This window comes from Triturus cristatus, chromosome 1_1 (genome assembly GCF_964204655.1).
Source record: "Triturus cristatus chromosome 1_1, aTriCri1.1, whole genome shotgun sequence".
NCBI classification, from domain to species: Eukaryota; Metazoa; Chordata; class Amphibia; order Caudata; family Salamandridae; genus Triturus; species Triturus cristatus.
In genome coordinates, this window is record NC_140579.1 from 195,356,927 (window position 1) to 195,645,284 (window position 288,358).

A 288,358-nucleotide genomic window follows, 5' to 3' on the forward strand; every position below is an offset into this window, starting at 1 on the left:
AGATCCGATGTCGAACACTGGCGGTCCCTGCCACTCTCCCTGGTAGGCCGAGCCGCCCTCTTTAAGATGCTTGCTCTCCCGCGATTCTTATACATCCTTCATAACTGCCCGAACCGAGTTCCAGATGCCTATTTTACAGCGGTAGAGGGCGAGGTTCGTACGTTACTGTGGAATGGCGGGGGCCCCTGGATATCGCTGAAATGATACGATGGAGGCATAGCCTTGCCGGACCTGAAACTATATTACTGGGCCTCGCAGTTGGTGGTGGTAAATCACTGGGTGTATCGACCCGGCGTTCGTGCTAGATAAATATCAAACAGGTCGGGCAGGATATCTGGGAGCACTTTACTCCAAAGGCAAAAAGTATACGTTTATATGCCCCATGTCTCATACAATTGACATTTGGCGCCGAGCAAATTCTCAACTGGGGTGGGCAAATACCCTCACAAAGGCGACACCACTATGGCAGACCCAAAGACATGGTACCCTATGTTTTCAGCCGGGGTTTGACAAATGGGACCTGATTGGCATCTCAAAGATCGGAGACTTGATACAAAAAGGTTCCATCCTTAGCTTTGAGGAACTGAAGGGAACTTACCACATGGCGCAAGGTGAACTATTTCGCTACCTTCAGATTCGACATGCCCTCCAGATGGCATTTACTAACCTGCATGACATTCCAGACTCGTCGCCTCTAGAGGACAGACTATTAGACGGGCAATTACACTCGAGGGCCATCTCCCTGACGTATAAAAAGCTGTGCAATAGCCTCCCCGACACATTCGAGATGCTTCGGGAGAAGTGGCAACAGGACGTAGGACCTATTGAGGAGGAGAACTGGAGGGAGGCACTGATGTCTCCTAAGAGGGCGGCGATCACCTTCCGATACCGACTGATCCAACTAAGGGTCCTACATAGGTCCTATATGACGGGGGTCGTCCTTGCACGCAAAGGGGCTAGGGAAGATCCACTCTGTATTAGGGGATGCCAGCAGGAGGCCACTTTCTATCATACGGTATGGGAATGCCCTGCAATCAAATCGTTATGGGAGGGGGCCACGACTAAGCTTCAAACCGCACTGGGGAAAAGGCTGGCCCTCACGCCTCAGATGGGCCTACTTAACATATGGGAGGCTACGGACCTCACGGAGATCGAGCAACAGATGGTAACGCTGGGCTTCACCTTGGTCAAACGAGAAATAGCACGCCACTGGGGGGCTGCAGATGCACCATCCCTACGAGTATGGGTACAGGAGTTAGACAGATGCATGATAGCCGAAAAGGAAGTGTTCATTATTCGAGGATGCCCCAAGAAGTGGGAAAAGAAATGGAAAGCATGGAATAGGTACAGAGGGACCTTATGTACATCCCCAATGGTGGATTTGACATTACGACGGAAAGAACTCAGAGAAGTGTTAAAATTGTGAATGTAATTCATTGTATGTTGATTAGAAAAAGTGTTCTATGGTGCTGCTGGCACAAGCGTAACTCTGTCTGTGCAATTGACAAAATCAATAAAATGTTATTTAAAAAAAAAAAAAAGTGTCCGTAAAAGCATGGCTGAAGACTGTCGCCTGTGGGCTCTAGTGGTTGTGGGAGTGGCCTCAGGGCTTAAGGTTGCGTCCCCACTGGGCTCAACTAAATGTCTGCTCAGTGGTTATTGGAGAATGGTACAAGGCATTGGGGGTGACAAACAGTCTGTGCATAGATCTCACTTGGCGTGATCATAGTCATTGCACAGTGAGTACTCGGGTGAGGAGGCTGCAATCAGGAGATGACTTGAAGCAACCCCCAGTATCCGAAGGGGCCTTGTATTGGGTTCAAGGTCTGGCCAAAAACCAGGCCCGGTTGCCAGGTACTGGGGAAGGAAAGAGTGACCACATGCAGGACCCGCAGGGAATGACTAAGGTCTATACCTGACAACTGTGATTTAAGCAATAAGTCAGAACTTGGACTTATGGCACCAAGACAGGTAAACTTAAAAGCCATACTAACTGCAGAAGCAGTAACATCATTTACCTTATACTCTGCCCATGTGGTCTGGGTTATGTAGGCGAGACAGGCAGAGAGTTCAGACTGAGACTTTCTGAACACAAATCAGCCATCAGGACTAGGAGGACACAAGCACCTATGGTAGGACATTTTCTAGATGCGCAACAAAGTGAAAATTATCTTAAATGGCTCATCCTAGAGAAAGTGGCACCCAAAAGGGGCAAAGATATGGACAAAACCAGGAAAGATAGGGAAAGCTTTTGAACTTTTCTTTGCGACACAGTCCGTAGAGGACTCAATGAAGAAATAACATGGATAGTGACATAACTTGCCACTACATAAGGATAGTTATCAGCCTCATTTATCTGTTATTACTTCAATAACTGCATTATGGCAATACCAACTTCCCTATACTAAATACTATATATAATACAAGTCTTTTCATCTTATGACTATTTTGTGAACTATTTGCAATCTGTTGCAAACCCTTCCCGGGGTTTTGCTCCCCTTCTCTATATTGTGAAAGAGGATAAATACTTCTCTGCTTAGCACTAACATGGATATTGCCTTTACTCTTCAATATGCTTAGTTGCATTTCACAAATAACATCGGTAATTATTGGAATATATTTCTCTACAAATATTACCACAAGCATGCTCAATAACCATCCATACATATTTTGATTTTTTAGCGCTTATAGTTGTTTCATGCCCACCATGTTATTATCCTCTGTCCTTGATAAACAAACACTTTTCTCTGCTTGTGTTCGATCTAAGCAGATTCTAATGGTATATAGTCAACATAGTGTTGGTTTAAATGTTTATCATCCCAATTAGCTCTATCTCACGTTATGAGAGCCGTCGGGTTCGTCAAACCATAGAACCTATTATGCCATATCTTAATACTTCAATATGGCGCCGTTTTCTCGTGTCATTTTTTATCCTTTCCATTGTGTATTCAGATGTACTTTTAAGTCGTGAGCATTTCTTGCACCACTTTAAATATAACATCAGATCTAAATTCCGTAGTTTTTCCCTTGGTTATCGGCATATGGTGCAATATAAACTAGCTTTGTTGCAAACTCATGTATTCATCTTACTTTCCTGTAACTCACACGATTATACATTAAACACAATGTCAGTATAGTTCTATATCCTTACAGGATTCTATGAGATACAGGACACGATAAATTCATCTCTTTTAGGGCTCTATGTAACCCACTGACATATTCCAACATGGCGGCGACTGGAGGTTACGAATCTACCTTGTCTGTGCTTCCTACTAATTTGTTTTCCTCTCGCAAGTCTTTTTTCATCCAATTGTCGTACAACGTTCGATTTAAAACCTAACCCTGGATCAGCGTAATTCGTTGTCGTCAAATATTTACTCGCTGCAATACGGAGAATATGATGGAAATTGACCCTCAGAGGTAAGAACGCTGCTAGCTTTTAGTTACTTTAGTTCTTATTTATGGCCCAGATTTTAAATTTTGTTGACTCGCTTTATATTCTATTTTCTTGCCCGCATTAGCAAAGGTTTTTTTTTACCAATACTGATGCTCTTTTAAATAATACCTCGCTATGCTTCTTTTCTTTTGCGGCACTTACTGCAATAAGGTATGCTACATCGTGCACTATCGAACCTCACTCAGTGCCCCAATTCAGTGTAGCGCTGTCTCTTTCTTCTCATTATCATTCCTACATAACACTTGCTTAGATGTTTTTACGCATTTGTGCTAGAGTCAACACTCGGTTTATGTAGGCCAAACCCCTTGTAGTCCTTTGCGGCTGATTTTTCTGCTAAAATCCTGCTATCCTATAGAGATCTCTATGTGAGCACTAGTGTCATTGCTGTGTATTGGATTAAATAGTACAAATATCCCTTTTGCCTCCTTTATAGTTTTGGTCCTAATTTAAATTCCTTCTGGCTACGGGTTTACCGCATTACTGCCTGCCAGCACTATAAAGATAGCCCTGCACACATAATAATCTTTAGCCAGACCTCCCTAAGAGAAAACCCCTCAATGAGAGACTCTCCTTGTATGGTCTCTGCTTTATAAATATATCAATCGTGGCTCCAGTTTCTGCCTCCTTTGTCAGACAATAATAAGTGGATATCACTAACATGTAAGCTAATATCACTATTTACGTTTTTTATCCCTCTATTCCAGATAGGAGGTTATCTGAGGATATACACAAAATTAAGAGACTCATTACTCTTGGGCAGCCACCTTGATGTAGACACACTTTGCCCCCTACTTATATGTGCCTGTGGGATTGGATTTAGTATATGAGTACATGCCACGTCAATAGGGTAAGGAGTTCATCTTGCTTTGCCCATTTAACCTGAGTGACTAGAATGAGTTGTTTCTTATCATCATCATCAAAGTCTTTATTTCGGCCACAAAGGCCATAAAAGTACAAATTACAATTAATAAAACAGATACAATTCTAAAAAAAAAAAAAAAAAAACCCTGTGAGTTATAATAACATACAGTTCATCATTATACAATAAATACATTAAATAGAAGTACAACATGATAAAAACAAAGTTAAATCAAAGAAATTATACAAAGAATACAATAAAGTATGTGGAATACGTTTAAACTTATTGCTTAGTTACAGAAGATTCTGCGTTTGATCCACATACCATTTAAAAAACAGGAAACTGCGAAGACAATCGGGGGGGGTGGGTATCATATTTCAATACTCTTATGGCGTTTTCACAGTCTCTGAATCCCAGGTTTTTGCAGATGGGTTTTACCCATCGATTACGTAACCGATGGTACACTGGGCAAAAGAAAAAAACATGTTTTTCATTTTCCATTCGATAACCACAGGCAGGGCAGTCGGTATTTTTATTCAGCTCCCATTTGGAGGTAAAAGACCTGAGCGGTAAGCTGCCTATTCTCAGCTGGAAATACAACTTCCTAGCAACAGCTGGGAAGATCAGATCAAAAAATTCCTCCCTCCTGTAGTCATCTTTAATTTGGAGAAACTGAGCAGTCAGTCTGCCAACACCAGAATTCACATGAAGGCTCATAAGATTATAGTGCCTATACTGGTCTACCAGGTTTGCCCTTGAGAGTACCATACATGAATCCTCCGGGGAACCCCATAATTCAGAAAGACCAATCTTGTCACAAGTATCCCTGATATGGGTTAACCAGGGAATTTTCTTATTTTTAATTAGGGGTCAAACCCCCTTAAATTCTTCCCGAAAAGAGCCCAATTCCGGGGTAGACCAAAGTCTCTTCCAATATGTCACAGGCCGCAACGCCACCTCCTCCTCCACAGGTAGCAACCATAGGTTGTTTCTTATCAGTATGTCTATTCTTTCCAACTTCAGAGACGTATCTAGTTTTTGGCCAACCTCAAATCTGTTGCCCTGGACTTACCTGCAGAAAAGACGAATTACATATACAATCTATATAGTTACTTCGCTAATCGAAGATAGCATGTTTCTTATTATTAGCATTTTAGAAATGATCCACTTTGGGGACCTATTGTATCTGGTTCACTTATGATCTACTTTCAGATCTTTTTGCATAATTGATCTTATAGGCAGCTAACTTGGATTAGCTAAGGTGAAAGTGTGGGTCTTTCTTTCTACACCTTTCTTTACTTCCTTGAATTATCACTCTTAGTTGCACTATTAGTCAACCTACAGTCGGGTGAACACGAGATCCACTTTCATAATTTGAAGTCACAAAACTTTTTGCAAACTAATTACTTCCTGCCTTGTCTTTATCTTAAATATATGCATTTGAATATTTACAGATGACCCCCCAGCCCTTTTTTTATATTGGGTTCTGAGATTCTTCTCCCTCTATACTTGGTCCTGAGGAAGGTGGCTTTCCACCGGAATGCGTGTAGACCATTTATCAAGCTTCTATCCCTGAGGAGCCGTCCTTGAAGACAGAGTGTCATCAGAAACAGTTTCTTTCTGTCTTTTCTTCAAATCTCAGTGTTTGGACCCCCAACAGGATTGAATCTCATGTTGTTTTTATGATTATGAGGATGATTGATGAATGCATGAAGTAGTGTGTATGATGTATATTTTTTTGTTTTTGTAGTTGTGGGGTCATCACAACTAAATGTCCATTCATTTTGGATTATATGTTTTTGATGTTTCTCTTTCTGTATAATTTGTAGATGTCATTCATTTGTACACAAAAACATTGTTCTTCTAATTGATTCAAATAACATACTAATAAGAAATGTGTTATTAGAAACATAATTTTAAAGTTAAAAAATACACAAAAAGAAAAAATATTTTGTCATAATAAAAACTACAAATGAGTTTAAAATACATTTTTTCTGTATCTTTTTTATGATTTCATAAATACAGATCATGCATTGGCAGGATAGAGCCTGAATAAGTCTTGTCTAAAGAAATATAGGTCTAGATAGAGGTTTCCTATTTGATTCTCTTTCCTTTCCCCCCCTTCTCTATGACCTCTAATTACTTGTAGGGGGGCCTCTTTTTCCTCAGATTTTTCACTCGGTTTTCACCACAGGTCTTGATACCACTTAGAGTAATTTGTGACTTAACTCCCCTTATTTTGTGTGATCCCGTCTCACATTTTGACTTTATGCAGTCTTTTAATATAGTATACTCTATATAGGCTTTTAGGATTCCATCCATCCCTGTTCTCTACTTACTTTCTGTCTTTAGTCAATCGGGATGGTTTTAAAACCTTTGGCTTTACGGATGAACTTTTCTCTACACTCATTGGGCAAATATCAGGAACTAATGGAGATAGTAGAAACAAAATAAGTGACAATAGTGAATGGATGACACTTCAGAATTTAAAGAAAAAGGCAAAGAGAATGGAATCCCATGCCCATTTCATGCTGGAATATCTTAAGGCAGGCACAATACCATCCGGCATGAGGGTTAGAAACATTCCGGCCCTGTTTGTGGAGGTACGCCAATTCCTGGAGCGGTGGTCGCAGATTGCGAACCGCTGTTCCAGGAATTGGATGATACTGATCATTGAAACAGTCAAGGAAATGATACAGATTCTCAACCAAGAGATCTCAGAACTAGAAGACAAACTCAAAAAATATACCAGTGTAGAAGAGGCTAAAGATAAACTACACAGCATTAATCTAGAACTTTTAGAGTTTGAAGAATATCGGATAAAGAAAAAACAGATACATTGAAAAAAGATATTCGCTGGTTTACTCAAGAGAAGGTTTACCCTTACCTACAAAGCTCGTACTATCAGGCAGATCATTTTGACAACGGGTCATACAATTCACGTACCCATAGAAGACAGAAAACACTGACCTCAGACACCAATTCGTCAGACTCTGAATATGAAGGTCTCAGTAATAGTGAGGGCACACCTCACAATCATAGACAACACAGAGGCCAATCCTATATTCAGCATCCACAAGTACAATCGCCTTTTTTACAGGCAGGGAGGGGCAGGGGACGAGTAAGATTCCAGAGACAAGAAAGGAATTACTACCCTCAGACGGAGCCAGAACATCCACAACCGTATATGAGAACACGGAATCACCAATACTGGAAGTCATAGGAACAAACAATCTCAAACATGATAATATTCCAATCTTTAATTTGTCTAGTCACTCACTTTCCTCTGCGGAAATTGATATCTTGAGCAGAGGTCTATCTTTTGCCCCTAACACACAGCCAGACATTTTTAAACTCAAAAAAGATCTCTTCTCCTTTTTTCGCAAAATTCGGTTAAAAAGATGTATGTCTCGTTTTTAACTCATTAGAAGAAGAAGAGATTAATTATTCCGGATGTAAGCCTCCGTCCAAATTTACCCCTTCTTTGGATATGGTAGGATCTTTGAAAACTCCGTTCTTAGAGAAATTGAAAGAATCACCAAATATGTCCCTAGGACAACCCCTAACCTGACAGCCCCTGAGAGGAAGGCCCTTAATAACTTACAGAATAACACATGCATTACCATCAAACCTTGCGATAAAGCAGGTGGGATAGTTATTATGGACAGCAACACCTACAATGAAAAAATAAAAGCTTTATTGCAAGTACCAGAACACTATACCAGTACTCAGAGATCAGCTTTAGCAAATCTAAACACACTAATTAAAACCAGTACCAGCAAAGCTTTCAATGATGGATACTGTTAGACCTATCAGCCCTAGGGTGGTCTTTCCCTGTGTTTTTCGCCCTTGCCTCATTTTTTTTTTCCAGCCTCATTTAGTTGGCCTTAGGTCTCCGAGCGCCTTCCCATTGCTAATCAATGCTAAGGTGCAGGTGCTCTTTTCTCCCACCATGGCTGCCACAGGCCCCTGCTACTGCAGGGTGGTCTTTTTAGTAGCACACTAGTCGCCAGGAGCTGGCTGGGACTCTACAACATTGTTGCCACACCAGCCGCCTTTTTCTCCCATAGTTAGAGTAGGGAAGCTTCTGGAACCTTCTAGAACAAGGGCGGGGTCTGTTTTTGCCGCCTTAGAGAGTGGTCACCGGACCTGGGCATACATAAGGGGAGGAGGTAAACTTTTTAGTCAGTTGGGGCGACGCTGACCTGGGGGAACCTACGCAGGAGACTTAGGCGGTAGGGCCTAGTCAGGGACCTATACCACTGGGAGTGACAGGGCTGAGGTGCTGCCTTCCAAGCTGTGTGAGGAACACTGGACTAGCCCACTGATCTGGCCCGGCAGGAGGGGAACCCAGGGACGACCTGCAGTGACTGACTAACCTGCCTTCAGCCACCAACTCAACCCCCCCCCCCCCCTCAAGAAACCAGCTACTAAGGGTGCAGGAACCAGCAAGCGCCGAGAAGACCCTATAATTTCCCACAGGACTACTGGGGGATCAACCAGGTATTGGCGCTGTGTCCCCCGTGTGCTCCCTGACTCCACATGGGACCCCCTATACTGATTTGCCACCGGCGTGTGTGACCTGCCCTGCCTGGCCTGCCCTGCTAATCTGAGGCGCTGCGGGCAAACTCGCCGCAGCCCGGCTCCGCCATCATCTCCAGGGCCCCGAGGGGTTCAGGGCCCTGCCATCGCCGTCATCTTCGGGGCGCCCCCCCGACGTGGGCCCAGTGGCTGGTGGTCCCTCGCGACGGCCCTCGGGAAGGAGAGGGCAGCTGGGATCAAGAGCAGGCCGCGTTAGGCCCTGAGGCCGTTGCCCCGCATCACGTGACGGGGGCGTCCTCCTGGACACCGCCCCCGCCACTTGCCTATTGGGTCTTGAGGCCGCACCCCCGCAGGCCGCGCTGCCGTTGGCGGCTGCGGGCGCGCCTCTACTGAAGCCACTTCAACCGGGCCCCAGGAGCCAGCGGAGGGCCCGGGACTGGCCCCTCGTCAGCGTGGGGCTCACCGGCCGCCCCCAGACCTGCCGGAGGCCCCACGACACTCTGCTCACCTCCGGGCCTGCCTCGAAGCCTCCTCTCAGCCCGGGCATCGCCGGGAAGCTCACACTGCTGGCTGGAGGGGCTCCAAGGAGAGCGAGCCCCCCCGCCCTGCCTGAAACCGCCGCAAGGCCCCCGAGGAGGCCGAAGGAACAGGTAACCCCCGGGAGGAGGGCGGAAGGCCAGAGGGAGGTCCTGAGCCTGCCCCTCCCCCGGGGAAGACTATCGTTGGGCCCTGTTGGCCCCCACTTGCCCCAGGAACAGGGAATAACCCGGTCCAAGACCCTGTTGACTCCTACCCTATGAAGGGCTGATCGTTTACCAGATGTGCAGGATATTTGCTAATGCTACCCAGGCTGCGTGGGAGGGGTATTCCTGCCTGACAGAAAGTCTAAGCCTTGCCTAATGAAATGAGGGTTGATTGCCTTAAATGCCATGTTTATTCTTGATGAAACGCTCTGATGAAATGCCTTGTTTATTCTTGATGAAACGCTCTGATGAAATGCCATGTTCATTCTTGATGAAACGCTCTGATGAAATGCCATGTTTATCCTTGATGAAATGCTCGGATGAAATAGAGAAACCGTGATTATTGATTACCCTGACTCTGATCTAGATAAAAGCTATTTGATTTTTACTCAAACTCATTGGTGTGGTGTCAGTCATTGCGTGCGTTTCCTGTCCCAGTGGATGTGTGTGCTGTATGGTCACTTTACACCTAAGCTTTCGGGTGCCTGCCCGCTCGCGCCAAGCTACCCCCTGGGGAACTGGTGACCCCAGTTCCTACATTGGTGGCAGTGGTGGGATAAGGACCTGTGGCTATACAGCACCCTCCAGTGGGACGGTGGGCGCCGCAATTGGACGCCTATTGTGTATGCGAGCTGCATCAATTGACCCCCCGCTGACTAAGTTGAGTGTGCGGAGTCCTGTTTGAACCCGATACTGTTGCCTACATCCTAGTGTCTTTCCCTTTGATATCTGGGTCCCCACCTGTCAAAATGGAGTTCGAGCTAGCCAACCTTGAAGAGTATACAGTGGTGCAGCTGAGGGAATTCTGTCAGGGGATGGGGGTGCCTGTTGGGCAGAGAGCCAAAAGAGAGGAGCTCCGTCCAGCCTTGAGGGCATGGGTAAGGGCCCACCCAGAGGGGAGAGGGGATGGGGGACAGGAGGGGCAGGGCGCACCGCAGGAGGCGGGCGCACAGGAAGAGCTAGACCTACTGAGTATTGATGTTACTAAAAACTTGCTACCAGGGAGACGTTCCGGGGCAGGCAGTAGTGTAGGGTCTAGGAGGAGTGCGTCGCCGGAAGAATATGAGGATAGGAGGGAGGAGAGGCAATTGAGGTGGGAGCTTGCCAAGCTGGACCACGAGAGGGAGAGAGAAAGGGAAGGTAGGAGATTTGCAATGGAGGAGAAGAAGCTGGCGCACGAGCTTCAACTTAAGAGTTGGAGCTGCGAGCATTGCAGTTAGGCACACCAGGGAATGCTAATGGTGGCAGCGTATCAAAGGCTCTACATGAGCCTAAGTTTTATCTACCCAAAGATGTGATCGCGAGTTACACTGGGGGGGATGACATCGCCAAGTGGTTGGAGGCGTATGAGGTGGCCTTGACAGCCCATGGGGTGCCTGAAAGCTACTGGGGAGGTGGCCTGTACCGATACATACCTCCCAATGTCAGGGACACCCTCCTGTACCTAGAGAAGGCGGACCAATTCAGATATAACCCTATGAAGGAGGCGCTACTTAAAAAGTTTGGCCTCAACCCAGAACGGTATCGCCAGAAGTTCCGTGGCAGCCATAAGCTGTCCACGCAAAATTGGGTAGATTGTTTTGACTATGCCCGTAAGGCTCTGGATGGTTGGGTGCGTGGCAGCAAGGTGCATGATTATGAGGGCCTGTACAACCTATTTTTGAGAGAGCACCTCTTGGATAAATGTTTTCCGGAGCTGCGCCAACATCTGGTGGACCGCAAGCTGACTAATCCCCGTGAACTTGCGGAGGAGGTGGATATTTGGGTTAGCACCCAGGTGTCTCACAAGGGCCCCGGGGGAGATGGCCCGAAAGGCGGACAGGATTTCCCCCAGAAGAGAGAGGGGGGAGATAAAAAGAGGGAGCTCTCACGAGGCCCACAAACTAGCCAGTTTGGGAGAGGAGTAGGTACCCCACCTCAGTCCAGTTCCCCAAAGCCCACTTACCCTGACAAGAGTCAGCAGCCAAGAACTGTCCGTTGCTATGAATGTGGGCAAGTTGGACACTACAAGGGCGATCCTCAGTGTCGCAAGAGACCCCCAGCCCCCACAGGAGGTAAGAGCCCCGGGTGGCTAGTGTAGCACTTTGGATGGAGCTGCCCCTAGATAGGGAAAGGGAGTGGACAGGCCTGACCTTGGTTTCACTCGGGGACAGAGAGATGATCCCAGTGACGTCCTTACCATCCAACACTGCTAAGTACCAGCAGAGGGTGAAGGTTAACGGGGAGGTGGTGGAGGCTCTGAGGGATACAGGTGCCAGCATGACCACCGTAGTGAGGCGGCTGGTGTCCCCGGAGCAGGTGATCCCTGATGTGTTCCATCCGGCTGTATTGGCTGACGGCAGTGTGAGTCAATATCCTGTGGCTCGACTTCCCTTTGAATGGGGAGGAGTTAAAGGCCCGTTGAGAGTTGCTGTGATCCCTGCCTTGCCTGTGGAGTGTTTACTAGGAAACGATCTAGAACATACCGCCTGGAAGGAAGTGGAGTTTAGAGCCCACACTGAGATTCTGGGGTTACCAGGATGGACTGGCGTGGTCACGAGGTCCATGGCTGCCCGGCAAGGAACTCAACACGGGTTGGAGCCTGAGACAACGGCCCAACCCAATGCTGGTCACGAAGAGGAGAACGTTGTGAAGGACACACCCCGTGTGATGGATGGGGAGCCCGCGGAGGTACCCCCCTAGGTGGATGTTGTTCCTGTGGGGGACTTGCCGACCCTTGCCGAGTGGCATGTGGAAGGAGGGCCTACCCGGGAGGAATTCTGTCGGGCACAGAGAGAGTGCCCCACGCTTGACGGCATGGGGCGGCAGGCCGAAGCCCAAGCGACCAACCAAGAGACCGGCAGTTATCATGTGTACTGGGAGGATGGCCTCCTTTATAGTGAGCCTGAGGTTCCGGTGCATGGATCCTCGAGGGCCTTAGTGATCCCCCAATGCTACCGGGCCTTCTTATTGGAATTGGCGCATGAAATACCCTTAGCTGGACACCAGGGTCAGGACAAAACCTTTGCGCGGTTGGACCCGCATTTTTATTGGCCCAGGATGAGAGTTGGCTCTGACATCTGCTGCAAGACTTGCCAGGCGAGTGGCAAGACTGGGACTAAGGTGAAGGTCCCTTTGGAACCGCTCCCGGTGGTCGGGACCCCTTTTGAGCGGGTCGGAATTGACATTGTGGGGCCATTGAACCCTCCGACCTCTGCGGGACACCGGTTCATTTTGGTGTTAGTGGACCACGCCACTCGGTACCCGGCGGCTATTCCTCTGAGGACCATCACTGCACCTGTGGTGGCGCAGGCCCTGATGGGGATTTTTACTCGAGTAGGATTCCCCAAGGTCGTGGTGTCAGATAGGGGCACAAACTTCATGTCGGTCTACATGCAGGCCATGTGGAAGGAGTGTGGGGTGACCTATCGGTTCTCCACTCCTTACCACCCCCAGACTAATAGGCTCGTAGAGCGCTTTAATAAGACTCTGAAGGGGATCATCCGGAGCCTGCCAGAGGACTTGAGGCGGAAGTGGGACGTCCTCCTCCCGTGCCTGCTGTTTTCGTACCGTGAGGTGCCGCAGAAGGGAGTCGGGTTCAGCCCTTTTGAGCTGCTCTATGGCCACCCCGTTAAGGGGCCCCTCAGCCTGGTGAAGGAGGAGTGTGAGAAGACTTTGAAGAAGCTTCCCCGTGATGTCGTCAGCTAAATGCTGGCATTCCGCAGCCAGATGGCCAAGCTGTGGAAGGAAGCCTCAGACAACCTGGAGGCTAGCCAAGCCGTCATGAAGGAGTGGGATGACCGCAACACTCGAACGGGGGAGTTAGACGCTGGACAGAAGGTGTAGGTCATGGAGCCTGGGGAGCTTAGTGCCCTCCAGGACCAGTGGACTGGTCCGTACGAGATTGTGGAGCGACGAGGGCAGACTACCTATGTCGTTGATTTGAAGACCCCCCGACAGCCCCATCGGGTGCTCCACGTCAACCGCCTGAAGCCACACCATGAGCGATCTGAGCTTGCTCTCCTCATGGTGACAGAAGGGAGCGAGGAGGAAGAGAGTGAGCCTCTTCCTGACCTTCTGGCGGCCCAGGAGAAGGATGGTTCGGTGGAGGAAGTGGTCCTCTCCCCATCCTTGACCCCCGAGCAACAGAGGGACTGCCCCCAAGTGTTGGAGCAGTACGCCTCGTTGTTCTCCCGCACGCCTGGAATCACCCATCTGTGTACCCACGATGTGGACACAGGGGACAGCCCACCTGTAAAAACCAAGTCTTATCAGCTGTCCGATAGAGTCAAGAACCGCATCCAGGGTGAGGTGGCCAAAATGCTGGAGCTGGGGGTGATCGAACCTTCCAGCAGCTCGTGGGCTAGTCTGGTAGTGTTGGTGCCGAAAGCGGCCCCACCGGGTACCACACCAGAACTTCGGTTCTGTGTGGATTATCGGGGATTGAACGCTGTCACCAAAACAGACGCTCACCCGATCCCACGGGCAGATGAGTTGGTTGATCGTCTGGGAGCAGCCCCGTACCTCAGCACCATCGACATAACATCAGGGTACTGGCTGATTGCCATGGCCGATGGAGCAAAGGAGAAAACCGCGTTCTCCACCCCCGAGGGCCACTTTCAATTTAGGGTGATGCCCTTCGGGCTCAAGAATGCTCCGGCCACTTTCCAGCGGTTGGTGAACCAGGTGCTGTCTGGCTGGAGTCCTTCTCAGCGGCGTACCTGGATGACATAGCTGTCTTCAGTAGCACCTGGGAGGACCATCTGCAGCACCTCCAGGAGGTGCTACAGGCTCTGCAACGTGCCGGCCTGACCATCAAGGCTTGCAAGTGCCAGATTGGACAGGGATCTGTCATCTACCTGGGACACCTGGTGGGCGGGGGTATGGTGCAACCCCTTCAGGCCAAGATTGAGACCTTCGTGGCCTGGGAGCCCCCCAAAACCCAAACTGAGGTCCGAGCTTTCCTCGGAGTCACTGGATATTACCGCCGGTTTGTCAAGGGGTATGGTACCATCGTAGCCCCCTTGACTGAGTTGACGTCCAAGAAGCAGCCACGAAAAGTGATCTGGACGGCTGCTTGCCAAGAGGCATTCGAGACCCTGAAGCACGCGATGTGCACCGCTCCGGTGCTGGCAACACCTGACTTCACGAAGGAATTCATCGTGCAGACGGACGCCTCTGAGCACGGCATAGGCGCTGTGCTGTCGCAACTGAACAACGATGGCCAAGACCAACCTGTGGCCTTTATCTCTAGAAGACTCCTCCCTCGGGAACAACGGTGGAGTACCATCGAGCGAGAAGCCTTCGCTGTGGTCTGGGCTCTGAAGAAGTTGAGGCCATACCTTTTTGGCTCTCACTTCCTGATTCAGACGGACCACCGACCCCCTTCGCTGGCTCATGCAGATGAGAGGCGAAAATCCCAAGTTACTTAGGTGGTCCATTTCCCTACAGGGGATGGACTTTCGGGTGGAACATCGGCCTGGAGTTGACCACGCCAATGCTGACGGTCTCTCCAGATTTTTCCGCCTTAGTGATGAGAACTCTGTAGAGGTTGGGTAGCTCTCCCCACTTTTGGCTGGGAGGGACGCGTGTTAGACCTGTCAGCCCTAGGGTTGTCTTTCCCTGTGTTTTTCGCCCTTGCCTCATTTTTTTTCCCACCCTCTTTTAGTTGGCCTTAGGTCTCCATTGCTAATCAATGCTAAGGTGCAGGTGCTCTCTTCTCCAAACATGGCTGCCACAGGCCCCTGCTACTGCAGAGTGGTCTTTTTAGTAGCACCCTAGTCGCCAGGAACTGGTTGGGACCCTACAACATTGTTGCCACACCAGCCGCCTTTTTCTCCCATAGTTAGAGTAGGGAAGCTCCTGGAACCTTCTAAAACAAGGGCGGGGTCTGTTTTTGCCGCCTTAGAGAGTGGTCACCTGACCTGGGCATACATAAGGGAAGGAGGGAAACTTTTTAGTCAGTTGGGGCGACGCTGACCTGGGGGAACCTACCCAGGAGACTTTGGCGGTAGGGCCTAGTCAGGGACCTATACCACTGGGAGTGACAGGGCTGAGGTGCTGCCTTCCAAGCTGTGTGAGGAACACTGGACTAGCCCACTGATCTGGCCCGGCGGGAGGGGAACCCAGGGACGACCTGCAGTGACTGACTAACCTTCAGCCACCAACTCAACCCCCCTCCTCAAGAAACCAGCTACTAAGGGCGCAGGAACCAGCAAGCCCCAAGAAGACCCTATAATTTTCCACAGGACTACTGGGGGGTCAACCAGGTTTTGGCGCTGTGTCACCCCTGCACTCCCTGACTCCACCTGGGACCCCCTGTACTGATTTGCCACCGGCGTGTGTGGCCTGTCCTGCCTGGCCTGCCCTGCTAATCTGAGGCGCTGCGGGCAAACTCACCGCCGCAGCCCGATGCCGCCGTCATCTCCAGGGCCCCGAGGGGTTCAGGGCCCTGCCATCGCCATCATCTCTGGGGCGCCCCACCCGACGTGGGCCCAGTGGCTGGCGATGGCCGTTGCCCCGCATCACGTGACGGGGGCTTCCTCCTGGACTCCGCCCCCACCGCTTGCCTATTGGGTCTTGAGGCCGCGCCCCCACTGTCGTTGGCGGCTGCGGGCGCGCCTCTACTGAAGCCACTTCAACCGACCCCCGGGCCCCAGGAGCCAGCGGAGGGCCCGGGACCGGCCCCTCGACAGCGCGGGGATCACCGGCCGCCCCCAGACCCGCCGGAGGCCCCACGACGCTCTGCTCACCTCTGGGCCTGCCTCGAAGCCTCCTCTCAGCCCAGGCATCGCCGGGAAGCTCACACTGCTGGCGGGAGGGGCTCCAAGGAGAGCGAGCCCCCCCTCCTGCCTGAAACCGCCGCAAGGGCCCCGAGGAGGCCGAAGGAACAGGTAACCCCCGGGGAGGAGGGCGGAAGGCCAGAGGGAGGCCCTGAGCCCGCCCCTCCCCCGGGGAAGACTATCATTCGGCCCTGTTGGCCCCCACTTGCCCCAGGAACGGGGAATAACCCGGTCCAAGGCCCTGTTGACTCCTGCCCTATGAAGGGCTGATCGTTTACCAGATGTGCAGGATATTGTTGGCCTAGGGACATACTGTTTGCTAATGCTACCCAGGCTGCGTGGGAGGGGTATTCTTGCCTGACAGAAAGTCTAAGCCTTGCCTAATGAAATGAGGGTTAATTGCCTTCAATGCCATGTTTATTCTTGATGAAACGCTCTGATGAAATGCCTTGTTTATCCTTGATGAAATGCTCGGATGAAATAGAGAAACCGTGATTATTGATTACCCTGACTCTGATCTAGATAAAAGCGATTTGATTTTTACTCAAACTCACTGGTGTGGTGTCAGTCATTGCGTGCGTTTCCTGTCCCAGTGGATGTGTGTGCTGTATGGTCACTTTACACCTAAGCTTTCGGGTGCCTGCCCGCTCGCGCCAAGCTACCCCCTGTGGATCTGGTGACCCCAGTTCCTACAGATACATTTGCCAAAAAGAATTTGACTTTCTTAACAAAACCCAAACGGTGACACCTGTCCTGTATGGAGTCCCTAAGAATCACAAAAACACCACAGATCCACCAATGAGACCGATTGTCTCATCCATTAACTCTTGCACTGAACCGCTCTCACAATATGTCGATTCATTCCTATGTCCTCTCACCAAACTCTATGCTTCCTATATTAAAGATACCGGACACATGATATCGACCATAGAACATTTTCCCTTTAATAGTGAAACACAATATCTTGTCACTCTAGACATAGAATCACTATATACGAACATCCCACAAGACCAAGCAGTAGAGCCAGTGACAACCTTATTAGCAAGAACTCCGGGTGAAAGACCTAATGAGTTCATCCTTGAATGCCTGGATATAGTGCTACATAACAACTACTTTGAATTTAATGACAATCTTTTCCATCAAATCAAAGGTACCAGTATGGGCACTTCTTGCGCTCCGAGTGTAGCGAATATCTACATGGGAGAGTTCGAACTCAAACACATTTTCAATGAGGTAGCCCCGTTCTATGAGAATGTACTAGTCTGGCATAGGTTCATAGATTATATTTTCTTCATCTGGTCAGGAGAAGAACTAGACCTTTTGCAATTTATTGAGTGGCTTAACCTTAGTAACAAGAATCTAAAGTTTACTGCCAAATACTCCTCAGACAAGGTAGAGTTTCTAGACATTTGGATTGAAAAAGGAAGAGGTAATATTGAAGTTAGTCTTTATAGGAAACCTACGGCCAAAAATACGATTTTACACCATGGGAGCTTCCAACCCAGTTGCCAAAAAGACTCGATTCCCTTTGGGGAATTTTTGAGAATACGGCGCAACTGTACCAACTTACAAGAGATCACTCTCCATGCTGAGGAACTTCAGAAGAGACTGCTTCTGAGAGGCTATCCTAGACGGTTTGTCCGACAATCCATGAAGCACGCTAAATATTACAACAGAGATGCGCTCATTGCTGGCAGTAACAAACACCCACTGGAGAGAATAGTTTGTTTAGTTAACCATTCTAGTCTCAATAACAAAATCCAACAAGTGCTACGTAAGAATTGGAAAATTCTTAATGTCAACGAAGCTGAAGAATCTTTGATTAAACCTATTGTGGCTTTTAGGAGGAACCCTAATTTAACAGACAATCTGGTACACAGTAGACCGTCACCACGAAAAAAGGAGGACCAAATGACAATGAATGGACTCCCTCCTATTATAGGCAATCACAGATGTGGTAACTGCCATGCTTGTTCCTCAGCCATAACTACCCAGACTTGGACTTATGGCACCAAGACAGGTAAACTTAAAAGCCATACTAACTGCAGAAGCAGTAACATCATTTACCTTATACTCTGCCCATGTGGTCTGGGTTATGTAGGTGAGACAGGCAGAGAGTTCAGACTGAGACTTTCTGAACACAAATCAGCCATCCGGACTAGGAGGGCACAAGCACCTATGATAGGACATTTTCTATATGCGCAACATAGTGAAAATGATCTTAAATGGCTCATCCTAGAGAAAGTGGCACCCAAAAGGGGCAAAGATATGGACAAAACCAGGAAAGATAGGGAAAGCTTTTGAACTTTTCTTTGCGACACAGTCCGTAGAGGACTCAATGAAGAAATAACATGGATAGTAACATAACTTGCCACTACATAAGGATAGTTATCAGCCTCATTTATCTGTTATTACTTCAATAACTGCATTATGGCAATACCAACTTCCCTATACTAAATATTATATATAATACAAGTCTTTTCATCTTATGACTATTTTGTGAACTATTTGCAATCTGTTGCAAACCCTTCCCGGGGTTTTGCTCCCCTACTCTATATTGTGAAAGAGGATATATACTTCTCTGCTTAGCACTAACATGGATGTTGGCTTTACTTATCAATATGCTTAGTTGCATTTCACAAATAACATCGGTAATTATTGGAATATATTTCTCTACAAAAATTACCACAAGCATGCTCAATAACCATCCATACATATTTTTATTTTTGAGCGCTTATAGTTGTTTCATGCCCACCATGTTATTATCCTCTGTCCTTGATAAACAAACACTTTTCTCTGCTTGTGCTCTATCTAAGCAGATTCTCATGGTATATAGTCAACATAGTGTTGGTTTAAATGTTTATCATCCTAATTAGCTCTATCTCACGTTATGAGAGCCGTCGGGTTCGTCAAACCATAGAACCTATTATGCCATATCTTAATACTTCAATATGGCGCCGTTTTCTCGTGTCATTTTTGATCCTTTCCATTGTGTATCTAGATGTTCTCCCTTTTAAGTCGTGAGCATTTCTTGCACCACTTTAAATATCTAAATTCCATAGTTTGTCCCTTGGTTATCGGCATATGGTGCAATATAAACTAGCTTTGTTGCAAACTCATGTATTCATCTTACTTTCCTGTAACTCACGCGATTATACATTAAACACAATGTCAGTATAGTACTATATCCTTACAGGATTCTATGAGATACAGGACACGATAAATTCATCTCTCTTTTAGGGCTCTCCGTAACCCAATGACATATTCCAACATGGCGGCGATTGGAGGTTACGAATCTACCTTGTCTGTGCTTCCTACTAATTTGTTTTCCTCTCGCGAGTCTTTTTTCATCCAATTGTCGTACAACGTTCGATTTAAAACCTAACCCTGGATCAGCGCAATTCGTTGTCGTCAAATATTTACTCGCTGCGATACGGAGAATATGATGGAAATCGACCCTCAAAGGTAAGAACGCTGCTAGCTTTTAGTTACTTTAGTTCTTATTTATGGCCCAGATTTTAAATTTTATTGACTCGCTTTATATTCTATTTTCTTGCCCGCATTAGCAAAGGTTTTTTTTTTTTTTACCACTACTGATGCTCTTTTAAATAATACCTCGCTATGCTTCTTTTCTTTTGCGGCACTTACTGCATACATGCCAACATTTCAGAAGAGCAAAGTGGGAGATTCTTTAAAAAAAATCGGGAGAATGGGGCCTTCAATCGGGTTACTGTCATGTATGGATGGGCCTTGGAAGTGTGCTGCTGCAGGATCGGACATTTGAAACGCAAATGCACGTTTTTGTCTTACCTTTCAGAAGCATGGAGCCAATGGCAGAGAGAGGGTGATGCAAGTGTTCTGCACTCACTGGCCTGGCAAGTTGCTGGCAGTGCATATACCAACCCCCCCCCCCCCCCCCCCCCCACACACACACACACACCTGTGTGGCAGCCCAGGCACACACACAGCCACCCCGAGTACTTCACAAGTCTTTAAAAGACCATTCGCTTGTTAATGGGGCTTTGTTGATTTTTCACCCCTTCTAGAGCCCCCCATCGCCACTCTGACTATTGATGGAAGAATTAGCACGTTACACAATACCAAGCCCGGTCTGCTGAAACCCCGAGGAATCGGGTTTTTGCTTGCAGGAATCGGGAGGCGGGAGACTTGCCTTGCAATCGGTAGTCTCCCGCCTGAATCGGGAGGGTTGGCATGTATGTTAGTGCACGATGTAGCATACCTTATTGCACTATCGAACCTCACTCAGTGCCCCAATTCAGTATAGCGCTGTCTCTTTCTTCTCATTATCATTCCTACATAACACTTGCTTAGATGTTTTTACGCATTTGTGCTAGTGTCAACACTCGGTTTATGTAGGCCAAACCCCTTGTAGTCCTTTGCGGCTGATTTTTCTGCTAAAATCCTGCTATCCTATAGAGATCTCTATGTGAGCACTAGTGTCATTGCAGTGTATTGGATTAAATAGTACAAATATCCCTTTTGCCTCCTTTATAGTTTTGGTCCTAATTTAAATTCCTTCTGGCTACGGGTTTACCGCATTACGGCCTGCCAGCACTATAAAGATAGCCCTGCACACATAATAATCTTTAGCCAGACCTCCCTAAGAGGAAACCCCTCAATGAGAGACTCTCCTTGTATGGTCTCTGCTTTATAAATATATCAATCGTGGCTCCAGTTTGTGCCTCCTTTGTCAGACAATAATAAGTGGATATCACTAACATGTAAGCTAATATCACTATTTGCTTTTTTTATCCCTCTATTCCAGATAGGTTATCTGAGGATATGCACAAAATTAAGAGACTCATTACTCTTGGGCAGCCACCTTGATGTAGACCCACTTTGCCCCCTACTTATATGTGCCTGTGGGATTGGATTTAGTATATGAGTACATGCCACGTCAATAGGGTAAGGAATTCATCTTGCTTTGCCCATTTAACCTGACCGTGACTAGAATAAGTTGTTTCTTATCAGTATGTCTATTCTTTCCATCTTCAGAGACGTATCTTATAGGCAGCTAACTTGGATTAGCTAAGGTGAAGGTGTGGGTCTTTCTTTCGGTTCAGTGACTAAATATCGAGGGACATAATATAGAATGCCCAATATCGACGCCAAAATATAGAAGGACAGAATATCGACTCCCTATCTACAAACAGGTAAGTACTAAAATATTGATTTCAAAATATAGAGGTGCCGATTCCGATCCTGTAAAACCCGGGTACAAATGGTCGTAAGGAGCGTTTTCTCAGTCCGACTCGTACCCGGGAAAAACACCTTACAAACTCGCAAGGACGATTCGCACAGAAATACCATTTCTGTACGAGTCGTACAAAAGACCGACCGGCAAAAAAATACATACAAATCTGAATCTGGACGGCGCATACGCGACGTCCGGATGGTCAGGCAGCGTTTTACGGACCAGCAAGTACGATTCGTGCCTACGTCACTCCGCACGTAGCATTTTTTACGGGAGCCAAAAACTGCCGGGAAATTGAGGACGACGCGAAGGAGCACCGGTACATGACGGACAGCGATGGACCCCAACCAACGCGTCATCCCGGCCCTCATAGCCTACGACCTCGTGTTCAGAAACTGACGCAGACGCCGCAGAAGGTCAGAACAACCCCCAGGGGAAAAGGGGGGGGGGGCAAGGGGCAGGAAACATAACCCACACCCCACAAAAAACAAATATATCCTGCACATTAATTACCCCCATGGTCTGGTCACTTCGGGGGGCGTGTCCACCAATCCCACGTCCCGCCACAACGGAAGTGGACGTGGACGCGTACCCATCACCACCACAATGGTGGTATGGGACGTACCCACGCCCCTCAGAGCGTGGGTACGGTCCGTACCACCATTGTATTGGTGATGTAGGGGTACGCGTGTACGGACCCAGAGCGTGGGTACGGTCCGTACACGCGTACCCCTACATCACCACTACAATAGTGGTACGGACCGTACCCACGCTCCCCAGAGCATGGGTACGTGCCGTACCATGCGTACCCCTATGTCACCGCCACAATGGTGGTACGGCCCGTACCCACGCCCCCTCCCAGCAGTGGACAGAGACATGGGGGTGGGTGCAGAGGAATACCAGCAGTGGACACAGACATGGGGGTGGGTGCAGAGGAATACCAGCAGTGGACAGGGACATGTGAGGGGTGGGTGCCCATCACTCCCAGCAGTGGACAGACATGGGGGTGGGTGCAGAGGAATACCAGCAGTGGACACAGACATGGGGGTGGGTGCAGAGGAATACCAGCAGTGGACAGGGACATGTGAGGGGTGGGTGCCCATCACTCCCAGCAGTGGACAGAGACATGGGGGTGGGTGCAGAGTAATACCAGCAGTGAACACAGACATGGGGGGTGGGTGCAGAGGAATACCAGCAGTGGACACAGACATGGGGGTGGGTGCAGAGGAATACCAGCAGTGGACAGGGACATGTGAGGGGTGGGTGCCCATCACTCCCAGCAGTGGACAGAGACATGGGGGTGGGTGAAGAGGACTTCCAGCAGTGGACAGAGACATGGAGGTGGGTGCAGAGGACTCCCAGCAGTGGACAGAGACATGGAGGTGGGTGCAGAGGACTCCCAGCAGTGGACAGAGCCATGGGGGTGGGTGCAGAGGAATCCCAGCAGTGGACAGGGACATGTGAGGGGTGGGTGCCCATCACTCCCAGCAGTGGACAGAGACATGGGGGTGGGTGCAGAGGACTCTCAGCAGTGGACAGAGACATGGGGGTGGGTACAGAGGAATACCAGCAGTGGACACATACATGGGGGTGGGTGCAGAGGACTCCCAGCAGTGGACAGAGACATGGGGGTGGGTGCATATCCACTCCAGCAGTGGACAGAGACATGGGGGTGGGTGCAGAGGAAACCAGCAGTGGACAGAGACATGGGGGTGGGTGCAGAGGAATCCCAGCAGTGGACAGGAACATGTGAGGGGTGGGTGCCCATCACTCCCAGCAGTGGACAGAGACATGGGGGTGGGTGCAGAGGACTCCCAGCAGTGGACCGAGACATGGGGGTGGGTGCAGAGGAATACCAGCAGTGGACAGGGACATGTGAGGGGTGGGTGCCCATCACTGCCAGCAGTGAACAGAGACATGGGGGTGGGTGCAGAGGACTCCCAGCAGTGGACAGAGACATGTGGGTGCAGAGGACTCCCAGCAGTGGACAGAGACATGTGGGTGCAGAGGACTCCCAGCAGTGGACAGAGACATGGGGGTGGGTGCAGAGGAATACCAGCAGTGGACAGAGACATGGGGGTGGGTGCAGAGGACTCCCAGCAGTGGACTGAGACATGGGGGTGGGTGCATATCAACTCCAGCAGTGGACAGAGACATGGGGGTGGGTGCAGAGGACTCCCAGCAGTGGACTGAGACATGGGGGTGGGTGCAGAGGACTCCCAGCAGTGGACAGAGACATGGGGGTGGGTGCAGAGGACTCCCAGCAGTGGACAGAGACATGGGGGTGGGTGCAGAGGAATCCCAGCAGTGGACAGGGACATGAGGGGTGGGTGCCCATCACTCCCAGCAGTGGACAGAGACATGGGGTGGGTGCAGAGGAATACCAGCAGTGGACACAGACATGGGGGTGGGTGCAGAGCAATACCAGCAGTGGACACAGACATGGGGGTGGGTGCAGAGGAATACCAGCAGTGGACAGGGACATGTGAGGGGTGGGTGCCCATCACTCCCAGCAGTGGGCAGAGACATGGGGGTGGGTGCATAGGACTCCCAGCAGTGGACCGAGACATGGGGGTGGGTGCAGAGGAATACCAGCAGTGGACAGGGACATGTGAGGGGTGGGTGCCCATCACTCCCAGCAGTGGACAAATACATGGGGGTGGGTGCAGAGGACTCCCAGCAGTGGACAGAGACATGGGGGTGGGTGCAGAGGAATACCAGCAGTGGACACAGACATGGGGGTGGGTGCAGAGGACTCCCAGCAGTGGACAGAGACATGGGGGTGGGTGCAGAGGAATCCCAGCAGTGGACAGGGACATGTGAGGGGTGGGTGCCCATCACTCCCAGCAGTGGACAAATACATGGGGGTGGGTGCAGAGGACTCCCAGCAGTGGACAGAGACATGGGGGTGGGTGCAGAGGAATACCAGCAGTGGACACAGACATGGGGGTGGGTGCAGAGGACTCCCAGCAGTGGACAGAGACATGCGGGTGGGTGCATATCAACTCCAGCAGTGGACAGAGACATGGGGGTGGGTGCAGAGGACTCCCAGCAGTGGACTGAGACATGGGGATGGGTGCAGAGGACTCCCAGCAGTGGACAGAGACATGGGGGTGGGTGCAGAGGAATCCCAGCAGTGGACAGGGACATGTGAGGTGTGGGTGCCCATCACTCCCAGCAGTGGACACAGACATGGGGGTGGGTGCAGAGGAATACCAGCAGTGGACACAGACATGGGGGTGGGTGCAGAGGAATACCAGCAGTGGACACAGACATGGGGGTGGGTGCAGAGGAATACTAGCAGTGGACAGGGACATGTGAGGGATGGGTGCCCATCACTCCCAGCAGTGGATAGAGACATGGGGGTGGGTGCAGAGGAATACCAGCAGTGGACACAGACATGGGGGTGGGTGCAGAGGAATACCAGCAGTGGACACAGACATGGGGGTGGGTGCAGAGGAATACCAGCAGTGGACACAGACATGGGGGTGGGTGCAGAGGAATACCAGCAGTGGACAGGGACATGTGAGGGGTGGGTGCCCATCACTCCCAGCAGTGGACAGAGACATGGGGGTGGGTGCAGAGGAATACCAGCAGTGGACACAGACATGGGGTGGGTGCAGAGGAATACCAGCAGTGGACACAGACATGGGGGTGGGTGCAGAGGAATACCAGCAGTGGACACAGACATGGGGGTGGGTGCAGAAGAATACCAGCAGTGGACAGGGACATGTGAGGGGTGGGTGCCCATCACTCCCAGCAGTGGAAAGAGACATGGGGGTGGGTGCAGAGGACTCCCAGCAGTGGAAAGAGACATGGGGGTGGGTGCAGAGGACTCCCAGCAGTGGACAGAGACATGGGGGTGGGTGCAGAGGAATCCCAGGAGTGGACAGGGACATGTGAGGGGTGGGTGCCCATCACTCCCAGCTGTGGACAAAGACATGGGGGTGGGTGCAGAGGACTCCCAGCAGTGGACAGAGACCTGGGGTGGGTGCAGAGGACTCCCAGCAGTGGACAGACATGGGGGTGGGTGCATATCAACTCCAGCAGTGGACAGAGACATGGGGGTGGGTGCAGAGGAATACCAGCAGTGGACGGGGACATGTGAGGGGTGGGTGGCCATCACTCCCAGCAGTGGACAGAGACATGGGGGTGGGTGCAGAGGAATACCAGCAGTGGACACAGACATTGGGGTGGGTGCAGAGGAATACCAGCAGTGGACGGGGACATGTGAGGGGTGGGTGGCCATCACTCCCAGCAGTGGACAGAGACATGGGGGTGGGTGCAGAGGAATACCAGCAGTGTACACAGACATGGGGGTGGGTGCAGAGGAATACCAGCAGTGGACACAGACATGGGGGTGGGTGCAGAGGAATCCCAGCAGTGGACAGGGACATGTGAGGGGTGGGTGCCCATCACTCCCAGCAGTGGACAGAGACATGGGGGTGGGTGCAGAGGACTCCCAGCAGTGGACAGAGACATGGGGAGGTATACATCATTATCAGATGACCACAACTCCATGGGTGTATGTACGTATCCCTAACTTTGGACAATGATGATAGTGCCATAACAACACATCACTGACAGCAGTGTCCCACTCCCAGGAGGATGGATGTCTTTCCCCCACTGCATGACACACCACATGTGGGTGTGAGGACAAATAACACATGCATACCCACCCCTGGCAGATGCAGCACAATACACACACTGAGATCACGCCACAAGACTGTATAGTCATGTCACTGCCTAATAAACTAAGAGAGCCAAAGAGAACACACACTGTCACGCACATCCCAGGACTGATAGGAATGTTCAGGTGCTGGGCCAGCCACCAAGATGTTGTCTGTCATGGAAGGAATAGGGTGGAGTTCCCACAGATACAATGGCCACAATTGTGAGTCAGGTGTTCAAATACCCAGCAGATCAAGTACCATATGTGTAGTAGGCTGGGATTACACACATGCATTGTGCGGAAAAGGGACATTGCTGAGCAGGCATGGCCAGAGTTGAAGGGATCTGTTGGAAACGGCCCTTTTTGCAGGGTTATCCCCAAACTTTTTGCTTCTTCCTCCTTTATTTTTTCTGATCCATGGTTGTTGGCAATAGGACTCTGGGCACTTTACCACTGCTGATCAGTGCTAAAGTGCATATGCTCTCTGTATAAATTGTTATATTGTTGTCCATGATTGGCATATTTGTTTCATCTGTTAGCCCCTAGTAAAGTGCACTGCGTGTGCCAGGGCTGGTGATTCAAATGCTACTAGTGGGCTGCAGCACTGATTGTGCCACCCACAGGAGTAGCCCTAAAATGATGTCTTAGGCCTGCTTGCAGTGCCTATGTGCAGTCCAGGACTGCCATGTCGACCTGGCCAGTGCACCCACTGACCAGGCCTTATCCTTCCCTTTCTGTACATGTCAGGCATCCCTATGGTGGCCCTAGGTACCCCCCTGGGCTGGGTGCAGTGTATCTGAAAGGTAGGCATGTACTGAGGTGTGTAACATGCCCTGGTAGTAAATTACAGCCATTTTTGTTTTTCACTGCTGAGAGGCTATCTTGCCCATAGGATAGAATGGGGGAGGCTGTTTACATGCCTATCTTCCCATAAGGGCAAGATAGAAAATCCAAGTTTGGTATCTTTGTGTTCAGAATTTAATTATACATCTTTTTAGCAAGATGGTTTTTAAATTCACTGTGTGAGAATAGCACTTTTTAGAAAGTAGCTATTCTCCTGTTTAACCTTCCTGTGTGCCTGTGTGCTGGTTGGCTGACGGGTGTCATGTGATGGGCTAGGTGGCTCCAGGAGCCTGGATGAGTCAGCAGCAGGGTGAATAGGGAGATCTGCTTTAGATGGGTGGGAGGAGTAGTCCCTGGGTTTGAATAGGGCTGCCCCTGCTAGCACAATGCTGGCTCCACCCCCTGCTGGCCAGGCTGAGGACTCTGCCTCTGCTGGCACAAAGAAGGCTCCACCTCCTGCTGAGCGTCTAACGACCCTGCCCCTCACTCTGAAAGGAACCAGGTGCTCCAGAGCAGAGCACACCCAGGAACCGGTTTGAGCAGGGGAATCCCCCCCCACTGGAACCAAGAGAGACAAAGACTTGGAGGGGTATAAGAAGAGGACCCCAGACACCTAAACTTTAGATCACTTTGGAACTAAGAAGAAACCTCTGCCATGGAGAAAGCTGAAAAGAACTGAAGAGGAGAAGACTGCCTGCTTGCTGTTTTGCTTTGCTGCCAAGGAGAGGGGAAGGACTTTGCTGTGTCCCCTTCTTTTGATTCTGATCTCCAAGGGCCTGAGAAGACCTGGCTCCCTGTTAAGAAGTCCCAGGAACAAAAGGACTTCACCACCAGCTCCCCTGGAACTCTGCTGTGGGAGTTCTGACCTGCCTTGGAGTGCTTGCCCAGTCTTGGGGCCTCAGGAGGGCGTTTTGCTGTGTTTGGGAGCTGGGAAGCAGAAGCGTGAAAAAGAGTAACTGGTACCCAACGCATCATCCGATTGCGTGTCGCAAGAACGAGAGTGCGAGGAGAATTTCATCGCGGCGTCATCGCAGCACCCGGAGTCCCCGCATCCCCAAGTGCGTCGAGCATCGTCCCGGTGCGAGAAGATTCCTGACGCTGCGAGGGTCGTCGCAGAACCAGTTTGCGGGCCGCACCACTGCCGGTGTGTGAAAGTATCCAGTCGCTGCGTGTGTCGACGCAGAGTCCCGTCCCGTGACGCATCGAGGGTTGCGGCGCCCGAAGTCAACGCTGCGCCGCGCACCGCGACGCACCGAAGATCGTCGCATCGTACCTGTGCGTGAAGCTTCCCCCTAAGAAACCTACGCAACGAAAGCCAAAGTCATCGCATCCTCCCCCTACAGATCGGAGCCGGCGCATCCACCTCTGCTGAGTGAAGCAGGGCTGCTGCAAAGCCTCCCCAGGATCTCAGGAGTATCGCATCGCCTTTGCCATCTTCCTTGTTATAGCTTTTGGGAACCTTATCGCAACTACAGGTACAGTTGGGCATGAGAGTGTCGCATTTTGTGCATTGAGAGTCGCATTGTGCAGGACACTGATTTTTACATCCTGGAGTACTTTCTGCAAACTCTTGAACTATCTTTAAAGTAATCTTTTTAATTGTATGTTGGTTTGTGTGTAGTATTTGGTCTTGTGAAGCTTTTAGTAAAGATACCTTATTTTTCTAAAACTGGTGTGGAGTAAATCTGTGGTGTTTTCACTGTGTTACTGTGAGTGTTGGTACAAATACTTTACACATTGCCTTTGATAGCCTAGACTGCTCAGGCCAAGCTACCTAGAGGGTGAGCAGGGGTTATCTTAACAGTGTATCCCCCTTTCCCTGACAAGAAGCAAGGGTCCCTACTTGGACAGTGGTACCTACCCTGCCAACTAGAGACCCCCAGATCTAACAGGATCCATCACCAACAAAGGAAATGTAGACACAGGGCTACAGAACAATTGTGCAACCCTCTGCAGGGGAGATGTCAGGTGTCACAGAGGAAGGAACACTCCTAGGGACAATGTCTCCAAACACAAAGAGCAGACACAGCCAAAGATTCTTTGCAGAGACCTTGTGAGGGCACGCAGTTACCAGGTTCCACCCCATGAGATGCAGACTAGAACATTTCCATGAAACATAACACATTCCCACAACCCCAACTCCTGGAGCCTCAGCATCAACATCAATACATGAAATGCAAGACTTTTCAAAACTGAAAACAAAATGCTTTATTCAGCATGAAAAAATAAGATGTAGTGAAGAACACTATGTACAAAGGCCAATGGCCAGTCCAGATATGAAGTCCTTGGGGGGGACACATGGCCAGGCGTCTCCCCTAGCTTGCCTGCACATACTAAACCTCTGGTTCAGCGACTGGGGGGGGGCATCATGTGGGGAAGGACCAGGCACCGCAGGGACAGGAGGGGGAAGGGTAGGTGTGGTGGGTGCAGGGACGGACGACTCCACCACAGAGGGTGGGGCAGCGCCAAAGGGGGAGGTGAGCTCGGTGCTGCACACTTCTGCCAGTTCTTCAAGCGTCTCCCATGCACCCAGAGAAACAACAGGTCCCAAGGGGGGGGTGGGGTCGGAGGGATGGGTTGCAGCGCTACTGGGGGAGGTGATGGACAGGCTGGGGGACTTAACTCCCCTACCCGTGGAGTGCCTTGACCGTTTCCGGCCAGGTGAACTAGTGGGGCTGAGGCCAAGCCCAGCAAAGTAGGCATCCTTCTCCGAATCTGGGGCAGGGGAGCCAAGGGGAGTGAAATCGGAGGGACTGGGGAGTGAGTCATGTGGACGAGGACTGTGGCTGCGTGCCTGCCTGTGTGCCCCAGACCCAGTGGGTGTGCTTGCTTCCCCCTGAGTGTGCGTGTCAGGAGGTGTGTGCTTGCCCTTACGTGGTAGTGTGCTGCTTGTGTCTGGTGGGGTGCGTGTGTGTGGATGTCTTGGTGTGCTTGGGACAGGCATGGGTGTGGGACTTGTGGCAGGGGTAGGGGGGAGGCAGCGCTGCAGGTGACTCACCACTGCCGTCAGTGACGAGTCCAGGGACCTCAGCAACATCCGTTGGTCAGACATCGCTGATGACATGCCCTCCATGTACGACACCATCTGGGTCAGCAGTCTGGTGTGGCCATGGAGGACAGTCAGGATCGATGTCTGCCCAACTTGCAACTGCCGCTGAATGTCCACAGACTCTGCAGCAGGGGGGAAAGGGGCAGGGGGTGCGGTGCCTGACACGAAGGAGACACGGTGTGGCCTAGCACGGACAGAAGGGACCCGAGCAAGTGGGAGGGCGGTGATGGGAATGGAGGGGGCGGCGAGAGATGTACTGCTGCTTTCAGCTGTGGGAGCAGCCTCCGCCCCCTCTTGGAGCTCAGCCTCGGACCCGTCTGCCTCGTAGTCAGTGTTGGTACTGGGCAGGTCCTCCGCCTCACTCCCCTGCCCTCCGTGCCACTAGATTCCACCGACTCCTCAGCAGTGGTGGCACCACTGCTCGATCCCTCCTCCACGTCCGTGCCGGTGTCTCCCTCGGTGTCCTCCGATGATGCTGTGGGCAAGGTGAAGACAGGAAAAAATCAGTCACCTGTATACATCTGACACATGAGTCCCAACAAAATAGGCAACAGTGCATATCAAGAAAGGCATCATGAGTAACATCTAGAATACTCCCCACATATGTAAGCCCTGCACTCCCCAGTTGGTTGACCCACCATGCCACTTGGAAACAATTAAAATTAGGACACAACAGCAAATAACTTGAAATCACAAGATCATGAGAAGCTAGTGTCTGGGATCAGTTGAGCACAGCAAGACTATGAAGGCATGCCACCTCTTGTTCACTGTGAACCAAACAGTATTGTCGCACCCAAGACCAAATACCACATGCCAATGCAGAAGGTGTCCCCACACTCAGAGACCTGTGAGTACTTTTGACACCCCAAAGAAATACATTGTGACTCCTGGAGAATCACAACCCTTTACACAATGGACATGTCTAGACATGTGTCTGTATAGCAGAAGTCACACAAGGAGGTGCACACCAAACTACATGTACACAGTCATTGTCTGAGCTGCCAGACTCATTCAAATCAGCCACTGTTAGGCAGAAATGGCGTATCAGTAAGTACATGGCACCACGGTGGTCTGGATGACTTGACACTCGTAAGTTGGTATCGGCAACAACCAAGGACTAACCCAAATGCTACCACACTGTGGGAACATGTATATGTATGAACTCCAAACAAGTTTTGTTCAAACTGTGCGTTACTTTAAAAGGTGCCAGCGTGTCCCTGGAAAATGTAAAGGTGGTGTCTTGTGCACTTCCTTGGGAGACATCTGTCATGCAGGCACATCATTGTCCTTCACAACAAAACAACAAGGTCAAGCATTTGAAACATTGAGACATGTTGACAGGTGTAGTGAGTGCCAATGGACATTTTCTCTGAGTAACAACTTGAATAATGTCATTTGTCACATGGCTATCCGTCACCTGATCACACAGTTGGCTACACATATTACCTACTGACTGTCATCTGGAGTGGCACACATGTCCACACCCAGGACAATGCATAAGCTAATGGGCCTGCAATTGTTTAGCAAAAAAGCCTAGCTGTACTGTGGGTTCCCCCTCATGGCAAGCCAGAATGTACCCACAGATGTCAGCACACAAAGTCACAACTGTGTAGCATCTGAACCACACACAGGTGCCAAAAATGTACAAGCAGGATACATGATTGTCAAAAACTGACACAGGCTACGAAGCACAAACATTAAGCACTGGCCAACATCACGGGGGCACTGCACGATGACTTTCTGTACTGCGAATCATCACACACAAGTCAGAACTGGCAATGAAACATCAGGGTTGAACATGTACGCCCCTCCCGCACACACCCACCCATACCTGAGTCAATGTGACTGATACCGATCAAGAAGTGACACCTCTTATTCAGGGTTACAATAACTGTGCTTGAAAACTAGCTTCATTAACACGACATCACCTTGTAGGGCTGCCAAAACATATTGGTCACAAACAAACATCAACAGATTGTTGTGAATAGCCACACAGGCACTGCCCAGTGTGAGTATGCACAAGCAAACTGGTGTATCCCTGTCCAGTGGACAAATGTATCACACATGTGAAAAATACTACCTAGGCCAGGGAACAATGCCACAGAGGCAGAGCCATGCTGAACCCACAGTGAATGTGCACAGTGTTGGATGACACACATGAGTAGGAGGGCAGGCTGTGTCAGGGGACTGTAGTGGGCACACTGCTCCATGGTCCTGGAATGAGCTGACTGTTACAGGAGCAACCGTCCCGGCACTATGCATATATCCCACTCATGCACATCATGTCTGAGGCCACAACATTGGTAATGCATGCTGCAAGTCTGTTCATTTGAACCCTCACACGCCTATGTTGAGACTCGGCATCAGTGTCACCAATTATGCACCCCCAAATGACTGGACAGGGCACAGCCAGACCACCCCCACATATGATGCTGAAAGCAGTGTGCACCTTGATAAACTGGCAGCCTAGATGACCATGTGCAATAGTAATAACACACAGACCAGGTAACACATGTCAAGGAGGGGAAGGGAGAAATGAACAGCACAGGTTGACTTGGGGGAACAGGATATGCACTGCACATATATAGCCTGGCAGTGTATCCAGGCGACTGAGCAGCTACAAAAGCTGGCGACACACAACAAACACACATGTACCTACCCCCTTCCTGCTGCTGTAACTCCTGTATCCGCCTATCCAGGTCAGGGAAGACCACCGCCAGGACACGCTTCATCTGGTGGGTCAGGCACTGGCGCCTGCCATGCTTGCGAGGAGCCTCCTCCTTCAGCATGACCCGGGCGATCCTCCGGGTCCAGCACCGGATGTCCTGCCATCTCTTCCTCACTTGTGGCAGGCGCCGACTGCGACCCTCCACCGATTGCACGGCCTTGACGGCATCCTTCCAGATCTTCCCCTTGTGGTAGGCGGTTACCTGTGTGGTGACAAAGTGGGACAACATCACTACACCTGCACCATGTCACAGAGACACACATTTGAACATCTTTGATTTGTTGAACAGGGCATAGTATGCTGGCAAGTAATAGCACCTTAGTCATAGAGACTTTTTCCACTGGGGACGCACCAATGCACTACATGGCATAGTAAGTACACAGGTGGCATGAGGGGTGCGAAACAATCCCTGATCATGGCACACACTGTGCATCCCAAGCAACACAAGGCTGATGGACAGCACCGCAAAGCAATCACATACCCCAGGCCACTGACGAAACCTCAGCAGAGTACACAGACATACACAGGCACACATCAATCACCTGCCATTGGCAACAGCGGATGCAAACCTCACTCTGCACATGTGCCACTTGCCAGGGGGGGGTCACAGGTGTGGGGCTAGCTCAGCAAGTCAGACACACAGCACGGCTTACTTCTCACATCAGATGGATTGAGCAGTTGCCTCCTCCATGCAACTGTGGTGCAACACTCCACATAGACACTCACCCACATGACAAGAAACATTCACACACATCAATGTCCAGGGGGCGTACACATCATTTGGACACTCTCACCACTCTCACCACAGCTCCACTCAACTCTCACACACATCTGTGGGTGCAGTCACCTGTCACACCGGGGTGACCACTGAATCACCGCAGGCCAATAGAACAAGAATGTCCAAGAGGATTAGGCTGGCTGATTGTGCCATGCACTATGCAGTGCATGTCACAGTAAGCACAATGCAAGTGAGGAGTGCACACATGAACTACATCAAGCCCTGCATGAGAGACATAAGCCATCCACCCCCGCCTGGGACCCACTCCAACCAACATTGCATGTCTGTCACACCTGGACACAATGCCAGAAGTGACAGACACAAAAAAGGTGCACAGGCAAAGGTAGTGGAGTCAGCACTCACCTGCTCCCCTGGTCGACCATACAGCATGGGGTACCGTGGGAGGATCACATCCAGCAGGGCCTCGTTCTCCTCCTGGGTGAAAGGCTGGGTCTCTCCACAGTCCTTGACATGGTGCCAGAGGGAGACAATACAGCAGCAGTGGTATCGACTGACATGTTGTGCAGGCAAGTGCCCTCCCACGGGTTCTGCCTGCCTTATATCTGCCTTGCTGGCCTATTTCATTTACAGGAGTACAGAGTGATTGGTCAGACTCATTTGCATTCTACTTTTCCTCCAATCCCTTTAAACATACACCAGTGACAGCCTTAGGATCTTTCGAATTTGCAGCATCATGTCAAGTCAACAACCACTTAGCAACAATGTATAACGTGGCCAACTGCTTTTTCCAGACCACATGATGTTAAATTTTGAACTTGAAACTCTGTATCCATGACAACCAGCATGCATTTAGGCCCTAATACTTGTCCCTCATGTGTCCCCATTGTAATTTTTAAATCCCCACACACGTACGGCGCGTTTCACACGTACCCCTAGAGCACCATCACTACAGTGATACGGGCCGTACTCACGCGTGTACGGGCCGTACACGCGTGAGTACGTGCCGTATCACTAGGGCCTACGGTACCCCAAATATAGTGATAGGCACGTACTCACGCGTGTACGGGCCGTACACGCGTGAGTACGTGCCTATCACTAGGGCCTACGGTACCCCCAACTATAGTGATAGGCATGTACTCATGCGTGTACGGGCCGTACACGCGTTAGTATGTGCCTTATCACTAGGGCCTACGGTACCCCAACTATAGTCCTAGGCACGTACTCGCACGTGTACGGCACGTACTCATGTGAGTACGTGCCTATCACTAGGGCCTACGGTACCCCCAACTATAGTGATAGGCACGTACTCACGCATGTACGGCCCGCACACGCGTGAGTACGTTCCGTATCACTAGGGCCTACGGTACCCCAACTATAGTGATAGGCACGTACTCGCACGTGTACGGCACATACTCACGCGTGAGTATGGCCCGTACACACGCCCTCAGAGCGTGTGTACTGCGTTTCACAGCTTACACTGGTGATAGGAGGCGCACACGAAAGGAATGGAGGTGTGAGACTCGCACAAGACTGGACATCAAGTCATTGTCAGTGCAGTCCTTCATGTGCAGGGCCTAGGTGTGTCAGGCAGTGATGTGGCACATGTCTCATCATGTTGTGGCACAATAGATGTGTGATGAGCTGTTTACACATGTCATGTGTGATGGGGCACTACGTGGCACACTTCCCCTTCACACTTTGCACATGTGTGCATGTAGGACACACGTGTCAAGCACTCATCACTGGTATGGCACAGTCACCAACTCCCACAACTGTCCCCTGATGCCAGCTACATGGATAATTACACCTGACATGTGACTACCAGCGTGCCACGATGTGACTATGTCATGTGTGTGTCATGTGTTCCCATGAGCTTGCCGTTGGTGTTCCGTCAACTCCATCTGCTGTTGCAGCATCCAACATGTGTCTGTGTGCATATGTGCATGGCACACATATACGCACACCATGCCACATGTGGACTCACACGTTAAATGTGTCATGATGGTTCGAAGATGACTTCCTGACATGAGGCAATATCTGCGTTGTCTCAATGTCTGTGTCATCCGTTTTTGACATGTACCCCTTCATGGAAATGTGTGTTATCTGTCCTTTTTCAGATGACATGTGACCTGTGCGTCTAGACTCCCGCCAGCTGTCTGTATGAGATAACATCCTTCAAATGCTGATATGTGGATGTCGTCACTCATGTAATGTGTCTGGCTGGTCACTTACACTGGCCCACAGCTATTTTAATGGCATGTCACGTCAACATTGCCAGGCAACTATTGTGGCTGGCTCTTCGTAGGAGTATCACCTGGCTGGCCTACGTGTCCTGGATGTATTGCACAGACCAGAATCTGTATTAAGCAGATGTGTATTAGCTGTTGAACATGTGCTCACCTCAGTGACATTGGTGTGGTAATGTACTCACTCTTCGTTATTCCTTCCAAATCTCTGCAGGGCACCGCCTCTCCCCAGAAGAATGCCAGACCTGGATGCCATGCGTGAACATGACTGCATACGCAGATACCGCTTCTCGCAAGAGTTGATAGAGGACTTGACCCGCCGGCTTGAACCACACCTCCAACCACAACACAGGTATCCTACAGCTCTGACCCCCAAGATGAAGGTGATGGCAGCCCTACATTTTTTTGCCACCGGTACGTTTCAATTGACCATAGCTGATGTCGGTGGCATGTCCCAGACAATGTTCAGCCGTGTCCTGCATGATGTTTTAGAAGCCATGTTGGTGCACCTGGATGAATTCATCCATTTTCCCACTCGTGAGCAGTTGACAGGTGTCAAGGGTGAGTTCTATGCCCTCGGAGGGATGCCTCACGTAATTGGGGCCATTAATGGGACACATGTGGCTTTGGTACCACCACAGGCACAGGAGGTAGCCTTTCAGAACCGCAAACATTATCACTCTATCAATGCCCTTGTGGTGTGTCTTGCTAACATGCTGATTTCCCATGTCTGTGCCCGTTTTCCAGGGTCCGCACACGATGCCTACATCATGAGGCGTAGCAGGGTGCCAGAAATGATGCTGCACGCGGAACGAGCATGTCTTGTTGGTGGGTATACTCTGTTAGTCCTGTGTTTTGCGCTATCTTTGTATCTTACGCCATTTCCTGACCCACTTCTTCACATGATGTTTCCATGTAGGGGACTCTAGCTATCCCAACATGCCATGGCTGATGACGCCTCTCCGCAACCCCAGAACAGCCGCAGAACACCGGTACAACGACACCCATGGGCAGACGAGGCTTGTGATTGAGAGGACGTGTGGACTCCTGAAGAGCAGATTCCGGTGCCTCCACAAGACCGGCGGCGCCCTCCCATATGCCCCGGTGAAGGTCTGCAAAATCTTCATTGTGTGCTGCATGCTGCACAACATGGCAGTGGAGAAGGCCGTGCCACTCATCCTTGATCCGGATGAGCAGGAGCATCCACCCATGGAGGATGAAGGGCTTGGGCACGGGGCAAGTGAGGATGAGGATAAGGATGAGGACATCCGGAGTCAGCTTATCCGCAACTTCTTCTCATAATGGTGAGTCCCTGTGTCTGAGTGTGCACGCTTTGAGCCTTGTGTGGCATGTGTTGCAATGTGTGTGTCCAGCTGACTGTGTGCGAAGTGACTTGGAGGTGTGTTCTGATGTGTCATTCAAGTGATGATGTCATTCCACACATTTTAGCTGGGACACTAAATTTTTTAAGAGCATGGTGACAACATCATTCCTGTAAAGTACATGTACATGTCTGCGGATTACTAGCTCTTCGCTGACTTGTTGTGTGTCTGTCCTCCCCAGGTTCTTGCGGCTGTCGTCTGCTCATGTCATCATTGCCCTCCTGCTATTCCTCATGAGTATTGCAACGTGTGCTGGATCACAGTTACATGCACAGACATGGTGAAAAGTCATTTTGGGTAAGGAGTGCAGCAAGGCATTTTGTGGGTGGTACGTGTTTGTGATATGTGGGGACTGCTCCTGTGCATGTTGTGTTACCATGCATACATGTCGACTCACCATGGGGCACATGACGTGTTGCATGGCTCCCATGAATTGATAGTCACCCTTCCTGACAGCCAACTGTTTTGGTTTGTGGATTCTGATGAAGGCATCAATGTGTGTATAACGTCCCTCAGGAACATACGGGATGCTAATGGTGGACATAGTGTGGGACATCCCCATATGAGGCTCAATGGGGAATTGCAGACTCTCCGTGTGCAGCAAGGGGTGTTAGGCTCAACCCCTTCACTTGTGTGCCAGCTCAGTAGGGTTTACCACATCTGTGTGTTGAAGGGGGTGTCCAGTGTAGGTCACACATGGTCAGCCAAATGACCTGTGAGTCTGTTCCAATTGATGCATTTCCCTTAGTGTGTGGCTGAGTAATAAAGGTGTCCGTCACACTCCAAGGTGCCTCATCTCTGTCAATGCAGGTCTCTTGCCACTTTGCATGCGGCATATCTGGCATAGTTGTGGAAGATTATCCATAGGAGTCCATGTGTAGTTTAGCAACATGCATGCAGTTGCTCATGGATTAGGCTCCCTATTGGGCATGAAGTACATGGTCGTGTATGTTTTTTGGCATGTTGGTCCACACAATGGGCCATCAACAGCTGCTGAGGGTGTGTCTCCTGTGCGTAGGTCGGCCTCAGTTTCCTGATCCGGTGTCATGCTTCTTTGGTGATTGTGCATGCATTGTCTCTGGGTGTGCCATGTGACACTGGACACTCCTTACTTTACACACGCGCCTGCTGCAGCAAGGGCCCACAGAGTATCCAGATTTGGCAACACACACGCCTCCAAGATGCTCCTCACTTACTCCCTCCACCCATTCATTTGGCTGTCCTCAGCTTGTCTATGCCACTGTTGCCGCCACGCGGTGCCAAAGGCTGGACCATCAGCACATGCAAGGTGCACATTGCACCACCATCCTGTCCTTGCATAACCCACATCATACTACAGTCTGATGTGGCAGCCACACTCCGAGCTATGTCCATCCGCACATCTAACGCCTGCTGTCAGACATACCCTGGGCACACACACGACACCTTTGCATGCTGAGTGTGCAACTCCAACTGCCTACACTGCACTGCCCCGCCTTCCAGGCCCTGTCACACCAACCAGGTCACGTCCATAATACTCCCCACCGGCTCTGTAGCCCAGCAAGGGCATGGGAGGGGGACTCAAGGCTTCAGCATATAGTATGGTGTAATCGTCTGGGACATGGCACAGGTATCATCTCTCAGCATGTCAATCTACAGAGTGTCCAGGACCCCCCTCTCCACCATCACATGCGCACAGCACCTCATCATCAGCTCGTATGCCATTGACAGCCAGGTGCTCCTCACCCTGAACAAAGACAGACATTGGCAGTTCCACCATTCAAGTATGCATGAGATCCATTGATGAATGGCTGAACACAAGCCACCTGAGGCTGGGCTTGTACAGGACTGAGGTGATCATCTGAGGATTGTCCCCTTCCAGCTGGGTCAAGTGCTTGTGTCTCACCCGCAAGAGCCCTGCACAAGCACCCAGTGGCCACACACACAAGATGGTGTGCCTCATGTTTGGCTCGCTCACATTTGCCATGCTAGTCCACAGCATCTGTACCTCATGCTGCAACGCCCTCTGCATTATGCACATGATCCACAGATAGATCCACTCCAAGAAAAGACAGACCATCCCCCAGGTCCATGACAACAGCCGTGTCAAATACTGCCCTGCCCTCTACGGAGCAAGTACATCCAAACTCCCAGGAACCTTGTCCACATCCAGGGTGCATCTGCACACCTCAGCTTCAACACCCTGCACCCCAGCCACCTCACCGTCCACCATAGATAGCTGCAATGGATCACTGTCTGCTGCAGGATGACCTCCACACTCCCCACCCACACTCAGGAGGCAGTCCACAACCCCGACCCCAAACCAACCTTGTCCGTCTGTCATCCTAGATCCCGTTGGGCCATCTCCGTGCATCCAACCTTGCCCTGGCCACCGTTCTTCACATCCACCGTACTCCAGCATACGGGACATTGTTCTCCCACCTGGCCACACATACCTGGGACTCCCTCCCCGGGAACCTTCACATGAGCCATGACCTCTACGCCTTGATGATAATCTCCCAAATAGGTCTGTCCGCACAGTTTAGCAAGCCCCCCCTCAGCAGCCAGAGGCCATCACAGGTGAGTGTTGTGCTCCATGCGTGCATTGAATGATATCTTGTGACCCATGTGTGTCCTCTAACAGACTCTGATCCCAGGGTATGGATGGCTGGAGTTAGTTCAACACTCAGGCATAGTTTGACATTTCCACACACATATGTTGTTGAATAATGCAAAATGACAGGAACGTCTCATGACCAAAGTAATATATTTATTTGCGGTGGGGTACGTGTTTTGGTAGATGGAATTAGGTGCTCTACCGGGGGAATAGAATCCAAAGTTCACAGGGGGAGATGGTATCCTTGGCATTGGAAGTCATCAGAGTCCAGGGCACAGTGTTGGTCATCATTGGTCAGACTGTGACCAGCAAGTCCATGTGGCAGAGAATGTCATTGGATGAGGTGCTGCTGTTGCGCCAGAGGGCCAGGTGCCAGGCCAGGTGACCTGGGAGATGTGGATGGTCCGCTGACTCTCACGGTCTTTTCCGTGGACGACCCACCTTCCTCCGGGGACCCTCAGATGCAGGCCTTGACGATGTTTGGGTCGCTCCGTCAGACGAACCCTCCTCCTCCTCCCTCCCTGTGTCTGGTGCTGGTCTACGCCTGGTGGCACAGGGAGGGTTGCCCATGCTTTGGGCGATCTGAGGGAGGGATTGGCTCATGTCCCTGTGCACCGCCACGAGCTCAGCCAGTCTTGCCTCCATCCGTCCTTGGTGTTGTTGATGACTGGCATGATGCTCGACCTGCAGGTTCTTAATCTCATCGAGGGTCCCCTGCATCTCTGAGAGTCTCGACACGACCTGGTTGATGCCTCTGGTGTCACACTGGTATGTTTCCAGGATGTTGCGTATGTGTGACATACCGGTGTCTTGAGCTGGCTGGTCAGGCTCGCGCCTCCGCCTGCCTCCACTCCCACCACCCCTGCCCACTTGAGCCTGGCCTGCCCTTGTGGGCACATCGGGTCTACGGGATCCCTGAGGGATGGCATTTGCAGGGTTGCCTGCCTCCTCCTGGGTGCCCGGAGAACCTTGTCCCTCCTGGTCAGACTAGCTCTGTTGCTCAGTGCGAGCAGGGCTCCTGGGTGTGTCCTGGAATGTGGCAGGAATGGGGGTGGTGGTTGGCACAGATGTACCTGACGCAGGTGCTGCAGGGGCTTGGGCACCAGAGGGTCCAGGTTGGTCGGGGTCATCCACGGAGTGGTGAGGGTCGTCGCTGCCGGTGGGATCATCTTCACGCGGAGCCTGGGACTGTGATTCTTCCCCCCCCCCCGTGTTGGGGGAGATCGACGACATTGCCCTGTGTGTGAGAGAGAGACAATGTTAATGGTGTTTCATGCGACATCTATGTTTTATACATATTCAAGTTGACACAGTTCCTCCAGGTAGTTGGATGTGCCTAGCATTCCTCTCAATGTCCACTTGGGGATGGGGATGTTGCGGGGGACAGATTGGGATGTTCTCCTGAGTGTTTGACCTGTAGATTGTTGGCTATGATGCTTAGTTGGCCACGCTTAGGTCTTGTTGTGTCACATGTCCATTGTGGGAGTGTGTAAATCCGTTGCCTGCCCCGGGGGTGTGTGCTTGTGTTAGGGGGGGGTGACCGGGCGTGCTGTTGTGTGTAGTGTGAGTTGTCATTGGGTCTCCCAGGTGATGTGTCTGTCCCCTCATGGTGCATGCTGGCATGACAGTGAGTGTGAGTTCCTGTGCTAGATACCTGTGCTTGTGGAGTTGGTGTTTGAGTGTACAGTGGTTCCAGGAGGGCCTTGTGCTGCATACAGCAGGGCCAGGTGTCAGCTACCTTTTCAGTACTTTGCCAGTCCCTGTGCATTGGGTATGTACCTATGCCATATGGGCTGAGGGCATTGGTGTCTGCGTCTCATTTTCACAATGTGTTGTGTGGGGCCCACCCTCCCCGCCTCCCGGACATCCAGTCTTGTGTTTGTGGTTGTTGTAGCCTTGGACATGGCCTTGCCTGGATTTGTGAAGGGTGCATGGAGACGTTAGTGGCATGAGCGTGGTTTTTGAGTGTGGTTGTGTGCGGTGAGTGCTTGGGGGAAGTTGCGTGCATTTGGTGTATATGTGGGGTGGACCCCATTGCCCCCATGTTACGTAAGTTGTTTGTGTACTCACCAGGCTCTGCGACTCCTTCGACTCCGTGTACTCCCACCGGCGGTAGCAGGGCCATCACCTTCTCCTCCCAGGGATGGTAGTGTACGGGTCTGCGGGGCGGCCCACCTCCAGTGATGTTACTCTGGGCATATTCTTCGTTCATTTTCCTCTTGACCGCCCTGCGCAGATCGTACCACCTGGCTTGGCATTCATGCCTGGTCCTTCGGATGGGCGCAACAGCATTCACCTTATCGACGATCCTCTGCCACATGGCAGATTTTTCAGCTATGCTGGTCTGTCTGACCAATGTTCCAAACAGCTGTGGCTCGACTCTGATGACTTCGTTGACAAGGAGGTCCAGCTCCGCCGTTGTGAACTTTGGATTCTTGTCTGTGGGCATGGTGTGGGGTGTGGATGTGGGTGTGGATGGTTGTGGGTGTGTGGGTGTGAATGTGATGGTGAGTGTGTGAATATGGAGAGGGGGATGTTTGTGAAGGAGGTTGTGTGAAGGTGTGTGAGTGAAGGTGTAGTGAAGGTATAAGTAATGTAGAGTTGTTTCTCTGTGGGGTCTGGCAGCAGTGGGTCTGTTGCAAAGGCTCATGGGTTGTGTGTGGGGGCCCTTTTTATTGGTCAATTTTTGGGTGTGGCTGTGTTTGAATTTTGGTGGGTGTGTTATAAGAGGTGGTTGTGATTTGGTCCTCTGTTTGCCTGTTTGGATGTGCCAGGTCAGTCATTGAGATGTATTTTGTCATGGAGACGTGTTTTGTGGTGTTGTGCGAGTCGAATTTATCCTCCTTGTGCTGTTTTACAGTGTCCTGGTTCTGTAAGAGTCTTTATCGCTTAGGTACGGTCCGTACATACGTGATGGTGGGTGAGGGTGCTGGGGTACGGTGTTGGAGTGCGGCGTGTACATGCGGTGGGGGTACGGTGCGTACACGTGTGGGCCTGGGGTACGGCGCGTACATGTGGAGGTACGGCGTGTACATGGGGGGGAAGGCGCGTACATGGGGTGTACGTCGCGTACATGGGGGGGTAAGGCGCGTACATGGGGGGGTAAGGCGCGTACATGGGGGGGGGGTACGGCACGTACATGCGGGGGTATGGCGCGTACATGGGGGGGGTACGGCGCGTACATGGGGGTACGGTGCATACAGTTGCGGGGCTGGGGTACAGTGCGGACAGGGGGGTACGGCGCGTACATGGGGGTACGGCGCGTGCATGCGGGTGTACAGCGCGTACATGCGGAGGTACGGCGCGTACATAGGGGGGGTACGGCGCGTACATGGGGGGGTACGGCGCGTACAGTTGCGGGGCTGGGGTACAGTGCGGACATGGTGGTGTACGGTGCTGACATATTTGGGGGTGGGAGGGCTGTACGGCTCGTACACGGGCATAAGTTTACCCGTGTACATGTGTGCTACTGCGTTGGCTACGTACGGGCCATTTTACGTGCGATTGTGTATTCGGACGGACGGTCGGGATCGTACTTGCGCGCTCGGACTTGTGTTTTACGATTTGCACGTAAAAATGTCCGGCTCACTCTCGTACACTTTTCCCAACGATATTCGGACGTAAAAACTTTCCGACGCACTCTCGTACACTTTTCCCGACGCTATTCGTAGTCATTTTTCACGTACGAATCGTACTTGGCCATTTGTACGGTACTTGTACGACTCGTACGTAAAAAAATACGGATACGCGTCGTACGCAAATTATTTTTAACGGACCGGAATCGGCACCAGAATGTTAAGATATAGTTAGATAAAATATCGAATTTTTTAAATGTATTAAAAATAGTATACAACTAATTAAATATTAAAAACAATTAAATAAAACATACCTAATATAATATAAAAAAACGTAAAATGTAAACATAATAAAAGTCATGTACAAAAAGTAGAGCTTTTGTTGGATAGTGAGAGCGTAAAAATTACTATTCCCACTCCAGTGAGTGCAACAGAAGGGAAAGCGTTGGATAGCGTAGGAGTAAAAATTACTATTCCCACTCCAGTGAGTGCAACAGTAGGGAAAGCGTTGGATAGCGTAGAGGTAAAAATTACTATTCCCACTCCAGAGAGTGCAACAGTAGGGAAAGCGTTGGATAGCGGGAATGGAAAAATGACTATTCCCACTCCAGTGAGTGCAACAGAAGGGAAAGCGTTGGATAGCGTAGGAGTAAAAATTACTATTCCCACTCCAGTGAGTGCAACAGTAGGGAAAACGTTGGATAGCGTAGGGGTAAAAATTGCTATTCCCACTCCAAAGAGTGCAACAGTAGGGAAAGCATTGGATAGCGGGAGAGTTAAAATTACTATTCCCACTCCAGAGAGTGCAACAGTAGGGAAATCGTTGGATAGCGGGAAGGGAAAAATTACTATTCCCACTCCAGTGACTCCAACAGTAGGGAAAGCATTGGATAGCGTAGGGGTAAAAATTACTATTCCCACTCCAGAGAGTGCAACAGTACAGAAAGCATTGGATAGCAGGAAGAGAAAAATTACTATCCCCACTCCAATGAGTGCAACTGTGGTAAATAATTTAATTACCGGGACTTAATTTGATACAGAAACATAATAAAAATAGCTCAGTAAATAAGAGGCAGAATCCGTGGTATTAGAGGTTCGGAATGGGCTTTATTCCAATGGATGATTCGAATCGGTTGCTCCAAGTTCCATCACCACGAAGGTTCAGGAAGTGAAGTACATACATTATTGATAATTAATCACTTTTATACAATAGGCATTACAGTGAAGCAAATGCGAGAGGCGTAACAATTGATAGCAAAGATAACATTTCACATGCGTAGCTGAAGGAGGCGTAATTGGGAGTAACAAGGAAACGTCATTGGTTGTGATGTCACATATGGGTGGACCTATGAAATAATTTCGCAATGTCAGCAGAAATACTTGGCAGAGATGCGCGCACAGCAGCATGACGTGTGATTGACGTGCAACTAGGGGGTGAAGGGGACTTGACATTTAACTCTACATGTGGCGACAGAAGTCTGGAGGGTCAAGTCAACCTAATCCCAAATCATATCTAACATCCTATGTTTAAAGAACTATGTTATCCAGAAGAGAGGTCTCTTAGAGTAGAATCTTATTCTATACTGACTATACTGACTGTTAGTGCGTGTACAAGCGTCTAAGTGTCTACACTAGATGCGAGAACAGGAATCTTCCATAGTAACAGGGCTCTGAATTACTTGCATGAAGACAGAGAAACCGGGCCTGTGCTCGGTAGCAAAAAGAATGTTTACTGAAACTACTAGACAGGAATGCATTGGGCAGGGATCGGAGCAGATAATTTCGAAGGTGAAATACAGTTTCTTGGCAGGCAACAGGCTGATGTCAGGCTTCGTGAGCCGCGCAGGGAATGAGACAAAGTTCATGGTCACAGATGCAGGCTCAGACTGGAGCTTCAGAGGCAGAAAGCAAGAAAAGCTTGATGACAGAATCAGGGCCTATTCGCCTGGACTGTAAAATGGCATAAGTGAACCATATAAAGCCGGTGGCCTTTCATACTTAGGAGTGGAATATCCGGCTTATTCATGGCGGCTCTGACAGAGGACATGTTGACGGTGGACGCATATGTATTTGCGTCTTCATAACTGGAACTGGAGGGAGCATACATGTACTTGTGATTCATACATGAAACCGTTGGGGTCCAAGATAGGGGACATAACTGATCATAAAAATCCATATTTCCACATTCCCTCCTTGTCCCCTACTTGCCCGTCAAGAGATATCAATCTTCATCAATCCATTGATCTGTTCATATAGCATCATTTGTTCTTCTTTTTTCTTCTGGGACGAATGAAATCTTGGTGATGGGACACACGATGTGGCACACAGACCACAAATCGCTGGTCCACATTGTAGGCATAGACAGCAACTGAATAGTATGAGAAAGCCAATACCTAGGAAGGATAGGACCTTCCATCCAAAGGTAGATAATACACTCCAAAACCAACCGGACCAAGTCCAGGTGCCTGGATTCTGGTGTATCTGGCTTACAATCTTATGAAGGCGAGTTATGGCTTTATATACAGATGGCGAATTTTCTGGTATGAAAATGCAACAACTTGATCCGATGACCCTACAAGCTCCGCCCCTATCGGCCAGGATGACGTCAAGGACAAGACGATTTTGAAGCACAACAATCCGCATAACAGACTGCTCTTCTGTTAAATTGCCTAAGGCGGAAATAGTTTCATTCACTACTGCTTCAAGGGTTCTAGTTAATCTACGTATCAGCTTACTGTTAGTAACGGTACCAATATAGGGAAAGAGACCTTTATTGAAATCTGTGTATTTTTCCCATGCTGTTTCAGTGTAATCAACAATTGGGAGATCTCTCCTTTCTCTATTGTGTACTAAATGAATATTTCTGTGATAATCGGGAGGAGCTCGGAAAACAGGTGGCAAAAGAAATCCAATGTAGCAGGTACCATCCCAATCTAGAGGCAAACGTACATATGCCGTCTGACCACATATAAAATAGGAATGGCGGGAAGCTCTAAATGTCGACTTGCCTTGATCACTGAATTCTATTACAGTGGTGCATCTACTATGGCCCATATGTATGGAACCATTCTTTCTTACACATAATTCACCTTTTACTGGAAATACTGACATGGCGGGCAAAATTGGAGTAGCTTCGGATTCGACATTTAGGATCATAAGATTAAGCGTAAAATTACCTAATCCATATACTTCATTTTCTAGATCAGTTCCTGTTCTCTTGGGAAGTCCCTCCTTGTTAGGGTAGCAGACTTTAAGTAAAACTAAGTTCAAATTTCCCCATACCCAGTTGTCTTGATAAACTGCAGAATTTGAATCTAGGGAATTAATTAAACTAAACCATGCTCCACAGGAGCCGTTGTGTGTGAATGGGTATGGAAAAAGAGGTAGAATTCCTTTATAATTCTGATAGGGAGGCAGTCGGCCACATATCCAACAATTTGTAGCATTGCTAACCTGATGGGAATGATGTAACATACTAATAAAAGTGTTATTGCGCAGCGCAAATCTATACGATAATTCATGCGGGGGTAGGTCACTAAAAGAATGTTCAGCAGTAACATTATAAACATGTCTAGAAATAGGATAATATATGTGCAACAATATACTTGCAGTAATTATTAAAAGACTTAGGAAAAACAAAATTAATAACGTCACTGTGCAATGACTACGCAGTGATTTACAGTATGCATGTCGTTTCAACATTTTTCGGGTGTTTTCTCTATTCAGATCTAAGGGATACATGTCAGGGACAAATTCAACCGCTTCACCTTGGAGAGGACTTAAACAATCAAATTTCCCGACCGGTTAGATCTGAGTTTTAATTTATATTGTTCGTGACTACTGGTTTCAACAAAAGGAAGTTTTGAGTCAATGGGTGAAGACACACAAGGTGTGGTGTTTACGTCCGATGGTAGTCCATGAAATTTCTTGATATGACTTGAATGTATCCAGCCTTTTCTGCCCTCGATCTTCACGGCTGTCCTTGTGGTGAGCAAGACCAATTGCGGTGACTTCCACCTAGGATCCAGCTGAGTCTTTCGATCAAAGTTCCTCACTAAAACGAGATCCCCTGGAATTACGTCATGGGGTTTCACCTCAGTGTTGTCGGGAAAGGCTGCAGCTACCTGTGAACGACAAGATTGTAGTGCAGACATCAAGGAAGCCAAATAATCTGTCAGCATATTACAGTCAATATCAGTTATTTTACGTGGTATAGGCGTCCCCCACATATTTGGTGGTCTGCCAAAGATCACCTCATACGGGGATAGCCCTGTTCGAGAGTGTGCTACCATTCTCATGTAAAAGAGTGCAACTGGTAAGGCTACTACCCAGTCGACACCTTTCTCTCTGCATATTTTGGACAATCTGATTTTCAGGATCTGATTATGTCTTTCTACGAGACCTGCTGCCTCGGGGTGTCGGACACAGTGGAATTTCCACTGATAGCCTAACAAAAGTGAAACGTGTTTCATTAGTTCGGATGAGAACGGCTGGCCGTTATCTGAGTAGACAGCACGTGGTAAACCGTATCGTGGGAAGAATTCTCGAACTAACTGTTTGGCAGTAGTCGGGGCAGTGTAATCTGAGACCGGGTATGCCTCTGTCCAACGGGAAAGAGCACAGACAACTACGAGAACATATTTGAATCCTCGACATCATTCCATCTGGATATAATCCATCTGGAGGACTTCAAAAGGGTGATCAGGAGACTGAAATCCACCCTGTTCTACGGGAACGCTTTTTCCTGGGTTGAACTGACAACAGATCATACAGGTACGAACTTTTTGCTTGGCTGCTGCTCGTAAATGTTTATTGAACCAAATGTGTTGGATGCTGTCTAGCATAGCTTTTTCTCCTAGATGCGCTGGACTATGTATAGTGTTAATAATAACTTGGACCATTGAATCAGGAAGGAACCACACAGATTTTTCCTTCGTCATCCATCCTTGGTCCGTTTGAATCCCTCCTAATTCAGTCCATTTCTTTATTTCGTCTGGAGTAGCATGTGTCTGTATGTCAATTACGTCAAGAGCGGGATCTTTAATCGTCATACAATGTGTTGGCGTCTGGACTATTGTCTTTGTCATGTCGGATGTTTGAGTTTGAGCCGTCTGTTTAGCTGTTCTGTCAGCTAGATCATTGCCTTGAGAAATGATATCAGTAACTTTCATATGAGCTTTACATTTCATAATTGATATTGCAGTGGGTAGATGTATTGCATCTAATAAGGCATGAATGAGGGGTCCGTGCTGAATGTGGGCACCGTGAGAAGTTAAATAACCTCTCTCTCGCCACAGCACGCCGAAGTCATGTACAACTCCGAATGCATAACGTGAATCAGTGTATATGTTGACTCTTTTATTTGTGGCTTGAATACAGGCTTGTGTCATAGCGACGAGCTCTGCGGCTTGAGCTGACAAGGTGTTTATGCAATTTGTTTCAATGATTTCAGTGTCTGTTGTGACTGCGTAAGCGGCCACTAACTCTCCTGTACTTGTTCTCATACATGAACCATCTACATACAACGTCAGGTCTGGGTCTGACAATGGGACATCTGTCAAGTCTTGTCTGGGTTTCGTCGTGATTGTAATAACGTCAATGCAGTCATGCGCTAGTGGGTCTGTTCCAATTACGGGTAAAAGTGTGGCAGGATTCAATGTGTTACAACGTCTGATTTCTATATGTGGTTGGAACAATGTTAATTCATACCCTGTAAGTCGCGCTATAGTTAAATGTTGTGTTTGCGTTCGATTCAAAAGAACCTCTACTGCATGCGGTACTTGTACTGTCAATGGATGTCCTAACACTATGGCATCGCTTTGTCTGATTGCTAAAGCTGTCGCTGCCACCGATTTCAGGCACGCAGGCAAAGCCTGAGCTACGGGATCTAATGTACTAGAAAAATAAGCACACGGTTTGTGTGATCCTGCTTGTTCCTGTGTGAGTACTGACAAGGCAGTACCTTCGCGTTCTGTAACAAAAAGTGTAAACTGTTTATTGTAACATGGTGTTGCTAAAACCGGTGCTTGACATAAAGCTTTCTTTAAGCTTTCAAAAGCTTGTGTATGTTCCTGGGTCCAAGGGAGAACAGTCGATGTGGCTGCCTCCTGTGTTGTCAACTGAATGAGTGGTTTTGCTAGAAATGCATACTGAGGAATCCACTGCCTACAATATGAAGTGAGGCCTATAAAAGCCCGCACCTCCTTTTGTGTCTTGGGTATTGGCATGTTAGCTATTAACTGAATGCGGTCGGGTGTAAGCTGCCTCCCCTCCTTGGACAGCGAGTGTCCAAGATAAACAACTCGCTGGACACAGAATTGCAGCTTAGAAGGGGACACCTTGTGCCCCTTTTCTGCTAGAAATTGTAAAACTGTCAGTGATGCTTTCTCACATTCAGGTTCTCTTCTAGCGGTGATCAGCAGATCATCGACATATTGAAGCAGGGCAGTGTTCACTGGCATGTGGATACTGTCGAGTTCTCGTTTCAGTGCTTGGCTATAGATGCTGGGGCTTTCTGTAAATCCTTGAGGTGCGCGTGAGAATTTAAAGCTACGTCCATTTAAACTAAATCCGAACAAGTATTGGCTTTCCGGATCTATAGGGACGCTGAAAAAGGCATTCTTGAGATCAATTACAGTAAAGAATGTTGCTTCAGAATCAATAGCTGTCAGTAATGACGAGATATCTGGGACCACAGGGAATTGTGGCACAATGCACTTGTTTAATTCGCGCAGATCAATAACCAATCGATATACTGGCGGGGCCTTCGGATCTGTTCGTTTAAGAATCGGAATTATCGGTGAATTACATACATTGGAGTCTGTTTCCACAACCACTCCTTGGGCAATGAGCTCGTCAATGATTTGTAGTAAAGCCACTACAGCATCTGGTGGTAACTTGTATTGTCGCATTCGTGGTAGTACCACTCCTGCCTTTAGTGTAACTCGATATGGTGTAATATTCATGCAACCAACATCAGTAGGGCCTTGTGCCCATAGATGTGTAGGTAAAGTCTGTAGTCGGGGATCCATGTCTCGAGACACATAGTGACCTTTAAAATCACGTAAAAACAATCTTACTCCTTCCGGAGAACAACATATTATAGCTCCTAGAGCTTTCAGTGTTTTTATACCTAACAAGTTTTCTGGACATGATTTAGTAAGCAATAAATCTGTAGTTCTGGTCAAGGGTCCTATCGTAAGTGGAAGAGGCTGTGATACTTCATTAACAATAGGTTTTCCTGAAAAACCAAGGGAAATATTCTGTGAGCCTGAGAGGGGTGCCCCTGGAACTTCACTACGTTTTATGGTTGTTCGACTTGCCCCTGTATCGAGTAAAACTTTTCTATCCTGACCTAATAATTCACTATGTACATAAGGTCCTTCTTGGTCTACAGGGACCTCGATAAGGGGTAAGTCAACTTCCCTCTCTAGGCTGTTTCATGCATATCGTTGATAATCAGGATAGTCGTACTGTGCGGTCTGGTACAGCTGTTGTGTCGTGGTTTGTGTGGCAGCAACAGGCAACGCTGGTGCAGCTGGCACAAACTGTATAGACTGTTGTGGAGCTGGCATGGACTGTGCATGCTGCGGGGCTCCTTGTTCATTCTGATCCTGTCTAAGTGGCCGTGGTCTTTCTTTTGTAATACCTGTGGCGATATTACGCTTCAGGACTGGACAATCGTGTATATAATGACCTTGTTGTTTACAATAGTTGCATGTCCCTTTTACAGGTCCTGCTGAATCACCGGAATGTGTCGTACCCTTTTTATGTCCTTCAGCTGGAACTGTCTGGGAGACTAGCATTTTCATTTTCGTGTCTTTCATGCGTCTTTGTTCATGATCTTGTTCCTCTCTAATTCTATTGTGATGATACTGTAACATTTGTAACATTTGTGATGGGGTGTTACCTTGCCAGGTACTCTCGAATTTTAATACTCTATTCTTCACTTGGGGCAAGGAATTTTCAACTAATTTTGTCACAAACAGATGTGGGTATGATTCGCTACTTGCTTTTATGCCACTATTTATACCAAAACATTTTTCAAATCGAGCATAAAAATCACTAGTGTCTTCATCTTGCTTTTGTTTACAGGCTGAAATTGCACCCCAGTCTTCCTTTTTCGTAGTTAATAAACGTGGCAGTACCTGTACTAGTAAACCTGGTAGTGCTTTAGTTTTGTCCCCAAGCCCCGAACCTGGACCTCGGGCCTTTTCTTCATTTTCTAATGCTGTCCAGTCTATCTTTTGGTCTCCCACCTCCCACTCTTTTTCCTTGAGTTTTTCATAAATGCCAGCAGGCATCAATACCTTTAATATTGTCATAATGTCGGGATAGGTATACTCTCCCATGAGTAACATGTCTTTAATTTCTCGGTGGAAACCCGCTGGGTCTTTGTCATGACTGGGTACCACTTTCTTCATTTCTAACAATTCTATTTTCGATATGGGCGTATATACAAATACACGTTTAAACTGATTGTCCTCGCCCTTTATTGGGTGTACTTCTCGTAAGGGATTCTGTCTGTCCATGTAATACATTGGTCTTTCCTTGATGGGCAGTGAGACATGTTCTGGACATACAAAAAGAATGTACTGCTTTCTTGATTCTAGTATTTCTTTAATTAGCTTAGTACCTGAACCTCTCCATCTATTCGTGAGTAATTCAGTCAATATATCAGGTAAGGGACCAGGATCTGAATGTTGGCTTTTATATAGTATAAGAAGTTGTTGAATCATATAAATCCCAGCTAAACGCTGTTCATCTGGGGTGAGATTCAAAAATGTGTGTGCTACTGTATCATCATCATACTTTCCGGGACTGTCAATCCAATGAACGGCTGACCTGGCTAATTCTTGTTCATCCATAGAATCGAGAAAATGATAACCCCTTCGTTCTCGCAGTAATTTGTCAGCGGCTTGGAACGAATGCTCGGGGGACCTTATATTTATTATAGGTGTTTGGAAATTCCTGTTATTATCTGGACATATCGGACGTATCGGGTCAGTAAAACATCTAGTACTATTACAAGATCTTCCTCTACCTACATAGGCTATGGTTTCTGACTGTCCTGTGGACAGTCCTGATCCTTCCTCCTCGCTTTGTTCGAACTGGTCTACCGCTAATCTCTCTTCGTGTAGGCGTTCTATTTCTTTACGGATCTTTCGGCACATGGCTATTATACAGTTTTGCTTATCATGTCTCCCTTCTGATATATTCTGGCTCCATCTGGTAAGAGTTTGCATTGCTTCCGGGTCTACCCCCGGTCGGTCTTGATTTCTGATCACACAATTTATAAGGAAACGTAACAGTTCCCCTTGTATCTCCACTTTCTGGTATTCCATAGCTCTGTTAATACATTCAGAATCTCGCCCTGTTTGGACAAAATGGTATATATTATCTAGATGCATAGTCATTCCTGGTAACTTCCCTAAATACACCGCGGCTCGTCTGATACGTAATGATGCCATGATCATTTCGTCCTCTTTGCCGGGCACAGGGTCATATCTACAATCTATAAGAAGTTCCTTAAGCGTGCGGGCATTTATGAGTTTGGGGGTACGTGGATGTGCTGATTCTTGAAAGGTAAGTTTATTTATTCTGGGTGGCGTAGAAAAGATATTGGTAGCACCTCCCGTAGCCCCGTCTGGGGTATCGGGCGTGAAAGGATTCGTTGAACGCGATACAGCAACTATAGGTGTGGGCTCAGCTATAGAAGTAGCTGTAGGAACAGATGTGGAAACAGATGTGCTTGCCGGAACTTGTGTCGGGATTTGGTGCTGTAGAGATACAGATACAGGATCTTGGCGTTGAACCTCCCCGGCCGACGGTCTATGTGGGGCGGGGTTAGCATACTCGGGAGCTGCGTCATCTAAATATGAGGAAAGAAAAACATCTTCTGCGGTTCTAGGATGCCCCTTGGGATGTACTTTTATTGGAAATAATGGGGGTGGCAAGTCTTTTGGTATCCCCGCAGTAGCCTTAGGTAATCCTTCGGCCAGAAGGGGATACATACCCTTCATAAGGGCATTTCTTTGTCTGTCTACTTGTTCTGATTTCACCCGTGTACCTTCTTCAATTAATAGATTTTCTCGGATTTCATTTGAATTCTCTTTACTCTTCTCTTCCTGTCTACGTGCCTTTTCTGTACGTCTATACGATTCTTTACGCCATAATTCAATGGCGTCTTTCTGTGATTGTCTAGCCTTCTTTTTCCATAATTCTTCCTCTACTTTCACGATGCACTCTGCATCCCAGGTCCCAGCTGCGGGCCACCTCTGACTTTCTGGTAATTCCTTAGTGTAGTCTACCCATAAATCAAGAAATAATATAGCGTCTCAGCCGTGTTTATGATACATGAAGTACCCTGGAGTGTCCCTAGGAGGAATAGGAACAGCTTCTTCGAGTACCCCTTTTCTAGTTGTGATCTGTCTTAATTTCGAAAAGAGCGGCATATTGAGAACTGATCTGATACTTGATCTTGAACAAACTTAATACAATAAACACGATAATGAACAGTCATTCATACCACAATATGCAGAACGTATTAACACATTTAACATTTAACATTTAAATGAGCAAAACCATGATGAACCACTAAACATAATACTCGGCATTATCTGGATTATTCTGAACTTATATACTTGATATACTAGATATACTGCTCAACAGTACAGATACACTGCTGAAACAGTGCAGACCGGATTTGTGTACCCAAACCCGTCTGGACCGGCACAACTTATGTGCACGCCAGAACGCCTCCCCAGTAATGGTACTCACCGGGTAGCTCGGAACGGAAGGCCTCGGAACGGAACTGAACTGAACTGGACCGGACTGGACTCGACAACTTCGGACACTTCTGAGCTTCGGAAACCTGGTGGGCCTCTGTATACCTCGGATCTTGCTCTCTCAGCTAGGCTCTGGTCGGGATACTTCGCACTTCTCACCGCCTCGTCTGGGTGTTGATCGCAGCCTCAGTCGCCCCCGCTTGACCGGAGGGAGATACAGGAAATCCTGCTGGTACGCGTTGTTGTCCGTCCAGCTGTGGCAGGAGACCGGGCCTGCAACGCACCGCCGGCGCGTGAGATGAGAAAGTGTCCCTGTTCGGGCGCCATTCATGTGGTAAATAATTTAATTACCGGGACTTAATTTGATACAGAAACATAATAAAAATAGCTCAGTAAATAAGAGGCAGAATCCGTGGTATTAGAGGTTCGGAATGGGCTTTATTCCAATGGATGATTCGAATCGGTTGCTCCAAGTTCCATCACCACGAAGGTTCAGGAAGTGAAGTACATACATTATTGATAATTAATCACTTTTATACAATAGGCATTACAGTGAAGCAAATGCGAGAGGCGTAACAATTGATAGCAAAGATAACATTTCACATGCGTAGCTGAAGGAGGCGTAATTGGGAGTAACAAGGAAACGTCATTGGTTGTGATGTCACATATGGGTGGACCTATGAAATAATTTCGCAATGTCAGCAGAAATACTTGGCAGAGATGCGCGCACAGCAGCATGACGTGTGATTGACGTGCAACTAGGGGGTGAAGGGGACTTGACATTTAACTCTACATGTGGCGACAGAAGTCTGGAGGGTCAAGTCAACCTAATCCCAAATCATATCTAACATCCTATGTTTAAAGAACTATGTTATCCAGAAGAGAGGTCTCTTAGAGTAGAATCTTATTCTATACTGACTATACTGACTGTTAGTGCGTGTACAAGCGTCTAAGTGTCTACACTAGATGCGAGAACAGGAATCTTCCATAGTAACAGGGCTCTGAATTACTTGCATGAAGACAGAGAAACCGGGCCTGTGCTCGGTAGCAAAAAGAATGTTTACTGAAACTACTAGACAGGAATGCATTGGGCAGGGATCGGAGCAGATAATTTCGAAGGTGAAATACAGTTTCTTGGCAGGCAACAGGCTGATGTCAGGCTTCGTGAGCCGCGCAGGGAATGAGACAAAGTTCATGGTCACAGATGCAGGCTCAGACTGGAGCTTCAGAGGCAGAAAGCAAGAAAAGCTTGATGACAGAATCAGGGCCTATTCGCCTGGACTGTAAAATGGCATAAGTGAACCATATAAAGCCGGTGGCCTTTCATACTTAGGAGTGGAATATCCGGCTAATTCATGGCGGCTCTGAAAGAGGACATGTTGACGGTGGACGCACATGTGTTTGCGTCTTCATAACTGGAACTGGAGGGAGCATACATGTACTTGTGATTCATACATGAAACCGTTGGGGTCCAAGATAGGGGACATAACTGATCATAAAAATCCATATTTCCACACAACAGTAGGGAAAGCGTTGGATAGCGTAGGGGTAAAAATTACTATTCCCACTCCAGTGAGTGCAACAGTTGGGAAAGCGTTGGATAGCGGGAGGATAAAATTTACTATTCCCACTCCAGAGAGTGCAACAGTAGGGAAAGCGTTGGATAGCGGGAAGGGAAAAATGACTATTCCCACTCCAGTGAGTGCAACAGTAGGGAAAGCGTTGGATAGCGTAGGGGTACAAATTACTATTCCCACTCCAGTGAATGCAACAGTAGGGAAAACGCTGGATAGTGTAGGGGTAAAAATTACTATTCCCACTCCAAAGAGTGTAACAGTAGGGAAAGTGTTGGATAGCAGGAGGGTAAAAATTACTATTCCCACTCCAGTGAGTGCAACAGTAGGGAAAGAGTTGGATAGCAGGAGGGTAAAAATTACTATTCCCACTCCAGTGAGTGCAACAGTAGGGAAAGAGTTGGATAGCGGGAGGGTAAAAAAATACTATTCCCACTCCTGAGAGTGCAAAAGTAGGCAAAGTAATGATTTAATTTTTAAATAAGATTACATTAATTATCAATACCAATAAAAAGTTAATTGAAAATAATTACCAATTAATAACAATTAATTACCATTTAAAAAAATATATTGATGATTAATACAAATTAATTACAAATTAATTACCAATTAATAATTAATTATCAATACACATAAATAAAAAAAAATAATATTTACTTTATTACAAGTAATTTACTTCCCACCCAATTCCCCTATAAACCCACAACCTACTCCCAATAATAAAAAATACAATTAACATTATCAATTAATCAATTAATAAAAATAATTTTGCAATTAATTAGCAATTCATACAAATTATTTACCCAATACAAATTAATTACCAATTAATAATTATCAATACACATAAATAAAAAAATAAATATTTACTTTATTACAATTAAATTACTTCCCACCCAATTCCCCTACAAACCCACAGCCCGCTCCTAATAATAAAAAATACAATTAACATAATTATCAATTATTCAATTAATATAAATTAATTAACAATTAATAAAAATGAATTACCAATTAATAATTTTTTATCAAAACATATAAATATAATTAATATTTAATTAACCATAATTAAATTACTCCCCACCCTATTCCCCTATAAACCCACAACCCGCTACGGAATAAAATTACGCAAAAATTAAATTACATAACATTCATTAGTTTAAATAAATTAAACGTACATTACAAAAATAATACATCAATTTAACACATATACTACCATACATAACACTAAAAAAAATTCGATATTAAAGATATCTGTTTTTAAATTCGATATTATGGTAATCTATATTTTAAAATTCGAAATTATGGAATTCTATATTTTTAAATTCTAGATTATGGAAATCGATATTTCGTACCCCAATTTCGATATTCTGACCTATCTATATTTTGATAATTCGATATTCTGTCCACTCTATATTTTGAATTCGATATTCTGGGCAGTCGATATTTCTGAATCGATATTTAGGGTGTTCACCCTTTCTTTCAACCTTTCTTTACTTCCTTGAATTATCACTCTTAGTTGCACTATTTGACAACCTACAGTTGTGTGAACACGGGATCCACTTTTACAATTTGAAGTCACAAAACTTTTTGCAAACTTATTACTTCCTGCCTTGTCTTTATCTTAAATATATGCATTTGAATTTTTACAGATGACCCCCAGCCCTTTTTATATTGGGTACTGAGATTCTTCTCCCTCTATACTTGGTCCTGAGGAAGGTGGCTTTCCACCGAAACGCGCGTAGACCATTTAACAAGCTTCTATCCCTGAGGAGCCGTCCTTGAAGACAGAGTGTCATCAGAAACAGTTTCTTTCTGTCTTTTCTTCAAATCTCAGTGTTGGGACCCCCCACAGGTTTGAACCTCATATTGTTTTTATGATTATGAGGATGATTGATGAATGCATGAAGTAGTGTGTATGATGTCTATTTTTTTGTTTTTGTAGTTGTTGGGTCATCACAACTAAATGTCCATTCATTTTGGATTATATGTTTTTGATGTTTATCTTTCTGTATAATTTGTAGATGTCATTCATTTGTACACAAAAACATTGTTCTTCTAATTGATTCAAATAACATACTAATGAGAAATGTGTTATTAGAAACATAATTTTAAAGTTAAAAAATACACAAAAAGAAAAAATATTTTGTCATAATAAAAACTACAAATGAGTTTTTAAAATAAGTACATTTTTTCTGTATCTTTTTTATGATTTCATAAATACAGATCATGCATTGGCAGGATAGAACCTGAATAGGTCTTGTCTAAAGAAATATAGGTCTAGATAGAGGTTTCCTATTTGATAAGTCAGAACCATGACATCATTTCAAATGCAGCTTTATGTGGAATGCGTTTTTAAAGCGTACTAACCAACTACAATGTTTTTTTCAGTGAATAAATGAAGATATAACTGAAACATAATACAAGTAATCCATTATGTCTTGGTTTTATGTTTGCTTTGATTTATAATGGTGAAAAAGAGAAATAGAAATGCAGTAACTTTAATACTGTAGTATACTACATGATTGTCTATAATTATTATTATTAATCATAATTTAATTGTCTACCTTATTAGGGTGCCGATTCCGATCCTGTAAAACCAGGGTACGAACCGTCGTACGGAGCGTTTTCTCCGTCCGACTCGTACCCGGGAAAAGCACCTTACAAACCGGCAAGTACGATTCGTACAGAAATACCATTTCCGTACGATTCGTACAAAACACCGACCGGCTAAAATATACCCACAATTCCGATCCGGGACACCGCGTACGTGACGTCCGGACGGAGTCAGGCAGCGTTTTACGAACCAGCAAGTACGATTCGTGCCTACGTCACTCCGCACGTAGCATTTTTTACGGAGCCAAAAACTGCTGGGAAATTGAGGACGACGCGAGGAAGGAGCACCTGTACGCGACGCACAGCCATGGACCCCATCCTACGTGTCATCCCGGCCCTTATAGCCTACGACCTGGTGCACAGGAACCGACGCAGATGCCGCAGAAGGTCAGAACAACACCCAGGGGCAAAGGTGGGGGGCAGGAAACATAACCCCCACCCAAGGCAAAATGTACACATGACCTGTACATACCGTACCCTCAGGGACTGGTCACTGGGGGGAAGGGGGGGGGGGCGTGTCCACCAAGGCCTGCGTCCCGCCACAACGGAAGTGGACGTGGACGCGTCCCGTCACCACAACAATTGTGGTACGCACCGTGCCCACGCCTTAAGAGCGTGGGTACGGGTCATACTACGCCTACCCCTACGTCACCCCAACAATGGTGGTACGGCCCGTACCCACGTTCTGTAGGCCTGGGTACGGGCCGTACCCCTACGGCACCCCAACAATGGTGGTACGGCCCGTACCCACACTCTTCAGGCCTGGGTACAGGCTGTACCACCATTGTTGGGGTGACGTAGGGGTACGCGTGGTGCGACCCGTACCCACGCTCTTCAGGCGTGGGTACAGGCCGTACCCCTACGTCACCCCAACAATGGTGGTACGGCCCGGACCCTGGCCTGAAGAGCGTGGGTACGGTTCGCACCACGCGTACCCCTACGTCACACCAACAATGGTGGTACGGGCCGTACCCACGCTCTTCAGGCCTGGGTACGGGCCGTACCACCATTGTTGGGGTGACGTAGGGGTACGTGTGGTGCGACCCGTACCCATGCTCCTTAGGCCTGGGTACGGGCCGTACCCCTACGTCACCCCAACAATGGTGGTACGGCCCGTACCCAGGGCTTCAGAGCGTGTGGGCGGGTTGGTGGGTGTCGTGCTACGATCCACATCAGGGGACAGACATAAGGGTGTGTGCCCATCACTCCCAGCAGTGCCCAGACATATGAGGGGTGGGTGCCTATCACTCCCAGCAGTGCCCAGACATATGAGGGGTGGGTGCAGAGGACCCCCAGCAGTGCTCAGACATATGAGGGGTGGGTGCCTATCACTCCCAGCAGTGCCCAGACATATGAGTGGTGTGTGCCCATCACTCCCAGCAGTGCCCAGACATATGAGGGGTGGGTGCAGAGGACCCCCAGCAGTGCCCAGACATATGAGGGGTGGGTGCCTATCACTCCCAGCAGTGCCCAGACATATGAGGGGTGGGTGCAGAGGACCCCCAGCAGTGCCCAGACATATGAGGGGTGGGTGCCTATCACTCCCAGCACTGCCCAGACATATGAGGGGTGGGTGCAGAGGACCCCCAGCAGTGCCCAGACATATGAGGGGTGGGTGCCTATCACTCCCAGCAGTGCCCAGACATATGAGGGGTGGGTGCAGAGGACCCCCAGCAGTGCCCAGACATATGAGGGGTGGGTGCCTATCACTCCCAGCACTGCCCAGACATATGAGGGGTGGGTGCCTATCACTCCCAGCAGTGCCCAGACATATGAGGGGTGGGTGCCTATCACTCCCAGCAGTGCCCAGACATATGAGGTGTGGGTGCAGAGGACCCTCAGCAGTGCCCAGACATATGAGGGGTGGGTGCAGAGGACCCCCAGCAGTGCCCAGACATAGGCACCCACCCCTCATATGTCTGGGCACTGCTGGGGGTCCTCTGCACCCACCCCTCATATGTCTGGGCACTGCTGAGGGTCCTCTGCACCCACACCTCATATCACCCCCAGCAGTGCCCAGACATATGAGGGGTGGGTGCCTATCACTCCCAGCAGTGCCCAGACATATGAGGGGTGGGTGCCTATCACTCCCAGCAGTGCCCAGACAAATGAGGGGTGGGTGCAGAGGCCTCCCAGCAATGGACAGAGACATGGGGGTGTGTACATCATCCTCCCATTAGCAAAACTCCATGGGTACATGAAGGCATCCACAATGTGCGACTATGTTGATAGTGCCATGACAACACATCACTGACAACAGTGTCCCACTCCCATGAGGATGGATGTCCTTCCCCCACTGCATGACACACCACATGTGGGTGTGATGACAAATTACACATGCATACCCACCCCTGGCGGAGGCAGCACAATACACACACTGAGATCATGCAACAAGACTGTATCCTCATGTGAAACCCCACTAAACTAAGAGAGCCTAAGGGAACACACACTGTCACCCACATTCCAGGACTGATAGGAATGTACAGGTGCTGGGGCAGCCAACAAGTTGTTGCCTCCCATGGAAGGAAAAGGGTGGAGTACCCACAGATACAATGCCCACAATTGTCAGTCAGGTGCCCAAATACCCTGCAGAACAAGTAACACGTGTGCTAGGCTGGGAGTACACACATGCATAGTGCGGAAAAGGGACCATGTCCACATTAAGCCATGGCAACATACTCCATACACAAGTACAGTGACTACCAAGGATGGCACAGACGATGCAGGCGGAGACATTGCTGAGCAGGCATGGGCAAAGTTGAAGGGATCCCTCACACAGCAAGGAACTGTAGACACAGGTCAGCACAACAATTGGGAAACACCCTGCAGGGAAGAAGTCAGGTGCCACAGAGGAAGGAACACTCCTTGGGACAATGTCACCATACAGTAAGAGCTAACATGACCAAAGATTATTTGCAGAGACCTTGTGATGGCACGCAGATACCAGGGTCCTCCCCATGAGCAGCACACTACAACATTTCCCAGACACCTAACACATTATCACCACCCCAACTCAGGGAGCAGCAGCACCAACAGCAATACCAGAAAAGCATTCGTGTGCAAATTAAAAACAAAATGCTTTATTCAGCATAAAAAAAAATTGGATTTGAAATGTACACTATATACAAGGCCCATAGGCCAGTTCATATGCGAAATCCGGGAGGGGGGGGGGGGGGGACACATTGGGACGCGTCTCCCCTAGCTTGCCTGCACAGTTCACAGTTCCTTTCCATCCACAGGGGGGGGCATCATGTGGGGGGGAAGGACCAGGCACCGCAGGGACAGGAGGGGCAAGGGTAGGTGTTGTGGGTTCAGGGACGGACGACTCCACCACAGGGGGGGGGGCAGCGCCAAAGGTGGTGGTTAGGATGGCACTGCACACGGTTGCAAGGTCTGCCAGCGTCTCCCCTGCACCCGAAGGAACCACAGGCCCCAAGGAGGGGGGGGTCGGAGGGATGGGTTGCAGCGCTAGTGGGGGAGGGTGTGGACAGGGGGGGGACTCAACTCCCCTGCCTGGGGACTTCCTGGACCGCTTGCGGGGTGGTGTCACACTGGGGCTGAGGGACAGACTGGCCATGAAGGACTCGTTGTCCGACTGTTGGGCAGGGGAGCTAAGGGGAGTGGTTTTGGAGGAAGTGGGTCGTGAGGACTACGGACTCCCACTGTGGCTGCGTGGCTGCCGTTTGCCCCCCGACCCAGTGGGTGTGCCTACTTCCCCCTGTGTGTGCGTGACTGGAGGAGTGCGCTTGGCCTTCCCTGTTAGTGTGCTGCCTGTGTCTGGTGGGGTGCGTGCATGGGGATGTCTGGGTGTGCTTGGGACAGGCATGGGAGTGGGAAGTGTGGATGGGACAGGGGTAGGGGGGGACGGAGCGCTGCAGGAGACCCACTGCTGCCGTCAGTGACGAGTCCATGGACCTCAGCAACATCCGTTGGTCAGACATCGCTGATGACATGCCCTCCATGTACGACACCATCTGTGTCAGAAGTCTGGTGTGGCCATAGAGGACATTAAGCAGCGATGTCTGACCAACCTGCAACAGCCGCAGGATGTCCACAGACTCGGCATTGACTGCAGCAGGGGAGACAGGGGCAGGGGGTGCGGTGCCTGGCACGAAGGAGACATGTGGTCGCCTAGCACGGACAGAAGGGACCTGAGCAAGTGGGAGGGCGGTGATGGGAATGGAGGGGGCGGCGAGAGATGTACTGCTGCTTTCAGCTGTGGGAGCAGCCTCCGCCCCCTCTGGGAGCTCAGCCTCGGACCCGTCAGCGTCCTAGTCGGTGTTGGGACTGGACAGGTCCTCCGCCTGACTCCCCTCGCCCTCCGTGCCACTTGCTGCACCAGACTCCCCAGCACTGGTGGCACCGGTGCTGGATCCCTCCTCCACGTCCGTGTCGGTGTCACCCTCGGTGTACCCCGACGATGCTGTGGGCAAGGTGAAGAGACAGGAAATAATCAGACACCTGTGTACATATGACACATGAGTCCAAACTACATAGGTCACAGTGCATAGCATGAAAAGCATCATGAGCAACATCTACAATGTTATGCACATATGTAGGCCATGCACTACACAGTTGGTTGAGCCACCATGCCACTTTGAAACAATGGAGAGCATGACACAACAGCAAAGAACTTGTTATCGAATTATACAGAGAAGCTAGTGTCTGGGGACAGTCGAGCACAGCATCTGGACCACACACCGTTGCCAAAAATGGATGAGCAGGAACCATGTCTTTTAACTTTTGACACATGCTGCAAAGCACAAACATTAAACCCTGCACAACATGACTGGGTCAATACTTGTTGAGTGTCTGTTCCGACTATCATCACACACAGGCCAGACCTGGCAAGGAGACATATGCTTTGGACATGTAGGCCTTGCCCGCACAACCCCCCCCCCTACCTGAGACAATGTGATAGAGACAGAGGAAGGACTTACACCTCTTAATCGGGGATCACATTAATGGGCTGCATTAAAGCCTAATTGCACTCTAACTACCCCTTGTGGGGCTGATCACACATATTATTGACAAACAACCATCATCAGATAGTTGTACACAGACACACGGGCACTGGCCAGTGTGAGGATGCACAAGCCACATTGGGTCACCCTGTACAGTGTACACATGTAGCACACTTTACGTAAATACAAATGAGGCCAGGGTACAATGCCACAGAGGCCAACCTATGCTGAAAACACAGAGAATGTCCACAGTGTTGGATGACACACGTGATTCCTAGGAAAAGGTGTCTCAGGGGACTGTAGTGGCCACACTGCTCCATGGTCCTGGATAGATCTGACTGCAACAGGAGCAACCGTCCCCGCACTATGTATATCTCCCCCTCATGCACATCTTGTCTGAGGCCACAACATCGGTCATGCATGCTGCAAGGCAGTTCATTTTAAGCCTCACACTCCTATGTTGAGACTCTGCATCAGTGCCAACAATCATGGACCCCCAAATGACTGAACTGGACAGGGCACAGGCAAGGTCCCAACACATGTCACAGACCACCCCCACACATGATGCAGCAAGCATTGGGCACTTGGATTAACTGCCAGCCTAGATTACCTTGTGCAAGAGTGACTACACACAGACCAATTGATTCAAATAACATACTAATGAGAAATGTGTTATTAGAAACATAGGTGCCAATTCGGATCCTGGAGAAACCGGGTACGAACCGTCGGTCGGAGCGTTTTCCCCGTCCGACTCGTACCCGGGAAATAAACATTACAAACATGGAAGTACGATTCCCACGGAAACACCATTTCCGTACGAATCGTAACAAACACCGAGCGACGAAAAAATACATACCAATGTGATCCGGGAATGCTGCGACGTGACGTTGGGACGCATGCAGGCTGCGGTTCACGAACCAGGAAGTACGATCCGCACCGACGTCACCCCGCACGGATGATATTTTCTGGCTGGCAAAAACTGCCGGGAAACCAGGACGACGCGCACAAGGAGCACCTGTACGCGACGGACAGCCATGGACCCGAACCTACGTGTCATCCCAGCCCTCATAGCAGTCCACCTGCTCTACAGGCACCGCCGCAGAAGGTCAGAATAACACCCAGGGGCAAAGGGGGGGGCAGGGGCAGGACACATAACCCCCACACAAATCACACATGCCCTGGACATACCTGACCTGCAGGACCTGGTCACCTCGAGGGGGTGGGGGCGTGTCCAGCAACGCAAGCGTCTGCCACAACGGAAGTCGATGTTGACGCGAACCGGCAACACAACAATACCGGTATGTACCGTACCCACGCCTTAAGAGCGTGGGTACGGGCCGTACCACGCCCACCACTACGTCACCCAGACAATGGCGGTACGGCCCGTACCCACGTTCGAATGGCCTGGGTACGGATCGTACCAGCATTGTTGGGGGTACGCGTGGTACGACCCGTACCAACGCTCTGAGGGCCTGGGTACGGTGCAGAGCCCCAATGGGTGTGGTAGGGGTACGCACCGTACCCAGGCCTTCAGAGCGTGGGTACGGGTCGTACCACGCGTACCCCCGCATCACCCCAACAATGCTGGTACGGCCCGTACCCAGGCCAATCGAACGTGGGTACGGGCCGTACCGCCATTGTCGGGGTGACGTAGTGGTGGGCGTGGTACAGCCCGTACCCACGCTCTTAAGGCCTGGGGACGGTACGTACCCAGCCCTGCAAACCGTGGGTACAGGAATGTACGGAGCGTACCCCCACCCGTGTATGAATGGAGCGTACCCCCACCCCACCAGTGTATGTACGGACCGTACCCCCACCCCACCAGTGTATGTATGGAGCGCACCCACACCCGTGTATGAATGGAGCGTACCCCCACCCCACCAGTGTATGTACGGAGCGTACCCACACCCGTGTATGAATGGAGCGTACCCCTACCCACCAGTGTATGTATGCACCGTACCCCCACCCGTGTATGAATGGAGCGTACCCACACCCCACCAGTGTATGTACGGAGCGTACCCCCACCCGTGTATGAATGGAGCATACCCCCACCCCACCAGTGTATGTACAGACCGTACCCCCACCCCACCAGTGTATGTACGGAGCGCACCCACACCCGTGTATGAATGGAGCGTACCCCCACCCCACCAGTGTATGAATGGAGCGTACCCACACCCGTGTATGAATGGAGCGTACCCCCACCCGTGTATGAATGGAGCGTACCCCCACCCCACCAGTGTATGTACGGACCGTACCCCCACCCCACCAGTGTATGTACGGACCGTACCCCCACCCGTGTATGCATGCAGCGTACCAACTCCCCACCCGTGTATGTACGGACCGTACCCCCACCCCACCAGTGTATCTACGGATCGTACCCCCACCCGTGTATGAATGGAGCGTACCCCCACCCGTGTATGAATGGAGCGTACCCCCACCCCACCAGTGTATGTACGGACCGAATCCCCACCCCACCAGTGTATGTACGAACCGTACCCCCACCCGTGTATGCATGCAGCGTACCAACTCCCCACCCGTGTATGTACGGACCGTACCCCCACCCGTGTATGAATGGAGCGTACCCCCACCAGTGTATGTATGGACCGTACCCCCACCCCACCAGTGTATGTACGGACCGTACCCCCACCCGTGTATGAATGGAGCGTACCCCCATCCCACCAGTGTATGTACGGACCGTACCCCCACCCGTGTATGAATGGAGCGTACCCACACCCGTGTATGTCCCGACCGTACATGCCCAGACATAGGAGGGGTGTGTGCAGAGTCCTCCCAGCAGTGCCCAGACACAGGAGGGGTGTGTGCAGAGTCCTCCCAGCAGTGCCCAGACATAGGATGGGTGTGTGCTTATCACTCCCAGCAGTGCCCAGACATAGGAGGGGTGTGTGCCTATCACTCCCAGCAGTGCCCAGACATAGGAGGGGTGTGTGCCTATCACTCCCAGCAGTGCCCAGACACAGGAGGGGTGTGTGCAGAGTCTTCCCAGCAGTGCCCAGACGCAGGAGGGGTGTGTGCAGAGTCCCCCCCCCAGCTGTGCCCATGGAAAGAAAGGGGTTGTGTACACACAGATACAATGGCCACAATTGTCAGTCAGGTGCTCAAAGACCCAGCAGAACACGAAACACGTGTGTGGGAGGCTGGGAGTACACACATGCAAAGTGCGGAAAAGGGAACATGTACACATGAAGTCCTGTCAATATACTCCACTCACAAGTACAGTGACCCCCAAGGATGACACAAATGATGCAGGTGGAGACCTTGGCCAGCATGCATGGCCAAAGTTGAAGGGGTCCGTCACACACCCAGCAAATGTAGAAACAGCACTGCACAAATGTCTTCACAGCACCCTGCAGGGAAGATGTCAGGGTCCACAGAGGAAGGAACACACCTTGGGACAATGTCACCATGCAGTAACAGCTTACATGACCAAAGTTTGATAGCAAATACCATGTGATGGCACACAGATAACAGGGTCCACCCCACGAACAGCACACTACAACACATCCCAGACACCTAACACATTAACGCCACCCCAAATCATGGAGCAGCCCCATCAACCGCAATGCCAGAAAAGCAGTAGTGTGCCAAGGAAAATAAAATAGCTTTATTCAGCAATGTCCCAAAATGATTTGTACGAAGAGTTCAAAATGCACAAGGCACATAGGGCAGTCCATTGTTCCAATCCAGGTGGGGGACTGTTGGACCTGGCATCTTTGGCGCGGTTACCCCTGACTTTTTTGCCTCTACCCCCTGTATTTTTTATGCTGGATTTCGTTTTTGCTGGTTTACATGCTTTGGGCACTTTGCCACTGCTGATCAGTGTCAAAGTGCAAGTGCTCCCTTGGTAAATTGTTATATTGATTGGTTATCCATGATTGGTATATTTGTTTCACCTTTCAGCCCCTAGTAAAGTGCACTGCGTGTGCCAGGGCTGGTGATTCAAATGCTACTAGTGGGCTGCAGCACTGATTGTGCCACCCACAGGAGTTGCGCTAAAATGATGTCTTAGGCCTGCTTGCAGTGCCTATGTGCAGTCCAGGACTGCCATGTTGACCTGGCCAGTGCACCCACTGACCAGGCCTTATCCTTCCCTTTCTGTACATGTCAGGCATCCCTATGGTGGCCCTAGGTACCCCCCTGGGCTGGGTGCAGTGTATCTGAAAGGTAGGGCATGTACTGAGGTGTGTAACATGCCCTGGTAGTGAATTACAGCCATTTTCGTTTTTCACTGCTGAGAGGCCATCTTGCCCATAGGATAGAATGGGGGAGGCTGTTTACATGCCTATCTTCCCATAAGGGCAAGATAGAAAATCCAAGTTTGGTATCTTTGTGTTCAGAATTTAATTATACATCTTTTTAGCAAGATGGTCTTTAAATTCACTGTGTGAGAATAGCACTTTTTAGAAAGTAGCTATTCTCCTGTTTAACCTTCCTGTGTGCTGGTTGGCTGACTGGAGTCATGTGATGGGCTAGGTGGCTCCAGGAGCCTGGATGAGTCAGCAGCAGGGTGAATAGGGAGATCTGCTTTAGATGGGTGGGAGGAGTAGTCCCTGGGTTTGAATAGGGCTGCCCCTGCCAGCACAAAGCTGGCTCCACCCCCTGCTGGCCAGGCTGAGGACTCTGCCTCTGCTGGCACAAAGAAGGCTCCACCTCCTGCTGAGCGTCTAACGACCCTGCCCCTCACTCTGAAAGGAACCAGGTGCTCCAGAGCAGAGCACACCCAGGAACCGGTTTGAGCAGGGGAATCCCCCCACTGGAACAAAGAGACAAAGACTTGGAGGGGTATAAGAAGAGGACCCCAGACACCTAAACTTTAGATCACTTTGGAACTAAAAAGAAACCTCTGCCAAGGAGAAAGCTGAAAAGGACTGAAGAGGAGAAGACTGCCTGCTTGCTGTTTTGCTTTGCTGCCAAGGAGAGGGGAAGGACTTTGCTGTGTCCCCTTCTTTTGATTCTGATCTCCAAGGGCCTGAGAAGAGCTGGCTCCCTGTTAAGAAGTCCCAGGAACAAAAGGACTTCACCACCAGCTCCCCTGGAACTCTGCTGAAGGAGTTCTGACCTGCCTTGGAGTGCTTGCCCAGTCTTGGAGCCTCAGGAGGTCGTTTTTGCTGTGTTTGGGAGCTGGGAAGCAGAAGCGTGAAAAAGAGTAACTGGTACCCAACGCATCATCCGATTGCGTGTCGCAAGAACGAGTGTGCGAGGAGAATATCATCGCGGCGTCATCGCAGCACCCGGAGTCCCCGCATCGCCGAGTGCGTCAAGCATCGTCCCGGTGCGAGAAGATTCCTGGCGCTGCGAGGGTCGTCGCAGAACCAGTTTGCGGGCCGCACCACTGCTGGTGCGTGAAAGTATCCAGTCGCTGCGTGCGTCGACGCAGAGTCCCGTTCCGTGGCGCATCGAGAGTTGCGGCGCCGGAAGTCAACGCTGCGCCGCGCCATCGTGCCACATCGAAGAGTGTCGCATCAAACCTGTGTGTGAAGCTTCCCCCTAAGAAACCTACGCAACGAAAGCCAAAGTAATCGCATCCTCCCCCCTACAGATCGGAGCCGGCACATCCACCTCTGCTGCATGAAGCAGGGCTGCTGCAAAGCCTCCCCAGGATCTCAGGAGTATCGCATCGCCTTTGCCATCTTCCTTGTTATAGCTTTTGGGAACCTTATCGCAACTACAGGTACTGTTAGGCACGAAAGTGTCGCATTTTGTGCATTGAGAGTCGCATTGTGCAAGACACTGACTTTTACATCCTGGAGTACTTTCTGCAAACTCTTGAACTATCTTTAAAGTAACCTTTTTGAATTATATGTTGGTTTGTCTGTAGTATTTGGTCTTGTGAAGCTTTTAGTAAAGATACCTTATTTTTCTAAAACTGGTGTGGAGTAAATCTGTGGTGTTTTCACTGTGTTACTGTGAGTGTTGGTACAAATACTTTACACATTGCCTTTGATAGCCCAGACTGCTCAGGCCAAGCTAACTAGAGGGTGAGCAGGGGTTATCTTAACAGTGTATCCCCCTTTCCCTGACTAGAAGCAAGGGTCCCTACTTGGACAGTGGTACCTACCCTGCCAACTAGAGACTCCCAGATCTAACATTGGTGGTCAGCGGTGAGGATTGAACATGTATTTGTACTTGACCCACAGTAATTGGTGCACATCACTAGGAGTGCAGACCAATAGACAACCACATACTGTGTTTTTCTATTTTTGAGTAACTCTTCAAGAGCATCATGTCTCAGGTGGCAACAAGTGAGAGGGCAGAATTGGAGTTTTCCATTGCGGATTTATATTCATACAAAGTTGAGGAGCTCAAACAATTCTGCAAAGACCTTGGTTGCCCTGTGAAAAGCAGAGCTAGAAAAGATGTTCTACAAAGAATCTTGAAGGCCTGGTGGGAGGCCCAAGAGGAAGGTGGTGCAAATGAAGAGGATGGTTTTGTTCCCCAAGATCTGCCTGTGGGCAGAGCAGTCTCAAGGGCTGGCAGCTCCCATTCCAGTAGGGGGCTCACTCCAGAGGAGTTGGAGGAGAATGAAAGGGTGAGAAACCATGAAATGGAAATGATGAAAATGAAAATGAAGCAATTGGAAGTAGAGAAGGACAAGGCGGCGAAGGAGAGCAAGAATGCCCGTGCCTTGGAAGAGAAGAAATTGCTTCTGGCTCATGAAGTGAGCATGAGAGAACTGGACATCAAGGCCAAGCAGGTGGAGTCCGGTTCGAATGGTGGCAGCGCACAGCCAGTGCAGGGGGGTAAAGTAGATATCCCCAAGGATTTAGTACAGAATTACAATAGGAGTGAAGATATCTATGCCTGGTTTACATCGTATGAAATAGCATTGAGAATGAATGGTGTGCCTTAACAGCATTGGGGGGCGGGCCTGTGGAAACATTTTGAGGCTTCTGGGAGGAGTGCTCTAGAGCCCTTAGAATTAGCAGGTGCCATGACCTATCCCAATATGAAGGAGGCCCTATGTCTCAGGTATGGACTTACTCCAGAGCAGTATAGACTGCAGTTTAGGAACTCCAAGAAGAAAGAGTCTGAGACTTGGATGGAGTGTGTGAATCTGTACTCGCGGGCACTGGAAGGTTGGATGAAGGGCAGCAAGGTAACTGATTATAAGGGGTTGTTACATTTAATTAGTTGGGAGAGCTTGAGTAGTCTATGTGTTCCAGAGCTGCGCCAGCATCTTTTAGACAGCAAGCTGACGGACCCCATTGAGCTTGCTAAGGATGCGGACTGCTGGACCAGTACCAGGGTCCACAGAGGAATTGTGGGTACCATTGCCAAAGGTGGGCAGGGTCCCCAGCAGAAGAGTGGGGGGGACAAGGGTAACCAAAAGGAGTTCTCACAAGGGCCCCAAAACAGTTCCCAGGGTAACCAGTCCCAGCCCCCCAAGTCAAAACCCAAACCAACCTGGCCCCCTAAGGGCAGGTCGGATAACAAGGGTCCCATTAGGTGTTATCACTGTCAGGAATTGGGTCACAAGTCTCCTGTGTGTCCCAAGAAATCCCAGGCACCCTCTGGTGCTCCAACACCGGGTATAGCTAGTGTAGCTTTTGGTGGGGATTTAATTTCTAGCGATTTGGAGGGATTAGCAGTTATGTCCCTTGTCTCTCTAGGAGACACAGAGATGGTCCAGGAAACCCCTGTCCCTGATAACACTAAGAAGTACAGGCAGTGGGTGACCATCAATGGGAAGAGGGTGGAGGCTCTCAGGGACACTGGAGCCAGTGTGACCATGGTCAGGTGTCAGTGGGTCCCTGAGGAGCTAATCATTCCCGATGTACTTCACCCTGTAGTGTCAGCTGACAACTCTGTGCGCCTTTGCAAGGTAGCACATGTTCCCTTTGAGTGGGGGGGGGTCTCAGGTCCTCTCAGAGTTGTTGTGAGTCCATCCATGCCAGTAGACTGTCTGCTAGGTAATGACCTGGAGAGTTCCCCATGGAAGGAGGTGGAACGCCAGGCTCATTTGGAGATGTTGGGTTTGCCTGAGTGGGTCTGTGTGACCACCCGGTCCATGGCAGCCAGACAGGGTTGTGAAGCAGACCTGGAGCCTGAAACAGTGGCCCAGGTCCCTGCCAGAAAGAGGAAGGGCAAGGGGCGTGGTGCGTCCACCCCCACTGTTCCCACGGTCCAGGAAGGAGCAGAACCTGCGGGGGATGCCCTGGAGCCTACAGGGGAACAGGTAGCTGAGCTGGGAGACATACCTGAGCTGACCCATTGGCAGCAAGAGGGTGGTCCCTCCAGAGAGGAGTTCTGCCGAGCGCAGAAGGCATGTCCTACTCTTGAAGGTCTGCGGCACCAGGCTGCAGACCAGGCAGCAGGTGCTGATCTGAAGAACTTCTTTCTCTACTGGGAGAATGACTTGTTGTACAGTGAGCCTAGGTTTGCTGAGCCCAGTGGATCACGTACCCTGGTGGTACCCGCAGGGTTCAGAGACTTCCTACTGGGTCTGGCTCACGACGTGCCTCTTGCAGGACCTCTCGGGCAGGACAAGACCCGACAAAGGCTTGCCACCCACTTTTACTGGCCCGGGATGAAGACGGACGTCGCTTCCTTTTGTAAATCATGCCAGACTTGCCAGGCAAGTGGCAAGGCTGGAGGAAAATGCAAAGGCCCTCTCCAGCCTTTTCCGGTAGTGAGCACCCCTTTCGAGCGGGTGGGGATAGATATTGTGGGGCCACTGGACCCCAGGACAGCCTTAGGCAACAGGTTCATCCTGGTCCTGGTGGATCATGCCACCCGGTACCCGGAGGCTATCCCTCTCAGGACAACCACAGCCCCGGTGGTGGGCCGTGCGTTGAAGGGGATCTTTTCCCGTGTGGGTTTCCCCAAAGAGGTGGTATCTGACCGGGGTACCAACTTCATCTCCAGGTATATGAAGTCTCTGTGGGAGGAGTGTGGGGTAACTTATAAGTTCACCACTCCTTACCACCCTCAAGGAAATGGGTTGGTTGAAAGGTTCAACCGGACCCTGAAAGGCATGATCATGGGGCTGACAGAGCCCATGAGACGGAAGTGGGACGTCTTTTCGCCATGCCTATTATTTGCCTACAGGGAGGTACCACAAAAATCTCTAGGGTTCAGTCCCTTTGAGCTTTTGTACGGGCACCCTGTTAGAGGACCTCTCAGTCTGGTGAAGGAGGGTTGGGAGAAATCCCCTGGGAAAACCCCCCAGGATGTGTTCAGCTATGTGCTGGCCATCCGCAACCAGACACAGCGCTTCCGGGCCCTCACTCAGGAGAACCTGGAAGCCAGCCAGGATGAGATGAAGAGGTGGTATGACCAGCATACCACTCTGGTGGAATTTCAACCTGGGCAGATGGTGTGGGTGATGGCGCCAGTGGAGCCTTGCGCGCTCCAAGACAAGTGGACTGGGCCATATGAGGTGGTGGAGCGCAAGAGTGAAGTGACCTACCTGGTCAACTTGCGGTCTCCCAGGAACCCCATGAGGGTCCTACACGTGAACCGCCTCAAACCCCATTTTGAGAGGTCTGAAATCACAATGCTACTTGCTACAGATGCAGGGATGGAGGAGGATAGCGATCCTCTTCCTGACCTCCTGGAAGCTAAGGAGCAAGATGGGTCAGTGGATGGAGTGGTCCTCTCGCCCACCCTGACCCCAGAACAGCAGAGGGACTGTCGCCATGTGCTGGGTCAGTTTGCATCTCTGTTCTCCCTGACCCCCGGTATCACCAACTGGTGTGTCCATGACGTGGACACGGGAGATAGCATGCCTGTGAAACAGAAGTTTTACCGGGTGGCTGACAAGGTCAGGGCCAGCATCAAGAAGGAGGTTTCTAAGATGTTGGAACTAGGGGTAATTGAGCCCTCCAGCAGCCCCTGGGCTAGCCCAGTGGTACTTGTACCGAAAGCTGCTGCGCCAGGTGCCACTCCAGAACTTAGGTTTTGTGTGGACTACCGTGGGCTCCATGCGGTCACGAAGACTGACGCACACCCCATCCCCAGAGCTGATGAGCTCGTGGATCGGTTGGGAGCTGCCAACTACCTCAGTACGTTTGATTTAACTTCTGGGTACTGGCAGATTGCCTTAACTGATGGGGCCAAGGAGAGGTCTGCGTTTTCAACGCCAGAGGGGCACTTCCAGTTCCATGTCATGCCCTTTGGGTTGAAGAACGCCCCTGCCACATTCCAGAGACTGGTCAACCAGGTATTGTCCGGGCTGGAGCAATTCAGCGCCGCATATCTGGACGACATTGCTGTGTTCAGCTCCACTTGGGAAGAACACTTGCAACACCTCTGCGCAGTGTTGAAGGCTCTGCACAATGCAGGCCTCACTATCAAGGCCAGTAAGTGCCAGATAGGGCAGGGTTCGGTGGTGTAGTTGGGACACCAAGTAGGAAGCGGCCAGGTTGCGCCCCTACAAGCCAAGATAGATACCATCCGGGCCTGGGAACCCCCCAAGACCCAGACAGCGGTGAGAGCCTTCTTAGGACTCACCGGGTACTTTCGCCGTTTTGTCAAGGGGTATGGCACCATTGTTGCTCCCTTGACAGAACTAACTTCCAAGAAGTTACCGAAGAAAGTGATTTGGACCAGTGCCTGCCAAGAAGCTTTTGATGCCCTCAAGGAGGCCATGTGTACAGCACCTGTACTCAAGGCGCCTGACTTCTCCAAGGAATTCATAGTGCAGACAGACGCTTCTGAGCATGGAGTGGGAGCGGTGCTCTCACAACTAAATGATGAGGACTTGGACCAACCTGTAGCTTTCATTAGTAGGAGGCTACTTCCCAGGGAACAGAGGTGGAGTGCGATTGAAAGGGAAGCTTTTGCTGTGGTCTGGGTGCTGAAGAAGCTGAGACCCTACTTGTTTGGGACTCACTTCCGGGTTCAGACGGACCACAGGCCCCTCAGATGGTTGATGCAGATGAGGGGTGAGAATCCTAAGCTGTTGAGGTGGTCCATTTCCCTACAGGGGATGGACTTTACGGTGGAACACCGCCCCGGTACAGAACACGCCAACGCTGATGGTCTGTCCAGGTTTTTCTGCCTTAGCGATGAGAACTCCCAAGAGGGTGGGTAGTTCTCCCCACTTTCAGCTGGAGGGGACACGTGTTGGACCTGGCATCTTTGGCGTGGTTACCCCTGACTTTTTTGCCTCTACCTCCTGTATTTTTGATGCTATGCTGGTTTAGATGCTTTTAGCACTTTGCCACTGCTGATCAGTGTCAAAGTGCAAGTGCTCCCTTGGTAAATTGTTATATTGATTGGTTATCCATGATTGGTATATTTGTTTCACCTGTCCGCCCCTAGTAAAGTGCACTGAGTGTGCCAGGGCTGGTGATTCAAATGCTACTAGTGGGCTGCAGCACTAATTGTGCCACCCACAGGAGTAGCGCTAAAAGGATGTCTTAGGCCTGCTTGCAGTGCCTATGTGCAGTCCAGGACTGCCATGTCGACCTGGCCAGTGCACCCACTGACCAGGCCTTATCCTTCCCTTTCTGTACATGTCAGGCATCCCTATGGTGGCCCTAGGTACCCCCCTGGGCTGGGTGCAGTGTATCTGAAAGGTAGGGAATGTACTGAGGTGTGTAACATGCCCTGGTAGTGAATTACAGCCATTTTCGTTTTTCACTGCTGAGAGGCTTTCTTGCCCATAGGATAGAATGGGGAAGGCTGTTTACATGCCTATCTTCCCATAAGGGCAAGATAGAAAATCCAAGTTTGGTATCTTTGTGTTCAGAATTTAATTATACATCTTTTTAGCAAGATGGTCTTTAAATTCACTGTGTGAGAATAGCACTTTTTAGAAAGTAGCTATTCTCCTGTTTAACCTTCCTGTGTGCTGGTTGGCTGACTGGAGTCATGTGATGGGCTAGGTGGCTCCAGGAGCCTGGATGAGTCAGCAGCAGGGTGAATAGGGAGATCTGCTTTAGATGGGTGGGAGGAGTAGTCCCTGGGTTTGAATAGTGCGAGGAGAATTTCATCGCGACGTCATCGCAGCACCCGGAGTCCCCGCATCGCCGAGTGCGTCGAGCATCGTCCCGGTGCGAGAAGATTCCTGACGCTGCGAGGGTCGTCGCAGAACCAGTTTGCGGGCCGCACCACTGCCGGTGCGTGAAAGTATCCAGTCGCTGCGTGCGTCGACGCAGAGTCCCGTTCCGTGGCGCATCGAGAGTTGCGGCGCCGGAAGTCAACGCTGCGCCGCGCATCGTGCCACATCGAAGAGTGTCGCATCAAACCTGTGCGTGAAGCTTCCCCCTAAGAAACCTACGCAACGAAAGCCAAAGTCATTGCATCCTCCCCCTACAGATCGGAGCCGGCGCATCCAACTCTGCTGCGTGAAGCAGGGCTGCTGCAAAGCCTCCCCAGGATCTCAGGAGTATCGCATCGCCTTTGCCATCTTCCTTTTTATAGCTTTTGGGAACCTTATCGCAACTACAGGTACTGTTGGGCACGAAAGTGTCGCATTTTGTGCATTGAGAGTCGCATTGTGCAGGACACTGACTTTTACATCCTGGAGTACTTTCTGCAAACTCTTGAACTATCTTTAAAGTAACCTTTTTGAATTATATGTTGGTTTGTCTGTAGTATTTGGTCTTGTGAAGCTTTTAGTAAAGATACCTTATTTTTCTAACACTGGTGTGGAGTAAATCTGTGGTGTTTTCACTATGTTACTGTGAGTGTTGGTACAAATACTTTACACATTGCCTTTGATAGCCTAGACTGCTCAGGCCAAGCTACCTAAAGGGTGAGCAGGGGTTATCTTAACAGTGTATCCCCTTTCCCTGACTAGAAGCAAGGGTCCCTACTTGGACAGTGGTACCTACCCTGCCAACTAGAGACTCCCAGAGCTAACAGGGACACATTGGGATGCGTGTCCCCTAGCTTGCCTGCACAGTTCAGACCACCTTGTCATCCACAGGGGGGGGGCATCATGTGGGGGGGAAGGACCAGGCACCGCAGGGACAGGAGGGGTAAGGGTAGGTGTTGTGGGTGCAGGGACGGACGACTCCAACACAGGGGGTGGGGCAGCGCCAAAGGTGGATTCGAGCACGGCGCTGCACACTACTGCCAGGTCACCCAGCGCCTCCCCTGCACCCGAAGGAACCACAAGCCCCAAGGAGGGGGGGGGGGCGCAGGGATGGGTCGCAGTGCTACCGGGGGAGGTTGTGGACAGGGGGGGGACTCTACTCCCCTGCCGGTGTCCTGCCTCCACCGCTTGCGGGGTGGTGCCACACAGGGGCTGATGGACACACGGGGCAGGACTGACCCTGTGTCCGACTCTTGGCCAGGAGAGCTGAGGGGAGTGGATTTGGAGGGTGGTGGTCGTGAGGAATGTGGACTCCCACTCTGGCTGCGTGTCTTCCGTTTCCCCCCCGACCCAGTGGGTGTGCCTACTTCACCCTGTGTGTGCGTGCCAGGAGGTGTGCGCTTTGCCTTCCCTTGTGGTGTGGTGCCTGTGTCTGGTGGTGTGCATGCATGGCTACGTCTGGGTGTGCTTTGGACAGGCATGGGAGTGGGAAGTGTGGATGCTGCAGGGGTAGGGGGGGGACGTAGCGCTGCAGGAGACCCAATGCTGCAGTCAGTGTCGAGTCTATGGACCTCAGATAGTTGCGTTGGTCAGACTGCGCAGCTGAAATGCCCTCCATGTATGCCTCCCATCTGGTTGAGCACTTGGCTGTGGCCATGGAGGACATTAAGCATCGCAGTCTGACCAACCTGCAATTGCCGCAGGATGTCCACAGACTCGGCATTGGTGGCAGCAGTGGAGACAGGGGCAAGGGGTGCGGTGCCTGGCAAGAAGGAGACACGTGGTGACCGAGCACGGCGGGAAGGGACACGAGCAAGTGGGAGGCCGGTGATCGGAATGGAGGGGGCGGGTAGTGATGGAGTGCTGCTGTCAGCTGTGGGAGCAGCCTCCGCCCCCTCGGAGTGCTCAGCCTCGGACCCGTCTGCATCATAGTTGGTGGTGGTTTGACTGGACAGGTCCTCCGCTGCACTCCCGTCGGCCTCCGTGCCACTCGATGTGCCAGACAACTCTGCACTGCTGGCACTGGTGCTCGCTCCCTCCTCACGGTCCGTGCCAGTGTCTCCCTCGTAGTCCCCCGACGATGCTGTGGGCAAGGTGAAGAGACAGGAGAAATCAGACACCTGTATACATATGTCACATGAGTCAACTCTACATAGGTCACAGTGCATAGCCTGAAAAGCTACAAGAGTAACATCTACAATACATGGTACCTATGTAGTCCCTGCAACACACAGTTTGTTGACCCCCCATGCCACTGTTAAAATATGGAGAGCATGACACAATAGCAAATAACTTGATTTCAAATTGGACAGAGGAGCCAGGCTCTGGGGACAATCTAGCACAGCATCAGCGACACACAGCGTAGCCAAGAAAGGGATGAGCAGTAACCATGTCAAGCAACTCTTGGGACATGCTGCAAAGGTAATACTGAAAAACATGGCCAACATGACTGGGGCACTGCACCTTGTGTTTGTCCACACAAACATCACACACTGGCCAGACCGAGCAAGGAGACTTCAGGTTTGGACATGTAGGCCTTGCCCGCACCAACCCCCCCCACCTGAGACAATGTGATTGAGACAGAGGAAGTACTTACACCTCTTAGTCTGGGATGAAAACACATGGCCTGCAATTAATCCTGATTGCACACAAACTACCCCTGGTGCGCCTGTCCACATATATCACTGACAAACAACCATCATCAGATAGTTGTATCAAGACACACAGTCCCCTGTGAGTATGCACCAGCTAATTTAGGTCACCCTGTACAGTGGACACATGTAGCACAGTATACGTGAATACAAATGAGGCCATGGTACTATGCCACAGGGCCCAAACGATGCTGAAGACACAGAGAATGTCCACATTGTCTGATGACACACATGATACCTAGGAAAAGTTGCCCCGGGGACTGTAGTGGCCACACCACTTCATGGCCCTGGATGGATATGACTGGAACACAAGCCACCATCCCTGCACTATGCACATCTCACGCTCAAGCACATCATGTCAGAGGGCACAACATTCGACATGCAGGCAGTAAGGCAGTACACATGAAACACACACTCCCATGTCGGGACTCAGCATCAGTGCCAACTAACATGGACCCCACAATGACAGAACTGGCCAGGGCACAGGCAACGTGCAAAAACTTGTTACACACCACCCCCACACATGATGCTGCAAGCATTGGGCACTTGGAGTAACTGCCAGCCTAGATGACCTTGTGCAAGAGTGACTACACACAGACCAGGGAACACATGGCAAGGAGGGTAAGGGAGGAAGAACAGTACCGCTTTACTTTGTGGAACAGGATATGCACTGCACATTTAAACCTTGGCAGTGTATCCATGCAACTGCGCACTTCCAAGAGCTGGTCACACACAACAAACACACATGTACCTACCCCCTTCCTGCTGCTGCTTCTCCAGTAAGCGCCTGTCCAAGTCGGGGAAGACCACCGCCAGCACACGCTTCTGGATGTGGGTCAGACGCCGGCGCCCACGGTTTTTCTGGCTCACAGGTGAGTTCCCCAGCAGGACCCGTGTGATCCTCGGCGTCAAGCACCGGATGTCCTGCCAGCGTTTCCTCACCTGGGCTAGGCGCCGCTTCCGACCCTCTGTCCTCCTCACGGCACTGACTGCTTGCTTCCAGATCTCCCCCTTGGCACAGACGCCTACCTGTGAGGATGCAAAAGTGACAATACATCAATCCACCTTATCAATGATACAGAGACACACATTTTACAAATTATGCATGTTTGAACTGGCCATAGTATGCAGCCAACTCATTGCACCTTTGCCATAGTGACATCATCCTCCTGGGAATGGGCGAATGCAGTAGGTGCCATAGAAAGTACACAGGTGGCATGAGGGGTGCAACACAATCAATGATGCAGGCGCACACTGTGCATCCCAAGCTACAACAGGAATCTGAACAGTACCCTTAAGCAGTCACATGCCCCAGCCCACTTACGCTACCTCAGCAGAGTACACAGACACACACAGGCACAGAACTATCACCTGGCATAGGCAACTGCCGCTACAAACCTCACTCTGCACATGTGCCACTAGACTGGGGGTGTCACAGATGTGGGGCTGTCTCAGCACGGCAGACATCCAGCACAGCTCCCTGCTCACATCAGATGGCCAGGGTGTATCCATCCCACATGCAGCTGGGGTGCAACACTCCACATATGCACACACCCACATGACAGGGGACTCACACACCAATGTCCAGGGTACGACCACATAATTTGCACACTCTCACCACAGGTACACTGAACAGACACACTTCAGTGGGTCCTGGCACCTATCACCCTGGGGGGAGCACAGACTCACATCAGGACTGTAGAAACAACATTTCCAGGAGGATGAGGCAGTCCGAAAGCGGCATGCACCATGCAGTGATCGTCACAGTAAGGACCATGCTAGTGCGTTGTGCACACAGGAACTACAGCATGCTCTGCATGGGAGACATGAGCCCTTCCCCCCCCCCCCCCCCCCCCCCTGGGACCCACTATGAAGAACCCTGCATGTCTGTCACACCTGGACACAATGCCAGAAGTCACAGTCACTAAAAGGGGCACAGTTTAAGCTGGTGGAGTCTGCACTCACCTGCTCCCCTGGTCGACCATACAGCATGGTGTGCTGTGGGAGGATCACATCCACCAACGCCATATTCTCCTCCATGGTGAATGGCTGGGCCCTCTCCACAGACCTGGACATGGTGCCAGAGGAATCACAAGCAGCTGCATGTGTTGTTGAATGCAAGGATGTGCAGGCAAGTGCTCTCTCAAGGGACCTGGCTGCCTTATATCTTCCTTGCTGGCCTGTTTCATTTACAGGAGTACAGAGTGATTGGCTCAGTCACATTTGCATCCTACGTGTCGTCCAATCATTTTAAAACTACCCCAGTGACAGGCTTTGCATGGTCTTAAAATTGAGCATGATGTAATGTCAACAACCACATTGCAACAAAGTAAATTGTCTCCAACCGACTTCTGCTGGCCACATGATGCAAAATTCAAACCTGAAACTCGGTCTCCATGACAACCAGCATGCATTTAGGCCCCTATACTTGTCCCCTATGGCAATCCTATGTCACAACACAGGTACGGTGCGTCCCACAGCCCTAGGGCACCCCAAATGCATTGCAACGGACCGTACACGCGTGTGTACGGTCCCTATCACTATGGGGGTGCTGGCGTATGCGTACGCCTTAGTAGTCCGGACCGTACACACGCGTGTGTACGGTCCCTATCACAATGGTGGTGCTGGCGTATGCGTACGCCATAGTGATAGGGACCGTACACACGCGTGTGTACGGTCCGGACTACTATGGCGTACACGTACGCGAGCACCCCCATAGTGATAGGGACCGTACACACACGTGTGTACGGTCCGGACTACTAAGGCGTACGCATACGCCAGCACCACCATAGTGATACGGACCGTACACGCGTGTGTACGGTCCGGACTACTATGGCATACATGTACGCGAGCACCCCCATAGTGATGGGGACCGTACACACGTGTGTGTCCGGACTACTAAGGCGTACGCATACGCCAGCACCACCATAGTGATACGGACCGTACACGCGTGTGTACGGTCTGGACTACTATGGCGTACACGTACGCGAGCACCCCCATAGTGATAGGGACCGTACACACGCGTGTGTACGGTCCCTATCACTATGGGAGTGCTGGCGTACGTGTATGCCTTAGTAGTCCGGACCGTACACACGCGTGTGTACGGTCCGGACTACTAAGGCGTACGCATACGCCAGCACCACCATAGTGATACGGACCATACACGCGTGTGTATGGTCTGGACTACTACGGCGTACACGTACGCGAGCACCCCCATAGTGATAGGGACCGTACACACGCGTGTGTACGGTCCGGACTACTAAGGCGTACGCATACGCTAGCACCACCATAGTGATACGGACCGTACACGCGTGTGTACGGTCTGGACTACTATGGCGTACACGTACGCGAGCACCCCCATAGTGATAGGGACCGTACACATGCGTGTGTACGGTCCCTATCACTATGGGAGTGCTCGCGTACGTGTACGCCTTAGTAGTCCGGACCGTACACACGCGTGTGTACGGTCCGTATCACTATGGCGTACGCATATGCCAGCACCACCATAGTGATAGGGACCCCACACACGCCCTTGGAGCGTATGTACGGTGGGATTCACACCTGACAGTGGTGACAGGCGGCACACAGGAATGAATTGAGCTGTCATACATGGCCAAGGCTAGACATCAAGGCATCGTCTGTGCAGTACTACATGTGTCGGGCACAGGTGGGTCAGGCTGTGATGTGGGACCATACTCCTGAGGTGTGAAGCTAATTACAGTATGATGGGCTCTGTACACATGTCACGTGTGATGGTGCCCTATGTGCCACACATCCCCTTCACTCCTTTGACATGTGTGCATGTAGTACAGACTTGGTGGGCCATGCGTCACTGGCATGGCACAGTCACCGACACCCGCAAATGTCCCCTGATGCCAGGTACATGGAATGTTACCCCTGACAAGTGAATGCCCGCGTTGCACGCTGTAGCTATGTCATGTGTGTGTCATGTGTTCCCATAGGTTTGCTGTAGGTGTTTGGTCAAATGCATCTGCTGTTGCTGCAACCAACATGTGTCTGTGTGTAGATGGGCATGGCACACTGTTACGCACACCAGCACACATGTGTAATCCGACGTAAGGTGTGTATGTATGCATCGACACGGAGTTTCAAAACAAGGACATATCTGCATACTCTCAATGTATGTGTGATCAGTCTTGACATGTAATCCTTCATGGCAAGGTGTGTGGTCTGTCCTTTTTCTATTACATGTGACCTGTGCCTCTAGTGTTCCGCAACCTGTCTTTACAATAAACATCCTTCCTCTGCACATATTTGGATGTCTGTAACTCCTGTAATGCGTCTGCCTGCTCACTTACACTGGCCCACAGCTAGTTTCATGGCATGGCATAATGAGGTTGAGAATCAACGTTTGGAGCTGGCTCTTGGTAGGCGTGTCACATGCCTGGCAAACGTGTCCAGGGCATATTGCAGAGACCTGACTCTGTATGTAGCATATGTGTATTGCCTGTTGAGCATGTGCTCTGTACATTGACATTGGTGGTGTACTGTACTCACTCTTCGTTGTCCCTTCTAATTCACTGCAGGGCTCCGCCTCTCCCTCGAGCAATTCCGGACTTGGCTGACATGCGGGAAAATGACTGTATACGCCGCTACCGCTTCCCCCAACGTTTGATTGTGGACTTGACGACACGGCTGGCAGCACACCTCCAACCGCTACACAGGTATCCTGGTGCACTGACACCCAAGATGAAGGTGATGGCAGCCCTACATTTCTTTGCCACGGGTACCTTTCAACATACCATGTTAAGCCGTGTTCTGCATGATTTTTTAGAGGCCATGTTGGAGCACCTTGATGAGTTCATTAAATTCCCAACTCCTGAGCAGTTGACAGCTGTCAAGCGTGAGTTCTATGCCCTGGGAGGGATGCCCCATGTCATTGGGTCCATAGATGGAACACATGTGGCTTTGGTACCACCACAGGCACAGGAGGTAGCCTTCCGTAACCGCAAGCATTACCACTCGGTGTGTCTTGCCAACATGGTGATTTCACATGTCTGTGCTCGTTTCCCAGGATCCGCACACGATGCGTACATCATGAGGCGTAGCAGGGTGCCTGAAATGATGCTGCAGATGCGCAACGAACAAGCATGTATTGTTGGTGGGTATACTCTGGCAGTCCTGTATTTAACGTCATCTTCCTGTCTTACTGCTTCTCCTGACCCACTGTTGTCCATGATGTTTCCATGTAGGGGACGCTGGCTATCCAAACATGCCATGGCTGATCACGCCTCTCCGCAACCCCAGCACGGCTGCCGATTGGCCTCCTGAAGAGCCGATTCCGTTGCCTCCACAAGACTGGTGGCGCACTCCCATATGCACCGGTGAAGGTCTGCAAGATATTCCTCGTGTGCTGCATGCTGCACAACATGGCAGTGGAGAAAGCTGTGCCACTCATCCTGGATCCAGATGAGCAGGACCAGCCACCCGTGGAGGATGAAGGGCTTTGGCACGATGCAAGTGATGTGGAGGAGGAGGAGGCAGTAGAGGACATGCGGAGTCGGCTCATACGCGACTTCTTTGCTTAGTGGTGAGTTCCAGTGTCTGAGTGTGCACGCATTTGGCTGTGTGTGGCATGTGTTGCAATGTGTGTGTCCATCTGCATGTCTTCCAAGTGAGTCAGAGTTGTGTTTGGATGTCACTCGAGTGATGGTGCAATAGAAGAATGTTTTTCCAGAGTCATCATTGTCACCTCGCATGTTGACAACCTAATACGTGTCGAGTACATGCACATGCATGCGGATGTGCTTCTTTTGGCTGACTTCTGGTGTGTCTCCCATCCACAGGTACTTGCGCATGCTGTCTGATGGTGGCATTGTTGTGCTCCTGCTATTCCTCATGAACACAGCAACATGTGCTGAATCAGCGTTACATGCACGGACAAGTTCGAAAATCTCCTTCGGGTAAGGGATGCAGCACGGCTTTTTGGGAGTGGTATTTGTTTTGAATGTGTGTGCACTGCTCCTGTTCATGTTTGGATACTTCACATACATGTAGATTCACCATGGGGCACATGACCTGGAGCAGAATTCACCTGAATTGATGGTCAGACTTGGTGACAGTCATCTGTAATGGGATTGTGATGGAGCCATCAATGTGTGTAACACTGGCCTCGGAAACATACGGGTTGCACCGGGTTGACACGGTGTGTGAATTCCCCATTAGGGGCTCAATGGTGTATAGCAGGCTCTCCGTGAGCAGCAGGGGGTGTTTAGCTGTAATCCGTCACTTGTGTGCCAGTGCCATGGATTTCCAGCATCTGTGGGGGTAAGGGGGGTGCCAGTGTTGGTCCCACGTGTTCATCCACATGACCTGTGTATGTGTTGACAGTTGCATTAGCATTCCGACACACATGAGTAATAAAGGTGTCCCTCTGCCTCCAAGGTGCCTCATCTCTGTCAATGGTGGTCTGTTGCCACTGTGCATGCGGCATGTCTGGCATTGTTCTCAGAGATGGTGCATATGAGTCTATGTGTAGAGTAGCAAGATGCAAGCTGTTTGTCAGGGATTAGATTCTGTATTGTGCATGATGTCCATGGCTGTGTAGGTTTTGTGGCATGTCAGTCTCCACGACGGCCACTGTGCCGCATGTGAATCCATTGTGTGTGTGTGTGCCATGTTGAACCAGACATTCCTTCCTTGACATACACCTTTTGCATGGTTCCTTCCTGAGATCCTTGTCTTTGTGTGCTACTTGTGGCATTGTTTCCTTGACATGGCGCATGCTGCTTCAGGCCCTGCTGCAAGGGCACCCAGTGTCCACGCAAACGAGCTGGTGTTCATCATGGATTGCTTGCTGACATGTGCTATGCTGATCAGCAGCATCTGTGCCTCATGCGGCAGCACACTCTGCATTATGCACAAGATCCCCAGTTCCATCCACCTCAAGGCAAGAGGGAGACCATCCCCCAGGTCAACTATGACATCCGTGTCTACTCCTACCCTGCACTCTACGGACATGTGCGTTAGAAATCTCATGATACTTGTCCACATCCAGGGTTCATCTGCACAGCTCTGCTACTACATCCGGCGACCAGGCCACATCAACGTCCAACAGAGATGGGGGGAGTGGATCACTGCCAGCTGCAGGATGACCTTCTCAATCCACGCACACACTCAGGATGCAGCCCGCAACCACAACACAACCTTGTGGCACTGTGATCCAACACCCAATTGTGCCATCTCCATGCATCCAACCTTGGCTGGCCCACCATTCTCCACATCCACCTGACTCAAGCATGCAGGACATGGTTCTGCCACGTGTCTACACATACCTGGGACTCCCACCCCAGGACACTCCACATGATCCCTGACCTCTGCGCATAACTGTTGCTCTTCTAATAGGTCTGTAGGCACAGTTGTGCGGGCACCCCCTCAGCTGGTTGGGCCCATCACGGGTGAGTATGGTGCTCCATGTCTGTCTTGGATGGTACGTTCTGACCCATGTGTGTCCTGTACCAGACTCAGACCCCAGGGTATGGATGTTTGGAGTTAATTCAGAAATCATGCATGGTTTGACTTTACAACACACACATGTAGTGGAATAATGCAAAATGACGGCATCATCTTGTGATTGTGATGAATTTGATTAGTGCTGGGGTACGTGTTTGGGGGGGTGACAAGAGTTGCTTGGCGGGAGTGTAGAATCCAAAGTTCACAGGGGGAGTTGGTGTCCTTGCCATTGACAGTCATCAGAGTCTGTGCCACAGTCTTTGTCAACATTGGTCAGACAGTGACCAGCAAGGCCATGTGGCAGAGAATGTCCTTTGCTGCTGTGCTGCTGTTGGGCCAGAGGGCCAGGTGCCAGGCCAGGTGACCTGGGAGATGGTGATGTTCCGCTGACTCTCACGGTCTTTTTCGTGGACGACCCACCTTCCTGCGGGGACCCTCAGACGCCTGCCTTGACGATGCAAGGGACGCTCCATCAGATGTATCCTCCTCCTTCTCCTCCCTCCCTGTGTCTGGTGCTGCTCTACGCCTGGTGGCACAGGGAGGGTTTGCCAGGCTTTGGGCGATCTGATGGAGGGATTGGCTCACATCCCTGTGCACCGCCAAGAGCTCTGCAAGTCTTGCCTCCATCCTGGCATGATGCTCAACCTGCAGGGCCTTCATCTCATTGAGGGTCCCCACTACCTGGGCGATGCCTCTGAAGTCACGCCGGTATGCGTCCAGGATGGTTCTGACGTGTGCCATAGCCGGGTCCTGAGCCAACTGGGCAGGTTCGCGCCTCCGCCGTCCTCCACTCCCACCACCCCTGCCCACTTGCGCCTGGCCTGCCGTTGTGGGCACATCGGGTCTCCGGGACCCCTGAGGGATGGCATTTGCGGTGTCGCCTGCCTCCTCCTGGGTGCCCGGAGAACCTTGTCCCTCGTGGACCGACTGGCTGTGTGGTTGTGTGCGGGCAGGGCTCCTGGGTGTCTCCTGGGATGTGGCAGGAATGGGGGTGGTGGTTGTCACAGTTGTACCTGACGCAGGTGCTGCAGGTGGTTGGACACCAGAGGGGCCAGGTTGGTCTGGGTCATCCACGGAGTGGTGAGTCGTCGCTGCCGGTGGTGTCCTCTTCACGCAGAGCCTGGTCCTGTGAGTCTTCCCCCCCCAGTGTTGGGGGGAGATCGATGACGTTGACCTGTGTGTGAGAGAGACAGTGTTAATTGTGTTACATGCGACATCCATGTTTCATTCATTTTTGATTTGGCACAGTTCCTCTGGGTGGTTGGATTTGGCTAGCATTCCTCACACAGTGCACTTGTGCATGGGTATGTCCCTTGGCCACAGCTTTCGACACTTTACCTATGTGTGACACAATCTTAGTTGATGCATATTTTGGGAACGCAGTCAGCAGTGTAGTGAGCGGGCGTAGCAAGCCATGCAGAGCCGCCTTACGTGTTGCACTGTACGTGGCCAAATGGTGTTTATTCCATGCTATTTGAGATTGCAGGTAGGTAACTTAACAATTTGTGACAGGGTTCTGACGAACACAGTGGGTAGGTATACTGGGTGTAAGGTTCTGTTTGTGCCTGCAGCACGGATGTACTCGTGCACAGATTGACACATGGCCTAGTGTTTATCAAAGGTTGAAGGGGGGGTTAAGGCACTGCCAAACCTTGTCTACATGCACACAGTCCACCTGCTGACGAGCGGACATGGCCACACCACCCAAGGGTGATTTGGTCTCCCTCTGTCTCCCTTTCTCCCTCCCTCTGTCAGCCTCCTCCCACTGTCCGTCTCCCTCTATCTCCCTTTCTCCCTCCCTCTGTCCGCCTCCTCCCTCTGTCCGTCTCCCTTTCTCCCTCCCTCTGTCAGCCTCCTCCCTCTGTCCGTCTCCCTTTCTCCCTCCCTCTATCAGCCTCCTCCCTCTGTCCGTCTCCCTTTCTCCCTCCCTCTATCGGCCTCCTCCCTCTGTCCATCTCCCTTTCTCCCTCCTTCTGTCAGCCTCCTCCCACTGTCCGTCTCCCTCTATCTCCCTTTCTCCCTCCCTCTGTCAGCCTCCTCCCTCTGTCGGTCTCCCTTTCTCCCTCCCTCTATCAGCCTCCTCCCTCTGTCCGTCTCCCTTTCTCCCTCCCTCTGTCAGCCTCCTCCCTCTGTCCGTCTCCCTTTCTCCCTCCCTCTATCAGCCTCCTCCCTCTGTCTGTCTCCCTTTCTCCCTCCCTCTATCAGCCTCCTCCCTCTGTCCGTCTCCCTTTCTCCCTCCCTCTGTCAGCCTCCTCCCACTGTCCGTCTCCCTCTATCTCCCTTTCTCCCTCCCTCTGTCAGCCTCCTCCCTCTGTCCGTCTCCCTTTCTCCCTCCCTCTATCAGCCTCCTCCCTCTGTCCGTCTCCCTTTCTCCCTCCCTCTGTCAGCCTCCTCCCTCTGTCTGTCTCCCTTTCTCCCTCCCTCTGGCAGCCTCCTCCCTCCCTCTGTCTGTCTCCCTGTGTCCACCTCTGTCTCTGTCCCTCTCTCTGCCCCTCTCCCTCCCTCTGTGTGTCACCCTCTGTCACCTCAGCCCAGCTTCCTGGGCACACACAGTTTGCAGGTCTTGCAAAGGCCATTGGCTTGTTCATGTGCGTTTGTTTCTTCTCTGCCGGCACCCATTGGGCGTAGTGTCTGAGTCTGCGCTGCTGCTGTGGCGGTGTGTGCTGACACTCTTTCAGTGTGCTGCGTCTTCATTGGCTGCTGTTATGTGCAAATTGTGCCTTCATACCCATGTCGTCCTGCAACGCGGCCACCATTAGCAGGCAAAACAGTACTGTGTGGGGACACACTGTTGGTATGGCTGTGCCCTAAGCCGTATGGGCTGCGGGCATTATTGTGTGCTTCAGAGTTGCTCTATGTTAGTTGTGAGGCCCACCCTCCCTGCATCAGGGACATCCTGTCTTGTGGTGGTGTTTTGTGTGGCCTGTGACTTGGCATGGCTTTGCTTGGGGCATGGGGCATGGAGGCGCTAGTGGCATGTGTGTGATTTTGGAGTGTGGTTGTGTCCGGTGCTGGCTTTGGGGGGGTTGCGTGCATGATTGGTATTTGGGTTGTATATGGCGTTCCCCCCATGTGAGGTGAGTTGTTTGTGTACTCACCAGGCTCTCGGACTCCTTCTAGTCCGTCTACTACCAACGGCGGCAGCGTGGCCATCACCTTCTCCTCCCAGGGATGGTAGTGTACCGGTTTGCGGAGCGGCCCTCCTCCAGGGCCTGGTTGTGCTCGTCCGTCATTTTGCGGCGGACCGTCCTCCGCAGATCGTACCACCTGGCTTGGCACTCATGCCTGGTCCTTCTGGTGGCCCCAACAGCATTCACGGAATTGACTATCCTCTCCCACATGGCAGTTTTTTCTGATATGGTGGTCCGTCTGACCAATGTTCCAAAGAGCTGTGGCTCGACTCTGATGATTTCGTCGACCAGGGACTCCAGCTCGTCCTTTGTGAACTTTGGATTCTTGTTGGTGGGCATGGTGTGGGGTGTGGGTGTGGATGGTTGTGGGGGTGGGGGTGTGGATGGGTGTGGGTGTGGATGGTTGTGGGTGTGCAGGTGTGTGTGTGAATGTGATGAGGGTGTGTTTGTGATGGTGGTTGTGTGAAGGAGTGCAAGTGTAAGATGTATTGATGGTTGAAGTATGGTGCAGTGCTTTGTCTCTGGGGTCTGGCAGCAGTGGATCTGTTGCAAAGGATCATGGTTTGTGTGTGTTGGGCCTTATTATTGGTCCATTTGTGGGTGTGGATGTGTTTGAACTTTGGGTGGGTGTGTTATAAGGAGTGGTAGTGGTTTGGGCCTCTGTTTCTCTGTTTGTCAGTTGCAGGTCAGTGTATAGGATGTATTTGGCCTTGTTGGATATGTTTTGTGGTGTTGTGTGCCTCGGATTGACTCTCCGTGTTTTTTTTGTTTGTCCTGGTTCAGTAGGAGTGTTTTTAGCGTCTGTATGGTGCGTACATGGGCCATGTTGTTGTACAGTGCTGTCCTTTGCTATGGCTTAGTACGACTCGTACATGCCCGATGTTGGGTGAGGGTGCTGGTGTGTGGGCCTGGGGTAGGGTGCGTACGAACACGGGCAGGGTGTTGGTCCGCACCGTCCATCGGTGGTGGTGTTTCGCACCGTACATACAGGGGGGGGCTGGGTGTAGGGTCCGTACATACACGGGTGTGGAGTTGGTACGCTCCATGCATACACGGGTGGGGTTACGGTCCGTACATACACGGGTGGGGTGGGGTTACGGTCCGTACATACACGGGTGGGGTGGGGGTACGGTCCGTACATACACGGGTGGGGTGGGGGTACGGTCCGTACATACACGGGTGGGGTGGGGGTACGGTCCGTACATACACTGGTGGGGTGGGGGTACGGTCCGTACATACACTGGTGGGGTGGGGGTACGGTCCGTACATACACGGCTGGGGTGGGGGTACGGTCCGTACATACACGGGTGGGGAGTTGGTACGCTGCATGCATACACGGGTGGGGGTACGGTCCGTACATACACTGGTGGGGTGGGTGTACGGTCCGTACATACACTGGTGGGGTGAGGGTACGGTCCGTACATACACTGGTGGGGTGAGGGTACGGTCCGTACATACACGGGTGGGGAGTTGGTACGCTGCATGCATACACGGGTGGGGGTACGGTCCGTACATACATTGGTGGGGTGGGGGTACGGTCCGTACATACACTGGTGGGGTGGGGGTATGGTCCGTACATACACGGCTGGGATGGGGGTATGGTCCATACATACACTGGTGGGGTGGGGGTACGGTCCATACATACACGGGTGGGGAGTTGGTACGCTGCATGCATACACGGGTGGGGGTACGGTCCGTACATACACTGGTGGGGTGGGGGTACGGTCCGTACATACACGGCTGGGGTGGGGGTACGGTCCATACACTGGTGGGGTGGGGGTACGGTCCGTACATACACGGGTGGGGAGTTGGTACGCTCCATGCATACATGGGTGGGGGTACGTTCCATGCATACACTGGTGGGGGTTCGGCGCGTACATCCGCGGCCGGGGGGCTTTTTGCGCGTACATGCGGGGTCTGTGGTGGGGTGTTCGGCGCATATGCGGGCACGTGTCTCCATGGTTGCTATGGGAGTTCGGTCCGTACGGTGTTTTTTCCATACAGTTGTGAAATCAAAAGGACGGGAGTGATCGTACTTGCGCGGTCGGACTTCATTTTTCCGATTCGTACGGTAAATCGTCCGGGGATGTGTCGGACACAATTTCCGACCCGAGGACGTGTGGGGAACTTTTCCGGATGTGATTCGTATGGAGTTTTTCCCATGCGAATCGTACTTGGCAGTTTGTACGCTTCTTGTACGATTCGGACGGAAAAAAGTCAAGATTCAATTCGGACGGGGGAAATTTTTCCAGGATCCGAATCGGCACCATAATTTTAAAGTTAAAAAATACACAAAAAGAAAAAATATTTTGTCATAATAAAAACTACAAATGAGTTTAAAATAAGTAAATGTATTCTGTATCTTTTTTATGATTTCATAAATACAGATCATGCATTGGCAGGATAGAACCTGAATAGGTCTTGTCTAAAGAAATATAGGTCTAGATAGAGGTTTCCTATTTGATAAGTCAGAACCATGACATCATTTCAAATGCAGCTTTATGTGGAATGCGTTTTTAAAGCGTACTAACCAACTACAATGTTTTTTTCAGTGAATAAATGAAGATATAACTGAAACATAATACAAGTAATCCATTATGTCTTGGTTTTATGTTTGCTTTGATTTATAATGGTGAAAAAGAGAAATAGAAATGCAGTAACTTTAATACTGTATTATACTACATGATTGTCTATAATTATTAATTATTATTAATCATAATTTAATTAATTTAATTGTCTACCTTATTAGGGTGCCGATTCCGATCCTGTAAAACCCGGGTACGAACCGTAGTACGGAGCGTTTTCTCCGTCCGACTCGTACCCGGGAAAAGCACCTTACAAACCGGCAAGTACAATTCGTACAGAAATACCATTTCCGTACGATTCGTACAAAATACCGACCGGCTAAAATATACCCACAATTCCGATCCGGGACACCGCGTACGTGACGTCCGGACGGAGTCAGGCAGCGTTTTACGAACCAGCAAGTACGATTCGTGCCTACGTCACTCCGCACGTAGCATTTTTTACGGGAGCCAAAAACTGCCGGGAAATTGAGGACGACGCGAGGAAGGAGCACCTGTACGCGACGCACAGCCATGGACCCCATCCTACGTGTCATCCCGGCCCTCATAGCCTACGACCTGGTGCACAGGAACCGACGCAGATGCCGCAGAAGGTCAGAACAACACCCAGGGGCAAAGGTGGGGGGCAGGGGCAGGAAACATATCCCCCACCCAAGGCAAAATGTACACATGACCTGTACATACCGTACCTCCAGGGACTGGTCACTGGGGGGGGGGGGGGGCGTGTCCACCAAGGCCTGCGTCCCGCCACAACGGAAGTGGACGTGGACGCGTCCCGTCACCACAACAATTGTGGTACGCACCGTGCCCACGCCTTAAGAGCGTGGGTACAGGTCGTACCACGCCTACCCCTACGTCACCCCAACAATGGTGGTACGGCCCGTACCCACGTTCTGTAGGCCTGGGTACGGGCCGTACCCCTACGGCACCCCACAATGGTGGTACGGCCCGTACCCACGCTTTCAGGCCTGGGTACGGGCCGTACCACCATTGTTGGGGTGACGTAGGGGTACGCGTGGTGCGACCCGTACCCACGCTCTTCAGGCCTGGGTATGGGCCGTATCCCTACGTCACCCCAACAATGGTGGTACGGCCCGTACCCAGGCCTGAAGAGCGTGGGTACGGTTCGCACCACGCGTACCCCTACATCACACCAACAATGGTGGTACGGGCCGTACCCACGCTCTTCAGGCCTGGGTACGGGCCGTACCACCATTGTTGGGGTGACGTAGGGGTACGCGTGGTGCGACCCGTACCCACGCTCTTCAGGCCTGGGTACGGGCCGTACCCCTACGTCACCCCAACGATGGTGGTACGGCCCGTACCCAGGGCTTCAGAGCGTGTGGGCGGGTTGGTGGGTGTCGTGCTACGATCCACATCAGGGGACAGAGACATAGGGGTGTGTGCCCATCACTCCCAGCAGTGCCCAGACATATGAGGGGTGGGTGCCTATCACTTCCAGCAGTGCCCAGACATATGAGGGGTGGGTGCAGAGGACCCCCAGCAGTGCCCAGACATATGAGGGGTAGGTGCCTATCACTCCCAGCAGTGCCCAGACATATGAGGGGTGTGTGCCAATCACTCCCAGCAGTGCCCAGACATATGAGGGGTGGGTGCCTATCACTCCCAGCAGTGCCCAGACATATGAGGGGTGGGTGCCTATCACTCCCAGCAGTGCCCAGACATATAAGGGGTGGGTGCAGGCAGAGGACCCCCAGCAGTGCCCAGACATATGAGGGGTGGGTGCCTATCACTCCCAGCAGTGCCCAGACATATGAGGGGTGGGTGCAGAGGACCCCCAGCAGTGCCCAGACATATGAGGGGTGGGTGCAGAGGACCCCCAGCAGTGCCCAGACATATGAGGGGTAGGTGCCTATCACTCCCAGCAGTGCCCAGACATATGAGGGGTGTGTGCCCATCACTCCCAGCAGTGCCCAGACATATGAGGGGTGGGTGCCTATCACTCCCAGCAGTGCCCAGACATATGAGGGGTGGGTGCCTATCACTCCCAGCAGTGCCCAGACATATGAGGGGTGGGTGCCTATCACTCCCAGCAGTGCCCAGACATATGAGGGGTGTGTGCAGAGGACCCCCAGCAGTGCCCAGACATATAAGGGGTGGGTGCAGGCAGAGGACCCCCAGCAGTGCCCAGACATATGAGGGGTGGGTGCCTATGACTCCCAGCAGTGCCCAGACATATGAGGGGTGGGTGCAGAGGACCCCCAGCAGTGCCCAGACATATGAGGGGTGGGTGCAGAGGAGCCCCAGCAGTGCCCAGACATATGAGAGGTGGGTGCCTATCACTCCCAGCAGTGCCCAGACAAATGAGGGGTGGGTGCAGAGGCCTCCCAGCAGTGGACAGAGACATGGGGGTGTGTACATCATCCTCCCATTAGCAAAACTCCATGGGTGCATGAAGGCATCCACAATGTGCGACTATGTTGATAGTGCCATGACAACACATCACTGACAGCAGTGTCCCACTCCCATGAGGATGGATGTCCTTCCCCCACTGCATGACACACCACATGTGGGTGTGATGGCAAATTACACATGCATACCCACCCCTGGCGGTGGCAGCACAATACACACACTGAGATCATGCAACAAGACTGTATCCTTATGTGAAACCCCACTAAACTAAGAGAGCCTAAGGGAACACACACTGTCACCCACATTCCAGGACTGATAGGATTGTACAGGTGCTGGGGCAGCCAACAAGTTGTTGCCTCCCATGGTAGGAAAAGGGTGGAGTACCCACAGATACAATGCCCACAATTGTCAGTCAGGTGCCCAAATACCCTGCAGAACAAGTAACACATGTGTGCTAGGCTGGGAGTACACACATGCATAGTGCGGAAAAGGGACCATGTCCACATTAAGCCATGGCAACATACTCAATACACAAGTACAGTGACTACCAAGGATGGCACAGACGATGCAGGCGGAGACATTGCTGAGTAGGCATGGGCAAAGTTGAAGGGATCCCTCACACAGCAAGGAACTGTAGACACAGGTCAGCACAACAATTGGGAAACACCCTGCAGGGAAGAAGTCAGGTGCCACAGAGGAAGGAACACTCCTTGGGACAATGTCATCATACAGTAAGAGCTTACATGACCAAAGATTATTTGCAGAGACCTTGTGATGGCATGCAGATACCAGGGTCCTCCCCATGAGCAGCACACTACAACATTTCCCAGACACCTAACACATTATCACCACCCCAACTCAGGGAGCAGCAGCACCAACAGCAATTCCAGAAAAGCATTTGTGTGCAAATGAAAAACAAAATGCTTTATTCAGCATAAAAAAAATTGGATTTGAAATGTACACTATATACAAGGCCCATAGGCCTGTCCATATGCGAAATCCAGGGGGGGGGGGGACACATTGGGACGCGTCTCCCCTAGCTTGCCTGCACAGTTCAGTTCCTTTCCATCCACGGGGGGGGACATCATGTGGGGGGGAAGGACCAGGCACCGCAGGGACAGGAGGAGCAAGGGTAGATGTTGTGGGTTCAGGGACGGACGACTCCAGCACAGGGGGTGGGGCAGCGCCAAAGGTGGTGGTTAGGATGGCGCTGCACACGGTTGCAAGGTCTGCCAGCGTCTCCCCTGCACCCGAAGGAACCACAGGCCCTAAGGAGGAGGGGGGGTCGGAGGGATGGGTTGCAGCGCTAGTGGGGGAGGGTGTGGACAGGGGGGGACTCCACTCCCCTGCCTGGGGACTTCCTCGACCGCTTGCGGGGTGGTGTCACACTGGGGCTGAGGGACAGACTGGCCATGAAGGACTCTTTGTCCGACTGTTGGGCAGGGGAGCTAAGGGGAGTGGTTTTGGAGGAAGTGGGTTGTGAGGACTGCGGACTCCCACTGTGACTGCGTGGCTGCCGTTTGCCCCCCGACCCAGTGGGTGTGCCTACTTCCCCCTGTGTGTGCGTGACTGGAGGAGTGCGCTTGGCCTTCCCTGTTAGTGTGCTGCCTGTGTCTGGTGGGGTGCGTGCATGGGGATGTCTGGGTGTGCTTGGGACAGGCATGGGAGTGGGAAGTGTGGATGGGGCAGGGGTAGGGGGGGGACGGAGCGCTGCAGGAGACCCACTGCTGCCGTCAGTGACGAGTCCATGGACCTCAGCAACATCCGTTGGTCAGACATCGCTGATGACATTCCCTCCATGTACGACACCATCTGTGTCAGCAGTCTGGTGTGGTCATAGAGGACATTAAGCAGCGATGTCTGACCAACCTGCAACTGCCGCAGGTTGTCCACAGACTCGGCATTGACGGCAGCAGGGGAGAAAGGGGCAGGGGGTGCGGTGCCTGGCACGAAGGAGACATGTGGTCGCCTAGCACGGACAGAAGGGACCCGAGCAAGTGGGAGGGCGGTGATGGGAATGGAGGGGGCGGCGAGAGATGTACTGCTGCTTTCAGCTGTGGGAGCAGCCTCCGCCCCCTCTGGGAGCTCAGCCTCGGACCCGTCAGCGTCATAGTCGGTGTTGGGACTGGACAGGTCCTCCTCCTGACTCCCCTCGCCCTCCGTGCCACTTGCTGCGCCAGACTCCCCAGCACTGGTGGCACCGGTGCTGAATCCCTCCTCCACGTCCGTGTCGGTGTCACCCTCGGTGCACCCCGACGATGCTGTGGACAAGGTGAAGAGACAGGAAATAATCAGACACCTGTGTACATATGACACATGAGTCCAAACTACATAGGTCACAGTACATAGCATGAAAAGCATCATGAGTAACATCTACAATACTACGCACATATGTAGGCCATGCACTACACAGTTGGTTGAGCCACCATGCCACTTTGAAACAATGGAGAGCATGACACAACAGCAAAGAACTTGATATCGAATTATACAGAGAAGCTAGTGTCTGGGGACAGTCGAGCACAGCATCTGGACCACACACCGTTGCCAAAAATGGATGAGCAGGAACCATGTCTTTTAACTTTTGACACATGCTGCAAAGCACAAACATTAAACCCTGCACAACATGACTGGGTCAATACTTGTTGAGTGTCTGTTCCGACTATCATCACACACAGGCCAAATCTGGCAAGGAAACATATGCTTTGGACATGTAGGCCTTGCCCGCATAAACCCCCCCCTACATGAGACAATGTGATTGAGACAGAGGAAGGACTTACACCTCTTAATCGGGGATCACATTAATGGGCTCCATTAAAGCCTAATTGCACTCTAACTACCCCTTGGTGGGGCTGACCACACATATTATTGACAAACAACCATCATCAGATAGTTGTACACAGACACACAGGCACTGGCCAGTGTGAGGATGCACAAGCCACATTGGGTCACCCTGTACAGTGTACACATGTAGCACACTTTACGTAAATACAAATGAGGCCAGGGTACAATGCCACAGAGGCCAACCTATGCTGAAGACACAGAGAATGTCCACAGTGTTGGATGACACACATGATTCCTAGGAAAAGGTGTCTCAGGGGACTGTAGTGGCCACACTGCTCCATGGTCCTGGATAGATCTGACAGCAACAGGAGCAACCGTCCCCGCACTATGCATATCTCTCCCTCATGCACATCTTGTCTGAGGCCACAACATCGGTCATGCATGCTGCAAGGCAGTTCATTTTAAGCCTCACACTCCTATGTTGAGACTCTGCGTCAGTGCCAACAATCATGGACCCCCAAATGACTGAACTGGACAGGGCACATGCAAGGGCCGTGTTTGCATGGAGGTTAGTCCTCCAGCAGGACCCGGGCGATCCTCCTGGTCCAGCACCGGATATCCTGCCAGCGTTTCCTCACCTGGGCCAGGCGCCGACTGCGACCCTCCACCGACCTCACGGCCCTGACGGCCCGCTTCCAAATCTCTCCCTTGGCGTAGGTGGCTACCTGTGAGGATGACAAAGTGAGACAACATCAATACACCTGCTCCATGTCACAGAGACACACATTAGAACAATTGGGCTTGTTTGAACAGGGCATAGTATGCAGCAAACTCATTGCACCTTTGTCATAGGGACATTATCCTCTGGGGAAGGCCAAATGCACTACGTGGCATTTAAAGTACACAGGTGGCATGAGGGGTGCGACAGAATCAATGATCATGGCTCACACTGTGCATCACAAGCAACACCAGGATAATGGCAGCACCTCAAAGCAGTCACATGCCCCAGGCCACTGACGCAACCTCAGCGGAGTACACAGACACACACAGGCACAGGACAATCACCTGCCATTGGCAACTGCGGGTACAAATATCACTCTGCACATGTGCCACTTGAATGGGGGGAGTCACAGGTGTGGGCCTAGCTCAGCACGTCAGACACACAGCACGGGTCCCTGCTCACATCAGATGGGTAGGGCATATGCATCCTCCATGCAGCTGGGGTGCAACACTCCACATAGACACTCACCCACATGACAGGGGACTTACACACACACCAATGTCCAGGGGCCGTACACATCATTTGGACACTATCACCACAGGTACACTCAACTCACACACATCTGTGGGTACAGTCACCTGTCACACTGGGGGGACCACAGAATCACATCAGGACTATGGAAACAACATTCCCAAGGGGATTAGCTAGGCTGAATGTGGCATGCACCATGCAGTGATTGTCACAGTAAGCACAATGCAAGTGAGGAGTGCAGATATGAACCACATCAGGCTCTGCATGGGAGACATAAGGCATTTCCCCTCCCTGGAACCCTCCATGAACAACATTGCATGTCTGTCACACCTGGACACAATGCCAGAAGTGACAGACACAAAAAAGGGGCACAGTCACAGCTAGTGGAGTCAGCACTCACCTGCTCCCCCATATAGGCAGGGGTACTGTGGGAGGATGACGTCCAGCAACGCCTCATTCTCCTCTTGGGTGAATGGCTGGGCCCTCTCCACAGACCTGGACATGGTGCCAGAGGAATCACGAGCAGCAGCAGTGGTGTGGAATGAAAGGTTGTGCAGGCAAGTGCTCTCTCATGGGTCCTGGCTGCCTTATATCTCCCTTGCTGGGCTGTTTCATTTACAGGAGTACAGAGTGATTGGTCAATCTCATTTGCATCCTATGTTTCCTCCAATCCCTTTAAACCTACCCCAGTGAGGGCCTTTGCATGGTTCAAAATTTAAGCATGATGTCAAGTCAACAACCACTTTGCAACATAGTATATTGTCTCCAACCGACTTTTGCTGGCCACCTGATGCAAAAATTTGAACTGGAAACTCGGTCTCCATGACAACCAGCATGCATTTAGGCCCTTATACTTGTCCCTCATGTGTCCCCTATGTAATTTCACTATCCACACACAGGTACATTGCGTTCCACACGTACCCCTAGGGCACCACTACTCCAGTGATACGGTCCGTAACCGCGTGTGTAGGGCCCGTATCACTTCGGTAGTGTTGCCGTAGGCGTACACCATAGAGATAGGGCTCGTACCCGCGTATGTACGGCCCGTATCTCTATGGCGTACGCCTACGCCAACACTACCCTAGTGCTACGGGCCGTACCCGCGTGTGTAGGGCCCGTAGCACTATGGTAGTGTTGCCGTAGGCGTACGCCATAGATATATGGGCCGTACCCACGTATGTACGGCCCGTATCACTATGGCGTACGCCTACGGCAACACTACCCTAGTGCTACGGGCCGTACCCGCGTGTGTAGGGCCCGTAGTACTAGGGTAGTGTTGCCGTAGGCGTACGCCATAGTGCTACGGGCTGTACATACACAGGTACGAGCCGTATCTCTATGGCGTACGCCTACGGCAACACTACCCTAGTGCTACAGGCCGTACCTGCGTGTGTAGGGCCCGTACCACTATGGTAGTGTTGCCGTAGGCGTATGTCATAGTGCTAAGGGCTGTACATACGCGGGTACGAGTCCTATCTCTATGGCGTACGCCTATGCCAACACTACCATGGGGATAGGACCAGTGTGTACACGTACGTGTGTACGGTCCTGGCACACACACGTACTCCTACCCAAACCCCATATTGTGATACGACCGTACACACGCCCTCAGAGCGTGTGTACGGTGCGTTTCACAACTTACACTGGTGATAGGAGGCACACAGGAAAGGAATTGAGGTGTGTGACTCGCACAAGGATGGACATCAAGTCATTGTCAGTGCAGTGCATCATGTGTAGGGCCTAGGTGTGTCAGGCAGTGAGCTGGCACATGTCTCCTCATGTTTTAACCCAATAGTTGTGTGATAACCTGTGTACACGTCATGTGTGATGGGGCACCATGTGGCGCACTTCCCCTTCACACCTTTTACATGTGTTCATGTATTTCAAACTTGTCAAGCACTGCATCACTTGGATGGCACAGTCCCCAACACCCGCAAATGTCCCCTGATGTCAGGTACACGGATGATGACACCTGACATCTCACTACCAGCGTGCCACGATGTGACTATGTCATGTGTGTGTCATGTGTTCCCATGATCTTGCTGTTGGTGTTCCGTCAACGGCATCTGCTGTAGCTGCATCCAACATGTGTCTGTGTGTAGATGCCCATGTCACACTATTACGCACACCAGGACACATGTGGAATAACACGTGACGTGTGTCTGTATGCATCTAACAGGGACTTGCGAGCTTAGGACATATCTGCGTAGTCTCAATGTCTGTGTGATCCTATTTGACATGTACCCCTTCATGGCAAGGTGTGTGGTCTGTCCTTTTTCCATTACATGTGACTTGTGCGTCTAGCTTGCCGGCAGCTGTCTGTATGAGATGACATCCTTCAAATGCACATATGTGGATGTATGTCACTCCTGTAATGTGTCTGGCTGTTCACTCACACTGGCCCACAGCTACTTTCATGGCATGTCATGTAGACCTTGACAATCCATGTTTGTAGCTGGCTCTTGGTAGGAGTAGCACCTGGCTGACATACGTGTGCAGGATGTATTGCACAGACCAGAATCTGTATGTGGCATATGTGTATTAGCTGTTGAACATGTGCTGAGTTCAATGACATTGGTGTAGTAATGTACTCAATCTTCGTTATTCCTTCCAATTTTCTGCAGGGCACCGCCTCTCCCCCGACCAATGCCAGACTTGACTGCCATGAGGGAACGTGACTGCATACGCCGTTACCGATTCCCCCAACGGTTAATTGTTGACCTGACAAACAGGCTGGCACCACACCTTCAACCGCGACACAGTTATCTGACTGCGCTGACCCCCAAGATGAAGGTGATGGCAGCCCTACATTTCTTTGCCACCGGTACGTTTCAATTGACCATTGCTGATGTGGGTGGCATGTCTCAGACCATGTTCAGCCGTGTCCTGCATGATGTTTTGGAAACCATGTTGGAGCACCTGGATGAAGTCATCCATTTTCCAACTCGTGAGCAGTTAACAGGTATCAAGGGTGAGTTCTATGCCCTGGGAGGGATGCCCCATGTAATTGGGTCCATTGATGGGACACATGTGGCTTTGGTACCACCACAGGCACAGGAGGTAGCCTTCCGTAACCGTAAACATTACCACTCCATTAATGCCCTTGTGGTGTGTCTTGCTAACATGGTGATTTCCCATGTCTGTGCACGTTTTCCAGGGTCAGCACACGATGCCTACATCATGAGGCATAGCAGGGTGCCAGAAATGATGCTGCAGCTGCACAACGAACGAGCATGTCTTGTTGGTGAGTAGACTCTGTTTGTCCAGTATTCAGCGTTATCTTAGTATGTGACGGCATCTCCTGATCCACTTCTTTGCATGATGTTTCCATGTAGGGGACTCTGGCTATCCCAACATGCCATGGCTGGTGACGCCTCTCCGCAACCCGAGAACAGCTGCAGATCACCGTTTCAACAACGCCCATGGGCAGACCAGGCGAGTGATTGAGAGGACGTTTAGCCTCCTGAAGAGCCGATTCCGGTGCCTCCACAAGACCGGCGGGTCCCTCCCATATGCACCGGTGAAGGTCTGCAAAATCTTCCTCGTGTGCTGCATGCTGCACAACATGGCAGTGGAGAAAGCTGTGCCACTCATCCTGGATCCCGATGAGCAGGAACATCCACCCGAGGAGGATGACGGCCTTGGTCACGAGGCAAGTGAGGAGGAAGAGGAGGACATCCGGAGTCAGCTCATACGCAACTTCTTCTCATAATGGTGAGTCCCTGGGTCTGAGTGTGCACGCTTTGAGCCTTGTGTGGCATGTGTTGCAATGTGTGTGTCTAGCTGACTGTAAGCGAAGTGACTTTGAGGTGTGTGCTGATGTGTCACTCGAGTGCTGATGTCATTCCACACATTTTAGCTGACACACTCAATTGACAACTGGCATGGTGTCAACCTTATTCATGTAGAGTACATGACCATGCATGCGGATGACTATGTTTTTCCTGACTTCTTGTGTGTCTCTCATCCCCAGGTATTTGCACATGCTGTCTGCTCGTGGCATCGTTGTGCTCCTGCTATTCCTCATGAGTAATGCAACGTGTGCTGAATCAGCGTTACATGCACGGACATGGTGAAAAGTCTCCTTTGGGTAAGGATTGCAGCAAGGCTTTTTGGGTGTGGTAGTTGTTTGTAATGTGTGGGCACTGCTCCTGTGCAGGTTATGTTACTATGCATACATGTCGACTCACCATGGGGCACATGATATGTGGCATGACTTACATGAATTGATAGTCACACTTCGTGACAGTCATCTGTTATGGGATTGTGGTTTGTGATGAAGGCATCAATGTGTGTACAACTTCCCTCTGAAACATACGGGAGGCTACGGGTGGACATATTGTGGGACATCCCCATATGATGCTCAATGGGGAATTGCAGCCTCTCCGTGTGCAGCAGGGGCTGTTTGGCTCAACCCCTTCACTTGTGTGCCAGTACAATGGATTTTCAGCATCTGTGGTGCAAAGGGGGTGTCCGGTGTAGGTCCCACATGTTAATCCAATAGACCTGTGAGTCTGTTAATGTTGATGCTTTTGCATAGGTGTGAGCCTGAGTAATAAAGGTGTTCCTCAGCCTCCAAGGTGCCTCATCTCTGTCAATGCAGGTCTCTTGCCACTGTGCATGCGGCATCTCTGGCATGGTTGTCAAGGATTGTGCATATGAGTCTATGTGTAGATTAGCAACCTGCATTCTGTTCTTCATGTATTTGATTCTCTATTGTGCATGATGTCCATGGCTGTGTATGTGTTGTGACATGTTAGTCCCCCCCACGGGCCGTCAACAACTTCTGGGGTGTGTTTCCTGTGCGCAGCTCGGCCTTCAGTTTCATGATCCGGTGTCAGTCATCTTTGGTGATTGTGCATCCTTTGTCTCTGGGTGTGGCATTGCAAACCGGTTACTTCTTCCTTGACATACACCTGTTGCAGTAGTCCTTTCTGACATCCTAGTCTTTGTGTGGATATTGTGGCATAATTCCCAGGACATGCCGCCTGCTGTTGCAGCCACTGCAGCAAGGGCACACGTAGTTTCCAGATTTGGCAACACACACACATCAAAGGTGCTCCTCCCTTCCTCCCTCAACACATTAATTTGTCTGTCTTCGGCTTGTCTGTGCCACAGTTGCGGCCACGCGGTACCAAAGGCTGGACCGTCTGCACATGCAACGTGCACATTGCACGACCCTGTTGTCCTTGCATGACCCACATCACACTACAGTGTGATGTTGCAGCCACCCTCCAAGCAAGGTCCATCCACACATCTCCCGCCTGCTCTCAGGCACGCACTGAGCGCACACACAACACCTTTGCATGATGAGTGTGCAACTCCGACTGCCTACACAGCGCTGCCACGCCTTCCAGGACCGGTCACACCCACCAGGTCATGTCCCTCCTACTCCCCACCGGATCTGTACCCCTGCAAGGCCATGGGAGTGCTCCAGGCTTCTGCATGTAGTATGCTTTCGTCGTGAGGCACATGGCACAGGTATCATCTTTCAGCGTGTCAATCTACAATGTGTCCAGGACCCCTCTATCCACCATCACATGCGCATACGCCCTCATCATCAACTCGTATGCCATTGACAGCCAGGCGCTCCTCACCCTCACCAAGGACGCAGACATTTCCAGTTCCAATTTTCAAGATTGCATGGGATCCATTGATGAATGGCAGAACAGCAGCCACCTGAGGCTGGACTTGTACAGGACTGAGGTCAACATCTGAGGATTGTCCCCTTACAGCTGGCTCAACTGCTTGTGTCCCACCCACAGAGGCCCCGCACAGGCACCCAGTGTCCACGCACACAAGATGTTGTGCATCATGGATTGCTTGCTCTAATTTGCCATGGTAATCACCAGCATCTGTACCTCACACTGCAACACCCTAAGCATTATACACATGATCCCCAGATAGATCCACTCCAAGGTAAGACGGACCATCCCCCAGGTCCACGACAACATCCATGTCAAATACTGCCCTGCCCTCTACGGAGCAGCTACATCCCAAATCCAGGGACACTTGTCCACATCCAGGCTGCATCTGCACACCTCAGCGTCAACATCCCGCGCCCCAGCCACATCACCGTCCAGCAGAGATAGCTGAAATGGATCACTGTGTGCTGCAGGATGACCTTCAGACTCCTCACCCACACTCAGGAGGCAGGCCACAACCCTGACCCAAAACCAACCTTGTACCACTGTCATCCGAGACCCCGTAGTGCCATCTCCGTGCATCCAACCTTGACCTGGCCACCATTCTTCTGATCCAACGTACTCCTGCATGCAGGACATAGTTCTCCCACCTGGGTACACATACCTGGGACTCCCTCCCCGGGAACCTCCAAATGAGGCGTGACCTCTACGCCTTAATGTTACTCTTCCAAATAGGTGTGTCCTCACAGTTTCCCTAGCACCCCCTCAGCAGCTTGAGGCCATCACAGGTGAATATTGTGCTCCATGTCTGCATTGAATGATACATTGTGACCCATGTGTGTCCTGTACCAGACTCCGTTCCCAGGGTATGGATGTGTGGAGTTAGTTCAACACCCAGGCATAGTTTGACATTTACACACACATATGTTGGTGAATAATGCCAAATGACAGCAACATCTCATGACAAACTTAAGTATTTATTTTTGGTGGGGTAAGTCTTTTGGTGGATGAAGTAAGGTGCTCTACCGGGTGCATAGAATCCAAAGTTCACAGGGGGAGATGGCATCCTTGTCAGTTGGAGTCATCAGAGTCCAGACCACAGTGTTGGTCATCATTGGTCAGACTGTGACCAGCAAGTCCATGTGGCAGAGAATGTCATTGGGTGAGGTGGTACTGTTGCGCCAGAGGGCCAGGTGCCAGGCCAGGTGACCTGGGAGATGTGGATGGTCCGCTGACTCTCACGGTCTTTTCCGTGGACGACCCACCTTCCTCCGGGGACCCTCAGATGCAGGCCTTGACGATGTCTGTGATGCTCCGTCGGAGGAATCCTCCTCCCTCCCTGTGGCTGGTGCTGGTCTTCGCCTGGTGTCACAGTGAGGGTTGCCCATGTTGTCGGCAATCCGACGGAGTGAACGGCTCATGTCCGTTTGCACCGCCAGGAGCTCAGCCAGTCTTGCCTCCATCCGAATTTGTGGTGGGTGTGTTATAAGAGGTGGTTGTGATTTGGTCCTCTGTTTGGCAGTTTGGATGTGGCAGGTCAGTCATAGAGATGTATTTTGTCATGTTGACGTGTTTTGTGGTGTTGTGCGAGTCAAATTGACCCTCCTTGTGCTGTTTTACTGTGTCCTGGTTCTGTACGAGTCTTTTTCGCGTAGGTACGGTCCGTACATACGCGATGCTGGGTGAGGGTGCTGGGGTACGGTGTTGGGGTGCGGCACGTACAGGTGTGGGCTGTGCTACGTGTTGGGGTATGGTGCTTACAGGTGCGGGCTGTGCTAGGGTGTTTGGGTACGGTGCGTACAGGTGCTGGGCTGTGCTACGGTGTTGGGGTGCAGCGCGTACAGGTGCAGGCTGTGCTACGGTGTTGGGGTACGGTGCGTACAGGTGCGGGCTGTGCTATGGTGTTGGGGTACGGTGCGTACAGGTGTGGGCTGTGCTAGGGTGTTGGGGTATGGTGCGTACAGGTGCGGGGCTGTGCTACGGTGTTGGGGTGCTTTTTATGAACAAGGGTACCCCAATATACGAACCTGGGGTGGTACAATGTGGAGAGAGACACAATGGTTCTAAATGGCCTAGAAAGGTCCAGAATAGAAAAACCTTGAAATGGGTAAGAATTTTAATAAAGGTTTTTAGAACTTGATTTATGAAAGAGAGCGATAATTAATATAGAACAGGGACAAGAAGGTCAAGAAATGACAGATATTTATTATACAAAAAAGTAAATTCAAGTGCTCACATATTCAGTGACAATAAGCGTGACATAAAAAGTGAAGGTGGACTTTAAAAGAAGACATCGCATTGACAACAAGTGTTGAACCACTTTCTTTTTTAACTTAATATGAAGGGTTCATACGACGTTTCGAACTCAGTTAGTTGAGTTCATCTTCAGGACAATAGTGAGCAGCTAGAATCTAGAAAGCAAAAATGTAAAGTATAAGTAAACCATAATCTAGTCCCTTAGAGAAGCATCACAATCACTTAAAAATTATCCTACATATTGCTCTCCATAGAGTGATGCAGTGTATAGAAATTAAAGCAAAAACTGATTTTAGAAAAAAGCATTCAATTTGTGTAGTAAATAAATATACATTTAGCACAATATTCATCAGTGAAAAATTAATTAGATTCAAAATTCTGACGTAATTCCTTATCATAGTTAATGGAAAGGGAGGAATATAATCACAAAAGATCACAGCGCAAAGCAGCACCCGAGCAGGACTCGCTCTACCCTACCTGGAGGCACGCATTCATTGCATCGTTTACACCTTTATTAAAATTCTTACCCATTTCAAGGTTTTTCTATTCTGGACCTTTCTAGGCCATTTAGAACCATTGTGTCTCTCTCCACGGTGTTGGGGTGCGGCACGTACAGGTGCAGGCTGTGCTACGGTGTTGGGGTGCGGCGCGTACATGTGCGGGCTGTGCTACGTGTTAGGGTACGGTGCGTACAGGTGCGGGGCTGTGCTAGGGTGTTGGGGTACGGTGCGTACAGGTGCGGGGCTGTGCTACGGTGTTGGGGTACGGTGCGGAGGGGGGGTACGGTGCTGACATAAGGGGGTACGGTGCTGACATGTGCGGGGTGAGGGGGGCTGTACGACTTATATTCGGGCACAAGTTTACCCGTGTACATGTAGGCTACAGCGTTCGCGCCGTATGGGGCCTTTTACATGCGGTTGTGTATTCGGACTAGCGATACGGATCGTACTAGCGCGCTCGGACTTCTGTTTTACGATTTGCACGTAAAAATGTCCGGCTCCCTATCGGACACTTTTCCCGACGCTATTTGGACGTAAAATTTTACGGCTCCCTCTCGGACCATTTTCCCGACGCAATTCGTATGTATTTTTCACGTACGAATCGTACTTCGCAGTTTGTACGGTACTTGTACGATTCGTACGTAACAATATACGAATACGAGTCGGACGGTAAATTTTTTTTAACGGATCGGAATCGGCACCTTAATCTTTATATGTGTCCCCTGGCGGATATCATCGAGCAGCATGGCTTTGACATCCTATCATATGCTGATGGTACTCAGACCATTGTCACCCTGTCCCAGAATATGGCTATGGCTGCTGCCTCTCTGTGAGGACCTGTCTGTCTGAGGTGGCCCTCTGGATGGACCTCAATTGCCTGAAATTAAATGCTGGCAAACAGAGGTCCTGATCTTGGGAGTCAGACGTCCATCTGGACTCCTGACTGGTCGCCGCCATCACTTGGTTCCCTTCTAAGCCAACGCCTGTGCTGAAGAACTTGGGCATTCTATCTGATGCAAATTTGAATTAAAGAGCCAGATCACGGCCTTAGCGGGCACGTGTTTCGGAATATTGAAATCGCTAAAAAAGATCATTGGACTTCTACCTGAGGCAGCGGGGAAAGCAGTTATCCAAGCCGCTATCATTTCTCGGTTGGCCCACTGTAATGTTTTGTATCTGGGAGTCTCCCATCCACGGCTGAGGGGATACCAACATGTTCAAAACTAAGGGTGGGCGGAATTTGCGAAATTGACTTTCGCAAATTATCGGGAAATTGCTCAAAATCTCCACGAGCACGCGGAACTTTCACGAAGATGCGGAAATTGCTTTTCCTGCCTGTTCGCGATATGTTTTTGCATGCTCGCGGGGAAATATATCTCCAACTTGCCCATGCGGTCGCTAATGGGCGCAGCCTTCTTGCTTGCGATGCTTATTTCCTGTTCCGGGTCGAATGACGTGTTCGCGATCGTAAACTCTCGCGGGATAGCGCGACCGGCTACCAACAATCCAACATCTAGTGGCGCATGCGAACGGATAGGAAAACTCGTCGGCGAACGCAGGGACCCGGTAAGTCGCGCACGAGAACGCATTTTTAAAGCGCGAACAAGAAAAATACTTCCGTTTCGCGGCAGATTGCGAAAGTTTTTTACATTTTCGCGCTCTCCGCAGAACGCGAAAATGTCAAAATATGGCAAATTCCGCGAGCGGAACGAAATTTACCGCCCAGGCCTATTCAAAACTCTGCTGCTCGCCTGCTGCTGAATGTTCCTAGACGAGCGTCTTTGGGCGTGACCCTGCACAAATTGTATTGGCTTGCGGTGGAGAAGTTGGCATCCTTCAAGGCCCTGTGTTATTTCTACAGGGCCTACAACCAAGCTGGAGCAAACTATCTTCACCTCTTTAGCAAACCTTATCTTCCATCTCGGTGTCTGAGATCTGCAGGATCCTCCTTGGCAGAGGTCCCCGTTTTCAAGAAGGCTCGCATTGGGGGCAGTTCCTTCAGGGTTCATGCCTCTAAGCTATGGAACTCCCGCCCTTTGGATCTTCGACAGCGTAAGACAGAGCTCTCCTTTCTCACAATTCTTAAAACTTGTTTTTTAGGTAGTTCTGCCTCCCTCTGTTAGCTCTGTTCACTCTGGTAGCTTTGACTTGGTTAGCAATGAGACGCTTCTACTGAAGCAACCATGTGCTTTATAAATTGCTTCATTATTATTATTTAATAAACAGAATAGAAAGTAATGCTCATTTATTACATCGTTTGCCATGATCTGCTAACACCAGCAGATTTTTCTGTGAATTCTTCTTTCACCCGCATACGTGGTTGGTGAATCGTTTACTTATCATGCTACATGATAGATAGATAGATTACACATTTAGGTGCTTGTATTTAACAAATGCAGTAGCATAAAAACCCATATTTCGCAAGGAATGATGATCTATGGGAAATAGTTCAAACTTCTATGTGAAATATGGCTTTCCTCATCATAATGACATCCCCTACTAACCTCTAGATAGCTTTAAAATTGTCATGGTCACAACTGTTAAATGGCAATCTTAGGGTTCTGGTGATAGTTACAAACTAGTCATCCTTCAGCCTTGTAGTTTATATTATCATCATAACACCCCAACTAGAACATTGGACATTATTATTAGGTTACTTGGTATATATTCTCTTTTGGGGGCAGGGATGGGGTGGAATGTAATTATTTAATGCAAATTATGATAACACAGCAGAGGATAACTAAAGAATTCACTTTAAGAGAAGAACTTGAAAGCATCTAAGTGTTTTTGATTATTGCTCATACATTCACATACTTAGAAATTAGAGAGTTTGGTGTTGTTTTGTGCAATAGTCAACTAAAAGTGGGCCGTTGACTGCACTAAGTATTTATGGTTTACTTCTATTTTATGAAGAGGATGCTCCTCGTGTGGAGAACAGCGAGTCATTCAGGCACTCTTTTTATATTTTAATTACTGTTGAACAGGAAATGAAACTGGGGACTCGTTTTCAAAGCTTCCCTTTGGTTGAAGTTTGTAGTTACCATAAATGATGTCATTGTAGATATGAAGTACATCATTAACAGGTATGATATCAGTCCTGTGGATTTTGAGTATTTATTCTTTTTGCACGGCAGTGGTAACTGTCAGGGCAGACTAGAACAGAGCGCTGTTACTAAAACAAAGACACGGTCACTGTCTAGCACTCCTGTCCAGTGCTATACGAACACTTATGATATTACACTGCCCACTAGCGGTAGCATTGGAAAACATGCCTGCGTTCAGATATTCTGCTGTCGGCACCCATTCATAGGTAAGATGAGGTGTTGTATCACTGATGTTTATCTTCTTAGTGATAACCAAAGGAAATGATGGACGGAGTGTTGAACATTGCAAGCACTCACCCCCGGTCAACTGATCTGGGTTTAATCCATCACCGTTCTTTAGCCCACTCTGCCACCCCAGTTCAGACATGGCCATATGCAAATCAGTCTGACCCTGTGCCTCATGGGAACAGCCCAGCCCGAACTGCCAAGCCATGTCTTCCCTGGACCGAAAACAAGCTTCCTAGGACCGGTTTCTGGCATTTCAGCCGTCTTCAGCCAGGCTTGCTTGAATCCAGTGGCAAAGTGAGCAAGGGACTCACGTCTGAGCATACGCTGCCAACTTTTTTTTTTTTTTTTTTGCAAAAACAATTTTTATTGCACTACTCAATCACAATTGACATACACAATGTAAATCAGGTCAATGGCCGCCATCGGCAAATAGTGCTATGTCCAAGTTCAATCCGGGCCACTTCCAACTACCAATGCACTGTCCCCAAACCTTCCCCAAAATGAACTCACCCCCCCCTCCCACATGTCAGTGTGCCGAGACGCCCGATACCAGGATAAACCTCTTTCAGAGGTAGCTGTGGTAGGAGCCACGAACCCCCCCCCCCCCCCCCCACCACCACAATCAGGCCCCCAGCAGAAAGGAAAAGGAAAGGGAAAGCCCCTGGCCCCCATGATCAAATCAGCTAGCCTCTCCTCACCCCTAGGTTCCTGCCGGGTGTTCCAGTGCCTCAGGGTCCCCCTCCTCCTCTAGTCCCCACCCCTGGAGGTCTACCACTAGCGCTTCCCATGCCCGGGCCAAGGCCAGAGCCTTGTCATCACTTCCCCGAAGCGCAAGCTGCAGCCGGAGCGTGCCCTCGCTACTCGCCACTTGGTAAAGGTCGTTCTCCACCTCGTGAAGCTGGGACCCTTCTTTGACTTCCAGTGGAGGGTAATTTCTCTTTTGGCCACCACCAGCCCCAGATCGCAAAACTTGCTCGTGGTTTTCGTGCGCGGCGTGTGTGGGAACCATAGCAACAAACAAACTCTCATCTCCACCCGCAGGTCCCGCCCCGTCACTTGGGCCAGGCAGCCGACAACCCCCTCCCAGTAGCAGCTTAAAGCATCACAGGACCAAAACATGTGCTTAAAGTCAGCCCCCTCCTCCCCACAACGAGGGCATTGCGGTGTGGGCCCCCCAAAGTACTGAAACAATTTAGCTGGCGTCAGGTATTCCCTATGCAGGGTGAAATACTGCACCAGCTGAAACCGGGCATTACGCGTACTGTTCCATGCCCGTCTCTGCAACTTAGGCCACGTCAGCTCCGGGATAGGTTTCCCGATATCGGTCTCCCACTTATCCTTCAATGCAGTCAAAGGAGCCAGATGTTCCGTGGCCATTCTCTGATAGAGGCAGGTAATGGCCTTGAGTGTGCCCGCCGCCATGACCACATACTGACAGCCAGCCGCCGTCCGCGGTTCCGAGAGCCCCGCGTTCCAGTGCTTCTGCAACGCCGCCACCAAGGCCGATACCCTGCCAACTTATGGCGAACAAAGCAAAAACCAAAGGAAATGATGGACGGAGTGTTTAACATTGCAAGCACTCACCCCCAGTCAACTGATCTGGGTTTAATCCATCACCGTTTTTTAGCCTACTCTTCCACCCCAGTTCAGACATGGCCATATGCAAATCAGTCTGACCCTGTGCCTCATGGGAACAGCCCAGCCCGAACTGCCAAGCCATGTCTTCCCTGGATCGAAAACAAGCTTCCTAGGACCGGTTTCTGGCATTTCAGCCGTCTTCAGCCAGGCTTGCTTGAATCCAGTGGCAAAGTGAGCAAGGGACTCACGTCTGAGCATACCCTGCCAACTTATGGCGAACACAGCAAAAACCAAAGGAAATGATGGAGGGAGTGTTGAACATTGCAAGCACTCACCCCCAGTCAACTGATCTGGGTTTAATCCATCACCGTTCTTTAGCCCACTCTGCCACCCCAGTTCAGACATGGCCATATGCAAATCAGTCTGACCCTGTGCCTCATGGGAACAGTCCAGCCCGAACTGCCAAGCCATGTCTTCCCTGGACCGAAAACAAGCTTCCTACGACCGGTTTCTGGCTTTTCAGCCGTCTTTAGCCAGGCTTGCTTGAATCCAGTGGCAAAGTGAGCAAGGGACTCACGTCTGAGCATACCCTGCCAACTTATGGCGAACAAAGCAAAAACCAAAGGAAATGATGGACGGAGTGTTGAACATTGCAAGCACTCACCCACAGTCAACTGATCAATCAGTCTGACCCTGTGCCTCATGGGAACAGTCCAGCCCGAACTGCCAGAAACCGGTCCTAGGAAGCTTGTTTCCGGTCCAGGGAAGACATGGCTTGGCAGTTCGGGCTGGACTGTTCCCATGAGGCACAGGGTCAGACTGATTGATCAGTTGACTGTGGGTGAGTGCTTGCAATGTTCAACACTCCGTCCATCATTTCCTTTGGTTTTTACTCTCTTCTTAGTGATGCAATATGCACTCTAGCAGGCCCTGGAATGAGGAAGGGGACGGGATTCAAGAATTCCACCCGTAAATCATTTTGTTTTGCTCAATGTGATGCCTTAAGTATGGCGGGTATGCCAAGACGTGGGTCCCATGCTGCAGGACTCAAGCTAAATTTTAATGACGAGGCCTCAGTAGGGCAAAATTAGTTTAAGGTTGTTTGAGTTCTGATTCAGAGGGGCCCTGACCAAGCAATTCAGCTGGATTGTTACTGATGGAGCAAGACCAAAGCTGATTTGCATTTGGGTTGTTTCTGTCTGAGGTGGCATAGTGACAAAAAACCGAGTAATTACCATTGACTGAGATTCATTCACACATTCCACCCATCACATTTTTGTTTTCCTCACATATAAGAACAATATTGGTTGTACCTTTTGTGGTTCACTCACTGCACCATCACAGAGATATTCTCGAATGTCGCTCAATGTGGTCATATAATACAATGTAATAAAGTGAAATACAAATGCAGAAGAAATAACTTTAAGTTTGAGGGGTCGTTATCTTGTTTTGCAAGATGTGCCCGTGTGATTTACATGACATATCTTACCATGGCATGGCTCGTGCTTGATTTTTTTAGACCAAGACAGACCTCAGACTTGGCTCTAGCTGAGTTATTTCTATTGTTTCATGGATTGTCTTCCTCTATCTTATATGCATGCAGTGATTAGTTGTTCTGCACATTTAGTACATTTTGGTGGTTGCTTCAGAGCACAGCTGTACTAGACCAATTGTAAAAGATGCTATGTAGATAGAACTTGTGTGAAAGGTTACTCGGCAGTAGTGCAAGTTTCTTCTCCCAGCATGACACAGTGCAAAAACATGCGTGGGACTAGTGCAGGGAAGAATACTCCAGTCACATTGTCTCGGGAGAATGCCAACATCATTCCACCATTTTGTGTGCTTGAAGGTCGTTATGCACATAGTTAAAATTTTGACCTCAACGCCAAAGTGATTTCACAAATTTTCTGAAGTATTACCAGTTTGTGGTGTGTCAGTGTACTTATCTTTGTGGCAGTGGTAAATTTGTAAAATAAAAAGTGCCGGGGCTCTCCTCAGGTGATGCAGCGCTAACAGGAGAAATGTGCTGGTGCAAACTAACTCCTGACTAGAGCCTCAGCATTTATTCTGGAGAGGACTTGGCCTAATTGCTAGAGCTGCCGATTTCGGAGCTGGGGAACTGAGTTCGAGTCTCATTCTCAGAGAAATCTATTGTGCACATAGAGGATAACTGCCCAAATAGTGGTTGGCCTGTGCCGAGTACCTGCTGATGTGTGGCGCGCTGAAGTGTGCTCTCCAAGTGTCTGACTGCAGGCCTCCTGTTCTCCCGGAGATCTCAGAGGCATCAAAGGCCCACCTCAGCTACTGAAATCCAACTGCTAGCGTGGTGTGAGTATGGAACTAAGACTTGTATCTGGAGACTGGATTGTGTAGTGCGGAGCCCAAGAAATCTTGCCCGCATCGAAGACTTGTGGTTCCTGTACTCCAGGGCCCTTGACACTCATAAGCGCCTAGTGGTGATAAATGGATTTACTGGTTGCGGGACGCGCTTGGCTCACTTCATCGATTGTGATGCATCTCTCTCGTGCGACACGCCGACTGCATGCTCATTGCATGTCGTGTTCGATTAACAGGGTGTGACCTTCGGAGGTGGAGGTGCACCCATAGTAGTGCAGTATTCTACCTCATGTGGCTCTTCTGAACTTGTGCGTGTGACCGGACTGGTCTGGTGCAACCGTATCATCGTGAATCAGACATTGTTCCTCATTTCCTAGGAAGTAAGGAATTGCACTCTTCACTGTGTGTAATCAGATTTGCCTGGTGCAACCCATCTCAATGTGCACCGGTCACTGTGCCTCAATTCCACAGAGGTATGGAATTGCAACTCTTCATGTTTGAAATCTAAAGTGGCTGGTGCGACTCATGCTAATGCGCACCAGACGCTGAACCCGGATTGTCTGCGCACAGCCCTGATCTTCGTGTACCTTTTGGAAGGCCTCATCCCAATGAGCGGCTCCCTTGTGTTACTCCCTATTCATTGGTTGTTCCCTTTTTGACCCTCATAACAGTGGACCAACTGCCCTCTCCACACCTGAACTGTCCCAAAGACATCTTGGCACCAGGTAGTAGCTTGAGAGATTGACTGGGTTAAGGGGACACTTCTGAGACAGTTCGGAAACAGGTCAAGCGACTGCATGACTCCTTGGTGTTTTCATACCTATGGGTGAACTTCGAGTGGCTGCTGAACTCCCCTTGTTTACGTCTACCTCCTAATTAAAACTGCTACATATTCCCACCTGGTTTCCAAGGACTCAGACTAAGTGTGATTTCGTCTGTGTGCGGCCTAGTGTCCGGGCGGCGGTGCTGGTTATCTTCCATCCGGTGGTATAGGACCATCGAGGTGAACTAGAGGGTGGAAGAAGGCTGGGGCCACCGAGTCTGCAGGGTGTGATCCTTTGACCTACTTGGTACCAGTGGCACCTCATTAGGGTGCTGAGTGCGTACATGTGTATAAGATCATGCCGTACAGAGTGCCTGATACCTGTTGTGCCGTGTTAGCAGTGCGGAGTGAGTGTGAGTGACCGCCTGTGATTCACAAGACTGCCCGGCGATGCCACGCTATACGTTGATTTTATGCCAAAAGCACAATGCATTTGACATTGAGTTTACCTGCGTGGATCCGGCCCGCGGTGCTGCTAAAAAGTGTTCTTTTTTCATGTATGTACATATTTTTTATATCATGCCCCACATAAGGGTGCTCTCTCTCTATGGGGGCGGGGGGGGGGGCGATTTAGATTAGGAATTGTCCTCAGTGTGCATACTATTGATATCATAACAATGCGAGTGGGCCTAGTACTGTAGTAATATTTCCAAATGTGTCTTATACCCAACAGTATATGATGTTCATGTTACAATGATTGAATATGTGTGTTGAATATAAACATTTTTGCATACATTCTGTGTGAAACCTCCTTTGTGACGCGCAGTGTTTTCATTGCAAGGGACTGCTGTGCCTTTGTTGTACACATTGCCTTTGATATTAGCCTGACTGCTCAGTGCCAAGCTACCCAAGGGTGAGCACGGGTTGTACAGTGAGTGTAATCAGCTGCCCTTGACGGGAGCAGTAGGTTCTGCCTGGCTGAGGGCATCCCTTTAGCCAACCAGACACTGCCGGTTCCAACAAGGAAAAACTTAAAGCATAAAAAGTTTTGTGCTCTGAAAAGTATGTTTGTTACATGAAAGTTAGCATTAGTCCTTTACACAGTATAGGATGTTTTGTGGTTTGGTTTATATTTATTCAGAAGCTGTGGAGGTATTTGCTGGACTTGAAAGAGTTAAATGATATATATGTTTTGAGCGTTAATTTGCGGACAATCCGAATGCCTAAATTTGAAGGGAGTTTATAGACTCAAATATAAAATATCAACAAGCCCAATTAGGTGAGGGAACATTTTCTACCTTCACAAAACAAGACCGACAGACCATTGGACGGTTCAGGAATCCAGATTATCTACATGATTGCGATTGTAGGCTGCCAGGTACTAAAGTCTGAAAAGGAGGGTCCTCTGCCCAGGGTCAATGTAGGGGTTCTTAGAAGGACAGGTACATATGCCCAAAATAAAAAAAGCATTATTTTGTTCTGGGGCTCACAGATTTATATATTTTATTTCTATACAGCATATCTACTGCATGGATATTATCTATACATATATATATACATACTGTTAGAACTGGGAATCTCAGGTTGGCACAGGTAGTTACTTGTGTCAAGCAGGGATCCTTTATTCTAGTCAGGATAAGGGGGTACACTCGAACAATAACCCCTGCTCACCCTCTAGGTAGCTTGGCGCGAGCAGACAAGGCGTTATCTCAGGCGTAATGGTTGAGCATTTGTGAACACACACACAGTAAGTCAGCGACAACCCCACAAATGGACTTCACACTGGGATATATGCAAGAATAGTATTTTATATAGAGATATAGGATTATCACAAGAGCAGATAGCTGTTAAATGGCCCACAATACTTGGTAGCAAAAGAGTTCTTTACTTTAGCGTAATGTTGCGGTTCCATGCGCGTCGTTCCCTTCAGTCCGCTTCAGACGCGTTAAACAGAGGCTCGGGGACCGGGTCTTGCACGCACTGTAGGCGCTCCAGGCAGGAGCGTACACCCTACGGTGCGATCTGGCACAGTACCTTTGTCTTGGGGGAGTTCGTCACGAAGGTTGCGCGGGCATCAGGCGCGGTGTCCGGTGCGGTGTCTTCCTGGGTGTTGTGTACTACGGTACGTTGGACCTTGGGTGTGCAGGCTCAGGGGACGGTGCGTAGGCACGGCACTTCACAGCTCGTCGCGGTGTTCGCGCCGTACCGTGAGATCGGTAATCTTGGGTCGAAGCGCTGGATACAACAACAGTACGCTCCGCACAGGGGAGACATACACGACCACCACACGCGCCGCAGCTTTCCCAAAAGCAGGGGAAAGGAGCGTACGCTGGCGGTACAGTTCGTAGGGGGGGTAAAAGCAAGTACGGATCTCAGTCCTTCCGTTACGGTGCGAGCTACGGCTCGTAGGGGCCAGATAGTCGCGTTGCTCAGGCCGGATGAAACCTTCCTTTGCGGTGCGAGCTACGGCTCGTAGAGGGGCCTCAGTCACTTTGTTGGGGCCGGACAGCGGGTACAAGCTTCAGGGGGGTACGCTTCGATCGGGAAGCGCACACAGCAGTTCTCTTCAAGATTACAGGGAAAACGGTCCGATTTCCAGCGCTCTCTCATGGCGGTGAAGTCCACTGGTCCTGGGACTTCGTTCAGGGGGCAAGCTCGTTCACAAGCCCTTGGAGATCTTTAGCACAAGTCAAATAAAAGTTCCGTTGGTCTTTTCCTCTTCTTCAGCAGCAAGGCAACCACTGCAGGCCAATCCTCCAGGTCAGGGACAGTACTCCTCCATGCAGCTTTCCCGGTTCCTCCTCGTCGGACAGAGGTTTCTTCTTGGCAGGACAGGATCTAGTTTCTTAGAAACAGGGCTCCTACATTTATACCACAAATCCTTTGTTCTCCCAGGCCAGAGGGGCCCTTGCCTAGTTCAGTCCAGGTCTGGAGCACTTTGTTGATGCGATGCCGGCTTCTTCTTTCAGGGTGCAGGACAGAGCCATCAGACGTTCCACAGGGGGCGGAGCCGGCATTGTGGTGGCAGAGCACAGCCCTATTCAGAGTCCAGGTGTACTCCTCCCACCCATCTATAGGTCAATCTTTCTATTCACCACCAGGCTACCTAGCCCTGCCCATCTGGGTTTCCCCAGCCCTGTCACTCACACAAGCCAGACAGCAGATACACATCACGCAGAGGCGGGCTGAAATGGTTAGGCAAGCAAATGCCAACTTTCTAAAAGTGGCATTTGCAAACGCAGAATATTAAAATAAACCTCGCTAAAAGATGCACCTTATTATTCTGAGTTCAGGCATACTAAACTCGATTTTCTACCACGTTCCCTGGGTCTGTTAGGATCATAGGATGTAACAATCTTAACAGCCCATTCTGGCCTATGAGAACAAGGTAGCCTTACAATAGTGAAAAACGAAAATGGCTGTAAGTCACTATTAGGACATGACACACACATCAGGGCTTGTACTACCTTATGCTACAATGCTACAATGCACCCTGCCCTTGGGCCTACCATAGGGGTGACTAACATGAAGTTAAGGGAAGGTTTAGGGACTGTCAAGTGGGTGCACTTGCCAGTCAGCCTGTCAGTACCAGACTGCACGCAGGTTCTGCAATGGCAGACCTAGACACATTTTACCAGGCCGCTTCTGTGGGTGGCACAACCAGTGCTGCAAGCCCACCAGCGGCATTTGTATTTACACACCCTGGCACTCCTGGTGCACTTTACTGGGGTCTGATAGTGAACCAAATAGGCCAATCATGGAATCCAACCAACATATACATTTTACCTAGGGAGCACTTGCACTGTGGCACTGGTTGGCAGTGGCACAGTGCTCTGAGCGGCCAACACCATAAAAACACATGAGGCACAGCGACAAAAAGTGGAAGGGAGTCTCACGCCAAGGTGCCAGGTCTAACACATACACATATTAGAACTCTAAAAAGATAGCATGTGTTTGTGTATGCGTCACACATGTATAGGGCACATTTGCCAATACTTTGATTGCTAGCATGCTCTCTATTTGATTTAATTTGGCTGAAAAGAGCTATTTACAGCCTTATAATTATTGATGACTCATACTGGATGTAGGTGGTTCTCAGAACAGAACAAATTCGCCCAGACCTTTTTCTGTAGTGCTTTTGCAGTCGTGCCTGCCACATACCTCCACATGCATGGGTGGACAATAAGCTTGAAATGCCATTAGTTCTCAAAGCAGAGGTGGCGGAGTCTCTGAAAGCAGTCCCGCACTGAGTGCGCCTTCCGACTGTGCAGGAGCACGGTCTACACTAAGCAGAAGGCATAGGACTCTCTCTGTGAGTGGAGGTCCAGCGGGTCCCTCATCCTGCGCTGCTAGCTGAAGGTTGCGTGCACATACAGGTAAGAATATTGGAGACTGTACAGTGGGAGCCACCTGGTACATCAGGGAAGGGATCATTGTATTTAGATGAGGACTGGTTGGAGAAAGGTCATGTGGTTATTTAGCCCCAGCCACACAGGTGGTTTTCATGCAATGTGAGACACGGGGGCAGAAGCCACCCCTGGGGGACTTGCCATTTCAATTGCAGAAGGTTGTTTAATACAAGGGATTAGGGGCCTGAGGTACTACAAAAGGCTGTTGCAAATTGCATACTGACATTTTGTGAATGGAATCGGATTTTGTGAACTGACCTATGTACTATTTGGTCGGTTCACAAAAACACCATTTACAGGGGATCGTAAAATCAACATGCCTAAATCATATTCATTAGTCAGGTTGTAATTTGTAATCCCCTTGGACTGGCTGCAAGGGTTAGCAGACCACCATCCCTGTGGTTGCATTCCCAAATGAGAAACTTTTTTTAAAAGCAGCCCAAGTGCCTTAAAGGAGCCAGAGCTGCTTAAAACAACAACAAAATTCCCTTTTGTGAAATCCAATGCCCAAATTCCCTTTGCGAATCAGTTACCAACTTCCTTCAGTAGAAGGTCAGACCGTGTCTAAGCATGGTGTTTTGGGGATGTTCTCATTGCAATTTGCTGCTTTTAAATTAGAAATTGATTTGTCAGTTTAACATTTTTGAATCTTTGAAATGTGTAAAATTTGAATTGCACTTACCGCTGCTCTTTAGTTTGTGGCTTCATGAGGGGGAAGCTGCGCTTCACAGGAAGGGAGGAGAAAGGAGCCTTCCGGTCAGACAACTAGAGACGCCCTTTTTGTGGTTGTGCGTGCTCTAGTGGCAGTGGTGGCTGGTGACATTTGAAAGTGGTGAGGTGTAAAATCATTGTTGTACTGCACTGCGGCGAGCGAGCGTAGCGAGTGAACCCGAACAACCTTGGGGGGAGGGGAGGGGGGGGGTTGGGAGGATTATACGGTACCCCAAAAAAAAATTTGAAATAAGAGTGGACAAATGGTGCATTTTCAAGCAAATTTGAGAAAGCAGGCAGTTTAATAAAGCAAAAGGATTGAATTATTTATCGTTTAAGAAATTGCAAATATTTATGAGCTATAGAGGTGATGGAGATACGTCACTCTGGAATTATCTAGTGTTACCATTTTACAAAGTGTGCATGAAGATTGCAATAAAAAAAGTGAAACCCTGGCCAAAAAATAAATAAATTGCTGTATGCCTTTAGGTATCAGGACGAAGGTATCGGAGTGCTTTACATGAGCACTAGTTGCATTACAGCGGGACACTTCATTTGTTAGGCACTGGGAGATTGAGTGATTTACCCAGAATCACATGATGTTTGAGCCTCCGCCAGACTCAAAGCCGGCCTCTCAGGCTTAGGGACAAATGGTGGCCTTTGGCCTAATTAGGAATCGAATCCTAGTAATTCTGTTTCTAAATATAGGCTTGAAGCTTCCTTGAACTGGGCCTCCAGTATGCATGCGTGTCTTTATGGATGCCCTTTGCCACGAACTACCACATATACAAAACCACAAACTTTTTTCACGTGTAGATCTAGAAATATAGACGACTGGTGGTATGGCATATTCATCCGTTAACACAGACAGGTTTCAGTCTCTGTGTTTTAGGAACTTTATGATACCGTATACAATGGCATGCTGTCTGCTTAAAGAAAGGTACATTCTATACTAAAAATACGTGTGGCTGAAAGAGCCATATAGGAGAGAGGTAGCCTTATATGTTCTTTGTTAAACCTTTAAAAGTAGTAGGGTGACTCCGTAACAGCACAAGCCTTATCACTGCTAGAACAACTTTCCCAATTCCTTACATAGCTTTCTCTGTCTCTATCCATTGCCTTGCCACCAAATATCTCTTTCTGTGTCCTCCTCTTCCTGTTTTTAGGTCTTGCTGAGACAGCAAAAGCTGTCTCTTTGAGACATTTTGTAAGTGGGTTTTCATAAGTGCTACCCACATGGTTTGGCAGGCCTAAAGCTTGAGTGCACGATGGCGTGCACGTGCACAGCTGCTCCTTGCATTCCCCCCTCCCTTCTCACCCAGCCCTTTGATGCTTTGCTTGCATCACCCTTCTCCTCCTCTTTTTCTCACTTGTATTCAGGCTCCTCACATTCCCCCCTCCCTTCTCGTTCTCACTTGTATTCAGGCTCCTCACATTCCCCCCTCCCTTCTCGCCCAGCCCTTCTTGTTCACACTGTAGCCTGTGCCTGTAACTGGAGACTTTCATGTACATGTCAGTCAGCTGGCTCCAGTCTGCCTCAGCAGAGCCATGTGGACGGACGGAGAGGGAGGGTTGTGCTGCAGGCTGCCTCGGAGCAGAGGGCACTGCTGTCTGTGCCTTTCCTGCTCCTCACAGCTGCCTGGGCCCAGGACTGGATATTGTCTCCGCATAGATTGGCAGGTTCTTTCTATTATGTGTAATGGCAGGCACGGTGCCCTTTCACGAGCACTGCGATGGTTTGATTTAATTCTCCTGTCTCCAACACCCCCCACCCCACTCTTTCTGCTCTCCTCCTCCCTCCCAGAGAGGAAGGGTTGTGCTGAGTCACTGGCTGCAGCCTGCATCAGAGCAGGGGGCACCGCTGTCTCTGCCTTTTCTGGTCCTCGCCAGAATTGTCCCTTATATACCTGTATTGGTTGTCACTGGTTGAAGGAGTGAGAGGTGGTAAAGTAATTTGCTTCCGTGGGTTGCTGCACACAAGGCTAGTGCACTCTGATAAACCATGAAGGAAGATGTGCTTGATGCACGAGACGAAGGTAATGCCACCATCCTACCTCTGCTGGACGACTTTACAGCATTTAGGATGATTGAAGACAAATACTGCTTGGTCGTCTCATTACGTATGCTGCCATAAGCATTTGGAAGCTCCTGCCTGGTAGGTATGAACCTACCTTCTGTAAACTGTGCACTTGACTGTGTACAGAAGGAAAGGGGAAACAGTTTCCTGAAGCTTTCTTTCCATTCTGTGGGACCCAAAGACTGCAAACGCTTGAAGTGGGATGTAGCTATGTAGCTTTGTTTCCAGGTTCATGCCTCTTTCATCCACCACCTTTATCTCATTCGTGTTGGTTCTTTTTTATCACAGCTTTCACCTTCCTTCTTCCCCTTTGGTGTTTTTCTCTCTGAGTCAAAGTCTAATGTGGAAATATAAGGGCTAGTCCCCAAAAATGAGTGCCAACTACTGACTCATATTAGGCACTGATAACACGCCGTAGATATACCTAAAATAAGCCAGGCCTGTTGTCAGTGCTTCTTAGCAGTATCAAATAAATAAACAACAACAATTGTGTTGTGAATACTTACGATGAATGATATGTTTCAATTCTGAAAATGCAAGGCTGTGAGTTCAACTTCACTAAGGTCTGTGTAAGGGGGTAGTGTTCTTAGGAGTGTCTCAATCACTCCCTTTCTTAGCACTTTGCTCTTCAAACTCATACTCGGTTCGACCCTTACATAATCCAAAAATTATTAATCTAAATTTACATAATTCTAAAATCCTCATCTACAAATCCCACATGTCATCTCTTGCTTCTTCAGCAATGTCTTTCCTAGGTCTGGGTGAAATTTAAATTACATGGGTGTCATTTGCATAATTTTGAGAAATTCGGGTTATGCTTGCTATAAGAAATTCCCCAAATTACATACGCCATTACATCACTTTATGTACTTATGATCCATTCGCTGTAAAGATGTACATCAAAATGAGCCAGTCATTGTAAAAAAATGTCTATGAACAACAGAACACGGGCAGCTTTTGTTCGCCATGCTTTATTTAAATGAATCCGCATTTAAAAAAATGACGCAATCATTTCATATTAAAATATAGCGGAAAACTGCAGATTTGCATTTTGCATTTGCTCGTAATTTTGCTGAAATTGTGTGTAATTATGTGTAAGGAAGTCACTCACATTCCGCACACCCCACATATGCTTCCTTACATCTCCTCCACTTAAGCCACACTCACCACACAGACCACTCGCTCATCTGTAAAGACTGAATTTTATTTTCGTTTTGCACGGTGATTGTTTCAATAGTGGTGTACCTCCTTCACACTCTTTCTCATTGCTTCACATTTACAATTGGCACTTAGGTGGTCTTTGCATTGTGCACTCTACAGGGAGGCTAAGGATCAGATGTACACCTTTATAACCCAGTGACGGGCTTTGTGAGAATCCCACACTACCTTCGGCCCCGGCTTCAGAGCTCTTATTCGAGCCCGTCATAATCACCTTCCCTCAGCTCGAATTCACCCAGACACCTTCAGGCGGATCAACCTGATCTTTTACCGTCCATTCTTAGTTCAGGGGATAAATAAATAAATCCCATCATAAGCATACTGCTGATGGTGGGTGCGATCCATCAAGTTCTCAACTCATGTCCACTAACAGCGGTATTGTTATCATGAGATTCATCCACTAATTGATTGAGAACCTTACTTTCCAAATACTCACATGGACGTCAATTATCTGTGTTGCTTATACTTCTTATTAGGAGAATATGAGAACTGATGGCCTGAGGAGTATCTCTGACAGTTCAGAGATCTCCTCAGTTTTGAAGGTTGGTGCAGCTTGCTGCTTGAGGTAGAGGGCCGTTCAGAGGCAAGCACCAGGCACTATGGGGGGATTCTGGCTTGGGCCTCCACTCCCGCATGCTATCAGACGTTGGATTCCAGACGCTGTTCCATCTCTACCGGTGGGGAGTACGACTTGAGTACCTACGTGGCATCCGTGTTATCTGATTGTTGTCTGTTTACCTCTATAAAATTGTCACATTTCTCCATATTTTTAGGTCTCGCTGAGACAGCAAAAGCTGTCTCTTTGAGACATTTTGTAAGTGGGCTTTCAAAAGTGCTACCCACATGGTTTTGCTGGCCTAGGGCTTGAGTGCACGATGGCGTGCACGTGCACAGCTGCTCTTCTGCTCCTTGCATTCCCCCCTCCCTTCTCACCCAGCCCTTTGATGCTCTGCTCGATTACTTTCACTTTAGCCGCTTTGACCCTTGCATTCCCCCCTCCCTTCTCACCCAGCCCTTTGATGCTCTGCTCGATTACTTTCACTTTCGCCGCTTTGATGTTTGATCGCAAACGCGATCACTTCCGCTTGGCATAACCTGTATTTGTTCTCTTTGTCCTCACATATGCTCTTCCCTCTATGTTTTTCTCTCTGGTCTCACATGTGCTATTCCCTCTATATTTTCACTCTGCCCTCACATGTGCTTTTCCCTCTCCATTTTTCTCTTTCCTCACACATGCTATTCCCTCTGTATTTGTCTCTCTTCCCTCACGTGTACTCTTCCCTCTGCATTTTTTCTCTATGCTCTCACATGTGCTCTTCGCTCTGTATTTTTTTCTCTGCCCTCGCATGTGTTCTTCTCTCTATATTTTTCTCTCTGCTCTCACATGCTCTCTTCCCTCTATGTTTTTATCTCCGGTCTAACATGCGCCCAACCCTCTGTATTTTTCGCTTTGCTCTCACATGAGCTCTTCCCTCTCTATTTTTCTCTCCTCCCTCACGTGGACTCTTCCCTCTGTATTTTTCTCTCTGCCCTCACGTGCTTTTCCCTCTGTATTATTCTCTCTGCCCTCACATACTCTTCCCTGTATGTTTTCCTCTTTGCCCTCAAGTGCACTCTTCCCTCTGATCACATGCATACACAACTATGCACACATACAAATACACACATGCATTTACACACACATATGGACATATACAAACACACACAGACATGAATTAACATATGCATATACATGCACACCAACACACTGCTGCATTACTCACTGCTGCATGCTGCACGACACTGCTGCACGCAGCACACTGCTGCATGCCGCTGCACGCCACAGTGCTGCATGCCTCACACTGCTACACGAAACACTGCTGCACGCTGCACACTGCTGCACGCCGCTGCACGTCACAGTGCTGCATGCCTCACACTGCTACACGAAACACTGCTGCACACCGCACACTGCTGCACGCCGCACACTGCTGCACGCCGCACACTGCTGCACGCCACACACTGCTTTTATGCAAGTTTATGCTACTGACATTGTAAATGACAATGCCTTTTATTTGTTTTAAAACGAAAACATAAATAAAAGGCATTGTAATTTTACAATGCCAATAGCTCAAACTCTTATAAATGCGAGACCTATTGCATTGCAAATGCTTGTTTGTGTTTGGCACAGAACGACAGCCGATTGAGTAGGAAACTCACGTACCGGTACAAATTACTCCAGAAAGATCTTTATTTGTGCTAAATTGACCTTTTGTTAATGATATACTGAGGTGGTAATGTTCAATGAAGCTTGCATGTGTGGCCTCTCATAATCTTGTTTTGCCGCTGCACGTTCATTTAAAGCAGTGTGCTCGAGCGGCCCCTGTGACTGTGCGCACGTAACTTTAAATCGAGCACTAATGTCAATTTAAATAAATCAAAGCCATTATACAGCCAAAAAATGATGAAATGTGGGAATTTAAACTCCACACCGCCCTCTGCTAAACCCTGTCAGGAAAGTGTCCCAATCACTGCGCCAAACCAAAGCACACATACACAGTAAAACCTACTGTGCTTCCTTTAATAGCCTTCAACAGTTTAAGAGATTTAGGAAGGTAAATGTATGACCCTGGCACTGTCGGGAATCCCGCGGCCCTTCACCACAGCGAGATGCACGAGTCTCAGGCCATTAATCATTTGATGGGCCAGTGTGGGCACATTTGGTCATGTTAAGCGGGTTTTGTACTACATTTTAAATGTAACACACATGGACAGTGGTGCAGGAACAATTTTCTAAGTGGGGGTGCTAGTCTTCGGCGAAACCATACAAATATCATAGGAGTTAGCAAACCGGGGTATCTGAATAAGTGAGAATGGCATGGTATCGTATGAAGCCTTTAGAACACGCTGAAACAAATCCGCACGTCCTCAGTCACAGTCAGTCGCATGATCACAAGTACAGACGCATGTACAAAAACATACACATACTCACTTTCGAACTCGTAATGCCCCAAGCCCACCCACACCTAGAAGCATATAGTCCATACTGTAGAAAAAGATAATTGTTGCATACACGTGCGCTGACAGCCAAACACACAGCTAGCTCAGCTCACACATTCGCCTAACCTCCCAACAGACATCGCCATACCAATGGCAGGCTCGAACACGCAGCTAACATCTGCTCAAATACCGCTCATTGCCGCTGATGAAAATGCAGAGTTTACCTTCCCCTATGTCACAGCTGGGGTGGTGGCCTCGGCTCCCCTCTTCCGCAAAAGTTAGTGGCTGCGTTGCTCCAAACTCAGGTGGGCGTATAAGCTGAGCAGGGGGAGACTTCGACCGAATTGGCTTTATTTAAAAAAAAAATAAAAAAACACCACCAGCAGCTTGTAGCGCACTAAAGCATCCCGGGTTAATGGTGGGACACCCGGGATAACAGGGATGCAAATTTCAGTTATGCGGAATAAATTACGGCGCAAAGGAGCAGGGAAGGGTAGCTCGCTTGTTTTTGGGGTTGGTGCTGCGTTGCCATGCACACACACACTCAAGCAAGTGCACACACACCGCACCACCCAGTACTCTGGTACACTCAACAACGCAGGCAAAACAAGCTTCCCCACTGGGGTACTGCGGGAAGGTCCTAGGTGAGGGGAGACATGCCGGACATATTTTCCACATTGGAAAACCTAGCGTGTGTCTGTGGGGTGGTGTGGGGGGCTTCGAAATTGGCAATTTCCCTTTTCAAGCCACTATCGCTGCTAAACAAGCATTTACAATGCAACGGTCTCGGCATTGTTAAAGTTAGAGCTATTGGCATTGCTCATGACAATGCCGTTTCTTTAAATGTTTTAAAAACAAAAACATAAATAAAAATAATGTCATGAGCAATGCCAATAGGTCTAACTTTACCAATGCCGAGACCATTGCATTGTAAATGCTTGTTGTCCTTCCGTGGCTGCTGATGCCGCGCGCGCCACAACAGAGCTCGTGCCTGCCTGGGCCGAAGGAAAAATGTCATCCGATTTTCCCACCCCCCCCACCCCGTCCTTGCCGTGAATGGGGCTTTGTTTCTCTGTCTCGAGCCCACACTGGAATGGCTGGTAGGGCACCTCAAAGGGCAAATTAACACGCCTGCATCCTCGATTGTATCTGTCTGGCCCAGTGGGCGAAGGAAAGATGTGGGGGAGGGAATACGTACGTGTGAATCACAGCCCCTTAAACACACTACAATGGAGAACGGTGGAATCATTCACCCGTCCTTAACGAGAATGTCAACAGAGAGAACAGAAGCAAACAAGACAAAACTGAAGAGGAGAACAGCATGTGACCGTGGACCAGGAGGAGAAATCACAACACTGGACGGAGGGCTTTACAAGGCGTCTCCAGCAGGGAGAATTGGGTGGGGGGGGGAGAGAGAGAGAAATAAAGGCTTTGTAGAACTTAACTCCGCCCTTCCTCCTCAGAGAAAAACGATCGACAAACAGTGAATCTCGGCGGTAAGAATACATTGATAAGTGTCCTGGATTGCGCATCCACATGCCTTAAGATAAATATACCGTCATGGTACGTGCACGTGACGTTAAGTATATCAAACCTATACCTGTCGGTGTACACTTTGCCAACACTTTGGTCGCCGACATCTTTGCTGTGAATGTGACAGTTTTCCTCTGCATCCTGCCACCACTGGGTGGGTCCAAGAAAGCCTCACCTTCCCTGCTTATAACAACACTGGCCCTGTGTGTACATGCTGCCGGGAATCGCCCTGAACACCACCGCCTTTCTCCGAGGCGAAGCAGAAATGCCTCGGAGAAAGGCAGCGGCGTTTCCGGATCCGGGGGCGTGTTTTTCTCTTCTCTCCTCTTGCCATTGGCTGGAGGAGAAAATGAGAAAAGTTGAAAAAAACACGCCCCCGAATCCGAAAAGGACGGGGCCTGTTCGGAGTGACGAAGCTCTTCTCCAATGGCTGGCCAGCATTCAAGAGGCCAGCCAATGGAGAAGAGGGGAGAAGAGGGGCGGGTGCAAGCCCCTCTTCTCCAAAACATAAAATCTCCGACTTCCGGTTGTGAGAAGTTGGCCTGGTATATGATGCTCACTAGTTAAAGTGATCACCTTGTACCATGCCAAGCAACCCTTATGGTGTGGTTGTAAGTCAACCTTTTCGGACTAGCTGCCCTAGTGGTAGCGTAGGCTAAGCAGTCTTTGAGGCTAAACTCGTGAAGCGTGTTAAGCCAGCTGTTTTACCAAATGTAACCCCCTTTTATACCAATGAAAGGACACCACACAGATATATATTCAAAATATATATGTATTTATTTCTCAAAGTAACCCCTAGTCTCTTTATGAGCACAGGAGCACAAATCGTCAAGCAAGATTACAGTAGAATACACAGAAGTTGCACTTTATATGGATAGGCCCTGGTGGCCGCTCAAACCATATACTAAAATAGTGGTATAAGTACCACGAACAGAAAAGGGAAAAGGCCTAGGGCCTCTAGAATCGCTGGGCCTACAAGGAGCTAACTTCAGTTAGTGACCAGGAGGTCCACGGGTGGCGTGTGCAGAGCAAATAGTCACACGCGTGCTCCCATAGGTTTCAATGGGTGCGTAAAAAGTACAAAGTTACTGCAAAAAGGATCTTCCGGATGGACTAGGAACTCAAGATTGGAAACACAGACACTAGAGATGATACTCTACACTTGGGCACCGGAGTGCCAACTTTACCTCACCCACAGGAAGCGGGTGCATAGGTGTCGAAGTGCGTCGGGTTTCTTCTATCTGTTCCGTGGAGCCTGAAGACAAAGATGCTGCAGGCGGTCGGTCCGGGAGAGATGCGGTGGATCCAAGAGTGGATCGGTGTTGTAGAAGACCTGTAAGCAGAGGGGACAGTGTTCACAGTCACTAGCCAGTGACCAGCGTGGCACCAGGTGGGTACCAGGCAATGTCGGGTGCAAACGGGAAGAAAGGTGTAGCTTGTCTCTGCAGCCACGTGGTCCCTGGAGGTCGACGACGTCCAGGAGTCGGTTCACGAGCTGTCCCACGCAGGCTCTCGCTGTCGGCGGTGTCGGCGACTTGATCGAAGCAAACAAGCCTTGGCAAAAGCAATTGTTGTGGAGAACAAGATAAGCTGATTGTTCTGACCAGCAAGGTCAGAGGGACTGCTCCTTTGGAGGGGAGCAAGGGCCAGTCTGGAGCAACCAGACCAGCGGTGTAGTTCTTGAAGTTCGTCGCCAAGATGGCCACTAGCCAGCGGGCCAGCAACTGGTTAGGCGCGTCGAGTGGCAAAATGCAGAAGGGCCCCACGCAGATCGTGGAGATGCTGGAGGGCTCACCTTTGGTGCAGATGCTGCTCGAGGGTTGGGCTTCTCAGATCCCAAAGCACAACTTGGAGGGAGCCTCGGTTGTTGCACTTGCAGCTTGTCGTGGTCGTTTCAAGATGGCTGGCTCCACGTGTCTCGTTGCCTCCACGGGTCTCCTCTTTTCAGGGACTGTGGATCGGGCGGTGAGAGGTCTGGAGGTCCAGGTCTTGTCAGTCTCTGGGCTCGGGCTCCGGCGGGAGGCGGCGGCAAAGCAGACGTTGATTCGCTGGATGGTGCTTGCGTTAGCAAGGTGGTCACTCCCTGACCACAGGGGAGATTTCCTTCAGTCTTCTGTGCAGCAGAATGTCGAAGTTCCCGTCTTCTTCTTAGTTTCAAGTTGATTCCAGGATGTCTGAAGTCTTAGGACACAGCTCCTACCTTTAAGCGGATTCTAGGGGCCGGACTACCTGCTAGGTCCCTCCCTAAGGGTGGGACCAGGAAGGGGGTGGTTACACCCCCAATCCTTTGTCCAGCTCGCCCCAGGCCCGGGACTGGTGTGCCCCAGGACCGGTTTGAACTGGCATATGCACCGAGGCTCCTTGTGAGCCACAGGCATGTCTGGTTTCTATTCAAGCCCTACCTGACCAATACACAAAATCCTGTCTGGGGTGGTGCATGCACCTCCCCTGGCAGGAAACCCTTTGTCCACACCTCCCAAGCTGGAAGGACTCCCAGCAGCAGGAGGGCAGACTTGTGTCTGTGGTGGCAGCATCCATTTTGTGGAGCTGAGGCTATGTCTGATTTTACCCGGGTTTCAGGTACTGTGCATGTCGTGTCCCTCTAGAAGGGTGGAATGCTAACCCCGTCGCCAGAATTGGCGAGGGGTTAGTATTCCAATTCGTATGACACCTTACTCGACATGTTTTGATAAAGCCAAACCAAAGATAGCATTTAACCGCGAGGTTCATAATGCACTAAAGAGTATATGGTATGACGATATCTGGAAACAGTAGAAGGAAGTTGTTCCGACCACTGCAGACAGGCTCAGCTCATGCCAGAGCACCATCTCACATGGAACTAAGCACTCTGCCTTCAGGATTGTTAAGGCCTGCCATAGGAGTGACTTATAGGTTAACATGTGTCCCATTTAAGGTTAGGTATAGGTATACTACACCTAAGTAAGAGGTGGTTACACCAACTTACCCCAGCTGAGTGATCAGCCAGTTGTGTCAAATTGTTAGGCCAAGCCTGGGGTGGCATAATACATGCTTCAGCCCCTGGCAGGCCTTGGGTACACCAATGCCCTGGGTACCTAGTGTACACTGGTACAGGGGCTGACAGGGTGATCCACTTCCAATTGGTTATGCACCTAGGGTGCATAGTGTTAATTTAGTAGAGAGAACAGCAGGCTGGGGGTCTGATTGGCAGGCCCACAGCCTCAATATGTCAAAAACCAGTGAAGCAAAAAGCAAAAATTTGGGGTGACCATAGGATAGCAGACCCTACTCTCCTACACAACCCCCCCCCCCAAACGCAGGGACATTAAACTAGCCTTGACCAGTCTCGTCTTCATGTCCTAAGTGGAAGTACCTGGAGAGACCATCTGCATTCCCATGGTCAGTACCTGGCCGGTGCTCCACTGTAAAGTCCATCCCCTGTAGGGAAATGGACCACCTAAGCAGTTTGGGGTTTTCACCCTTCATCTGATTTAGCCACAAGAGGGGCTTATGGTCGGTCTGAATCTTGAAGTGAGTGCCAAACAAGTATGGCCTCAGCTTCTTCAGGGCCCACACCACAGCAAAGGCCTCCCTCTCAATAGCTGACCAATTCTTCTCTCTGGGGGTCAACCTTCTGCTAATAAAAGCAATGGGTTGGTCTTGACCATCTACATTAAGTTGTGACAGCACAGCTCCCACAGCCAACTCAGAAGCATCTGTTTGGACAATAAACTCTTTGGAGTAGTCAGGACTTTTCAGGATAGGTGCAGAGCACATGGCCTCCTTCAGGTCATCAAATGCCTTTTGACAGCTTACTGTCCACTGAACCTTTTTGGGCATCTTCTTGGATGTCCGATCATTAAGAGGAGTCACAATGGACCCATAGTTCTTAACAAACTTCCTGTAGTACCCAGTCAAGCCCAAGAAAGCTCGAACTTGAGTCTGGGTGGTTGGAGGAGACCAGTCCTTGATGGATTGTATCTTACTCTCCAGTGGTTGAACTTGGCCTCCACCTACAAGGTGGCCCAAATATACAACCTTACTCTGCCCTATCTGGCACTTAGTAGCCTTGATAGTGAGGCCTGCCCTTTGCAGAGCCTCAAGAGCCTTCTTCAGGTGGATCAGGTGATCCTCCCAGGTGGAGCTAAAGACAGCAATGTCATCAAGATATGCTGCGCAAAAGTCATCCAACCCAGTAAGGACTTGGTTCACCAGCCTTTGGAAGGTGGCAGGTGCATTCTTCAGACCAAAGGGCATCACCACAAACTGGTAGTGCCCACCTGGGGTTGAGAATGCTGTTTTGGCCTTAGACTCCTCAGCTAATCTGATTTGCCAATAGCCAGCTGTCAAGTCAAATGGGCTCAAAAACTTAGCAGAAGCTAGTTTGTCTATGAGCTCATCTGCCCTTGGAATAGGGTGTGCATCTGTCCTGGTGACAGCATTGAGACCCCTGTAGTCCACACAGAACCTCATCTCTCTCTTGCCATCTTTGGTGTGAGGTTTGGGGACCAGAACCACTGGGCTAGCCCAGGGGCTCTCTGAGGGTTCAATGACACCTAATTCCAGCATTTTATGTACCTCAGCCTTTATACAGTCCCTGACGTGGTCAGGTTGTCTGTAAAGCTTGTTCTTTACAGGCAGACTGTCACCAGTGTCCACCACATGGGTACACCAGTCAGTTTGGCTAGGTATTAGGGAAAACAGATGTTGAAATGATTGTAGAACTTGTCTACATTCAGTCTGCTGATGGGCAGTGAGGTTGCCTCCAAGGGTCACTCCTTCAACTGAGCCATCTTCAGGGTTCTGAGACAACAGGTCTGGGAGAGGGTCACTCTCTTCCTCCTGTCCCTCATCTGTAGCCATGAGCAAGCCCATGTCTGCCCTGTCAACATATGCTTTTAACCTGTTAACATGGAGTACCCTGTGGGGACTCCTGGGAGTTCCTAGGTCCACCAAGTAGGTAACCTCTCCCTTCTTTTCCAGGATTGTATGGGGTCCAGACCATTTGTCTTGGAGTGCTGCTGGGGCCACTGGCTCCAACACCCATACCTTCTGTCCTGGCTGAAACTCAACCAAGACAGCCTTTTGGTCATGCCAAGCTTTCTGTAAGGCCTGGCTTGCCTCAAGGTTTTTGGATGCCTTCTCCATATACTCAGCCATCCTGGAGCGGAGACCAAGTACATAGTCCACTATGTCTTGCTTAGGCTTTTTGAGAGGTAACTCCCATCCTTCCTTCACCAAACACAGTGGGCCTCTTACAGGGTGCCCAAACAACAATTCAAAGGGGCTGTAGCCAACTCCTTTTTGTGGGACCTCTCTGTAAGCAAACAGAAGGCAGGGTAGAAGGATGTCCCATCTTCGCCTGAGCTTTTCAGGTAATCCTTTGATCATACCCTTTAGGGTCTTGTTGAATCTCTCAACAAGCCCATTGCATTGTGGGTGATAAGGGGTGGTGAACTTGTAGTTGACACCACATTCCTTCCACATAGCTGTCAAGTATCCTGACATGAAGTTGGTACCTCTGTCAGAAACTACCTCCTTAGGAAACCCCACTCTGGAGAATACTCCCAGCAGGGCCCTGGCCACAACAGGTGCTGTAGTGGTCCTAAGGGGAATTGCCTCTGGATACCTGGTGGCATGATCCACTACCACCAGTATAAATCTGTGCCCAGATGCAGTGGGAGGATCCATGGGACCCACTATATCTATTCCCACTCTTTCAAAGGGGACCCCCACCACAGGTAGTGGTATTAGGGGGGCCTTTGTTGTGCCACCTGATTTGCCACTGGCTTGGCAGGTCACACAGGAGCGACAAAACTCCTTTGTATCTTCATTCATGTGAGGCCAGTGAAAGTGAGGGACAAGCCTGTCCCAAGTCTTGTTCTGGCCTAAGTGTCCTGCTAAAGGAATATCATGGGCCAAGGTAAGAAGGAAGCCCCTAAATTGCAGAGGTATAACCAACCTCCTGGTAGCACCAGGCTTGGGGTCTCTAGCCTCTGAATAAAGGAGCCCTTCATCCCAATACACTTTATGGGTACCTTGAGCATTCCCAGCAGCCTCAGCAGCAGCCAGCTGTCTGAGGGGTTCAAGAGAGGGACAGGATAACTGAGCCTGCCTCAAGTCAGCCCTTGAAGGTCCCCCTGTCCCCAGAAACTCAACCTGATCAGGTTCAAGCTCTTCAGGGACAGTTCCTTCAGGGTCCTCTAGATCAGCTTCCTGGGAAGGCTGATCATCACTCTGAGGCAGGGGGGGGGAGGCACAGCCTTGACCCTCCTGTTCTTCTTCTTGGTAGGTGCTTGGTCCATTGTTCCAGGATCCAAGACCTGAGGTTCAGTGAGGCACTTTTTGGCCTGTGACCTGGTCACAGCAAGGACATGTGATGATATACCTAACATCTCTGCATGAGTCCTGTACTCCACTTCTGACCATAGAGAACTCTCTAGGTCATTGCCCAACAAGCATTCTACTGGGAGGTCTGCACTAACCACAACCCTTTTGAGGCCAGTTACCCCTCCCCATGAGAAGTTAACAACTGCCACACTATGTGAAGTAGTGGCATTGCTGGCATTGGTCACCAGGTAATTCTCACCTGGTATGTACTGTCCAGGGTCCACAAAGCATGGTGTCACCATAGTGACACTGGCACATGTGTCCCTGTAGGCTTGAGCCACTTTTTCATTAATTAAAGGAGTCTGTCTGTACTTGCCCAGGTTACTGGGGCTCACAGTCAGGGATAAGTCAATGTCCCCATCACAGATCAAGACTGCCTGTGTCAGGGTTCTGTCTAAGTCAGAATCTCCTTCAGTTCCCATAGTGATTCCCACTACACCCTTTGTCTGGTGACCAACACTGCTAACAGTAGTACTGGGAGCAGGTGCCTTAGGGGCAACAGTGTTGGGGGCTCCACCCTTCTTACAATCACTAGTCCAGTGAGTTGTATTCTTGCAATGATTGCACCAGGGTTTCTTTTGACCTTCTTTCTTCTTTCCCTTAGTTTGTTGTTGGGACCCACCCTCCTTAGCAGTAGTTTGGGGCCCTGTTGAAGACTTCTGGTCTTTAGATTTCTGATCTCCACCCTTTTGGTCTGTTTTCTTCTGATCACCCCCTTGGCCCTGGTTCTGGTTCTTTTGCTTAACCCTGGTTCTGACCCATTTGTCTGCCTTCTTTCCCAATTCTTGGGGAGAGGTCAGATCAGAGTCAACCAAGTGTTGATGCAGTTGCTGGTTTTGACAGTTATTTAAAATCTGTTCTCTCATCATCAAATTGTACAATCCTGTATAATCAGATACCTTACTTCCCAGCAACCAACCCTCCAAAGCCTTAGTGGCACATTCAATGTATTCAGACCAGTCCTGAGTCTGTGTCTTCTGGGTGTCTCTGAACATTTACCTGTACTGTTCAGTTGTTAAGCCTAACCCATCAACTAGGACACTCTTCAGGGCTCTGTAATTTCTGACATCCTCCTCCCTAACAGTGAGGAGTCTGTCTCTGCCTCTTCCTTCAAAGGAGAGCCAGAGGATTGCTGCCCACTGGTCTTCAGGAACCTGCTGCACTTTGCAGGCTCTCTCAAGAGCAGTCATCCATTTGTGGATGTCATCCCCACTTTTGTAGGGGGGCACAACCTTCGACAGGTTCCTATTATCAAAGACCCTATCTTTGTCCTTAGGGACAATGCTGCCACCAGTGGGTATAGACCCACTCTCTCTAGGTTGCCTAGCCTTACTCCGTTTCTCTTCCATCAGGGCTACTTCTAGCTCCTGCTTCCTGATCCTCAGCTGGGCTTCCTGCATTCTGGCCTCATGTTCCCTCCTCTGAGGGGTGGTCATCCTTTTCCTGGAGTGATCTTGAGAGCCTCTAGAGGCATGAGAAGCATTAGAGTCACCTGAGCGATTCCTTTGCCTCCCAAGCCCCTGGTTAAGTCCACTGGGGAGATCCAATGGGATGATCCCATTGTCAGTCCCCAATAGCCTTAGTTTAGCTGGGCCAAGTATAACACTTGGCACTGGGCTAGTTCTCCCTTCATCCTCACTACTTTCTGTATCCTCACCACTTTCCTCCTCTGTAGTATGATTCTCATCTAAGGGATGGCTATTGGAAAGGGGTACTTCAGTAGCAACTTCAGAAGGGGGGCCTCCTGTTCCTGTCCCTAAGGGGGCTAACTGGGAAGCTTTCTCGAGCTCTTTCTGATTTTCATCATTCTGTAAGAGTTCTCTGAGCTCAGCAGAGGTAGGGTTCTTGGGCTGTTTAAGGCCTCTAAGAGTTGCCAAATGCCTGAGCTCATTCTGATTTAGGGTAGCAAAGATGGATGGTGCCCTCTTGGGGTCACTCTCAACAGAGATGGGTGCATTGGACCCCTCTGCCCCAGCCATTGCTCTTAAGTGTGGGTGGATGTGTTGCAATCTACCTACACTTGGGTTTACCTATCTAGTAGTTGTAGTCAGGGTGTGCTACTCCCTTTGCTCTACAACAACTAAGTTCAGTAGAACTTATGTATATCTAATCTTGTTTTATATGTACCTACAGGTACCTATGTGATCTTTCAATTGGTAACCAAGAGATTACAATGGTAAAACACAGCAAGCTCAAATCCAACCGCTGCTCACCAATGTGAGAAGTTGGCCTGGTATATGATGCTCACTAGTTAAAGTGATCTCCTTGTACCATGCCAAGCAACCCTTATGGTGTGGTTGTAAGTCAACCTTTTCGGACTAGCTGCCCTAGTGGTAGCGTAGGCTAAGCAGTCTTTGAGGCTAAACTCGTGAAGCGTGTTAAGCCAGCTGTTTTACCAAATGCAACCCCCTTTTATACCAATGAAAGGACACCACACAGATATATATTCAAAATATATATGTATTTATTTCTCAAAGTAACCCCTAGTCTCTTTATGAGCACAGGAGCACAAATCGTCAAGCAAGATTACAGTAGAATACACAGAAGTTGCACTTTATATGGATAGGCCCTGGTGGCCGCTCAAACCATATACTAAAATAGTGGTATAAGTACCACGAACAGAAAAGGGAAAAGGCCTAGGGCCTCTAGAATCGCTGGGCCTACAAGGAGCTAACTTCAGTTAGTGACCAGGAGGTCCACGGGTGGCGTGTACAGAGCAAATAGTCACACGCGTGCTCCCATAGGTTTCAATGGGTGCGTAAAAAGTACAAAGTTACTGCAAAAAGGATCTTCCGGATGGACTAGGAACTCAAGATTGGAAACACAGACACTAGAGATGATACTCTACACTTGGGCACCGGAGTGCCAACTTTACCTCACCCACAGGAAGCGGGTGCATAGGTGTCGAAGTGCGTCGGGTTTCTTCTATCTGTTCCGTGGAGCCTGAAGACAAAGATGCTGCAGGCGGTCGGTCCGGGAGAGATGCGGTGGATCCAAGAGTGGATCGGTGTTGTAGAAGACCTGTAAGCAGAGGGGACAGTGTTCACAGTCACTAGCCAGTGACCAGCGTGGCACCAGGTGGGTACCAGGCAATGTCGGGTGCAAACAGGAAGAAAGGTGTAGCTTGTCTCTGCAGCCACGTGGTCCCTGGAGGTCGACGACGTCCAGGAGTCGGTTCACGAGCTGTCCCACGCAGGCTCTCGCTGTCGGCGGTGTCGGCGACTTGATCGAAGCAAACAAGCCTTGGCAAAAGCAATTGTTGTGGAGAACAAGATAAGCTGATTGTTCTGACCAGCAAGGTCAGAGGGACTGCTCCTTTGGAGGGGAGCAAGGGCCAGTCTGGAGCAACCAGACCAGCGGTGTAGTTCTTGAAGTTCGTCGCCAAGATGGCCACTAGCCAGCGGGCCAGCAACCGGTTAGGCGCGTCGAGTGGCAAAATGCAGAAGGGCCCCACGCAGATCGTGGAGATGCTGGAGGGCTCACCTTTGGTGCAGATGCTGCTCGAGGGTTGGGCTTCTCAGATCCCAAAGCACAACTTGGAGGGAGCCTCGGTTGTTGCACTTGCAGCTTGTCGTGGTCGTTTCAAGATGGCTGGCTCCACGTGTCTCGTTGCCTCCACGGGTCTCCTCTTTTCAGGGACTGTGGATCGGGCGGTGAGAGGTCTGGAGGTCCAGGTCTTGTCAGTCTCTGGGCTCGGGCTCCGGCGGGAGGCGGCGGCAAAGCAGACGTTGATTCGCTGGATGGTGCTTGCGTTAGCAAGGTGGTCACTCCCTGACCACAGGGGAGATTTCCTTCAGTCTTCTGTGCAGCAGAATGTCGAAGTTCCCGTCTTCTTCTTAGTTTCAAGTTGATTCCAGGATGTCTGAAGTCTTAGGACACAGCTCCTACCTTTAAGCGGATTCTAGGGGCCGGACTACCTGCTAGGTCCCTCCCTAAGGGTGGGACCAGGAAGGGGGTGGTTACACCCCCAATCCTTTGTCCAGCTCGCCCCAGGCCCGGGACTGGTGTGCCCCAGGACCGGTTTGAACTGGCATATGCACCGAGGCTCCTTGTGAGCCACAGGCATGTCTGGTTTCTATTCAAGCCCTACCTGACCAATACACAAAATCCTGTCTGGGGTGGTGCATGCACCTCCCCTGGCAGGAAACCCTTTGTCCACACCTCCCAAGCTGGAAGGACTCCCAGCAGCAGGAGGGCAGACTTGTGTCTGTGGTGGCAGCATCCATTTTGTGGAGCTGAGGCTATGTCTGATTTTACCCGGGTTTCAGGTACTGTACATGTCGTGTCCCTCTAGAAGGGTGGAATGCTAACCCCGTCGCCAGAATTGGCGAGGGGTTAGTATTCCAATTCGTATGACACCTTACTCGACATGTTTTGATAAAGCCAAACCAAAGATAGCATTTAACCGCGAGGTTCATAATGCACTAAAGAGTATATGGTATGACGATATCTGGAAACAGTAGAAGGAAGTTGTTCCGACCACTGCAGACAGGCTCAGCTCATGCCAGAGCACCATCTCACATGGAACTAAGCACTCTGCCTTCAGGATTGTTAAGGCCTGCCATAGGAGTGACTTATAGGTTAACATGTGTCCCATTTAAGGTTAGGTATAGGTATACTACACCTAAGTAAGAGGTGGTTACACCAACTTACCCCAGCTGAGTGATCAGCCAGTTGTGTCAAATTGTTAGGCCAAGCCTGGGGTGGCATAATACATGCTTCAGCCCCTGGCAGGCCTTGGGTACACCAATACCCTGGGTACCTAGTGTACACTGGTACAGGGGCTGACAGGGTGATCCACTTCCAATTGGTTATGCACCTAGGGTGCATAGTGTTAATTTAGTAGAGAGAACAGCAGGCTGGGGGTCTGATTGGCAGGCCCACAGCCTCAATATGTCAAAAACCAGTGAAGCAAAAAGCAAAAATTTGGGGTGACCATAGGATAGCAGACCCTACTCTCCTACACAACCCCCCCCCCCCAAACGCAGGGACATTAAACTAGCCTTGACCAGTCTCGTCTTCATGTCCTAAGTGGAAGTACCTGGAGAGACCATCTGCATTCCCATGGTCAGTACCTGGCCGGTGCTCCACTGTAAAGTCCATCCCCTGTAGGGAAATGGACCACCTAAGCAGTTTGGGGTTTTCACCCTTCATCTGATTTAGCCACAAGAGGGGCTTATGGTCGGTCTGAATCTTGAAGTGAGTGCCAAACAAGTATGGCCTCAGCTTCTTCAGGGCCCACACCACAGCAAAGGCCTCCCTCTCAATAGCTGACCAATTCTTCTCTCTGGGGGTCAACCTTCTGCTAATAAAAGCAATGGGTTGGTCTTGACCATCTACATTAAGTTGTGACAGCACAGCTCCCACAGCCAACTCAGAAGCATCTGTTTGGACAATAAACTCTTTGGAGTAGTCAGGACTTTTCAGGATAGGTGCAGAGCACATGGCCTCCTTCAGGTCATCAAATGCCTTTTGACAGCTTACTGTCCACTGAACCTTTTTGGGCATCTTCTTGGATGTCCGATCATTAAGAGGAGTCACAATGGACCCATAGTTCTTAACAAACTTCCTGTAGTACCCAGTCAAGCCCAAGAAAGCTCGAACTTGAGTCTGGGTGGTTGGAGGAGACCAGTCCTTGATGGATTGTATCTTACTCTCCAGTGGTTGAACTTGGCCTCCACCTACAAGGTGGCCCAAATATACAACCTTACTCTGCCCTATCTGGCACTTAGTAGCCTTGATAGTGAGGCCTGCCCTTTGCAGAGCCTCAAGAGCCTTCTTCAGGTGGATCAGGTGATCCTCCCAGGTGGAGCTAAAGACAGCAATGTCATCAAGATATGCTGCGCAAAAGTCATCCAACCCAGTAAGGACTTGGTTCACCAGCCTTTGGAAGGTGGCAGGTGCATTCTTCAGACCAAAGGGCATCACCACAAACTGGTAGTGCCCACCTGGGGTTGAGAATGCTGTTTTGGCCTTAGACTCCTCAGCTAATCTGATTTGCCAATAGCCAGCTGTCAAGTCAAATGGGCTCAAAAACTTAGCAGAAGCTAGTTTGTCTATGAGCTCATCTGCCCTTGGAATAGGGTGTGCATCTGTCCTGGTGACAGCATTGAGACCCCTGTAGTCCACACAGAACCTCATCTCTCTCTTGCCATCTTTGGTGTGAGGTTTGGGGACCAGAACCACTGGGCTAGCCCAGGGGCTCTCTGAGGGTTCAATGACACCTAATTCCAGCATTTTATGTACCTCAGCCTTTATACAGTCCCTGACGTGGTCAGGTTGTCTGTAAAGCTTGTTCTTTACAGGCAGACTGTCACCAGTGTCCACCACATGGGTACACCAGTCAGTTTGGCTAGGTATTAGGGAAAACAGATGTTGAAATGATTGTAGAACTTGTCTACATTCAGTCTGCTGATGGGCAGTGAGGTTGCCTCCAAGGGTCACTCCTTCAACTGAGCCATCTTCAGGGTTCTGAGACAACAGGTCTGGGAGAGGGTCACTCTCTTCCTCCTGTCCCTCATCTGTAGCCATGAGCAAGCCCATGTCTGCCCTGTCAACATATGCTTTTAACCTGTTAACATGGAGTACCCTGTGGGGACTCCTGGGAGTTCCTAGGTCCACCAAGTAGGTAACCTCTCCCTTCTTTTCCAGGATTGTATGGGGTCCAGATAATTTGTCTTGGAGTGCTGCTGGGGCCACTGGCTCCAACACCCATACCTTCTGTCCTGGCTGAAACTCAACCAAGACAGCCTTTTGGTCATGCCAAGCTTTCTGTAAGGCCTGGCTTGCCTCAAGGTTTTTGGATGCCTTCTCCATATACTCAGCCATCCTGGAGCGGAGACCAAGTACATAGTCCACTATGTCTTGCTTAGGCTTTTTGAGAGGTAACTCCCATCCTTCCTTCACCAAACACAGTGGGCCTCTTACAGGGTGCCCAAACAACAATTCAAAGGGGCTGTAGCCAACTCCTTTTTGTGGGACCTCTCTGTAAGCAAACAGAAGGCAGGGTAGAAGGATGTCCCATCTTCGCCTGAGCTTTTCAGGTAATCCTTTGATCATACCCTTTAGGGTCTTGTTGAATCTCTCAACAAGCCCATTGCATTGTGGGTGATAAGGGGTGGTGAACTTGTAGTTGACACCACATTCCTTCCACATAGCTGTCAAGTATCCTGACATGAAGTTGGTACCTCTGTCAGAAACTACCTCCTTAGGAAACCCCACTCTGGAGAATACTCCCAGCAGGGCCCTGGCCACAACAGGTGCTGTAGTGGTCCTAAGGGGAATTGCCTCTGGATACCTGGTGGCATGATCCACTACCACCAGTATAAATCTGTGCCCAGATGCAGTGGGAGGATCCATGGGACCCACTATATCTATTCCCACTCTTTCAAAGGGGACCCCCACCACAGGTAGTGGTATTAGGGGGGCCTTTGTTGTGCCACCTGATTTGCCACTGGCTTGGCAGGTCACACAGGAGCGACAAAACTCCTTTGTATCTTCATTCATGTGAGGCCAGTGAAAGTGAGGGACAAGCCTGTCCCAAGTCTTGTTCTGGCCTAAGTGTCCTGCTAAAGGAATATCATGGGCCAAGGTAAGAAGGAAGCCCCTAAATTGCAGAGGTATAACCAACCTCCTGGTAGCACCAGGCTTGGGGTCTCTAGCCTCTGAATAAAGGAGCCCTTCATCCCAATACACTTTATGGGTACCTTGAGCATTCCCAGCAGCCTCAGCAGCAGCCAGCTGTCTGAGGGGTTCAAGAGAGGGACAGGATAACTGAGCCTGCCTCAAGTCAGCCCTTGAAGGTCCCCCTGTCCCCAGAAACTCAACCTGATCAGGTTCAAGCTCTTCAGGGACAGTTCCTTCAGGGTCCTCTAGATCAGCTTCCTGGGAAGGCTGATCATCACTCTGAGGCAGGGGGGGGAGGCACAGCCTTGACCCTCCTGTTCTTCTTCTTGGTAGGTGCTTGGTCCATTGTTCCAGGATCCAAGACCTGAGGTTCAGTGAGGCACTTTTTGGCCTGTGACCTGGTCACAGCAAGGACATGTGATGATATACCTAACATCTCTGCATGAGTCCTGTACTCCACTTCTGACCATAGAGAACTCTCTAGGTCATTGCCCAACAAGCATTCTACTGGGAGGTCTGCACTAACCACAACCCTTTTGAGGCCAGTTACCCCTCCCCATGAGAAGTTAACAACTGCCACACTATGTGAAGTAGTGGCATTGCTGGCATTGGTCACCAGGTAATTCTCACCTGGTATGTACTGTCCAGGGTCCACAAAGCATGGTGTCACCATAGTGACACTGGCACATGTGTCCCTGTAGGCTTGAGCCACTTTTTCATTAATTAAAGGAGTCTGTCTGTACTTGCCCAGGTTACTGGGGCTCACAGTCAGGGATAAGTCAATGTCCCCATCACAGATCAAGACTGCCTGTGTCAGGGTTCTGTCTAAGTCAGAATCTCCTTCAGTTCCCATAGTGATTCCCACTACACCCTTTGTCTGGTGACCAACACTGCTAACAGTAGTACTGGGAGCAGGTGCCTTAGGGGCAACAGTGTTGGGGGCTCCACCCTTCTTACAATCACTAGTCCAGTGAGTTGTATTCTTGCAATGATTGCACCAGGGTTTCTTTTGACCTTCTTTCTTCTTTCCCTTAGTTTGTTGTTGGGACCCACCCTCCTTAGCAGTAGTTTGGGGCCCCGTTGAAGACTTCTGGTCTTTAGATTTCTGATCTCCACCCTTTTGGTCTGTTTTCTTCTGATCACCCCCTTGGCCCTGGTTCTGGTTCTTTTGCTTAACCCTGGTTCTGACCCATTTGTCTGCCTTCTTTCCCAATTCTTGGGGAGAGGTCAGATCAGAGTCAACCAAGTGTTGATGCAGTTGCTGGTTTTGACAGTTATTTAAAATCTGTTCTCTCATCATCAAATTGTACAATCCTGTATAATCAGATACCTTACTTCCCAGCAACCAACCCTCCAAAGCCTTAGTGGCACATTCAATGTATTCAGACCAGTCCTGAGTCTGTGTCTTCTGGGTGTCTCTGAACATTAACCTGTACTGTTCAGTTGTTAAGCCTAACCCATCAACTAGGACACTCTTCAGGGCTCTGTAATTTCTGACATCCTCCTCCCTAACAGTGAGGAGTCTGTCTCTGCCTCTTCCTTCAAAGGAGAGCCAGAGGATTGCTGCCCACTGGTCTTCAGGAACCTGCTGCACTTTGCAGGCTCTCCCAAGAGCAGTCATCCATTTGTGGATGTCATCCCCACTTTTGTAGGGGGGCACAACCTTCGACAGGTTCCTATTATCAAAGACCCTATCTTTGTCCTTAGGGACAATGCTGCCACCAGTGGGTATAGACCCACTCTCTCTAGGTTGCCTAGCCTTACTCCGTTTCTCTTCCATCAGGGCTACTTCTAGCTCCTGCTTCCTGATCCTCAGCTGGGCTTCCTGCATTCTGGCCTCATGTTCCCTCCTCTGAGGGGTGGTCATCCTTTTCCTGGAGTGATCTTGAGAGCCTCTAGAGGCATGAGAAGCATTAGAGTCACCTGAGCGATTCCTTTGCCTCCCAAGCCCCTGGTTAAGTCCACTGGGGAGATCCAATGGGATGATCCCATTGTCAGTCCCCAATAGCCTTAGTTTAGCTGGGCCAAGTATAACACTTGGCACTGGGCTAGTTCTCCCTTCATCCTCACTACTTTCTGTATCCTCACCACTTTCCTCCTCTGTAGTATGATTCTCATCTAAGGGATGGCTATTGGAAAGGGGTACTTCAGTAGCAACTTCAGAAGGGGGGCCTCCTGTTCCTGTCCCTAAGGGGGCTAACTGGGAAGCTTTCTCGAGCTCTTTCTGATTTTCATCATTCTGTAAGAGTTCTCTGAGCTCAGCAGAGGTAGGGTTCTTGGGCTGTTTAAGGCCTCTAAGAGTTGCCAAATGCCTGAGCTCATTCTGATTTAGGGTAGCAAAGATGGATGGTGCCCTCTTGGGGTCACTCTCAACAGAGATGGGTGCATTGGACCCCTCTGCCCCAGCCATTGCTCTTAAGTGTGGGTGGATGTGTTGCAATCTACCTACACTTGGGTTTACCTACTAAACCTATCTAGTAGTTGTAGTCAGGGTGTGCTACTCCCTTTGCTCTACAACAACTAAGTTCAGTAGAACTTATGTATATCTAATCTTGTTTTATATGTACCTACAGGTACCTATGTGATCTTTCAATTGGTAACCAAGAGATTACAATGGTAAAACACAGCAAGCTCAAATCCAACCGCTGCTCACCAATGTGAGAAGTTGGCCTGGTATATGATGCTCACTAGTTAAAGTGATCACCTTGTACCATGCCAAGCAACCCTTATGGTGTGGTTGTAAGTCAACCTTTTCGGACTAGCTGCCCTAGTGGTAGCGTAGGCTAAGCAGTCTTTGAGGCTAAACTCGTGAAGCGTGTTAAGCCAGCTGTTTTACCAAATGCAACCCCCTTTTATACCAATGAAAGGACACCACACAGATATATATTCAAAATATATATGTATTTATTTCTCAAAGTAACCCCTAGTCTCTTTATGAGCACAGGAGCACAAATCGTCAAGCAAGATTACAGTAGAATACACAGAAGTTGCACTTTATATGGATAGGCCCTGGTGGCCGCTCAAACCATATACTAAAATAGTGGTATAAGTACCACGAACAGAAAAGGGAAAAGGCCTAGGGCCTCTAGAATCGCTGGGCCTACAAGGAGCTAACTTCAGTTAGTGACCAGGAGGTCCACGGGTGGCGTGTGCAGAGCAAATAGTCACACGCGTGCTCCCATAGGTTTCAATGGGTGCGTAAAAAGTACAAAGTTACTGCAAAAAGGATCTTCCGGATGGACTAGGAACTCAAGATTGGAAACACAGACACTAGAGATGATACTCTACACTTGGGCACCGGAGTGCCAACTTTACCTCACCCACAGGAAGCGGGTGCATAGGTGTCGAAGTGCGTCGGGTTTCTTCTATCTGTTCCGTGGAGCCTGAAGACAAAGATGCTGCAGGCGGTCGGTCCGGGAGAGATGCGGTGGATCCAAGAGTGGATCGGTGTTGTAGAAGACCTGTAAGCAGAGGGGACAGTGTTCACAGTCACTAGCCAGTGACCAGCGTGGCACCAGGTGGGTACCAGGCAATGTCGGGTGCAAACAGGAAGAAAGGTGTAGCTTGTCTCTGCAGCCACGTGGTCCCTGGAGGTCGACGACGTCCAGGAGTCGGTTCACGAGCTGTCCCACGCAGGCTCTCGCTGTCGGCGGTATCGGCGACTTGATCGAAGCAAACAAGCCTTGGCAAAAGCAATTGTTGTGGAGAACAAGATAAGCTGATTGTTCTGACCAGCAAGGTCAGAGGGACTGCTCCTTTGGAGGGGAGCAAGGGCCAGTCTGGAGCAACCAGACCAGCGGTGTAGTTCTTGAAGTTCGTCGCCAAGATGGCCACTAGCCAGCGGGCCAGCAACCGGTTAGGCGCGTCGAGTGGCAAAATGCAGAAGGGCCCCACGCAGATCGTGGAGATGCTGGAGGGCTCACCTTTGGTGCAGATGCTGCTCGAGGGTTGGGCTTCTCAGATCCCAAAGCACAACTTGGAGGGAGCCTCGGTTGTTGCACTTGCAGCTTGTCGTGGTCGTTTCAAGATGGCTGGCTCCACGTGTCTCTGGCTCCACGTGTCTCGTTGCCTCCACGGGTCTCCTCTTTTCAGGGACTGTGGATCGGGCGGTGAGAGGTCTGGAGGTCCAGGTCTTGTCAGTCTCTGGGCTCGGGCTCCGGCGGTAGGCGGCGGCAAAGCAGACGTTGATTCGCTGGATGGTGCTTGCGTTAGCAAGGTGGTCACTCCCTGACCACAGGGGAGATTTCCTTCAGTCTTCTGTGCAGCAGAATGTCGAAGTTCCCGTCTTCTTCTTAGTTTCAAGTTGATTCCAGGATGTCTGAAGTCTTAGGACACAGCTCCTACCTTTAAGCGGATTCTAGGGGCCGGACTACCTGCTAGGTCCCTCCCTAAGGGTGGGACCAGGAAGGGGGTGGTTACACCCCCAATCCTTTGTCCAGCTCGCCCCAGGCCCGGGACTGGTGTGCCCCAGGACCGGTTTGAACTGGCATATGCACCGAGGCTCCTTGTGAGCCACAGGCATGTCTGGTTTCTATTCAAGCCCTACCTGACCAATACACAAAATCCTGTCTGGGGTGGTGCATGCACCTCCCCTGGCAGGAAACCCTTTGTCCACACCTCCCAAGCTGGAAGGACTCCCAGCAGCAGGAGGGCAGACTTGTGTCTGTGGTGGCAGCATCCATTTTGTGGAGCTGAGGCTATGTCTGATTTTACCCGGGTTTCAGGTACTGTGCATGTCGTGTCCCTCTAGAAGGGTGGAATGCTAACCCCGTCGCCAGAATTGGCGAGGGGTTAGTATTCCAATTCGTATGACACCTTACTCGACATGTTTTGATAAAGCCAAACCAAAGATAGCATTTAACCGCGAGGTTCATAATGCACTAAAGAGTATATGGTATGACGATATCTGGAAACAGTAGAAGGAAGTTGTTCCGACCACTGCAGACAGGCTCAGCTCATGCCAGAGCACCATCTCACATGGAACCAAGCACTCTGCCTTCAGGATTGTTAAGGCCTGCCATAGGAGTGACTTATAGGTTAACATGTGTCCCATTTAAGGTTAGGTATAGGTATACTACACCTAAGTAAGAGGTGGTTACACCAACTTACCCCAGCTGAGTGATCAGCCAGTTGTGTCAAATTGTTAGGCCAAGCCTGGGGTGGCATAATACATGCTTCAGCCCCTGGCAGGCCTTGGGTACACCAATGCCCTGGGTACCTAGTGTACACTGGTACAGGGGCTGACAGGGTGATCCACTTCCAATTGGTTATGCACCTAGGGTGCATAGTGTTAATTTAGTAGAGAGAACAGCAGGCTGGGGGTCTGATTGGCAGGCCCACAGCCTCAATATGTCAAAAACCAGTGAAGCAAAAAGCAAAAATTTGGGGTGACCATAGGATAGCAGACCCTGCTCTCCTACACCGGTTCTGCCTTCGGCAGACCGGACGGTCCTCGACCTAAAAAGGAATGTGTCCTGGAACCCTTGGAAAGCTGTAAAACTATCAAATGAAACTTACTCCGTCCTTCTGGATGGATCCGACTCCCGACACCCACCGTCCTGCTCCTGCGCCTGCGCCATTTCCTACAGCTCGCCTCGTCATCAGAAGAAAAGGCAGCCTCCCTCCCTCCCCTCCGCCAATCACAACCTGCAATGGCAGCGTTGTGATTGGTGAGGCGAAGGGGAGGGCGCCCGAGCCGCGCCATTTTCTCCTGCATAGAGAAAAAGGGAGAGTGGGCAGTCGTGCTTGAGGGCAGGGGGGGAGTGGCTTATCCACTGTTGTGGGTACTGACTGACTGGTCGGCTCCAGGGGCCGACCAAACAGTCAGGACCCACAACAGTGGGTAAGCCACTCCTCCCCTGCCCTCAAGCGTGACCGCCCACCCTCCCGCCCCCAACCAGGCCCATCTGCTTTCTCGCAGTGCAAGAAGCAGAAACATAAAATGGCAGTTTTTACCATTTTATGTTTCTGCTTCTCGCGCTGCGAGAAAGCAGTGAGGCGACACCCAAACGCCCCTATGGAGGAGCCGCCACTGTCTAGTGGTCACCGAGGCTCATGCTCAAAAGCAGACACGCTGCGTGGACGCGACAATAGACGGTCAGTCCGTGTCTTAGAGCGGCGGTGCTTGGATCTGCACATTGCACTTTACTGCTTTTAAATTAGAAATTGGTTTGTCAGTTTTAAATTTTGTAATCATTTAAATGTGTAAAATTTTAATTGTACTTACTGCTGCTTTTTATTTTGGGCTTCGTGAAGGGGAAGTTGCGCTTCACAGGAAGGAAGGAGAAAGGAGACTTCCGGTCGGAAAACTAGAGATGCCCTTTTTGTGGTTGTGCGTGCTCTAGTGGTCGCCGGGGCTCATGCTCAAAAGCAGACACGCTGCGTGGACGCGACAATAGACGGTCAGTCCGTGTCTTAGAGCGGCGGTGTTTGGATCTGCACATTGCACTTTACTGCTTTTAAATTAGAAATTGGTTTGTCAGTTTTAAATTTTGTAATCATTTAAATGTGTAAAATTTGAATTGTACTTACCACTGCTCTTTATTTTGGGCTTTGTGAAGGGGAAGTTGCACTTCACAGGAAGGTAGGAGAAGGGAGCCTTCTGGTCAGACAAATAGAGATGCCATTTTTAGGTCTTGCCTGAGCCAGCGCGCATGCCTTGCTCTGCGAGAATTCTAGTAAGGACTTCTAACTTGGACCACACGCTCGTGCATGTGTTTTTTTATTTGCTCACACACTTTTGGCCTTTGCGTGCGACTTTCTAAGAAAGACAGCACGCAATTGGCCATAGGCGGGTTCTCTCTCCCCTGGCCTAGGGAGCTCGGGAGCGAGCAGCAGCATCATCTGTTTCCAATTATCACGCCCACGTCTCACTGTCGCATTAATTGGAAACAGATGGCGGTCGCGCTGGCCCTGGTTCACTTTTGCTCCAAACGCCGTGCCTTCACTTTCGCCGCGAACCTTGCACGCGCGGCCTCGCTTGTTATTTCCTTTTGCTGAGGCTTGTTTCATTTTGGCATAACAGTCCAGCTGTGTCCCTTTTGTGCTTCCCTTCTACATCCGCTCCATTGTCTCGTGCTATTCTCTCTTTGCCCCTCACCCCTTTCAGTGTTGTGGTCAGCCTCGTTTGCCTCCCTCGCTTTTCGCCTGTGATTGCCTTTCTTCCTGATCAAACTGCTCTCTCCCTGCCCAGCCGTCTTTTTTTGCCTCTCACCTGTGTGACTTGCTGCGTGGCCTCTGCGCACTTCAGTTTCCCTGGCATCGCCTTCCTCTGCTAGGCTCAGTCACTGTTTCCTTGCCCCCCCCAATTGGTTTCTCGCTTTATTGCCCTCCTGCTTATATTTGGCTGAATATCGCTGTCTCCCCACATAGCCCTCTTTACCAGCCTTCTGTGTATTGCTGCCTGCCCTACACTCCCGTGCCTATGCGTTCGGCATCTCTTATTTGTTTTTAATTTAATATTTACTTCCTGCATCCAAACAGGCATGCTTTCACCCCGGTACTGCTGCAAGCTTCTCATTTTTCCAGTACTTTGCAGTGTGGTGCATTGAATATACGCACAGTTTACTGTACAGTTTCTGTCAGCAGAGCATATAACTTTAAGAACAACCGAGCCAAGAAAATCGAAAATATGTGTTGCGGGGAAAGGATTCTTGAAAATAATAATTTCAATAGACTTTTAAGTGTGCTCACAGCACAGTTTGTTTCGCACAGACATCACTAAGCAATACTTGTTATGCTCAGAAAATTCAGGTAAGGAAACGAACTAGCGTTTTACTATCATTCTACAGCTGGCTACATTGCTAAACACGAGCGCAGTGTGTATATTTGACAGCATACCCTTAATTAAGCAGTGCGTGTGTGGTGTGATACCGTGTGACTGAGAGTCGATTAAAAGTATGTAACACGTGGTGCTGTCCAGTCAGACAAGGCGTTTCGCAGTGGCGGGCACCCACTGAGGACTTGCCTGTTATTGCAGGAGGTGAAGGCAGCCTATTCCTTTCCCCACCTCTGTCATCCTCAGTTAGCCCCTGGCCTTCAGCCTTTCTTCTTTTAAGCACCTGTCACTTTCCTGCCTCCTACTAGTCACCCTGCTGTCTGGCTCCTAAACAGACTGCCTACAAAGACTTTTGTGCGGAGCATTGTTAGGTCGAGCCTGGGCACCGCATGCGCTGCTCTGCGAGGCATGCTGTATTCAGTTGGGGATTTAAAGCTCCGCCCACTCTCTACCCATATTTTTAATTGGCTTGTGTCATTGTCCACTGTAAACTGTGGCTGTTCATTGGTCAATAGGCTTAGTAGTCCCGCCTTGTCTCATTTTGTAACCTTCCATGGTGACACCCCCTGTTACATGTGTTGTTACTCGGTAGACTTTAATCACAGCGTCCGAGCACTATTTTTTCAAATAGATTTGTCCTGCCTGCTGTTGCAGGCAGGACATGCTCTCTCCTAAAGCTTAAAAAAAAAACCATTATATATAGCACAGGCTCTGACATTTGCAATTCAATAGGTCTTGCATTCGCGAGATTTTAAACTATTGGCATTGTAAATGACAGTGCTTTTTATCTGTTTTAAAAACAACACATAAATAAAAGGCATTGTCATTTACAATGCCAATAGCTCAAACTCTCGTAAATGCGAGACCTATTGCATTGCAAATGCTTGTTGTGCGTGCTGTAGTGGTCGCCGGGGTTCATGTTCAAAAGCAGAGAAGCTTCGTGGACGTGCAGTGGACGCGTGTCGCGGGCACGCCACTGGTGTGCCAAAGTTAAGCCTGTCTGCGCCCATTTCCGTCCCGGAAGTGGCCAGCCCCAGCTACGCTGCCCGCGAGCACTCGGTTGGTAATATCTGCATTAGATACAGTAGAGCTGCACTGCTGGGTCTTGCGCTGACCACCAAATGCCAAACATAGCCTAGGGTCCCTTTGTGGGAGTTAAATATCAGTTGCCCAGACTGTGACTTTCATCACACGTGTGGCAGTGGAAAACATAGGGGCACTCTGTAAGAAAGATGTTATCCCAGTGCATGCTGCATTGATGAATGCACGCTCAATGTAAAAACACGCCAACAATATCTACGAAGCTAGCCTTGATTTCCTATGTATAACAGAAACCTCCCTATCAGACGAATTGAACCCCATCATTGCCAATGCCATACCTAAGGGCTTCAAAATCTATAAAAAAAGATTGGCAAGGGGGAAGGGGAGGTGGACTAGCGGTCATCCTCAGAGAAGAATGGGGTTTCCAAGACTTAGAGGTTGATGACTTGCTGGACGCAGAAGCCATGGGTTTTTGTATTTCCCGATCACACCAACACTCAGTAGCCAGAGTTCTAACCTGTAGACCACCAGCTCCAGCTGGCTCTTTCCTGAAATCACTTGATAAAGCCATCACACATTTAGCCCTAAGATATGCGCACTTCATGGTCTTAGGAGATTTTAACCTACATCTAGACAAACCAAACAATTCTGAAGCCTTGGTTTTGACAGAAATAACAAACCTTCTCAATTTAAATCTATATGTGGTGAAACCAACACATCTAGGAGGTCACACACATGACCAAGATTGCTCCAATGTGGTAATACAGATGGAGGATTCACAGCCACTGTCTTGGTCGGATCACCATTTAAGCAGTTTTTCCTGATACCGTCAGTGAAACAGGATCATCCCAGAGTGGTCTGACCCGTAATGGGAAAGCTTTTAATAAAATAGATTCTCTGGAATTTTTGAATGTCCTAAAACAACACATCCAGATTTATCAGGCATATTGAATGAGGATGTCACGAAATATGATAACTGGATTAGAAATGCTGCAGAACTGGTTCCTGTTTTTCAGAGTAGAGTACACAGAAATACGCCTTCCAGTACATGGGTCTAGGTCGCCCTCAAAATAGACAAAATACGCTGCAAGGCACTAGAACGTAAATGGAGGAAGGATCATAACTAAGCTGGCAAAGAGACCTTGAAACTAGAACAAAAGGTATACTACTTGTCTGTGACTAAAGCTAAATAAGCTTACTTTGAGTAGCGCATAAGAAAGGCAGGAAACAGATCAAAATAGATTTCCTCTATAGTAGAGTTTTTTTTACCCCATCATCTTGCGCTTATTCTCAGGCAGCCTCCGTCAACTGGTGTGAAAAGCTGGCAAGCTCTTTCACTAACAAGATTTCAAGTATTCAAGCCACCCTAGTAGTAGGTCAGCTACCAGAGGTCGACTCCGATATTATACAGCATACTTGGGGGCAGATACTATCAATCTGGTGGCAAACTGGATTCTTAATACCTCCATAAGGACAGCTGCAGTCTCTAGTGCATAGAAGCAGGCGATGATCCTTCCCACCTATAAAAATGCCAGCTGTGGATCCTGCTAGCCTGGCTAACTATAGGCCTATCTCCTTGCTACCAGCCTTATCTAAAATTCTAGAGGAGCTGGTGACTATACAACTGTCAAACTTCTTGGAAGGAAATAAGTTACTTCACCCAAGTCAATCAGGCTTTAGAGTCTGCTATATCACACAAACCGTACTGGTTGAGGTATCAGAATATATAAAAGGAACCCTAGATGGGGGGGGGGGGGGAGTGGCTGTATTTATCATGCTGGACTTATCGTCGGCCATTGGTACGGTACCCCATACGCTGTTGACCGTCTCAAGGCCATTGGAGTGTCAGGGCTTGTGTTGGACTGGCTAATGTCTCATTTTTAGCAGATAAAAGCCAGCAAGTTTGGATTGCTCTCTGCTTGGCCTGTCCACGAGAAGTGGATGCAGGTGTCCCCCAGGGCTTGGCTTTGAGTCCAGCGTTCTTCAATGTATATCTTAGTACCCTGGCATTTCTAGCAGAACTGGGAGCTAAAGTGATATCCTATGCGGATGACACGCAACTGCTTTTCTTCTGGAAAAAAGGATCTGAGCTGAAGGGCACACACCTTAAAACCTGCCTAACCGCAGTCTTCCACTGGCTAGCCTTAGCTCAACTCAAATGTAATGAGGAAAAAACTGAAATCCTCTTCTTTGGAACATTCCCACCAAACGTCTGGCTAACTTTTTTGACCAGACGATGCTCCCCGCCTTACCCCATAGAGACTCCTTAAAAAACCTGGGAATAACTTTCGACCATAGACTATCATTTTGTCCTCAACTCAAAAGGTTGGTAGGTATATGCTTCAGGATTGTGAGGTCCATCAAGAAATATTTGCTCCTGTTATCCTTCTCAGCGAAGAAAACAGTAATTTAGACATTAATAACATTTAGAATAGACTATGGCAATGCACTATATTTGGGCATACCGGAGTACATACTGGACAAACCGCCTCATGCTTTACGCGCCAAGAAGGCTTCACATCAGTTCACATTTGCGAAAACTCGACTAGTTGCCCATCAGAGAAATTAAAGGCTCTGACACTGGTACACGATGCTGTGTATCAGACAGGACCTGATTACCTTAGAGCTAGATATGGCTTCTACAACCCTACTAGACTTTTACGATCTACCAACAAATTCCTGGCAGCGATCACAAAGTTTCAGCGTCAGAGATCAGGTGGTGCATCATTAACATTTCTGATTGTGTCAGAATGGGATAAGCTCCCTGTGAGATCTGGGGGTCTCTAGTTGGCAGGGTAGGTACCACTGTCCAAGTAGGGACCCTTGCTTCTAGTCAGGGAAAGGGGGATACACTAAGATAACCCCTGCTCACCCTCTAGGTAGCTTGGCCTGAGCAGTCTAGGCTATCAAAGGCAATGTGTAAAGTATTTGTACCAACACTCACAGTAACACAGTGAAAACACCACAGATTTACTCCACACCAGTTTTAGAAAAATAAGGTATCTTTACTAAAAACTTCACAAGACCAAATACTACAGACAAACCAACATATAATTCAAAAAGGTTACTTTAAAGATAGTTCAAGAGTTTGCAGAAAGTACTCCAGGATGTAAAAGTCAGTGTCTTGCACAATGCGACTCTCAATGCACAAAATGCGACACTTTCGTGCCTAACAGTACCTGTAGTTGCGATAAGGTTCCCAAAAGCTATAACAAGGAAGATGGCAAAGGCGATGCGATACTCCTGAGATCCTGGGGAGGCTTTGCAGCAGCCCTGCTTCACGCAGCAGAGGTGGATGCGCCGGCTCCGATCTGTAGGGGGAGGATGCGATGACTTTGACTTTCGTTGCGTAGGTTTCTTAGGGGGAAGCTTCACGCACAGGTTCGACGCGACACTCTTCGATGTGGCACGATGCGCGGCGCAGCGTTGACTTCCGGCGCCGCAACTCTCGATGCGCCACGGAACGGGACTCTGCGTCGACGCACACGATGACTGGAGACTTTCACGCACCGGCAGTGGTGCGGCTCGCAAACTGGTTCTGCGACGACCCTCGCAATGTCAGGAATCTTCACGTTTTGGGACGATGCTCGACGCACTCGGCGATGCGGGGACCCTGCGTGTTGCGATGGTGCCGCGATGAAATTTTCCTCGCACTCTCGTTCTTGCGACACGCAATCGGATGATGCGTTGGGTACCAGTTACTCTTTTTCACGCTTCTGCTTCCCAGCTCCCAAAACAAAGCAAAACGACCTCCTGAGGCCCCAAGACTGGGCAAGCACTCCAAGGCAGGTCAGAACTCCCTCAGCAGAGTTCCAGGGGAGCTGGTGGTGAAGTCCTTTTGTTCCTGGGACTTCTTAACAGGGAGCCAGCTCTTCTCAGGCCCTTGGAGATCAGAATCAAAAGAAGGGGACACAGCAAAGTCCTTCCCCTCTCCTTGGCAGCAAAGCAAAACAAAACAGCAAGCAGGCAGTCTTCTCCTCTTCAGTCCTTTTCAGCTTTCTCCTTGGCAGAGGTTTCTTCTTAGTTCCAAAGTGATCTAAAGTTTAGGTGTCTGGGGTCCTCTTCTTATACCCCTCCAAGTCTTTGTCTCTCTTTGTTCCAGTGGGGGGATTCCCCTGCTCAAACCGGTTCCTGGGTGTGCTCTGCTCTGGAGCACCTGGTTCCTTTCAGAGTGAGGGGCAGGGTCGTTAGACGCTCCGCAGGAGGTGGAGCCTTCTTTGTGCCAGCAGAGGCAGAGTCCTCAGCCTGGCCAGCAGGGGGTGGAGCCAGCATTGTGCTGGCAGGGGCAGCCCTATTCAAACCCAGGGACTACTCCTCCCACCCATCTAAAGCAGATCTCCCTATTCACCCTGCTGCTGACTCATCCAGGCTCCTGGAGCCACCTAGCCCATCACATGACACCAGTCAGCCAACCAGCACACAGGCACACAGGAAGGTTAAACAGGAGAATAGCTACTTTCTAAAAAGTGCTATTCTCACACAGTGAATTTAAAGACCATCTTGCTAAAAAGATGTATAATTAAATTCTGAACACAAAGATACCAAACTTGGATTTTCTATCTTGCCCTTATGGGAAGATAGGCATGTAAACAGCCTCCCCCATTCTATCCTATGGGCAAGTTAGCCTCTCAGCAGTGAAAAACGAAAATGGCTGTAATTCACTACCAGGGCATGTTACACACCTCAGTACATGCCCTACCTTTCAGATGCACTGCACCCAGCCCAGGGGGGTACCTAGGGCCACCATAGGGATGCCTGACATGTACAGAAAGGGAAGGATAAGGCCTGGTCAGTGGTTGCACTGGCCAGGTCGACATGGCAGTCCTGGACTGCACATAGGCACTTCAAGCAGGCCTAAGACATAATTTTAGCGCTACTCCTGTGGGTGGCACAATCAGTGCTGCAGCCCACTAGTAGCATTTGAATCACCAGCCCTGGCACACGCAGTGCACTTTACTAGGGGCTAACAGGTGAAACAAATATACCAATCATGGATAACCAATCAATATAACAATTTATACAGAGAGCATATGCACTTTAGCACTGATCAGCAGTGGTAAAGTGCCCAGAGTCCTATTGCCAACAACCACGGGTCAGAAAAAATAAAGGAGGAAGAAGCAAAAAGTTTGGGGATAACCCTGCAAAAAGGGCCGTTTCCAACACAACCCCCTTCCAGCCTAAAGCCAGGGTAGACCAAGCGATTCCTCGATAGGATTCCCTGCTTAGGGCGATAGAACACGGAAACTGGCCCAAACAGCAGGACACTATTCCTGTTCTACGCCTTCCTGAACCCGGTTGGATCTCTCCATCCATACTCTCAGGGTCCACCAAGCCAACCCATGTGGAACCCTTCTCTTCACCTGTGGACACCACCTGTGCAGCATCTAGCCTTAACTTGCTCACAGGTGTGTCCCAACAGACAGACAGCAGGCCACAGTGACCACTGACAGTGGTCAGGGATGAGACCCAGGCCTTATTCCTCTCAGGGCCCTCAAACCCCTGTGGCGTCAGAAGGAGGGGGGCAGTAGCCCCAGGTGCTCGGCACCCTTCGTCCACTTCCTTTCCTGTCAGGTCGGGTCTGACAACCTGGCACTGACCCACCAGCCCCGGGCCTGTATCCGGCGGCTGGACAGGAGGCTGGGATGGGCCGTCCCATACCCGTTCCTCCTCTTCCTTGGGGCTCTGTACCCTCCCACCTGGAGCGGTACCCCCTTCTAGAATAGTCAGGGCACCTGTGGCAGGTGTCCTGCACCACTCGCCCACCAGTTCAGGGGTTCTATCCTGCCACTGAGATCCCAGGTCAGGGGGGACACCCCGGACCTGGCCCTCCAACCTAGGGTCTACACCCTCCAGGTGAACCGGGGACAGAGGCGAGGACTCCCTCCCTCTGCACCCCCTTCCAGAATTCTGCACCCTCCCACTCGGAGTGGTACACCTCAAAGACAAACTGGTAGAGACACTGCTTACAGATGTCCCTCCCTCCAGTTCAGGACCTCTCTCCAGCAACTGGTCTCCCAACCTAGGGTCTAAACCCTCAGGTGGCACCGGGGTCAGAGGCGAGGACTCTCTCCCTCTGCACCCCCTTCCAGAGTGCTGCACCCTCCCCACTGGAGTGGTACCCCTGGAAGCCAAACTGGTCAGGACACAGCTTACAAGTGTCCTTCCCCCCAGGTCAGGCAGATCCTGAACCTGGCCTCCCAACCCAGGGACTAAACCCGGTGGTTGCACACCTGCCTGGCATGCCAGGACTTTTGGGGACTCACACAGTATCTCCCCGAGGGTGACACATGACTCATGTGTCTCGTGACAGTCTGCCTGGTGCAGAGCTCCCGGCCCCTGACCACCTGACAGTGCACGAAGATCCCCCAGGACAGAAGTGGTGTCACCATGGTCACTCCTAGGGGACTCAGCCCTTCTGGCTGGTCCCTGACCCACTGGTTCTCCCACTGGGGAACACATCCCCCTCTCACCCCTCAGTCTGGACTTCTGCACCCTCCCAACTGGAGCGGTGCCGCCAAACACCAGAACCACTGGAGCTCTGTTTACAGAGGCTCCAGGTTCTCCTGACACTAGGAGATCCTCCTCAAATGGCCTACTAGCACTGTCTAGGCCCCCAACCTGGTATTCCCTTACGGAACCCACCAGGCCCTGAGACTGGGTTTCGGGCACCTTGGGACCCACAGTCCCACACTCACCCCTTCTCCACTGAGACAGGACATGAGCCCCTACACCCCTCCCACTACATTGGGACCTAACTGGGCTACACTGAACCTCTTCCACCTCACAGGTCTGGAAGATATCTGGGCCACTACTTTTGGGATCACTCCCCAATGCCTCTTCAGACCCTCTGGCATGCAACCAGAGGTCTGCCTCCAACGCAAGCTCCCTGGAACCAGAGAACTCACTCTCCACCGGGTGTTGGCATAGCTCTGGAAAACAGGGACTTAAAATATGCTCTCCAACAAATGAATCACACAGCCCCCCACAGTTGTTAACCAAGCTACCGTTTGCCTCACCCTCCAGTGCCTCACACAAGTACCCCACACCACTCTCCTGAGATTGGCAAGACAGTACCTGACTGTCTCTGTCACACAACTCACACTCTTCTGGGCGGTCTTCACACTCACACACCAAGGTTTCTACCATGGGGGAACCCCTCTCCCTGTACCTCTCATCTAGGGTCAGTAGAGTGTCCCTCCCACCACTAGGAATATGGTCCCCTGTGCCAGTTCCCCAATCCTCTTCAGGGCCACTGCACTCCACTGGAACTACATCATAAACCTGAACCCCCTGGTGTATGTCAACCCCCTCCTTCAAGTCAGGTGCCACATCTCTGGGTGTTTGTACCTTTCTCTCAGCACTAGAAACTACAATCTTGCTGCCACCATCTGAGCTGGACTCCACCTCCAACTCAGCAAAGCTCACTTCTTGAGCTACCCATTTTTCTTCTTCAGCTGAGACACTCATGGCCTCAAGCCTCTCGAGCTCCAAATCAAGCTCCCTCATCCTCAACTCATGAGCCAGAAGCAATTTCTTTTCTTCCAAGGCACGGGCATTCTTGCTCTCCTCCGCCGCCTTTTCTACTTCCAATTGCTTCATTTTTATTTTCATTATTTCCAATTCATGGTTTCTCACCCTGTGATTCTCCTCCAACTCCTCTGGAGTGAGCCCCCTACTGGAATGGGAGCTGCCAGCCCTTGAGACTGGTCTGCCCACGGGCAGATCTTGGGGAACAAAACCATTCTCTTCATCTGCATCACCTTCCTCTTGGGCCTCCCACCAGGCCTTCAAGACTCCTTGTAGCACATCCTTTCTAGATCCGCTTTTCACAGGACAACCAAGGTCTTTGCAGAATTGCTTGAGCTCCTCAACTTTGTACGAATACAGATCCTCACTGGAAAATACTCCAATTCTGCACTCTCACTTGTTGCCACCTGAGACATGATGCTCTTGAAGAGTTACTCAAAAATAGAATTAAAAAAAATACTGTATGTGGTTGCGTATTGGTCTGCACTTAAACTAGTGATGTACACCAATTACTGTGGGTCAAGTACAAATACAAGTTCAATCCTCACCGCTGACCACCAATGTTAGATCTGGGGGTCTCTAGTTGGCAGGGTAGGTACCACTGTCCAAGTAGGGACCCTTGCTTCTAGTCAGGGAAAGGGGGATACACTGTTAAGATAACCCCTGCTCACCCTCTAGGTAGCTTGGCCTGAGCAGTCTAGGCTATCAAAGGCAATGTGTAAATTATTTGTGCCAACACTCACAGTAACACAGTGAAAACACCACAGATTTACTCCACACCAGTTTTAGAAAAATAAGGTATCTTTACTAAAAACTTCACAAGACCAAATACTACAGACAAACCAACATATAATTCAAAAAGGTTACTTTAAAGATAGTTCAAGAGTTTGCAGAAAGTACTCCAGGATGTAAAAGTCAGTGTCTTGCACAATGCGACTCTCAATGCACAAAATGCGACACTTTCGTGCCCAACAGTACCTGTAGTTGCGATAAGGTTCCCAAAAGCTATAACAAGGAAGCTTGCAAAGGCGATGCGATACTCCTGAGATCCTGGGGAGGCTTTGCAGCAGCCCTGCTTCACGCAGCAGAGGTGGATGCGCCGGCTCCGATCTGTAGGGGAGGATGCGATGACTTTGGCTTTCGTTGCGTAGGTTTCTTAGGGGGAAGCTTCACGCACAGGTTCGACGCGACACTCTTCGATGTGGCACGATGCGCGGCGCAGCGTTGACTTCCGGCGCCGCAACTCTCGATGCGCCACGGAACGGGACTCTGCGTCGACGCACACGATGACTGGAGACTTTCACGCACCGGCAGTGGTGCGGCTCGCAAACTGGTTCTGCGACGACCCTCGCAATGTCAGGAATCTTCACGCTTCGGGACGATGCTCGACGCACTCGGCGATGCGGGGACCCTGCGTGTTGCGATGGTGCCGCGATGAAATTTTCCTCGCACTCTCGTTCTTGCGACACGCAATCGGATGATGCGTTGGGTACCAGTTACTCTTTTTCACGCTTCTGCTTCCCAGCTCCCAAAACACAGCAAAACGACCTCCTGAGGCCCCAAGACTGGGCAAGCCCTCCAAGGCAGGTCAGAACTCCCTCAGCAGAGTTCCAGGGGAGCTGGTGGTGAAGTCCTTTTGTTCCTAGGACTTCTTAACAGGGAGCCAGCCCTTCTCAGGCCCTTGGAGATCAGAATCAAAAGAAGGGGACACAGCAAAGTCCTTCCCCCTCTCCTTGGCAGCAAAGCAAAACAGCAAGCAGGCAGTCTTCTCCTCTTCAGTCCTTTTCAGCTTTCTCCTTGGCAGAGGTTTCTTCTTAGTTCCAAAGTGATCTAAAGTTTAGGTGTCTGGGGTCCTCTTCTTATACCCCTCCAAGTCTTTGTCTCTCTTTGTTCCAGTGGGGGGATTCCCCTGCTCAAACCGGTTCCTGGGTGTGCTCTGCTCTGGAGCACCTGGTTCCTTTCAGAGTGAGGGGCAGGGTCGTTAGACGCTCAGCAGGAGGTGGAGCCTTCTTTGTGCCAGCAGAGGCAGAGTCCTCAGCCTGGCCAGCAGGGGGTGGAGCCAGCTTTGTGCTGGCAGGGGCAGCCCTATTCAAACCCAGGGACTACTCCTCCCACCCATCTAAAGCAGATCTCCCTATTCACCCTGCTGCTGACTCATCCAGGCTCCTGGAGCCACCTAGCCCATCACATGACTCTAGTCAGCCAACCAGCACACAGGAAGGTTAAACAGGAGAATAGCTACTTTCTAAAAAGTGCTATTCTCACACAGTGAATTTAAAGACCATCTTGCTAAAAAGATGTATAATTAAATTCTGAACACAAAGATACCAAACTTGGATTTTCTATCTTGCCCTTATGGGAAGATAGGCATGTAAACAGCCTCCCCCATTCTATCCTATGGGCAAGATAGCCTCTCAGCAGTGAAAAACGAAAATGGCTGTAATTCACTACCAGGGCATGTTACACACCTCAGTACATGCCCTACCTTTCAGATGCACTGCACCCAGCCCAGGGGGGTACCTAGGGCCACCATCGGGATGCCTGACATGTACAGAAAGGGAAGGATAAGGCCTGGTCAGTGGTTGCACTGGTCAGGTCGACATGGCAGTCCTGGACTGCACATAGGCACTTCAAGCAGGCCTAAGACATCATTTTAGCGCTACTCCTGTGGGTGGCACAATCAGTGCTGCAGCCCACTAGTAGCATTTGAATCACCAGCCCTGGCACACTCAGTGCACTTTACTAGGGGCTAACAGGTGAAACAAATATACCAATCATGGATAACCAATCAATATAACAATTTATACAGAGAGCATATGCACTTTAGCACTGATCAGCAGTGGTAAAGTGCCCAGAGTCCTATTGCCAACAACCACGGGTCAGAAAAAATAAAGGAGGAAGAAGCAAAAAGTTTGGGGATAACCCTGCAAAAAGGGCCGTTTCCAACACTCCTGTTGGAGCTACACTCCATGAGTAATGAGTGTTGGTTAAGAAGAAACTGAAAACCTGGTTCTTTGAGCCAGTCTAATTCTCTCCCTGCAGACCACGCTACGTCTGCACTGGGACAGTCCTGGGAGTAGCTGTGCACAATATAAATAGCCTATCTTATCATATCATTTGAGGAGTTAACTGGTCAATGGTTTGTGACTGGAATTGTAGTTGCAAACAATTGATACACTAGTGACTCACATATTCTTAGAAGCACCCCTTTCAATTTGCGGTTTGGTATAGGTTGCAAAACATATTTTCCGAGTTGGAAAAACTTGCCCAACTCGTAAAAGGAGTTTTGTACATAACAAATAGGATTTTGTACTCACAAACTCAGCAATTTGTACATCTGACCCTATTTCTATACTTTTTTCTATTTTGATTTATAATGCGTGTGGATACCCAAATGTGTATGCAGAAAGACAGTTCTGGATAATGGCACAAATTGGAGGAAGGGGAACTCAGCAGTCTGATTGGTCTGTGTCCTCTGAGCATATTAGAACTGTATGTAGGGCCGTGGGTAGAAGACATGGGTAAGGCTCCAGGTTTCTAAATGTTGTGCATGATGCTTGGGGGTGGGGAAGAATCCGCCTATATTAAAAGGTAGAACTTTGCAGGTGGAGAGTTATACATTATTCAGATAAGGAATGCTTTACCAGGCTGGGGTAATTTTGTTCAGATGTGATAACTTCTCAATTGCTCCCTATAGCAAGGAACCATTTGATATATCTGGCCCATGCTTCCGTCCTATAGGGGGCGATTGAGAAGTTATCAGATCTGACCATCATGCAGGTGGGGCCCACCGGCACTTATTTTTGGGGACCAGCACTAATCTTTCCTCTTCAGACGTCAACCCAGAGCGAATAAGAAATACACAGAAGGCAAAGGAAGAGAAATACGGATAAACAATGACAATGAAAGAAAGCTGGGATGAAAGGGAACCTTAAGAGTGAGATAAAGTGGCAGGGGTGTCTGGTGGTGGATAAAAGAGGCACGAGGTGGAATCTGGGAAATGCTGCTTGGTGTTAAGCACCCTGAAATTTGATAATACCGAACAACTTTTGGCCCTGCAGTTATCCTTTTAAAAATAATCACTGCCATCTACATAGTGCACATTATCTTTTATCCTCTGTGAGGGGTCATATTGCCAAGGTCTTTCATTTGTCGTCCTGGATGCTTGAATTGTAACCTCTTGGGCTGAAAGGGCCTCCCTCAGAAAGCGCTTGAGCGCTTGGGCCCCTCGGCTTCCAAAACAGCCATCCTCGCCTCCGACCCTCACCTTGGCTTTGTTTCAAGATATTTTTTTTCTGCCAAAGCATCGATTTGAAATCCAGAAAGCCCAGGCACAGAACCTTCCTCCAGGATGACGCCGGAAAAATAAAACACATGAGAGAGGGAGAGACGACAGCGTCGGATTTAATTACCTCCTCTGGCATCATTTTCGGCCAAATTAAGAAAAGAAAAATCAGGACTGGATGAGCTGCTCACATCTGACATGAGAAACATTGAACTTTTTGTTGCCATGGTTTGATTTTAGTAGGGTGTAGGCATAAACGTGGTGTAAAGACCGTATTTAGAGTCGTGAGCTGAGCTCTCAGACACACAGGAGGAGCGCAGCTCCAAGAACAACGAATGTTGCACATTAGGCACAATATAAGGGGCACATTTCATGCCTCATGTGGACGTTGTTCAAAGGTGGCACTGAATGTCACTTGAGGTGCCCAGTTCAAAAGCTGCATTGAAGTTACATAATGGACATGTACACATTTCAAATGGCCTCTAAATGCCACAATGGAAGCACAGCTAAAAGAGCACATTGAATGTCTCTTGATCACATTTCAAAGGGCAATTTTGATGCCACATGATGGGCACAGATAAAAGAGTGCACTCAGTGTCACATTGTGGGCTTAGTTCAACAGGATTACAATAACCCCTTAGCAGAAACGTGGCGCCAACCCAATCTAAGGCTCCGTAAGCACCTGTTGATTAACCTCACCCACTGATGCGGCAGCCAATCACTGGCATGCTTTTCGTGTACGATTTATTAGAATATTAGAGGATTTGTGAAGCATCAAATTGCTGTATAGCTGTTTCAGAGCGCAAAAAGGTTGTTCTGGAATCAGAGGGAGACATGGGTGGCAAGTATAAGGGCATTTTCACAGGAAACAATTGGGATGAGTAGACAGAATTACTTGCCCGTGTTAGACCTGTCAGACTTTGGGTGGTCTTTCCCAAAACATTTGCCTTCTTCCTCCATTTTTGCTGATCTGGATTTTGTTGGCCATAGGACTCTGTGCACTTTAACACTACTAACCAGTGTTAAAGTATCTGTGCTCTCTCCTTTAAGCATGGTACCCAATTGGCACATTTAATTTAATTGTAAGTCCCTAGTGAGGTGGTCACACATGTACACAGGAGCTGTAAATTAAATTTGTACTAGTGGACCTGCAGTACTTATCGTGCCTCCCCACTTAATCATGTTTTAACCCCTTCGCTGCGGCGGGAATTCCGCCGCAGCACTGGGGGGTGCGGGGGGGCAGCACGGTGGCGCTGTGCTCATGACGGAGCCACTCCGTCATGAGCCACGGTTGAGCTGTGCTCATGACGGAGTGGTTCCGTCATGACTCTGCCCAGTTGCATTGTCCCCCCGCACAGGCGGGGAAACAGCGCCGCGTGGGCGGAGCGGCCGCCAACGGTCGCGGCATGACGGAACCGCTCAGTCATGAGCTCACGGCAACCGTGGCTCATGACGGAGCGGTTCCATCATGAGCGGGGAAGGGGTTAAACATGTCTCAGGCCTGCCATGGTAGCCTGTGTGTACAGTTTTAAACTGCTATTGCGACCTAGCAAAATAAAACTTCTGCCAGGCCTAAACTTTCCTTTTTAATACATATAAGTGACTCCTAGGGTAGACCCTATACAGCCAAGAGGGCAGGGTGCAGTGTCTTTAAAAAGGTGAATATTTACTTTTAAGTCCTGGTGGTGAAAAACTACTACATTCGTTTTTCGCCACCGTGAGACCTACCTTTCCCATAGGATAACATTGTGTTGGCTTATAACACCTAATATGTGCTAACTTTGATTGGGAACAGGTAAACATTTCATGGCTGGTGTGCAAGAAATTGTAATTAAAAATCCATGCATCTCAAGAAGTTGGTTCTGGTGGTGGTGGGGTCGATGGTGAGTGAGAGGATGAGTTGAGTGTTGTGTGCGTAGGAAATTATGTTGAGACTGTGGGATCTGATGATGTAGGCCAGCAGGGTCATATATGCGTTGAAGAGCGTAGGGCTGAGGGATAAGCTCTGGGGACACTGCAGGTGATCTCCTTGGCTTCGAAGGTGAAAGGTGGGAGGTGGATCCTCTGGGTTCTTCTGGTGAGGAAGGAGGTGATCCATCTGAGCACATCCCGTTGGATACCGATGTGGTGGAGTCTTTTGATCAGCATGTAGTGGGGTATGGTGTCAAAGGCTGCCGTGAGGTTGAAGAGGATCAGAGCTGCTGTTTCTCCTCAGTCAAGCAGGGTTCAGATATCATTGGTGGCTGCAATCAGGATGGTTTCAGTGCTGTGATTGCTGCAGAAGCCGGATTAGGAGGCATCAAGTAGCTGGTTCTGTTCCAGGTGTGTCATGAGCTGCTTGTTGATCTTTTTCAGTACCTTTGCTAGGAATGGGAGCGGGGAGATTGGCCGGTAGTTTTCAACTTTGCTGGGGTTGGCAGAAAGTTGTTTGAATAGTGGTCTGACTTCAGCGTGTTTCCAGGCATCAGGGAATGTTGCAGTTGTGATAGAGGTGTTGAGCAGGGTGGTGAGTTCCTGACGATCCTTTGGTTTCAGAGGTTGAAGATGTGGTGTGGGCATGGGTCTGTGGGAGCTCCCGAGTGGACAGATTTCATGGTGGAGGTGGTGTCCTGAGTGTAGAGGAGGTCCAGGTGGTCAGTCTGTGGTGCGTGTCAGTTGCGGTGGTGGCGTATGTGTTGAGGAAGTCCATAGGTGTGGGTTCGATTTTCTGTATATGGTTGCGATCTTGTCGTGGAAGAAGTCAGCCAGATTGTTGCACAGTTCCTGTGAGGGTGTGATGTTTTCGCTGCCAGTCGGGTTGGAGAATTCCTTAATGACGTTCAAGAGTTCCTTGGTGTTGTCAGCGCTGGTTTCGATGCATGCAGCTAGGGCTGTCTTCTTTGTTACACATTGCCTCTAAGTTAAGCCCAACTGCTTTTGTGCCAAGTTACCAGAGAGTTAAGCACAAGTTAATTTGGGGTTTGCTTGTGTTTCACCCTGGCAGAGATTGTGGTTCCTGCTTGAGTAGGTTTTTAACCCCTCAACCAGTAACACAATTTCCAACAACCCCCTTTGGGAGTGTGGGCCAGGAGAGTTTCAGGGTTCTTCTGGGCCTCCTAAGATCTTACTGGCTTCCAGCAAGGAGAGGCAGAAGGTATTCCAGAAACTGAAGCCCAAGATGTGCAGAGGACTTCTCCATACTGATTGTACCTTGATTTGCATAATTACTGCAGGTGCAGACTTGAGGTGCCTGTGAGATAGAGAAGAAGTTAAGTGCTAGGTCATGAAGTGCTTTGTGAGTCAGGCATATAGGTCCTGATTTTATATTTGACAGACGGTACCCTCCATCAGTATAGTGATGGACATTACCTTCGCCATCCTGACAGACAATCAACTGTCAAATTTAGAGTTGACCGACAGCCCAGCGTTAATCTCTGTACCTTGAAGGGAACGGCCGTCATGCTGGTTGCCTTCAAGGTACAAAAAGCTTGATGTATGGCTGCCATCAGCTTTGACAGCTGCCCAACAAAACTTTGAAAGAATTTTGTTTTTCAAAAACAAAAAATAACTCCCACACCCTGGGAGTTTCCTCCGAAAATTCAGGGGTAATCATCGTTTTTTTCTGTCCCTCACACCTGATTTTTCCTACCAGTGATGGACATAAGAAAAAGCACATTACATTGCTCGCCCTAAATAGCAGATTATAAGCATTATATGGTGAATCAAAAAATTAAAGGCCTAAAGAGGAATCTCGAGAGATACACCCATGAATGGGCCTTCCCCTATGTAGATGATAAATATTACCAACAGGGAAATAAAGTGGCACCACAGCTTAGTCACCGGGGGAGGGGAGGTAGACAACCACAGAGAAGGACTCCCCTGAATTTGACTTTTGAGAACACCTCTAGTGAAGAGGAAGAGAGTACCCAACCATCTAATCAGGGCGGAGTTAGGTTTGATTCACAGTACAAATCCAACGAAGACCTGGGGGCTTTGTTTCGCTCTTTTTTAGGACACACCAAAAGGGGCAACAGAGGGGGTGGACAAAGGGGCAGAGGCAGGGCACGACAAGTTCACAATCAAGGCCAGCAATGGCCCATGTTCTCCCCTCGGATTACTCTCAGTCAGGGCAGGACCCCAACTTGAGTAGCATAGTGATGAATTTGTCTGACTATGCATTAACTACTGGTGAACTACGTGTTCTTAACAAAGGGCTAGGATATGTCCCTACCCCACGACATGATGCTTTTAAATGTAGGACTGAATTTTTTGAGACCATGAGAAAAATCAAACTTACATTTTTTTTTGCAAATAAAGAATTAGAACCACAGTCGCTTTTTGCAACAAACTTACGACGTCCTTCCCAGTTCTGTCCTCTGGGCTCAACTATGGGTCCAGAAGTTACGGTGTTTGAACAAAAGATGTTGGAGGAGATCTCTAAATTGGAACAACCTGACCAGCAGGGGCGCCCTTTCAATAACATGAGCCGTGAAGATTGGGAGGTTTTGAAGACCCTCCAGAACAATGCTGAAATCACTATAAAGAGCGCAGATAAGGGCGGGGCCATAGTGGTGATGAACACCTCAGATTACGATCATGAGGTGCGAAGACTGCTAGGTGAGCGGAAAAATTACCATCCCCTCCCTAGAGGTCCTGTTCGTGAATTACAAGAGGTGATTACGAAGATGGTGGCGGAAGCTAGGAGTAAGAACTGGATTACGAGTAAGGAGGCAGAGTTTTTAGTTAACAACAAGACGAGAACCCCAGCCTTCTATATACTCCCGAAGGTACATAAAGTACAACGGCCGCCCCCTGGGCGCCCGATAGTCTCGGGAATTTCCTCTATTCTAGAGCCACTTTCTCAATTTGCGGACTTTTTCTTAAGAGAATTTGTCCTGAGACAACAATCATATGTCCAGGACACGACAGAAATCTTGAATTTTCTTAATGAGCTGGAGTTTGATTCATCGCAGCAGTTCTTGCTCACTATCGACGTTGAGTCACTTTATACCAGTATCCCCCAGGAGGCCACGCTGGTGGCAGCAGCGAAGGCCCTGGGGGATCAGGATTGGTTTTATGACACGCCCCAATCATTTGTGCTCCAATGTATTGAGCTCGCCCTTACACGTAACTATTTTGGTTATAAGGATGACCTGTATTTACAGGTGTCCGGTACATCGATGGGCGCAACTTTTGCGCCCAGTCTGGCATGCATTTATGTAGGCCAGTTTGAGGAACACTTTCTGTATCATACATCGAACCCCTTCCAGAGACATATTTGCCTCTGGAAGAGGTATATTGACGATGTGTTGTGCATTTGGAAAGGGAATAAGAACATCCTCCTGGAATTTTTGAATTGGCTCAATAGTCTCGACCCGTGTCTAAAATTCATTTGGACATTCAGCAATGAATGTGCGGTATATTTAGATCTTGACATTAAGATACAGGGTAATGCCTTGAACACAATGGTTCATCAAAAGGGGTCAGATAGGAATTCACTCCTACACTATCATTCATATCATCCGAGAGCCTTATGTGACAACTTGCCGGTAGGCCAATTTTTTAGATATCGACGCAATTGCTCCACTGTGGAGACTTTTGCTCAACAAGCAGATGAGCTCTCTAGCAAGTTGACACAAAGAGCATACCCCAAAAAAATCATTAATAGAGCGTGTAAAAGAGCACGTAATACACCACGGGAGGCGCTCTTAGAAAGGAATAAAAGAGAGACAAGTGATTGCCTTACGGTGATTATGACTTTTGACCCTTTGGCCTCTAAGATTAGGCAACTGATGAGAAAACACTGGTCATTGCTGTCCACTGCAGACTTCAAAATGCCACAACCTAGATTTGCATTTAGGCGTGCAACGAATTTAAAGGACAAGCTAGTGCACACGCGGCCACAAGTTAAACAAAGATCTTCATCAATGCCGGCTGGACATTACTCCTGTGGTGGGTGTTCAGTTTGTAAGCTGACGGAGAAGACAAACTGTGTTAATCTTAACAGTGGTAAAAAATGGCATGTGAACACATTTTCAAATTGTAATACAACAAATGTGATTTATAGACTTACCTGTCAGTGTGGGCTACAGTACATAGGTCTAACTACCAGAAAAATAAAGATACGGATTCAAGAGCATTGGAGTACCATCAAAGCCGGCAAACTCACCACACGCCTGGTACAACACTTTTGTGAATCCAAACATGATCTGCAAGCCTTGAAATGGGTTGTCCTGGAGAGGGTGTTAGCTAGCAATGATAGTATAGACAAAGTGCTGGCAACCAGAGAAGCTTGTTGGATTTTTACTGAGAAGGCGGATCTAATAGGCCTGAATGATCATATTGAGGGGAATAAAGTTAGCAGATAGTAACATCACACCATTGATCCCATGGGGTATATGTATGACCTGACGGGAGATGTTTAAAGAAATGACTACGAGAAGCGCAGCAGTGTAAGATGGAAATTGCTAAATACCCACTTCAAATGAGTGTAGATATTGTGGGAAATAAATGATTGATGTCCGTCGAGTATTTGTAGGAACTCGGTGTCTATTGTGAAGGGAGAGTCCCTTGTAAAAAAAGACACAAACTTATCCAGTTCCAAATTATCAGTTTACACGGTTTTGAGAAACATGTATGTGAATCCTGTGTACTCCCTTTAAATTGTTTTGTTGTGTTGGATTATTAAACAACTGAACATCTGAATTAGAGCATCTAGTGAGCGATAGTGGCCGTTCCAAGATGGCCGCTGCTGTCGTTGTAGATTGATGTTTGTCGAGTATTTGCAGGAATTCAGTGCCTATTGTGAAGGGAGAGTCCCTTGTAATAATGACACAAACTGATCCAGTTCCAAATTATCTGTTTACACGGGTTTGAGGAACATGTATGTGAATCCTGTGTACTCCCTTTAAATTGTTTTGTTGTGCTGGATTATTAAACAACTGAATATCTGACTTAGAGCTTCTCGTGAGCGATAGTGGCTGTTTCAAGATGGCCGCCGCTGTCGTTGTAGATTCGAGTCATTCCCAACACTGGCCCCTTAACACGTGAAGCGGATGTAGGGGGTGTGGCACAGAGAGATAACATTAGAGGCTGTGAAACGGATTTGAATTGAGGCGGTGACGAGATACGGATTGCTCCGATACTGGTTGCGGTGAGATTTCTTAAACTCCGGTACAAAGGTTGCGAAACCGTGGGGGCATTATGGTGTGCCGGGCATTATCAAGTGTAATTGCGGTGAATCTTTGCGCTGCCGTAATGAGTCCAAGTCGGGTCCATGTTGAGCAACCCTGTGCTGATTAAAATGGATATGTGACCAAAACACTGCCGCTGTTTGAATATAGCGGGTCTTTTGAGACATGTAAAACAAGATTTGAGGATATGTAGTGAGTACATGCTTGTGGAAATTACTAATTAGAATATGCATTGGTACTTGATGAGAAGTTGCAAACCTCTTTTCCACAGGTGGAACACGCGCTAGTTTCAGCGCACTTCCGAAAATCGGGGAAAAGAATATTTAATACAACCCCTGTTGGCATTGTGAAAGCTGGTATGAGTGCCCTCGGCCTTTACATGGTAAATACACTCATTGGAATGAATATTTGGTGTAGACTTGATTAAAAGCATAAATGGTTGGTCCATATTTTTATTGAAGATTGAATAGAAAATTGCCATTCTATTTCTCTTCTTTCCTGCTTTTTTATGTAGCCCTTCTGCAACACAAAAGTGTATGTCCAGTGAGGCGAGTGATTGAAAACCTATGCCCTGATGAAATTGCCACAATAAGGATTAATGGCAATGAAACATGTTGGCCTTCCTTATAAAGGTTAGCGACATATAGTGCTTTTATTTTGAGTGAACTCACTGGTTTTGAATAAAGAGGGTGACCTATAGTGAGTTTTCAACTCAATTTTAATATTGCTCGGAACACTTGTTCTCTGCAATACACTGGGTTTTTCTTTCTCTCTTTCTGTTTATGGGGACAGCAAAGTCTCTGTTCGAATTCCTTTTTCTTTGTCTGCTCACCCTTCCTTCACTGGACCCTAGTTTCCTTATCTTTGTGAGTTGGCAACCAATGATGATAAAACGTGGGCATACCAGCGAGAACCAGCTGGCAGCCTTCCTGGTGTTGCGTACGTGAGGTGCCTTCTCACTATTCACTTTTCACTTCTCACATCTATTTCTCTGATTACTTTTGTGAGTTGTGGTGATCTACTTTGTGTAAAAAATATTGTTAGGTAATGAAGGGCAGTGTTGCAGGTCGTTTTAACTGAAATTTAAGAGGCCCAGGACCTCACTAATTTTGATGTGTTGTCAGAGGTTGGGAAATAGATATTCCCAATAGTAGTAGAGGTCCTTGAATTTAAAAGTGATTCCTCTTGATGCCAAGCCATTATTGGTGTTGATATTCCCTGGACCGGAAACAAGCATCCTGGGACCGGTTTCTGGCTAATCAGCCGTCATCAGCCAGGCTAGCTTGAATCCAGTGGCAAAGTGAGCAAGGGACCCACGTCTGGGCATACCCTGCCAACTTAGGGCGAACAAAGCAAAATCAAAGGGGATGATGGACGGAGTGTTGAACATTGCCAGCACTCACCCCCAGTAAACTGATCTGGGCTTAATCTATCATCATTCTTTAGCTCACTCCGCCACCCCAGTTCAGACATGGCCATATGCAAATCAGTCTGACCCTGTGCCTCATGGCAACAGTCCAGCCCGAACTGCCAAGCCATGTCTTCCCTGGACCGGAAACAAGCATCCTGGGACCGGTTTCTGGCTAATCAGCCGTCATAAGCCAGGCTAGCTTGAATCCAGTGGCAAAGTGAGCAAGGGACCCATGTCTGGGCATACCCTACCAACTTAGGGCGAACAAAGCAAAACCAAAGGGGATGATGGACGGAGTGTTGAACATTGCAAGCACTCACCCACAGTCAACTGATCTGGGTTTAATCCATCATAATTCTTTAGCTCACTCCGCCACCCCAGTTCAGACATGGCCATATGCCATGTCTGAACGCGCTGACCGTGTGAAAAGAAGCTCTGACCGTGTGAAAAGAAGCCTGCCCTCTGCCAAAAGTGATCGTATAATTCATTTTGCTGGAACAGCCATGTTTTTACTTTTTTCCTAAAAACAAAGAGCTCTAAGATGGACCGGAGTTCTTTGTGGAGTTTATTCCAGGTCTTTGGGCCAAGGAAGGAGAATGATCTTCCGCCTGTTGTTACCCGGCAGATTTTAGGAATCCTGGCTAGACCGCTGTGTGAAGAACACAGTTCTCTGAGGGGCCATATGCACATATCCTCCTCCTCAGATAAACCTCCCCCTTCCCATTGAGCGCTTTATGTACCAGGACCAGAGTCTTGAAAAGAATCCTCTTTTTGACTGGCAACCAGTGTAGTGCCTTCAACTGAGGGGTCTTGTTGTTCTAGGAGCCAAATTAAGGATTAATCTAGGTGCCGCATTTTGTACCACTTTTAAATGACTAAGCACGTAGTCTTGAAGGCCCAAGTAGAGAGCATATCCATAATGAAGCCTTGTGGTGATCAGAGCTCGAACCACCGTTTTCCTCATCTCCAATGACAAAAAAGAGAAACATTTATTTAGGGAGCGCAGGATCCCAAAACAGGAGCCCACCAATGACTGGATATGTGGTTGGAAAGAATTCCCATATTTTGTCCTACCTTTTGTTGTGCTCCCAGGGACAGAATGCCATGTGGCCACCCTGTTCTCCATATTTCGGGGGAGATGTCCCCGAAGAACAGAATCTCAGTTTTATCGGGGTTACATTTAAGTTGGTGGACTGATAACCAATTGTAAATAATAAATAACCAATAAAAAAAGATTTAAAAGAAAATAAATGACTCCTGTGTAGCATTTTCTCTATCTGGTTGGTAGAAGAGTTCTTGGAGAGGGTGGACGACTTAACTTAACTTGTGGAGACAAATCTTTTGAGATAGGGATACTCTTTAGATGTCCATTTATATATGCCAGGGTAATGCATCCAGTATTGAGTATGCACTCAGCAGTCTGTGAGTTATTAATGAACATGCATCTATCTGGTAAGCAAGCTGTGAGTGACAATACCAGGCCATGAGACATCTGAAGAGTGTGGCAAATGCCAGAAAAGAGTCAAATTTCACTAGGTTAGTGCAGGAGTGGAGGACTGATTCAAACTACCTAATACCGTATCCTCTACACCCATCTAATCTTTGAGACGGTAGAAAGGGTATAATTGCTCATCATGTGAAACGCCACAAAAATGTTGAACAAGACCAGTGAAAAGGCAAGTCCAAGACCCCTATTTGGAAGCAGTCCATCTTGAATGTTCATCGTGGTAATTTAGGTGTCCCTGAGAGGATGAAATCTGGATTGATAGTTGCTGAGGAGTAGGTTTATTTTTAGGCAGGAGTGGACTGTGGATTCAACGATCTTTGTAAAGTGCTGGAGACTAGCAATAGTTATGTTATGTTATAAATTTATACAGTGCACGAATACCAAACAGTGTCTTGGCACTAGCAAACCAAGTAGAAGCGAGCAGCCGGGTCCTAATGGCTTTCCTGAACAATGTCAAGGAGGGAAGATTTCTGATGGTAAAAGGGAGGGAGTTCCAGAGTCTTGTAGCTCCCACCACAAAGCTTCTACCACCCCAGTTTGATTTTAAAAAATATCTGGGAAAGTATCACTTTTGCCCCTTGTGATCTAAGGCATCTGTTTGGAGAGTACCAGTAGAGTGACCATTTCAAGAACTGAGGACCGGTCCTGTGTAGTGCCTTTATGTGATACACAGGGTTTTTAACTTGATATGACTTTTGCTTGGCAGCCAATGCAGACTCTGGAGGTGTTTTCCCACGGACTGAAATTTGGGAATCCCCAGGAGGAGCCTTGCAGCCGCATTTTGGATCATCTGGAGCCTACGTAATTGCTTCATGGGTATACCAAGATATAACCCATTACAATATTCCAGTTTGGAAAGGACTAAGGATGTAACTACAGATTTCCTACTTTCTGTAGGAATCAGAGGTAGGATTTTCTTGATCGATTTAAGAATGAAGAAACTTAATGATGAAACTGTCTTGACTTGGGCTTCAAAGTCCAGTCTCTGATCTATCATCACACCCAGATTTTCTGCTTTGGGGACTGGGATTGATGCTGTTCCCAGGTCATCTGGCCACCAAATATGAGACCAGGAGGGGGAATAGTTACCGAACAGAATCCCCTCGTTTTTCCCAGAATTTAGCTTAGGGCAGGGCAAACTCATCCATGAGCTGACTGCTGTCATACAGTCCCTAAAACTTTTTACTGGTGGTTGGGTATTTTTACTGATGGATACCACAATTTGTGTGTCATCCGCGTAGTATGTTAGTGCCATCCCAAAAGATCTGAATAATTCCAGCTCATAAACATATACATTGAAGAGTGTAGGACTCAAAGAGGAAGTTCTACACCTTATGACTTGTTCTGGGCATGCGTCACAAGATTTCAATCTCAGCATTGTCTCAACTTCACAGAGACCAGCCCTTCATTAATAAAATAATTGACAAAGTGTTTGATGAGGAGTATGAAGGAAAGGAGGCCAGACCAGCCACTGCAGAACTGCACATATTGTTTGCCATTTAGGTGTTTGTGAATTTAATGATCTTTGTCAGTTCCGTTGCAGAAACAGGGATGAACTCATCAAGTGGGATTTGACATTTCCCTGAAGCCAGATGTTGTAGATGGATCAGTCACCAAAACATAGGATCTGATCTTATTGACTTTGAATCTAGAGTAGAGTATTATTTTGTCGCACAATTGCTGGCAGAAGAGTGGATATGTTTTGGTGCAAATGTGGTATGCTACTTCAAAGAAAATGTTGAAAAGCCAGTTGAAGCAGTTGTTATCGTCTGGGATCTGAGCCTGGAAGATATAATTTTTAGGCCTTCCATTGGATTGAGCACATTGTGTGCTCTGTCACACATTGTGTGCTCTGTCATTCAGCTTTTTTTCTCCAGAACAGTGGCTAAAGATTTAGTTCCCAGAGGATATCCATGACTCATTTATTGCCCATCATGCTCTGGGTCCGTTTGATTTCTCTCTCTACCCCCTCTATAATGTGGGCTGCAAAGCAGTTGGAGGGCAGCTTGAAGGCCTATACCTCATCGAGGAAGACATTGATGGTGCTTTAAAATATGGGCACTTCTGGAGCTGCCAACTTCTTTCAGTTGGCACCAAGTTCTCCCTCCTGACAGAACTGGATGATGGTGTGATTGTATCTGGAGATCTGTTCATAGACTGAGTTTATGAGGCAACTGAGGCCTTCTTCATGCTTAGGTCATTCTGCTATGTTGAGAGAAGCCCAGCCTGTTCATTTCTAGGGCAAAAGTTCTAGATTATCAAACTAGATATTCTAGTTGAATAGTGTGAGCACATATTAAGAGAGAGTAACTAACCATCTCTGATGGATCACAACCCACCCACAGTGAGGACACTGCTACACTGGAGAACGAGAAATGTATAAAAAAAAAGGAAGCATGCCTTCTCTGTCTATGTATCCAGAATCTCGAGCAGCATCCCTCCAACCATCAAAACTGCCCACACCCTCTTCCAATTTCGAAAAGAAAAGAAGACTCACTCCCCTCTTCAAAGAACATTCTATCTCAACTCCTTAAAAATCTCAGATACATTACAGCTGAGTTTAGAATCACTCCTGACAACTCTGTTAATGATCTTGAATTGGAAAACTTCCACAGGCCTGTACAGAACTCTGTTGTATCTGGTTAGGTTGGTGCTTTATAAAAACCCACATACGTACATACATACATGGTAATAGGAGGTGTTTGGGTGGATCAAGGAGACCAGTGGGCAATGAGATGAGCAATTTGGGGGACAGATTAGTTAGTGGACACCAAGGAGGAGGTACGGCCTTTGATGACGTGATAACTGGGATAATTATGAACATTAGGTTGACTCCTGTTGCTCTTTGATGGAGATAGCATTGTTATGAATCATCTTGCCTGTGTCATGGTTATTGCAAAGGCTTTCTCAAGGACAAAGATCAAGACCAACAGTTGGGATAGTCAGTCATTATATCATGGGTGTTGAAGATGTCCTCTGTCGCTAACCAGAAAATGAGCAAGGGAAAGAAAAGAGTGGATGGGTGGCGATTAGGCCTGGATAAAATGTGCATGATTTTCTTTGCTGAAATCATCCCAAATGCCTAGAAAATTTAGCAAAATTAGATGTTAATACGGACACTGGCAGTTTCGGAATTTTGTGATACCTTTTGCAGGAAATGCAGTCCTTGTGGTGAGTTTTAGAACAAAGACGCATTTAATGCTAAAAAAAAATTTAAATATATATATATATATATATATTTAGTAAAAGCATGTTTTGGTTTGCTTTTTGGCAGAACGCTAGATATTGATCCAAAAAGGGAGCTTTTTGCAATTTGGTGTAAATCCATTCACCAGTTTTCAAGCAATTAAGGCCCAAAACCAATGTATATTTCATGCCACAGAGGATCTGCGGAGCTAACAGATCTGGAGACCAATCTCGAGACGACATCGGTTTGGTTGCCACCATATCAGCAACAATGTGGTGGCAACCATCTTAGAACTTGGGATTGAGTTCCGAGTCCTAGGAAAAAGGATAAAAATAAATTTGGTGGGGCAGGGTAGGGATACCCTACCACCCCAGCTAGGCCTTATAGATTCTGGCAGATTCGAGTGGATTGACAAATCCTCAGAAAAATGTAAAACAAAAGATGAAGGCCAAGGCCAAGGGGTCGGCATAATATATTATGGGGTGGGAGGCTGCGCAGCCACCCTCCCCGAGCTTCTACGAGGCCCTGGGGACTCCAACCCTCAGTTTAGATGTAATAATAAGGGGAGGGGGGCAAGTGGCCAACCCCATCCTCCCTTGGCCGAATATGAAATAAAGGGGAGCGAGGCATACAGCCCCTCTCCACGAGCCCGATGCCCTGGGGCAGATTTTCTTAAAAGAGGAGAGGGGTGTGCAGTCCCACTCCCAAAACCCTTTTCAGGCCAGGAGTCCCCTTTCCCCACAGCAGAATTTATTTGAAAAAGTGAGGAGAGTCACGCACCACTACCCTGAACCGATAGCCCTGGGGACCCCATCCTCAGGGTTCGATACTTAGTGTCCCAGGGAGCCCACCCCCAGGACACAGTGCTTCCCAGCCCGGAGGAGGACACAACTTTGCTCCTGCCCAGCAGGGGCAATAATAAAATGTACCTAGTATGATGCTGGCTGGGGAGTAGGCTGGTGCCCGGATTTGTGGGTGTCCCTGGCGGGTACCGGAGACCCCACCATTTTTTTTTTAAAGGGACAGCTCATGCTATGGGAGCCTGCTGGGGCTGTGGTGGCTCTGGGGCTCCTCCTGTGGCTGAGGTGGCAGGGTGAGCAAATAATCTATGGGTTTAACCCAGATGTGTGACTGGGGGTGAATGGTTGACATTGTTCAGCATTCCAGCCATCATCTTTTTGTGTTGCTGTGCTCTCCCTGTGGCCCCAAACAGAATTTAAAATGTGAGTGTCCAGAGTGGGCATCTGGACACCCACAAAAATATATAAACAACAATAAAAAAAATTATAATAAATGAGTGGAGGAGGTGCTCATTTATTATTCACTGCTTCATGAAAAAGCATCCTATATTGCTCTGTGAGGCCTTTTCTTTACATTTGTATGACCTTGGTGGTACCCCTAGAACAGGGAGGGACATTACCAATCCTTTTTTAATGTTGTGGGGGGGGGGGGGCTGCAGGGAGTGCAGCAGCCCTCTAGCAACATTAAAAAAGTAAGTTTTCTAGGTCATTAAATCCATGACCCCAGGATAGCTTACCATACTTTTTTAAAACACTCCTGGATAAGGCCCTGTGCTCTTCAGCTGGAGTGCAGAGTCGCCTTGTGGTTGGTTCTGTGGCTGCATTTTGTAGCCTGAAAAATATTTTAAAAGACTATTTAAACTTTATGAAAATATTTTTAAGACCATCACTTTTATTAATCATATAAAAATGTGTACTTTATAAATATTGATATGGTGACCCTCCTAATAAAGCCAATAGGCACAATTTTATGTTTATTATGTGTTGTGGCCTGTTGACAATGTCATATGCTCTGCCTTACTTGAAATGACCCCACTTATAATCAGCCAAAGTTGCCTCCGGTGGTTTGAACTCCAGGCTCTGTGCCACCCCCACCCACTGCTAATGGCTCCACCTCCCCACTGCTTATGGCTTGTGCTCACTAGGGGGGCACAAGCGGGGGTGGCCATCCCATGTTGCATCGCAAGGGCAGACCCTGCAGCTAGCCTCACACTGTGCACGGCGAATGGCTGTGTGCAACGTGGGGTTGGGGTTACGTATGGTAATAACATTTTACTTTACATTTAAAAAAAAAATAGAAATCCACTGATAAAAGCAAATGTGAAAGTGACGTTATAGTTAGGTATGTTAATAATATTTTACTTTGCATAAAAAAAAAGCTTTGAAATATACAACTCGCACCCCCTTGCCATGCACTGCTAATTACCTCCCATATTACATCACTCATGAAATGTTCTAAAATATTATTGGTAACATGACTGCAACATCTGAAATTACATCATCGAAGGCCACTCTATGCATAGCAGGAGGCCAAAGTTCTCATTACTTTAAGTCTTGAGTTACAATTACTTGAGATAAATGTAGCTGGTGAATTTCAGTGGTTTTATTAATTTAAAATGGTGTATTTTAATTGACATTTTCAACTAACTATAACGTTCATTTAACCTTTGCTTTTTCTTCAGTGAATATATATATATAACACATTTGTAACATTGATATACTACTTGTTCATTGCTTAATTTGAGCCGGTGGGGGCACCCAGCACTCAATGTTGGGGACTGCTGCTTATTTTCCCTCTTCAGGAATTTCCCAAGAGCAAGAGAGGGAAAACACACAAAGTCGAAAGAAGGAGGCAGAGAAAGACGGAAACCATCACGAAGGAAGAAACCAGGAACCCACCTGATTGAGATAAGGGGCAGAGAGTGTCTGGCAGTGAATCAAAGTGGCCTGGGTTGGATTCAAGACTATGCAGACTTGGTATTTGGCACACTACAGTTTAATTGCGCCTGCTGCTGGCTTCTAAGTGGCTTTAGGCACTGGCACACTTTCTTTTCCAAATTAAGCACTGCTTGTGGTGGTCCAATTAAAAAATATCTGCCTTCACTCTTAATTTTATATAACACTAATCCACAGACTTCAAATACTGGGAGCAGCTGTAGCTGTCATCCAGCAAAATGGGCCCATTGCATGCACCTAGGGAGGATATAACCTGAGTAAGCTCCTCCCAGATTCAAAGGTGTTACCTGCAGCTAACACAGGTCTCTCTGCAGCATATGCATTAACCTATCTAAGAGGAGCAGAGGGGACAGGCTAGGCAAAAGGGAGGCAATAGAGATGATGTGCTGTAACTGGAAGCAAGGGAGCGGGAGGTGGGGCACCAACAGAAGGCGTGAAGGTGAAAGTTTCAAACAGAAGGTGAGAGACAGGAAGAAAGAATATGATTTTGAGGGGGAGTGGGGAAGAATATACTGACATTTTAAAAAATGCTGAAGACCTTGCTGTATCCTTCAATAGCAATTATACACATAGTGTTCCTTAACCCCTTCGATGCGCATGACGGAGCGGGTCCGTCATGCGCATCGGTTGCGTTGTGCGTATGACGGAACCGCTCCATCATGGCCCCGCCCGCGCAATAGAACCTTCAGCACAGCGCGGTAATCCGCGCCGCGCTGAAGGGGTTAAAAATTCAGATATCAAGCACGATAAATATAGACTGAAATCAGAGCTATATTACACATGTCCAGCCGGAAAGTAATTTTAATAATGCGAACAATTGGACAACCGTAGTTGAGAACATCAATCTAGTGGAACACAGTCCTGTATCCTCTCTGGAACATGACAAATAGAAAACATACACAAGGACATTTCAGGCAAGACCGGTATAGTTTGTCAAATTGCAAATTCTGCCAAGCTTAGCAAATACAGTCAGTGCACTTGTTTTACACAGTGGATTAATGCGCTAAGCTGTCTAACATGGGTTACTCGTCGATTCTCAGCGAGGACGCTGCGTGTTATCGTGCATTGTAACGATACGCAGATGCGGTCTCCGGATTCTATTAAATAATTTCTCCGAAATTGTGTTATTTACAGAAAACTGATCAACCACACCCCAGCACATCCCAGTCATTGGATCTCCCTTGTAGCGGACGATAGAAGTTGGCTCCCTCACTTGTTGAGGTTTTAGGAGACAAGGGTACCCCGATATGTGAACCTGGGGTGATAATGAAGAGTTAAGAACAATGGTTCAAGGATGGCCCAAAAGGGTCCAATAGAAAAGGTGACCCAGGCAGGGTCACTTGTTTTTTAAGATAAGTGAAATCAATTCCGTAGGGAGCAGGAGACAAAGTACGTAAAGGGTCATGTAGGTCAAAAGATAGCAGGTATTTATTTAAACAAAGTCAATTTTAGAATGCTCACAAAATAAGAAAAGCGTGGTGTGAAATAGTGATAGTAGTTTTAAAAAGACATCGCATTGACAACAATATAGTAGTTGAATTCCATAATTGATCTTAACAAGTTATAAAGAATTCATGTTGTGGGGTGGTCGACGGCGTTTCGAACCCAATTATTGGGGTTCATCTTCAGGACAGTGGTGAGCATGTATTTTGAAGTTAAACTGCCCGTAAAGTTCCTAGAGTCTCCAAAGTGGGAGGCAGGGGCTTCAAAGGTTAATTATTTGAAAACAAGCAGCTTGGCAGTACATAGATCCGCCTGGAGAATGTAATTTTCTTTAGAGGGGCGACAGGGCAGTGAATGGGAGCCTGAGGCCGAGCAGTCAGAGACGTCCTGCAGCTGTTGGGGCTGGCTGATGATGGTTCATCAGCCAGCCCCAACAGCTGCAGGACGTCTCTGACTGCTCGGCCTCAGGCTCCCATTCACTGCCCTGTCGCCCCTCTAAAGAAAATTACATTCTCCAGGCGGATCTATGTACTGCCAAGCTGCTTGTTTTCAAATAATTAACCTTTGAAGCCCCTGCCTCCCACTTTGGAGACTCTAGGAACTTTACGGGCAGTTTAACTTCAAAATACATGCTCACCACTGTCCTGAAGATGAACCCCAATAATTGGGTTCGAAACGCCGTCGACCACCCCACAACATGAATTCTTTATAACTTGTTAAGATCAATTATGGAATTCAACTACTATATTGTTGTCAATGCGATGTCTTTTTAAAACTACTATCACTATTTCACACCACGCTTTTCTTATTTTGTGAGCATTCTAAAATTGACTTTGTTTAAATAAATACCTGCTATCTTTTGACCTACATGACCCTTTACGTACTTTGTCTCCTGCTCCCTACGGAATTGATTTCACTTATCTTAAAAAACAAGTGACCCTGCCTGGGTCACCTTTTCTATTGGACCCTTTTGGGCCATCCTTGAACCATTGTTCTTAACTCTTCTCCCTCACTTGTTGAGGCAATTTCTAAATCGTATCAGGCATGTACTTATCAATGTCCTGAAGATGAGCCTATTATCGTGTCGAAAGGATCGAAACGTCGTCGACCCATGTTAGACAGCTTTGCGCATTAATCCACTGTGTAAAACAAGTGCACTGACTGTCTATACTAAGCTTGGTAGAATTTGCAATTTGACAAGCTATACCTGTCTTGCCTGAAATGTCCTTGTGTATGTTTTGTATTTGTCATGTTCCAGAGAGGATACAGGACTGTGTCCCACTAGATTGATGTTCTCAACTACGGTTGTCCTATTGTTCGCATTATTAAAATTACTGTCCGGCTGGACATGTGTAACATAGCTCTGATTTCAGTCTATATTTATCGTGCTTGATATCTGAATTTTTAAGGACCACTGTTTATGTTTATAATTGATATCCAAGGTCTTTAATTACCTTGGGGGTTCCCTTGTTATTTTTGACAATGTATCCTTGAATAGCTGCATCTCCATATAAGACCTCTTGATTAGTATAATTGGTGCCCTCGGCTGAAATTGCGCTTAACAAATGCCAAAATTAACATAAGAATAAAGGAGTTATCTTGAGCTTAAAGAATTGATAGAGAGTGAAGAGAAAAGGAGTGCAAGATTGAGCTGGATGGAGTAAAGGAACTTAGATACTGGAAGCACCCCTAAAAAACCCATGCTGGAGTTCAGAAGGTGAATGAGCAATGCAGATGCCTTTAAATTGTTTTATCTTGTCACACTTGATGTGTATTCAAAGACAAAGATCAAATGTTAGGCTCTGTCTTCTGACACAATTCTGCTTACTCGTTTAACATAGACAATGTTGTTTACTTTTCTTTTTCTGATTACAAAGTTGAAGGACCTTGAAAGTGAACTGTCTGACAATGGTGCTTAGGTACAGGGAGTAGGAAAGGAAAGGCTGTAGGGACCGGGTGTCAGTTTTTTTTTTAAACAAACAACATTTAAATACTGGTAATTGAACTGTTCAAATAATTTAAAATATATCAAGAGTTAAGAAAGCACAAATTAAGCATATATTTTTCTAATTCTGAAGTATGATGTAAACCAAGATTTTAATTGATTCAAAACAAATCAAGACATTTTACTTTGTGATCTGCAAATGATAAATATGTGCTGAAACCTGACTTCCACACATTATTTATGCATGATATAGCTTTAGCAATAAAACTGCATGTTGTGGCCATTTCCATGGAGAATATGATGTCTGTAAATGACAGTGTGCAACCTCGCCATTCTTCAGTAATGTATTGCAACTGTGTGCTCCAGAATTCACCACAAGCTACAGATCACTCTCTACCACCCTCCTGCTTACTGGGTGTGGCTCGTTTGCTACACTTGCTCTTTGTGTGATGTTTGATGTTGCACAATCCCTGTGGCTTCAGTGGTGTAACATTAATGGCAGCACCGCCACTTGGGAAATTGTTGGAAGATGAAGGAAGTGGCGAGAGACAAGGGAATTTGCAGGTGAAGGGGGCAGAGGAGGGTACTGAGAAGATAGGCTACATAGCCTTGTGGACTAGTGAAGAGGCGCCAGGGACGTAACACAGGCCCCCGCAACCCCCAAGGTGTGGGCTGACCCCAAAACTCCACCGGGCCCACTCAGCAGAGTACACCAGCTGGAGAGCTCCTGATTGTGTCTGGAGGGGGCCTCTCTACGTACTTTGCAGGGGGTTCCCCTCAAGTTTTGGTATGCCATCAGGAGGCGCTCTGATAGGTAGGATAGACTGGCTTGAAGGTGCGTGGGAGGAGGAGAGTGGGGAGTTGGAAGAAGAAACAAGCATTTTCAATGCTATAGGTCTCGCATTAGTGAATGTTAGAGCAATTGGTGTTGCAAATGTTAATGTTTTCTGTTTATTTTTGTTAAAAAATATACTACCAGTAGCATAAGTAATAAATGAAAAGGAATGAAGCAATGGAAGGGTGCACTAACATAACCTGTTACTAGGTGTTCTTGTGGAGTTGTAAAGGCACCTTTATTGGCTTTATAAGTTACTGCACCCTTAATGTAATTATAAAGAGAAAGATTGCATTAAGGCTGCAATACCTCATGTGGCAAATAGAGGTCCCTTTATAACTCCACAGAGACAATTAGTCATCACTCCATTTAGATACTTTTACAACAAACCTATGCCTAAATACCTTTGTTTTAAGAGTTGCAAATAGCAAATATGGAACTGTTGTAATAAATACAGCGTAATGTATTCCTTTTGACACAAGTAATAGCAGGGTTTGATGGTTTAGGGGAGTAATGCGTCCAGCGTAGGGGCCTGTGTTTGACCTTAAGGTCACAGGTTCAAATCCCAGCGTGTTGACTGAGCCTTTTAATCTCCTGACGTCGATACAATAAGTACTGTTGGGTAATATTAAATCTGTTTTATTTAGGCTAATATGCCCACTGGTGAATATAAATTTTATTAATACAGATTGTAAAAAAACTGCTGCTAAGATTAGGAATTTAATTTGTTGGTCTCTTGCTGCGCGAGAAGTGTTACGCACTGCAATGCAGGCGCGAGACCTAAAATCCCCACACATCAAAACTAATAAACATACATGGCTGCATTTCTGTGGAATTCTTTTTTCAGGTAGCACTTTCTTATGTGTAATAAGATCACCTGGCACTCTGTCATGGACAGCGTTATCATGCAGGATCTGCAATGGAGTTGGGTAATGCTGGCGTCTATATTAAGTGTGTGATGTGTGATAAATATACATTATTAACCCGAGGGATTTCCAGCACTCAATATTATCACACATACCTCTACCAGGCATGCTATTATCCTATGCAGGGCACTATCGTGCATAATATCACTGCAGGGCTCAACAGTTCACACTATCATTACTGGCTCTACTCTTTCATGCACAACAGTTCCACGCAGGGATCTATGGGCGACAATGTTATCCTACACATGGCTATATCATGTGCAATATCACCATATACTCAGGGCAATAGTGATACAGAGGGTTCTGTCAGGCACAATGTTGTCTTAAAGGGCTACATCGTGCGCGATATTAGTATAGCTTTAGGGCTTTTCATGCACAGGGATATATATTATGGGTCTGTGGTGCAAAGTGTAATATACAGGGCACCAAATACACAACCTGAACAGAAACTGGGCTCTACCATGCAGAATGTTATCCTGAAGAGCACCACCGGGCACCACACAGTTTTACCATACAGGACTCCACCAGGCACCAAGGCACAGTGTTAACACATAGGACTCCACCGGGCACAGTGTTATCATAAAGGACTCCACTGGGCACTGAGGCACAGTGCTATCATTGAGGACTCCACCAGGAACTGAGGCAAGGTATTCTTACACAGGACTCCACCAGGCACCTGGGCACAGTGTTACCAAACAGGACTCCACCAGACACAGTATTATAACACAGGACGCCACCGGGCAATGAGGCAGTGTTATCATACAGGACCCAGTCAGGCACTGAGGCACAGTATTATCACACAGGACTCCACAAGGCACTGGGGCACAGTATTATCACAAATGTCCCCACCAGGCTCGGCACAGCATTGTCATCATAGAGGACTTATCCAGGCACAGTGTTATCGCACAGGACTCCACCGGGCAGTGAGGCACAGTGCTATCATACAGGACTCCTCCCAGGCACAGTGTTTTATCCGTACAAAACGGAAATACAAGGTTCCACCATGCGAAGCAATTCGAAACAGGGTCTACCATGTGAAGATATTGGTAGACGTGGTCCAGTCCAGTAAACTGTTTTCATGCCTGACTCCATCAGGCGCAGTGTTATCATACAGCACCCAGGATTCCACCAGACACAGTGTGAGTTACATGGGTCTGCCGTGCCGTGCAAAATACGACCACACAGGGTTGGGTTCCGTCGGATACGGTATTGTGCTACAATGTATTACCACGCAAATTATGACCACACAGGGTTAAAAATATGACCACAGCGGGTTCAGTCGGACACAGTATAGTGTCACGTGGCTTTATCGTGTAATATATATGATCACAGCGGGTTGAGTCGAGTACAGTAGTAGTATGATACATGGCTTTACCATGCAAAATATGACACCACAAGGTTCAGTCAGGCCCAGCCCTGTACTAACTACATGTCTCTACCATGAAAAAAACTTGAGCAAAGAGAGTTCAGTCAGACCCAACAATATTGTACAGGGCTCTATGAAACTTTATTATATGAAATGCAGCACCGCGTACGCTGTTATTACATGGGGCTCTATCGAGCAAAGCCCAGCAGTGCAAACACATATTATACGGTGATCTCTCGGAAACGCTTTTATCATGTAAAAGGGCTTTATTATTAAACACGACTCTACTGTAAATGGTGCTTCCTACTGTGCAGCATGTCTCTAGAATTGTGATTTTCGATGCACCATTGAGTTACTGAATACAAATAGATAGTGCGTTATTATACTGCAAAATATACTTCACGCGCATACGTGTGGTAAGAGACCTGCAGCTCATTGTATTTAACACTATTCCGATTTATAGCGCTAACCAGGCGCTTTTTGATGACTGAACACGTTTTTGAAGTTGAGTGTGTTGTCCTTGCACTTGGCGCTGAACGTCACACACATAGTTATAATTTAATTATTCAGATTAGCAATAGTACACTCTCCATTCTCAAACGGGGATTTTCGTGCACTTTATTATCTTCGGAGCCACGTTTGTAAGGCACTTCACCACCATAGACGGGTGTTAATCGGGCGCCGTGTCATCTCTAAAGGCAGGTTTAGCAGTCACTTTAATATCAATAAATACGGTTTATAGGGCACTGTCTGATGATTAAACGGGGCTGGGGTTTATGGACAGTATTTTTTTGTTTAAAGTGGTCTCTGCTATGCACTTTATTACCATTAAACATGTGTTTCGGGTCCTTCATAATCAATAAATGTCCTTCGCTCGGGCGCTTAGTGCACATACAACACGTGTGTGCCGGGCTCTGCTTATCAATAAACTGGCACGCACTGGGCACTATCCGCCCGGCAGAAAGCTGTGTAATGGCGTCATTTCATTTCCCCAAAACACGTGAAGTAAACTCCGTTTTTTTTATCAAACAGCTGGGCATCGGTGTGCAGTTTCAGCAAATATGGCAGGCCCGTGCCCCGTATTAGAATTAAATTCATGGTTAGTGGACAATTTATCAGCAAACAGGTGTTAACCGAAACGTTGTGCGATCACCCGAAAGGGCTGGGACATGTCACGAAGTGTCGGCCGTTTGACGGCACTTTAATGTGGGTACCCGTTGTAGTGTCCCAGCATGGACACGTTCTAGTGTTCCAGCATGTATGTATTCCACTGTACACCCACCCACCACAGACGTCACTGGGTCAGGTGACGCTGTTAATAAAAAGGCCGAGCGCACGTGCTCGTGGCCATTAACCCAGTACCCCAACCATGTGTCTGCGTCTGTTATTCACCTAGCATGAGGGCCTAGGGCCCAACATTACACTGGCGACGAGGCGGGTACTCTACCCCGCGTGTGCAGCCTCGCTCTGCGCACCGAAAAAAAAAACAGGGAGGGAGAGAGGATTGCCCCCAGTGAGGACATCCCCCCCGTGAGAAGGCGCGACGCGCCGAGAAGCCTGCAGGGCGAGCAGAGCCCGCAGCGTGTCCGGTGATGACCGGGAGCCCACCCCGCACCTACAGAGCCAGCAGCGCCGGAGAGAGCGGCGATCACCATGCGGAGCCCACCTGCGGAAAGAAAGAGGCCCACCGGAGGATGGGAGGAGCGGTGCGGCGCGAGGGAGAAGCCTAAACGGAAGACAGCGGGTGCCCACCCCGCTCCTCCATCCCCGCGGCCAAGCGTAGCCAGCCGGGAGAGTGGTGAGGTCTGCGGTAGCCAACCCCGCATCCGGCCGTGGAGAGGAGGTCCGTACGAGTGAAGCGGACAGGAGCCTACCCGCCGCGATAGCGAAAACAGTAGTGGCACCAGCAGCCCCCCCCCCCCCCCACCCCCCCGCGGTCCGTGAAGTTAAGAGACCGGCTGCGGGGGCGGGACAGGTCCAGGTCAAAGGCGCATCGAAGCGCGAGGGCAAAATAGGCGCGAGGCGCCCCCCCCAAGAAGCGGACGCGACGAGCGAAGGTCCACGCCCCTACCGGCACACGCGCGAGGAAGTTAATCTCTGCCACTGTCCTGCAAAAGCTACGGCTTAAACACCGGAGGCGGAGCCCACCCGCGAAGGAGCAGCGAGACAAATGGAGCCAGCGGGTGCCTACCCCGCATAGGGACAAGCATGTCGACACCCCCCCCCCCGCCCCGCCGCGCGAGGACTGCAGGAAGCTGCCGCAGGCAGGGAGGGCGATTCGAGGATAAGGGATGGCCGCTGCCGGCCACGAAGACGTGCCCCCACCTCACAGGACCCCCAGCGGCATTCAAGAATGAAGGTACGCGGCCAGCGCCGCAAAAATAAACTTAAACGGTGTGCGCGATGCCACATTCCCCACAAAAGTCCCGAAGGTGTCGGGAAAACCCAGCGTGACCTCAGAGCAGTTTTTCCCCAATCCGCACACCAGAGGGATGCCTGACGTTCAGGGCAGCTCCCTGTCAATGCATGTGCCCTCCTGCCTCCAAAAGAAATAAATACATGTAAAAAGACTTACCTGCTGGTGTCCTGCACTCCACTAGTCTGCCTGGCTCCAGCTCTCCTACACAGCCCGGTGAACCCTGAAAAGGAAAGTGAACAGGGAAGAAAGTTCTGGCAGCAAAGAGGGCTGCTGCTGAATGGAAGTGGAAAGCAACACTGCCATCTAGTGGCCGGTTCCAGCAACTGCAATGGAAGGAATGCAAACAGCATGGTGAAAGTCTGCAAACAAGGGGAAGACATGGAGGAAGACGACAGTGTGCCAGAGGGACGCAGTGCCATCCCACAGCGACAAGGAAAAGGGAAAAGGTGTCAAGCCTCATCCACCCCAGCGAGGACTGCGCTGTCGCCGCATCAAGTGGAGCGAACCCTCAAACGAACTAAAGGACTCAGCGCAGATGTACCCCGGACGCGGAAGGTACACTGCAGCGCCTACAGGAGAAGTGCCACTGAAGAGGATGAGCGCAGCAAGTATCCGACACTGGTGGGCAAGGATGCAGAGGCACACCCAGTGGCGCCAAGAAGCCACCACATCACCAGAACACGGCGCAAGAAGCAACGCGACACTGAAGATGTACCGCGACGGTACGAAGAGAAGAGTGCACCAGCGCCTGACAATTCAGCGAACACAGGTAGTCACACGACGTGGCGCACCTCGTGAACACAGGTAGTCACACGACGTGACGCACCTCGTGAAGCCGACCAGCCAAATGGTCGCACCACAAAGGCCAAGCCGACCAGCCACATGGTCGCACCACAAAGCCAACCCGCCAGGGGTTGCACAAGGAGGTGACCGACGCACGGGTCAGCGAATCTACGACCAGCCAAATGGTCGCACCGCAAAGCCAACCCGCCAGGGGTTGCACAAGGAGGTGACCGACGCACGGGTCAGTGAGTCTACGAAACAAAGGTCTGACGGAAGACCGAAGGTATCCTGCCAGTGATCGGCAGCGCGGACCGTCCAGTGGTCCAAGAAGCTCAAGAAGATCGAAGAGGACCAAGAGTATGGCCCCACGAACTTTAACAACCAAAGTAACTGGTGAAACGGAGAAGAACGACGAGGACCAAGAGTATGGGCCCCGAACTTCAACAACCAAAGTAAGTGGTGTAAAGGAGAAGACGAAGAGAAGGTCACGACCCTAACTCGGAATGCTAAGGAGATGGAGAGAGTGCCCTCGGACGAGGGCAAGACCAGGGGGAACACGTGCAGAGTGCGCGCGCTGCATGGAGAAGCCTGGCCAGACCAAGTGAGAACAGAAATGGTCCAGAGTGGGTCGTGAACCAAAGGGATGAAGATATCGGAGTGGCACGTTTGCCACTACAAGAAAAGAAGGAAGATGACATCGGAGTGGCACGTCTGCCACTAAAAGAAAAGGGGAAAGGAAGAGATCTGAGTGGCACGGTTGCGACTGCAACAAAAGAAGAAGTCAGAGTGACATGACACCCTCACGGAGAAAGGAATCGAGGAAAGAGAGAAGGGTGTGGCAAGACTACTCACACCTCAAGGACAAGGAAGGTGACAAGCGGCAGAACACAGTGCGCAAGTCCTGAAGAACACCCGTGGTACGGTGAGAAGACCATCTGTTTGACGATGCTTTCAGCACACCTGGGATCTGCAGAGGTGAGCATGCCGGACCATTCGGAACACCCACCTTTGGGGTTACACGGACACTGGACAACGCCAGCCGTGGTGACTCAGGGGCAAAGGCCTCAGGGATGCCAGTGAGAGAGAGTATCCCCGCGACGAGAGATGGTCATCAGCCGCCCTTCAGCAAAGGTCCCAGGAGGATGAAGACATCGCGTGCAAAAGGACAGGAGCCAACAGCTACCCTCCAGGTCTGACTGCGGAATCTGAGGTGAGACTTGTCGTCTCCTCCGCACCCACACTTATCGGCATGGGAGTAACACGATACAGGACACTCAACCCAGGACAGATCTGATGAAGAGAGCCTCAGGGATATCCCGTGGCAGGGGAACACCTGCGAGAGAGGCATCATGGTGAGAGGGGTGTCTTGCAACCAATCCGTCTTTTACAAAACAGAACACACGCCACAGATAAGGAAAAGGACAGGACTGAAAGATGAACGGCAACATCGAGCGGTGAACCACAAGAACTCAACTGCGTTTGTCGCCATAGAAATAAAGTGTAGGAAAGACTGCGAGGACAACTTCAAGGCAGAGTCGTCAACAGACTAGATCCATCGAGCACCCATGACTGGTGCCACAGTGAACTGGTGATCGTCCGCGACAGGAAGAACATCGTCCGCGACAGGAAGAACATCGTCTGCGACTCCAAGCAGCTGAAGCGTGAGCGATTCTGCAGAAGTTTGGTCACTGTATTACAACTGTGTATATCCTTCTTTCTCCCCCAGGTTGAACTTTGACTTTAGATTTTTGTTATTAAAAAATTGGGAGGGGTGTAGTGTCCCAGCATGGACACGTTCTAGTGTTCCAGCATGTATGTATTCTACTGTACACCCACCCACCACAGACGTCACTGGGTCAGGTGACGCTGTTAATAAAAAGGCCGAGCGCACGTGCTCGTGGCCATTAACCCACTACCCCAACCATGTGTCTGCGTCTGTGTAATATTTGACATCAGGTTCAACACGTAGTAAAGTTGAAGAAAGTCACTTTTATTTCTCATAAGAAGATCCTATCCAGCAACATGTCATTAGATCCAAACAGCTTACTCGCAGCTCTCCAACTGCCTCCACCCACCTTCTTAGAACATCAGTATGTCATACTTGACAACGCAACCACTATGACATGCATAGCAACCAATACAGAAATAGAAATGCAAAGTGCCACATAGAAATGGAAATGCAAGATGCCACACATCTCCCCTCCTTACAAACGGAAAACACAAAAAACTACATACAAGAAAACAAAATACATATCTATACATAATCCTTTAAATACTTTGGCTGAGAAGAAAGTCTCACAGAACGTCGTAAGACCACCCCCGGATTCTTCAAGCTCTTCGTCAAAGCATCCTTATCCAAAGTACTGTGAAACTCACTCCCAATCACTTTGCCATGACCATCTTTTAGAACCACCACCCTGTTCAAATTCCAAACCCGATGATCTTGAGTTTTGATTGCATTCCTAAAAACTTTGATAACAGTCATGGGGTTAAAATATTTCAGATTTGCATTCCCACCTTGACCAGGTTTCTTAACCGCCACTAAATCACCAACTTTTACCTTCACACACTTAACCCGTTTCCTACTGTCAAAGTTTTCCTTCCTTTTACAGACTTCAACATCCTCCTTTGCCTTCAATTCATCCTCATCACACACATCCACTCTACCCTTCCTCACACTATACTTATTTACCCAACTGGGCTCCAAATAAGTGTTAGGAATTCTCCTTCGAAACAAAAAAAATGGAGTTTTACCTGTGGTTGAATGAGGAGTTCTCCTATATTCTTCAACTTTCTTAAGAACTTCACCCCTCCAATCCAAAGTTAAAGCTTTAGCAAGTGAGATGGTTTCCTTCAACACTCTATTAAACCTTTCCACCATCCCATTTGACTCTGGATGATACAGAGCACATTTCTTATGCAAAATACCACAAGAATTAAAAAATTCCTCCATTTCTTTTGATACAAATTGTACCCCATTGTCCGATAAAATCGATTTTGGTAAACCCTCTCTAGCAAACAAGAGTTTCAAACACCGTATGACATTAGCAGAGTCAACATTAGTTAAAAAAAAAACCTCAGGCCAACGAGAGTACATATCAATAATGACTAAAAGATACACCTGAGACCCAGACATGTTAATGGGTCCTAAAATATCTAACGAAATATCATCCCATGGGGACTTGGGTCGAGATCTAATAACCATGGGCTGCACCCTAGGTACCTTTGATTTCTCACTAACATTACACAACACACAATCCCGTATTTGCCTCTCAATGAACTTGTCCATGCCTGGCCACCAATACGATGAACGCAGCCTTTCCTTAGTCTTCGTAATACCAGGATGACTAACATGACCCAAACTTACCAACTCCTTTCTAAGTTTCTCTGGAGGAACCAATCTCATGCCCCTGAATACCAGCCCATCCTCCACAGATAGCTCATCCCTCACATACCAAAAGGGTTTAGACCCATCCGAGCCACTTTTCACACTCAGCCAGTTGGTCTGAATCAAATTCATCACCTCTTTAAGAGTATCATCTCTTGCAACCTCATCAACCCACTTCTCTTGAGAAATATGACTACATTCAACCACACAGACCACATCATCACAATCATCACAATCACTATCATCACAACACCCCTCAGACCCCAATCTCGAAAACACATCCGCAACAACATTATCCACACCAGGAATATATTTGATTGAAAAAGAGTATTCCTGAAGACCAATGATCCATTTCGTTATTCTGCTCGAGATTAAGTCCAAGCCTTTGTTCTCAAAAATTTCCACTAAAGGCTTATGGTCTGTTCTAACTTCAAAACTTACACCCCACAGAAATTTCTTCAGTTTCTTAATTGCCCAAGAAATTGCCAACGCCTCCCGCTCAACAACCGAATACCTGGTTTCAGGATCCTTTAAACCACGTGACAGAAACAGGATGGTCTTCATACCATCAGGACTCATTTGTTGCAACACAGCACCAAGCCCTTTGTCACTCGCATCAGTTGTCAAAATAGGCTTCAAATTAGTGTCAAAACTCTGTAAGAACGGCGCGATCGCTATCCTCTCCTTAATCCTCACAAATTCCTCCTGACAATCTCTAGACCACACAAAGTTGGTCCCTTTCTTGAGAAGCAGTCTCATGTTAGAAGTTAATTCAGAGAATTTTGCATAATACTCTATCATGCCAAGAAAACTCATAAGTTCATCCTTCGAGCCAGGAGCCGACAACTTCCGAATAGAACTAACTAAATCCTCCTTGGGTTTGATACCACTGCCAGAAATGTTATGTCCAAGATAATTCAATGAGTCTGTTCTAAACTTACATTTTTCAATCTTTATCGTCAAATTCCCATCACTCAACCTTAAAAGAATATCCCTTAACCGTGAATCATGTTGCTCCAAATCATCACCAAAAACAAGAATATCATCTTGATAGATGCACACTCCCTCAACGCCTTTAAGTAAACCTTCCATTACCCTTTGAAAAACTGAGGCCGCAGAGACCAATCCAAAAGGCATCCTTATGAAACGAAACGTTCCAAAAAGCGTTATGAACGCCGTTAAATCTCTGCAAGAAGGTTCAAGTTCAACCTGGTGGTATGCTGACGTTAGATCGATCGTACTAAAAATCTTAGCCTTCCCCAATAACGAGAGTAACTCACCGATGTTAGGTAAAGGATATTTGTCAACAACCACATTCTTATTCAGTTGGCGCAAGTCAATACATAAACGCAAATCTCCATTGGCCTTCCTTGCTGCAACCACCGGAGAAAGCCATTCAGTTCCTTCCACCTCCTCAATGATACCATCTCTCTTCAACTTCTCCAATTCCTTCATCATCTCATCCTTGACAGACAAAGGTACGCCCCTGACTTTGCAGGACAGCGGTATCGAATTATTCTTTAGTTTGATCCTATGTTGATACCCTTTCAAACATCCTAAACCCTCACTAAATACCTTTGGAAACTCCATCTTCAACATCCTGGTAAAATCACAATCACTAGATTTACTGACCACACACACTTGGTCTTTTAACAAAATTTGAGGCACAGCATTAGGATCTAAGTAAACACCCAGTTCACCCTGATGAAACCAACTTATCAAACTGTCACCTTTTTTCGACACATACACCTTCCCAGATATCATCCTGCCTCTAAATTCAATCATACCCCAGAAATAACCATGTAACTTAATAATTTCACCTCCATAAGCCACTGGAGATATGTCAGGCTTCAACAACTTCACCTTTTGTTCCAACTTATTCCAATAAAATTCATTTGACACAATCGTAATCTTAGCACCGGAGTCAAACAAAACACGAGTGGGGATGCCATCAACTAGAATTTCATCATACGGACAAGTCCTCTTATTGGTAGAGCAACTTATTTGCGAAATGATTTCCACATTCAACCTCCTCATAGCCTTTTGGTGAACATTCACCCTCACAAACCTCAATACTCTTAACCCTAGGGACAGGTCTAGTTTTACAAACCGACGGGTAATGTCCCTTTTTCTTGCATTTACTGCAGATATTATTCAAAGCAGGGCATTTTCGATCATTCGCTAGATGACCTGATCTATCACACCTATAACATTTAAATGAGGAAGTAAAACTAGATGTTGCACCTTTGTTATTAACAAATTTTCCCTTATCCTCTGTTTTATATGAATCCTTCTTTTCATTCACACTTTGTACTTTGTACTTTGGGATCAGTAGTCTTGTCCTTGTTAATAATAGCCACACACTTCAGTGAGTGTTCAATTCTTTTTGCCACAGCTATGACCTCATCCAAATTGGGCTCATCTCTAAGCCAAAGTTCCTCTCGCACTTTGTCCATATTACAGCCCAACATAAATTGGTCACGCAAGTGCTCATCAACTAGACCCTCAAATCTGCAAGAAGAAGCTAATTTCCTCAAATCAGTTAAATAACTTTCCACAGTTTCATCTTCACGTTGCATTCTTTTCCCAAAATGATACCTCTCTAAAATAGTACTAACTTTGGGTAAGTAATGTTTATCTAATTTACATATACAAATTTCATACTCATTAAGCCCTCGTGCCTCTGTAGTAGAGAGTTCAGGTAGGTGATCAAACACGTCTTGCCCTTCAGACCCCAAACAATGAAGCAACAATGAGGTTTTCCTTTCAGCACCTAAAGATGCACCACACACCCTCGCATATCTTTCAAACACCTTTTTCCATTTCTTCCATTTTATAGGGGGTTCACCAGGAGATGCTAAAAAAAATGGGGCAGCAGTGACGTTCTGCATTGTTTAAATCTAAACCTGAAATTTCAAACTGTAATTACGTTACTTATTTTAACATAGATAATTACTATCTTTTTTTAAAAAAAAACTCAAGCAACACACTTATAATTGAACAGAACTCTTGAAACCTCTTGAAGCCATACATAAAACTTCACATTGTTTAAAAATTGTGCCCAAACAACAGCAAACACGAGCACAAAACTGTTGAACTAAATCTGTTTGAAAAGGAACAAATAAATTCAAATGAGCTTTCACTGAGCTTTCACACACGAATAAGCGTGTGCATCGCTGAAGAAACCCACAAACATCAATAGTATATGACGATGAGTGAGCAGTATCAATTAGTGAGCAGGATCAATTAACCTTTCACAAACGAATAAGCGTGTGCATAGCTGAAGAAACACACAAAGATCAAGAAGTACTCGAAGAAGAAGATGGGCGAGCAGTACTACAACTCGTGACGAACACTGAGTTACCGGATCATTAGTACTTTACCACAGCTGAACAGGAGATTCCAGTGTAGATACTTTCTGTGGTGTCACAACTCTTCTTGACAAGCCATAAGCCAAATTACGTCAGCCGCGGCTAACAACGCACTCTCTGAATAAACTTTACGAACGATTGCACGTCGTAGCTAAGCAACCGCAAACAACAATCTGACTCACTTAAGCCGAATCAGAGAAGGATCTGCGTCGTAGCTAAGCAACGATCTGACATCCAACTTAGTAGTCACGCACAGCGACGTAACGCTGAAGCATGCGCAGCGCGTTCCCAAGACCTTTGTTGTCAAGCATCAACGTAACTGAGAACTGGAACGTCGCGTGAAGTGTGAGTTCCTTGCTTGTTTGTTTTTAAACAGTAACTTTGATTTTACCTTGAAGAACCGCTTTCCTGTAAAACATTCACACACGATGAGTAAAAGCATTTAGTATTCAAGTAGCGATGTAAAGTTCCAATAGTGCACTTGAATTAGCAGCACACACCGAAAGCCACATATCCCATCCGTGCTGTGTGTCGAAAACTGCTAGTTAGTGAACTCTTGAGTGGCACACCAAAGACACGGAGAAGCGAGATGAAAATTATCAGCACACTCCGAAAACACAAAATGCAGAATTGTTAAACTCCTCGGAAAGCAAACACCGAAGTCATCACGCAACCATTACGGACTTACACTCACAACTCCCTTAGTGAAACAGCTGCCGTTTTCCTTCAATGATGACACAGCTTGAAACTTCCTTGAGAAAACAGCTGCCGCTAAATCCTTTGATGAAATAGGTGCCGCTTTGCTTTACAGATGACGCTTTGCTTTTCAGATGACGCGTGTTAGGATCTTCTTCTTTTTTCCAAAAGCTGCCGACTACGCCAGTGTAATATTTGACATCAGGTTCAACACGTAGTAAAGTTGAAGAAAGTCACTTTTATTTCTCATAAGAAGATCCTATCCAGCAACATGTCATTAGATCCAAACAGCTTACTCGCAGCTCTCCAACTGCCTCCACCCACCTTCTTAGAACATCAGTATGTCATACTTGACAACGCAACCACTATGACATGCATAGCAACCAATACAGAAATAGAAATGCAAAGTGCCACATAGAAATGGAAATGCAAGATGCCACAGTCTGTTATTCACCTAGCATGAGGGCCTAGGGCCCAACATTACACCCGTCACATGACTGTGCATGAATGAACATGGCTCCTTTACAGCCATGACTCTGACGTGAATCCACACTCCAGGCCTTACAAACATGCAAGCGCGAGGCACTTCAACATTACAGAGCAGGCTGGCAGGCGTCTCTTCGTTCTTGTGCACGAGTGTAACAGGCACTATATTATCTTCACACTACCACGTATGAGGCGCCTCGCCTTTGAACCTCACTTTTTTGTCTCGGGCACCTCGTAAAATGTGTGCTTCACATCACCATTACCACAGGTGTGCATAAGGCACCCCATTAACCATAGCACACGTGTTCAGCAGGCACTTCATCACCATTAAACGAGTGAGATCTGTCGCTTGGGTATCATTCAACATGTGTGTATCACTTTGTCACCATTAAATGTGTGTGCATCGGGCACTTCATGCTATTAAACAAACGTGTATTACGCCCTTCATTAAGAGAGCACGCGTGGACACATCGCTATGAGCGTGTGTGCATCCGGCCCTTCGTCATAAGCAAGTGTGAACCAGGCCCTTCCCAACAGGCGCTTCAGAACCATTAAGCAAGTGTGTTGAAGCACTACACTACAATGTAACATGTCTATCGAGCGCTTCATCGTCATGTAACAGGCATGTATCATGCACTTCATTGCCAATAAATGTGTGTATAATTCACTTCTTCACAATTAATGGTGTGTACATGAGATTTCGTCACTAATAAGCATGAGTGTTCGTGTGCATAGCAGGCACCACCTCATCGCCATTAACCACAAGTGTATCAGCATTTCATCATCCTTGTGTGTGTGTACCATGCGTTTCATCTCCGCGTAGCAGGCATTTTATGATCGTTAATCATGCGTATATCAGGCACACATTACCGTCACACTTATGTCTGTCAGGTACTTCATCGCCATTGAACATGTGAATCAGGCATTTCATCATCCTTGGCATGTGTGTACCATGCATTTTATCTCTGTGTGTCAGACATTTTTTCATCGTTGACCATGTGTATATCAGGCACGTCATCAGCGTCACACATGTTTGTCAGGCCCTTCTGCACCATTGAACGTGTGCATCATGCGCTTCATCAACCTTCGCATGCGGGTGCCATGTGCTTTTCTATCGCTATTAAATATATGTGCATCAGGCATTTACCATGCACTTCATCTCTGTGTGTCAGGCATTTTATCATCACTGACCATGCGTATATCAGGCACGACATTACATTTACACATATGTTTGCCAGGCACTTCGTCGCCTTCGAACATGTGCATCAGGCATTTCATCATCCTTGCATATGTGCACCATGCGCTTCATGTCTGTGTGTCAGGCATTTCATCATCACTGACCAGGCACGACATTAGCGTCACACGTATGTTTATCAGGCACTTCTTCACCAGTGACCGTGTGCATCAGTCCCTTCGACCCCGTTACTCTCCGGTGTATTATTAAACAGGTACTCATCGCACACCTCCTTATCAGTGAACAAGGCTCGCCCGTGCACTTTATTCTAATTAAAGGTCTCTTTCTGCCAGGCTCTCGGTGTGCACTTTATTAGCATTAAACAGCGGGATTTGCCCGGCTCTATTACTCGATTAGGCAGGCGCCGGTGTGCACTTTACCGTCTCCATCAAATAGGGATTTGTCATGCACATTGACGCCTGTTCAGACCTTTATTTACCATGTACTATTTACACGCCCCACACATTTGCCAGAAAAGATATAGAACAAATTAAAGACGCGAGCAAACACCCAAACATTTACATAAGAGACAAATACTTGAAGAAATCAACCGACAGAAGAAATAGGTATGCCACAAACTAAATCTCAACAAGCATTTGCAATGCAATAGGTCTCGCATTTGCAAGAGTTTGAGCTATTGGCATTGTAAATGACAATGCCTTTTATTTATGTGTTGTTTTTGAAAACAGAAAATAATAGGCATTGTTATTTACAATGCCAATGGCTCCAACTTTGGCAAATGCGAGATCTATTGCATTGCAAATGCTTGGGGGTGCGGTGCTTTGCAGTGGTTAATTTGTAATAAAAAATAAGTGCTGTGGCTCACGTCAGGAGGCAGCTTACACCAGTCTATTTTTCCTGTTAGCTCTGGCCTAGCACAGAACCAACAAAACTACAAGTGGGAGGGGATGTGGCGCAGTGGCCAGAGCTACCGAGCTCGGGACCCAGGTTCGATTCTTGGCGTTGGCTCAACATCCTGTGATTCTGGGTGAATCACTTAATCTCCCCGTGCCTGAGGACAAATGAATGTGTCCTTAACTGGTGCTCAAGCACTGGTGTTGATGAGTAAGTGCCGGTGCTGAGCCCCGGAACCCCCCCCCCCCCCCCCGGCTCAAATTAAGCGCTGGTGCTTTGACTCAGGACCTCTTTCCTTCTGCCAAATATGTCTTTGAGCCCTGTCCAACAGCAGTGTAACGTGAAATAATTAGGGGACCCTGCTGAATGTGGCGAGGAGAACCCCATATCGCATAGATATTCATGGATCTTTGACTGCTGGGGCTGCAGAGGTCTGCAATAAGTCCTTTGCCTCGCCCATTACAAGCACACAACACTGTATTTTCACTTGAAAAAGCACTGGCAAACCCAATAGTTCTCTGTTTAATGTGCTAAACTAATGCTGCATTAAAACATTAGTGCAAGACGCACAAGGGAGCCAGCAGATACAGAAGGTTATAGCTGTAAAATAGTCCCACTTGAAGATCAATGGAAGGACTCAAGTAGAGGCAGAAGGATATATCTAAAGAGGCAATACCATTAGGTGAGAGATGGATAGGCCACGGGGCCGAGGCAGGAGTTGATTGACAAAGACTCTAGCCAGTGGCTGAAACTGTTTGGTTGAAGAAAGTCAGTGATTGGAGGAGCGGACCCAACGCCTCCTCTATATATACAGAAACCGATGTACTGTCAAAACGACACATCAGTCAAGGCCTCGTGCAGGAAAGATGGCGACAGAATGAGCCGAATACAGTAGAACACAATTACACTGCCTCAGTCCTCACTACTGGGACATATTGGGGGGCGGGGGGGGGGGCGCTACAGCCACAATGGTGACTCTCCTCCCTGAATGGGTGAGGGGGGCAGCATTACTCCAGGACTTCCTGCTCCTTTTGTGGTGACGATACAAGGAAAAGAGGGCGTGGTTCGGCAAATTTGTAAAGCCACTGCCAGCCCTCTTTCTTTTGGGCCCTATTAAGCGGGACTTATTCTAAATAATCTTTTTAGTGTTACAGGGCTGTTCAAACTCAATAATGGCCACAGCCCCAGCAAGAATAGAAAGACAGGTATGGCACAGTATCCTCTGAAGTGCCACGCAATCGGGGATGCTGGCAGGACGCCAGTCTCTGCCTGGACAGCCGAGGGACCTGAACAACCCTAAGACTGGCCTGGGACCAGGTCAGAGAAGAAGTGCACTCTGACCCGGGAGGAACGAGTGTCCTATGAGGTGGTGCAAAGGAAGAACCTGAGGCGCTGACGTGAACTGCTTCACCTGGAAGTAAATGAGTTACTATAAACAGTTAATGTAATCAGCCTGTGTTAAAATCCGGCAAGCGTATTGACGGAGGGCATGCGGCCTAGCGACAAGTGCTCCAGCGCCGGCCTTCACTCCGCATCCTGTGATTCTGGGCAAATCACTTAAACTGCCTATGTCCTCCTGTAAAGCGCTGCAATGATCTCGGTTCAAGTTCGCGCTATAAAAAAGCACAAAAAATAATCAATTGCCGTGGGGTCACACCATATTATACTGTTGGTAATAAAACCTGCGGTCTATCCAATGTCCCCTCTGTAGAATAAAGTTGTGTTTTTAATTTACGAGGAATTAAAGCAACAAAACCGCTATTTAATGCAGACCACATTTCTTTTTACATTGCACGCACTTTTTACACATTACACACACACAACGTGTAGCAAGGAATGAAGAACAAAATGCATTTGAGTCTGGGAAGGGTTGTAAATGCTGCACATATCAAGGGGTGGGGGCAATTAAAAGAACAGCCTGCCCTGGGTACCATTACAGTGAACTGCACCCTGGGCCCCGCCCCTTCCCATTAGCTAGTTGCAGGCGAGAAGGCACCTCCTGCTGTGACACCCCATTTCCCATGGCGGGGAAACGTGAAGTCAGCGGCCCAGACGCGGCTTTGGTCTTGGAAAAGCACTCAGCAGGGAAAGGTTTGATTGATGCAGGAAGGGAGGTCCCTTTGAAGCTGCGGTGTGTCCGCTCGTAAAGGACAAAGTGGCGACAGGCCCCGCCCCCTCACGTTTGGACAGAATGTCACATCCAGTCAAAGATAAGCAGCGCCCGCCCCACGTGGCCGCGACCGTCTGCGGGAGGGCTCTATCACGTGAGAACCATCGCTCTCGAAGCTAAATTACAAATCCATGGGAAATGAGAAAGGGGGGGAGGCAGCTGGAAGCGGTGGGTGGATGAGAAGAGTGGGGCGTCCAGTGCTATTTAAAACGCTGCATTTATTTATGACCAGACTTGAGCGCGACGCTCGCGCCGCGCTCCTTCCAAGACAGCGCTGCCGAAGCACGGGGGAATGTTTCTCTTCAGCCTGGGGGGAGGGGGGGTCATCCGTGGTCTGGTCAGCCTGGCACAGACGTGAACTCCGCTCTAGTGCAATTTAAAATGCTGCATTTATTTATGACCAGACTTGAGCGCGAGCCACTCGCCTTCCAGTGCTGCAAAATGCACCAGCTTGAGTACAACGTGTTTTTTTTTATGAGGGAAGACGGGTGACGCTTGTTCTGAGGCTTGCACTATAGTAAGGCCACTATACAAGTGCCTATATCAAAGTGACAATTGTGAGCAGCCGTCTTCCAAAACGTGCTCACGCTGCAATTGGGAATAGAGATCGGTGACCCATGAACTCTCTGCTTTGTTTTGGATGAGTATACAAAGGAGAGAGATCGAATTTCTGCCAACACTACGATGTGTTTCTTGTCCATGGTGATTTGTTTGCTTTTTGTAAACATTATGGAGGAAGAAAAAGCAAAGTGACCAGACTTGAGCGCGACGCTCGCGCCGTGCACCTTCCAAGACAGCGCTGCCGAAGCACGGGGGAATGTTTCTCTTCAGCCTGGGGAGAGGGGGTTCATCCGTGGTCTGGTCAGCCTGGCACAGACGTGGACTCCGCTCTAGTGCTATTTAAAACGCTGCATTTATTTATGACCAGACTTGAGCGCGAGCCACTCGCCTTCCAGTGCTGCTAAATGCACCAGCTTGAGTACGACGTGTTTTTTTTTATGAGGGAAGACGGGTGACATCCTTTGTGCTTGAATGCATGACGCATGCATGGACTTGGGTTCCGTTCTAAAATTAGCTGCATCTATAAATTGTCATGCTTGGATTTATTTAGGCCAAACACTACGACTTCACCTAGCTAGCCTAGCACACTAACAACAAGCATGGGCCGCACGCGCGTCGCGCTTAAAGTTAAAAAAAACACAAAAAAAAGACCAGCCTGGCGGAGCGTGGCGCGAGCTTGGGGGCGGGGGAGCGGACCCTTTGAAGTGCTCCCAAAAAGCGGATTGCAACGGCGGCACGATGCGCGTGATTGTGCGCGTGCTAGCCATGCAATCCACTTTTTGGGAGCACTTTTAAAAGCCCCTTACAATAGTCTCGACTAGCGATCGCTTACGCGATAGCAAGGCGAGACCTAAAAAGAAACCAGCCAAAAAAAAAACAGATGCAAACTTCAAAACAAGCTTAAAAGACACACTCACAAAACAGAGCGCACCTTTGTGGTCCGTTAGCCAGCGGTTCTGGATTGGTTGCTTCCCTGTGAAATGGATCCAAAAACAGAAGAAGCCTGCGAGTGCTGCGCGCGCGCGCGCGCCACAGGGAGACATGTGGTTTCAATTATCGCGCCCGTGCCTGCGCACGATAATTGAAACCACATGACGGCCTGGTGCGTGTACTAGACACCAATGGGCCATGGGCGGAGCAACGCGCCCGCCTTTCGCCAATTGCGTGGTGTCTTAAATTAAAACACGAAGGGAAAGGTCAATCGCTTAACACAAAAGAAAAGGCACACGCACGAGCATGTACAATTTCTAGGTACATTTTCAAACCCCCTACAAAAGGTCTTGCGCTGCGCGAGCAGGTCTACACACTGCAACGCTAAGCACAAGACCTAAAAAGAAGGAGATTGGAGGGGAGACAGGGAGAGGTAGAAGGAAAATGAAAAGATGGGACCGAAAGAGGGAGATGGAAGAAAAGAGAGGACAGTCGCGGAGATTGTGAACGAGGCAGCTTGAGGCAGAGATTATGAGATGAAGCGAGAGAGTGGGGAGAGAGCAGAGGAGGAAGAGAGGGGAAGCTGATAAGGAGAGATTTTTTTCGGTTACCAGGGAACGGCTCTGATTTGGTAACTAGCAGCCCCCATCCCTCAGTATGTGTTTTTTGTTCGTCTTGCTTCCTGTGTTGGTCTCAGTCTCGACAACAGTGCTGTCTATATAGAGCCTTGTCTGTCCATCATCGCCTATCTCTCAGAGCCGCCTATGTCTTAGATAAATGCTCTGCGTATTTTAAGTGATTGATTTTGTAATTCTCTGAACAAGTCGTTGTTCCCATCGCGCCTCGTACACTTGATGCGGAACTGTCTCACGTCGGAACTATTGATGTTCATCAGGCCGTATATGTCGGTAGTGATTATCGATCGCACTCTTTCTAGCTGTGCCTGTTTGCATTTACCGTCTGTTTCTGCTGTAGTCTCTGTAAGAGTGTTATCCATGATCCGTCTACCATCGGCCTCGACTCCGTCTGTTTTAAGGTGTTCTGTGCACGCGCTTAGGTCAGCCGCGTTCTTCTGTATGCATTCAATGCATGCATTAATCTATACTATATATCCAGGGGTATGGAACGAGTCGTGCTCCCGTGGTGGCTCTTGTTGACGTGTCAGCGCTATGCCATCAGTTAACTACGTAAACAAGCTATCAAGCTCCTCAGTGTTGTACAAAGCTCCCATTTTGTTATTTCTTTTTTAATCCGAAATATGGGTTAATATTTTGCTATCCGGAGCTGTTTAAGCACTCTTCATAGTCTAATTAAAATGGAAATACCGTGCTCAGTAAATAATGGGTTAACTTGATCTGTTCGTGGTTTCAAGACCTTTCACCGAGAATTTACCAGCCTGACACCATGCAAGGCGATTCCATAAAGGTTGGTGCGGAGATAACAGAGCAGTTGTGCGAGAGACAGAGCTATCGATGTCAGTCATCCTACAGTACTATGTGGAGTACGGCTAGCTCCCCAGGCCCGATGTCTGCTTACTGTCTGTTCTTGTGCTGTCCTGCCTTTGCTCGAAGCGTTATGCTGTTACATGACTGAAAATGTTAATAAAAACCTATATATATATTTTTAAAACCCTATGTTAGCTATAGAGCAGAGCCGAGTCATTCGTAGGTTCAGAATGCTATGTGCGTTGTAGCACCGAGCTGAGTCATACGTGGGTCCAGAACTTTAGGCGACAGGTAGGACCGAACAGTGTGATTTTTAAGCCCCTGAATACTAGGTGAATTGTAGGGCCAAGACCGGGTGTGTCACTGACCCAGAATACTTGTTGATCTATAGACCAGAGCAGCATTGGTCACAATCCTAAAATGCTAGATAAACTACAAAAGAGGGCTGAGCTGGTTTTAGGCCTAGACTGCTAGGTTAGCTGTAGTTGGTCATAGGTCTAGGATACTAGGTGAGCAGTAGGACAGAGTTCTGTTGGTCTCAGGCCTAAAATACCAAATAATCTATAAAAAGAGCTGACAGAACAAAGGCTACTGAAGATCCCTTCAGTAGCCTTTGTTCGAACATTTCGTATTTATAAGATTGTCTTTTGACTGCATGGGAGAATATTATAACTTGTCCTGAAGAACGTGGTCTTTTATCTTCATAGCTCCACCGAAACGCGTCGACGCAATTATAGGAGGGAGAGTATAGATTGTTTGGACTCCTAGTTTCCGAATTACTCGAATGTTGACACAATCAACTAGGAAAATAGTGGATCATGATCATATGTCTCCCTACTCTTGCTGATAAGAGAACAAAAGTTTTTCTCACCGAGTCTCCCTTTGTTGTGCACTATTGTATATGTATTGTTGTTTATGTACATTTACCACATTGTGAATTTTTTAAAGATTTTTTTAACTGTTTTTCTTCTGTATACTATGAATTTTTATGTGATCCCATATGACTAATCAGTTTTAACAATAAAAACATATTGAATTTTTCATATTGAGCTTGCTTTGGGGATGATTTCTGGTGCCTTGTCCTTGTGATTGACTGTACAAAGTTGTGAATGTGTTGATGAACTCTGCTGTTCCAAAAGGGGAATTGTTTCTTTGACTTTCGTTTAAATATCTGCACCATTATTTATAAAAGTCGAAAATAAAAGTAGATATGGGTCATGGTAACGTGGTTGAAGTTGATTTCAGTCATATTAGTAGGAAGTGACAATATGTTAAGCCACCTGGTGTGTGTTACTTGACCGTTTGTAAATGGAAGTTGTTATATCTTTTCTTTAATTCTAGGGATCACCTTTCCTCTAGAAACTCCAGATTTTGTAGATATGTGAACCAAAACGCAGCTGTATACCAATTTGCCCAAGAAAACACAATTTTGATTAAGTAAGAGGCAGAATTAAAGCTCTGGAATGTTGCTATTGGCTAGAAAACGTAGGCATGGGGACCTTCACTGAGAGTTAATTTTTAGCATCCGGCTATAGACTGTTGCAAGAGCGATGTGATCAATACAGGTTCAATGCATTTCACGGATCGTTACATTGTGCCATTGACTCTACATAATGGCTTTGGTGGTGTGGCAAAGTAGTTATTTATTTCACACAACCAGCACAGATCAGTCAATTGCAGAAGCAAATTCTCCTGTCCTTGCTCGGGTTACACACCAGAGGTTCGCAGACCAGTTAACTTCAAGCCCTATCCCCTCCCACAGTAGGTAACTATGTTTCAAAACACTGCAGAGGTTTTCATCCAATAAAAGCCAGACTGGATGGTTTTGCCAGTGCTTGTTATATTAAAGGAATAGTACCTTATTATGTACTCACATTTTAAAAAGTTAAGTAGATCAGAAAGTTGCTATGCATGCTTTGTCACACAGTACTTATGCCCTCATTTACAAGAGGCCTGCGCAGCCAGAGCTTCAGTTGTTATGAAGAGCCGGCAGTGCAGGCCTCTCAATCATATCTGCCACCCTGCATGGCTATGTATAGCCTCAGAGATAAGGAGTGAGGCAAGGCAGCGCAAAGCGATACCTTGCTTTGCTATATGTCAAGGAGGCGTTCCATGGGCGCCGCTTTGGGTGCTCCCACTCAACACACATGGATTTTGACCCTGCCCCAGATTTAGAACATCATGTAAACTTGGGGCAGCGCCAAAAACGTACACCTCCCCAGAGCAGGCTTAAAGAAGAAATGTTTACATTTCTCCTCATTTTTTGCTCTTTCCAAGTCTGCTGCATTCTGCTGCACACATAGACCAAGGAAAACGCCTCTTGTGATTGTTTTTGTGCAGGAAGGTGCTCCTTCCTGCACAAAACAATCATACAAACAACACAGACACCCTTGCACCGTGGTACAAGGGTGCCTGCATTGGCGTTCTGCTGATGGACAGGAATACACCATATAGTGTAAATACGGTGCATTCCTGCCCTTTCGAATTGGTGTAGGGCAGCGCCACAAAATGACTTGTGGCGCTGCCCTATGCCAATTCTTTGTAAATTAGACTCTTAGTATTTCGGGAATGTTTTGCAAATATTTGTTGACCTTCCCAAACATGCATGCAGAGTGCACTAGTTATGCACTGATGACTATGGGCCTGATTTATAATTTGGCGGGAGTAAATTACTCCATCATCCTAATGGAGGGGCCACCGGACAAATTTCAAAATGTCTGCCGGTCAAGCTGACATTTCTAGCAGTGGCAGAAATCACCATCACAGTGAGCCGTGTGGCAAAATTGTCCATGAAGCGTTTCGGCCGATATAAAACAGCCTTGATCACATAGTCGTGCTGCAATTTTTCACAATTGGTTATCCCCTTACTCCAGTGATTAGCAAACTGTAAATAGTGACAATAGACTGCGGATTATACCAGACTCACTCCTATATCTTAATTAAGGCCCCCTGTTTTCCGTTTTTACTGATTTTTAAAGATAAATACAGACAGAAAACCATTTATTTTCCTGTCTATATTTATTTTTAAATGTTGTTTTTGAGTAATTCTGAATGCTGTTAATCATGACTGCAAGACCAAAAACTGTGCAGATTAACAGGCAAGGGGATTACAAAAATAAAGGAATTTTAGTAAAGAGCCTTAAAGGGCAGTAGAATTGCACAACCTTGATACTAAAATGTGCATGTTTTCTTATAAGTGCATATTTTATCATCTGAGTGTGTATATATATCATTGAAACCTGTCAAGTGTTCAGGCATGAGTGTACATTAACCGGTTAAATAAACGCAGAAATATACACATTTCAGCTTCATTTTTTCACAAAACCTAAAATAAATATGGATAAATACAGGTAAAATTAGCAAAAAGAAATATGGATAAATACAGGTAAAATTAGCAAAAAATAAATATGGATAAATACCGATGGAAATGACAAAATATAAATACCATAAAACCGGGAGCCCTAATCTTAATTGAAACATAGTGCATTTTTGTAATGCTACTTTGTCAGTATCATGAAGAACAATCCAGGATATACATCATATTATCCATAAGCATAATACTTTTAAATATTGATATCATCTTAGCCCTAATTTACTTCTTCATTCAATCTTCTGCTTAGTGCACGGTATTTGAAAATTCTTCAGCGCATCCTTGAGATATACTCTTAAATGATATTTCATTATCTACAGTCAACGTTGCCCAGCAGTGCGTATATAAAGTGCACAGTGCCTCCAAAGTTCCTTACTGAATTAAAGTGCTCTAAATACGGAAGCGTTCTAGCAGCATATAGCATTCATCATCTTAGCATTGATTAACCTAATTTTTGCATTCTTTGTTACAATCTCAATTCAGCACAAAATGACCCATACATAAAGGCAGAAAGTGTATTCATGTCACAAAGTGACTTGTGCATATTGAACTGTAGATACATGATTATATAACTGTATAAATACATAAATATATATAAATACATATATGACGACCAGAAGCCAAAAACCTATAAATCCTCTTTTGATTTCATCAGTAACATTATATAATGCAGCATCAAGAGTGAATTTAGACTTGTGTCATAAAAAATGGTGTCCTTTCTTTCACATGGCGAAATGAACTCATATTAATGTCCCTATTGTTCCCCTATCAACAAAATCTTTGTTCTCACAGGAAATGATATCGGTTGAGTCCATTCAGTATTTAAGAATCCATTTCTTGTATAAACTTGGACTCAAGCTGCCTCAGCACTTTTTCCCTATTGCCCCCTCTTCTTAGAACCGGTACTGTCCCTACCAAAAAATATTTGAGTTCATTTCAATTGTACCAGCTTGAAGCGGTATGCTATTGGATATGTTGGATCGGAATTTACATTGGCCCTAAGATGTTGTAGGATCCTAGTGTACATTTGCAGCTTTGTGCTGCCCACATATTGTAGGCCGCACGAGCATTCGAGTATATACACAGCAAATTCTGTTCTACATGTCAAATGACGCCTAGCATCCCTTAATTTGTCACTGAATGCCGTCTTGTAGCGGGACATATTCACACCGAATGTACAGGCACGACATGATCTACATTTAAAAAAAACATGTTTTGGGGATAGTCAGTTGGAATTGTTTGTTACTTCAGGGCTACTACTGACCAAAGAAATCCTCATAGATGGAGCACGTCTCAATGTTACAGTGGCTTTTTTGGGGAGGACTTGACCTAATGTAATATCCGTGAGAACTAGGGGCTATTGCTTATTAACAATAGATCTAATCTGTCTCTCTTGTCGACTGAAAGTGGTGATGAGTAGGGGTGGGCGGAATTTGCGAAATTTGCTTTCGCAAACCATCGCGAAAATGTTGAAAATCTCCGCAAACACGCCGGAAATATCGCAAAGACGCAGAAGTTTTTTTCCCGCCTGTTCGCGGTATTTTTTGCGTGATCGCGGCTCGCCAACTTACCCATGCGTTTGCTCACGGGTGCGGCCATCTTGTTTTCACTTGTCCTGCCCTCCCACGATGCTTACTTCCTGTTTCGGGTCGCGCAATGCATGCTCGCGCCCGTTCGCGGTAGATATTTCCTGTTCGCGAACGCTTTTACTTGTTCGCATTGCTTTTTGCTTGCGCGGGGAGAAAATATAGCGCAAACTTGCGCACGTGGTTGCAATCTTGTTTTTCACTCTATTGCATGGTTCTGGGGCCTGATTTTCAATCCTCCCTGCATCTTTTCAATCCTTTGTTTGAAGCCGCTTTTTTTTAATCTTTTTTATTTATTATTTATCTAACTATTTTCCTGCTTCTATATCTTTAGTTTTTGTCTACTTTTTTTTAGTTTTTTAGCTACTTTTTCACTCTTTCTTTTGCCTGCTATTTATTTCCTTTACTTACTTTTTTAATTTTATTACCTTTTCTTTCCCGTCCCTTCCCAGAACCATGTCAAAGGGTAGGGCTCATCGCAGCCAGAGCCGCAACCGCCTTCCTTGTGGAAGGCGGCGCCCACAAGGGGTGCAGGCACGGGCCTTATTTGGGGAGGTGTAGTTGGCTGCACTAATTTTCTTTGTGCAGCACCACCTCCCCTCAACCCTGGCAGCAGGTGGCAGGCCTGGGTCTGGGTACGGCCTCTGGGAGCGTCGACAGTGGTTGGGGAAGGTGCGCCGGGCAGTGTTGCGCTGCTCTGGGGTCTGGCGCACCCTGGCGCAGTTGCCGCACCGGTGGTCCGACATCCTGGACCATGAGCAGGACCTGCTGGACCTGCTAGGAGTGGAGGTCCCGGGTCTTAGTGAGTAACTATTTAATTATTACTACTTTGTGTCTGTTCTTCTGCTCTGTGTAATATTGCGAATATCTTTTTTTTCTTCCAACCAGCTAGAATGTTGCTGCTTACATTCCAGGTTAATTACGTTTAAAAGTCTTCTGTGATTGTTATGACACAGGTGCTCCTCTGCGCTACTACTAATCTTACTTGTTTGCAACTTTGCGTTTGCTTAGCGTGATTCTGTAAGAGTTTATTTTAGAGAAATTAAGTTACGTAATGCTGCAGTGACTCTAGTCCTTACTTTGTCCTGTCACTAAGAGATCGGGGCGGATTGATACTTAGGTTTAGGTACTTTGTATGAGTTTGTAATTTTTTAGTGGTATGCATGATGCCCCCTCAGTTACGTCACGTGCTGCTAGTACGCCAGTCTTTATTAGAACCTTTTCTAGTTTGCTCAATGAGTGGTGGTAATTGGCTTAGCACTAGCAGAACATCAGCATCAATCAATCAACCCAAAATTTGGTGTATACAAAAAATGTAGTCAAGTGTCCTCCATTTGACCATATGCATTGTTGAGGACTAAAAGAAGTGGAAATACATACTTAATGTACAATTGGTATGCCTGGAATAGGGGGGCTAGGTCGGGTGGTACGTCGTACTTAGGCTTAGTTGTAACTTAGTATTCTGGAATCAGAATGGAAGACTGGATTACTGTTGATAAATAGTAACTTAAGTAGTCGATCCGCGAATGCCCCGATACTACTTGTTGACCAGATGAGATCGGCCAATTTAGTTACTGCAATTGTTGTTTACATAAGTGTTTTTTGACCGTTCTTTAAAAATATTGTATTTGTTTGACACCATCCATCAATGTTTGTCTCTTTCATATATCTTTCCTGTTCATCTGCACCCAGGGGCAGACAGACAGGGAGTGGGGGTTCGGCAGGACAACAGTCCGAACAGCACCAGGAAGACACCAATGAGGGCTCCTCTGCTGGCCCCAGTAAGTCTTCTTGTTTTTAATAATATTTCTTATTCCATAACTTTTACTGCACCATATTTTTCACGAACTATTGTTTCAGTTTCCCAATGCTATTTTTTACCAACAATTAGCCTTCGATCTGTACGGTTTCAAAAATCTTGTTATCCATGCCTCTGCTATGATGACTCTCTGTACTACTACTACTATCAGTCTGTCTGTACTGTAGTAGCTAAGCTTGCCCAGTTGGCCAGTGCCACTATTGATTTGAAAGGTTGTAAATAAAACTCAGATTCACCAGTAGCTCTAGCCATTGAGTCCAGTCCTTTGGGTCGTCCTCTTGTACTACTTCTAGTCTTATTGATCTTGAGTCTTTGTTAATCTTGATGCTTTGACAATTCACAGCAACAAATGCCCAACCATATTTATTACTATTTTGATATGATAGCCTATAGTACATACTACTACTATTGTAGGGATCTTGCACATACAGACCTTTGCACAAGAAAATAGGATGTTGGTGATGGTAGGTTGGACCTTCCTCACACACCTCAATCAGAAATTCAGAACCCACCACAATCCCCTGCCCGACTATAGTACTGTCTTGTCATAACTATTAGGTCTCCAAACCCTCCCCCCAAGATACCCAACAAGTAGAAAACCCAGAACATAACACACCCAACCTCTCAGTCGTGGAAGCAATGCACATGCACACCCTTCCTTTAATTTGCTCACTCGTGTAAGTCCACACCAAATACCACCAAGTCTATGTAAGTTCAAAATGTTTATTTTGAATTGAGAAGTTCTGTACATTGTTCTATTATATAATGCAGCACCAACCGGAAAATCAATAACATTAAAACAATAAACATTGTTACACTTACTTACAGTTGGGAATTAAATCATGATAACTGAACAGTGGTGGAAGGCAGCACCACCATCCCCTAGGAATTTAGTTTATATAAATTTATAAATGAAGATCTCTGAGTGAAGGGACCCCTCACCTTAGAAGAACCTAGTACTGGTAGTTGTTGCATCATTCATAAGCTCTGCAAAGCTAGAATGACCCTAGGGGGGACCATATATAACTATTAGTGTCTACTCTACTACTACCTGATTTGTACTAGTGATGTATGTTATATACTATTAACTCATTTTTCAATCTTGCTACTGACCAATAGGGGTAGGTGTATATGACGCCTAATAAATGTGTAATGTTTTCTAGGCGCACTACCGACCACCATTGCCGGAGCCAGCGAAGGCGACGCGGAGGGAGAGGATGCGACAGTTGCTGTCGATACTGACGATGGAGCGGTAGGGGGAGTGCCAGCACCAGTGCCGGGCGGTGGTAAGTTAGATTCATAATCCTTAACTATTGTTGACAGTACACTCACTGCAAGGGTGTACTGTATGTATACTGTACTGTTGAGACTTAGGGCCCCATTAGGATGGAGGGCGGATTGCCCCCCGCCGGGCCGGCGGTAGTCACCGCCGACCCCGCAGGGGCAAACCTCCCGCCATCCCTGTAGAAAAGAGTCAGACCCCCCACATGTCGACCAGGCGGAAAAGGGTTCAATATGGTGGTGGTGTCTCTCTGAACATGCCGCCAGCCATATAATCTGCCTTTTGGAATGCCTTTGCTTGGCGGCATTGCCAGCCGCCACGGAAAGGCATGCAGAGTATGCTTGGGGGCCCCCATGGAGGGTACCTATGCTCTGGTACCCCCCTGCCTTTCAAAGCAAAACGTGACAGGCTCCGCGCGGGGCCTGTCATGTTGTGCTTGGAAAAGCACAACATGTATTTTTAGCATTGCTTTCGGCACCGCCCACCAGAATGTGAAAAAAACAGGATGCGCCCGCCACTGTGGCGGGCGCATCCTCATAATTGTCCCCACGGGACCCCCACCCTTTTTAGTGTGAGGATCCGATGTCCTAAGTAAGTATGAGTTGTTGTGAACGTTTGAAGAGTGAACTAGACTAGACACCCTTTAATTGGCATAGGGGCGGGAGTATTGAGTAACCAATGGCCTCATCTATCTGATTTCAACTCCGCTTTGAAAGTTTTATGGAGAAGAGCACCTGGTGCACTGTTCAACTAAAAAGTGAAAGACGGGTGGAAGGAAGAAGGACGGGCGAGATTTAAAATGTTATGTACTGTGCTTTATAGTGCTACTCTACCATGCCACTATGTGTATAATTAACTTGTCTTACTGTTTTTCTAAGAGTATATTTTACAATTGTCTTGTTTTTTTCTTTTTGATACACAGCTACTCCTTCCAAAGTCAATCGGAAGGAGTTGGCCGCCAAGGCACGGCGCCGGAAGCTGGAGGCAATCCAGCAGGAATATCGGCTGCTGGTGGTCTTGGCAGAGGAGAAGGAGGAGACTGCAGCAGCACTTGAAGCCTCCTCCAGTGACCCGGGCCCCAGCCACCACCCTCCAGTGGTACGGCGCCACCATCTGGCGGCTGCCCGTCGCCACTGCAATGCCATCTCTGGTGCCCCCCCACTGTGGCTGCAACTGCCGCGCCGTCAGACGTCGCGTCGCCCGTCTAGAGGAGCAGATGCGTGTCCTCCTGCAATCCCGCCCCACACCTTAGTCCCTGTCTTCTGCCCCTTTTTCAATTCTTGTTTGGGTGGGTGGGAACTGGTTTGGGCATTGGGTTTTTGCTTTTTGGACTAGTATTTTCTGGACTTTCTTACGGACATTGGTTGGAGTTAGGGAGGGGGTGGGTCAGCTTTTGTGGGTTTTTAGTTTATTTTTGTTATGGTCAATTAAATATATGTTTCTACTTTACATGCAATGTTGTTAATGTTTTGTAGGTGGGGTTACTGTTTTACATCACACTGTTTCCTTGCTAGTGCAGGCCCGCCCATAGCCAGTGTTTGATTTAAATAATTGGCTGACTTTGTAAGACACAAACAGATAGATGCGACACTCCTCACTGATTGACTTGTCCTTCTAGTACTTTCAGTCTCTCCTCTAGTCTATGCATTCTTTATCTGGACTCAAAGGGGTGTGTGAAATTGAATTCATTGAAAACATGTCCATTATTAATTTTGCCTCCCCCAAACTTCTCTTACCCTTGCTTGATGTTTAACTTAGGCACAGCAATGGCTGCATGGTGAAGATGGTTTCCTTTTTCTAACATGCCATGATTGGGGTGGTGGTGGTAGTATAGTAGTAGTAGTAGACACTGGCAGGGCAACAGCATTTGCAAAAAAAGAAAATGAGACAGTCAATCGCCTTTGAGAGACTGTTCGAGGAGTAGTAGAATGAAGTACAGTACAGAACTTACCGAGCAACAATAATATGCTAAAATATTTTACAACAAAACATAATGGTGGTTGGGATAGCCTACTAGACAGAGTTACAAACTATAGTTGTCTCGAGTCACTTGACTAGGCCTACAGCCTAACAGTTAGTGCTGTGTATGAGGAATGACAACAAATCCAATCAATGCCGGCAATTAATGCTGAGGTATATGTTCCTTTGTTAAATAAAATCACCTCTAAAATATACTACTCATGGGTGGGCAAGCAGAAGAAGAACATCGCTCTGCCTTGAAATTGAAGTACTGTTGCTTTCGCCACATCCGCCCCAGCAAGCGTGTGATTAAGTATTGGTGTACATTTAATTTAGTCACACCTCGACAATAAGTCAAACAGCCCGGGGGAAGAGGGTTAGGGTTTGTTGAATGGATGGGAAGGGGGTTTGATAGTGAAAAACAGTATGCATGGACAAACAAACGACAATCTTTGAAGACTACCATATCCATATGTTAAGGGAGAAAAAGGAAATGCATGCATGATGATGAGAGACCCGGATTACATACACTTCTTGTTCTGTTGTTCCGGCCTTAATACTTTTACAGATAGCAAATAGAAATTTTAAATATTGGTAGGGAAGAATCGTAAACTGAGAGCAAACCTAATGATGATAATAACAACAACAAGAACACACTGTTGTAAACATTGTAGACAAAAACATGAATCAAATTATTTAAAAGAAGATGAAAGTTGATACTGTTACTGTGTTATCCTGGTCAAAAATGTGGACTGGATTTGCATCTCGGCATTCCTCTTGGTCCTCTCGTCCATCAATCTTGGGTGTCGCCACTCGCCACTGCCCGGCTGGAAAAAAAATGTTTATTTATTGGTAAGGTAAGTGTGCATTGTAATGTTTTCCCAAGTATAGGGCAAGGCCCGGCCTGTAATTGTAGATGGAAAAACAAAGGGGATATTGAGAAACAAAGTTGAAACAAATGCACAAGTTATGGTGTAGTGCAACAAGAACACTTTCCGAGGTGGCATGTATGCATCATCTCTACTCTAGTCTGTTTCCAGCATTGACCTTCAACAATAACAGGAGTGAGCAGGCCCACAGTGACAGGCCTGAAGGCACGTTGCTTAGCAGTAGCACATCCTACGTTTAGAGTACTTTTTTTTTAAAAGAGTTGGACAAAGGCAAAGCACATTATCCATTCCAAATATAGCATTTTACAGTTTAAGTTAGTAAATCAATGCACCGCAGTCATCCCACCGCTACACTCGACTCCACTTATACACAGACATTTAGGTCTGCTGTGGTTGTTGTTGACGTGTTTACCTTTAGGCTTTAAAGTTTTATGCCACTCATGAAATGTCCTCCTGACTTGTTATTATTCCATCAATCATCTCCGATACTTGTACTGACTGACTGTGAAGATTGGCCTGCAGTAGAAGTAAAATGCTGTTATTACACAACAAGAGTAGAAATATTATTGACTTCAGTCACTCTTTATTGTGTACAGTAAGACTACTAGTACACTTCGACTTCACTTCGTGCACAACAAACAAACAACGAAAACACAAACACCAATCACTCAGAATCAGGTGTCCAATGCATGCCATTAATGTCATTACCTGTTCCTTCTCATCTTAAGTTAACGGGCCGTCTTTTTTGCCATCATCATCATGGACGGTGCTGTTGTCAATCATACTCAGTGCACAGATTGAGTCCTCTTCCTGTACTGAATTAAAAGCAATGTATCAAGCTGCAGGAGAAGTACACATTTCGTATTTGCAAGAAGGGGAAAATTCACCTTGAGTTAAGTTTAGTGTGTACTGTAGAAAGATGATTAGTGCACAATGACATAACTTCATGCACAACAAACACAACAAAATCACTCAGTCTGCGACTCTGCGTCCAATGCATGGCATCAATCATTACCTGTTCCATCTCATTTTCAGTCAATGGGCAGTCTCTCTCGGCTCTGAAAGGAGGATAGCTATAGTAGTCATCTGATTCATGCTCCACTTCTTTTGGCGGGACTAGGAAAGTTTTAATTTTTTCTTCTATTTCCCATCATCCAATCATCATTCATGAGGGCAATGGATTTGGGCGGGAGATTCAGTATGATGGAGTGGAGGAGCTGGATTCGGAGGACTGTACTGTCAAATTGCAGACACCTGAATCTTGTATATTAAATAAGAAGAGTAGAAGACGGTGGTAATGGATTTGTTGTGATTCACAAGTTTGTAACCGGAACGACAGACACACAAATAAAGGGGGAAAAAAGGGAGGAAGACAGTAAGTGCAAGCCTAATTGTAAGGGAAGTATAGCTCGTCCTCAAACTCTGGGGGTTCAGCCAGTAGTAGGTAATCATGTGACACACTACTACAGTCACCTGAGCCGCTGTCCTCATCTTCCTCCATTGCTTCATGTATTGTGTAATTTGGTGGTATGAAGTGCTGATTCATTTTGATCATTGTTAACCTCTCCATGTTTTTGGGCGAAAGACTGGTCCTTCTCAATGTTACAATGGAACCAGCAGTACTGAAAACACGTTCGGAAGAGACACTTGCGACAGGGCAAGCCAGATAGCTTATCGCCAGCCTGCTGAGCAGTGGCCATTCAGACCTTTTCCTATACCAATACTGCATTGGGTCTTGATCAATGTACACCTCTGTTGGATCGTCCAGATAGGCCCGGACCATCCGCTCAATGTTCAGGGGTGCTGCTGGTAAGCTTTCGGGCTCTATTCTCTATGCATCAGCACTGTGCTTATTAATGCCTAACTGTACATACCAATCGTCTAACGATTCTACTGGGCCTAATGATCCAGTTATTGTTGCTGTTGTCGATAGTGATGGTGAGTGTTGTGATCCAAACGCACTGCCCTCAGCCGACGAAGTTGCACTTGATCCTGCATGCCCTGCTGCAGTACTTCTTGTGGGTTGATCTTGCGGGCTTTTAATTAGCAGCCGTTCGTTTTCCAACTTACTGGCTGCCTCAGCTATCCAAGTTTTGTAGCGGGCAACATCAATCTCTGAAAAAGCAAAGAATGTCTTCAGTCCAAATTTTGCACGTGGATCCAGAATTGTAGCACAAATGTAATGTTCTTGTGACAAAATTTTATTTTCTATCCTTGTATTTTCAGCTAAGTGACGGGCTAAGCTCTCCACCAAGTCATAGGCTTCCCTTTTGTCCTCTATACCTTTGTATGATTCAGACACCTTCTTCAGCTGATGCTCTAGCATTTGCAATAATGGGATAGCTTGGCCCATTGTACAGTCCTCCTTGCTGACTTCACGTGTGAAGACCTCAAAAGGACGAAGCATCTCAGTCAGGCATTTAATTAGGCTCCATTGCTCCATCTCAAGGTTCATGCCTTTAACAGTAGCATCCCCTCTTTTCCAGACATATTCATGGAGTGGCCTGTACTGCTCAAACAGACGATCAAGCATGTAATACGTTGAGTTCCAACGTGTTGCCACCTCCTGGATGAGTGCTTTGACTGGCATCCTATATTCACGTTGGATGATCCTCAGCTACTTCCGAGCTTTAAAAGAATGGCTGAAATGAGTGCATATTCTTCGGCAGATGGCCAGTAAGTTGCTGACTATGGGTTCTTTTTTCAGAAAGTCTTAAACTATAATGTTTATGCAGTGCGCCAAACACGGAACCCTGAAATAGGAACCAAGATCCATGGCCTTAAGTACATTACTGCCATTGTCTGTGGCAACAAAACCAATACTAAGCCCTCTTGGGCGCAGCCATTCAAAAACCTTGCTGCGAAACTCTTGTAAAATGTTTACAGCCGTATGAGATTTCTCCATGGCAAACATGGCTACAGTTGCATGTTTCCGAGTACCTTTAAAAATCGCAGCTGTGTCAACAGCACCTCGTGCAGATAGCTCATCTCTAAACCCCACAAAAGAGACCCAGTGTGCAGTGATGCACATGTAATCTGTGGCTTGGCAACTGGTCCACATGTCTGTTGTCAGGTGGATATTGAGAACAGCACTCTGCTGCAAAGCTTGTCCAACCAATTCCAGCACATCATGATGTAGTGCCGGAACAGCAATTCTTGCGAAATAGGACCGGCTGGGAACCCTCCATTTAGGGCAGATGGCTGACACAAATTCAAGGAAATACACCCCTTCCATAAATGAAAAAGGGAGAAGGTCCAGCGCTAACATTTTAGCCAGCTTCGTATTGTACAACCGTGCCATTGGGTGGTTGCGTTGGAACTGCCCCTCCAACCTAAGCATGCTCTCAATGGTAGGCTGGATTACTTTCCTTTGTGGTGCTGTTGTTTTCATTAACCCACTTAGGCTCAACGACACAGTTTGTCTCATTGCGGTACTCGGTCGCCTTGGTGTCTCAGCCTGACTCTGAGTATGGCTCTTACTGCGGTGCCACTCAGATGTTACTGAGGAGGATGTGGGCGGTACCACTACACTACTGGGGACAGGGCTAGAAATGCCTCCATCTTCCTCACTTTCCACCGCAATAATATCGCTCCCTTATTCTTCCTGACCAACTTCGATGGGTTGTGTTTTTCTACTTTCTTTTAACTGAAGTAGGTGATTCTCCCACACGATAGTGTGGTGTATTCTGAGATGACTTGCTTCGCCTCCGTTACCATAGTTTGTACCAAGCTTACCCCGCCGAACACCTAGTCGACAAATTGAGCATATACCAACGTTCCCCTCCTTGGTGCTAACAGAAAAGAAGTCCCAAACTGGGGAGGAGAACTTTCTGGCACTGCTGGATGTGCCACTTTCAATACCAGATGAACTGGAGGGTGTGCTTGGAATGTGACCCTGTGCAGCTACACTGTGACTTTTACTACCACTACCTACTGAGATGGTTGAGCTGGATGTAGGTCCCTGCCGGGCCTTGGAAAATATGGCAGCTGGAGGTAGTGGAGGTGTAACCTGTGTTGGTGATATCCGTGCTACATCCCTCTCAGTAGCAGCCTTTCTGGATAGGGTGAGAATGTTGGTCTCCAATCCCTTTGGTGCGGGAGTGATGTGCGTGATGACTGGCTCGTCTTCATCAACATCACCCCCCTCTTCTACATCTACCTCCATAACTCTATGTTTTTCTGGGACCTTCCTTTTCAGAAGTATTGTCTTGTGGCGTGCATCACTCTCAGACTGAGCTGGTGGATGCCAAGTGGCATCACGATCATCAGAAGCGGGACTTGAAGAAGAAGATGATGGACTAAGCCTCCTTTTCCTTGCTGGTGGTCTGGAAGACAATAGATCTTCTGAAACAGTGGTTTGCTCCACTTTGTCTGCAGGAAGCTCGATTTCCTGAAATGTCCCTACGTCAGGAGCAACAACTACTATGGTGGGCTGTTGTGGCGGCTGCTGCTGTTCTTGTTGCGGCTGCTGCTGTTCTTGTTGCGGCCGCTGCTGTTCTTGTTGCGGCTGCTGCTGTTCTTGTTGCGGCGGCTGCTGTTCTTGTTGCGGATGCACACTTATCTGCTGAGTTTCCGCCTGCGTTGATTGTGTACTACTTTGCAATAATGACATTTCAACATTGCTGCTCGTTAGTAGACTGGCTACCTCTGCGACACTAGAGCCCTTGGGCCTAGGTTGGTGGGGTTGGACCGCTGGTGCTGAGGTGCTGCTCCCAGCTTGGTTCCCGGACAACGCTGCTGCAGGCGTAACTTTTTTGGTGCCAAAAAAAACATTGGCCGGCACACCAGTCGTGGTTAATGGCACTTCCTTTTTCTGTTCCTTCTTCTCACCGGCAACTTTCTTGGTACTGGACCTGGTACCTTTCTTTGGGGCCATCTTCTTCAGATGTCAGGCAGGATGCAGATGCACAACAAGTTCTGGTCACACGTGGACGTGATGCGCAGCAGGACTTCTGTCTGGCTGGCAGTACAACGGGTAGCAGGGTGATGCTGATGACACCTCCTCCTCTGGCTTTTTGTGCACCTAAAAGCAAATAAGCCAGGAGAAGAACATCAGTGAAATGTTGCATTTGTTGTTGTGGTTCAGTTACTTACTACTGTACTAGTGCAAACAAAAGATATAGTCTAGCCATTTATGACTTTTTTTCAACAAGGGCTATGTTATACTACTGTGTACAGTCACACACTACACTCTCAGGAAGGATAGGAAAGTTAATAAGAACCACCAAAATAAAAATGTAATGGAAGTGGGGTGGACCCTATTTGCCATTAAATTATTTGAGCATCTCAGCATCCATGGAGCTGCTGCTGGCAAAGGGGGTGGATGGATGGAAGCAGTAAGCCAATAGGAAAACCATGTAGGCCTATATGGCAAAAGCAGGACACTAAAAAAGGCCACCAGCCACATGGACACTCACAAATCACAAACAACCAGGGGGCCTGGGAAACACCAGGAGCTGACAAAAGGCCTATAAAAGCCAGGTAAACGGTGCATGCTAAAGCACACTGCTCTGCCTTTTTAATGCAACAAAATGCAAATACGAACATTCACAGGCCCCAAAAAGGTCTGCAGGGTGCATGCATTGCACACCAACACACACCAGACACACACAACAAAAGCATGTCTTTAAGACAACCAACGTCAGAAAGCCCACCCCAAAAAAACACACTTGCCAACACAATACAATGCCATCAATGCCCTAAATGATGTCTAAATTCAACAGACCACACAGAAAACACTTGATTAATAAAGCTGTGGCTACCTGCTCTGATCCTACTGGATGAAAGCAGGCCTGTTGGCAGACAAGGCCAGGCAAGCTTGCAGGCCTAGGCTTCAAAATGGCCACCAGCCACATGGCCAGGCCCAACAACATCAGAAAGCCCACGCCAAAAAAACACACTTCCCCAACTCAATCCAATGCCATCCATGCCCTAAATGATGTCTAAATTCAACAGACCACACAGAACACAAATGACTTGATTAATAAAGCTGTGGCTACCTGCTCTGATTCTACTGGATGAAAGCAGGCCTGTTGGCAGACAAGGCCAGGCAAGCTTGCAGGCCTAGGCTTCAAAATGGCCACCAGCCACATGGCCAGGCCCAACAACATCAGAAAGCCCACTCCAAAAAAACACACTTCCCCAACTCAATCCAATGCCATCCATGCCCTAAATGATGTCTAAATTCAACAGACCACACAGAACACAAATGACTTGATTAATAAAGCTGTGGCTACCTGCTCTGATTCTACTGGATGAAAGCAGGCCTGTTGGCAGACAAGGCCAGGCAAGCTTGCAGGCCTAGGCTTCAAAATGGCCACCAGCCACATGGCCAGGCCCAACAACATCAGAAAGCCCACCCCAAAAAAAACACATTTCCCCAACTCAATCCAATGCCATCCATGCCCTAAATGATGTCTAAATTCAACAGACCACACAGAAAACACTTGATTAATAAAGCTGTGGCTACCTGCTCTGATCCTACTGGATGAAAGCAGGCCTGTTGGCAGACAAGGCCAGGCAAGCTTGCAGGCCTAGGCTTCAAAATGGCCACCAGCCACATGGCCAGGCCCAACAACATCAGAAAGTCCACCCCAAAAAAACAAATTTCCCAACTCAATCCAATGCCATCCATGCCCTAAATGATGTCTAAATTCAACAGACCACACAGAAAACACTTGATTAATAAAGCTGTGGCTACCTGCTCTGATCCTACTGGATGAAAGCAGGCCTGTTGGCAGACAAGGCCAGGCAAGCTTGCAGGCCTAGGCTTCAAAATGGCCACCAGCCACATGGCCAGACCCAACAACATCAGAAAGCCCACCCCAAAAAAACACATTTCCCCAACTCAATCCAATGCCACCCATGCCCTAAATGATGTCTAAATTCAACAGACCACACAGAAAACACTTGATTAATAAAGCTGTGGCTATCTGCTCTGATACTACTGGATGAAAGCAGGCCTGTTGGCAGACAAGGCCAGGCAAGCTTGCAGGCCTATGCTTCAAAATGGCCACCAGCCACATGGCCAGGCCCAACAACATCAGAAAGTCCACTCCAAAAAAACACACTTCCCCAACTCAATCCAATGCCATCCATGCCCTAAATGATGTCTAAATTCAACAGACCACACAGAACACAAATGACTTGATTAATAAAGCTGTGGCTACCTGCTCTGATTCTACTGGATGAAAGCAGGCCTGTTGGCAGACAAGGCCAGGCAAGCTTGCAGGCCTAGGCTTCAAAATGGCCACCAGCCACATGGCCAGGCCCAACAACATCAGAAAGCCCACCCCAAAAAAACACATTTCCCCAACTCAATCCAATGCCATCCATGCCCTAAATGATGTCTAAATTCAACAGACCACACAGAAAACACTTGATTAATAAAGCTGTGGCTACCTGCTCTGATCCTACTGGATGAAAGCAGGCCTGTTGGCAGACAAGGCCAGGCAAGCTTGCAGGCCTAGGCTTCAAAATGGCCACCAGCCACATGGCCAGGCCCAACAACATCAGAAAGTCCACCCCAAAAAAACAAATTTCCCAACTCAATCCAATGCCATCCATGCCCTAAATGATGTCTAAATTCAACAGACCACACAGAAAACACTTGATTAATAAAGCTGTGGCTACCTGCTCTGATCCTACTGGATGAAAGCAGGCCTGTTGGCAGACAAGGCCAGGCAAGCTTGCAGGCCTAGGCTTCAAAATGGCCACCAGCCACATGGCCAGACCCAACAACATCAGAAAGCCCACCCCAAAAAAACACATTTCCCCAACTCAATCCAATGCCACCCATGCCCTAAATGATGTCTAAATTCAACAGACCACACAGAAAACACTTGATTAATAAAGCTGTGGCTATCTGCTCTGATACTACTGGATGAAAGCAGGCCTGTTGGCAGACAAGGCCAGGCAAGCTTGCAGGCCTATGCTTCAAAATGGCCACCAGCCACATGGCCAGGCCCAACAACATCAGAAAGTCCACCCCAAAAAAACACATTTCCCAACTCAATCCAATGCTATCCATGCCCTAAATGATGTCTAAATTCAACAGACCACACAGAAAACACTTGATTAATAAAGCTGTGGCTACCTGCTCTGATCTTACTGGATGAAAGCAGGCCTGTTGGCAGACAAGGCCAGGCAAGCTTGCAGGCCTAGGCTTCAAATTGGCCACCAGCCACATGGCCAGGCCCAACAACATCAGAAAGCCCACTCCAAAAAAACACACTTTCCCAACTCAATCCAATGCCATCCATGCCCTAAATGATGTCTAAATTCAACAGACCACACAGAACACAAATGACTTGATTAATAAAGCTGTGGCTACCTGCTCTGATTCTACTGGATGAAAGCAGGCCTGTTGGCAGACAAGGCCAGGCAAGCTTGCAGGCCTAGGCTTCAAAATGGCCACCAGCCACATGGCCAGGCCCAACAACATCAGAAAGCCCACCCCAAAAAAACACACTTCCCCAACTCAATCCAATGCCATCCATGCCCTAAATTATGTCTAAATTCAACAGACCACACAGAAAACAAAACACTTGATTAATAAAGTTGTGGCTACCTGCTCTGATCCCACTGGATGAAAGCAGGCCTGTTGGCAGACAAGGCCAGGCAAGCTTGCAGGCCTAGGCTTCAAAATGGCCACCAGCCACATGGCCAGGTCCAACAACATCAGAAAGTCCAGCCCAAAAAAACACATTTCCCAACTCAATCCAATGCCATCCATGCCGTAAATGATGTCTTAATTCAACAGACCACACAGAAAACACTTGATTAATAAAGATGTGGCTACCTGTTCTGATCCTACTGGATGAAAGCAGGCCTGTTGGCAGACAAGGCCAGGCAAGCTTGCAGGCCTAGGCTTCAAAATGGCCACCAGCCACATGGCCAGGCCCAACAACATCAGAAAGCCCACCCCAAAAAAACACATTTCCCAACTAAATCCAATGCCATCCAGGCCCTAAATGATGCTTGAAAATGAAATACATTCAAAAAACACCAAAGGAACAGTTGCTTCATCATGCACACGCATGAGGCCATGACTAGCTCGGGCCTACTACTGACTACTACTACCCACAACATTTAAAAAAAAAAGGAATGATGATAGTTACCAAAAATAAATTGTAGTTACAACAACTGCAATGCCCACAATCAAACAGACACAACAACCACTTACTTGTAAAATATCCAATTAAAAAATCCTCAAATCCAATTGCAATGATGCAGCAGACAAAAAGAGTGATCTTTCCAGCTCAAAATCCAAAGGCAGAATGAGCAGGAGATGGACAAAGCACTGGGAGGAGCCTGCTGGACAGGAACAGGAAGTTGGAGATTCTGTGTCACTTCCTCCCTCTCCCCACCTTTTAAAAAAGGACTCCTTGCACAAAAAAGGACAGCCAAATGTCAATCTGAGGAGTTGTTTTCATCCAAAATCATCATTTGCAGAAGGTTTCATGCATCTAGAGCTGATATTCTTCTCCAAAGTGAAAATTTTACATGTTCGAGTTCTCGAGCTTCACATTACTTCCGCCGGATGTCGATGGTGTGTCCAAAATGACTTGATCGCGTTCTCTCGCTCCCTGTCGCGTTGGATATGACGTGTTCGGGTTCTCTTTCGCCTTTTCGCGTTCGATATGACGTGCCCGCATCCTCACGCTCTTACACGAGGTGGCGAATGACGTGCTCGACATCTCAATCTTCTCATACTCTCGCGGTGCATGATCGCGAGAAGAAAGACGTGATCGCGCGACAAATGAAGTGATTGCGCGACAAATGACGTTAATGTGGGCGCGAAGTGTGGCGAGACAGCGCAAAATGGCTACCAACAATCCAACATCTCGTGGAGAACGCGACCAGGTCGGGAAAACTTGTCGGCGAACACGGGGATTCAGGTAAGGCGATCGCCCGCACGCGAGAATGTATTTTTTTACAGCGTAAGATGCGGATTGCAGAAATGTTTACATTTTTGTGCTTTCCGCGGCACGCGAAAATGCCAAATTATCGCAATTTCCGCAAGCGGAACGGAATTGTGGCCCAGACCTAGTGATGAGCTTGGTATCATTGACCTCATTATCAATTATAGAACTAGAACTAGAAATTCAGCGAAAAAAACAAAGGTTAAAGTAGTGTTATAGTTAGGTGAAATTAAAAGATTTGTTTTTGTTAAAAAAAAAAACGTACAAATGCAATGAAAAAAACTAAAGATTAAACTAACGTTATAGTTAGGTGAATATGTCACAAAAACACAGAAACACAGAAATTCCCAAGTTATAGTTAGCATAGCTGCCAAGATCCTAGGGGAGGTAAATACAGAAGAGTGAGACCAAACCGCCTCCACAAGATGAAACCTCTTCCTCAAATCTCACTTATATCGTAATCATTGGACTTAATGTGTATTCAGTGGCGGTGCGTCCATTGGGGGCGTTGGGGCATTGCCCCCCTGCCCGCGCCCGCAGCTCCGCGGCGTTTTTGAACTTAAGTAAAGTCTTAGTTTATTTAATTTCAGCGGCTCCGAGGGAAAACTGACAATCATGACTGTCAGTCAGCATGACGTTGGACCGCCCACCCCCTTCGGAGTCTGAAGGGAGTCGGCGGTCTGGCGTCATGTTGACTGACAGGCATTGTCAGGGGCAGGCAGCAGCACAAGCACAAGTGCGCATGAGTGGGTAAGGTAGGCAAATCTTTGCGCCGTGCCCAGTCATGCGCATTGGTGCCTGCTCAGGCTGGCGCATGCCCATTAGGAGAGCGAACCTCGCTCGCGGGCGAAGCGTAACACTGCCCTGGCCTGCTCTAAGTCAATCCTGGCGCTGCTCCAGCACCAGGATTGGCTGAGAGGGGTTTGCTACTTCCCAGCAGTGATGCGGCTGTTCCACTGTTGGCGCCAGAACGGACCCGAGGCGGCGTGGACCTGGTCAGGTAGGATTGATTTTATTTTAAAACTCCCCCCCGGCCCCCACCCCCTCTTCTCCCCCCGCGAGCCGCGACTGCTGGAGGTTTCCTTTAACAGAGCGTACACAGTTGCCACACACAAAAATACAGAAACATCTTGGAAATAGCTATACTATTGGGAATGTAAGATTAAGTAAAATATGTGAAATATAAGCGGGTACTAAATTGCTGCCATGAATTTTTTTACGATGACTTTTCGGACATCGGTCAGTGTTTCTGCCAGTAAAATTACGGACATAAATACCCGGTTTAAAAATGTCCCTTTTTAATTGCTTCTGGCTCTGAGACATGGAGGGACCCGGCCTCCTTCAAGATCTACCTCAGACAGTCTGAATAATGGGGTAATTGCGCCCAGGATAGGAGACATTCGACAGGGGAGGGAAGAAGTCACGACTTCCTTTGTTTCTGATTAAACTAATTATTTTCCACATTTCCTAATCGCTAAGTACTCCACTGTGTGACATACAATGTAATGTGTGGTAAAGGTGTTGTTCTGGGTGAAATTCCTGGTTGAGGAGCTGTGGGAAGGGCATGTGAGAGGGGTTGATTGGCACAGAGCACACCTTCACAAAGCTGGCAGCAGAAGTCACCCCAAGAAAATAGGAAGCTTCCAGCATCTGATGAAAGAGCCCGACCTCCTTTCATCTCAGAATAATTTAAATACAGAGTAAACGGCTTGAGGCTCAAAGAGGCCTCTCTGAACAGCAAAGCCCACCCCACGACGCCCTCTACTGAACACTTTCACCTATCTGGTCTCTGGAGGTTGTACAGAGGCGCTGGGCACGTAGAAAATGTAAGTTAAAACCACGATCATTTATATATCGACGGAGATTAGAAATAAAAAGAATCGAAAATACACACACTCTCTATTACAGTTCACTATTAGAATCACGCTTGGTCTTGTCAACATAGTGAAAGTTTATATTTGACATTTTTTTTGCATGGCACAGTCTTGACAATTGACTGGGCTTCTAGGCGCTGTTCAGAGGCTGGCCAGTTTGAGCCGTTTGTGTGTTGTGGATCATTCCAGAAGAAAGTGCAGAAGGTGTTGGGGAGTAGGAAGGAAAGAGGAGGGAAGGAAATAATAAAAGCGATGACGAGAGCACGAAAAAAACTGGAGAGAGTTTGCGGGTCCTGAAACTAGAGCATCATGAAGAAACATTCTAGTTTTTGTTAAGTTTGTGATTGGACGTTCCACTTGACACGCCAAAGGAAGCACGTATTTCATGAAAACACACTGTTCATGTCAAACACAGACTTAATGTGTGTTTCCATTTCCCAGTAATTTGCATTGAAGTTTACAGATCTCTTTCAGTTTGGGAAACAATGCATCATCAAAGATGGGAAAAGGGAAGAGGTCAAAATCAATTTGTTTTCTACAGTAGTTGATTCCGTGTTGTATTCGTTTTGACATTTCTTAGCTATGAAGCAAATGTTAGCTTTGAAAAGCCATTATCTCCAGCTCTTTCCTCTGCTTTACGGCCATCCCCCTGACCTGTCGCTTTGGTTGTCTGCCTCAGCTCAGCATGCAGTAGCATTTGGCAAGTGAGTGGGCACTGTTTGCAGCTCAGTTTGACTGTATAATTCAATAGTGCTCATGTTGTAGGCTTCACTATGGCACATTTCATTACCTATTCCTCTGTCAAAGTACAGTAGCGCCATGCTTATTTATGTACAGGAAGAAGGGCAAACACAATCTTGATGAGAAACTGCTGCAGCGGCATTATGCAGAACTCTGTCTGCGATTGTGTCACTATACCTATGCGTACCTGTTTGTGCAGTATGATATGTGAGTGTATGCCAACGTACCACTCACCCTGCAAGTGCTTATTTGTCCTTGGTGCAGTGTGTCATTTGTGATTGTGCTGGACTCTTCCGTCGCATTTAAGTGCCCTTGGTGCAATGTGCTGTGCGTGAGCGCGTGGTGCTGTGCTTGTATGTGTGTGCCTGAAGCTGGGCTGTCGCACCCTGGGCCTGGCTCTCCCAGGCAGGCCTCTCCACCACAGGCGGCATAGGAAGCCATTGAACCCCATTGAACCCTGAAGAGTACACCGTCTGGCCGCGCCACCCCTGGGTGCACAAGCCCGTCTGCAGCTCTGTACACGTCCAATAAATAAGGCGGATTAATATGTGCGGAGGTGCTGCTGTCAAAGCGGGCAGCCTTTCAGATGGCGCTTCCCAATGTCCAATGTCAGGCAACAGGGAACATTTACTGCGCGTAATCTCGTCAAGAAGATTAATGCAGATTGAAAGGCGCAGCGTTGCGTACTCCGAGCCATGCACTGCCTGAGAATGCAGGCGTCCTGGGGTCGTCCCAACCGAGATCACTGTCTGCATTGCATTGCATTTAAAAGGTATTATTAACAGCGCATTGTGGTGAATGAGGTGAGGTCATATTGTAGACAGTTACTGTAGTGTTCATTGTGGGAAAGACTTTGCCGCATCTCCCCGCTGAAGTCATCGCATGAGTCCCAGAGAAGCTCCTTCAGACAGCCAGCGCCTCGAATATTTGTTTATTTACGTACTTAATGCAGGGATCGCCAGGGCTCTCAAAGCCGAGTTAAGTGATATTCTTTGTAGCCTCGCTACCAGTTATAGAACAAACATGTATGCACTTATAGAGGTATGGTGCCCACTTTATACAGCCTAAAAAGTTAGCATAACAAATAGCAGAAGACAAATAAACAGCACTGTCACTCTTAACATTGCTGCATTCAGATAGATGCCTTAATGAAACCAGGGAGATTGGGAAAGAGGGTGCGTTCAAAGCATACATTTCTGCTTGGCGTAGTTTATAATCGTGGGGGTTTCACCAAGTTAGCTGAGTGGGTTGAGCAAGTGGCTACAGACAGTTCCAACACCAGAAGTGTTCCGTTCACAGACCCTTGGTGCTTGTTTACAGTCAGAGATGCAGCTCTGCTGTTCGGGTTTGCTCACAGATAAAAAGTGGCTTTGACCCCAGTCTCCCGAGCACTCCCGCCAAGCGGCACCACTGCCAAGACCAGGGCTGTGACAAGGTGTACGGCAAGTCTTTGCACCTTAAGGGGTATGCGGACAAACAAACCTTTATTTTTCTGTTATGTTCCTTGTTTTATCTGCACTGGATATGAAAAATGTCCTGTGCGCCATGTGGCTTTTTAACTGTAATTATGGCGGCCGCACCTTTCGCAACGCTTGATGTTTAACGTTCATTCTTGTTTTGTTGGCACTAGATATGGAAAATGTCCTGTGCGCGATGTTTTACTTTAGTTCTAGTGTCACACGCGCTTTATTTGTTAATATGGCGGTCGTGCAAGGGGGAGTGAGTTGCTGGCTACTCTACTTTCTATTACCTTCTGTGTGGGGACAAAGCTTGACTTACTGATCACAATGGCTTTGCTTTTCCTTTGTCACTTTATTTTGCACTTTTTATAAAGAGAGAAACAGAGAGAGCTGGAGCTAAGCAGAGCTAGAATGAGAGAGTGTGGCAGAAAGAGAGAGGGGTATAACGGGAATGTTGAGCTAGAGAGAGAAAAAGAGGGACATAGGAAGTAAGACAGATATAGGTATGAGCATACTTACACAGTTATCTCTACTATAATTAGACAGTGAAACAGACCACCACTGAATGTTGGAATGTAAAATCTTGTCCCGCTTTGGGGTAACTTAAAACTTTGTCTGCTACAGGAATTTTTAAATATGAGAGAATGTTAATTTGCTTTAGCAAGTCATGCATTGCAGACTGCACTTAACCCACATGAAATGACACGTGGGAGACCTGCTTTGGCAGTGAATTGGATCTGGAATTTCTGAGTTTGAGTTGCATGTTCAATATTTATGTGTCACTTTTATAGTTATTTAGACTGTGTTTCTGTTTTATACTGTTTCTGCCTACATATTGAGCCACAGTTTTGGTTGATTTTGATTGCAGTGGCAGTTTAGTTGGTGATTCACAATTACAATCATGGGTAAAACATGGCTTGTTTAACATAGATGAGATGTACTTGCAAATTGTTGGATTGCGTATTGCATTTCAGGTTTTCAATTTGACCAATCTTTTGACTTCTTACCAACGAAATATGAGTGTCTTCCTGGTCGAGGACCACACTGCTTTTTCTCTTATCTCTCTAGTAGCAAGATCCAGCTGGACTATGGGGTGAAAGAAAGCTTGAATAAGCAGCTACCTATGTTATTTGACATCTCTTTATTAATGTATTAACTGCACTTTCACAATTGCTTTATTAACCTTTCTGCTTTCTTAAATTTGCTTGAAAATGCACCATTTGTCCACTCTTTTTTCAAAACCCCCTTAGGTTGTTGGGGCTAGCTCGCTCCGCTCGCTCGCTGCGGTGCAGTATGCCAATAATTTTACGCCTCACCACTTTCAAATGTCACCAGCCGCCACTGTGTGTATTGTGACATTTCAGGATATTATTGTATCAAAATTATTACCCAGTCGTCCCAACTCTTCCACATTCTAATTCTTTTTCTTGAGGAGCTAGCAAGATCCAACCTATGAATCCGTCTCACTGAAGCAACCCAATCTAATATTACTGGGGGTTGAGAGGAAATCCATTTTAAACAAATTTCCCTCCTTGCAAGAAGGATTAACAGAAACAGATGGGAGACCTGTGAATTACGTGTAAACAACAAGAGAGGAAGGGCTAACAACACGACTACTCCCCTCAGGGATAGACTGGGAAACAACAAAGTCAGTGTAATGTAAACAGAGCACTGTATATCAAAAGAGCATGGGTCCACAGGTTCAAAACAAACACTTATATTGTTGAGAAAGACGTAGACCTCTACAGGCTATACCCATTGTACATAGCCTATTATGTATAAGTAAATAAAGCCCTCACTCACCAACCTGGTGGTGACATGCTTCATCATCGGGCTCCACTGGGTATGACCGAATGTCATCCCAGTGTGCTACGACGCCAGGTTACTGCGGAGCGGGGTTCAGGTGAGGTGACAGTTAATTTAAAATTGCCAATTAAGTCAAAAAGTAAATTTTATTCGTTTTGCTAATTGGGAAAGTTAAAAAAGGGGAGTGAAGGTCAAAAAATAAAAGACCTGTTTCACTCCTTGGCGGTCAACATGTTTCTGCCCCAATGTGTGTTCCACAGGCTTTCATCAGGACCAGAGTGGGAGTGCGGAGTCACGGAGGTATGCACGCGCTAAGGTGCACCCTTCCGATGACTACTGAGTGAAAAATATTTACAGTGAGAAAAATCCGCCAAAAAAAGGTACAATGGTGGAGAGAAACGAGTTTATTCTGTTGTTGGGTAGACAAACAAACAAAAGACAAAACATAGAAGAGTTGTAAGTGTTTGGTAGTCAACTCGTAATTGCATTTCAGTGCTCAAATGAGAAAGTGCCATTAACGTCTACCTCAGGTGCAGAAATAGTGAGAGTAGTGCACCTAGGTTTTATCCTTCTGTCGGTGTAGGATAAGTTCGGATGCTACCTATCCTTGATAACGTGTCTAGAATATAGCGGGACACATGTGGAACTCAGAATTCTGTGTGAGACTCATAGGATGCATATGGGCTGAGGCACGACGAAACTGCCCCTGTGTAAGTCACCTGGGACTTAACATGCAGGAGTAGGTTAGGGAAATCTTACTTAGAGGCAATCCGTTTGAGGCCTCAGGGATCCCGGGAAGGGGGTGGGAGCAATATGGCACACCCTACAGACATAAGAAACGAAAAGAAACAATGGAAGAATCACGACCTCAGGTATGGAGGCTGTAGGTCCGTTTACCGTAAAATGCAGGGAAGGGGGATAATGGAGATTACTCACGCCCTCGCTGCTCGGCACCCGTTTGAAGCCTAGAGCGCCTCTGTTCACCGGGTCCAGGATGACAAGTCATCCTGGTCCAGGAGGTCTCGTATAAAAGGTGATTTCGTTAACAATCAGTGTGGCAGAGGGAAAAGGGAGAACTCATGGGATTGGCCAGACTAGACCCAGCTCTCCTGTGATAGGTTGATGTCATAGCCAATCGGCCAATGAAAATCAGTGAATCATCCTCTGCGGTGGACCGACGCGTGGGAGGAAAGTAAAAACTTTATTCAGCATGGTGTCAGGCTCGCAACTCGTGTGAGTGTAAAGTCACGAGCCAGAAGGAACCATGGTAACTATGACGCTAAGTCAAAGCGTTAAAGTTAGGAAATGCAGAAGCTAAATAAAAGTCTCAATTCTGCTATGTCAGTTGAACGAGACTGTCCATGAAAGCGAACGGGCACGCATGGTTCAGCTAGGAGATTCAAAGAATGAAGAATGTGTGTAACGAAGGCAATGATCATGTATAAAGATGGAAAGAGTCAAACCATCTAAATCGCCAGAACATATAAGGATGCATAATGTATGCAGGGATACCGGTCTCTATATAGCAAGGACACGGGAAAGTAAGGATGGCGGATGGTTAATCCATCTATGTATGCAGGAGGTTATAGTATAGTAGTCCAGGGTATATTATCATTCAGGCCGTGAATGTTGGTTCCCAAACGATAAACCCATCTTTGTTCCCTTTCAAAAAGTATTTTAGGAATGTTTTTGCCTGCTGTGATCTCCTCTATGACCGTCCATTTTGCATCATTTGCTGTATGGTTGACAGATAGGAAATGCTCACTCAGTTTGGTAGTGACCCGTCTGCACCTAATGTTACTCCGGTGTTCACATATCCGGAGTTTGACTTTTCTTGTGGTCATGCCTACGTAGCGTAGGCCACAAGGACAGGTAATGAGATAAATAACGTTGGGCGTGTTACAGTTAGTGTGCCCTCTTTGAGTCCATACCCGTCCGGGTTCAAGATTCAAAGTGTTAGTATGTGAAGTCAAATGACATATGCTGCAGTCAGAGCAGGGGAACTGTCCAGTGATTTTAGGTAAACCCCATGCTTCGGTGATTGATCTTTGGGACGTGTCTGATTGTGCGATGGGGCGTGTATGTACAAGACTATTGCGCAGACTAGGAGCTCGTTTAAAGGAAAAAAGAGGTTTTTCCCATCTGCGGTTGTTACTGTTGATAATACCCCAATGTTTTGAAATGGCTTTCTTCATTTTGTCGGATAGGGTGCTGTAGGTGGTTACACATGTTAGCGGTATGGGAGCAACCTCTTTAGCATAGTCCAGCAACAGCACTTCCCTAGGTTGGTGTCTAGCACGTTTGTAACTTCTAGACAGCAGGGCAAGAGGGTACCCTCTGGCTGATAGTTTAGTGGTCAGATCTTGGGATTGGTTTTTAAAGTCACTCAGGGAAGTGCAATTCCGTCGGAGACGGAGGAATTGCCCGTAGGGCAGATTCTCCCTCAATGGACGAGGGTGGAAGCTCGTGAAATCAAGAAGATTGTTCCTCGAAGTAGGTTTATAGTGTGTCTTAGTGTGAAGTGCACCATGTTTCTTTGTAATTACAACATCAAGGAATACAACTTCAGAACGGTCATAGGTGTGAGTGAATCTCAAATTTGGATCCAAGGTGTTCAGCCAGATGAAAAAGGTGTGGAGGGCGTTGATATCGCCTTGCCAAATTAAAAGCACATCATCTATGTACCGTCTCCATAGGCCTATGGAGGATCTGTGCGGATTGGTGTCTGGGAGGATGAACTTTTGTTCGAAATCATAAACGTACAATATAAGTGTTTGTTTTGAACCTGTGGACCCATGCTCTTTTGATATACAGTGCTCTGTTTACATTACACTGACTTTGTTGTTTCCCAGACCTGTGAATTAGACAGATTGTAGTTAGTACTCTCCTCTGGGAAGACTCCAAAAATAACCAAAATCAGGCCTCCCTTGATCTCTTGCCCCAAGACCTCCGAGACAGTCTCACCTATACTTTGCAAGAAGCCCTGGATAGGAGAACGCTGCCAGAACATGTGCATGTCATCCGCATCATCGAAGGCGCACCTCAAACAAACCTTCCGTTGTTCACCTCCCCGTTTAGAAAGTTTCTTCGGGATCCAATATGCCCTATGGAGTGTGAACATATGATTTCTCTTAAGATGGGTGGCTTTAACCACATTCCATAAAGTACGCATCTATACTTGCCATAGGTACATTACCTTGGTCGAAGGCAGGTCTCTTCTCCAGGACTCCTCCATGGGTACTAATGGTAGCTCCCCCTTGACCAAAAGCCAAGACCATTTGGAGACCTCTTTACGTTGATAGAGGGGGCCTCGTAGAATCTGTTCGTGTTCTTCATTTACTTCTCCCTCTATATCTAACTTAGCAGCCCAGCTAGGTAGTTGATAAAACTTAAATCTTGAAAGTCTTTGATGTGTGATATTGTAAAGCACATCCCATGGAAGAAGTTTATTCTCTTGAAGCAGTTGACCCCAATTAAAAATACCCTCTTCCAATAAAGGGGTTGGTATACTATCTTTTAGGCAGGCGGGAGTGCCTGGGGAGTTCCAAATAGGGGCCGCTGCACTATAATATGGGATCTTCAGGATCTTCCTAGTATGATACCAAATTTCGCAAGCAGATCTTAAAACCTTAAGTTTGATTTTTTTAAAGTATTTTGGGTGCCCAAACTTAAACAAACAGCCATCACCGCTCTGTGAAATATTTTTGGACATTGCTAGAAGTAGGGGAGGGAAACAAGAAGAGTTGAACAAGAGGGACCTTACATTCTTTAATCGAAAGGCATAACAATAAAAATGGAAGTCAGGACTATCTATACCCCCTTCTAACTTTGCACATCGCAACTTCCTCCACGCAATCCTCACCCCCTTGTTGGACCAGAAAAAACTATTTATAAGCCCTCGCAGATCTTTCAAAGAAGAGTGATCAAAGGATAAAGGGATCGTATCGAAAATTAAAGTGAATTTCGGCAGGATTTACATTTTGATCAAATTTGAGTGGCCCCAAATAGACAATGGAAGACTGCTCCAAGATCTTAATAATACAGCCGCCTCTTTCCATTTAAGTCAAGATTTATTTGGGTTAATTTAGTAATATTCTGTGTAATTTGGGTGCCTAAGTATTGGATTTGCTGTGTAACTGTAGGATTACTTGGTAGTGTGTTCCATGACATAATTTCTGTCTCTTGGGCATTAATTAGGTTACCTGAGGCCCTCCCAAACTTCAACAGGATGTTCTCCAGGCAGGGCAAGATGGCAGGGGAATCCCTGGAGAAAACCATCAAATCGTCCACATATAGCGCAACCTTTTTTTCCCATCCCTCCCATCCAAACGAGGTAAATATATTACTAGCCCTAATAGTACAGGCCAAGGGTTCTATGTATAAATTGAACAATAGGGGGAAAAGGGGGCACCCCTGTCTCGTCCCCCACTCTAACTTAATTGATTTAGAGAGGTTACCATTAACAATAAGTCTGGCAGTGGGGCTTTTATAGATGTTATTAATTGCTCTGACAAATTGTTCTCCCAGTCCAAGCTTTCAGGTCATGGGTCATATAAGTTAAAAAAGGGCAGTTCACCCTGTCAAATGCCTTCGCTGTATCAAATGTGAAGATCATGAGGGGTAAGTTATTAGTGGAGGCTATGTCAGTTGCCCCAATCAAATCATGCGTTAGGTCATGAAGTTGATGGCCCCTAATGAGTACCTACCATATTACTTTTCTACCTAATTGTGTATGGCCTGTGTCCAGCTAATGGGTGTAAGTGTTTACAAAACGCATGTGCTCCTAATGCCTCATATGTGTGTAGAGGTATTGGACATGTTATAAATCTTTGTATGGAAGAGTAACTCTGTGTGCAGGTGTTCAGCATGTTCCAGACAAGTTTTTGGTTTTGCAGAAAAAGTTTCCAACAGGAAAAAGATTTTTGCATAGTAGATACTAAGGGCCCCATTACGATATTGGGCGGAGTTTCCTCAGCCTGAGATTGTCTTGGTCATGGGATCGACCGACACTCGGTCGGCGGTCCCGATCGACTAACTAGGATGCTACCGAACACTGTTCGGTCGCATTCCTATACTTTACAATCGGAGCCTGTATTCCGGCCGCAAACCAGCCAGAATGCATGCTCTGATTGTAAAATACTATATGCAGTTCATCCCTGCACCAAGGGGTGCAGGGATCAACGTGGTGCCAAAGTTGTGGGATCTAAGGGGCACAACGTCCCCATACATTTTTTATTTAAGAAAAACAGTTTCCCTACATTTTTTATGAACAGGGAATTGAGAATTGCTTTAACTGAAGAGTAATGCAGGGACTCTCCTGTGCTATGAAACTGAAGGAAGAGCAGACAACTAAAGAAGCCTTCTTGAGAGGGTGTCTGCTACTTGATTAAAAATGTGAATGTGAGCAACTGTTTAATCTGCAAATTCCCCCAACTTCGACCACTGGTCCTCTTCCTCCTCGTCATTTCTATATCACCGGAGGTTAAGGCCTGCCCTTTTCCTCCTCATTCTGTATAGCCACTGAAATGATAAGGCAAGTTTTTCTCTTCCTCGATGTTATCTTTTATTAGAGGTAAACAACGTTTACCACAAAACTTTTTCCCCGCGTTTTAATTCCGCATACCATTACTCTGCAAATCGGAACAACGACTTGCGGAGGGGGGGGGGAAGGTGTTGGATTTAAAATCCAACACCTTTCCTAATGTCCGCACAGACTGGAGTTGGAATAGTAAATTAGACTATTCCAGCATCCAGCGCCCCCCCTCCGTAAGTCGTTGTTACGACTTGCAGGGTACTGGTATGCGGAATTACAACGCGGTCGTTGTAACGACCGCATTGTAATTCCCTGCAGGGAAAAAGACTGCGGGATAACGAGGCATATTCTTTATTAGAATGTAAAGGTCTGTTTCTCTCCTCCAGTCAAGTTGTCCGTTACTTGGAAATACTCCCAGAGGATGTCCAGCACAGTGGCATGTACATGGGGCCGTTGTACCATCATTGGAAGCTCGCCTATCCAGAGATCTGTTGTTTAGTTCCTTAAAAGGGCCAGTCATTTTGCTTCATCCATACAGAGATGTGAAACTCCATCTTGTAGACCCCTTCGGGTACCTGAGATTACTTCAAGAAGGTAACGAGCTGGAGACCTGGTTGCTGGCAGAATTCTGAACCCAGTGTGCCGCTGTTGGACGTGGCCCTTGTTGCAGGGTCATCCCTGAACATTTTGCCTTCCTCCTATATTTTTTCTGACCTGTTGTTGGCTGTTTTATGACTCTGGGCACTTTACCACTGCTGATCAGTGCTAAAGTGCATATGCTCTCCCTATTGTAAATTAATGTATGAATTTGTGATTCCATGATAGGTTGGTTTGGTTTACCTGTCAGACCCTAGTACAGTGCACCAGGAGTGCCCAGGGCTTGTAATCCAAATACTGCTGGTAGGCTTGCAGCACTGGTTGTGCCACCCACAGAAGCAGCCTGTAAACATGTGTCTAAGGTCTGCCATTGCAGAGCCAGCGTGCAGTCTGGTACTGTCATGCTGACTGGGCAAGTGCACCCACTTCCCAGTCCCTAAACCTTCCCTTTTCTTCATATCAGACACCCCTATGGTAGGCCCAAGGGCAGGGTGCATTGTAAGGATAAGGTAGGACATGCCCTGGTGTGTGTGGCATGTTCTAATAGTGAATTACAGCCATTTTCGTTTTTCACTATTGCAAGGCTATCTGTTCTACGTAGGCCAGAATGGGCAGTTTAGTTATTACATCTTATAATCCTAACTGATTCAGAGAACATGGTAGAATTTAGTATGCCTGAACTCAGGATGATAAAATACATCTTTTAGTAAAGTTGGTTTTAACATTCTGGGTTTGAAAATGGCACTTTTAGAAAAAGGCATTTTCTTGTCTAAACCATTCAAACCTGCCTCTGCTAGGCTGTGTGTATTCCTTTGTCTGGAGTTTGAGTGACAGGGCTGGGGAATTCCAGGAGACAGGGTGAGGTGTCCCAGTGGTGAATAGAGAGATCTGCATCCAGATGGGTGGGAGGAGTTGCACCTGGGATCTGAGTAGGGCTGTGCCTGCCTTCCACAATGCTGGCTCCACCTCCTGGGGAGCGGCTGATGTCTCTGCCCTGCACAGTGAATGAAGAGAAGGAATCCTGTCAACAAAGTGCTCCAGTGCTGTACTTGCCTTCCACAATGCTGGCTCCACCTCCTGTGGGGCGTCTAATGTTTCTGCCCTGCACTGTGAAAGGGAAGGAGAAGTCTGGTAAACAGAGTGATCAGGAACTGGTTTGGACTGGGCAAAGGCCCCTCTGCCTTCAGAGGAAAAATGATTCCTGGGTATAAATATTGGGACCCTGATCCCAAGAATTTAGATCACTTTGGGAAAACAAGAAGAACCTCTGCTGAGGGAGGAACCAGAAGAAGCTGAGGAGGAAACTATCCCTGAACCTAGGGGATTGGCCTGCAGTGGTTGCCTTACTGCCAAAGAGAGGAGAAAGGAACTTTGTGTGTACTTTTGCTCAACTTGTGAAGGATCTCTAAGGGCTTGGAAAAGAGCTTGCCTCCTGCTGAAGTCTCAGGAACAACAGACTTCACCCCCCAGCTCCCCAAAGTTCTTTGGAAGTGCCTGCTGCTGTTGTTGGGCCTTCTGAGGGACTGCGTGTCGCAAGGAGCTGGAAGCGCGACTCAAGAAGGAGAAGCGTGCCGCCGTCGGAGCTGTTGTCGTCGCATCTCGTAAAGTGTGTCGCCGCTGCAGCATCGCATCGAGCGGAAGCGTCTTGCATCATCCAGGAAGTGTCTCGCAACGCCGAAGAAGCGTGTCGCCATCGCAGCCATCGTAGCTGACGCATTGCACCGCATCAAGGGAAGAGTCTTGCATCGAGGAAGAAGCGTGTCGCCATCGCAGTCATCGTAGTTGTCGCATTGCACCGCATCAAGAAAAGCGCCTCGTATCCACGGAGAAGCGTGCCGCCGTCGGAGCTGCCGTCGTCGCATCGCGTAAAGGGGTGTCGCCGCTGCAACATCGCATCGAGCTGAAGCGTCTCGCAAACGTCGGAGAAGAGTGTTGCTGCCAAGGCCGCTGTCGTCGCATCGCGTAAAGTGTGTCGCCGCTGCGACTGAAGCATCGAGTCGAGTCTTCTCGCAACATCGGAGAAGCGTGCCGCATCTGGAAGATCTTCACGTCTTTATTTCTTTGCACCAAAAACTTCATCGCATCAACATTGTTGCAACACTTTCGTTGCCCTGCGTGTCGCATCTAAAAGGTACATTGACTTAAAGTGTCGCATTTAAGAACTTAAGAGAACTAAGCAAAATTCAACTATCTAAAGTAACAGTATTGTGTGTTTTTGTCATTTAATGGTCTTGTGGTAAATCTATATAAAGAATACTTATTTTTGATATAAAACCTGTGTGGTGTCTGGTAGAAATGGGATTTCTGGTTGGCTAGGGCTTGCGCCAAAGTCAGGCAGAAACCACCACTCTAGTCAGGGCTGGGGAGTTACACGCCAAAGATAACCCCTGCTCACCCCCTTGGTAGCTTGGCACGAGCAGTCAGGCTTATCCCGGAGGCGATGTGTAAAGCGTTTGCGCGCGCACCCAGCCACAACACCCAAGGCCCACCACAAAGGAAACTCCACACAAGGTATTATATAAAAATAGCCTTTGTATTACCAAAACACATTAGATAAAACCACACACTTTACAATGTGCCAACAGGCACGGGCAGAGTTTACAAGGGATTATATGTACAGGGGACAGGGCCACATGGACCACTGTCAGGAATTAGCACTTTGTAGAAATTAGCACTTAGAACATAGGAATAATGCTTTAGAACATAGCACATACAATCACTGTAGCACTAAATAACATATATAGCACACGACCAGTAACTACTGCTAACAGGTAAGTACCACCTACGCAACCCTAACCACCTTAGGAGAATATCGCGCGGGGAACCAGGACCTTACTAGCACCACCTGTACTAGGAGAAAACAACCACCTAAGTATTACAATACCTGTAGGGGTAAACGCACATTACACATGATGCATCACATTCAGAGGTGTAAGGAAGGAAAACACGTGATGCATAAAATACATTCAGCTGTGTAAAACAAGGCACATGACGCATAAAAACACATTCAGAGGTGCAGGAAAGGACCAATAGCGCAAAACTCACATTAGCCACCACTTGTGGCAGTCCCTAGGCCAACTGGCCTTGTCGGGCTAGGACGCCCTGTGTCCAGCAGAGTCAGGGCAAGACTGCGCACGCAGTCAGGGCAAAGCGCAAAGGGCCCCAACCTAAACGTTGCAGCTGCCCACTAAGTGCTGGGCAGCTGTGGAAGGAGTGTGAGCACCACTGTGCCTGTACACCAACTATGGCCGTTGTTGGAGCCTCGGGGCTCTAAACAAATATTCACCCACTGGAGCGCACTGGCTCCCGAAGCTAATATGTGCCAATTAGAGGGAAGAAGAAAGGGAAGAACTTGTCCCCCACGGGGGAGCGTACTCGCGCTCTGTGCCAACAATACTGTGCACGTGGGGGCCCTCTAGGCTCTTTACAAAGAATGCCCGGCGTGGGAGTCCTTCTGGACTCTATAAAACAATGTGCCCCGTTGGAGCCTCGCTGGGCTCTGAGGAACCAATGCCCCCTTAACGTTGGAGCGCACTCGCGCTCGGAAACCACCAATGCGGTACGCGTTGGAGCCTCGCAGGCTCTAAACAATAATGCCCCCCAAAGCAATGTGGGAGCCGCATGGGCTCCTTAACAAATCTTGGCCCCGTATGCTGGAGCGGCCCGCTGTCAGTTACGGGGCCGCTCTGGTATCACTACGAGAGCCCCCCACTCACCGGGTTCCAAGGGAGGACTCCAGGCTCCTCGTAGCGCGGAGGGGCAGGCACCGACAATGTGCCTCGCGCCCCCTCCGCACCAGCTCCGGCCGCACTCCTCCCGTCAGGATTCAGCGCGGGGTGGGCTCCCGCCTGGATGCCTCGGCACTTCCCCTGGGCTGCAACCGCGCGGGGCTCCCTCAGCTCACGGGAGCCCCGGTCACCTCCACGTTGTTCTGCTTCTCTCGGGGAAGCACGGGGTAGGCTCCCGTCGGCTTCCTGTGTTAGGCCACGCCCCTGTCCCTTCCGAGGCTGCCTGACTTCCTGGTTCGTCGCGTTCGTGGCTCGGGCCGGCGGCGGTGAAGCGGGGACAAACGAGGGGAAGGCTCCCTCTTACTTGAGGTGAATAAACGGGGTGGGCACCCGATAATTAAATAAGCGGGGTGGGCACCCGCCAATGACCACGGCAATGCGGGGTGGGCACCCGCTTCAAATCTCAGCACCCAGAGGGGGAATCCCTACGCCGGGGATTCCATCAGTTAGGCAAACAGTTCGGTGCGGCAGAGGCGTCACCGAAGCGCTCTCTAAGCGCTGGGGTCCAAATAAAGCGCTCCTAGCGCTATATGCAAAATAAAAGCGCTTCCAGGCGCTTAGGGGATAAGGCAAGTCCAGCAAAGTCTAGGAAGGTAGGCAGGGGGACAAGGCTGGGCCAGGGGCCAGCTCACTGGGCCCTCCAGGCAGGAAGGCAGTCCTAAGTGGCGGTTCCTCCTGGCCGCCAGCAGCAGCAGCCCCCCTCAGATAGGATCCTGGAAGAGAACAGATTCTGTGGGGACGCAGCCCCATTTTTATACACCTTTTCCCTTTGTTCTGGGTTCAAGGTGAGGGGAAAAACCAGTCGCAGCTGGTTGGGGAGCACCCTTGATGTGCTCAGCCCCTCACTCTATTCACTGGCAGGGCTAGGGTCATCAGTCGCACCACAGGGGGCGGAGCCAGCATTGTGTGGGGAAAGCCCTGCCCTATTCAGGTCCAAGGTGCACTCCTCCCCAGCCATCAGCATGCTAATCTCACACTCACCACTGGAGCAGACCCAACCAGACTCCTGGAGCCAGGCTCACCAGCCAGCTCCAGCCAATCACACGCCAGACACACTTTACACTAATATGCCAACTCCTAGAAGTGGCACTTCCGCACATGACATAATCACGCATTATATATCATTGCGAAGCATTCGATCACACGAGTCCGCACATACCAAACTCGAGCCTGCACACCCCACGCATCAGGAACTACCAGGGACACATACATTCCCCATGCATTCCTATGGGAGGGCAGTCCTATCTCACCACATGCACTCAGAGGGCGCACGCACTTTACTCTGGGACACAGGGAAAGTGCGCAGAAACCAAAAATCACTACCACCAGGTCACCAATAAAAGCAAAAAGTCCAGGGGTGAACCTGCCAGAAGGGCCAAGTCCAACAGTGTTCATTTGTAGTGTTGTCACTTGGTTACTGTATGTGTTCACAAATGCTTTACACACTGCCTCTGAGATAATTTGTTACAAGTGCATACCTGTGCCAACTAGGGACCCCCAAGTCTAACATTGGTGGTCAGCTGTGAGTATTCTGGACTTGAATTTGTGACTCATGTACAGTGATTGGTGAACACTACTTATTGAGTGCAGACCATAACGCAACCAATACTTGGTAGATTTCTTTTTGGGACTTTCTATTTTTGTGAACCGCCAAGCTTAACCATGGTGGAGAAAGCAGCATCCATAGTCTCTGTTGATAATGAGTTGGAATGGGAAGAAGCGAAATTAGAAAGCTACAAGGTACAACAGCTGAAATTCTTTTGCAAAAACAAGGCAGAGTTCTACAAGGCGCTGAGGGCCTGGGTAGAAGCAAGGAATGCCACTGATGATGATAATGCAGAGGAGCAGCTGGAAGGGCCAGAGGGTCCAAGAGGAAGGAGAACCCCTTCCCCTGCCGGTAGCAGTGTTTCTGTTAAAAGTCTATCTCCTGAGGAGCTGGCAGATAGAAGAGAGTGTAGGATGCACGAAATGGAGCTGACCAAGCTCAAGTTAAAAGGGCAGTTAGAATTGGAATGACAAATTAGAAAGTTAGCCCTAGAGGAAAAGAAAATGGAAATGGAGCATGAGTTGACTATGAGGAAGCTTGACTTAGAGCTCGAGAAGCTTGAGGCCATGAGTGTCTCAGCACAGCAACAAGAAATGTGTGTAGCTCAGAGAGTGAGCTTTGCTGAGTGGGAGGAGGAATCCAGCTCAGATGGTGGCAGCAATATTGAATTTTCTAGTGCTGAGAGAGTAGTACACACACCCAGAGATGTGGCGCCTGACTTGAAGGAGGGGGTTAATTTACACCAGGAGGTTCAAGGATATGAGGTAGCTCCAGTGGTGCGCAGTGTTCTTGAGGTGAATTGGGAAACTGGCACAGGGGTTCATAGTCCTAGTGGTGGGAGGGATTCCCCCATGGTTGAGATCCTGGTGTGTGAGTGTGAAGACCACCCAGAAGAGTGTGGGTTGAGTGACAGAGACAGTCAGATACTGTCTTGCCAATCTCAAGAGAGTGGTGTGGAGTACGTGTGCGAGGCACTGAATGGTCAGGTAAAGGATAGTTTGGTAAACCCTTGCAGGGGACTGTGTAATCCAATTGTGGGAGAGCATATTGTAAGTCCCTGTTTTCCAGAGCTATGCCAACACCTGTTGGAGAGTGAGTTCTCTGACCGCAGCGAGCTCACATTGGAGGCAGACCTTTTGGTGGAGTCCAGAGGGTCTGGAAAGGCATTGGGGAGTGATCCCAAGATGAGTGGTTCAGGTATCTTCAAACCCAGTGTGGTGGAAGTGGCTCAGAGTAGCTCTACTAGGTCCTGTAGTAGTGAGAGGAGTGTAGGGCCTCACGTCCTGTCTTTAAGGGGAAGGAGTGAGAATGGGTTATGTCCCGGTAGTGCCCAACCTCAGTCTCAGAGCTTGGATGGTTCTTTAAGGGAACACCAGGTGGGGAGCCTAGTCTGTCCTGAGGGGCTGCCCATTGTGCGGGATCCCCTAGTGTCTGGTGAACGGGGAGTGTCTGTAAGCAGGCCTCCCTCAGTTCCGGTGTCTGGCAGTACCGCTCCAGTTGGGAGGGTGCAGAAGTCCTGATTGAGGGGTGAGAGGGGGAAAGAGTCCCCAGTGGAAGAACCAGTGGGTCAGGGGCCAGCCAGAAGGGCTGCGTCACCAGTGAATGACCATGGTGACACCACTTCTGTCCTGGGGGATCTTCGCGCACTGTCAGATGGACAGGGGTCGGGAGATCTGCGCCAGGCAGACTGTCACACGACACATGAGTTATGTGTCACCCTCAGGAGGGGGAAGTCCTGGTGCCCCAGGCGAGCGTTCAACCGCATGGGTTGGTCCCAGGGTTGGGAAGCCAGGTTCAGGTGTCGTCTGACCTGGAGGGTGGGACAACTGTATCAGTGTCCTGACCCATGTTGCTTCTACGGGTACCACTCCAGTTGGGAGTGTGCAGTACTCTGGAAGGGGGTGCAAAGGGAGGGAGTCCTCACCTCTGTCCCCGGTGCAGCCTGAGGGTTTAGACCCTAGTTTGGAGAGCCAGGTTCAGGTGTTGTCTGACCTGGAGGGAGGGACATCTGTAATCAGTGTCCCTACCAGTCTGTCTTCTTAGTGTACCACTCCAGGTGGGAGGGTACAGCCATCTGGAAGGGGGTGCAGAGGGAGGGGGTCCTCGCCTCTGACCCCGGCTTAACTGAAGGGTTTAGACCCTAGGTTGGAGGGCCAGGTTCAGGGTGTCCCCCCTGACCTGGATGCCCAGTTGCAGGATAGAACCCCTGAACTGGTGGGCGATTTGCGCAGGACACCTGCCACAGGTGCCCTGGCAATTCTGGAAGGGGGTACCACTCCAAGTGGGAGGGTACAGAGCCCCAAGGAGGAGGAGCGTGCCGCCGTCGGAGCTGTTGTCGTCGCATCTCGTAAAGTGTGTCGCCGCTGCAGCATCGCATCGAGCGGAAGCATCTCGCATCATCCAGGAAGTGTCTAACAACGCCGAAGAAGCGTGTCGCCATCGCAGCCATCGTAGCTGACGCATTGCACCTCATCAAGAAAAGCACCTCGCATCCACGGAGAAGCGTGCCGCCGTCGGAGCTGCTGTCGTCGCATCGCGTAAAGGGGTGTCGCCGCTGCAACATCGCATCGAGCGGAAGCGTCTCGCAAACGTCGGAGAAGAGTGTCGCTGCTAAGGCCGCTGTCGTCACACCACGTAAAGTGTGTCGCCGCTGCAGCTGAAGCATCGAGTCGAGTCTTCTCGCAACATCGGAGATGCGTGCCGCATCTGGAAGATCTTCAAGTCTTTATTTCTTTGCACCAAAAACTTGTCGCATCTAAAAGGTACATTGACTTAAAGTGTTGCATTTAAGAACTTAAGAGAATTAAGCAAAATTCTACTATCTAAAGTAACAGTATTGTGTGTTTTTGTCGTTTAATGGTCTTGTGGTAAATCTATATAAAGAATACTTATTTTTGATATAAAACCTGTGTGGTGTCCATTTGTAGTGTTGTCACTTGGTTACTGTATGTGTTCACAAATGCTTTACACACTGCCTCTGAGATAAGCCTGTCTGCTACCAAGCTACCAAGGGGGTGAGCAGGGGTTATTTTAGGAGTGTACTCCCTTACCCTGACTAGAGGAGGAGGTCCCTATTTGTCACAAGTGCATACCTGTGCCAACTATAGACCCCCAAGTCTAACACCCGCCATGCAGACAAAGCAGGCAGATGGAAGGGTAAAAAAATCAGGCACTAGACAAAGTGAAACGCAGCCCGAGGGTTAGAATGTTCTCCATTGAGGACCACATCTTATCTTTTGGATACACACGTGTAGGAGCAAAAAACACTGACCCCAAGGGTAGTCCAGAGAAAAGAGAGTTTTGGGAAGGACACAAGTGCTGACATCACCAGTAAGTGTATGTCACACTGGTGTGGACACTGGTGTGGCCCCATGAGAAGGAAATCTGATAGATACACATTGGCAAGCCTCCCCCTCCACTGGGGCGATGGGCAGTTCTGTACCTTCAAGAAACTCAAGGAACAGGCCTCGTGGTTGGGGAGATGGAAACAACTGAGAAAGTATGGATGCACAGAGCTAATATGACATTAACGAACAATTGATATAGCGTGGTGAAGAAAAATGGAGGGCAGGCTAGTACTTAATTTGTGAAGGAAATAAATAAATAAAACAAAAAAAGTGCATAGGCACGTTTTTAGATCAAGCCTGGGCAGCGCATGCGCTGCGAGCCATGCTGTATTGGAGTATGTACTTGAAGCCCCGCCCTCTATGCCCATATTTGTCATAGGCTTGTGTCATTGTCCTTCATAAATGCTGGCTTCTGATTCGTTCTTAGTACCACCTTGTCTTCATTTGTAACCTCCCATGAGGACTGGCTCTTTTACTTTGGTTGTTACAAGGTACGTCTTCTTTAGTGTGTAAGCACAATTTTCTTTAATGAGTTTCTTTCACTGCAGGAGGGCAGGATTGTCTCTCATGCTCAGTTGTGACCACTGTATTGTTTAACTCGTAGCAGGGGCCAAGGGAGACAGAAGGGGGCAACTCAGCGATGCCTTTAAGGAGGTCAAAGGAGCGTGATATAAATTCTGCTAGTTCTGGCATGTTTATTTTCTAAATGAACATCTATGTTAAACATGAATATGCTTTAGGTTTGCTCCTCCACTCACTTTCTAAAAACCATGACTTCAACAAAAGCCTCTTACCCTATTTTCTCAATTGGTTCCTCTGTGACATGGATGCAAAAAAAAAGAAACTCTTTGGCTGCAAATGTCTCTTTGAACACACTCTCCTGCATGCGCAAACCCGATCGGATGGGATTGGAGTGCTTTACTCAGCAGTTCTCCAGTTCCAAAGTGGCAGCTCGCTGCGCTTTGCTCCTCTGCTCAGATTACTTGTAAAGGGTGTGGTTTCACCCGCAACTTGACGTTGCTCTCGCTCATTTGCTTTTCTTACCCTGCCCACCACATAGCTCTGTCTAACGTTTGCTTACCTATGCCCTCCGTGCCTCTTCCCTCACCGAAACCATCATGTTTGCTTCCCCACACCCGCACCCTCAGTTTTGCTTCCCCACACCCTACCGGTCTGTGTTCCTTCTGCTACCTTTTGTTTGCATCCCGCCCCACACGCAGACACTTTTAAACAAGCATTTGGAATGCAATAGGTCTTGCATTTGATAGAGTTTAAGCTATTGGCATTGTAGATGACAATGCCTTTTATTTATGTTTTAAAAACCAAAACATAATTAAAAGGCATTGTCACTTACAATGCCAATAGCTCAAACTCGCATAAATGTGAGACCTATTGCATTGCAGATGCTTGTTTTTCCTTCTCAAGAGTCGTCCACTGGTTCAGACGAACACCGGGGCTGCATAGTCTTGACTCCACCTCATGCCTCTTTCTTCCCTCACCCTGCACTTCCTGTGTGTATATTTTTCCTGAATATGGCATATTAGTCCGCATGCGTTTACAACACATGCCATTACAACGCAGTCATTACAACGACCGTGTTGTTACATCGCATACCTTTATAACGCAAGTTGGAACAACGACTTGCTGTAGGGGGCGCTGAATTTTGGAATAGTATAATTTACTATTCCAACTCCAGTCTGTGCAACAGTAGGGAAGGTGTTAGATTTTAAATCCAACACCTTCTGCCCCCTAACGCAAGTCGCTATTCCGACTTGCGTTGTAAAGGTATGCGATGTAACAATGCGGTCATTGTAACAACTGTGTTGGAATGGCATGCGTTGTCTCGCATGCATGGTAAACGCTGTTTACCATTGTTCTTGCTTTCAGATTTCTTTATGTATTTATTACCGTTTTCCTGTCTTCTCTTCCACCTCCTTCCCCCTTTTCTTCCTCTCTCTGGCTCATAGTCAAAGTGTGATGATGAAAAATAAAGTTCCGTTCCCCAATATGAGTGCCGGTGACGCCCACCAGCAACCACCGGCACAAATTAAGCACTGCCCGGGCAACGGCGAAAGAGTACAGGATCTGCTCTTGACAAAAGATGGGACATAATGAACTGGAGACAACAAACTGCTGTAGACTTTCATTACCTCCAATCTAGGCCTCTTGTCTCCGACTCCATCACCTCCTTGTACCTCACTGGCACATCACCCGTTCACCGCCCCTGCACACCATGTGCATTTAAAGTGAATAATACAGAGGTTGGCTCAGCCCCGCGGAAGGAAGGCACACAATGTAATAAGAGTGTTTAAATGGTCCTCCCCTACATTGTATTTGTTTTTAGGTCTCTGTCTGATGTGAGCAGCGCATGCGCTGCACTCGGCATCCGAGAGCTTCTTGGGATCAATACACATTCCGAAGCTCTCAGAGGCGGAGTTGAAGCCCCGCCCATCTTTTTAATTGGCTAGCGTGAGCTTGCATGCAAAACGCTGGCTTTTGGTTGTAAAGGAGGCTTCTAAGTCCCTCCTTGTTGCCGCATTGTCTCCTTTTGGCCACGCCCCCCGGGATTTGATCTTTTACCAGCGACGTGACACTCTCCCCTTTATTACTTCCTACACACTTTTAGGTCTCGCTGAGCCCAGCGCATGCGCTGGCTCGAAGAGACATTTTATATGTGGGCTTCAAAAAGTGCTACCAGGCCAGCCTAGAGGTACAGTGCATGTGCGCGGGCGCGCGCGCCACGCTTACTTTCACTTTCGCGGCTGCACGGCCGCTTTGATCGCGATCACGATCACTTTCACTGCGCAGACCCAGCCTCCTCTGCCGGCACACTCACAACTGGCAACATTACGAGGGAGTACGTGCCACGTTACTTCAGTTAATTTTACTAGCTGCTCCTTCTCCCTTTTTAATTTCCTGACCAATTTGCCTTTAGTTTGACTCTTCAACTACACCTATTAAGCACCATTGGTAAACTTTAAGGATTTCATTTTAGATAAACATATTTCAATAATTACTAGGGATAAAATCCATCTTTACTCAATTTAAGTTACTCCTATCCCCTATAGAGTGCCGCCTCCATCAAATTTCGTATTCACTTGTAATCTTGTGCACTCGCAGCAAATGTGATGCCCTGGTGGCACAGCAGAGATGGTATGACGTCACCCGAGCCCAGCTGGGGGTGCCCCTTCCATTACATTCTTAATAAAGGTAAACACATGTACAGAGTGGTATGCAGCTTCATAGCAAGAAAGGTATGACAACGGACTGGCTTACATTCAGTAGGACAAATATGAACCTTTTTAAGTCCGAATAAAATCACTGCCTGCCAAGCAGACAGTATTAGAAGTTTCGTAAATTAAATGAGACTTTGGGAGAGAAAGATGAAAGCTCTAAACGTTCCAAAAGCGCTTGAACTTTAATATCCCTAAGGGAATGGAAAGCTGTACCGGAAAACACACACTTATGAAGTGAAAGAGCAAGCATGCCTGCTGGAATCAATCTCAAAGTGTCACTTCACAATAATTATATTATAGAAAATGTCAACCAAAAAACAGATTATGATCAAAAAGCATACACTGGTACAGTTTGCAGAAATCTGCTGAAACCACCGGATGCCGTTAATTTGAAAACAGGCCATCATGCTGTGAGCACATCTGATCCAGCCGACACCTTTCCCTTTAATGATCACTGTTTAGAGTTGTCAAAGCCAGTGGGTTCAATTTAACTACACAGGGATTACCAGATAGTCAGTGCATCATTGCAGTGAATGAAAGAGGCTAGAACAGGAAACAAGTGTCTTTGCGGATACTGTGCTGGAGTACACAAACAGCTGCATGAATACTTACGATTTGTCTCTTCTGCAAACTCGCCTTTGTGGACTCACTTGCCGTCTGCGAGGGGACAGAGACTTTCCTCTTCTGTCTTTGATTGGGGACTGGGCACTTGAGGACTTCAGTATCTGGAGACATTTTGTATGTGGGCTCCAAAAAGTGCTACCAGGCCAGCCTAGAGCTACAGTGCATGTGCGCGGGCGCGCGCACCGCGCTTACTTTCACTTTCGCACGGCCGCTTTGATCGCGATCGCGATCACTTTCACTTTCGTGGCCGCATGGCCGCTTTGCTGCGCAGACCCAGCCTCATCTGCCGGCACACCCACAACTGGCAACATTACTTTTCTACAGCGCTTCGAAGCCTGAACTGGTCTAGCGCTTGAAATCAAGTAAGCAGAGATTCACAATGTTATTTTACATCGCAAATCACGCAGTGTTGGGCAAGGTGACACCCCTACACGTAGTTATGAATTACAGTCTCGCTTGTGTGCAGCCGGCCCAGGTACAAACAGTGTTCACGTGGGTTGTGAATGAACCCGCGATGGTGTGAGACTCCGGGGCAAACCCTGGGAAGCCCAAGGTCTCTTCAGCCCGATGTGTCCGTCTCTCGTCGCCCCTCCCCTCCCTCACGTCTCCTTCCTCCTTCCAGTTCTCACACTCTGCTTTCCTCCCTCCCTCACCTCACGCCTCCTTCCACCTTCCAGATCTCACACTCTGCTTTCCTCCCTCCCTATCTCACTTCCTGCACACAAACCTTTCCTGGCTGGGGACCAAATCTAAGAGACTTGAGTGAGATAACTAACTTAGGAACACAAGACAAAAAAACAAGCACTTTCCCAGCACTTGAAGCTGTGTGCGTGCACTACCCAGAGACGCGAGGCACGTCCAGCATTCACCGGTCTGAGGCTCGTGCACGGAACTAGCGGTCGCAAAGCCTGGGGTGCACAAGATCACACCTCAGATCTGTGGTGCACGTCTGCCACTCACCAGGCTCACGGAGTTAGCAGCAGGTGATATGGATTCAGCGAAACCTGTCGCCGGGGGACACACGGTGGCCACAGGCAATGGTGAATGCTCCCCGAATGTCATTTCCTGATGCCATATTTGTTTTTAAAATCATCTCACGGGCAGAAGCATGCACATCTGTCACTAACAAACCATCCCCTGCACCAGAGATTAATGCAGTGTGTCTGCACGTCTCGGGGGCAGGGAACCTACACACTTATCACTAACAAACCATCCCCTGCACCAGGGTTTAATGCAGCATGACTGCACGTCTGAGGGACAGGGACCCTGCACACCTATCACTAACACACCACCCCCGCACCAGGGACTAATGCAGCCTCTCCTAATAGAGTCCGGCGGGGGACCCTCTACGTACCTTGCAGGGGGGCCCCCTCAATTATAGTTACGCCACAATGGGAGAAAGGTCAACAAGAGCACTCTTTTTTCAGTGGGAGCACACAAGTGAATGGGTCTGTAGCACTTCTGAAAGTTCATTCACTGTTGATCACATAAGGTCGCTGTGATGTAGTTTTACTCCTGCTTATATTACCGCCACAAGCATTCGGTAATAAGATTTCTGCACAATTTTCTCATGAATCCAGGTCACCTGAATAAACTCGTCCAACTGGTATGGCTGTGCCTTTCTGGTCCTAGCAATCTTGAGCAGGTGAGGGGTTTGTTGAGCTTTCAGAATATTTCCTAGTAGATTAAACAAATCAGGATTCCTTGCAGCGTCCAACTTTACTACCAAAGCACAAGTACTCATTTTCTCTGCCTATTTAAAGAAAAAGCAAAGAAGAAATTGCTTAAAGGATGCTGTGCTATTACATTATGAAGAACAAGCATTTGCAATGCAATAGGTCTCGCATTTACGTGAGTTTAAGTTATTGGCATTGTAAATAATGCCTTTTTTTTTTTTAAACGGAAACAAAAATAAAAGACATTGTCATTTGCAATGTCAATAGCTCAAACGCACGTAAATGCGAGACCTATTGCATTGCAAATGCTTGTTTTCTTTGCATTCGTAACAAGATTTTCATGGCGCATGACCTGATTATCACCGTGACTATCACTATGGGATCGATACTATCACAGTTCCTTGAATAGCGTCTTCTATCATACTTTCCTGTCTTTCGGCGGGGTACGAGGTATTATGGATACAATCTCGTTGGTTCCAGAAGGAGGCACTCAGGATAGTTTCGCTTTGATTTGCTTTCGAAGTTATGGACACAATCGCTATGGGTTGGCATCTCCTGTCTCTTTGGTGGAGTACCGTGAGGCATGGGAACAATACATTAGTTTTAATATCGGGGTGGCATGAGTTGGTACCGTCGCCTCAGTTTAATATGTGGGTGCCATGGATATTATACATTTGACTTATTATTGGGCTAATAGCGACACTATAGCTTGTCCTCTTTGGATGGTGGGGGTTGTACCGTAGGCTGGGGTCTTTGGGCACGGATGTAGCGGGCATTTGCAAGGTCCCTGGGCACGCCATACAGACCCGGGAGAGCCGCTGGTGGCTCCCGCGCATGCCACTCTGGCGGGATACATTGCGTTCTCGTGCATTCTTTCTGCCGCCCGTGGGGGAGGAAGCCACGGCTACCGCAGTTAGACACCGACAGCTGTCCCCCTCTCCAACACCAAATAAGGGCATGTGTGCCGCAGGATTAAAACATTGATATTTTCCAAAGGGTTCTGATCACATAAACCCCAGATGGGGCTCACGGACTCCTGGAACACCCACATTTCGTGGACGCCAAAACCCCACTTCACCAGCCCATGGGAGTTGGAAGGAGAAGCCACCCGTGAAGCGCCCTCTCTTCACGGATCAGACCAAAAAATGCACGTCTTTCTGGCCTAATCACCAGATTTCGGGGTGTCCCAGGTATACGAGCACATGTCCCCGAGGGGCAGTGGCCAGACCCTGCACTCATCAATACTAATCCGGGATATTCCACGTATTTCTCGAGGGAGGACACTTTAACGCCCCGTATTTACTCGTTAAGTCTTCTACTGAACATAGCGTATCTCTGCGCAGCTCTTTCTGCAGAGGGTATCTCTTGGGGTGCCTGAGACACGGGGATGTTCTCCGCAGCCAGGAGGAGTTCACGCCCCACTCACTCCTAGGCGAGACTGTGGGTCTCAGACCTCTTCAGTCTCCAACCGACCCCTGCTTTACAGTAACCCGGCGAGGCGGGAAACAGGCAACTCTTGCACATAGAGGAAGAACTGCATTATGGTGGTGTGGGGGTTCATCTCTCGGAGGGTTTCCTCGTTCTGGGGGAGCACGTGAAATGTTGCTGCTGCTCTCATATTCTGTCTCACGCCTTTTCTGCTGCCCTATCCGCCTCGGGAGTCAGAGTAGAGGACACAGTTTGAAGTGACCCCCAAAACCGACCTGGGCGGTCTTCAGTATTACTTCACAAGTCACCCCAAATTCTGACCTGTGATTCGCAGTGTCACTGCACCCAAGTGACAACCGACCCTCGCCGCCCAGGGTGTCAGCAGAATTACTGCTTCGACTAATACTCCAGTTTTATTGTTACATCACAGGCGCTTCCCTTTCGCCTAAGAAATACCCTGCTGAGGGATGTCCGTTCGACGTGCAGCAACAGCCCCCACCCCGCTAGCCGAGGTGTGCTCCTCGCAGTAACCGCGATCTCGGAAACACGAGCACAGTTGCCAAAGGTCGTGCAAAACCAGAAATGCTTGAAACATTTAACATCCGCTTGAAATCCACCAAGCGCAGTCCTTTACCGAAAAGGTTTCGCCCCAGAATAAAGGCTCGTGCCCCGATGAAGCGCCCACACCAATAGTGCCAATATCGGCAACCGTTATCACAGCACACATCAGTACATAATCATAATAAAACACATGACACTGAATGTAAGTGGAGAAATATTGCTGCAGGTTTATTAGCATAATAAATATGCAAACACGGTGGGTTATCTTACGGGCGATCCCAGGGCAGGCCAGCCCCATGCCGCCTGCCCGTCTGATAAGCCTAGAGTCACCATGGCAACGCCAATTGGTGTATACCAAATGTTGGGAGGGTCCCCCCCTCCCATCCGTGGACCTCCAGTCCACATGCTTCACACGCCCCCCCGTGATGGGTGGGCGGAGCATACATGGCAGCCCCCGGTTGCTCAGACCCACAACCGCCTGTCGGTTAGCGGGGCGCCGTAGGTCTTCCAGTGGACACGCTAAAAGATCCCTGGGTATCCTGGCTTAGCACCACACGGTGCTGCTGCATGCTATACCCCTTGGTATGTGCAGACCCTGGATCGCCCTGTAACTCCTCCTGCAACACAAAGTGAAAATTGTTAGAAAAAACCTCCCCCCCCCTTTGTCCCTCCGGATGCCGGGTAAGCGGATGGGCGGGCAAGGCGAACGAGCGGACAAGAGGGCGAGGAGGGGGCGGGGACAGAATATGTACCCCCCTTAGCTCCTCCCCGCCGGAAGCAGCTACCTGTCTGGGGTCTCCCTAGGTCAAGCCCAGGGACACGACCTCCCACCCCTGTGCCTTCCTGTGGCACTAAGGCGGCCGCCCTCAAAGGGGCGGGCCGCTGCGCAACCCCCCCCCGGGCAGCCTTACATAGTGCCAATATCGGCAACCGTTATCACAGCACACATCAGTACATAATCATAATAAAACACATGACACTGAATGTAAGTGGAGAAATATTGCTGCAGGTTTATTAGCATAATAAATATGCAAACACGGTGGGTTATCTTACGGGCGATCCCAGGGCAGGCCAGCCCCATGCCGCCTGCCCGTCTGATAAGCCTAGAGTCACCATGGCAACGCCAATTGGTGTATACCAAATGTTGGGAGGGTCCCCCCCTCCCATCCGTGGACCTCCAGTCCACATGCTTCACACGCCCCCCCGTGATGGGTGGGCGGAGCATACATGGCAGCCCCCGGTTGCTCAGACCCACAACCGCCTGTCGGTTAGCGGGGCGCCGTAGGTCTTCCAGTGGACACGCTAAAAGATCCCTGGGTATCCTGGCTTAGCACCACACGGTGCTGCTGCATGCTATACCCCTTGGTATGTGCAGACCCTGGATCGCCCTGTAACTCCTCCACAGCCTTGGGAGTGGCCACCGTCACTACCAGGGCCCCCCCACCAAGACCCCTATTATTAGCAACCCGCAGCTGTCAGTGCTTCCCCTAGATCCAGTAAAAACAACTCCATGCCTAAATCCGAGAGGTGAACCCCATCGCCTTTGAGACATCCCGTTGATTTGGCATGCAGAAGGCCATGCCTGATGAAACCAAAGCCTCTTTGCTCAGTGAACTTGCGCATAGCGCTGTTAACCTTTCTTCTAGATACCTCGATGGCGTCGCCTGAGCGAGCACCATGCCAAATCGTGCGTGGTGTCATCTCAGACCACCACAGTTCACACGGCCCCAACAACACGCTCAACTTGCAGAAAGTATCCCTCATGTCTTGTAGTAGAGCTCTCCTTCCTAGTGATGTGAGGTCATTCCCCCCCAGGTGAACCACCAAGAGGTTGGGCGGGAGCCACCCTCCCCGGAGTCTCTGCTTCACTTTCCGTAACAGGTCGCACCAGCGCAAGCCTGGGAAACCCAACCACGTGATGTCCGTGTTGGCAAAGCCATTCTGCCACTCTCTTGCCGCCGCCCAATGTGCCAGTCTTGCAATAATTGAGTGACCAATTACCCACACCTTCATACCTAATAAAGAGAAAATTGGTTTTGAGTATATGTTTATTAAGCGAAAAACATAAGCAAAATCAGCACATCTACAGTCAAGGTATACGTCAATCAGGAAACCAGCGAAGGAGGGGAGGCCTAATAAGATTGTAGGTCACGACTAGACAGCCCAACCAATGTGACCCACAGCCCCCCCCGGCCACCCCTAGGGCCGGATGTACCGCTTGAAGCAATGCGATTGCCAGCGCCCCACCATCATAATACCTTCTGCGGGCATTCCTGCCAGGAACGCTGTGGTGGCCGCACCTATGCGGAACGAGTGGCTGCTGAATATTTTGCCCCTAACCTCATGGCCAGACAGCCTAAGGCAGGCCTTGAGGATGTGGTCCACTTGAAATCTAGTGACCGGGAGGCCATCCTGATGCACTAGCAGGTAACCCGCCCCACGCGGGCGAAGCAGCAAGTAGGTTCTGACCCAAGCTACCGGGCAATATCTCTCATCCCCCAAGCCATGTAGCACCACTACCCGCCCTCGCCCTAGCTGGTCAGTTTTGGACTGTCTAATGACTATTTTCAAGCACCCCGGCTCTAGTTCTACGTCCTTTACGTTCAGAGCCACCCCCGAGGAGTCAGATTTTGAGCGGGCCACTAGTTCCCCTATCCTGAAGGCACCAAAGAAGGCTAGGGAAAAACAGGCCGAGAACAGTGTAGCTTCGTACCCTGAGTGGGTGGCCCTATCCATACAGTCCAACATTCCTTGTAGCAGTGAGAAAGTAATGGGGGACCTGGGATCAGGGGATCGCGGAACCAGTTTGGCCCACCCTCGCAAGGCTGCCTTGATCACAAAAGCCTTGGTGGGATCAGCCTGACCCCTCAGTCTGGCGTGGTGGCTGATGGCAGCGAGGTGACCCGATATCCAGGAATGAGTTTTGCCCTCCCCTCTGGCCCACAGCAAGAATTGTTGGACTCTAAGTTCCAGGGCCACCTGATCCTCCTCCCAGCCCCCTGTAATTGCACAAAAAAGGGTGACACAGCTCCCGTAGCGCTTCGCAGTTCTGGGGGCTAAGGACCGTTCTCCCAGCTCCCTCATCCGTGGTCCCACTTCAGCAGCCGCCACAAGTGCGGCGGGAAAGGGGTCCCCTCTTGACGTGCGCTCGGCCAGGCCTCCCGGAAGCGGTGCCACTGGAAACGAGACAAAGAGTCAGCGGCAACATTAGAAATCCCTTGAATGTGCCTGGCCCTGCACTCTACGTTGTTAAATAGGCAGGCCCTGACAAGCTCTCGCAGTAGACACAGGACTAGGGGGCAGCTGGCAGACTGGGAGTTGATGGCCTGCACCACCGCCAGGTTGTCTGACCAGAAAAGCACCCGTTTGGCGGCCAGAGCCCTGGGCCAGAGATGAAAAGCAACCACAATTGGGAAGAGTTCCAGGACGGTGATCTTGGACGTGACCTTTTTCTTGTGCCAGGCGTTAGGCCACCTCTCTGCGCACCACTCCTTGTCCAAAATCACTCCGAACCCTTCCCGGCCAGACGCATCAGAAAAGAGGGCCAGCTCCCGGCTGTTGGCCCAGGGGTCGCGCCAGATGACAGCCCCATTAAAGTTGACTAGGAAGTCTGCCCACATGATTAGGTCTTCACGCATCCCCTTGTTCAGTTTAACCATGTGGTGCTTCCTGCTCACCGAGGCCGTAGCTCTAGCTATCCTTCGCGCAAATGCCCTGCCCGCGGGGATGACTCTGGCAGCAAAGTTTAGCTTCCCCAGAAGGCTCTGAATGGCAGCCAAGGAAACCTTCTCCCTCCCTACCACTTGGCTAATCTGATCTCTCAGGTCCCGCACCTTGTCGGCTGGCAGCCTGGCCTCCCCCGCCACTGTGTCCAGCTCGATCCCTAAGAAAGAGAGAACCTGAGCCGGGCCCTCCGTTTTCCTAGGGGCTAAGGGAACGCCAAGATGATGCATCAGGACCTGAAAATCAACAAGGGCTGCCCTACATTCCTGAGTGCCATCCCTCCCGATGAATAGGAAGTCATCTAAGTAATGGGAAACCCCAGAAACGCTGTAAGTGTGCTGGAAGGCCCATTGAAGGAAAGAGCTGAAGGCCTCGAAGAAGGCACAGGAAACCGCGCACCCCATGGGCATGCACTTGTCAAAGTAGTACATGCCGTCCACCTTGAAACCCAGCAGGTGTTGGCTGCTGGGGTGCACTGGTAGTAACCGAAAGGCCGACTCAATGTCGGCCTTCGCCAACCAAGCTCCTTTGCCAGCCCTCCTTACCAGGTCAAGTGCGACATCCAATGTACAATAAGACACCGAGCATGACCCCTCCTGAAGGCCGTGGTTTACTGAGCTCCCCTCTGGGTAAGACAAGTGGTGAATCAGTCTGAAAGACCCTGGTTCTTTTTTAGGGACCAAGCCAAGGGGGGAGACTACAAAGTTGTCTAACGGGGGCTCCCTGAAAGGACCCGCCACCCGTCCCAGCCTCAGTTCCTTCTGAACTTTTTCCTTTAAGACCTGTGGGAGGACCCTGGCAGATCTGAGGTTCTCCGCATCGCGGCCGGACAGGGGACCTACATAAGGGATGGTGAAGCCCAGCGAGAAGCCTTCAAGCAGGAGCGCACTGTCAGCGGAGAGGGGGTACAGTCTGAGTAACTCTAGCATGCGGTCCAGAATGACCGGGGAAGGACCCTTGCTGGCCAGGAGCGCAGGAGTGCAGGCGACTAGATCGGTGGGAGAGTGGTGGAGGGGTGAGGCCGCAGCTGGGGAAAGGAGTGGGGGCGACTCAAGCAGATGGTTTGGCGGAGTCAGCAGGCTTCTTGTCCTGTTTGGTTTGGCACGAGGAAGCGGGGTGACGCCCCCCGCACTTGCTGCATGAGTGCTGGAAACGGCACTTGACCCCCCAAGAGCAAGCGCCGGCATTGAAAAGGTTGCAAGTCCCAGGCGAGACCCGCTTGGCCCCCCCTCCCCTGCCACCTCCTCTACGCCCCCCCCGAAAGGACTGCCTCGCGTGCTTAGCATTGAACTGGGAGCTCCCTGGCTGTCCGCCCCCTCCTCCTGACCCTTTGGGAAGCGAGGCAGGACTCTTGGATCCCCGAGACCCCATGTGGTCCATCCACAGCTGTACCTCTTTCTGGTCCCATTCCATCTCTGGGCAAATGGCCATCTTCTTTCTGAACTCCATGTCATAATTGAGCCACCCTTCCCCGCCCCACTTCTGCGCCTCTGTGTGAATTAGCCTCTGGTACAGTACCAATGCCTGGCCCTGTTCAGGAAATTTTTCAAGTATAACCGATTGAAGAATGGAAAAGGCGGCTAGCCAGTTATCTATTGTTTTATCCGGCCACTGCTGGAACCTGACCTTCTTATCGTCCTCCTTCCCCCCAAGCCTACGCGCGTCTTGCCCATGCTGGCCCAGCAGAAGTAGTGAAAAGATGTCTAAAAACTCACGCCTCCAGATGAATTCTTTTACTGCTAAGGGGACCTCCCAGATCAGCGAGCTATGGCCAGACAGGAGCGGGGCATGAGTAAACTCCTTCTTAGCTGGGACCTGCAGTGGTGAGCGTGGTACTGTAGCGCTAGCTAGTTGTGTGGACGCGCTGCCCCCCGGGGCGGGGGGGGGGGCGGTGATATCAATGGCGGCAGCAGACTGCCCGGTTAGCGGCTCACCTCCTGCTGGTTGACGCTGCTCACCCCCTGCCGGGAGGGGCCCCGGAGCCGGGGGGCCAGCGGGAGCCGCCTTCTCCTGCCTGGCGGACATGACAGGCCCTGCCACCGCTGCCGGTTCTGCACTTCTGGGCAAGGAAATAGGCGGTGTGCACGGCACCGTGGACAGCTCGGGGGCCTGACGACATGTCCCTTGTGGTGCCCAAACAGTGGCTGCAGCGGAAGGGTTCCCTCCCGCACTGTCAGCAGTCGGCCGCCCCGCAGCTGAGGCTGCCCGCGAGAAACCCGCCCTGACCTCTTCCATGAAATTTTTAAGGGTCTCATTGAGGTTGGCGAGATCCTCCCTGGATGCAAAGTTAGTGGCATGAGAGCTCAAACTACTCGGTGGTGGTGGGCCAGCCGGGGACGGCGGGGGCGGAAGCCCGGAAGAGCCCTTGACGGCGGGCACAGAGCGGACCCTGTGTGCAGTTCCTTCAGCCGGGAAGTCTCTAACTGTGGCCCTGCGGATTCGTTTGGGGCGGGGAGGTCCCGCCTCCTCGTTCGACTCTTGTCCCGTCGTGTGACCCCCAGAGATGACCCCAGAGTCATCAGGGCAGCTGGCCTTGAGGAGGTCTGCAGCCCAGGCCAGTCCTTTGGATTTGGCCATCTCAATAATTGCTGCTAACTGTGCGTCTTGCGAATTGCCCAGCTGGGTCTCATCGACCTGGGACGGCGTCGAGAAGAGCGCTGGGGTGCCCTCACTATCCATCTCGGACTGGGTCCTAACTCTCGCGGAAGCGAACGCACCTCCTTCAGCTCAGAGCGTATTGCTGTCCCAGATTTCACCCCTTTTCCGGCAGCAAGCGTGATCGTCTGATACACCTAAACCTTCGCACGAACCTTCGCACGATCGAAGTAAAGACGGGCGACACGACGGAGCACGACGGACCGCAGCAAGGCGAACGAGCGGACAAGAGGGCGAGGAGGGGGCGGGGACAGAATATGTACCCCCCTTAGCTCCTCCCCGCCGGAAGCAGCTACCTGTCTGGGGTCTCCCTAGGTCAAGCCCAGGGACACGACCTCCCACCCCTGTGCCTTCCTGTGGCACTAAGGCGGCCGCCCTCAAAGGGGCGGGCCGCTGCGCAACCCCCCCCCGGGCAGCCTTACATACACACTGTTAAATATTCCCTTGCTGCACCACTGCCCCTGTGTGATTACTGTCCTTAGCCACGATCCCGGGGAGGCCTGGCTCACAAAGCCTGTTTGAAAGAAATATGCAGATTGCACTGAAGGCCAGCTCGGGTCCACACCACTGAGGCTACCTTTGGGTTCGTTTTATTGTAGAGAAGGAAGAAAATTGGGTTTTTTTAATAAAAAAACAAAAACATAAATGGTCATCTGAGCGGTAAGCGGCCACCCCAAGGCCATCCAAAGGTGCTCCCATCAAGTCCACCCTGACCCTAACCTGTTGGCTCCCAGCACACATGAGCAGTGGCTTCTACCCTTTCATCTTGAGGTCCCCTCCTCCAGCCCCTAAGAGTAGTTACCCTTTCACAAAGAGGCATCCTCCTCCCAGACTTAGGTGCCCCCCTCCAGCCCACTTTGAGGTGTTCACAATGAGGTGCTCCTCCTCCTAAAGAGTGTCCCCCACTGAAGAGGACCAACAAGGCCGAAACCAGTCTGGGGACCCGGTCTGGTAGTTCAGAATGAACTGTTTCTGTTGGAGCAGGATCAAGTCTAATTTGCACATTCCTGGTCCTTGTATGGAGCGGTATAGAGGGGAACAATTATGGACTACAATGAGATCTGAACAATTACCAGTGGCTGATGCTAATTCATTTATGTGATGAAGCTCAACATGGTCAAAATTGGTAGCTTGTGTTCATGTACAGCGGGTATGTAAGTCTGAAATGCTGGCCATTTTCTTCAATAGCAAAAATCGATTAACTAGAATGTGGCTCCAAGTAATTACCTGTGGCTGATATTAATTGGAGAATATTACCTATGATTTTTTTCTAAGCGAGACACCATAGGAGTGACAAATATAGCCAGATATGAGCCATTTCCTCACTGTGCCATAAGACTTAAAATGCACCTCACGGATGAGACCCAACAAGGCGGAAACATGTCTGCGGATGCATGTGTCTTCCTAATTAGGTTATGTGAACATTGTTCCATGAGACTCAAGCACCACCTCATATTGACTCCCAACAAGATGGAAACTTGTTGCTTATTTGCATACCACATGACTGAAGCTGTACCTCACTCATGAGTCCCAAAAAGGTGAAACTGCTCAGGAGTTGCCTGTGTTCTCCTCGGGAGAGGACCTAACCTGGTGGCTAGGGCTGGGCTGTTGCTATTGGAGTAGAACCATGCCTGGTTCACCTACGGCTACTTCTTGTCTCCAGAGGCATAGTGAGCAAAACAAATGAACATGGAATGGCCGTACAGAAATTACCAGTGGCTGAGATTAATTCAAGCATTCCACCCATAGTTTGATTAATTTCGCCAGTCACTACACCAACCTTCCCATCTATTGAATCATGCAAAATGCTCCTGTATTTGACTAATTTCGAGATTTCTCTATGAAGCTAGTGGTCAGCGCATGTTTGAAAACAGATCAATGGCTGACAATTGTTTTTTCCCAACAGAATAGTCTGAGCCCCTTGTCTGTGCACCATTTCTCCTCCCTTCAGTGCATGGTAGGTATGAGCCTCCTGTTGCTCGCCCGTGTGTCTTTGCCTATTTGCATATAAACATGCATACATATATATGCATATACATAAATATATATATGTATCTATATGTATTTATTTATGTTTAAACATATATGCACATATGCATATGTATGTATTTATATATATGCGTATGTATGCATGTATTTATAACTGCATTTATATAAATATGATAATGTATGGAAGAGCTGTGGTGCAGCGGCCAGGGTAACTGACTCCAGAACCCAGGGGTTCAAGGTTCGATACCCGGCCCCAGTGGCAGATTAGCCCAGCACCATGTGACTCTGGGCAATAGCTTGCTTAATCTTCCCGACGTCCCCCAGCGCCTAGAGACCCTTATGGGTGATCGTTCGCGCTTTACAAATGTGGATTATTATTATTATTACATATAAATATATACATCTATAAATGCATATATATATTCACTGAAAAAACCATGGGTTTCACACACGTTATAGTTAGGAATTAGCATTTAAAAAACCTTGCAAATTCACTGAAAAAACCATGGGTTTCACACACGTTATAGTTAGGAATTAGCATTTAAAAAACCTTAGAAATTCACTGAAAAAACCATAGGTTTCACACACGTTATAGTTAGGAATTAGCATTTAAAAAACCTTAGAAATTCAGTGAAAAAACCATAGGTTTCACACATGTTATAGTTAGCTGGACATTTTACTCGTAAAAAACCAATGAAATTGCCCCGTTATAGTTAGTTCAGCTAACTATAACTCGCGCGCCCGCAATGCACTGCTGATGACGTCACATATTACATCACTCATGACATGGTCAGTGACATCACTCATGACATCACTGATGACATCTCAAATGACATCACTGATGACATCACTGATGACATCATCCAGTGAATGTGTGTTTTTCTGAAAATTAAATATGTTTTATATATGTGTATCTCAAGGTCGATGGAAGAATAAATGGGTATATAAGTGTCTAAATGGATGATTTGTTTTTGAAAAATTGATTGTGTTACTGACTGATTAAGTGTATCTCTCACTTTGTGTATAAGTGGCTGCATGGGTTGGTGAGTAGCTACATGGGTGTCTATATAGGTTATTAGTTGTTTTTTTGAGTATCAGTCTGAGTGTCTGTATGGTACGGTGGGGGGTATTACGTAGTGCATAGATGCATGAATGAGTGACTCACTGTTTGTATGTGTTGAAGACAGCATGTGTGCAGGACTGTATGTGTGGATGAGTGTGTGTATGGGTGTGTTATTGAGTGAATGACTGTCTCAATAGTGTCTTCAGGAGTAACTACATATGTTTTTAACTAGTATATGTGACTATTGGTGTATATATGTGAGTATATGTGAGAGGGAGAGATTGAAAGAGTTCCTGTATGAATAAGTATGTGTTTCTATAAGTGATTGTTTAAAAGACTAAGTATGTGTAAGTTTCCGTAGAAGTAAGTATGGTGGTGTGTGTATTACTGTATATGCAAGTAAATGTATGTTTTATTCTTTATTAGCATGAGTGACTATGTGTGTGAGTAACTCTATGGATGAGTGGCATTGTGTAACAGGATGTATAGATGTATGAGTACATATGATGAGTGAGTACATGTATGAGTGACTGTATAGGACTGTTGGTGAATGAGTGGATGTGTATGTGGATCTTAGAATTACTGAAGAGGTTGTTGTAACTGGTATTGGTATGTCCATTGTTTTGAAATTTTTAGTCTCTATTTTTGAATGTGTGTATCAAAGCTTATATTAAGGTGAGAGGAGGTCTGCCACTCTATCACAAGGATGATGTCATCAGTGATGTCATCAGTGATGTCATTTGAGATGTCATCAGTGATGTCATGAGTGATGTCACTGACCATGTCATGAGTGATGTAATATGTGACGTCATCAGCAGTGCATTGCGGGCGCGCGAGTTATAGTTAGCTGAACTAACTATAACGGGGCAATTTCATTGGTTTTTTACGAGTAAAATGTCCAGCTAACTATAACATGTGTGAAACCTATGGTTTTTTCACTGAATTTCTAAGGTTTTTTAAATGCTAATTCCTAACTATAACGTGTGTGAAACCTATGGTTTTTTCAGTGAATTTCTAAGGTTTTTTAAATGCTAATTCCTAACTATAACGTGTGTGAAACCCATGGTTTTTTCAGTGAATTTGCAAGGTTTTTTAAATGCTAATTCCTAACTATAACGTGTGTGAAACCCATGGTTTTTTCAGTGAATTTGCAAGGTTTTTTAAATGCTATTTTTTTCTTTTATTCTTCATTTTTTTCAAACATATTTTTAATTTAATTTTCTTATCTTTTATAAAGACTATGCTTAAATTTTTAAAATCCTTAAATATTTTTTTTATATATATTTTTTAAAATAAACATGTAAAATGTATTTCCAGATTTTTTTTTTTTTTTTTTTTTTTTTTTTTTATAGTACGCGTACCGTAAGCTCACGGTAAGCGTACGGTTTACGCAACGTCCGTAATCTATCTACGCTGCTTGCGCATAGTTACGTACTTTGCGTAGCCGCGCGTACTGCGCGTGGGACGCGTGCGCGCTTACGCAACACGCGCACGTTACGCGGAAGTGCCGGGAAATGACTGTTATGCGCATGCGCGCGAGCGCGTGTCTTTTTTACGCGCATGCGTACTTTTGCCGTAAGCATACCGTAAGCGTACGGTAGGTCATGGGATCTTGAAACACAACTTTTGATTGGTTGAAACTACTTTCAGTTCTAGAACTCTCCTACACCACACCCATTCCCCTCATTTCTGCTTGTGATCCCTTGGGAGAAGGAGCTGGTTTGTCTTTGGGATACGATGGCAGAACAGCAGAGCTCTTCTGAGAGTGAGGCTAGCACCAGCAGCACTGTCTTGAGGCAGAGAGCGAGGAAAGTAAAGCCTTCTTACGTTTGGGAGTATTTTACTTTTCCAGAAGGCCAGCAAAAGGTGAATGCACCCTTAGTTACTTGCAAGCTGTGTAAGCGTGTACTTTCTAGAGGTAATCCTAACAGGAAGTATTCCTTTGGGAATCACACCATGAAGAGACACCTCCAGGAAGTACACAGAAGGACACATGGTCATCTTTTTGGAGGTAACTCTTCAGAAAGACGAGCCAGTACATCCACAGCAGCTCAGCCTGGACCATCATCTGCAGGGCAGACTCCTTCTTCTGCAGGTCAGGTGAGCCCTTCATCTGTGGGGGGAGAATCTCCTTTTGCTGGCCCTCTGGAAATTAACCCTCGGTTTGCGAGGGTTGAAGTACGGTGCGCCACTTGTCACGATCTAATTACTTATAGGGAGACCAGTGTTTCCCTGGTGAACAGTAAAATAGATCAGCACACTTGTCGTACCGTCTAATATTCCCAATCTTTCTTTCCTCTGTCCCTGCATGAACACAACGGTTCTTTTAAGAGCCAACCTTATCTTTCATCTTTTTTTTTCTTTTTTTTTAAAAACTTTTTTTTTTTTTTTTACCGTACACGTACGGTAAGCGTACCTTTTTTTTATTTTTTTAAAAAAAACACTAAAAATCATTTATCTCATTACAAAGTCCTTGAGAGACTACAATTTTTATTTTTAACTTACCATACTCACTCAAAAAAATATTTATTCATTTGTTTTTTTAAAAAATAGTTTTTAAAATGGTTGTAGTTTCCGAAAATTTTCTATATCGATCTGAAAATAAAGAAAAAAGTATTAATATTTTTTATCCATTTTATAATACAATACACATATTTACATTTTTTACAAAAAAATATTTTTGCCTTATTTTTGCTGTTTTCAGAATATATTGCATTTCACTATTAATTGTGAAAGCAATTGCATTCATCATTTTACAGCGGGCAAAAAAAATTAACAATCACAAAGATTGTATTAAAAAAGCCCAGAATGTCTTCTCACTTAAACTTATCATTACAGAAATGCATATTATTCTAAAAAAATATCATCTAAAAACAATACTTTTTTCTTTAAAATACCGTCTGATATGTTTGTTTCAGAAGTATAATCACAATATTATATCTCAAATAACTCCAAAATACATCTGATTTTATTTCCTTTAGGCCAAATAGTATTTTTTTTTTTTCCTGGAATAAATTTCCAAGGGAAAACCATTAAAATTCTAAAGTTTAATCTGTCCAGATCTCACCAATTCTCTGTAACATTTTGGTTCACGAAAATTTTTTGAATAATTTATTTAGTCCACAATAGAATTGCTTACTTTTCCACATGGCCAAATAGTAATTTTTTAAATCATTTTTGAAAAAATTTCCAATGGCAGTCCAATAGCATTCCAAAATTTAAAATGTGCAGAAGTTACCGATTATCTCTAAATTATTGGTTTTTCAAAATTGCATTAAAAATTAAAAAAGTCCACATTACAATTGGTTATCTTTCCTTTAGGCCAAATGATAATTTTAAAAATCTTTTTTCTACAAAATTGCAATGGTAATCCAGTAAAATGGTAAAATTATTTTGTCCAGATCTTGCCAAATCTCTCTAAAATTTAGGTTTCAGGAAGATTAGATAGGAATTTGCTAAATCAAAAGGCAAACGTTGTTTGAAAATCAATTGGGAATCATTACACAGTGTCCAGCCTTTTTCACATTTTAGATAAACTGTGTAATGTCCAGAAGTAACAGTAGGTCCATCATGGAAAATTATTGCAACAGTTACAAAAGTTTTTCCTGAAATTGATAATTGCTGTCCTGTAAACTTCTTTATTAAAGTATCCAATTTTGATCCATCAGCTCTACATCGTTGCATCATTAAAATTACATACTGTCCGTATTCCCTTAAAATTAATGTTGATAACATGTCAGAATTACACTCACCACATTTCATGCTATGATTAGCATCTTTAACTAATTTTGCAAAAGTGACTGTTTTACTCTCTGGCAATGTCAAATAAATAAACCTTTCATTATCAACAATAGAGCCACATATATTATAACAATTATCACAACTATGTTCCCATTTATAAGAGAGACCAAAAAAAATGTCAATGGGAACTCCTTCTTCTTCCACTACCTGAAGAAAATACATCAAAAATTCGTGTGCATCTTGCTGTTCATTTTGAGAAAACTGTGTTCGTCCTGAACATACATCTAAAAGTTTTCTAATATCAGTAGCACTTTCTATTTGAGTTTTATCTTTACTCAGCTTTTGAAAAAGGAGACTGAGCTCTGAACAGAATCTTTTTCCCTGATTTACTATTATCTGCTCTTGCAAACTTTCCAGATAAAATGCAACATTCAGCACTACATTAGCGTAGCAGTTGACACCAGAGCTATTTTCAAAATGACATCCTACAACCTGTTCTTCATTTTCCTTATTCTTTTTGCTTGCAATTACATCACTCCTCTTTTTTTTCCTCTTCTCTACATCCTCATTACAGATATTCTCATTTCTCCTTTTACGAGAAACTACACGTTTCTCCAACACAGGATACTGACCTAAATGAGGAGCATAGCTTCTTCTTAATCTATTATACTCCTTTACACAGTTTGTATCAGCACTAACTTTTGAGTCATCAAAGTCTATCATGAATAAACCTGATAATGTTTTGACTCGTGACAAAGCTACATATGCCATACCTTCTTTGAACACAGTTGAACCAATGTTCACAAATGCACAATCTACAGTCAATCCTTGAGACTTGTGGATAGTTACAGCATATGCCTGTGAAAACGGAAACTGCTTCCTACGTACATATAAGTCTTTCACAAGCATGAAACGAACTGAACAACGACAAATGTCTTTAACTTCCTCTATCTGATCAAATTTTATCTGTAAACATTCAATTCCTTCTTTTTTCTGATAATTAATAAAACCCACAACTCTTCCCATCGCTCCATTCACTAAGCCTTTCTCAACATCCAAATTTCTCCTTAAAAACACTCTACAGTTCATGCAAACATAAAGATTTTTTTCTAATCCTGCTGTTTTGGAGATGTTCTTCTCTAGTGAGTCCAATTTATTTTTCAGTTTGCCTGTTACTGTGACTGTAATTCTTCCATCCTCAATTTTGTCCACTGCTTCCAATTTCCTGATGTCTTCCTTTTCCAATTTCAAAAGCTCCTCATTAAATATTGAGCATTCACGTAGAGTTGGCATTAAGCAGATGACACTTTTGTTTTCTGCAATATTCTTGTATATTTTCTCTGCAACTATTTCTTCCTTTGGAAATAAATTATGTAGCAGCCGACTCTGTAATGCTTTTTTCCCAACATCTGTGAGTAGTCCAATCCTGATATCTTTCAGAATACTTCCATATTCTTCATCGTTTGCTTGCCTCATATTAGTTGTAAGTTCCTTGTACTCAAAGAAGGACCAAATATTTGTATTTCCAATGCTTCCCAATGACTTCTTTGTGTCTTCATGTGTCACAGTATTAAACACTGGTTGTCCTTTAACTGGAGTAAGTTGCAAAAGATCCCCAAAAACTATGACGTGTTTTCCACCAAATAACACGTCATAGTCTGTCTTCAAAATTTGCTGCATTCTTAAATGCACAAAGGCAAGCATTAAGTTTGATACCATGCTCACCTCATCAATAATGAGAACTTGCATCTTCTTCAATACTCGTGAAACTTCCAAGGATGCTTCTCCAGTTAGCTTGTTGAATTGTATTTTGTTCTCATGCTCGACTGGTAACATTAGCAAACGATGTAAGGTGATTCCTTTTATGTTATATGCTGCTAACCCAGTTGGAGCAGTAACCACACAAGACAAAGTAGAATCCGTTTTTTGCTTTAGGTAGCTTCTGATGACTTTAATTAGGAAACTTTTTCCAGTGCCAGCTTGTCCGCTTACATACATCCTGATTGGATGAAATGATGTGCATGAGCACTCTTTTTTGATATGTAGAAATCCGTGATCAATTTTGTTTTTGATCTCTTCATAAATTTGTTGCTGCTCTTGATTCAGTTGTCTTTCCAAATTTTCTAAGTCTATAAATTCTTCTTGAGCTTGATTCATAGCCGTTTCCACTTCATTCATGGCTATTGATGCTTCATTTTCAACGATTGGTTGTCCTAGGGGATCTTGACTGTGTGTTCCTGAACTTTGGCTGTCCTGAGAACTGTCTCTAGCTATTTCTGCTGCAATTGTAGTTTCCTGTTCAATTTCTTCATTTAACATTTGCAGATAAGTTGAGAATGTACTGCATTGTATGCTGTCTTTGCAAGCATTAAAAGAATCTTCATAGCTCTGGAATTCTCCCAGTAGTTCATCCTCTGTACGCCATGGTTTAAACAACTGTAAAAGAGCCAAGTAGTAAAATTCTTTCTTGTCGGTAGTGTCGCAACTCAGCTTCCGGTGATTTATCAAACTTCCTTTGGTTTGCTTCACCAAACATCCTTCTTCACCAACAACTTTATATTTTCCACTGTTGATGTCTTCTGCAGCTTTCCGTGAATAAATGTAGTTCTGTAACACTTCATAGAGACACATGTTCTCCAGATGATGACTTCTCTTGGGATAATATGTGTCCAACATGTTTGTTTTCAATATGTCTGTACTTTCTGGGTCATTCTCAGCCAAATATTCAATTTCTCCAACAGATTTCAGTACCCGATTTCTCATTGCTGCAAGGCCTAAACTTGCCCAAATTATTCTTCTTGACTTCGAGTAGAGACTTGCAGAAGATAACCTATCTGAACATTCGTAGGATCCAATTTCTCGATGCGATAACATCTTCAAACTGAAACTGTACAGCTTCTTACTGACAGTCTTCTCGTGAGAAATCTCTTCCCACATTTCCTTCAATTCAGTTTTTTCTGATTTCGTAATGTAAGACGTTACATATCGAGCAACAGCAATGGAATTGTCAGCAACATACTGTATATCCATGTTAGCGTTCCACATGGATAAAATGACTGGGTTGTAGTCATTTATATTTTTTGATTCTTCTTTTCTTTTAAGGTTGTAGGTATTCTTAGGTGATTTTCTTGTGATAGTATGTCTCACAGCTGACATAAAACTGTTGACTCTTCCATTTGTAAGAACAGGTCTAGGAAATCCAAATCGACATTTAGTGTAGTATTTTTCTTTGCTCTTGTATTTCCGTCGACAGTATTTTCCACACCGATGACTTTGGAAACGTAGAACTTGCTCCTTTAACTTGTTCTCTTCTGTGCTTTTAGGTATAGCACATGTTGCATATTCTTCAATGTAAGATAACACTGCTTCATCAGTATCTGTTCCAAACTTTGGGGCATCCTTGATCCACAGCAGCATATGAATATGAGGAGCACCTCTTGCCTGGTACTCTTTTCTCCAAAAGAAATCCACTACTTCTCCAAGGGGTGGATTTTTTTTATTGCAGATGAAGGACATCATAGCCTCAAATCTATGATTGAAATATCTGCAAACATTAACCGGATCCAATGAGCACAGTTCTCCTGCTGTCTTGTATTCGATGTTTTTAATGTTTGAATTGGCCTCTCGTAGAAAATCCAGTAAATCATCCCAAGCGTACTCGGCACAGCTTAGGGTAAGGAACCATGTTGGTGTTCCTAAATTGCGTAACATGCATTTTAGTTCACCATGGCGTCGGTACCAATATTCATTTGTCCCACGCTGACAAGCCATCAGATTGATCAGTTGTGTTTCCAAATGATCATCTCGGTGCTGCACTTTCTCCATAAAATCCTTAGCAGACACATTTTGTAAATGTACTCCACTTTTTAAAATGTGATTTACTGCATAAGACAGTGCAGACAAGTCGCTTTCAAATAAAAGATGGAACAAATAAGGAATACTTTGTCGAAATCTGGGATCTTCAGCATATAGTCTTGTAGTTCGATACTCTGAAGCTGGAATCTGTTCTGGACGTTCATCGTATCGTCCTCCTTTTCCTTTAGGAAACAGCTGGGGAAAACATCGAGCTTCCAAGCTCTCCTCCCATACACTCACGGGATTTCCTTTTGCTTTCTTCATCTGAAAGAGATCAATATTGTCTCCCATAACTTCTTTCGAATGGAGAGGATGTATGCTAAAATGTTCATAAATTTCTTCTTCCTTTGACTTGTCCACTTTTTCAATTTGTCCAGTTGGTGTTTCTGTGTCTCCTTGTAAATCTTCTTCTTCTTCTTCTTCTTCTTCTATATAAATTGATTCATACCATTTGTTATTTTTTTTCAAATACAAATTTGCTCTTTGTACTTTCCGCACATCTACCAGCTCCTGCCAAATCTTCTTATTCTTTGTAGGTACACCATTAACCAGAATAATTAATGGTTCAGTTTCCAAAGTATCCGCATCAATAGTTTCCATATTTTTTTTCAAATCCAAGGGCAAATACACCACTCTACCTTTTAAACCTCTCAGTAAATCTGAAGGAGGTAATTTACCAGTTTTGGGCTCCATACGTACTATGGTCTGGAACGGATGAACACATTGAATGAGTATAGACTCATATGTATTTAATTCAGAAAGTTCAGCAGGAATAGCATCCAATTCTAAATTATTATGTACAGCTCTGGTCGGCATTCTATTTTCCTCTAACTTGTTGTAGCAGTATTTACAAATACGCTGATCTTCACCCAATTCAAAACAATTTTCAAGAAATATATATGTGGCAAAATCCATCCACTTATAATTATCTTCATTTTCACTCTTTCTGTAGAGATCAACATTCCTAGTTTGTTTTCTATAATGAGTTCTGCGGCAACAAATACAAGTAACATTTGGTCTTTCATTAGAGATTATTGCAAATTTTGTTATGTGATCATTAAATGTCTTACTTACACAAGGTTCTACATTCTCTTCCACTTCTGCCTCATTTACTGTGTCCTTCTCTGCACTGTTTTGTTCAGGACCAAAGTAACAAAACTGAATTTCATCAACAACCTTCTCTACATCTGATACCGTTCCTCGGAACAGAGCCCTATTCAATTCATTTAACTTTATTGCTGGACTTTTGGCAAAATACAACCGTCTCACAAACTTTCTCATTTCAGTATGATGAACAGCCAGCATCCTAAAATGATGGAAAACACTATTGCACACTTTTCTAGATAGACAAGCAAGAGAATGACCCTGCAAACCAGTATTCTCTCTCACTCTGCATGGATCCAGACTTTGAAGCACCTTAATCTTTTGTTTTACACTTTTTTTACTATATTCTCTTAGAAACTCTCGAAATCTGTCAATAGATTCCTGACGCACAGTGCAAATACTACTACAATTCCAAGTGTACACTGGGGCTTTAGGACGTCTCCCCATTGCCTCATCTGCCATCACTTGTACCTCATCTCTTGGAACCATTATCTCCTTCTCCATTATGCAACCATTTTTTACTTCGTATGAACGACCTCTGGTGTCAACTGCATGCAGCAAACTATTACTTTGAAAATAGCTCTCTTCATTAAAAAAAGGTTCACTACTTGAACTATGCATCCACTTTCCTAAAAAAACTTTACAAAAGTTTGTTCTGTTCACTACTCTTTTGCTTTTGCTTTGTGATTTCAGTACATTAACCATTTTATCTAATGTACGCATCCTATTCATAATTAAAATGAATAGTTTCCTTTTTAATTCTAATGCCTTTGCTGCAATGGCTTCAATTTCTTTTTTTCTCTTGTAATATTTTGCCTTTTGCTTATATTTCTTTATATCCTTTATCAAATTGGACATAACTCTTCTCTGAAACATTTTTCTACGTATCTCTTTAAATGCTGTTTTTCTGTTTATGTTAAACTTTTCAATTGCAGAAGGTATATTTGCATTAACTAAATTCTCAATTTTTTGCTGTTCTCTATTTTTTGTTACATTTTTCCGAGAACAGACATTTTGTACATTTTTCTTTGTTTTGAATATTTTGTTTAGAAATTGTTTTTTTTGCTTACCAGAAGATTTTTTCTTTTTCCCAACATCAGCATCTTCTACTAACTTTGGTCCTCCAGTGTCTTCAAATATAGTTTTTTTTTTAGCGTTTTTTGAACTCGAGATTTTGTAGGCATCTTAAATTTTGTTCACTGTTCTTCAGCAATACCTGAAAAAAACTAAAAAAAAAATCCGTTATTGTATTTAAATATATTACTAAATTTCTTTTCACAATAGTCACAAAACGAAATTTCTTTGCCAATTTGAATTCACACAAACTGCTCTTTTTTTTGGGCAAGTGAAAATCTCTTTTACAAACTGTCACATTATGAAACCACTTTTCAGATTTTTTAAAAAGCCCATGTCCACAGTGCTACACTCCACCAAGGGCAACCAGCCTTAGTGATGCTGAATGTATTTGCATTACAGACTTAAACCTGAAAACCCCACTGGCTTGTACATACTGTGCATGACTATACACGGCAAGGACATGGGTGTGTGCTAAGCCTCTGCTTCTTCCCCAAAAAATTCGCTCCCCCTTTCCATCTAATGCAACTGTGAAATCACCAGAGCAAGACGCAATAAATCTCTGTCTATAATTCTTCTATGCACACAGAGTCATGTTTTCACATTAGTGCCAAAACGAAATTTCTTTGCCAATTTCAAAGCACACTTACTGCTCTTTTATTTTTTCAGGGGCAAGTGAAAATCTCTTTTTACAATTTGAAATCACTTTTACAGACTGACACATTATGAATCCACTATTTTTGCTTTATTTAATTGCACGTGTCCAAGCTGTTTTTTTTTCAGACCACCACCATGTGCATTCTCTGTGACTGCCTACACTCCACCAAGGGCAACCAGCCTTAGTGATGCTGAATGTATTTGCATTACAGACTTAAACCTGAAAACCCCACTGGCTTGTACATACTGTGCATGACTATACACGGCAAGGACATGGGTGTGTGCTAAGCCTCTGCTTCTTCCCCCAAAAATTCGCTCCCCCTTTCCATCTAATGCAACTGTGAAATCACCAGAGCAAGACGCAATAAATCTCTGTCTATAATTCTTCTATGCACACAGAGTCATGTTTTCACATTAGTGCCAAAACGAAATTTCTTTGCCAATTTCAAAGCACACTTACTGCTCTTTTATTTTTTCAGGGGCAAGTGAAAATCTCTTTTTACAATTTGAAATCATTTTTACAGACTGACACATTATGAATCCACTATTTTTGCTTTATTTAATTGCACGTGTCCAAGCTGTTTTTTTTTCAGACCACCACCATGTGCATTCTCTGTGACTGCCTACACTCCACCAAGGGCAACCAGCCTTAGTGATGCTGAATGTATTTGCATTACAGACTTAAACCTGAAAACCCCACTGGCTTGTACATACTGTGCATGACTATACACGGCAAGGACATGGGTGTGTGCTAAGCCTCTGCTTCTTCCCCCAAAAATTCGCTCCCCCTTTCCATCTAATGCAACTGTGAAATCACCAGAGCAAGACGCAATAAATCTCTGTCTATAATTCTTCTATGCACACAGAGTCATGTTTTCACATTAGTGCCAAAACGAAATTTCTTTGCCAATTTCAAAGCACACTTACTGCTCTTTTATTTTTTCAGGGGCAAGTGAAAATCTCTTTTTACAATTTGAAATCACTTTTACAGACTGACACATTATGAAACCACTATTTTTGCTTTATTTAATTGCACGTGTCCAAGCTGTTTTTTTTTCAGACCACCACCATGTGCATTCTCTGTGACTGCCTACACTCCACCAAGGGCAACCAGCCTTAGTGATGCTGAATGTATTTGCATTACAGACTTAAACCTGAAAACCCCACTGGCTTGTACATACTGTGCATGACTATACACGGCAAGGACATGGGTGTGTGCTAAGCCTCTGCTTCTTCCCCCAAAAATTCGCTCCCCCTTTCCATCTAATGCAACTGTGAAATCACCAGAGCAAGACGCAATAAATCTCTGTCTATAATTCTTCTATGCACACAGAGTCATGTTTTCACATTAGTGCCGAAACGAAATTTCTTTGCCAATTTCAAAGCACACTTACTGCTCTTTTATTTTTTCAGGGGCAAGTGAAAATCTCTTTTTACAATTTGAAATCACTTTTACAGACTGACACATTATGAAACCACTATTTTTGCTTTATTTAATTGCACGTGTCCAAGCTGTTTTTTTTTCAGACCACCACCATGTGCATTCTCTGTGACTGCCTACACTCCACCAAGGGCAACCAGCCTTAGTGATGCTGAATGTATTTGCATTACAGACTTAAACCTGAAAACCCCACTGGCTTGTACATACTGTGCATGACTATACACGGCAAGGACATGGGTGTGTGCTAAGCCTCTGCTTCTTCCCCCAAAAATTCGCTCCCCCTTTCCATCTAATGCAACTGTGAAATCACCAGAGCAAGACGCAATAAATCTCTGTCTATAATTCTTCTATGCACACAGAGTCATGTTTTCACATTAGTGCCAAAACGAAATTTCTTTGCCAATTTCAAAGCACACTTACTGCTCTTTTATTTTTTCAGGGGCAAGTGAAAATCTCTTTTTACAATTTGAAATCACTTTTACAGACTGACACATTATGAAACCACTATTTTTGCTTTATTTAATTGCACGTGTCCAAGCTGTTTTTTTTTTCAGACCACCACCATGTGCATTCTCTGTGACTGCCTACACTCCACCAAGGGCAACCAGCCTTAGTGATGCTGAATGTATTTGCATTACAGACTTAAACCTGAAAACCCCACTGGCTTGTACATACTGTGCATGACTATACACGGCAAGGACATGGGTGTGTGCTAAGCCTCTGCTTCTTCCCCCAAAAATTCGCTCCCCCTTTCCATCTAATGCAACTGTGAAATCACCAGAGCAAGACGCAATAAATCTCTGTCTATAATTCTTCTATGCACACAGAGTCATGTTTTCACATTAGTGCCAAAACGAAATTTCTTTGCCAATTTCAAAGCACACTTACTGCTCTTTTATTTTTTCAGGGGCAAGTGAAAATCTCTTTTTACAATTTGAAATCACTTTTACAGACTGACACATTATGAATCCACTATTTTTGCTTTATTTAATTGCACGTGTCCAAGCTGTTTTTTTTTCAGACCACCACCATGTGCATTCTCTGTGACTGCCTACACTCCACCAAGGGCAACCAGCCTTAGTGATGCTGAATGTATTTGCATTACAGACTTAAACCTGAAAACCCCACTGGCTTGTACATACTGTGCATGACTATACACGGCAAGGACATGGGTGTGTGCTAAGCCTCTGCTTCTTCCCCCAAAAATTCGCTCCCCCTTTCCATCTAATGCAACTGTGAAATCACCAGAGCAAGACGCAATAAATCTCTGTCTATAATTCTTCTATGCACACAGAGTCATGTTTTCACATTAGTGCCAAAACGAAATTTCTTTGCCAATTTCAAAGCACACTTACTGCTCTTTTATTTTTTCAGGGGCAAGTGAAAATCTCTTTTTACAATTTGAAATCACTTTTACAGACTGACACATTATGAATCCACTATTTTTGCTTTATTTAATTGCACGTGTCCAAGCTGTTTTTTTTTCAGACCACCACCATGTGCATTCTCTGTGACTGCCTACACTCCACCAAGGGCAACCAGCCTTAGTGATGCTGAATGTATTTGCATTACAGACTTAAACCTGAAAACCCCACTGGCTTGTACATACTGTGCATGACTATACACGGCAAGGACATGGGTGTGTGCTAAGCCTCTGCTTCTTCCCCCAAAAATTCGCTCCCCCTTTCCATCTAATGCAACTGTGAAATCACCAGAGCAAGACGCAATAAATCTCTGTCTATAATTCTTCTATGCACACAGAGTCATGTTTTCACATTAGTGCCAAAACGAAATTTCTTTGCCAATTTCAAAGCACACTTACTGCTCTTTTATTTTTTCAGGGGCAAATGTAAATCACTTTTACACACTGACACATTATGAAACCACCATGTGTAACTACAACAAAAACAATTCCCATTTCTATTATTCATTTCTTAAGTTACCACATACATACCCTCTCAAACTGTAAACTCACCTTTAAAATTAGTTAGTTCTGAAAGAAATGTGACACTCAAACAGCAGATTATCAGAGCCAGGATCTCTGTTGTGTTCACCTGTCTCCTCTCAGCAGAACCAGATAATGGCAAACTTTCCCTCTATTTTTCCACACATATACATGTAAGTTTCAAATCTCAGTGCTTCCCCCTTTTTTTTAAATGTAATCACACATTTCTATTGGTTGAAAACCAACCCTTTTCCAAAAGTACCCTGCCCCCAACTTGACTTCTGCCTAGTACCCTTCCCCCAACTTGACTTCTGCCTGCTACCATAGCAACAGCTCATGGAACACTGCTGTGTTCAGTTAGGTCAGAAGTTCGACACACAATGTTTCAATTCCACAGAGCAAGAGTGCTTGACTTTTCAAACCTAACAGCAAATCCATAGTACTGTTCTTTGGTTACACATTTTTTTGTACCAATACAAAACATGCTTGTATTAATTTTCACATACAGCCTAGTTTTTTTTCTAGAATGGTATGAAACAGCCAATCAGTTCTTTTTGTTTTGTAAAAAATATGTATGCCTCCATTTCCAAACTGTCTTTCTTTTCATATTGCCATTCTACTGAAAGACACCTCCTGAGTGCATCCAGTTCTCCTTTGAAGATGTTCACAGTGTGGATTGTAGGGCACAGCTATGTCTTCTGGAGTGAAAAGTTTGCAGAGAAAACAGATATGGTGAGAGACCTTGCTTTGCCAAATGTAGACATTAAATGGATTGGTCAGAGAGGGTTAAAGTGGCACCAATTGATGCCATTGGTGAAATCCTTCATTCAAATCCAACACCCTGACCTCATAATAGTGCACTGTGGTGGCAATGACCTAGGCACTTTGACTGGGGTAGGTCTGGAAATGCTTATGAAGGACACCTTTGCACAACTGTTTACACTTTTCCCTAAAACTGCCTTTGTGTTTTCCAACATATGCCAAAGGCAAAAATGGAACTGGTCCAATCATTTCTGTCCGCAGATTGACAAAGCAAGAAAGCACGTCAACAAATCTGTTTCTGCTTTCCTCCGTGACTATGGTATGGGTGCCATTTACCACAACAACTTGCGTTATGACATGCAAGACATTTATAGAGGAGATGGTGTGCACTTCAATGATGAAGGGAACAGAGTCTTCCTCTTGAACCTTAGACTCTGCATCGGTACTTACTTGTAGGTACCACTAAAAAAATGACTTCATAAACACAACAGCTCTTTTTAGAGCTCCCTAATTTCTAAACTCTTAAATCTGCTTTTCATTTATTTATTTTTATTTTTTTTACCGTAGGCTTACCGTAAGCTTACCGTACGCGTACCCCGTGATTTTTTTTAAAATCAATAAATGTTTTTATTGTACTTTTCTGTCCTTCTTTGACCCCCTTACAAATGTTAGGGGGTCTGTAACTCTCCTCATTGCCCCCTTTCCTTGTTTTCACTCTTTTTTTTCAGAGTGAAATACACAAAATGGCGGCCGCCGCTTCCTGGTTTCGGCCGATTCGAATGTTTACTAAGATCTAAGAGCCAATCAGAATCGCGCTCGCGCACGCCACCGTACGCTTACCGTAAGCGTACGGTAAGCGTACCGTAAGAGGGCTCAGATATATATATTGATTTAAAGGCTATTTTCTCAGAATCTACTGAACAGATTTACACCAAACCTACAAAAGGCACTTCCTTGACCTAGGGACTACCTCTCTGCCAAAATTTTGAGTAATTCTGTTCAGCCATTCGGGCTGTAGCTCGTTCTAAAGGTCCTATGGAAAAATGCATGGGAAAAACGCGTTTTGGGACCCCCCTTTTATCTCAGCCCCCGCTTGATGAATCCCCCCGAGACTTTCAGGGTAGGAGCGGAGCATAGCGCCCCACCTATTTTGAGAAATTCGCGAGGATTCGTCGACCGGCGCCAAAGTTATTCAAAATAGAATGTTGAGGTTTTCCTATGGAAACGTGGTCCTAACTATAACTACCTACTGGCGACCGCCAGTAGGTAATATGGACATACTTATATATATTTATGGTATTATGCATATATAAACATTTCTATATATAAATATATACAAATATATGCAAATATATGTTTATACATATTTATATACATGTTTGCATTTATATGTATATATGCACACACTGAAAAAAACATAGGTTTCAGGGACGTTATAGTTAGCTGGACATTTCACTCGTACAAAACCAGAGAAATTCCACCGTTAAAGTTACTTCAGCTAACTATAACTCGCGCACCCGCAATGCACTGCTCATGACATCACATATTACATCATTCATGACATGGTCAGTGACATCACTGATGACATCACTGGTGACATCTCAAATTACATCACTGATGCCATCACTGATGACATCATCCCGTGACTGTGTATTTCTGTAATTTTTAAATATGTTTTATATATATTCCTAGGTGTATTGAAGAATGAGTGGGTGTATAAGTGTCTGGATGGACGATTTAGTAGGTGGGTGACTGACTGTATAAGTGAGTGATTAAATGTGTCTTACTGAATGCATGGGTTAGTGACTAAACTGTGTGAATGTCTGTATCAGTCTGTCTGTTGTTGTGCAAGCTGCTGCATGGGTTGGTCAGTAGCTATATGAGTGTCTATATAGGTTATTGATTGGTTGCCTTGGACACTGAGTGTGTGTGTAGGTGTGTGGGAGGTGTGTGACTCTGTGCATAGATGTGTGAGTGGTTCATTCACTGGGTGTATGGGTTCAACAGTGCATGTGGAAACACCTTTATGGGTGTGTGAGTGTGTGTATTGGTGTGTTGGTGACTGAATGGATCTCAGTGGTACATGTCCAAGTAACTACATATGTAAAAGGCAGTGTATGTGAGAATTGAAGTATATAAAGGACTCTACATGATAGTTGATGATTTTGAGACTGGTTGTGTAGATTAGTGTGTACTTGTATCACTGATTATAAAATAGAGTAAGTATGTGTTAGTATCTGTATGAATAAGTGAGGTTGTGTGTGTATAATTGCATAGGTGAGTAAATGGGAATGTGATGCGTCCAACCCACTTCTAGATCCCCCGCACATCCTGGACAAACTTGCAAGTTGCAGCATTGAGTCAGTGGAAACAGCTATGCAGTAAATAAAATCTGGCTCTTCCACCGACACTGTGCCTCCTAAATTTTTTCCAAATATCGCACCGGTAGTAACGGAAATTCTGACTAACCTATTTAATAAATCACTATCAGAAGTAGGGGTGGGCGGAATTTGCGAAATTAACTTGCGAAAATGCTAAAAATCTCCGCAAACACGCCGGAAATATCGCGAAGACGTGGAAGTTTTTTTCCCGTCTGTTCGCGGTATTTTTGGCGTGACCGCGGGTCGCCAACTTACCCATGCGGTTGCTCACGGGCGCGGCCATCTTGTTTTCACTTGTCCTGCCCTCTCGCGATGCTTACTTCCTGTTCCGGGTCGCGCAATGCATGTTCGAGCCCGTTCGCGGTAGATATTTCCTGTTCGCGACCGCTTTTACTTGATCGCGTTGCTTTTTGCTTGTTCGGGAAGAAAATATCGCGCAAACTTGTGCACGTGGTCGCAATGGGCGCAGCCATCTTGTTTTTCACTCTATTGCATGGTTCTGGGGCCTGATTTTCAATCCTCTCCAAATCTTTTCAATCCTTTGTTTCAACCCACTTTTTTTTGATCTTTCTTATTTATTATTTCTCTTACTATTTTCCAGCTTCTATATTTTTGGTTTTTGTCTCCTTTTTTTTGTTTTTTAGCTACTTTTTCTCTTTCTATTGCCTGCTATTATTTATTTCCTTTACTTCTTTAATTTTATTACCTTTTCTTACCCCAGAACCATGTCTAAGGGTAGGGCTGGTCGCCGTCGCAGCCAGAGCCGCGACAGCCTTCCTTGCGGAAGGCGGCGCCCACAAGGGGTGCAGGCACGGGCCTTATTTGGGGAGGTGGAGTTGGCTGCACTAATTTCCTTTGTGCAGCGCCACCTCCCCTCAAACCTGGCAGCAGGTGGCAGGTCTGGGTCCGGGTACGGCCTCCGGGAGCGTCGGCAGCGGTGGGGAAAGGTGCGCCGGGCAGTGTCGCGCTTCTCTGGGGTCCGGCGCACCCAGGCGCAGCTGACGCACCGGTGGTCCGACATCCTGGACCGTGAGCAGGACCTGCTGGACCTGCTAGGAGTGGAGGTCCCGGGGCTTGGTGAGTACCTATTTAATTATTACTACTTTGTGTCTGTTCTTCTGCTCTGTGTTATATATTGCGAATATCTTTTTTTTCTTCCAACCAGCTAGAATGTTGCTGCTTACATTCCAGGTTAATTACGTTTAAAAGTCTTCTGTGATTTTTTATGCCACAGGTGCTCTTCTGTGCTACTACTAATCTTACTTGTTTGCAACTTTGCGTTTGCGCTCGCTTAGCGTGATTCTGTACGAGTTTATTTTAGAGAAATTAAGTTACGTAATGCTACAGTGACTCTAGTCCACTCCTTACTTTGTTCTGTGCCTAATAGATAGGGGCGGATTGATACTTAGGTTTAGGTACTTTGTAAGTATGAGTTTCTAATTTGCTAGTGGTATGCGTGATGCCCCCCCAGTTACGTGACGTGTTGCTAGTACGGCAGTCTTTATTAGAACCTTTTCTAGTTTGTTCAATGAGTGGTGGTAATTGGCTTAGCACTAGCAGAACATCAGCATCAATCAATCAACCCAAAATTTGGTGCATACAAAAAATGTAGTCATGTGTCCTCCATTTGACCATATGCATTGTTGAGGAATAAAAGAAGTGGAAATGCATACTTAATGTACAATTGGCATGCCTGGAATAGGTGGGCTAGGTTGGGTGGTACGTCGTACTTAGGCTTAGTTGTAACTTAGTATTCTGGAATCAGAATGGAAGACTGGTTTACTGTTGATAAATAGTAACTTAAGTAGTCGATCCTCGAATCCCCCAATACTACTTGTTGACCAGATGAGATCGGTCAATTTAGTTATTGCAATTGTTGTTTACATAAGTGTTTTTTGACCATTGTTGAAAAATATTGTATTTGTTTGACACCATCCATCAATGTTTGTCTCTTTCTTATATCTTTCCTGTTCATCTGCACCCAGGGGCAGACAGACAGGGAGTGGGGGTTCGGCAGGACAACAGTCCGAACAGCACCAGGAGGACACCAATGAGGGCTCCTCTGCTGGCCCCAGTAAGTCTTCTTGTTTTTAATAATATTTCTTATTCCATAACTTTTACTGCACCATATTTTTCCCGAACTATTGTTTCAGTTTCCAAATGCTATTTTTTTACCAACAATTATCCTTCGATCTGTACGGTTTCAAAAATCTTATCCCTGCCTCTGCTATGATGACTCTCAGTACTACTACTACTAATACTATCAGTCTGTCTGTACTGTAGTAGCTAGTCTTGCCCAGTTGGCCAGTGCCACTCTTTATGTGAAAGGTTGTAATATAAAACTCATATTCACCAGTAGCTCTAGCCATTGAGTCCAATCCTTTGGGTCGTCGTCTTGTACTACTTCTAGTCTTATTGATCTTGAGTCTTTGTTAATCTTGAGGCTTTGAAAATTCACAGCAACAAAAGCCCAACCAGAATTATTACTATTTTGATATGATAGCCTATAGGACATACTACTACTGTTGTAGGGATCTTGCACATACACAGACCTTTGCACAAGAAAATAGGATGTTGGTGATGGTAGGTTGGACCTTCCTCACACACCTTAATCAAAAATTCAGCACCCACCACAATTCCACTGCTCGACTATAATACTGTCTTGTCATAACTATTAGGTCTCCGAACCCTCACCCCAAGATACCCAACAAGTAGACAACCCAGAACATAACACACCCAACCTCTCAGTCGTGGAAGCAATGCACATGCACACCCTTACTTTAATTTGCTCACTTGTGTAAGTTAGTCCACACCAAATACCACCAAGTCTATGTAAGTTCAAAATGTTTATTTTGAATTGAGAAGCTCTGTACATTGTTTTATTATAAAATGCAGCACCAACCGGAAAATCAATAACATTAAAACAATAAACATTGTTACACTTATACAGTTGGGAATTAAATCATGATAACTGAACAGTGGTGGAAGGCAGCACCACCATCCCCTAGGAATTTAGTTTATATAAATTTATAAATGAAGATGTGAGTGAAGGGACCCCTCACCTTAGGAGAACCTAGTACTGGTAGTTGTTGCATAATTCAGAAGCTCTGCAAAGCTCTAGTTCCTAGAAGGGATTCTTCCGTCTGTAATGCGAAAAATGAAATGGTGTGCGTTAGTATATTGCAACTTGCAAGCATTTCTCAGCCGTGCCAAAAAGTGTAGCATTTATGGATAAGCAATATGGACTAACAGTACACCAGTACTTCCTAAAAAAGTGGCTTGTTAATGTTTTTGCTGACCGCTTGTACGCAGCGCGTAGACTAGACAGTAGCAGTGTGAGGCAGGTCATGTGGGCTCAAAGGTGTCTTATACAAGAAGCTGCAAGGTAACGTCACATGTGCAAAAATAAAAGACACAAAGGTAAAATGGTAGCATGGCTCGGGCTAATTAAGCAAAGGCTACAATGACCATATATAACTATTAGTGTCTACTCTACTACTACCTGATATGTACTAGTGATGTATGTTAGTATTAACTCATTTTTCAACCTTGCTACTGATCAATAGGGGGGAGGTGTATATGACACCTAATAAATATGTAATGTTTTCTAGGCGCACTACCGACCACCATTGCCGGGGCCAGCGAAGGCGACGCGGAGGGCGAGGATGCGGCAGTTGCTGCAGATAGCAACGGAGCGGTAGGGGGAGTGGCAGCACCAGTGACGCGCGGTGGTAAGTTAGATTCATAATCCTTAACTATTGTTGAACTTGACAGTACACTCACTGCAAGGGTGTACTGTATGTATATGTATACTGTACTGTTGAGACTTAGGGCCCCACTAGGATGGCGAGCGTATTGCCCCCGCCGTGCCGGCGGTATTCACCGCCGACACCACAGGGGCAAACCTCCCGCCATCCCTTTAGAAAAGAGTCAGACCTCCCATATGTCGACCAGGCGGAAAAGGGTTCAATATGGCGGTGGTGTCTCTCTGAACACACCGCCAGCCATATAATCTGCATTTTGGAATGCCTTTGCATGGCGGCATTTCCGTCCGCCACGGAAAGGCATGCAGACATTGCAGAGTATGCTTGGGGGCCCCCATGGAGTGTACCTACCTATGCTATGGTACCCCCCCTGCCTTTCAAAGCAAAACGTGACAGGCTCCGTGCGTGGCCCATCATGTTGTGCTTGGAAAAGCAGAACAACATGTATTTTTAGCATTGCTTTCGGCACCGCCAACCAGAATGTAAAAAAAACAGGATGCGCCCGCCACTGTGCCGGGCGCATCATCCTAATTAATTGTCCCCACGGGACCCCCACCCTTTTTAGCATGGCGTTTGTCCGCCCGCCATCCGATGTCGTAAGTAAGTATGAGTTGTTGGGGACGTTTGAAGAGTGAACTAGAAGACTAGAATCCCTTTAATTTGCATCGGAGCGGGAGTATTGAGTAACCAATGGCCTCATCTATCTGATTTCAACTCCGCTTTGAAAGTTTTATGGAGAAGAGCACCTGGTGCACTGTTCAACTAAAAAGTGAAAGACGGGTGGAAGTAAGAAGGACGGGCGAGATTTAAAATGTTATGTACTACTGTGCTTTATAGTGCTACTCTACCATGCCACTATGTGTATAAATAATTAACTTGTCTTACTGTTTTTCTAAGAGTATATTTTACAATTGTCTTGTTTTTTACTTTTTGATACACAGCTACTCCTAAACTAAACCGCAAGGAGTTGGCCGCCAAGGCACGGCGCCGGAAGCTGGAGGCAATCCAGCGGGAATACCGGTGGTTGGTGATCTTAGCCGAGGAGGAGGAGGAGACTGCGGCAGCAATTCAAGCATCCTCCAGTGCCCCGGGCCCCAGCCACCGCCCTCCAGCTGTACGGCACCACCGTCTGGCGGCTGCCTGCCGCCACCGTACTAGTGCCATCTCCGGTGCCCCCCCCCACTGTGGCTGCAACTGCCACGCCCTCCGACGCCGCGTCGCCCGTCTAGAGCACCAGATGCATGTCCTCCTTGAGTCCCGCCCCACACCTTAGTCCCTGTCATTAAGTTCTGCCCTTTTTTTAATTCTTGTTTGGGTGGGTGGGAACTTGTTTGGGCGTTGGGTTTGGGATTTTTTCTTTACGGACTTTTTCTCCTATGGACAATTGGACATTGGTTGGGGTTAGGGAGGGGGGTGGGTCAGCTTTTGTGGGTTTAGTTTATTTTTGTTAGGGTAAATTAAATATATTTTTCTATGTTACATGCAATGTTGTTAATGTTTTGTAGGTGAGGTAACTGTTTTACATCACACTATTTCCTTGCTGGTGCATGGCCGCCCATAGCCTGTGTTTGATTTAAATATTTGGCTGACTGTGTAAGACACAAACAGATAGATGCGACACACCTCACTGATTGACTTGTCCTTCTAGTACTTTCAGTCTGTCCTCTAGTCTATGCATTCTTTATCTGGACTGGTGTGTGAAAATGAAATCATTGACAACATGTCCATTATTAATTCTGCCTCCCCCAAACTTCTCTCTTACCTGTGCTTGATGTTTATGTCCAACTGTGGCACAGCAATGGCTGCATGGTGAAGATGGTTTCCTTTTTCTAACATGCCATGATTGGTGTGGTGGTGGTGGTAGTATAGTAGTAGTAGTAGACACTGGCAGGGCGGCAGCATTTGCAAAAAAAGAAAAGGAGACAGTCAATCGCCTTTGAGAGACTGTTAGAGGAGTAGTAGAATGAAGTACAGTACAGAAGTTACCGAGCAACAATAACATGCTCAAATATTAGACAACAAAACATAATGGTGGTTGGGATAGCCTACTAGACAGAGTTACAAACTATAGTTGTGTCGAGTCACTTGACTAGGCCTACAGCCTAACAGTTAGTGCTGTATATCAATGCCGGCAATTCATGCTGAGGTATATGTTCCTTTGTTAAATAAAATAACCTAAAATATCCTACTCATGGGTGGGCAAGCAGAAGAAGATCAACGCTCTGCCTTGAAATTGAAGTACTGTTGCTTTCGCCACATCCGCCCCAGCAAGTGTGTGATTAAGTATTGGTGTACATTTAATTTAGTCACACCTCGACAATAAGTCACACAGCCCGGGGGAAGAGGGTTAGGGTTTGTTGAATGGATGGGAAGGGGGTTTTTGGGAAAGGTTTGACATAGAAAAACCGTAAACATGGACAAACAAACGACAATCGTTGAAGACTACCATATCCATATGTTAAGGGAGAAAAAGGAAATGCATGCATGATGATGAGAGACCCGGATTGCATACACTTCTAGTTCTTGTTCTGTTGTTCCGGCCTTAATACTTTTACAGATAGCAAATAGAAATTTTAAATATTGGTAGGGAAGAATCGTAAACAGAGAGCAAACCTAATGATGATAATCACAACTCCAAGAACACACTGTTGTAAAGATTGTATACAAAATATTAATCAAACTATTTAAAAGAAGATAAAAGTGGATACTGTTACTGTGTTATCCTGGTAAAAAATGTGGACTGGATTTGCATCTCGGCATTCCTCTTGGTCCTCCTCTCGTCCATCAATCTTGGGTGTGTCGCCTCGCCACTCGCCACTGCCCGGCTGGAAACAAAAATGTCGATTTATTGGTAAGGTAAGTGTGCATTGTAATGTTTTCCAAAGTATAGGGCAAGGCCCGGCCTGTAATTGTAGCTGGAAAACCAAAGGGGATATTGAGAAACAAAGTTGAAACAAATGCACAAGTTATGGTGTAGTGCAACAAGAACACTTTCCGAGGTGGCATGTATGTCTCATCTCTTCCAGCATTGACCTTCAACATTAACAGGAGAGAGCAGGCCCACAGTGCTTAGCAGTAGCACATCCTACGTTAAGACTTTAGAGCAGGGGCGGTGGGTGAGATTTTAAAGTGGTGGGGCGCAAACGAATTAGCATACAGCACCGTAGCGAGTGAGCGCAGCGAGCGAGCCCGAACCCCTAAAGGGGGGTTTGGTGGGGTTAACCCCCCAAGAAAATTTTGAAAAAAAAGAAGAAAAATCGTGCATTTTCAAGCAAATTTGAGAAAGCAGGAAGGTTAATAAAGCAATTGTGAAAGTGCAGTTATTACATTAATAGATGGCATAACATAGGTAGCTGCTTATTCAGTATTACCACAGAGCTTCATACATTCTGTCCTATTATGCTCAGGTGCTGAATTCAGACTATAAGACTCATGGAAATCTCAGCTCTAAGAGTAGAAGAAGTTGCACAGCAGTGTAATAGTTGCCAGGCTCGTTCCGCAGGAGCGTCAGGAACTTGAAGAAAAGTCCACAGTCTTCCCCTACGGCCTTCCGACTCTATTAGACTCTAGAGTAACGAATGGCACGCAAGGGAAAAACAGGGAAACAAAACAAGGAAAGGCGGGGGAAGAAAAACAGTCTTACAACATACTGAATATTAGACTCTAGAGTAACGAATGGCAAGCAAGGGGAAAACAGGGAAACAAAACAAGGAAAGGCGGGGGAAGAAAAACAGTCTTACAATATACTGAATATAAAAGAGGCAGAGCAATGCGCTGTTACCGTGATTCTGGTTGAGCTGAGCTTTGTACACACACTTCACATAGGTCCACACAAGTACCCCAAATATAAATGGTATAAAGGTTTTCGCAATTTGCCAAGGGGAAAGGTTTGATAGGCAACACAAGCAACGAATCGTTCACCCTGCGGGAGACAGGTCCGGCCAATGAACAAAGGTGAGCAAATCTGTGTAGTCTCCAAATAGAACAAACACTACAAAACTTTTAAAAACAGAGATAACAATGCATTTCTTACCTCAATCAGAATTTTTTGTATTCAACAAACAAGTAGCAGCATTCACTTTTTGTAAATGAAATCCGCACGTCTGTCTTTCAGTGTAGCAAACTTGTCAATTACTTTCATGTTGAAGTCCGGTATCTTTTGGACTAGCTTGCTCTCTACAGATAGCATCGCCAAAGCATTTAGTCTTTCCTCTAGCATGGTGTTCCTGAGGAATGTCTTTATGCGCTTTAAGGCTGAAAAACATCATTCAGCTTCTACTGTTGTCATTGGAGTCGTAATCACAATTTTTAGTAAAGTCACTGTCTCTGTAAGTGAGTTTTCCATATGCAGTTTATGAATTAAACTCAGCAAAGTCAAGGCGCTTCTGGCCTTCCGGTACACAGGCATTCCGTAGAGTACAGTTAACTCAGTTCTCAGCTGCTCTTTTTTGAGCATAGGATATGCTTCCACAGCCTGATTCAGAGCACGCTCAGGGAAGGATTCATCATATTGTGCAAACTCTTTACTTTGCAATAAAGTTGCACTCACCAAATGTTTTGTGAATGAAAAACGTTCTTTTGCCTGCACAATTACAATGTCACATATCTCCTTTCCAATTCGAACCAGAGAGGTGATGTTTTGTCTGCGGTTTGCAAAAATAGAATGCTCCGGCAGTTTGCTCTCTAAATCTTCATCCCCATCTCTCACTTTCATAATCTGTTGTACAAATGCAGATGTATTGTCTTTCACAGAGACAGTATCTAGGTCTTTTCTTTGCAACTGATCGTATAACACATCAACAGGAATCATTATGTCATGAAATAAAAACAGTAAGAACTGAAACTCTTTGTCTTGTAGTGTTCTAATAAAGCCATGGGCTTCACTCTGACTTGTGTGATCAAAGTCTGCTCTGGATGCTATGGCGACAAAACATTTCTCAAGGCCCTCCCTCTGTTCAAAGATTAAGTTGACTGTACGAATGTGAAAGTTCCAACGAGTTGAGGATCCCCTTGGTACGCTTTTGTCCACAATCTCATGAAGGGCTTCTGTTCTTTTGGGGGAACGTGTGAAGAATGCTGCTATGCCTCCGATATCCTGAAAGAAAACTCGTGTCTCTCTGATCTTTGATACCGCCTGTTGCATAATAAGATTGAGTTGGTGGGCGTAACAGTGCACAAAATGAGCATTAGGGTACACATCTTGAAGTCGTTTCTGTACTCCACTAAGGCTTCCACTCATTACGGACGTACCATCATAGCTTTGTGCGATAAGTTTTTGTTTTTGAGGCAGGTCCGGGAAAATTAAGTCCAGTTGACACAGTATTGCTTCAGTGATGGTTGCTGCACTAGAGTCACTTAAATGCGTGAAGCCATAAAATCTTTCCACAACGTTTCTGTCACTGTCAAGGTACCGAAACACTAACACGGACTGTGTTTGAGTGGACACATCAGTGGTGTCATCAGCCTGAATAGCCACAAAGTCTGTGTTTCGCAACTCTTGCACAATATGGCTTCTTATAATTTCGAGCATACAGTCAAGGAGTTCATTTTGTATTGTATTAGAGGTGCCCTTAAAGACTGTAGCATGTGCTAAATGTCTTTCCAAATCCTGGTCTATGGTTGACATTAAATCCACTAGGCCTCGGAAGATCCCAGGTTTTGAGGAAGTTTCTGATTCGTCATGGCCTCGCAATGCCAGTTCGAAAGCACCACAGAAACGAATGCAATCAATGATCTTGGATAGATTTTGTCTGTTCTTATCAACAGCTTCATTGTGTTTTTGAATGGATTTGCGATACGCATCATTTATCTGCTGCTCAATTGGTGCGTCTTCCCCCAACATTCCCTGTCTTGTCAGGTTTTCCAGATGATTTCTTGTGAGCGCATGCTTCTTTATTTTTTCAGCGATGTGCTTCAGGTCGACCATTCCTTGCCGTGTCCAAGAAAAGTCACCGCCAAACAGCAAGCAGGGGAAGCAGAACAGAAAATTTCTTATAGGGCACCCTGTAAGCCAATCAGCTTTTGTGTACCAGGCATTTGAGAATGTACGTTTTGACATTTTTCCTCTGTCCTGGGTAGTTTGCTGTAGGTTTATTTCAGGCTGATGAGGTCCTAATTGTTTTATCTGTAGTTTTTGTTCAAGTGGCCGTGACTGGAATGACTTTGTAATCAGCTCTTGTACTGTATTCATGATGGTGTGTTGCTGGCCTTACCAATATATATATATATTAAAGAAACCTGTCAATAATCAAAGTACAACGTATAAGGTGCAGTGCAATAATATCAAATTTCAGTATAAATACATTATACATATATCTTGTGCATTATCCTAATACATCTCAAATGACTGCTAAAAATAGAGCCGTACTGCCTCCTGCCTCTCTGTGCCATAGTGGTTGCTGGAGGCACTGAAAGACACTGCTTGAGGGCCTTGAGAGTGACCATGTAAAAAAATATATAGCATCAGTTTCCTTACCTTTAACACTGGTGTTTGCTGGGTTGTAGCCGGGGTCGGGTGAGAGAGCAGCAAAGGATTTTGGGGTCCTCTTGTTGTTTGCTGAAAAATTGCCCCAAAATGCGGTAATGTTTCAGGTTGTCAGGTGCTGAAAATGAAAAGATAACTATTTATTTTTGAAACAGTAGGGTAATGAAACAAAGACTGTGGGGAAAAAACATAACACTCCAATTTTTTCCTTGCAGGTTGCATCCAGCTCTTAGATG

The 288,358-nt window shown here is 47.8% G+C and overlaps 1 protein-coding gene across 1 annotated transcript; it reads left to right on the forward strand.

The window, feature by feature from the left end:
* The first annotated feature begins 601 nt into the window (after positions 1-601).
* On the forward strand, positions 602-211,844 carry LOC146869969 (uncharacterized). The gene is made up of 5 exons (XM_085640880.1): positions 602-1,246; positions 57,538-57,617; positions 209,087-209,175; positions 210,377-210,499; positions 211,418-211,844. The coding sequence occupies exons 1-5, from the start codon at positions 602-604 to the stop codon at positions 211,828-211,830; spliced, it is 1,350 nt and encodes a 449-aa protein (XP_085497006.1). The 3' UTR covers positions 211,831-211,844.
* Positions 211,845-288,358: the final 76,514 nt, after the last annotated feature.

Excerpts from the sequence above, each read along its gene's own strand:
- LOC146869969 (XM_085640880.1), top strand. The coding sequence starts at position 602 with ATGGCGCAAGGTGAACTATTTCGCTACCTTCAGATTCGACATGCCCTC. Across the intron at positions 1,247-57,537 it reads CACCATCCCTACGAGTATGG|CCGTCCTTGAAGACAGAGTG; the intron begins GTACAGGAGTTA and ends ATCCCTGAGGAG. Across the intron at positions 209,176-210,376 it reads GGGCTCCTCTGCTGGCCCCA|GCGCACTACCGACCACCATT; the intron begins GTAAGTCTTCTT and ends AATGTTTTCTAG.